Raw genomic sequence first — 279415 nt, forward strand, 5'->3', positions numbered from 1 at the left:
ACTAGAACTAGGGGGCACAGCCTCAAAATACGGGGGAGCCAATTTAAAACCGAGTTGAGAAGGAATTTCTTCTCCCAGAGGGTTGTGAATCTGTGGAATTCTCTGCCCAAGGAAGCATATGAGGCTAGCTCATTGAATATATTCAAATCACAGATAGATAGATTTTTAACCAATAAGGGAATTAAGGGTTACAGGGAGAGAGCGGGTAGGTGGAGCTGAGTCCACGGCCAGATCAGCCATGATCTTATTAAATGGCGGAGCAGGCTCGAGGGGCTAGATGGCCTACTCCTGTTCCTAATTCTTATGTTCTTATGAAAGTTTAACTTTAAGTATGGGGGCAATGCTGACAATGCCAAACCTTGTGTGAGCCTTCTGCATCATGGTGCTATGTAGGAGACAATTGATTAGAGCTCATCGCATCAGGAACATCAGAGCCCGTAGGGTGCTGGGAAGGAGGAGGCCTTACCCACCTCGGGTTTATCGAGACAGGCGTTCGTACCTGCACTTGAGTGATGCAGACTGTGTCAGAAGGCTGCGTTTCCGCAAAGAAGTTGTCCGTGAGATCTGTGAGTTGGTGAAACCAGACCTGTAGCCGAGAAGCATCAGAAGGACTGCTTTGTCAGTTGAAGTGAAGGTTCATTCCCTGCCTCCGGATCGTCTAAGCATGCAACACATGTCTCCATTCACCAGGTTACGGCTGCACTGTACGCGCGGAGGAATGACTTCATCAAGTTCCCCATGACCACCCAAGCAATCCATGACAGGGCTGTGAATTCTCCAGGATTGCTGCTTCCCAAAGGTATAGGGCTGCATTGATTGTACCCACATCATCTTGCGAGCAACTTTGCAGAATTACGAGGTGTACAGGAACAGAAAAGGCTTCCACTCCATTAATGTGCAGCTCGTGTGTGACAACATGCATCGCATCATGTCAGTCGATGCAAGATACCCTGGCAGCACCCATGATGCATTCATCCTATGCAACAGCGTTATATCTGCCATGTTTGAGCAGCAGCCAGAAGGGCAGAGCTGGTTACTAGGAGACAAAGGGTATGGCCTTGCCACCTGGCTCATGACGCCCCTACGTGTAACCCAGACGGAAGCTGACTGCCAATACAATTATAGACCAGTTAACCTAACATCTGTGGTTGGGAAAATGTTGGAGTCCATTATTAAAGAAGCAGTAACAGGACATTTGGAAAGGCAAAATTTGGTCAGGCAAAGTCAGCATGGATTTATGAAGGGGAAGTCATGTTTGACAAATTTGCTGGAATTCTTTGAGGATGTAATGAACAGGGTGGATAAAGGGGAACCAGTGGATGTAGTGTATTTGGACTTCAGAATGCAGAAGGCATTTGACAAGGTGCCACATAAAAGATTACTGTTCAAGATAAAAGTTCATGGGGTTGGGGATAATATATTAGCATCGATAGAAGATTGGCTGACAAACAGAAAACAGAGTCGTGAAAAATGGTTCATTCTCTGGTTGGCAATCAGTAATTAGTGGAGTGCCGCAGGGATCAGTGCTGGGATCCCAACTATTTACAATCTATATTAATGACTTGGAAGAGGGGACTGAGTGTAACGTGGCCAAGTTTGCTGACGATACAAAGATGGGAGGAAGGGCAATGTGTGAGGAGGACATAAAGAGGCTGCAGGAGGACATAGACAGGCTAAGTGAGTGGGCAAGAATTTAGCAGATGGAGTATAATGTTGGATAGTGTGAGGTCTTGCACTTTGGCAGAAAAAAAATCAAAGAGCAAGTTATTAGTTAAATGGAGAAAGATTGCAAAGTGCAGGAGTACAGCGGGACCTGGGGGTACTTGTGCATGAAACACAAAAGGTTAGTATGCAGGTACAGAAAGCAATCAGGAAGGCCAATGAAATCTTGGCCTTTATTGCTAAGGGGTTAGAGTATAAAAGCAGGAAGTCTTGTTACAGCTGTACAGGGTATTGGTGAGGCCACACCTGGAATACTGCGTGCAGTTTTGGTTTCCATATTTACAAAAGAATATACTTGCTGTGGAGGCAGTTCAGAGAAGGTTCACTAGGTTGATTCCGGAGATGAGGGGATTGACTTATGAGGAAAGGTTGAGTAGGTTGGGCCTCTACTCTTTGGAATTCAGAAGAATGAGAGGTCATCTTATAGAAAGATTAGAAGGGGGCTTGATAAGGTGGATACAGAGAGGATGTTTCCACTGATGGGGGAGACTTGAACTAGAGGGCATGATCTTAGAATAAGGGGCCTCCCATTTAGAACTGACAGGAGGAGAAATTACTTCTCTCAGGGGGTTGTGAATCTGTGGAATTCGTTTCCTCAGAGAGCTGTGGAAGCTGGGACATTGAATAAATTTAAGACAGAAATAGACAGTTTCTTAAACGATAAGGGGATAAGAGGTTATGGGGAGCGGGCAGGGATGTGGAGCTGAGTCCATGATCAGATCAGCCATGATTTTATTGGATGGCGGAGCAGGCTCGAGGGGCCTTATGGCCTATTCCTGCTCCTATTTCTTATGTTCTTATGTCGCACATTGCGATGCGCAGCATCATTGAGCGGACCATTGGCATACTGAAACAGCGTTTCTGATACCTGGGTAATTCCAGAGGCTGCTTGCTGTACTCCCCTGAGACTGTTGGTCAGTTCATTGTTGTGTGCTGCATAACTTAGCCATCGTGAGGCAGCAGCACCTGGTAGTGCAAGACCCACCTGCGGTGAGAGTGGCTGATGATAATGTCGTGGAAGTTGCAGATGACGAGCAGGAGGAGGAGGAGGAGGATGATGACGACGAGGATGAGGAAGCCATGCAAGTGCCTGAGGCCGGAGCACGATGGCGGAGGAGGGCGGGCCATCGTGCTCCTTTAGCAATTGCTTGAGTCTTACGCCAGCAGCTCATCCATGAACGCTTTACTGATGCCTGAGGGCTCAGTGACAACTGCTCCACATGAACATGTTTACTGTTTGGAGCTGTTCCGTAATGTTGTGTTGTGTTAAAGGAACATGATTCAGTTTTAGTGTAAAATATATTTTATTCAAAAGTTTACAATGTACTTAACACTTCAATAAAATTATTCTTGTATCAAACTTTACTTTAATATCACTCTTTAAGATCACTTAAAAACTTTAAGATCACTTATAAACTTGTAAATTTACATAACTTACAAAAAATGTTTAATTTGAGAACAGTAACAATAATAACAACAACAACAGCAGCAGAGAAAGGCTGCACCCATCTCTCATCCCCCTTAGTCTAAGACCGCCCACTGCGCTTGGACTCTCCACCATCCCTCCCGCAGGCAGTGGCGCAATGTTTTTGGGCTTGGTACCAAGCTTATTCCTTCTAACATCTCGGGTACTGCGCACCTCTTGAGGGTGGGGGGGCGTCAGCGTCAGGTGGCAAGTTGGAGGGCCCGGCTTGGGGCTCTTCAGAGGCTGGTGTGGGGATTGCAGTGGGAGTAGCAGTTGATTCTGTCAATGGGCGCGGGGTCTGGGCGTGTTCCCTTATTGCAGCAGCTAACTCACACATGCCGTCCCTCATGCACCCTGACAGTGTCTCAGTGGACTGCAACAATCCCTCCCTAATGCCCAGTACATAGAAACATAGAAAATAGGTGCAGGAGTAGGCCATTCGGCCCTTCGAGCCTGCACCGCCATTCAATGAGTTCATGGCTGAACATGCAACTTCAGTACCCCATTCTTGCTTTCTCGCCATACCCCTTGATCCCCCTATTGCTAAGGACTACATCTAACTCCTTTTTGAATATATTTAGTGAATTGGCCTCAACAACTTTCTGTGGTAGAGAATTCCACAGGTTCACCACTCTCTGGGTGAAGAAGTTTCTCCTCATCTCGGTCCTAAATGGCTTACCCCTTATCCTTAGACTGTGACCCCTGGTTCTGGACTTCCCCAACATTGGGAACATTCTTCCTGCATCTAACCTGTCTAAACCCATCAGAATGATAAACGTTTCTATGAGATCCCCTCTCATTCTTCTGAACTCCAGTGAATACAAGCCCAGTTGATCCAGTCTTTCTTGATAGGTCAGTCCCGCCATCCCGGGAATTTGTCTGGTGAACCTTCACTACACTCCCTCAATAGCAAGAATGTCCTTCCTCAAGTTAGGAGACCAAAACTGTACACAATACTCCAGGTGTGGCCTCACCAAAGCCCTGTTCAACTGTAGTAACATCTCTCTGCCCCTGTACTCAAATCCCCTTGCTATGAAGGCCAACATGCCATTTGCTTTTTTAACCGCCTGCTGTACCTGCATGCCAACCTTCAATGACTGATGTACCATGACACCCAGGTCTCGTTGCACCTCCCCATTTCCTAATCTGTCATCATTCAGATAATAGTCTGTCTCTCTGTTTTTACCATCAAAGTGGATAACCTCACATTTATCCACATTATACTTCATCTGCCATGCATTTGCCCACTCACCTAACCTATCCAAGTCACTCGCAGCTCACACTGCCACCCAACTTAGTGTCATCCGCAAATTTGGAGATACTACATTTAATCCCCTCGTCTAAATCATTAATGTACAATGTACTACCTCTGACATTCCCTCACTCAATGCCAGTGTCGTGGTTTGCACTACCTCTGACATTCCCTCCCTCATGGCCACTATTCCCTCACTGAGGATCCCGGCAAGTGTTGTTACTTCTCCCGACAGTCCCGCTACCTCATCACTCACCCCACTGATGGTGTCCAGGAGTGATCGGGTAAGGTCAATGCTCTCCGCACTCAATGACATCATCTGAAACACATCTGGTACATCCTGCATCTGAGGATAGCGTGGTCGAGCTCTCCTTCCCCTCCTCACCCTGGGTGTGGCTTGCTGCATCCCACTGGGACCCGCAGCCTGGGACAGTGGGACCCTGGGTGTGCCTCGCTGCACCCCACTACTAGGACCCGCAACCTCGGAAGGTGTGAAACCATGGAATGTCCCACCAACACTCAAACCACTAGTCATGGAAGGGGCTGGCACCTCCATGAGCGCCACGTCCTCTATATTCAGTACAACAGTGTGAGCTCCCCCTCCCCCTCATGTTCTTCGTCTGGAGGGCTGGATTGGAAGATGTTCTCCTCTTCAGGCTCATCCTCGTCTGAATCTTCTTCTGCATCGTCAGGGTTGGCCTCCAGTTCTTCAAAATATAACAGAACAGACAAATGGTTAGCAGCAGAGGGGGTAGGGTGGGTGGCATGAGTAGGCTCACACAGCACAGGCCAGGCAGTGGGTTGATTTGAAGGACCATGATGAATTTTCAGGACTTACCCTCTCCCTCGAGTGTGGGCCCAGCTTGTGTAGTACTGATTGTTTTTCTCCAGTCAGGACCCATCAAAGCAGCAACCCTCTCTTCCAAGGGCGTCAGTGGGTGCAGACTTGCCGGGCCTCCTCCTGTTCGGGTTCTTTCCTTTTGTTGTGTGCCACTTTCCTCTGCAAAGATGAAAATGCAACTTTTTGGAGAGGGTGTCTTTCTGCTGGGTGGGACATATACAGCTGGTCACATTTACAATTGCATTGAATAAATGAAAATATTACTTAAACTAACTACTTGACCAAAGTCCTGCCACTTCTTTTTACAATGGCTTCCAGATCTCGTGGTGGTCACCATTGTGCAGTAATCTTCTGCAACTTGCTTCTAGCGTTTCTTCATTTCTTTTGGTGGAACTTTTATGTGACCAGCTGGTATCCAGCTCCTGCCATCTGTTCTCAATCACAGTAACTAATACCTCCACTTCTTCCAGCAAGAAATTCTTGGTCCTTGGTCCGCGTTTCATCTTGTATTGCTCCAGCTGCGATTTTTCCAATGCTCTCACATAGCACTCCTTCTCACACACAACTGGCTCTTTAAAAATGGGCAATTGCCAAATCCGAGTTGTACTGAACATGCGCGTCCATTGGAACGACGTCAAAAACGTAACTTATTTTTCTGCACATGCGCAGAAGGCGAAGCTTCGTTTTTTGGCGCAGACAGCAGGCTCCACCCCCCCGAGCAGACTGGACGCACTGTGTGGCGCCAAATTCGAATTATACATCGGGGCCTAGAAAAGCTGGTGTAACTCTGGCAATATGCCAGAAAACGGGCTTGGAGAAAATTGAGCCCTTGAATAAAGAGACTGATAGCCAGCGATACACAATTTGTTCTTAATTATGAGGACTATTCAAATCTTCCTGAGCCTTGTACACCGCTGAGGCGGCTATTGATTGCGTCTTCTTCTCTGTATCATGGAAAAGGCAGAGGTGTTCCTGCTCTGGGCTTACTATAACACCTGGCAAAGGACATCCACCCAGCCTATGTCATTGGTACCGATATGGACCACAACCTCTGGTTGTTCACCCTCTCTCCCCAGAATGCCCTGCAGCCGCTCGGTGACATCCTTGACCTTGGCACCAGGGAGGCAACATACCATCCTGGAGTCACGTCTGCGATGCAGAAACAGCTGTCTGCTCCCCTAACTATCGAATCCCCTGCCACTCTTGCTCTTCCACTCTTCTTGCTCCCCCCTGTGCAGCTGAGCCACCCGTGGTACCGTGGACTTGGCTCTGGCTGCACTCCCGAGAGGAACCATCGCCCCCACCAGTACTCAGAACAGAGTACTGGTTGGAGAGCGAGATGCACCCAGGGACTCCTGCACTACTTGCCTGATCCTCCTCTTCTGTCTGGCGGTCACCCACTTCCTCTCTGCCTGCTGTGGGGGGGTTGGGGGGGTGGCGGGGGGTGGGTGGCCACCTCTAGAAAAGTGCTATCCATGAAGTTCTCAGCCTCGCGGATGCACCGCAGTGACTCCAGCTGCTGCTCAAGCTCCGAAAGCTGGTGCTCGAGTTGCTGTAGCTGGTAACACTTCCTGCACATGTGGTCGTCCAGGCTACGCGAAGCGTCCAGGACTTCCCACAAGCTCCCAGAATATCTGTATTTGTAAGTAAAATTGAAATTATGTTGACATATTGCAAGGTACTTGAGGGTTGGCCATTAAGGTGTTTTATCAGCATGCTGGCATGTGCATGATTGAGGGCAAATCTGAGATTTTATTGCAATTGTACATTAAAATACCCATGAATGTGCAAATTATATCAACATAGCAGATTGACTTACATATTAGTGCAGTGTAGTTTCAATCCTAAATATGTACACGGGTATACTAATAGTCCAGACTTTACTGTGACGGAACTGAGCTGCCCTACCTTGCCCTGTATCTTTAGTTATTTGACTATGAACGATTTGACTATGAAATAAACTTAAGACAAAAACACTCACCAATCAGCTGTATCCCTTGAGCAGACCTCAATTTGACGTCATACTCTCTATTTTTGCTTCTGTTGAGTTGCTCCTGCTTCTTTATCCTGCTCCTCTGCTGCTCTGCTTCACCTTGTATTTTAGTTAACTAATTTGGTTTTTAATTCTTGAAATATCACTCAATTATCTGACTCCAGTTTTAGAGAAAAAGAGAGAAATATTCACCAAGCACTGACCTGCTTTCCTGTGACATCACATTTTGATTTTATGCCCCCCGCTCACTGGTCCGTTCACTCATGCTCTCAGCAAGCTCCTTTCATTTCCGCCGCCACTGCTCCTCTGGTACCGCTCTCTCCCCACTCAACACCATTGTATTCTGCAATTCAACTGCCTGGTGATTAAATCAGGTGTGCTCTGCTTTAAAATGAGCACTGCCTTTTATTCAATGATTTATATCCAGGATCAAGTGTGGTCAGTGCTTCAATGTTGGGGATGTTGGCCTAATCGAGGAGGCTAATGTTGGTGCGTCTATCCTCCGCTGGGCAGACCGATGTCATGTATTCAACCAGCATTGTAACCCATGTATAATCTGACCTAAGTTGTACACCGTGAGAACAATGACCACTAGGTGGGAGACACTCCTAACCTGGACCTTCAGGTACAAAAGGGGAAGCTCCACCCACCTTCATCACTTGAGTGCTAAGAAATAAAGGACAGGTCACAGACTGACCTTCTCTCAAGCATGGGCCTCGTGTGCATTTTTACTGTATAGTAAGGAAGTATCAATGGCGACGAGAAACTGGGATTTAAACCACGCGAGCATGGCCACTAGCAGAACAGAAGAGAGGTACTGTGTTAAGGAATGGTTGGGACAGAGATTCAACATTGTTAAAGCAGCACTCAGTTCTCCAGGCAGACAAGGGCAGTCGGGCATGCCCCAACATGTAGTCGAACCCAGAGGGGGAGTTCGACAGAGACAATGGCAAGTTGAACGGCGATTCACGCCATTGCAAGGGACAATGCGACCAGTAATGGGGCCATCAACACCTGTTAATAGCGCACTCAAGGATAGTCACGGGGCAGTCAGGGACGATCGACTGGCAAGGGACCTTTTGTTTCCAACAGCAGCTCATGTTGGAGGCATGGAGGCACACACTCAGCCAGAGTTTGCAGAGATGAGCAAAATACCTGCAGAAATTGCAGAAATGAACACTGGGGGAAATCGCTGGAAGCTGAAGTTCAGCGAGTTCATGTGGAGCACGTATACAGTTCATACACCAGGACGCCACCGATAATGATGAAAGTGGTCCTCAATGGCATTCCAGTATCAATGGAGCTAGACACGGGGGCTAGCCAGTCACTGATAGGTATCAAACAGTTCGAAATGTTGTGGCCGTCCAAGGCCAGGAGGCCAAAATTATCGCCGATTGACGCACAGCTACGGACTTACACAAAGCAGATCATTCCGGTGCTAGGCAGCGCCACGGTAGTCGTGACCCACAAAGATTCGGAGAACAGGTTGCCACTCTGGATTGTCCCAGGGGACGGTCCCGCACTACTGGGGAGGAGTTGGCTTGCTGTCATGAACAGGAAATGGGGCGATGTCAACGCAATTTCCTCTGTGGAGCGAGTATCATGCTCACAGATCCTGGACAAATTTGGCTCATTATTTAAACCCGGCATCGGCACTTTCATGGGGGCCAAGGTAGTGATTCACATAAACCAGGCCAGTACACCACAAGGCCAGAGCGGTGCCGTACATGATGCGGGAAAAGATAGAAGGCGAATTGGACCGCCTGCTGAGGGAAGGCATCATCTCACCAGTCGAATTCAGTGACTGGGCGAGCCCGATCGTACCGGTGCTCAAGGCGGATGGGTTGGTCAGGATATGTGGTGATTACAAGGCCACCATCAATCGGGTGTCACTCCAAGACCAGTACCCGCTACCGAGAGCGGAGGACCTCTTTGCGACGCTATCCGGTGGCAAACTTTTTTCAAAATTGGACCTGACCTCAGCCTACTTGACCCAGGAGCTGGCGAGTGAGTCGAAGAAGCTGACCACCATCATGACACGCAAGGGGTTGTTTGAGTACAACAGATGTCCGTTCGGGATTCGCTCGGCCGCCGCGATCTTTCAACTAAATATGGAAAGCCTCCTCAAGCCGATTCCAGGGATGGTGGTTTTTCTGGACGACATCCTCATCACGGGTTACGATACTGAAGAACACCTCCATAATCTGGAGGAGATGCTACGCAGACTGGACCTGGTAGGGCTGCGACTGAAAAAGGCGAAGTGCGTCTTCCTAGCTCCAGAGGTAGAATTCCTGGGGATGAGGATAGCAGCCGACAGGATTAGCCCTACAGCGTCCAAGAGAGCACCCAGACCCCGTAACACGACGGAGCTGCGTTCGTTCCTAGGGCTCCTAAACTATTTTGGTAACTTTCGTCCCAAATTGAGCACGCTGCTAGAGCCGGTACACGTGCTCCTACGCAAAGGTCGCGAATGGGTCTGGGGGGACAGCCAGGAAAGGGCTTGTAATAGAGCACGCAATTTTTTATGTTCCAACACTCTGTTAACACTATACCCATGTAAGAAACTTGTGTTAACGTGCGATGCGTCGTCCTATGATGTCGGGTGTGTGTTGCAGCATGTCAATGTCAAGGGTCAGTTACAGCCGGTAGCTTATGCCTCCAGGAGTCTGTCCCAGGCAGAAAGGGGTTACGGGATGGTAGAAAAGGAGGCGCTCGCATGTGTATATGCGGTAAAGAAAATGCACCAGTACCTGTTTGGCAGGAAATTTGAGCTGGAGACAGATCACAAACCCCTAACGTCCCTTTTGGCCGACAACAAGGCCATAAATGCAAACGCATCGGCCCGCATACAGAGGTGGGCACTCACGTTAGCCGCCTATGACTATACAATTCGGCACAGACTGGGCACTGAAAACTGCGCCGATGCACTCAGCAGGCTCCCACTAGCCACCACTGAGGGGGCTACCGAGCATGCTGCTGAGATGGTCATGGCTGTTGAAGCTTGCAGAAGCGAAGGCTCACCCGTGACAGCCTGTCAGATTAAAATCTGGACAAATAGAGACCGCTATTGTCTCTCGTCAAGAAATATGTCCTGAATGGGGACTGGGCAGCCACGTACAGGGCATGCCCTGAGAAATTTAAACCATTTCACAGGCGCAGAGATGAACTCTCGATTCAGGCCGATTGCCTACTGTGGGGAAACCGAGTAGTCATGCCCCAGATGGGCAGAGAGGTGTTCATCAGAGAACCCCACAATGAGCACCCGGGCATTGTCATGATGAAGGCAATTGCCAGGTCACACGTTTGGTGGCCAGAGATAGACGCAGATCTTGAACTTTGTGTTCGCAGGTGCAACATGTGTGCCTAGCTGGGCAATGCACCCAGGGAAGCCCCCCCTTAGCCCCTGGCCGTGGCCCGCCAAGCCTTGGTCATGCATCCATGTGGACTACGCAGGTCCTTTCATGGGAAAAATGTTTTTGGTTGTAGTAGACGCCTACTCCAAATGGATCGAGTGTGACATTTTAAATTCAAGCACATCCTCTGCCACGGTAGAAAGTCTATGGGCAATGTTCGCTGCCCATGGTCTACCGGACATCTTGGTCAGCGACACTGGCCCGTGCTTCACAAGCACTGAATTCCAGGACTTCATGGCAGGCAATGGAATTAACCATGTCAGAACGGCACCGTTCAAGCCGGCCTCAAATGGCCAGGCAGAACGATCAGTGCAGATAATCAAACAGGGGATGCTCAGAATCCAAGGGGGTTCCCTACAAAGGCGCTTATCACGCCTCCTGTTGGCCTATAGATCCCGACCACACTCGCTCACTGGGGTTCCACCCGCAGAGCTGCTAATGAAAAGGACACTCAAAACCCGGCTATCCCTTATACACCCCACCGTGAAAGAAATTGTCGAGAGCAGGCACCAGCCACAATATGACTACCATGACAGGAATGCGAGGGCGCAATATATTGATGTAAATGATCCTGTTTTTGTCCTCAACTACGCTGCAGGGCCCAAATGGCTCGCAGGCACTGTGATTGCCAAAGAGGGAAATAGGATTCTGGTAGTTAAACTTACCAATGGACAAATCTGCCGCAAACATGTGGATCAAACAAAAAGGAGGTTCAGCAACCCCATAGAAGAAGCAGAGGAAGAACACGATGTAGAGTTCACTCCACCACAGGTGACCGCACACAGGAACCAAAGGGAGGAGAGCCCAATCACTGTGGGCAGTCTGGATAGGCCTGAGGCACCGCAAACAGCAGACACTCAGGCCAGAGCCCAACAACTGGAGCCCCAACTCAGGTGCTCTACAAGAGAGCGTAAACCACCAGAGAGACTCAACCTGTGATCCCAATAAGACTTTGGGGGGGAGGTGATGTCATGTATTCAACCAGCATTGCAACCCATGTATAATCTGACCTAAGTTGTACACTGTGAGAACAATGACCACTAGGTGGGAGACACTCATAACCTGGACCTTCAGGTATAAAAGGAGAAGTTCCACCCACCTTCATCACTTGAGTGCTAAGAAATAAAGGACAGGTCACAGACTGACCTTCTCTCAAGCATGGGCCTCGTGTGCATTTTTACTGTATAGTAAGGACGTATCAACCACATTGTCCGCATGCCAGACACGAGCCTCCCAAAGCAAGTGCACTACCCGGAACTCCTTCACTGCAAACGAGCAAAAGGTGGGTAGAGGAAACGTTACAAGGACACCCTCAAAGCCTCCCTGATAAAGTGCAACATCCCCACTGACACCTGGGAGTCCCTGGCCAAAGACCGCCCCAAGTGGAGGAAGTACATCTGGGAGGGCGCTGAGCACCTCGAGTCTCGTCACCGAGAGCATGCAGAAACCAAGCGCAGGCAGTGGAAGGAGCGTGCGGCAAACCTGTCCCACCCACCCTTTCCCTCTGTCACACCTGTGACAGGGACTGTGGTTTTCGTATTGGACTGTTCAGCCACCTAAGGACTCATTTTTAGAGTGGAAGCAAGTCTTCCTCGATTCCGAGGGACTGCCTATGATGATGATAATGATATACCCAGGAATGTGAGAGAGTTAAGGACAAGACTGTTGAATAAAGTAAACTCATACTGGTTGAAATAAATACAATCCTTGTGTGTTCCCTTGAGGTACAGAGTGTCTCGTGGTAGACCTTTATGTTAAATAAACCAAGCACTCGGGTTTAATTCTAGTGGGATAGAATTAAAAAGTAGACAGGTTATGTATCGAACCTAGGTTAGACCACACTTTGGAGTACTGTGTACAATTTTGGTCGCCATATTATAAAAAGGATACAGAGGAACTGGAGAGGATGCTAAAAAGATTTACAAGGATGATACCAGTTATACCGATCAGGAAAGGATAGACTGGCTGGGTCTCTTTTTCTCTTGAAAAGGGAAGGGTGAGTAGTGACCTAAGAGGCCTGTAAAATTATGAAAGGCTTTGATTGAGCAGACAGGGAGTGAAATGCTTCCAGGGGACTCTTAACGGGGCACAAGGATGTTTTGGCCTGGAGAAGAGGGCGCTGCTGCCTCCAAGGCAATTACTCCGGAGTTTTGGGATACGCTATCTTGGCACCCCTGCAGTTAATGCCCCGTAACGCTGACGTCATCGCCGTGCGTGCCGACCCCTCACTGCCCCACGGGGGAAATTGCCCCGCAGGCAGCGAGGCAGGCACGGGCGGATATCAATGCCAGACTAGCGTTGACCAGGCCGCCATCATGCAGCCCGGCACTCCGTTTTGGGTGCCATGCCGTTAGCCCAGTCTCGTGCATCCCTGGTGGCCCAGTGGCGGCCACTAAAGGGCCATGCAGAGTGCACAGCGGCCCGCCCCTTTAATGGAAGGGGAGGGGTGTTGCAGCGCGTCAGCGCTACGTGGGGACAGCGCTCAGCGGAGACAGCGGCTTTCGGGGGCTTAAGGCTCAATTCCGCATCGGGGGGGGCGGGACTTCCAGGCCGGGCTCGGACAATTACTATCTCTCATCTAGGACGTTCCACCTGGTACAGCTCTGATCTTCACTCCCTTAGGTCCAAGGGATGCAGACTTGAACAGATGTGGCGGACAAATGGTTTAGCCATTCACCGCCAGATCTGGCTGGACCACAGAAAGCACTAGCGGGTCCAGCTCTCGTCTGCCAAAATCACTCACTATTCCAGGATCATTCTGAAATGTAAAGATAAACCCCAGCTTCTATTCTCCACTGCAAACCGCCTTTTTAACCCCCTCTCCCCAGTCTCCGCCCTCACCTCCGACAGTAAGTGTGAGGAGCTCATGGACTAAGATTGAGACCATCTGTTCGGCCGCCTCTGCCTCTTCCCTTCCTTCCCCTAGACCACCGGGCCAAACTTCCTCTTAAGAAGCCCCTCGCCCTGACCTCACATCTTTCTCCAGTTTCTCTCCGATCTCCCCTCGTGATCTTTCAGAGCTCATCCTGTCCATGAGACCCACTTCCTGCTCCCTTGACCCTATTCCCACCAAACTGCTGACCGCCCAACTTCCTTTCCTGGCTCCCATGTTAGCTGACATTGTTAACGGTTCTCTCTCCTCAGGTACTGTCTCCCTCTCCCTCAAATCTGCTGTCATCCCTCTCCCCAAAAAACCAACCCTCGTCCCCTCCGTTCTTGCAAACTACCGCCCCATCTCCAACCTCCCTTTCCTCTCCATGGTCCAGGAACATGTTGTCGCCTCTTAAATCCGTGCCCATCTTTCCCGCAATTTCATGTTTGAATGCCTCCAATCCGGATACCGCACCTGCCACAGTACCGAAACGCTTCTCATCAAAGTCACAAATGACATTCTTTGTGACTGTAACAAAGGCAAACTATCCCTCCTTGTCCTTTTTGACCTGGCTGCAGCCTTTGACACGGTTGACCCTTCTCCAACGCCTCTCCACCGTCGTCCATCTGGGTGAGACTGCACTTACCTGGTTCCATTCTTACCTATCTAACCGAAGCCAGAGAATCTTCACGCCACCGCATCGTTACCTCTGGTGTCCCCCAAGGATCTATCCTTGGCCCCCTATTTCTCATCTATATGTTGCCCCTTGGCAACATCATCCAAAAACACAGCATCAGTTTCCACATGTACGCTGATAACATAAGAACATAAGAATTAGGAACAGAAGTAGGCCATCTAGCCCCTCGAGCCTGCTCCACCATTCAACAAGATCATGGCTGATCTGGCCGTGAACTCAGCTCCACTTACCCGCCCGCTCCCCGTAACCCTTAATTCCCTTATTGGTTAAAAATCTATCTATCTGTGATTTGAATACATTCAATGAGCTAGCCTCAACTGCTTCCTTGGATAGAGAATTCCACAGATTCACAACCCTCTGGGAGAAGAAATTCCTTCTCACCTCGGTTTTAAATTGGCTCCCCCGTATTTTGAGGCTGTGCCCCCTAGTTCTAGTCTTCCTGACCAGTGGAAACAACCTCTCTGCCTCTATCTTGTCTATCCCTTTCATTATTTTAAATGTTTCTATAAGATCACCCCCTATTGTTTTCGGTCCCCGCCAAAAACTCCATTCCCTAGCCACTGATTCCATCTCTCTCCCCAACTTCTGTCCGAGGCTGAACCAGACTGTTCGCAACCTTGGTATCATCTCTGACCTTAAAATGAGCTTCCAACCACATATCCACAGCATACTAAGACCGTCTATTCCCACCTCTGTAACATATCGCCCATCTCCACCCTTTGCCTCAGCTCATCCGCTGCTGAAGCCCTCATCCATGCCTGGCTGACATCCCACATTCTACTCTACGTAAACTAGAGGTGATTCAAAACTCGACTGCCCGTGTCATAACTCGCACCAAGTCTCATTCATCCATCACTCCTCTGCCCAAGCTCTGGAATTCCCTTCTTAAACCTCTCCACCTCTCTTTCCTCTTTCAAGACATTCCTTAAAACCCACCTCTTTGACCAAGCCTTTGATCACTTATGTAATTTCTACTTAGACGTCTTGGTATCAAAGTTTTTGTCATATAATGCTCCTGTGAAGCACCTTGGGACATTTTCACTACTTTAAAGGTGCTATATAAATTGTTGTTGTCATCTGCAAATTTAGAAATTGTGCTTTTGATTCCAAAGTCTAAATCGCTAATGTAAATTGGGAACAGTGGTTCCAGCACAGAGCCTTGTGGAACACCATTCCCCACCCCTTCTGTCACTCTGAATAGCTACTCTTTACCCCAACTCTGCATTCTATCTTGAAGCCGGCTAGTTATCTATTCTGCTACTTGTCCCCTGACTTCGCATGCTCTGACATTCATTAGTCTATTATATGGTACCTGAATGAAGGCCCTTTGAAAATCTAGATAAAGCTGGAATCATCAATCTCCACTGGGCTGTTGTGGGAGGGAAGGGATCTGGCAGGAGATAGATCCATCCACAAAGGGAGTAAAATGGGAGGGTAAGACAGCACTGTAGAATGGCACTGCCTGAGACCAGGGAGCAGGTTGGGAAATGGGATGGGTTGTGTGCACGGCTCTAAAGGGAAAAACACAAAGCAAGGAAGGAAACTTAAAAGGGTTTCCTTAATAAATAAATCATATTTGTAAAATAAAGGCAGACAGTTCTTCCAATAAAATCTTTTCTTTATTCAAAAATTAACTTTCAGAAGTAAGGTTGGAACTTGATGCTCATGATAATTACAGTGGAAATTTTTCAAACAGACAATTAGTGTACAAAATAGGGTAAAAATCCGACAACTGTATTTGGGACATTCGTGTTGTCTGTAGAACAGTTGAGGTTGTTTCCATCGTGATGTTTTCCGCCTTTTGGCCATTTTTGATCTACGAATTCTTCGACTTCAGACACTTTTCCAAACACAATACAAACAATTCCCTTACAAAGTTTTAGTTCTGATGGTCCCTAATGCATGTGGCGGGAGCACATCGCCTTGGCTGCTTTGGTTCCTGCACATGATCTGACAGCAAGGCAATAATCGCGTCACAAATCTGACCTGCAGACTTTGATCTGTAATAATCCGGTGGTGCATTGTACACGAGAAAATCGAGGAATGACACTGCGTTTCCTCTGACCTCGGGTAGCACATTCCTGAAGAGGTTGACACAGCTCCTTATGGACAAGTTAATCTGGTTGGGGAAGTCTTTGTCAATGTTGCTTAAATAGTTCTCAAAATCCAGGGTGGTCTCCTCCAAGGAAAGCTCTTGAAACATCTTGGACATGATTTCTGACTCCATTACTGGACCGTAGGAATTCAGCACGGATTTGCAGTTTTTGATGACTTCATTGCTCTCATCGTTGAGATGCAGCAGCAAGCTGATCAAGGTGGACGTGATGTGCTCAATATGTGCAGGGTTCATTTCCACAGTCCCAAATCTGATCAGTTTCCCAAATTCATTAAAAGCTGCAGCTCTCACTTTCTCAGTAAGTGCATCATTGCCAAGAATCGGATTCCTGGCCAAGCAGCCGACAACTTGATTTGAAAAAGGCCGTGTCATTATTTCCTGCGTTGGGTCATCATCAGCAGAAGAATTGTATGCCGACACAATCTGTAACTCCCATGGCCCAGCATATCCCTCACTCTACCATTACCATCATGTCATGAGACCAACACTGGTTCAATGAGGAATTTGAAGAGCATGCCAGGAGCAGCACCAGGCGTACCTAAAAATGAGGTGCCAACCTGGGGAAGCTACAACACACATTTATGCTAAGCAGCAGAAGCAGCATGACATAGACAGAGCTAAGTGATTCCACAACGGATCAGATCAAAGCTCTGCAGTCCTGCCACATCCAGTCGGGAATGGTGATGGACAATTAAACAACTAACGGGAAGAGCAGGCTCCATGAACATCCCCATCCTCAATGAAAGCGGAGCCCAGCATGCGAGTGCAAAAGGCTGAATGAAGCGTTTGCAACCATCTTCAGCCAGAAGTGCCGAGTGGATGATCCATCTCGGCCTCCTCCTGAGGTCTCCACCATCACCGAAGCCAGTCTTCAGCCAATTTGATTCACGTCACGTGATATCAAGAAACGGCTAAGCGCACTAGATACAACGAAGGCTAAGGGCCTCAACAAAATCCCGGCTGCCATGCTGAAGACTTGTGCTCCAGAACTAGCTGCGCCTCTACCCAAACTGTTCCAGTACAGCTATACCACTGGCATCTACCCAACAAAGTGGAAAATTGCCCAGGTATGTCCTGTCCATAAAAAGGACAAATCCAACCCTGCAATAATCGCCCCATCAGCCTACTCTCAATCATCAGCAAAGGAAACTGTCACCGACAGTGTTATTAAGCGGCAAGTACTCATCAATAGCCTGGTCACCATTGCACAATTTGAGTTCCGCCAGGACCACTTTGGTCCAAACATGGACAAAAGAGCTGAATTCTAAAGGTGAGGTGAGAGTGACTCAAGGCAGCATTTGACCGAGTGTGGCATCAAGGAGCCCTAATAAAATTAAAGTCAATGGGAATCATGCCTTGCACAAAGGAACATGGTTGTGGTTGTTGGAGGCCAGTTATCTCAGCCCCAGGACATTGCAGCAGGAGCTCGTCAGGGTAAGGTCCTAGACCCCACCATCTTCAGTTGCTTCATCAATGACCTTCCCTCCATTATAAGGTCAGAAGTGAGGACTGTACAGTGTGTAGTTCCATTCGGAACCCCTCAGATAATGAAACAGTCCATGCCCGCATATAGCAAGCCCTGGACAACATTCAGGCTTGGGCTGCTAAGTGGCAGGTAACAGTCACGTCACTCAAGTGCCAGACAATGACCAACTTATTCGGATACATACACTCACACACACTCACACACGCACGCACACAGGACAACACTTCAAATTTAAATCCCTCTAAGGCCTCAGCAACCTCTTCCAGCCCTACATCCCTCTGAGAACTCTGCAATCTGTTGGAGTACAGATTGCTGGCCTGCTGCGACACCCTGCAAGCCCCTTTCGACACTTGTAAACCCAGCGATGATGGCAGCAGTCTGAGCTTCCACTGCAGCAGTGAGATGTTGGGTTGCTTCTGCCTGTGCTGCAATGGAAGCAGCAAGATTTCCCATCACATCCACCATCATGTTTGGGTCCACAAGATCTCTCATGGAACTGCCCATCATTTCCATCCCAGAAATCATGGGCTCCAAGCTCTGCGCAAAACAGCGTGCAATGTTGGATCCGGACTCCTCCATGCTCCTTGACACTGACAAGAGGCTCTTTGGCAGGCTTGCCACTGCACCAAGCATTTCTGTGTGCATGCCCATCACCTTTCTTCTGAAGGCCGCCCCATCGAGTTCATCATTTGAGTCCTGCGGTGCAGACCTCGTGTGCAAACTCGCCCTCCGGGGATCTGGCACATGGGCGACCCTTTCCCCTTGTCCTGGCTGCAGCCCACTCATGCCCGGTGACTCACCATGTGCAGATCCCGCCTCTGTACTACCCTCTAAAGACTGCGCAGTGCCACTTTCTGAGCTTGCGTCAACGAGTGTCAGACGCAGTTCTGTTTTGTCGTCTTCTTCTTCTTCTTGTGCTTCTCTTCCGCCATAAGTGTCTTCCTTGTGTTCAGGTCCAGTTGCTACCGGTTCTTGGGTATCTGAAAGCAGAAAGGCAGGGGTGGGGGGGGGGGTAGCAAAATATCCATGCACACACCATCAGCAGCTTGTAAGTGAGAAGTGATTACGGGATGAGGGTGAAGTGGGATGTGAGAAGAAGGATTAGGTATAAGCATACCATCGTCATCATCAGCGCTGCTTTCCAGTTCTCCGTTCTCCATGGACTCTGTCCCTGCCCCTTCGATAATTTGGAACATTGATTCCTCCAGGTCTGTTAGGTCAACCCTGGCATGGTCGCCTCCCGCCTGCTGCTGCTCGCCGCGGTTATCAGCCACCTTTCCCTGCAAGAGAAAAGGAAGTGTGTCAGTGAGTGTAGGGCAATGCGTTTGGGTGATGCGCCTGCCATAGTTGAATAGCTGACAGTGTGTGCAAAGTATGAGATGTGGCTGTGAGTGTTGCAGAAGCGGTGAAGTGAAGCCATGACTGTGAGATGTGGGTGGTGACAGCTAGAGATTGTGGGTCGGTGAGTGAGGCATTGAGCAGTGCGTGAGGCTAGGGGTGCAGATGGTGGGATTGGCAGAAGAACCAAAGGTGACTTGAGGGAAAAACTTTTTTAAAGCAGATGGTAGTTAGGATTTGTAATGCACTGCCTGAGAGGGTAATGGAGGCAGACTCAATCGTGGCTTTCAAAGGGAATTGGGCAAGTACCTGAATGAAAAAAAGTTGCAGGGATACGGGGAAAGGGCGGGGAGAGTGGGACTAGCTAGAGTGCTCTTGCAGAGAGCCGGCACGGGCTCGACGAGCCGAGTGGCCTCCTTCTGTGCTGTAATCATTATATGACATTTGCTGAAGCCTTCACTCACCTTGACGAGCCGGGTGAGGTCATTAAGCTTCTTCCGGCACTGGATGGGCGTCCTGGGAACCAGACTCGCCGCGGTAACGGCTTTCGCTATCTCCTTCCAGACCCGCCTGTATTTGAGTCTTGAAGGCTTCTTGCCCCCTTGCGGGAATAGGACATCTCGTCGTTGTCGGACCCCGTGGACCAAGGCCTTCAGGGCCGTATCCGAAAACCGCTTCGCCCTTGACCGCCGGTGTCTCTCCATGCCTGGCAACAAAAGCGCCTCCTCGCCTTTAAGGAGAGCCAAGGCCTAACTTTATTGGGGCTGCTTGATTGCACCCGATTTTGGACACCTCCCCACCCTTTCCTCTCTTCCCTTTAGAGATCAGTGCTGCAGTTGTGTGAACAAGCGCCAAAAATTCATGCTGGGTGCAGCACTGAAACAGGCGCAACGGAATAGCGGCGGACGCTGCCTGCGCCGGTTTGAGGCCTTATCCAAGGTACCTCGCGCCGTAAAAGAGGGCACTGCGCAGGCGCCGGGATGGGCGGGGTATTCGAACCGTCTGATTGACATCTTGCGTCATGACATCACAGGGCGCATTGAGTCCAGACAGAGTTTGCGCAGTGACATCAGTTTGTGCGTGATGACGCCACAACCCCGATCCCGCCCCTTACGAACTGACGTCGAACATCGGCGGGAAGGCGGTGTCCGCTCGGCGCCCAGCCAGTCTGCGGCGTCACGGAGCCCTGCAAATGGAGGCTGAGTGTCGCCGGGGTAAGTCCGCCGGTCGCCGTAACTATAGCGACCGGGGCCTGGCTGCAGCAGCGGGGACCCTGGGCCGCGCTGACCCGGCTCTCGCCGCCCTCTGACAGCCGCGGCCCGGTTGATGCTGTCCGTTCACAGCGAGTGAGAATGGGGAGGTGAGCGGCTGGGATTACAGAGGGTATGCGGCACACAAACAGGCCATTCAGCCAGTGGCTCATCGGGCGGCACTCATCTGAGTCACAAGGTTGTGGGTTCCACTCCAGAGACTTGGAAAAAGACTTGTATTTATATAGCGCCTTTCACGACCACTGGATGTTCCAAAGCGCTTTACAGCCAATGGAGTACTTGAGCACAAAAATCTAGGCTGACACAGTGCTGAGGGAGCGCTACACTGTCGGAGGTGCTGCCTTTCGGATGAGACGTTAAACCGAGGCCCCATCTGCTCTGCAAACCGTGGATGTAAAAGATCCATGGCACTTTTTATAAAACTGCAGAGACTATTTGTCCTAACTTGCGCTTCTGCACATAAGCGAGTTATACAAATAGTCTCTGAGCTTCCCCCCCCCCCAGCGCAAGTTACACTGACCCTTTTCTGCGCATGCGTCAAAACCGGCCCCCAACACCACATTGCCTGCTGAGCCTCCGGTAGCCGAGCCCCAAGCTCCCTGCTGAGCTGCCGAGTCTCGAACCGGGAGGAGAGCGGCAGGCAGAGAGAGCCAGCGGGTGACCAGGGTGGAGAGAGAGCGAGCCTGGTTTGGGTTGGTGGGGGTGGGAAAGAGACTGTTTGGCTGGGGGTGGGGAGGAAGAAAGAGAGCATGATTGGGGGGAGGGGGAAAGGGAGGAGCCTGTTGCGGATGGAGGAGAGATAGAGGGAACTCGGGGAAGGCAAATTACTTTCTTCCAACTCCCTTTACACCTACACCCAAAATCATTGGAGTGGATGAAATCCAGACATCGACACTGATATTTCATACCCAATAAACCTGTTAATAATCCACACACACTGTCCCATCTATGGCGGGAGGGTAAGATATTGCGCTTGTGTAAGGGAATTCGGCTGGGGGAGGGATGTGTCCTTTCTGACTGCTGAAGTTTAAATGGAATGGATCATGTCTCAATGTGCAGTGTTAGGCTGGGCAGTTCCATTTACACATTCCAGAGAAACTTCAGGGTGTGGCTTATCCTCCAAGGGGACAAATCAGCAATAGGTCATGTGATAATGGAGAACCAGTCAGAGAAACGGCTGCAATTCAGTTAGTACAAATAAACACATCCTTGAAGAACAGAGGAGTTATTCCTGGTGTTCTGGCAAATATTTATCCTTCAATCAACATAACAAAAACAGATTATCTGGTCATTAACACATTGTTGTTTGTGGGAACTTGCCGTGTGCAAATCTGCTGCCGCATTTCCTATATTATATCAGTGACTACACTCCAAAATCTCTCAAAAGCCAGGTATCACAGAGAAGGCAACTACAGCCTTTTCTCAGAAAGGAACCATCTCTTCAACCCCCTTTCCCCCCACAGACCTGTCTTGTCTGTCAGTTGCTTTCTCCGCCTTGATTCATTTCTATGGAGTAACAAACCCTACCATTCAGCAAAACTAAAACCATCAGATGGCTGCGGTCAGTACCTCAAATAATTTGGTACTAACTCCCATCAGCCTCTTTGGCTGCTTGTTTGGGTTAAATCCAGTTTTGTGCAACTTCTGGGGAATAAGATAAGTACGTGGAAGGAGAAAAAATTGCAGGGCTATGGGGAAAGAGCAGGAGAGTGGAACTAACTAGATTGCTCTTCGAAAGAGCTGGCACAGACTCGATGGACTGAATGGCCTCCTTCTGTGCTGTACTATTCTATGATTTCCCTTTCCCCAATCTGCAGCACTCATTGCCTGTCCCATGCACTCTCATGAGCTCATGACAGTGGAATGGCTTCATACACAAGTTTGAAATGTTGGTGTGTACTGCGAAAGTAAGAAAGAGCTTGCCTTCATAGCTTATTATCACATCCTTTGGATGTCTTGAAAAGCTGTGATCCAATCAGTTACTTTTTGATATGTATTATGTAGGTGAATGTGGCAGACAATCTGCGGACAGGAAAGTACAGGTGGAGCGTCAGAAATCCGGAAACCTTGGGACCGAGGCCATTACAGAATTTGGATATTTCTGGATTTTGGAACGTCTTTCTGACGTCCCGAAACTGGAAACGCCCGGGCTGAGATAAGGAGCAGCGGGCCAAGGTAAGGAGCAGTGGGCGGGAGGAGGGGGGTGAGGAAAGGAATGGGGGGTCCAGCAGGGCCAGAAGAGTTTGCGGGCAGGGGGCCTGGAGAGTGTGGAGGGCAGTGGGGGTTGACAGTTCCAGGTTCAGCCGTGTGTCAGGGTCTGGGGTTCCGGGTCAGGAGTTGGCGGTCAGGAAAAACCTGCGTTGAAGACCTGCAAAAAAGGTAATTTAAAGTTTTTATTTTTTACTTTTTCAGCGGCTAATTCGGTTTTTAAAAAAATGTCTGGATTCCGGACCATTTTTCGGATTCCAGACGACCCCGCCACGGATCAGTCCGGATTTCGTAACTCTGGATTTCGGATGCTCAACCTGTACCAAAGTCACTAATTCGCCTGATCTGTTTCGTGTTCAATGAGGGACACCCGGAGGAGCTCCCCTGCCTCTCTTCAAATTGTGACATAGGGTCTTACATGTCCAACTAAAGCAGAAAATGGGTTTTAATCTCCTGAAAGACGGCATCTCTGACTGCAGCACTCCCTAAGCATCTACAGCCTCTAATTCAGAGATGAGTGTTACCAACTGAGCCAAACTGAGGAACATAGGAACAGGAGTGGCCATTCAGCCCCTTGGGTGTGTTCTGTCATTCAATTAGGTCATGGCTAGGTATTACAGGAAATATGTATTGGGGACCAGTTACATCACAATTTCAGGCCAATATCTGTCGAATGCAATGTGGAGAAATCTGAACTACATGATGTATTCACGATCAGAGCTCTGTTCAGCAGTGGGTTAAAGTCTAAAGAGCTGACGGGACCACTCATAACATTAATTGCATTTAACTTTCAAAATATCCTAAATAGATCGCAACACTCTAACGTGCAGCTGGGATGCAAACTCCATTATACTTACTGCTGCCTAGGTGGCTCACAAGGGAAACATAGAAAATAGGTGCAGGAGTAGGCCATTCGAGCCTGCACCGCCATTCAATGAGTTCATGGCTGAACATGCAACTTCAGTACCCCATTCCTGCTTTCTCGCCATACCCCTTGATCCCCCTAGTAGTAAGGACTACATCTAACTCCTTTTTGAATATATTTAGTGAATTGGCCTCAACAACTTTCTGTGGTAGAGAATTCCACAGGTTCACCACTCTCTGGGTGAAGAAGTTTCTCCTCATCTCGGTCCTAAATGTCTTACCCCTTATCCTTAGATTGTGACCCCTGGTTCTGGACTTCCCCAACATTAATAAGAACATAAGAATTAGGAACAGGAGTAGGTCATCTAGCCCCTCGAGCCTGCTCAGCCACCCAACAAGATCATGGCTGATCTGGCCGTGGACTCAGCTCCCCATAACCCTTAATTACCTTATTGGTTAAAAATTTATTTATCTGTGATTTGAATATATTCAATGAGCTAGCCTCAACTGCTTCCTTGGGCAGAGAATTCCACAGATTCACAACCCTCTGGTTAAAAAAGAAATTCCTTCTCAACTCGGTTTTAAATTGGCTCCCCCGTATTTTGAGGCTGTGCCCCCTAGTTCTAGTGTCCCCGACCAGTGAAAACAACCTCTCTGCCTCTATCCTGTCTATCCCCTTCATTATTTTCAATGTTTCTATAAGATCACCTCTCATCCTTCTGAACTCCAACGAGTAAAGACCCAGTCTACTCAATCTATCATCATAAGGTAACCCCCTCATCTCTGGAATCAGCCTAGTGAATCGTCTCTGTACCCCTTCCAAAGCTAGTATATCCTTCCTTAAGCAAGGTGACCAAAACTGCACGCAGTACTCCAGGTGCGGCCTCACCAATACCCTGTACAGTTGCAGCAGGACCTCCCTGCTTTTGTACTCCATCCCTCTTGCAATGAAGGCCAACATTCCATTTGCCTTCCTGATTACCTGCTGCACCTGCAAACTAACTTTTTTGGGGATTCATGCACAACGAGCCGGCGCCTCACAACTTGAGCCGCCTCGGGGAAATCCCCTCCGTGCCTTTCAGTTCCGCGCGGAGGGGTTTCCTGTACGGGCTGCTCCTGCACACCCTCAACTTTGCCATCCTCGCCGGCCGTCCGGACGCGCCATGGCGTACCATCTTGCCGTCCGGAGGAGGCGGGGGTCCCCGATGGAGGGCACTCTACGCAGGGGTCCTCCCACTATTCATCGGGGACTTGGCCTGGAGGGTGGTGCACGGAGCAGTGCCGTGCAACAAATTTTTAAGCCGGTTCACGGACTCCCAGGCCGCCTGCAATTTCTGCGGTCTGGAGGAGTCCGTGTTCCATGTTTTTATTGAGTGCACAAGGTTGCAGCCCCTGTTCCATTATTTGAAGGGGCTGCTCCTGAAATTCTGGCTGCACTTCAGTCCCACTCTCCTGATCTTTGGGCACCCTGTGCGGAGGGGAGCGGGTAGGTCCGAGGGCCTCCTCGTAGGACTGCTCCTGGGCATGGCCAAGGGTGCCATCAGCCGGTCCAGGCAGCGGGCGGTCGAGGGGGGTCGTTCAACCTGACTGCCTGCCTCTCTTCCGCTCTTACATCCGGTCCAGGGTGTCCTTGGAGATGGAGCACGCGGTGTCCACCGGTACGCTCGCGGCCTTCCGCGAGAGGTGGGCACCGGAGGGACTGGAGTGCATCATCACGCCCGGCAACCAAATTTTAATTTGATTTTACGTTTTAAAGTTTAATTTGTTTTCATTGCCGGTGCTTTTAGTGTCCCCCTCCCCTTTTATAAGGGGCACTGGAAAAATTTGATTTTAGCGCCCCAAAAAAAACACAAAAAAAAATAGAAAAAAAAAAAGGGGCCTTGAAAATGTCTGCTGTGTCACCCAGGTCGGGTGGCATGGTTTTAATGTTTATGTTTTTGCAGGTAAACTCAAAAGAGTTTCATGCACAACGACCCCCAGGTCCCTCTGCACTGCAGCATGTTGTAATTTCTCCCCATTCAAATAATATTACCTTTTACTGTTTTTTTTCCCCAAGGTGGATGACCTCACATTTTCCGACATTGTATTCCATTTGCCAAACCTTAGCCCATTCGCTTAACCTATCTAAATCTCTTTGCAGCCTCTCTGTGTCCTCTACACAACCTGCTTTCCCACTAATCTTTGTGTCATCTGCAAATTTTGTTACACTACACTCTTCCAGGTCATCTATGTATATTGTAAACAGTTGTGGTCCCAGCACCGATCCCTGTGGCACACCACTAACCACCGATTTGCAACCCGAAAAGGACCCATTTATCCCGACTCTCTGCTTTTTGTTAGCCAGCCAATTCTCGATCCATGCTAATACATTTCCTCTGACTCTGCGTACTTTTATCTTCTGCAGTAACCTTTTGTGTGGCACCTTATCGAATGCCTTTTGGAAATCTAAATACACCACATCCATCGGTACACCTCTATCCACCATGCTCGTTATATCTTCAAAGAATTACAGTAAATTAGTTAAACATGATTTCCCCTTCATGAATCCATGTTGCGTCTGCTTGATTGCACTATTCCTATCTAGATGTCCCGCTATTTCTTCTTTAATGATAGCTTCAAGCATTTTCCCCACTACAGATGTTAAACTAACCGGCCTATAGTTACCTGCCTTTTGTCTGCCCCTTTTTTAAACAGAGTCGTTACATTAGCTGCTTTCCAATCCGCTGGTACCTCCCCAGAGTCCAGAGAATTTTGGTAGATTATAACGAATGCATCTGCTATAACTTCCGCCATCTCTTTTAATACCCCAGGATGCATTTCATCAGGACCAGGGGACTTGTCTACCTTGAGTCCCATTAGCCTGTCCAGCACTACCCCCCCTAGTGATAGTGATTGTCTCAGGGTCCTCCCTTCCCACATTCTCGTGACCAGTAATTTTTGGCATGGTTTTTGTGTCTTCCACTGTGAAGACCGAAGCAAAATAATTGTTTAAGGTCTCAGCCATTTCCACATTTCCCATTATTAAATCACCTTTCTCATCTTCTAAGGGACCAACATTTACTTTAGTCACTCATTTCCGTTTTATATATCTGTAAAAGCTTTTACTATCTGTTTTTATGTTTTGCGCAAGCTTACATTCGTAATCTATCTTCCATTTCTTTATTGCTTTCTTAGTCATTCTTTGCTGTCGTTTAAAATTTTCCCAATCTTCTAGTTTCCCACTAACCTTGGCCACCTTATACGCATTGGTTTTTAATTTGATATTCTCCTTTATTTCCTTGGTTATCCACGGCTGGTTATCCCTTCTCTTACCGCCCTTCTTTTTCACTGGAATATCTTTTTGTTGAGCACTATGAAAGAGCTCCTTAAAAGTCCTCCACTGTTCCTCAATTGTGCCACCGTTTAGTCTGTGTTCCCAGTCTACTTTAGCCAACTCTGCCCTCATCCCACTGTAGCTACCTTTGTTTAAGCAGAGTACACTCGTTTGAGACACTACTTCCTCACCCTCAATCTGTATTACAAATTCAACCATTCCGTGATCACTCATTCCGAGAGGATCTTTTACGAGGAAATCGTTTATTATTCCTGTCTCATTACACAGGACCAGATCTAAGATAGCTTGCTCCCTTGTAGGTTCTGTAACATACTGTTCTAAGAAACAATCCCGTATGCATTCTATGAATTCCTCCTCAAGGCTACCCTGCGCGATTTGATTTGACCAATCGATATGCAGATTAAAATCCCCCATGATTACTGCCGTTCCTTTTTCATATGCCTCCATTATTCCCTTGATTATTGTCCACCCCACCGTGAAGTTATTATTTGGGGGCCTATAAACTACGCCCACCAGTGACTTTTTCCCCTTACTATCTCTAATCTCCACCCACAGTGATTCAACATTTTGTTCATTAGAGCCAATATCATCTCTCACAACTGCCCTGATATCATCCTTTATTAACAGAGCTACCCCACCTCCTTTCCCTTCTTGTTTATCTTTCCGAATTGTTAGATACCCCTGTATGTTTAATTCCCACCCTGCAACCATGTTTCTGTAATGGCCACCAAATCATACTCATTTGTAATGATTTGTGCCGTCAACTCATTTACTTTATTTCGAATGTTGCATGCGTTTAGGTAGAGTGTTTTAATACTAGTTTTTAAACCATGATTTTTAGTTTTGACCCCTCCTGCAGCCCCTTTATAGTCATACATATTGTCCCTTCCTATCACCTTGTGGTTTACACTTACCCCAGTGTTACTCTACTCTGTCGCCTCCTGCCTTTTGCATTCTTTCTTGGGGTTCTGTTCATCTGAGCTCTCACCCACTCTAACTAGCTCAGAGCCCTCTCCTGGGTTCCCATCCCCCTGCCAAGCTAGTTTAAAGCCCTCCCAACCGTACTATCAAAACCACCCGCGATAACATTGGTCCCGTCTCTGTTGAGGTGTAACCTGTCCGACTTGTAAAGGTCCCACCTTCCCCAGAAGCGGTCCCAATTGTTCAGGAAACTAAAGCCCTCCCTCCTACACCAAAGGGAGAGTGGAGAGCACCAGTTCCAACTGTCACAGGACGGGAGAGTGGAGAGCACCAGTTCCAACTGTCGCAGGAGAGAGAGTGGAGAGCACCAGCTCCAACTGTCGCAGGAAACATTACGAATGTCTGGAGGTGGTACATGGGATGCCCCTCCCCCAATTAATATTTAAATGAAGTGTGTATTTCAAGGAAACCCATTCCCTGTTTTCCCCATGCCTCAGGAATGTGCGATTCAGTAGGGGGCCGTGTAACGGATGTTAGCCCACTTTTCCGATCGGCTCGATTTCCAGCTGTAAATTGGGAAAACCAAATAAAGTGTTAGAAATGAAACATTGGTGAGGGGTCTCGCCAGAGCTCGCCTTAGAAAAATTAATAATGTACATCGCGCACACACCCACTCGTGGAATTGCTCCTACCCTGCTGCCACTGTCCTTTGTGAAGTGTCTCATGACATTGTATTATGTTCAAGGCATTGTCTAAGGCTACATATAGTGACACCGCTATTCCCAGCCAGAATGGAGATGATTGGGCAATGCCCGTCAATCACACCTGGACTGGGACTGATTTTACGCACATAATTTGTATTTAACTATCCTCCACTGTTGTTTATCGGGAGACTTTGTTGTAGTTTGGTGCGTTTTGGGGATCCTACAAATCCCCTGGGAGGACAGACGTCCTCGATCAGGCCAACAGCCCCAGCATTGAAGCACTGACCACATTCGATCAGCTCTGCTGGACAGGCCACATAGTTTGCATGCCAGACACAAAACTCCCAAAGCAAGCGCGCCACTCGGAACTCGTCCACGGCAAACGAGCCAAAGGTGGGCAGCGGAAACGTTACAAGGACACCCTCAAAGCCTCCTTGATAAAGTGCGACATCCCCACTGACATCTGGGAGTCCCTGGCCAAAGACCGCCCTAAGTGGAGGAAGAGCATCCGGGGGGGGCGCTGAGCATCTCGAGTCTCGTCGCCGAGAGCATGCAGAAATCAAGCGCAGGCAGCGGAAGGAGTGTGCGGCAAGCCAGACTCTCCGCCCACCCTTTCCCTCATACACTGTCTGTCCCACCTGTGACAGACTGTGGTTCTCGTATTGGACTGTTCAATCACCTAAGAACTCATGCTAACAGTGGAAGCAAAGATTCCGAGGGACTGCCTATGATGATGATGTAGTAGTTTGGTCATGAGGTCTATTAGCTGTACTTGTAGAGACTGTATTGCAATAGACTGCTGTGAATCCTGCCATCAGTCCTGCTCCACCTCCAACTCATTGGCTGACACAGTGGTGTCAATAGACTCTGATTCTAATGCCGGTTGTTTTGGGAAGGGTAGCTAAATCATAGACTTTTACAGCACAGAAGGCAGCCATTCGGCCCATCATGCCTGTGCTGGTTCAGCTATCCAAGCAGTCCCACTCCCCTGCTCTCTGCACAGCCCTGTGAATCTCTGCTTTGTCTCCCTTTACCAGCTGCTAACATGACTTAACACTATTTTATTCTGCGGTTCGACTGCCTGGTGATCAAATTGTGTTATCTGATTTAGAATGAGCACTACCTTTTATTTAATGATTTATACCCGAGAAAGTGGGGCTGTTAAGGACAAGGCTGTTGAATAAAATAAACTCGTACTGGTTGAAAGAAATGCAAGTCTTGTGTGTTCTGAGGCACAGAATGTCTCACAGAAGACCTTTATGGTAAATAAACCCAGCACTCGGTTAATTCTAGTGGGATAGATTTGAAAAGTAGACAAGTTATTCTAAACTTGTATTGCATCTTGGTTAGACCTCACATGGAGTCCTGCGTACAATTCTGGACATCATATTATAAAAATATCAGAAATGCGAGGTTAATACATATCAGGAAAGGATAAACAGGCTGGGTCTCTTTTTCTCTTGAAAAGAGAAGGCTGAGGGGTGACCTAATAGAGGTCTTTAAAATGATGAAGGCTTTGAGCAGACGCAGAGAGGGTGTTTTCACTTGTGGGGAAGAGCAAAACGAGAGGCTACCAATATAAAATATAAACAGAAAGTACTCAACAGGTCAGGCAGCATCTGTGGAGTGAGAGAAACAGTTAACATTTCAGGTCGATGACCTTCAGAACTATAAAACGTTAGAGATGTAACAAATTTTAAGCAAGTGCAGGGTTAGGGAAAGGGGGGAGGGGAGGAAAGAACAAAAGGGAAGGTCTGTGATGGGGTGGACGGCAGGAGTAATTAAATGACAAAAGGGATAATTGTTCAAAGTAATGGGAGATGGTAACGGGACAAGTAAAGACACAAAAGATGGGTCTAGAAGTAGTGTAATTGGGAAGAGTGACTATTTGTCCTAACTCACTTTTGCGCATGCGTCAAGAGTTAGGACAAATAGTCATGACTCCGCCCCTACCACCCCCCCCCCCCCCAAGGCAATTTACACTAACCCTTTTCTGTGCATGCGTCCCCCTCTCCGATGCCCAATCCGAAACCGGCCTCAAACATCACGTTGCAGCCCCGAGCCTCAGAGCAGTTTGAGTGAAGAATGTGGGCAGCGGGCCAAGAGATAAGTGGGCCGGCCAGGAGCAGTTCATTTGAGTGAAGATTCAAGCGGCACCATAAAGTGTTTCATGTGGAGAGAGAGAGAGAGCGAGGGCGCGGAGAGAGAGAGAGAGAGAGAGCCTGGGTAGAGAGAGCTTGGGGTAGGGGGGAAGGGGAGAGCCTATGGGGAGAGAGAGAGCTTGTGGGGGAAAGATCGGAGGGAACTTGGAAGATGGATCACGTTTTTGCCAAACCCCTGGTGCGTGCAAGCTCGGTGCGTGTGTGATAAGGGACATCGTTGGTGTGGATGAAATCCAGAAGTCACTATTCACTTCATACTGTCACTGTTCACTTCATACCCAATAAACCTGTTAATCTGCACATCTATTTGGGCGGTGGGGGTGGAGGGATGAGGTCATGCACTTGTGCTCTGGTAAAGGACTTCAGCTGTGGGAGGGAGTACATGTGCTGGGGTAAGGGTCTTCACCTGGCGGATGCAGCACTTGCGCTGGTGTAAGGGATTTCGACTGGAACTTGGTGGCTTTTGGGGAGATCTATCCTCTGGCTTCTGAAGTCAAAATGGATTGAATTACAAATTGGAAAGTCAGTCAGAACATGGGCTGGGCAGTTCCAGTTACACATTCCAGAGGAACTTCAGGGTGTGGCTTATCCTCCGAGGGGACCAATCTGCAGGAGGTCATGTGAAAATGGAGAGCCAATCAGAGAAACAGCTGCCTTTCAATTAGTACAAATAGACGCATCCAATTGGGAATGGCAGGATCATCATCAGCTGCTAACTGAAAAAATAGGGGTAGAGGTTATGATCTGAAATTGTTGAACACAATGTTGATTCCAGAAGGCTGTAAGTGCCTAATTGAAATATGAGGTACTGTTCCTCAAGCTTACGTTGAGCTTTGTTGGAACAGTGTAAGGGGCCGTGGTCAGAGTGGGAGTGGAGCGGATAATTATGTCAGGCGACCAGAAGCTCGGGGTAATGCTTACAGACTGAATGGTGGTGTTCCGCTCAGCGGTCACTCAATCTGGTCTCCCCAGTGTAAAGGGGACTGCATTGTGAGCAGCAAATAGTGTACTAAGTGGAGGAAGTGCATCCAGGAGGGCGCTGAGCTCCTCGAGTCTCGTCACCTTTTCGCCAGGGGGCACTTGTATAATTTCTGTTTTTAGTGCCCTAAAAACTGCACCCCCTCCCCCCCCCAAAAAAAGGGGCACTGGAAAAAAAATTATTTTGGAGTGTGACCCCCCTTGCAGGGGGCATTTGGTTAAAGTGCACAACTAAAATAGTTGAACAAATTGCACCAAGGAGTAGTAGGCGTTGGGTTTGTCCCCACATCACGTCACAGGATTATATCAGATATACAGCACAGAAACAGGCCATTCAGCCCAACCAGGCCATTTTGCTGTTTATGCTCCACTCGAACCTCCTCCCATCCCTCCTCATCTATCAGCATAACCCGCTATTCCCTTCTCCCTGATTTGCTTATCTAGCCTCTCCTTAAATGCATCTATACTTTTCGCTTCAACCAATCCCAGTGGTAACGAGATCCACATTCTCACCACTCTCTGGGTAAAGAAGTTCCTTCTGAATTCCCTATTTGATTTATTAGTGACTATCTTATATTGATGGCCTCTAGTTTTCCTCTTCCCCACAAGTGGAAACATTCACTGTATTTACTCTATCAAAACCTTTCACAATTTTAAGACCTCTATTAGGTCACCCCTTGAACTTCTCTTTTCAAGAGAAACCCAGCCTGTTCATCCTTTCCCGTTAGGAATATCCTCGTATTTCTGGTATCATCCATGTAAATCTTTTTTGCACCCCATCCAGTGCCTCTATATCCTTTTTATAATATGCCGACCAGAATTGTATGCAGTACTCCAAGTGTGGTCTAACCTATGTTCGATTCAAGTTTAGCATAATTTCTCTACTGTTAAATTTTGTGCAGATCTGACATCAGTAAATTCTGCTCTGGTCAACAGTCTATTCAGTGTTGACCATTAACCTATACTATATTTCAAAAATCTGTAGTAAAGTTTACTTGCGTACAAATATAAGAACATAAGAAATAGGAGCAGCCATTCAATAAGATCATGGCTGATCCGATCATGGACTCAGCTCCACTTTCCCACCCGCTCCACATAACCCCATATCGTTTAAGAAACTGTCTATTTCTGTCTTAAATTTATTCAATGTCCCAGCTTCCACAGATTAACAACCCTGAAAGAAGAAATTTCTCCTCATCTCTGTTTTAAATGGGCGGCCCCTTATTCGAAGATCATGCCATCTAATTCTAGTCTCCCCCATCAGTGGAAACATCCTCTCTGCATCCACCTTGTCAAGCCCCCTCATAATTTTATGCATTTCGATAAGATCACCTCTCATTCTTCTGAATTCCAATGAGTAGAGGCCCAACCTACTCAACCTTTCCTCATAAGTCAACCCCCTCATCCCCGGAATCAACCTAGTGAACCTTCTCTGAACTGCCTCCAAAGCAAGTATATCTTGTAATTTGATGCAGTCCTCCTCAGTATTGACTATTCCCCCAATTTGGTGTCATCTGCAAATTTAGAAATTGTGTTTTTGATTCCAAAGTCTAAATCGCTAATCTTGAAGCCAGCTAGTTATCTATTCTGCTACTTGTCCCCTGACTCCACATGCTATGACCTTATTAGTCTATTATGTGGTACCTTATTGTAGGCCTTTTGAAAATCTGGAGTCATCAACCTCCACTGGGCTGTCAAGGAGGGATGGGATCAGGCAGGAGATAGACAGCGCAGCTGACTGTAGAATAGCACTGCCTGAGACCAGGGAGCAGGTTGTCCACATTTTATCTCGGTTGGGGAATGGGATAGGTTGTGTGCACCGATCTAAAGGCAAAAACACAAAGCATGGAAGGAAAGGAAACTTAAACGGTTTCCTTAATAAATCCTATTTGTAAAATAAAGGCAGACAGTTCTTCCACTAAAATCTTTTTATTCAAAAATTAATTTTCTAATGAGTGAGGTTGTAGCTTGATGCTGATGATAATTATAGCAGAAATTTTCCAAACAGAATTAGTGTACAAAATAGGGTAAAAATCCAACAACTGTATTTGGGACTTAAGGGTTGTCTGTAGAACAGTTCAGGTTGTTTCCATCGTGATGTTGTCCGCCTTTTGGCCATTTTTGATCTACGAATTCTTCGACTTCAGACACGTTTCCAAACACAATACAAACAATTCCCTTCCAATGTTTTAGTTCTCATGGTCCCTACTACATGTGGCGGTACCGCATCATCTTGACTGCTTTGGTTCCTGCACATGATCTGACAGCAAGGCAATAATCTTGTCACAAATCTGACCTGCAGACTGTCATCTGTAATAATCCAGTGTTGCATTGTACATGAGGAAACCAAGGAATGTCACTGCGTTTCCTCTGACCTCGGGTAGCTTATTCCTAAAGAAGGTGACACAGCTCCTTATGTACAAGTTAATCTGGTTGGGGAATTGTCTTTGGCAATGTGTCTGGAGATGTTTCTTAAATATTTCTCAAAATCCAGGGTGGTCTCCTCCAAGGAAAGCTCTTGAAACATCTTGGACATGATTTCTGACTCCATTACTGGACCGTAGGAATTCAGCACGGATTTGCAGACTTTGATGACTTCATTGCTCTCATCGTTGAGGTGCAGCAGCAAGCTGATCAAGGTGGACTTGATGTGCTCGAGAGGTGGAGGGTTCATTTTCACAGTCCCAAATCTGATCAGCTTCCCAAGTACATTAAAAGCCGTAGCTCTCACTTTCTCATGTTGATTTTTAAAGGAAAGCTGAACTGCTAGTGCAAACTCCAAGAATCAGTTTCCTGGCCAAGCAGCCGACAACTTTATTTGAAAAAGGCCGTGTCATTATTTCCTGCTTGAGGTCATCATCAGCAGAAGAATTGTATGCCACCACAATCTGTAACCTCATGGCCCAGCATATCCCTCAGGGTAGTATCTTAGACCCAACCATCTTCAGTTGCTTCATCAATGATCTTCACTCCATTATAAGGTCAAAAGTGAGGATTGAACAGTGTTTAGTTCCATTTGCAGCCCCTCAGATAATGCATACATCAAGCACTGGACAACATTCAGGCTTGGGCTGATAAGTAGCAAGTGACAGTTGCACCACACAAGTGTCAGACAATAACCATCTTTTTCGGACACGCGTGCGTGCACACATAGGACAACACCTTGAATTTCAAATCCCTCCATGGCGTCACCATACCCTATCTTAGCAACCTCTTCTAGCCCTACAACCCTCCGAGAGCTCCGCAATCTGTTGGAGTACAGATTGCTGACCCCTTTCAACACTTGTAAACCCAGCGATGATGGCAGCAGTCTGAGCTTCCACTGCAGCAGTGAGCCGTTGGGTTGCTTCTGCCTGTGCTGCAATGGAAGCCACAAGGTCTCCCATCACATCCACCATCATATTTGGGTCCACAAGATCTCTCATGGAGCTGCCCATCATTTCCATCCCGGAAATCATGGGCTCCAAGCTCTGCGCAAAACCCCGGGCAATGTTGGAGCTGGACACCTCTATGCTTCTTGACACTGACAAGAGGCTCCTTGGCAAGCTTGCCATTGCATCAAGCATTTCTGTGTGCATGGCCATCACCTTTCTTGTGAAGGCCGGCCCATCGAGGTCATCATCTAAGTCCTGTGCTGCAGAACTCGTGCGCAAACTCGCCCTCCGGGGACCTGGAACTCGAACGGCCCTTTTCCTCTGTCCTGGCTGCAGCCCACTCGTGATTGGTGATTCACCACGTGCGGATCCTGCCTCTGTACTACCCTCTAAAGTCTGCGCAATGCCACTTTTTGAGCTTGCATCTACGGGTGTCTGACGTTGTTGCATTCTGTCGATGTCTTCTTGTGCTTCTCCTCCTCCATAAGTGTCTTCCTTATGTTCAGGTACAGTTGCTGGCGGTTCTTGGATATCTGAAAGCAGAAAGGGAGGGGGGGTAGCAAGTGATCCATGCATACACCATCAGCAGCTTATAACTGAGAAGTGAGTATGGGATTAGGAGGAAGTGGGATATGAGAAGGAGGATTGGGTATAAGCATACCGTCATCATCAGTGCTGCTTTCCGCTTCTCCATCCTCCACAGACTCTGTCCCAGCCTCTTCGTTAATTTGGAACATTGATTCCTCCTGGTCAGTTAGGTCAGCCGTCGCTTGGTCGCCTCCCGCCTGCTGCTGCTCTCCGCGGTTATCAGCCACCTTTATCTGCAAGAGAAAGAGAAGTGTGTCAGTGAGTGTAGGGCTATATGTTTGGGTGATGCGCCTGCCAGCATTGAATAGCTGGCAGTGTGTGCAAAGCGTGAGATGTGGCTGCGAGTGTTGCAGCAGTGGTAAAGTTGTGCGGGTGAAGTGAAGCCATGATTGTGAGGTGTGGGTAGGTGAATGAGGCATTGAGCAATGTGTGAGGCTAGCAGTGCAGAGGGTAGCATATGGCATTGGTAGAAGAACCAAAGGTGACTTGAGGGAAAATCTTTTTTAAATGCAATGAGTGGTCAAGATTTCATATGCACTGCCCGAGAGGGTGGTGGAGGCAGACTCAAATGTGGCTTTCAAAAGAGAATTGGATAAGTACCTGCAGGGAAAGGGCAGGAGTGGGACTAGCTAAAGCGCTCTTGCAGTGAGCCGGTATGGTCCCAACGGGCCGAGTGGCCTCCTTCAGTGCTGTAATCATTCTACGACATTTGCTGAAGTCTTCACTCACCTTCACCAGCCGGATGAGGTCATGAAGCCTCTTCCGACACTGGAGGGGCGTCCTGGGAACCACACTCGCCGCCGTGACAGCTTTGGCTATCTCCTTCCAGACCCGCCCGCACTGGAGTTTTGAAGGTCTCTTGCCGTCTTGCGGAAATAGGATATCGCGTCGTCGTTGGGCCCCGTCGACCAGTGCCTCGAGGGCCGTGTCCGAAAACCGCACCGCTCTTGATGGTCGGTGTCTCTCCATGCCTGGCAACAATTCACAACACCACAGATAATGAAACAGTCCGTGCCTGCGTACAACAAGACCCGGACACATTCAGGCTTGGGTTGCTAAGTGGCGCCACACAAGTGCCAGATAATTAACATCTTTTTTTCAGACACGAACACAGAACAACACTTCGAATTTCAAATCGCTCCACAGCCTCACCCTACCCTATCTCCGCCACCTTTTCCAGCTGTACATACCTCTGACAACTCTAATCTATTGGAGTACAGATTGCGGGCCTGCTGCGATACCCTGCAAGCCCGTTTCCAGCGATGATGGCAGCAGTCTGAGCTTCCACTGCAGCAGTGAGCCGTTGGGTTGCTTCTGCCTGTGCTGCAATGGAAGCCACAAGGTCTCCCATCACATCCACCATTATGTTTGGGTCCACAAGATCTCTCAAGGAGCTGCCCGTCATTTCCATTCTGGAAATCATGGGCTCCAAGCTTTGTGCAAGACCCCGGGCAATGTTGGAGCTGGACACCTCCATGCTCCTTGACACTGACAAAAGACTCTGGCAAACTTCCCACTGCATCAAGAATTTCTGTGTGCATGTCCATCACTTTCATCTGAAGGCCGCCCAATCGAGGTTATCATCTGGGTTCTATGGTGCAGAACCTGTGCGCAAACTTGGCCTCCGGGGATCTGGCACCTGAGCTACTCTTTCTCCCTGTCCTGGCTGCAGCCCACTCATGCCCGGTGACTCACCATGTGAAGATCCCGCCTCTGTACTACCATCTAAAGTCTGCGCTGTGCCACTTTCTGAGCTTGCGTCTACGGGTGTCAGACGCTGCTCCATTTTGTCTTTTTGTGCTTCTCCTCCTCCATAAGTGTCTTCTTTGTGTTCAGGTACAGTTGGCAGTTCTTGGGTATCTGAAAGCAGAAAGGCGGGGGAGGGAGGGAGGGGTAGATAAATATTCATGCATGCACCATCATCAGCTAGTAAGTGAGAAGTGATTATGGGAGGAGGGGCGAGTGGGATGTGAGAAGAAGGATTGGGTATAAGCATACCTTCGTCGTCATCAGTGCTGCTTTCCACTTCTCCGTTCTCCATGGACTCTGTCCCAGCCCCTTCAATAATTTGGAACATTGATTGCTCCAGGTCAGTTAGGCCCACCCGCGCTTGGTCGCCTTCCGCCTGCTGCTGGTCTCCACAGTTATCAGCCACCTTTCCCTGCAAGAGAAAGTGAAGTGTGTCAGTGAGTTTATGGCTATGTGTTTGGGTGATGCGCCAGCCATGGTTGAATAGCTGGCAGTGTGTGCAAAGTGTGAGATGTGTGTGTGAGTGTTGCAGCAGCGGTGAGGTTGTGAGGATGATGTGAAACCGTGAGGTGTGGGTGGTGACAGCGAGAGATTGTGGGTAGGTGAGTGAGGCATTGAGCAGTGTGTGAGGTTCGGGGGGCTGATGGTGGGATATGGCATTGGCAGAAGAACCAAAGGTGACTTGAGGGAAAAACATGTTTAAATGCAGCGAGTGGTTAGGATTTGGAATGCACTGTCTGAGGTTGGTGGAGGCAGACTCAATCGTGGCTTTCAAAAGGGATTTAGATAAGTACCTGAAGGAAAAATGAAAATTGCAGGGCTACAGGAAAGGGCCGGGGGCACAGATTGGGACTAGCTAAAGCGCTCTTTCAGAGAGCCGGCGTTGGTGTGACGGGCCGAGTGGCCTCCTGTAATCATTCTACCACATTTGCTGAAGCCTTCACTCACCTTGACTAGCCGGATGAGATCATGAAATCTCTTCCGACACTGGAGGGGTGTCCTGGGAACTACACTCGCCGCCGTGACGGCTTTCGCTATCTCCTTCCAGACCAGCCTGGACTCGCGTCTTGAAGGCCTCTTGCCGCCTTGCGGGAATAGTATATTGCGTCGTCGTTGGACCCCGTGGACCAGGGCCTCCAGGGCCGTACACGAAAACCGCGTTGCCCTTGACAGCCGCTGTCTCTCCATGCCTGGCAAGATTCACAACACCACAGATAATGAAACAGTCCGTGCCCTCACACAAGACCTGGACATATTCAGGCTTGGGCTGCTAAGTGGCAAGTAACAGTCATGCCACACAAGTGCTGGATAATGACACACACACAAACACACAGACAGCACGCGCACAGGACAACACCTCGAATTTCAAATCATTCCACGGCCTCACCATACCCTATCTCGGCAACCTCTTGCAGCCGTACATCCCTCCGAGAACTCTGCAATCTGTTGGAGCACAGATTGCTGGCCTGCTGCGACACCCTGCAAGCCCCTTTCGACACTTGTAAACCCAGTGATGATGGCAGCAGTCTGAGCTTCCACTGCAGCAGTGAGCCGTTGGGTTGCTTCTGCCTGTGCTGCAATGGAAGCCGCAAGGTCTCCCATCACATCCATCATATTTGGGTCCACAAGGTCTCTCATGGAGCTGCCCGTCATTTCCATCCTGGAAATCATGGGCTCCAAGCTCTGCGCAAAACCCCATACAATGTTAGAGCCTGAATCCTCCATGCTGCTTGACACCGACAAGAGGCTCTTTGGCAGCCTTGCCACTGCACCCAGCATTACTGTGTGCATGTCCATCACCTTCCTTCTGAAAGCCGCCCCATTGAGGTCATCATCTGAGTCCTGAGGTGCAGAACCCGTGCACAAATTCGCTTTCTAGGGATCTGACACCCTTTCCCCCTGTCCTGGCTGCAGCCCACTCATATCAGTGACTCACCATGTGCAGATCCCGCCTCTGTAGTACCCTCTAAAGTCTGCGCTGTGCCACTTTCTGAGCTTGTGGCTGTGACTGTCAGACGCTGTTCCATTTTGTCGTCTTCTTCTTGTGCTTCTTCTCCACCGTAAGTGTCTTCCTTAGGTTCAGGTCCAGTTGCTGGTGGTTCTTGGGTATCTGAAAGCAGAAAGGCAGGGGAGGGGGGGTAGCAAAATATCCATGCACACACTATCAGCAGCTTGTAAGTGAGAAGTGTTTATGGGAGAAGAGGGAAGTGGGATGTGAGAAGAGGATTAAGTATACCGTCGTCATCATCAGTGCTGCTTTCCAATTCTCCGTTCTCCATGGACTCTGTCCCTGCCCCTTCAATAATTTGGAACACTGATTCCTCCAGGTCAGTTAAGTCAACCCTCTCTTGGTCGCCTCCCGCCTGCTGCTGGTTATGAGCCACTTTTGCCTGGAAGAGAAAGGGAGTGTAGCGTTATGCGTTTGGATGATGCGCCTGCCATTTTTTGATTAGCTGGCAAAGTGTGAGATGTGGGTGTGAGTGTTGCAGCAGCGGTAAGGTTGTGAGGGTGAAGTGAAGCTGTGAGGTGTGGGGGGTGACAGCTGGAAGTTGTGGATAGGTGAGTGCGGCATTGAGCAGTGTGTGAGGCTAGGGGTGCAGATGGTGGGATATGGCATTGGCAGAAGAACCAAAGGTGACAAGGGGAAAAAAATGTAAATGCAGTGAGTGGTTAGGATTTGGAATGCACTGATGAGAAGGTGGTGGACGAAGACTCAATCATGGATTTTAAAAGGGAATTGGATAAGTATCTGGGAAATGTTTTTTGTAGTGTTACGGGAAAAGGCGGGGCAAGTGGGGGAGTGGGACGAGCTAAAGCCCTCTTACAGAGATCTGGCATGGCCTCCTTCAGTGCTGTAATCATTTTATGACATTTGCTGAAGTCTGCACTCACCTTGACCAGCCGGAGGATGTCATGAAATCTTTTCCGGCACTGGATGGGCGTCCTGGCAACCACACTCGCCGCCGTGACAGAATTCGCTATCTCCTTCCAGACCCGCCTGCGCTGGCGTATTGTAAGCCGCTTGCCCCCTTGCGGATATAGGACATTACGTCGTCGTTGGACCCCGTGGACCAGGGCCTCTAGGGCCGTATCCGAAAACCGCTTCGCCCTTGACCACCGGTGTTTCTCCATGTCTGGCAACAAAGCACCTTTAGGGAGAGCCTGGGCCTAACTTTCCTGGGCTGGTTGATTGCACCCGATATTGGGCACCTCCCCACCCTTCCTCTCTTCCCCCGAGAGATCAGCGCTGCAATTGTGTGAACAAGCGCCAAAAATTCGTGCTGGCTGCACCACTCAAACGGGCGTAAGGCGAATACCGGCGGTCGCTGCCTCCGCCGGTTTGCGGCCTTAACTAATGACGTTCGCCGTCGCAAAAACTCGGCACGGCGCAGGCGCCGGAGGGCCGCGGGGTGGGCGGGGCTGACTAACCGTCTGATTGACACCTTGCGTCGTGACATCACGGGGAGCGTCAGGTCGGGACTGGGAGTTTGCGCAGACTGGCAATCGGAGGGTTTGTGCGTGATGACGCCACAACTCCCGCCCCGCCCCTTACATGCAAAATGAAAAAGCGGCGGGAAGACGGTGTCTGCTCGGCGCCCATTTGCTGCTGCTGTTGTTGGTCGCCGGGGTATTGGGGCCCCAGCCGGCCCGCGGCATCTCGGAGCCCGGCAAATGGAGGCTGAGTACCGCCGGGGTAAGTCCGCCGGTCGCCGTGTGAGCCGGAGCAGCGGGGACCCTGGGCCGCGCTGACCCGGCTCTCGCCGCCCCCTGACAGCCGCGGCCCGGTTGGTGCTGTCCGCTCACAGCGAGTGAGAATGGGGAGGTGAGCGGCTGGGATTACAGAGGGTATGCGGCACACAAACAGGCCATTCAGCCAGTGGCTCATCGGGCGGCACTCATCTGAGTCACAAGGTTGTGGGGTGAGACTTGGGGGGGGGAAGAAAGACTTGTATTTATATAGCGCCTTTCACGACCACTGGATGTTCCAAAGCGCTTTACAGCCAATGAACTACTTGAGCACACTAATCTCCCAGTGCAGGGCTAAGGGAGTCATCATCATAGGCAGTCCCACGGAATCGAGGAAGACTTGCTTCCACTCTTAGCATGAGTCCTTAGGTGGCTGAACAGTCCAATACGAGAACCACAGTCCCTGTCACAGGTGGGTCAGACAGTGGTTGAGGATAAGGGAGGGTGGGACTGGTTTGCCGCACGCTACTTCCGCTGCCGGCGCTTGATTTCTGCATGCTCTCGGTGACGAGACTCGAGGAGCGCGGCGCCCTCTCCGATGCACTTCCTCCACTTAGGGCGGTCTTTGGCCAGGGACTCCCAGGTGTCAGTGGGGATGTTGCACTTTATCAGGGAGGCTTTGAGGGTGTCCCTGTAACGTTTCCTCTGTCCACCTTTGGCTCATTTGCCGTGAAGGAGTTTTGAATAACGTGCTTGCTTTGGGAGTCTCATGTCTGGCATGCGAACGATGTGGCCTGCTCACGGAGCTGATCAAGTGTGGTCAGTGCTTCAATGCTGGGGATGTTGGCCTGGTCGAGGACGCTAATGTTGGTGCGTCTGTCCTCCGAGGGGATTTGTAGAATCTTGCAAAGGCTGAGGGAATGCTGGACTGTTGGAGGTGCTGCCTTTAGGATGAGCTGTTAAACCGAGTCCCCGTCTGCTCTCTCAGGTGGACGTAAAAGATCCCATGGCACTATTTTGAAGAACTGGGGAGTTATCCCTGGTGTTCTGGCAAATGTGTAAATTCCTGGATTCTTTTACCTCAATCTGGTTCAGTAAAATTACTGAGTCGAATACCTCTTGTGCTTTGAACAAAGCAGTCTTTATTTTACCGGCCGGTAAGACCTATCAGACAGAAGATATACTATCTCGATAGAGCGTACACACTCCCTACGGATAAGTGAAGTTACATCGTAAAGCGACAACAGTTATACATTCTCGGCAAAAGATAACAAGATAGGGCTAGAGTGACATCCTAGTTCAACCTATCTCTTTTGGTCCCTCTTTCCCTTTGTCCACTCATAAGCCGACCTAAGTATGGTCTGATTTTAAACAAAGACCTTCTGTTAATGTTTCAGGTTAATAACATGATTTAATAAGACTTTGAGGTTTTTCTGCAAGCTGTGGGTTTTGTTTCAATATGTGTTAGTGTTGTAACATTTCGCAGTCTCGAGTCCGAGATGTCATGGCTATTCCTCCATGAATTCTTTGTTAGCTTATACTGTCCCTATACAATTCCCACGTTCTCAACTTCAATGTCTCTATACATTTTAAACATTCACATTCCCCCCGTTTATCATTCCATGATAACACTTAGGATCATTCTAGGAGTAAAATGTATAGGAAATGTGAACACACCTAATATCCAGAAAAGTTCCCATTTTGCGCATAAACATAAGACATGTAGCTCTCGTCTCTGTCTCCCCTCCCATGCGCCGAAACTGTCATATATCAACACTATTATACAGACTGTGGCATACAGACAGCTTCATCTTATGGCTCAGGATTCAGATAAATAGTCCAATTATTTTGCTGATTAAAAGAGTTCAGTTTTCCCGTCTCTCTTCTCAGGTCACTGTCGGTGTAGGTGGCTGTCTATCACTACGGGTAAAAGTTCAAACTGGTCCACGTTCCAATTAGGATGCCAAGGGCCTTGTTCAGCTATGGAGAAGAGGAAGTCTGGAACAGAAACAGGAGTTAGAATAACCAGTAAAATAGGTTCGTTAGGGGGTGGTGAGCTTGCAGTGGTGCAGGTGAACCCAGGCACTTTTCCCCTCAACCTTGGCTGCAGTGGGGGTAGTGAGTAACACCTGAAAAGGCCCCTCCCATTGTGGCTCTAATCCCTTCCGAATCCATACTTCCCTGGTGCCACGAGGGACAATTCGGGTAAAACTGGGAGGTCGAGGTGAGCATCTTGAACCTGGTTGTGAACTAGTCGCAGAGCCTGAGTCAGAGAAAGAACATAGGTGGTCATCAGTCGAGCTGAGATCTCATATCTAGGAACAATTTCCCTCATTAACACCTTAACAACAGTTTGAGCCTTATTGTCCAGGGTAGGGTAGGCTTCAATCCATCTGCTAAACACATCTACTATTACTAACACATATTTGTAACACTGAACTTTTTGCAACTCAATGTAGTCCAACTGAAATGTCTCAAAGGGACCTTTGGGTAGGGGCGTTTTACCCCAATCACAGGGGACTCCCTTCCCTGGATTATGTTGCTGGCCAACCAGGCAACGACTACTGATGTTCTGGGTGAGCGCCTGGAGTCTAGGGTGCCACGAAGTAGCCAAAAGTGTGTCACTCGTGGTCCTTGCACCACAATGAGTAGCAAAATGCATACATTCAATAACCCATAGAGCCAACTTGTCAGACATGCAAGTCTGTTCCGCGGGAGTGGTCCAGAGTTTAGAAACATTGTCATAAGTACATGCATAATATTTCCACAACAGTTTATCTTTTTCAGGAGCGTCCTCCTGTGCTTTTATAACATCTTGGATGGTTGGCATTGGTTTTTCCGAGGCTAACTTATCCTTCGCAGGATTTTTAGTCTGACTCATAATTTTGAGCACTACCATCTGTTGGTCACGAGAGGCCTGTTTGGCCTCTTGGTCAGGACAACGATTCCCTATATCGACCAGAGAATTTCCGGTAGTGTGGGCGGTACATTTGACAATGGCAATGCGTTTGGGGAACATGAGGGCTTGCAACAAATCAGATGCTAGCTGTTTATGAGATATCTCATTCCCCTGTGAGGTTAGGAATCCCCTATTTTTCCATAACTGTCCGAAATCATGGGCTACTCCAAAGGCATACCCAGAGTCGGTATAGATATTGAGGTCTTTAGCCAAGATACAGGCTCTGGTAAGGGCAAATAATTCAGCTTGTTGGGCGGAATAGGCGGTCTCAAAGGCTGCAGATTCCACGATCTGATTCTCCTGGTTTACTATAGCGTATCCAGAATTTCGTCTGCCTTCTGGGTCAATGGAAGAACTTCCGTCTACATACATAATACAGGCTGGATCCTCCATTGGTACATCAACTAAATCCTCCCTGACCGATGTGGCCTCCTGAATTAAGGATAAACAATCATGACTGGGTTCTTCCTCATCTTGGGGTGGCTCGGTAAGAAAACAGGCCAGATTGATGGCAGTACAGTACCGAAAGGTCAGCCCTGGATTATTTAGTAGGTAGATCTCATATCTACTTTGCCTAGCCATGGTAAGATGTTGAGTTTGCAGTTGGCCCAAAAGGGCAGCTACGGAATGAGAAGTATATACAACAATATCCTGCTGAAGGGTAAGGTTGGCGGCAGATTGTAGGCTATTGTAGATAGCAGTTAATATTTGAGTACATACGGGGTGTCCCAAGGCAACGGGATCTATTTTAGAAGAGTAGTAAGCAACAGGCCTACGTTTATCCCCGTGTTTCTGAGTTAAAACAGCAGTAGCACAATCTTTCATGATTGTGTAATATAATTGAAAGGGACGGTCGTAGAGGGGCCGTCCCAAAGCCGGAGCTTGCAGCAGGGCTGTTTTTAGTTCCTTAAAGGCTTGGACGTCTACGGTTTCTATTTCAAAGCTGCCTTACTTATTTGTATACGGGGTGAGGTGCTTCGTCATCAGGGCAACATTAGGGATCCAGGATCTGCAGTAATTGATCATCCCCAAACACTGTCGCATTTGTTTAGCCGTGCTAGGGACTGGAAACTGGCAAATTGGTTCGACTCGGCTAGCCTCCAAAACTCGGTGGATACTCGGTATTGCCTGTGATAACCCACTTGGGAGGGGTCCTCTGCCCACATAGTCAGTTATGTCCGAACCAGTATGATGCTGTAGAGTCGTTAAGACCTTCTCGGGGTCCTCATGAAATTGGACTGTTCGGCCATGTTTTACGATTTGCACATCCCGGCTGGTAGGGTCAGCCTCATCTATGGCCTTGCGTACCATAACTCCCAAATCTTTAGCATGGCGAGGGGCTAATACTTCGCGAGCAATATACGGTGCCACCGTTGGGGGGGCTGTCCATTTCCACAGATTCTTATCCACTTCCACAAAATCTGCCTCTCTTTCCAGTCCAGTCACTCTAGCCCTTAATAGAATTCTTTCCACTGGGATCGTATGCTAGGGTCATGTGATAGGGTGCCTGCGGCAGGTCCAGAGACCACCACTGAGGGGTTCTAGTGGTATAATACTGCCGCTTAAGGGTTTCCTGTTTTACAATAATCCCATCATCTCCACACTCCAAATGCAACTGGAATTTGCAAAGGAGGTCTCTAGCCATCAAGTTACAGTCCAGATTGGTTGTGATAACAACTCGATGTTCCACCGATTCTTCCTGGTAACCCATTTTAACCGGTTCTGACACCGGGAATGTCGAGATTTGTCCCAGGAATCCTGAAAGTTCCTGTGTTTCAGTAGAGGCAGGGAGTTTAAGCTTTGATTGTACAGAAGACATGAAGGCTCCCGTATCTATCAAAAAGGGTTGCCACTCATTCAGAATATCATTGGTTCGTCGTTCGGGGAGGATCCCTGCACAATCAAGCTGCGTAGTCAATCGGGGGACAATTGACCAAAGGGGTTGTTCTGGGAGAAGTTAGTGTAAGATCCTCCTCTCCCCCCTTGCCCCCCTCCTCTTCCTCCTCTTCCTTTTCCATGCTGACGGTAGGGGCAATTTTTATTCCAATATCCTTCCTGCCCACAATTAAAACAGTCAATTCCTCTTACCCAGTCCCGGCCTCTTCCCATACCATGCCGGGGACAATAGGGAGGTTTATTAGCAGGGCTCGGGCCGTTTGGTTGTTTAGTATAACCGTATCCTTGCTTATCCATCCAATCCTGTATGCAACACTGCAGTTCTATTGATCCTTCCTCCCGAGATGGCTCTTCCTTTCTAGTCACGTATTCAGTCTTGACCCGGGTTGGGGGCGCACCTCCCCCCTCCCCTTTCTTTTCCTGCCAATAATATCTAACTGCCCTTTCCATTTGTCCGGATAGCGTGAGCAATCAAATAGTTGTTCGAAGATCACATAGACATCTATATTGGGGTGGTCTGCAGCTTGTTGTGCATCAGGGTTTGGCATTGGTCTGACAGGGAATTGGTGTCGGGTCTTTGGGATCTTGGAAATAATTTCTAGGTCGGAGGATGTTTCGGAGCTGTCTGACTGCTTGACAGTTCTGCGTCTCGATCGGCGGGGTGTTTGCTATATCTTTCACAACTTGGACTGGTAGATTGACTATAAGATTTACGGGACTGTCTGTGATGTCGAGAAATAGTTCTGCCCTTTCGAGTATGAGATCTGGTTCTTTCGGCTATATTGCTTGTGAACTGGGGATCCGAATCGCTATCAGAGGATGAGGAGTCAGTTTGGGTTTGTTGCTTTGGTGGTATGGGGTTATTTTTAACTCCTCTCGCCGGAGTGTAAGGTGGAGGGTGTTGGGAAGAGGACTGGAGCAAGGGGCCAGGGGTTGCGGGAGGCGCCGTTGGGCCCTGAGTCAGTGACCACTCATCAATTTCATCATCAGCCTCGGTTAACACAAAGCCAGCCATTTTACTATGTAGTCGGTCAATACCTTTCTCAGAGGTCCCAGAGGATCTCTTAGTAAGTTTCTCGTGCGCACATTCTTTTTTTTAAGACGTCTACAGTTTCAACATGTGTTCCCTCTGTCAATGAAAGTTCTAATTTAATAGCATTTATTTGCCAACTTGACAGAAGTGATGCATCTTTTAATTTTTTTTTTGACAATCCCTGTGCTTTTTTTTTTACTACCTCTACGCTTCTAGTGCCACCTAGAAGTCATTGATCAGCTCCTAATAATTTGTTCAGGGCTCCTGATAATTTTCTAAAGTCTTCAGCTCTTTCAGGGAATTCCTCACATAACTTTTGTAGCGGACTATCCGCATCCGTTGTTTTATCCAACTGATTACCCATTTTCACGCTGCCCCTCGTATTACCGTGTCATTACGCGTTCGTGTCGTCGTGCAATTTAAACAAACTTAAAATAAATACAGACTTTACGGAAACTAACACTGACTTTTAACCAACTCCAAATAAACAGACTTTACTAATGCTAACACTGATCCGCGTTGCCGCGCGATTTAGAACACTTAAGATTCCCGCGTCGCCCCGCGGTTTGCGTCGCTGCGCGATTAGAATACTTAAGATAAACAAAGACTCTAACACTGATCCGCGTTGCCCCGCGGTTCGCGTCGCCGCGCGATTCTTAAGACTCCCGCGTCGCCCCGCGGTTCGCGTCGCTGCACGATTCTTTTTTTTTCAACAAACCTATCCTTTGTGCATTTCCTGGCTCCGTAACTTATCATCCGAATATATGTAATTCAATTAGGTTCACACTCTTAAACTTCCCACATACAGGACAACACTACGAAGGGTTAAAACAAACTTTAATTCTGTTTGAGATAAAACAAACCACAACTCCCCGGCTTTTTTTTTTACAGTAAAAATCACAGAAGCATTTCTCATTTAAACAGACATTCACAAGAGTCTCTTTTCTTTCCTATTAATTTTTGGATCCATGATTGATCATCCATCCCTATCTAGCTCTAACTATCTTTCCAAGTCGCCGCTTGGTTTGCGTCATCGCGCAATTTCCCTATCTCTATCCCTAAGTTTGAAAGATATTCACCAGATTGTCCTGGATCTCGTTCAGACACTACCTGAGAACCAGCGAGTGGCTAAACTTTCCTCAGACTTTTGAAACCGGGGGAAACTGGAGCAGTATTGAAATCATACTCACTCCAGTGGCCACTTTCCCCTCGTCTCGTCCAAGGCTAGTCTGGCTCTTAATTCGCAAGTTTTCGGCAGTCGTCCATTGAGATCCCACTTCTGACACCAAATGTAAATTCCTGGATTCTTTTACCTCAATCTGGTTCAGTAAAATTACTGAGTCGAATACCTCTTGTGCTTTGAACAAAGCAGTCTTTATTTTACCGGCCGGTAAGACCTATCAGACAGAAGATATACTCTCTCAATAGAGCGTACACACTCCCTACGGATAAGTGAAGTTACATCGTAAAGCGACAACAGTTATACATTCTCGGCAAAAGATAACAAGATAGGGCTAGAGTGACATCCTAGTTCAACCTATCTCTTTTGGTCCCTCTTTCCCTTTGTCCACTCATAAGCCGACCTAAGTATGGTCTGATTTTAAACAAAGACCTTCTGTTAATGTTTCAGGTTAATAACATGATTTAATAAGACCTTGAGGTTTTTCTGCAAGCTGTGGGTTTTGTTTCAATATGTGTTAGTGTTGTAACATTTCGCAGTCTCGAGTCCGAGATGTCATGGCTATTCCTCCATGAATTCTTTGTTAGCTTATACTGTCCCTATACAATTCCCACGTTCTCAACTTCAATGTCTCTATACATTTTAAACATTCACAAATGTTTATCCCTCAATCAATATAACAAGAAAACAGATAATCTAGTCATTATCAAAATGCTTTTTGTAGGAGCTTGCTGTGTGCAAATGTGATGCCACATTTCCCCTATTACATCTGTGACAACACTCAAAGGCAATTGCAGCCTTTTCACAGACAAGAACCACCTCTTCAACCCTCCCATTTCCTCCCACAGACTTGTCTTGTTTGTCAGTTGCTTTCTCCGCCTTGATTCATTTCTATGGAGTAGCAAACTCTACCATTCAGCAAAACTAAAGCCATCTTGGTTGATAGCCGTCGCTAGCTCGATTATTTTGGTACGTTGAGCTTTGTTGGAACAGTGTAAGAGGCCGAGGTCGGAGTGGGTGGATAATTATAATGTCTGGCGACTGGAAGCTCGGGGTCATGCTTATGGACTGAACGGTGGTGTTCCGCTCAGCGGTCACCCAATCTGTTTTTGGTCTCCCCAATGTAGAGGGCACTGCATTATGAGCAGCATTTGGGGCCCTGGACAGTGGGAAGGGAGATGGTAAAAGGACAGGTCAAGAGGCCCAATGGTGGGGGCTGGGATCACCCTCGGGAACTCTGAGCAATGATAGCATTTAGTTTTGTCTCGTTTCTTTAGCCGGTATCCTGGTAGATGCCAATAGACACAATGCAGTGCCACTGATGCAGGCACACTGATACCCAGACTGAAGGATGAACAATTCTAATGAAAATTGATTGAGTGATAATCAATAGTTAGAAAAACATAGCTTATCTATGAAGTGTATTGCTGGAAAGTTAGATTACACTATAAAAACTGAGAATAAACAGAGGACAATTCTCCCCACAAACTCACCAGCTCCTTGCAGATGCACATTAGGTTTTGAAATACAAGTAGTTCTTTGTGATCCCTGCCACCCCGCCCTGCGAGAGGACACCACCGCAGGTCGGGGGGGATAAAAGAGCTGGAGCGCGGGCCCCTGCAACGTCCTGGGCCACCCCGACCTGAGCGAGGACACCTCTGCAGGTCGGGAGGATAAAAAAACTGGAGCATGCCACGACAACTCCCAGCGTGAGTTGCTCCAAGTGGGCAATGTCTTCGAGGTGGGCGACTGGGTGATGTCAACAAGGCTCAGGTCGCTGATTGGAGCGTGGGCAGGATCATCGGCGGGGCCCAGGTACAGCAGAGGAGCGGGATGGTCGTGGTGGATGAGCGGCGAGAGATCGTGGCAGAGCTGTGATGAATGATTTGAGGCGGAGAAGTGGCGAGAGCTCGAGGCAGAAATGCGGCGGATTATCAGGGCAGAGAAGCGGTGAGGGAGTGTGGCTGAGATTTGGCGAGTGATCGCGGCAGAGATGCGGGAAATGTTTGCTGCAGATGTGCGGTGAATGTTTGTGGCCGAGGAACGGCAAATGGGGTACGGGGCCCAGAAGAGCCGAGGGCCATGGGGCAGCACGGGCTAGCCCACACTGCGATTGTGTGTGCACACTTGGTCCTTGCAGCAGAGCAGGTCTCCAATCGTCCTGGTTAACCCTTGCCACTGGATAAAGGCCTAGCTCTGTCAAGCCCACGTTAAAAAAAAATCCACGCACAGGCATCTTCCATCGAGTTCAGGAGTGGAATATTGGGTCCTTCATTGAAACATCTGCAAACTCATTCCTTTTGGTGTGGAAACAAGTCATTCTCGTTCAAGGGACCGCCTATGATGATGATGAGTTCTTTGTGGACTCTACTTTCTGCTTCACCACACCGAGGGGAAGAATTCACTGAGATTGATGGGTGAAAATGTTGGCGGTTGAACAAACTGCACCAAGGAATAGTGGGTTTGTGCCCACAGCTTGTCACAGGATTACATAGGATATACAGCACAGAAAGAGGCCTTTCAGCCCAACCAGGCCATTTTACGCTGTTTATGCTTCACTCGAGCCTCCTCCCATCCTTCCTCATCTAACTATCAGCAGAACCCTCTATTTCCTTCTCCCCAATATGCTTATCTAGCTTCCCCTTAAATGCATCTATACTTTTCGCTTCAACCAATCCCTGTGGTAACGAGATCCACATTCTCACCACTCTGGGTAATGATTTTCCTTCTGAATTCCCTATTTGATTTATTCGTGACTGTCTTATATTGATGGCCTCTAGTTTTCCTCTTCCCCACAAGTGGAAACACACTCTGTATCTACTCTTATCAAAACCTTTCATAATTTTGAAAACCTCTATTAAGTCACCCCTTGGACTTTTTTTCAAGAGAAACCCATCCTGTTCATCCTTTTCCTAATAGTTGTATTTCTGGTATCATCCATGTAAATCTTTTTTGTACTCCTTCCAGTGACTATATACTTTTTAATAACATGGTAAATGTTGTGGAATATTTTACAATACTCAATACAAGTCTGATATCGAGAGTTCAAATAGTCTTTATTCACATGCATGGGGAGACAGCTGGCTCTCTGTAGCCAAGCTTCTCCAAATTGATGCAGCTTACACAGGATTATTGTACATTCAAATGACATGTTGTCCAAAGTCTCTGCCTACCTTCTAGAACATTCCATCTTGCAACATTAGTTTTTTTACAATCAGTTGTCCACCTTATTTTAGATAACACACAATAGGCAGTTGCGGTTAGCATCAGATAGCAGTTAATCAGTCACTTTTCAGACAGTTGTGGTCAGCACAGTTGGCCTAACCGTTGGCCCCCTTAAGCCTTAAGCTATTCTATGAAATTGGCAGTTGAGATCAGCATAGCTAACAGTAACACATTTTGCTTTACTTGTAGCCTTGTTCACTGTTTCGCCACAGAATATGTTGCCAAGCTATTACTGCACACAAGCTATTGCCCAAAGTAAAGCAGGCATATAGTTTCTTGTAGCTTAATTTCTCTGTCTCTCTTGTGCTCCCCTTACAGCAACTAGAATTGTATGCAGTAATCAAGGTTCGATTCACGTTTAGCATAATTTCTCTGATTTTCAATTCAAACCCTCTAGAAATAAACCCTGGTGCTTAGTTTGCTTTTTTATGGGATTGTTAACCTGTGTCGTTCCTTTCAGCGATTTGTGTATTTGTACTCCGACATCCCTTTGCTCTTCTATCCCACTTAGATTTGTATTTTCCAAGTAATATGTGACCTCCCTACTTTTATTACCAAAATGTAATACCTCATTTATCTGTGTTGAATTTAATTTGCCAATTATATGCCCATTCTGCAATTTATTAATGTATTCTTGTAATTTGTTGCAGTCCTCCTCAGTATTGACTATTCCCCCAATTTGGTGTCATCTGCAAATTTAGAAAGTATTTTGTTTCCAAAGTCTAAATGGCTAATCTTGAAGCCAGCTAGTTATCTGGTCCATGACTCCACATGCTCTGACCTTATTCATTAGTCTATTATGCGGTACCTTATTTGTAGGCCTTTTGGAAAAACAAGATAAATCTGGAATCATTAACCTCCACTTGGCTGTCGGGGAGGGATGGGATAGAAACATAGAAAATAAGTGCAGGAGTAGGTCATTCGGCCCTTCGAGCCTGCACCGCCATTCAATAAGATCAACGCTGATCATTCCCTCAGTACCCCTTTCCTGCTTTCTCCCCTTATCTCTTTAGCCATAAGGGCCATAACTAACTCCCTCTTGAATATATCCAATGAACTGGCATCAACAACCGTCTGCGGCAGTGAATTCCACAGGTTAACAACTCTGAGTTGAAGAAGTTTCTCCTCATCTCAGTCCTAAATGGCCTACCCCTTATCCTAAGACTATGTCACCTGTTCTGGACTTCCCCAACATCGGGAACATTCTTCCCGCATCTAACCTGTCCTGTCCCGTCAGAATCTTATACGTTTCTAGGAGATCCCCTCTCATCCTTCTAAACTCCAGTGAATACAGGCCCAGTTGATTAAGTCTCTCCTCATATGTCAGTCCAACCATCTCTGGAACCCCCTCAATTTCAAGAATGTCTTTCCTCAGATTCGGAGACCAAAACTGAACACAATATTCCAGGTGAGGCCTCGCCAAGGCCCTGTACAACTGCAGTAAGACCTCCCTGCTCCTATACTCAAATATCCTAGCTATGAAGGCCAACATACCATTTGCCTTCTTCACCGCCTGCTGTACCTACATGCCAATTTTCAATGACTTTGATGAACCATGACACCCAGGTCTCGTTGCACCTCCCCTTTTCCTAATCTGCCGCCATTCAGATAATAATCTGCCTTCGTGTTTTTGCCCCCAAAATGGATAACCTTACATTTATCTACATTATACTGCATCTGCCATGCATTTGCCCACTCACCTAACCTGTCCAAGTCACCCTGCAGCCTCTTAGCGTCCTCCTCACAGCTCACACCGCCAACCAGTTTAGTGCCATCTGCAAACTTGGAGATATTACACTCAATTCCTTCATCTAAATCATTAATACATATTGTAAAGAGCTGGGGTCCCAGCACTGAGCCCTGCGGCACTCCACTAGTCACTGCCTGCCATTCTGAAAAGGACCCGTTTATCCCGACACTCTGCTTCCTATTTGCCAACCAGTTCTTTATCCACGTCAGTACATTACCCCCAATACCATGTGCTTTGATTTTGCACACCAATCCCTTGTGCGGGATTAGGCAGGAGATAGACAGCACAGGTGACTGTAGAATAGCACTGCCTGAGACCAGGGAGCAGCTTGATCACATTTTATCTCGGTTGGGGAATGGGATAGGTTGTGCAAAATGCAAAAACACAAAGCATGGAAGGAAAGGAAACTTCAATGGGTTCCTTTAATAAATCCTATTTGTAAAATAAAGGCAGACAGTTCTTCCAATAAAATCTTTTTATTCAAAAAATTTATTTTCCAATAAGAGGTTGGAGCTTGATGCTGATGATAATTATAGCAGAATTTTTTCCAAACAGAATTAGTGTACAAAATAGGGTAAAAATCCAACAACTGTATTTGGGACATTCGTGTTGTCTGTAGAACAGTTCAGGTTGTTTCCATCGTGATGTTTTTCGCTTTTGGGCCATTTTTGATCTACGAATTCTTCGACTTCAGACACGTTTACAAACACAATACAAACAAATTCCTTCCAATGTTTTAGTTCTCATGGTCCCTAATACATGTGGCGGTACTGCATCGTCTTGGCTGCACATGATCTGACAGCAAGGCAATAATCTCGGTCACAAATCTGACCTGCAGACTGTCATCTGTAATAATCCGGTGTTGCATTGTACATGAGGAAACCAAGGAATGTCACTGCGTTTCCTCTCCCCTCAAGTAGCACATTCCTAAAGAATACAAGGTGATCTGGTTGGGGAATTCTTTGTCAATGTGCCTGGAGATGTTGCTTAAATATTTCTCAAAATCCAGGGTGGTCTCCAAAGAAACATAAGAACATTAATAGGAGCAGGAGTAGGCCACTTGGCCCCTCGAGCCTGCTCCACCATTTAATAAGATCATGGCTGATCTGATCATGGATTCAGCTCCACTTTCCTGCCCGTCCCCATAACCCTTTATTCCCTTATCGCTCAAAAATCTGCCTATTTCCGCCTTAAATATATTCAATGACCCGGCCTCCACAGCTCTCTAGGGCAGAGAATTCCACAGATTTACAACCCTCTGAGAAGAAATTCCTCCTCATCTCAGTTTTAAATGAGTGGCCTCTTATTGTAAGACTATGTCCCCTAGTTTTACTTTCCATTATGGGTGGAAATATCCTCTCTGCATCCATCTTGTCGAGCCCCCTCATTATCTTATATGTTTCGATAAGATCACCTCTCATTCTTCTGAACTCCAATGAATATAGGCCCAACCTACTCAACCTACCCTCAGAAGTCAACCCCCTCATTTCCGGAATCAACCTAGTGAACCTTCTCCGAATAGTCTCCAATACCTTCCTTAAATACGGAGACCAAAACTGTATGCAATACTCCAGCTGTGGCCTCACCAATACCCTGCACAGTTAGCTAACGTGGACTGGGAAAATAGATTAAAGTATGGGACGGTTGATGAGCAGTAGCAGACATTTAAGGAGACATTTCATAACTCACAACAAAAATATATCCCAATGAGAAAGAAAGACTAAGAGAAGGGATAACCATCCGTGGCTAACTAAGGAAATAAGGGAAAATCAAATTGAAAACAAGGGCATGCAATGTGGTTGACTAGTGGGAGGCCAGAGAATTGGAAAACTTTTAAAAGCCAGCATAAAACGACTCAAAAAATGTTAGAGAGGGAAGATAGATTATGAAAGTAAACTAGCACGGAATATAAAAACAGCTAATAAGAGTTTCTACAGGTACATAAAAAGGAAAAGAGTGGCTATAGTAAATGTTGGTCCTCCAGAGGATGAGACTGGGGAATTAATAATGGAGAACAGGGAAATGGCAGAGACGTTGGACAAATATTTTGTATCGGTCTTCATAGTGGAAGAAACTAATAACATCCCAATAGTGGATCATTCAAGGGGCTATAGGGAGGGAGGACGTTAATACAATCACTATCACTAAAGAAGTAGTTCACGGTAAAATAATGGGACAAAAGGCGGACAAGTCCCCTGGACCTGATGGCTTACATCATAGGGTCTTAAAAGAAGTGGCTGCAGAGATAGTGAATGCATTGGTTGTGATCTACCAAAATGCCCTGGATTCTGGGCCGGTCCCAGCGGATTGCAAAACCGCAAATGTAACGCCCCTATTTAAAAAATGAGGCAAACAAATAGCAGGAAACTATAGACCGGATAGCCTAACATCTGTCGTTGGGAAAATGTTGGGAACCTGTTATTAAGGAAGCAGTAGCAGGACATTTGGAAAAGCATAATTCAATTAAACAGCATGGTTTTATGAAAGTGAAATCACATTTGACAAATTTGCTGGAATTCTTTGAGGATTTAACGAGCAGGGTGGATAAGGGGGAACCAGTAGATGTGGTGTATTTAGGTTTCCAGAAGGCAATCGATAAGGTGCCACATAAAAGGTTACTGCACAAAAGTTCATGGGGTTGGGGGTAATATAAATGTCTTTGAGCTGCAGTAGGCCTGCGTCTGCGCACATTCAGAGGCTGAACTCCAGGATATAGTCAGTGTATTCACTGAGGCATATGAAAGCATGGGCCTTATGCTTAACATCTGTAAGATAAAGGTCCTTCCAGCCTGTCACCGCCGCACAGTACTGCCCTCCAATCATCAAGATCCATGGCGCGGCCCTGGACAACATGGACCATTTCCCATATCTCGGAAGCCTCATCAACAAAGGCAGACATTGATGCGGAGATTCAGCATCGCCTCCAGTGTGCCAGCGCTGGAGGCGTTGGCTGTCTGAAGAAAAGAGTGTTTGAAGACCAGGCCCTCAAATCTACCACCAAACTCATGGTCTACAAGGCTGTAGTAATACCCGCCCTCCTGTATGGATCTTGAAGGCACCTCAAATCGCTGGAGATATATCACCAACGATGTCTCCGCAAGATCCTGCAAATCCCCTGGGAGAACAGGCGCACCAACATTAGTGTCCTCGACCAGGCTAACATCCCCAGTTTTGAAACACTGACCACACTCGATCAGCTTCGCTGGACAGGCCACTTAGTACGCATGCCAGATACGCATCCCTAAGCAAATGCTTTATGCGGAGCTCTTTCGTGGTAAACGAGCCAAAGGTGGAAAGCGGAAACGTTATAAGACACCCTCAAAGCCTCGCTGGTAAAGTGTGACATCACCACTGACACCTGAGAGACCCTGGCCACAGACCGCCCGAGGTGGAGAAAGTCCATCCGGGAGGACGTTGAGCTCTTCCGAGTCTCAACGCAAAGAGCATGAAGAGGCCAAGCGCAGGCAGCGGAAGGAGCGCGCGGCAAACCAGCCCCACCGACCCCTTCCCTCGACGAATGTCTGTCCCACCTGTAACAGGGTCTGTGGCTCTCGTATCGGACTGTTCAGCCATCAAAGAACTCACTTTGGGAGTGGAAGCAAGTCCTCGATTCTGAGGGACTGCCTATGATATGAATATATTAGCATAGATAGAGGATTGGCTAACAGAAAGAGTCGGGATAAATGGAACATTTTCCGGTTGGCAAACAGTAAATAGTGGGGAACCGCAGGGATTGGTGCTGGAGTCTCAACTATTTACAATCTTTATTAATGACTTGGATGAAGGTACCGAGTGTAATGTTGCCAAGTTTGCTGATGATACAGAAATTGGTGGGAAAGCAAATGGTGAGGAGGACAGAACAAATCTGCAAAAGGATGTAGACAGGCTAAGTGAGTGGGCAAAACTTTGGCAGATGGAGTATAATGTGGCCAAATGTGAGGTTATCCACTTTGGCAGAAAAAATAGAAAAGAAAATTATAATTAAAATGGAGAAAACTTGCAAAGTGCTGCAGTACAGAGGAAACACAAAAAGTGTGCAGGTACAGCAAGTAATCAGGAAGGCAAATGGAATGTTGGCCTTTATTGCAAGGGGGATGGAGTATAAAAGCAGAGAAGTCCTGCTACAACTGTACTGGGTATTGGTGAGGCCACACCTGGAGTATTGCATACAGTTTTGGCCTCCATATTTAAGGAAGGATATACTTGCATTGGAGGCTGTCAGAGAAGATTCGTTAGGTTGATTCCGGGGATGAGGGGGTTGACTTATGAAGATAGGTTGAGTAGGTTGGGCCTATACTCATTGGAGTTCAGAAGAATGAAAGGTGATCTTATTGAAACATATAAGATAATGAGGGGGCTAGACAAGATGGGTGCAGGGAGGATATTTCCACTCATAGGGGAAACTAAAACTCGGGGACATAGTCTCAGAATAAGGGGCTACCCATTTAAAAGTGAAATGAGCATGAATTTCTTCTCTGAGTATTGTAAATCTATGGAATTCTCTGCCCCAGTGAGCTGTGGAGGCCTGGGTCATTGAATATATTTAAGGCAGAGATAGATTTTTCAGTGATAAGGGAATAAAGGGTTATCGGGAGCGGGCAGGGAAGTGGAGCTGAGTCCATGATCAGATCAGCTATGATCTTAAATCACGGAGCAGGCTCGAGGGGCCAGGTGGCCTACACCTGCTCCTATTTCTTATGTTCTTATCTACCCAACAAAGTGGAAAATTGCCCAGGTATGTCCTATACAAAAAGGACAAATCCAATCCTTCAATTATCGTCCCATCAACCTACTCTGACTCATCAGCAAAGGAAGGTGTCATCGACAGTGCTATTAAATGGCACATGCTCATTGATAGCCTGCTCACCATTGCACAGTTTGAGTTCCACCAGGACCACTCGGCTCCAGACTTCATTACAGCCTTGGTCCAAACATGGACAAAAGAGACGAATTCTAGAGGTGAGGTGAGAGTGACATCCCGATATCAAGGTAACATTTGTCCTAGTGTGGCATCAAGGAACCCTAGTAAAATTGAAGACTTGGGAATCAGTGATAAAGCTGGAGTCATAACTAGCACAAAGGAACATGGTTGCGGTTGTTGGGAGGCCAGTTATCTCAGCCCTAGGACATTGCTGCAGGAGTTCCTCAGGGTAGTGTCCTAGACCCAAACATCTTCTGTTGCTTCATCAATGATCTTCAGTCCATTATAAGGTCAAAAGTGGGGACTGCACAGTGTAAACTTCCATTCACAGCCTCTCAGATAATGAAACAGTCCTTGCCCACATGTAGCAACCCTGGACAATATTCAGGCTGGGCTGATAAGTGGCAAGTAACACGCGAGTGCTAGACAATGACCATCTTTTTCAGATGCACACGCACCCCTCACACATATAGGACAACACCTCGAATTTCAGATCCCTTCACAGTCTCACCCTACCCTATCTCAACAACCTCTTCTAGCCATACATCCCTCCGAGAGCTCTATAATCTGCTGGAGCACAGATTGCTGGCCCCTTTCGACACTTGTAAACCCAGCGATGATGGCAGCAGTCTGAGCTTCCACTGCAGCAGTGAGACGTTGGGTTGCTTCTGCCTGTGCTGCAGTGGAAGCCGCAAGGTCTCCCATCACATCCACCATTATATTTGGGTCCACAAGGTCTCTCATGGAGCTGCTCATCATTTCCATCCCGGAAATCATGGGCTCCAAACTCTGTGCAAAACCCCGAGCAATGTTGGAGCTGGACTCCTCCATACTCCTTGACACTGACAAGAGGCTCTTTGGCAGGCTTGCCATTGCACCAAGCATTTCTGTGTGCATGCCCATCACTTTTCTTCTGAAGGCTGCCCCATCGAGGTCATCATCCGAGTCCTGTGGTGCAGCACCCGTGTGCAGACTCACTCTCCGGGGATCTGGAACTCGAACGACCCTTTCCCCCTGTCCTGGCTGCAGCCCACTCATGCCCGGTGACTCACCACGTGCAGATCCCGCCTCTGTAATACCCTCTAAAGTCTCTGCAGTGCCACTTACTGAGCTTGTGTCTACGGGTGTCAGACGTTGTTGCATTTTGTCGTCGTCGTCGTCGTCTTGTGCTTCTCCTCTTACATAAGTGTTTTCCTTATGTTCAGGATCAGTTGCTGGCGGTTCTTGGGTACCTGAAAACAGAAAGGCAAGGGAGGGGGAAGAGGAGGGATCAAGATATCCATGCCTACACCATCAGCAGCTTATAACTGAGAAGTGATTATGGGATTAGGAGGAAGTGGGATGTGAGAAGGAGGATTGGGTATAAGCATACCGTCATCATCAGTGCTGCTTTCTGCTTCTCCGTCCTCCACGAACTCTGTCCCTGCCCCTTCGTTAATTTGGAACATTGATTCCTCCTGGTCAGTTAGGTCAGCCCTTGCTTGGTCGTCTCCCGCCTGCTGCTGCTCTCCGCGGTTATCAGCCACCTTTACCTGCAAGAGAAAGGGAAGTGTGTCAGTGAGTGCAGGGCAATGCATTTGGGCGATGCGCGTGCCTTGGTTGAATAGCTGGCAGTGTGTGCAAGCGTGAGATGTGGCTGCGAGTGTTGCAGCAGCGGTAAGGTTGTGAGGGTGAAGTGAAGCCGTGATTATGAGGTGTGGGTGGTAGGTGAATGAGGAATTGAGCAGTGTGTGAGGCTAGGAGGGGCAGATGATGGGGCATGGCATTGGTAGAAGAACCAAAGGTGACTTAAGGGAAAAACTTTTTAAAATTCAGCGAGTGGTCAGGATTTAAGAACATAAGAAATAGGAGCGGGAATGGGCCATCTGGCCCCTCGAGCCTGCTCCGCCATTTAATAAGGATCTGATCATATACTCAGCTCCACTTTCCTGCCCGCTCCCCATAACCCTTTATTCTCGTCGCTCAAAAATCTGTATCTCCGCCTTAAATATATTCAATGACCCAGCCTCCACAGCTCTCTGGGGCAGAGAATTCCACAGATTTACAACCCTCAGAGAAGAAATTCCTCCTCATCTCAGTTTTAAATGGGCGGCCCCTTATTCTGAGACTATGTCCCCTAGTTTTAGTTTCCCCTATGAGTGGAAATATCCTCTCTGCATCCACCTTGTCGAGCCCCCTCATTATTTTATGTTTCAATAAGATCACCTTTCATTCTTCTGAACTCTAATGAGTATAGGCCCCACCTATCTTTATAAGTCAACCCCCTCATCCCCGGACCTTCTCTGAACAGCCTCCAATGCAAGTATATCCTTCGTTAAATACGGAGACCAGAACTGTACACAGTACTCCAGGTGTGGCCTCACCAATACCCTGTACAGTTGTAGCCGGACTTCTCTGCTTTTATACTCCATCCCCCCTTGCAATAAAGGCCAATATTCCATTTGCCTTACTTGCTGTACCTGCATACTAACTTTTTGTGTTTCATGCACAAGGACCCCCTGGTCCCTCTGTACTGCAGCACTTATGCAATTTTTCTCCATTTCAATTATAATTTTCTTTTCTATTTTTTCTGCCAAAGTGGATAACCTTACATTTGGCCACATTATACTCCATCTGCCAAATTATTGCTCACTCACTTAGCCTGTTTATATCACTTTGCAGATTTTGTGTGTCCTCCTCACAATTTGTTTTCCCACCCATCTTTGTATCATCAGCAAATTTGGCTACATTACAAAAGCAAATTTCTGCGGATGCTGGAATCTGGAATAAAAACAGAGAATGCTGGAAATCTCAGCCGGTCAGGCAGCATCTGTGGAGAGGAAGCAGAGTTAATGTTTCGGGTGGGTGACCTTTCGTCAGAACTGGTTCATGTTCGTCAGAACATCGACCCGAATCTGCTTCTTCTCCACAGATGCTGCCTGACCTCAGATTTCCAGCATTTTCTGTTTTTATTGGCTACATTACACTCGGTTCCTTCATCCAAGTCATTAATATAGATGGTAAATAGTTGAGGCCCCAGCACCGATCCCTGCGGCAACCCAACTAGTCACTGTTTGCCAAATGGAAAATGACCCATTTATCCCGACTCTCTGTTTTCTGTTAGTTAGCCAATCCTCTATCCATGCTAATATATTACCCCCAACCCCGTGAACTTTTATCTTGTTCAGTAACCTTTTATGTGGCACCTTATCGAATGCCTTCTGGAAATCCAAATGCACCACATCCACTGGTTCCCCTTATCCACCCTGCTCGTTACCTCCTCAAAGAACTCCAGCAAATTTGTCAAACATGATTTTTCTTTCATAAAACCATGCTGGCCTTGCTTGATTGAATTATGGTTTTCTAAATATCCTGCTACTGCTTCCTTCAGTATTTTCCCAACGATAGATGTTAGGCCAACTGGTCTACAGTTTCTTGCTTTTTGTCTGCCTCCTTTATTAAATAGGGGTGTTACATTTGCGATTTTCCAATCTGCTGGGACCGCTCCAGAATCCAGGGAATTTTGGTAGATTACAACCAATGTTGTATAGATAGTCCCACACTATCTATACAGCCATCTCTCTCAAGACCCTAGGATGCAAGCCAGCAGGTCCAGGGGACTTGTCCGCCTTTAGTCCCATTATTTTACCAAGTACTACTTCATTAGTGATAGTGATTGTATTACGTTTCTCCCTCATTATAGCCCCTTGGTCATCCACTATTGGGATGTTTTTTGTGTTTTCTACCGTGAAGACTGATACAAAATATTTGTTCAACGTCTCTGCCATTTCCCTGTTCCCCATTATTAATTCCTCAGTCTCATCCTCTAGGGGACCAACATTTACTTTAGCCATGCTTTTTTTCTTTTTATGTACCTGTAGAAACTCTTACTATCTATTTTTATATTCCGTGCTAGTTTACTTTCATGATCTATCTTCCCTCTCTATCATTTTTTAGTTAACATAAGAACATAACATAACATAAGAATTAGGAACAGGAGTAGGCCATCTAGCCCCTCGAGCCTGCTCCGCCACTCAACAAGATCATGACTGATCTGGCCGTGGACTCAGCTCCACTTACCCGCCCTCTCCCCGTAACACTTAATTCCCTTATTGGTTAAAAATCTATCTATCTGTGACTTGAATACATTCAATGAGCTAGCCTCAACTGCTTCCTTGGGCAGAGAATTCCACAGATTCACAACCCTCTGGGAGAAGAAATTCCTTCTCAACTCGGTTTTTAATTGGCTCCCCGTATTTTGAGGCTGTGCCCCCTAGTTCTAGTCTCCCCTACCAGTGGAAACAATCTCTCTGCCTCTATCCTGTCTATCCCTTTCATGATTTTAAATGTTTCTATACGATCACCCCTCATCCTTCTGAACTCCAACGAGTAAAGACCCAGTCTACTCAATCTATCATCATAAGGTAACCCCCTCATCTCCGGAATCAGCCTAGTGAATCGTCTCTGTACACCCTCCAAAGCCAGTATATCCTTCCTTAAGTAAGGTGACCAAAACTGCATGCAGTACTCCAGGTGTGGACTTACCAATACCCTATACAGTTGCAACAGGACCTCACTGCTTTTGTACTCCATCCCTCTCGCAATGAAGGCCAACATTCCATTCGCCTTCCTGATTACCTGCTGCATCTGCAAACTAACTTTTTGGGATTCATGCACAACGACCCCCAGGTCCCTCTGCACCGCAGCATGTTGTAATTTCTCCCCATTCAAATAATATTCCATTTTACTGTTTTTTTTCTAAGGTGGATGACCTCACACTTTCCGACATTGTATTCCATCTGCCAAACCTTAGCCCATTCGCTTAACCTATCCAAATCTCTTTTCAGCCTCTCTGTGTCCTCTACACAACCCGCTTTCCCGCTAATCTTTGTGTCATCTGCAAATTTTGTTACACTACACTCTGTCCCCGCTTCCAGGTCATCTCTGTATATTGTAAACAGTTGTGGTCCCAGCACCGATCCCTGTGGCACACCACTAACCACCGATTTCCAAACCGAAAAGGACCCATTTATCCCGACTCTCTGCTTTCTGTTCGCCAGCCAATTCTCTATTTATGCTAATACATTTCCTCTGACTCCGCGTACCTCTATCTTCTGTGTGGCACCTTATCGAATGCCTTTTGGAAATCTAAATACACCACATCCATCGGTACAACTCCATCCACCATGCTTGTGATATCCTCAAAGAATTACAGTAAATTAGTTAAACATGATTTCCCCTTCATGAATCCATGCTGCGTCTACTTGATTGCACTATTCCTGTCTAGATGTCCCGCTATTTCTTCCTTAATGATAGTTTCAAGCATTTTCCCCACTACTAACTCAGCATTCAAAGGCCCTCGATGGGTTTCAGCAAATGGTAGCACATACTTGGTGTTCTCAAGACCGCCCCCGATTGCTATGTAGGTGTGATTATGCCAAAACCATGCCAAAAATTGCTGGTCACGGGAATGTGGGAAGGGAGGACCTTGAGACAATCACTATCACTAGGGGGGTAGTGCTGAACAGGCTAATGGGACTCAAGGTAGACAAGTCCCCTGGTCCTGATGAAATGCATCCCAGGGTATTAAAAGAGATGGCGGAAGTTATAGCAGATGCATTCGTTATAATCTACCAAAATTCTCTGGACTCTGGGGAGGTACCAGCGGATTGGAAAGCAGCTAATGTAACGCCTCTGTTTAAAAAAGGGGGCAGACAAAAGGCAGGTAACTATAGGCCGGTTAGTTTAACATCTGTCTTCCACTGTGAAGACCGAAGCAAAACAATTGTTTAAGGTCTCAGCCATTTCCACATTTCCCATTATTAAATCCTCCTTCTCATCTTCTAAGGGACCAACATTTACTTTAGTCACTCTTTTCCGTTTTATATATCGGTAAAAGCTTTTAGTATCTGTTTTTACGTTTTGCGCAAGTTTTCCTTCGTAATCTATCTTTCCTTTCTTTATTGCTTTTTTAGTCATTCTTTGCTGTTGTTTAAAATTTTCCCAATTCTCTAGTTTCCCACTAACCTTGGCCACCTTATACGTCTTTGATTTGATACTCTCCTTTATTTCCTTGGTTATCCACGGCTGGTTATCCCTTCTCTTACCGCCCTTCTTTTTCACTGGAATATATTTTTGTTGCGCTCTATGAAAGAGCTCCTTAAAAGTCCTCCACTGTTCCTCAATTGTGCCACCGTTTAGTCTGTGTTTCCAGTCTACTTTAGCCAACTCTGCCCTCATCCCACTGTAGTCCCCTTTGTTTAAGCATAGTACGCTCGTTTCTGACACAACTTCCTCATCCTCAATCTGTATTACAAATTCAACCATACTGTGATCACTCATTCCGAGAGGATCTTTTACTAGGAGATGGTTTATTTTTCCTGTCTCATTACAACTCAGCAAAGTTGTTCTTTGCTGGCTTTTAAAAGTTTCCCAATCCTCTGGCCTCCCACTGTTCTTGGCCACATTGTATGCCCCTGTTTTCAATTTTATACCATCCCTTATTTCCTTAGTTAGTCACGGATGGTTATCCCTTCTCTTAGTCTTTCCTTCTCATTGGGATATATTTTTGTTGCGAGTTATGAAATATCTTCTTAAATGTCTGCCACTGCTCATCAACCGTCCCATACTTTAATCTACTTTCGCAGACCACTTTAGCCAACTCTGCCCTCATTCCTTTGTTGTCTCCTTTATTTAAGCTTAGGACATTGGTTTGAGAACCAACTTCCCCAGCCTTCCAACTGAATTTTATATCCAACCATGTTATGATCACTCATTCCTAGAGAATCCTTTACTAGATCATTTATCAATCCTGTCTCATTACAAAGTACCAGATCTAAAGTAGCCTGCTCCCTGGTTGGTTCTGCAACATACAGTTTGGAATGCTCTGCCTGAGAGGGTGGTACAGGCAGACTCTATCATGGCTTTCAAAAGGGAATTGGCTAAGTACCTGAAGGTAAAAAAAATTGCAAGGAAACGGGGAAAGGACAGGCGGAGAGGAAGGGAGTGGGACTAGCTAAAGTGCACTTGCAGTGAGCCAGCACGGGCCCCGACGGGCCGAGTGGCCTCCTTCAGTGCTGTAATCATTCTGCGACGTTTGCTGAAGTCCTCACTCACCTTGACCAGCTGGATGAGGTCATCAAGCCTCTTCCGACACTGGATGCGCGTCCTGGGAACCACACTCGCCGCCGTGACAGCTTTGGCTATCTCCTTCCAGACTCGCCCGCACTGGAGTTTTGAAGGCTTCTCGCCATCTTGCGGAAATAGGATATCGCATCGGCGTTGGGCCCCGTCGACCAGGGCCTCGAGGGTCGTATCCGAAAACCGCATCGCCCTTGACGGCTGGTGTCTCTCCATGCCTGGCAACAATTCACAACACCACAGATAATGAAACAGTCCGTGCCCACATACAACAAGACTTGGATAACATTCACTTGGGCTTCTTGTGCATCTCCTCCACCATAAGTATCTTCCTTATGTTGAGGTACAATTGCTGGCGGTTTTTAGGTATCTGAAAGCAAAAAGGCAGAAAGCAAGATATCCATGCATCCACCATCAGCAGCTTGTAAGTGAGGTGATTGTGGGATGAGGGGGAAGTGGGATGTGAGAAGAAGGATTAGGTATAAGCATACCGTTGTCATCATCGGTGCTGCTTTCCAATTCTCCGTTCTCCACGGACTCTGTGCCTGTCTCTGCCCCTTCAATAATTTGGAACACTGATTGCTCCAGGTCAGTTAGGCCCACCCTTGCTTGGTCGCCTCCTGCCTGCTGCTGCTCTCCGCGGTTATCAGCCACCTTTACCTGCAAGAGAAAGGGAAGTGTGTCAGTGAGTGTAAGGCTATGCGTTTGGGTGATGTGACTGCATGGTATAATAGCTGGCAGTGTGTGTGCAAAGTGTGAGATGCGGGTGTGAGTGTTGCAGCAAGCGGTAAGGTTGTGAGGGTGAAGTGACGCCGTGGCTGTGAGGTGTGGATGGTGACAGCTAGAGATTGTGGGTAGGTGAGTGAAGCAGTGACCAGTGTCTGATGGTGGGATGTGGCATTGGCAGAAGAACCAAAGGTGACTTGAGGGGGAAAAAAATTAAATGCGGTGAGTGGTTAGGATCTGGAATGCACTGGAAAGGGTGGTGGAGGCAGACTCAATCGTGGATTTTAAAAGGGAATTGGATAAGTACCTAGCGGAATTTTTTTTTGCAGGGTTACAAGAAAAGAGTGGGGCAGGCAGGGGAGTGGGACTAGCTAAAGCGCTCTTGCAGAGATCCGGCATGGGCCCAGCGGGCTGAGTGGCTTCCTTCAGTGCTGTAATCATTATATGATATTTGCTGTAGCTTTCGCTCACCTTGACTAGCCGGATGAGATCATGAAATCTCTTCCGGCACTGGATGGGCGTCCTGAGAAATGTACTCGCCTCCGTGACGGCTTTCGCTATCTCCTTCCAGACCCGCTTGCGCTGACTAATTGAAAGCCTCTTGCCCCCTTGCGAAAATAGGACATTGCTTCGTCGTTGGACCCCGTGGACCAGGGCCGCCAGGGCAGTATCCGAAAACTGCTTTGCCTTTGACCGCCGGTGTCTCTCCATGCCTGGCAAAAAAGTGCTTCGCCTTTACGGAGAGCCTAGGCCTAACTTTCCTGGGCTGGTAGGCTGCACCCGATATTGGGCACTGCTGCACCCTTCCACTCTTCCCCTGAGAGATCAGCGCTGCAATTGTGTGAACAAAATTCGTGCTGGCTGCACCACTCAAACGGGCGCAAGGCGAATGCCAGCGGTCGCTGCCTCCGCCGGTTTACGGCCTTAACTAATGTCGTTCGCCGTTCCAAAGACGAGCAGTGCGCAGGTGCCGGAGAGCCACGGGGTGGGCGGTGCTGACTAACGGTCTGATTGACACATTGCTACATTACGTCACCGAGTCCAGACTGGGAGTTTGCGCATTGGCGTCTGGCCGGCGGCAGGTTTGCGCGTGATGACGCCACAACCTCCGCCCCCTTACGAGCTGACGACATGCATACAAAATGTGAAATCGGCGGGAAGGTGGTGTCTGCTCGGCGCCGAGCTGCTGCTGCTGCTGTTGGTCGCCGGGATCTCGGAGCCCGGCAAATGGAGGCTGAATATCGCCGGGGTAAGTCCGCCGGTCGCCGTGTGAGCCGGAGCGGCGGGGAATCCGGGGCCGTAACTATAGCGACCGGCGGCTGGGCCGCGCTGAAAAACGGGAAATATCCCGGTGTGCTGGCAAATGTTTATCCCTCAATCAACATAACAAAACAGATTATCTGGTCATTATCACACTGCTGTTTGTGGGAGCTTTTTTTAAATTTCAAAATATACTTTATTCATATAAAAATTTGCACAATACATTCGAAAGCAGTTAGAAACATAGAAAATAGATGCAGGAGTAGGCCATTCGGCCCTTCTAGCCTGCACCGCCATTCAATGAGTTCATGGCTGAACATGCAACTTCAGTACCCAATTCCTGCATTCTCGCCATACCCCTTGATCCCCCTAGTAGTAAGGACTACATCTAACTCCTTTTTGAATATATTTAGTGAATTGGCCTCAACAACTTTCTGTGGTAGAGAATTCCACAGGTTCACCACTCTCTGGGTGAAGAAGTTCCTCCTCATCTTGGTCTTAAATGGCATACCCCCTTATCCTTAGACTGTGACCCCTGGTTCTGGACTTCCCCAACATTGGGAACATTCTTCCTGCATCTAACCTGTCTAAACCCATCAGAATTTTAAACGTTTCTATGAGGTCCCCTCTCATTCTTCTGAACTCCAGTGAATACAAGTCCAGTTGATCCAGTCTTTCTTGATAGGTCAGTCCCGCCATCCTGGGAATCAGTCTGGTGAATCTTCGCTGCACTCCCTCAATAGCAAGAATGTCCTTCCTTAGGTTAGGAGACCAAAACTGTACACAATACTCCAGGTGTGGCCTCACCAATGCCCCGTACAACTGTATCAACACCTCCCTGCCCCTGTACTCAAATCCCCTCGCTATGAAGACCAACATGCCATTTGCTTTCTTAACCGCCTGCTGTACCTGACTGATGTACCATGACATTCAGGTCTCGTTGTACCTCCCCTTTTCCTAATCTGTCACCATTCAGATAATAGTCTGTCTCTCTGTTTTTACCACCAAAGTGGATAACCTCACATTTATCCACATTGTACTTCATCTGCCATGCATTTGCCCACTCACCTAACCTATCCAAGTCACTGCAGCCTCATAGCATCCTTCTCGCAGCTCACACTGCCACCTAACTTAGTGTCATCCGCAAATTTGGAGAAACTACATTTAATCCCCTCGTCTAAATCATTAATGTACAGTGTAAACAGCTGGGGCCCCAGCACAGAACCTTGCTGTACCCCACTAGTCACCGCCTGCCATTCTGAAAAGTACCCATTTACTCCTACTCTTTGCTTCCTGTCTGACAACCAGTTCTCAATCCATGTCAACACACTGCCCCCAATCCCATGTGCTTTAACTTTGCACATTAATCTCTTGTGTGGGACCATGTCGAAAGCCTTCTGAAAGTCCAAATATACCACATCAACTGGTTCTCCCTTGTCCACTCTACTGGAAACATCCTCAAAAAATTATAGAAGATTTGTCAAGCATGATTTCCCTTTCACAAATCCATGCTGACTTGGACCTATCATGTCACCTCTTTCAAATGCGCTTCTATGACATCCTTAATAATTGATTCCATCATCTTAACCACTACCGATGTCAGGCTGACCGGTCTATAATTCCCTGTTTTCTCTCTCCTTTTTTAAAAAGTGGGGTTACATTGGCTACCCTCCACTCGATAGGAACTGATCCAGAGTCAATGGAATGTTGGAAAATGACACTCAATGCATCCGCTATTTCCAAGGCCACCTCCTTAAGTACTCTGGGATGCAGTTCATCAGGCCCTGGGGATTTATCGGCCTTCAATCCCATTAATTTCCCCAACACAATTTCCCGACTAATAAGGATTTCCCTCAGTTCCTCCTCTTTACTAGACCCTCTGACCCCTCTTATATCCGGAACGTTGTTAATGTCCTCCTTCGTGAATACCGAACCAAAGTACTTGTTTAATTGGTCCGCCATTTATTTGTTCCCCGTTATGACTTCCCCTGATTCTGACTGCAGGGGACCTACGTTTGTTTTTACTAACCTTTTTCTCTTTACATATCTATAGAAACTTTTGCAATCGTTCTTAATGTTCCCTGCAAGCTTCTCGTACTCCATTTTCCCTGCCCTAATCAAACCCTTTGTCCTCCTCTGCTGAGTTCTAAATTTCTCCCAGTCTCCGGGTTCACTGCTATTTCTGGCCAATTTGTATGCCACTTCCTTGGCTTTAATACTATCACTGATTTTCCCTGATAGCCACGGTTGAGTCACCTTCCCTTTTTTATTTTTACGACAGACAGGAATGTACAATTGTTGTAGTTCATCCATGCGGTCTCTAAATGTCTGCCATTGCCCATCCACAGTCAACCCCTTAAATATCATTCGCCAATCAATCCTAGCCAATTCACGCCTCATACCTTCAAAGTTACCCTTCTTTAAGTTCTGGACCTTGGTCTCTGAATTAACTGTTTCATTCTCCATCCTAATGCAGAATTCCACCATATTATGGTCACTCTTCCCCAAGGGGCCTCGCACAACGGGATTGCTAATTAATCCTCTCTCATTACACAACACCCAGTCTAAGGTGGCCTCCCCCCTAGTTGGTTACTCGACATATTGGACTAGAAAACCATCCCTTATGCACTCCAGGAAATCCTCCTCCACCGTATTGCTTCCAGTTTGGTTAGCCCAATCTATGTGCATATTAAAGTCACCCATTATAACTGCTGCACCCTTATTGCATGCACCCCTAATTTCCTGTTTGATGCTCTCCCCAACATCACTACTACTGTTTGGAGGTCTGTACACAACTCCCAATAAAGTTTTTTGCCCTTTGGTGTTCTGCAGCTCTACCCATATAGATTCCACATCATCCAAGCTAATGTCCATTCTAACTATTGCATTAATCTCCTCTTTAACCAGCAATGCTACCCCACCTCCTTTTCCTTTTATTCTATCCTTCCTGAATGTTGAATACCCTTGGATGTTGAGTTCCCAGCCTTGATCATCCTGGAGCCATGTCTCCGTAATCCCAATCACATCATATTTGTTAACATCTATTTGCACAGTTAATTCATCCACCTTACGGATACTCCTTGCATTAAGACATAAAGCCTTCAGGCTTGTTTTTTTAACACCCTTTGTCCTTTTAGAATTTTGCTGTACAGTGGCCCTTTTTGTTTTTAGTCTTGGGTTTCTCTGCCCTCCACTTTTCCTCATCTCCTTTCTGTCTTTTGTTTTTGTCTCCTTTTTGTTTCCCTCTGTCTCCCTGCATTGGTTCCCATCCCCCTGCCATATTAGTTTAACTCCTCCCCAACAGCACTAGCAAACACTCCCCCTAGGACATTGATTCCGGTCCTGCCCAGGTGCAGACCGTCCGGTTTGTACTGGTCCCACCTCCCCCAGAACCGGTTCCAATGCCCCAGGAATTTGAATCCCTCCCTGCTGCACCACTGTTCAAGCCACGTATTCATCTGCGCTATCCTGCGATTCTTACTCTGACTAGCACGTGGCACTGGTAACAATCCTGGGATTACTACTTTAGAGGTCCTATTTTTTAATTTAGCTCCTAACTCCTTAAATTCGTTTCGTAGGACCTCATCCCTTTTTTACCTATGTCGTTGGTACCACGACAACTGGCTGTTCTCCTTCCCTTTTTAGAATGTCCTGCACCCGCTCCGAGACATCCTTGACCCTTGCACCAGGGAGGCAACATACCATCCTGGAGTCTCGGTTGCGGCCGCAGAAACGCCTATCTATTCCCCTTACAATTGAATCCCCTATCACTATTGCTCTCCCACTCTTTTTCCCGCCCTCCTGTGCAACAGAGCCAGCCACGGTGCCATGAACCTGGCCGCTGCTGCCCTCCCGCGATGAGTCATCCCCCCCAACAGCACTCAAAGCAGTGTATCTGTTTTGCAGGGGGATGACCACAGGGGACCCCTGCACCACCCCCCTTGCACTACTCTTCCTGCTGGTCTTCCATTCCCTATCTGTCTGTGGACCCTTCACCTGCGGTAAGACCAACTCGCTACACATGCTACTCACGTCATTCTCAGCATCGTGGATGCTCCAGAGTGAATCCACCCTCAGCTCCAACTCCGCAACGCGGTCCGTCAGGAGCTGGAGGCGGACACACTTCCCGCACACGTAGTCGTCAGGGACACTGGAGTCGTCCCTGAGTTCCCACATGGTACAGGAGGAGCATAACACGTGACCGAGCTGTCCTGCCATGACTTAACCCTTAGATAGGCAACAACAATGCTAAAGTTTACTCACTGTTATAGAAGAGAAAAAAGATAAACTACTCACCAATCACCAGCTAATCACCCACCCCTTTGGCTGTGACGTCACCTTTCTGTTTCTTTCTACTTTTTTGCTTTCTCCCTGTAGCTGCACAAGCACGCCTCACCAACCCCGGACTCGCGCTGCTCCAAGTGCCATTTGGAGTTCAGTACATTTGGATGCGGTCAGCAATTCCATACATTACATTTGGATGCTGACCGCAGTTCCGTTCAATACATTACTTTACATTTCAAGGTACAATTCATACAATCCAGGATACATTGTGGTACGTTCATCAAGTTACATTACATGTGTCACTATACAGTACACAGTGAGGGTACAGTTACATTTCTTTCCAACATGCATTATACATGGCACTACATAGGTGTTTGCAGATCATGGTGCTCTAGGTATACAAAAGGTTTACCATTGCAGCCCGAGGGGAGTTTTATACTGATTCCAGCCCCTGGGTTTACCGTGGCGGAAGGGCTTTAAACTGTGGCTCTTCCCCACCGTGCCTTTGCGGCGGCTGCACCAATTTTTAGTGTGTCCCTCAGCACGTGGTCCTGGACCTTGGATTGCGCCAGTCTGCAACACGCAGACGTGGACATCTCCTTGCTCTGGAAGACCAGCAAGCTTCGGCATGACCAAAGTGCGTCTTTCACCGAGTTGATTGCCCTCCAGCAGCTGGTGATGTCTCTCTGTGTGTGTCCCTGGGAACAACCCGTAGAGCACAGAGTCCTGTGTTACGGAGCTGCTCGGAATGAACCTCGACAGCAACCACTGCATCTCTTTCCAGACCTGCCTTGCAAAGGCGCAATCTTGAAGGAGGTGGGTGACAGTCTCGTCCACCCCGCAGCCGACTCGGGGGCACCGTGCCGTGCTGCTGAGACGCCGGCTGTGCATGAAAGCTCTTGACGGGTAGGGCCCTCCTCACCGCCAACCAAGCTACATCTTGGTGCTTGTGTGAAAGCTCTGGCGATGAGACGTTCTGCCAAACGAGTTCGACAGTCTGCTTGGGGAACCACCTGACAGGGTCCACCCTCTCCTTTCGTAGGGCGTCCAGGACCTTACGTGCTGACCACTGTTTTATGGCTTTGTGGTCAAAGGGGTTTTTTGTGAAAAACTTTTCCACGAAGGATAGGTGGACAAGCATGGTCCAGCTGGTGGGGCCGTTTCGCGGCAGCGTGGCCAGGCCCATCCTTCGCAACACCGGGGACAGGTAGAACCTCAGCACGTAGTGACACTTGGTGTTTGCATACCGGGGGTCTGTGCAGCCGCACACAAACCTGAGGGCCACGTTCGGAGCATCCTTTGCTGTTTGTGGGGGCTGGCCGCGTTTGGCATATTACATCAGTGACTGCACTCCAAAATCTCTCAAAGGCCAGGTATCACAGAGAAGGCAACTGCAGCCTTTTCACAGACTAGAACCATCTCTTCAACCCTCCTCCCCCCCCCCCCCCCTCAGACTTATCTGTCAGTTGCTTTCCCCGCCTTCATTCATGAGCTCACGACAGTGGAATGGCTTCACGCACAAGTTTGAAATGTTGGTGCATACTGTGAAAGTAAGAAAGAGCTTGTATTCATAGTGTATTATCACATCCTTGGGATGTCTTGAAGAGCTGTGCATCCAATAAGTTACTTTTTGATATGTATTATGTAGGTGAACGTGGCAGACAATCTGCAGACAGCGAAGTACCAAAGGCACCAAATCGCCTGATCTGTTTCGTGTTCAATGCAGGACACCCAGAGGAGCTCCCCTGCCTCTCCAAGTTGAGACATAGGGTCTTTCATGTCTACCTGAAGCAGCAGGTGGGTTTTAATCTCCTGAAAGATGGCATCTCTGACTGCAGCACTCCCTACAGCCTTCTAATTTAGAGACGAGTGTGGCCGACTGAGGAACATAGGCCCCTTTCAGTCCCTTGAGCCTGTTCTGTCATTCAATTAGATCGTGGCTAATTATTAGAAGAGTATGTATTAGGGACCAGTTACATCACAGTTTCAGGCCAATATCTGTAGAATGCAATGTGGAGAAAGCTGAACTGAATGGCATGATGTATTCACGTTCAGAGCTCTGTTCAGCAGCGGGTTAAAGTCTAACGGGACCACTCATAACATTAATTGCATTTAACTTTCAAAATGTCCCAAATGGATTGCAACACACTAACGTGCAGCTGGGATGCAAACTCCATTATACTTACTGCTGCCTAGCAACCCTGGATAGGTTGCTCAGAATGGAATCATTATGAACGTCTGAGGTTGTTACGCGGGATGCCACTCCCCCAATTATATTTAACTGAAATACTGCCGTGTATTTCAGGAGACCCCATTACCGTTTTCCCCAGGAATGTGTGCGATTCAGTAGGTGGCCGTCTAACAGATGTTGGTCCACTTTTCCGATCGAGCCGGCTCAATTTCCGGCTGTAAATTGGGAAAACCAAATAAAGTGTTAGAAATTATACATTGATGAGGGGCTTTTTGCTGGAGCTCGCCTTAGAAAAATGAATAGTGTACAGTGCGCACACACCCATTCGTGGAATTGTTCCTACCCTGCAGCCACTCATGACATTGTATTATGTTTAAGGCAGTGTATAAGGTTGCATATATTGACACCGCCCGGTCCAGGCAGCAGGCGGTCGAGGGGGTCACTCAGTCCGACTGCCTGCCTCTTCCGCGGTTACATCTGAGCTAGCGTGTCCCTGGAGCTGGAGCACATGGTGTCCGCTGGTACACTCACAGCCTTCCGTGAGAGGTGGGCACTGGAGGGACTGGAGTGCATCATCACCCCAGGCAAACAAATTTTAATTTGATCCACGAATGTTAAAAGTTTAATTTGTCAGTTTTAGTGCCCCTTTATTGTTTTACAAAAATAGTTATAATGACACTGCTGTTCCCAGCCAGAATGGAGATGATTGACAGGGCATTGCGCAATCACACCTGGACAGGGACTAATTTTACACACATAATTTGTCTGTAACTATCTTCCACACACTGCATTTTGCTGGTGAAATCACCTTGCTGTTTATCGGGAGACTTTGTTGTAGTTTGGTCATGAGTTCGCTTTGCTGTACTGGTAGAGACTTTATTGAAATAGATTGTCTGCTGTGAGTCCGACCATGAGTCCCACTCCACCTCCAAATCATTGCTTGACACAGTGGTGTCAATAGACTCAGTGATTCTAATGCTGGTTGTTTTGGGAAGGATAGCTGAATCATAGAATCTCAGTCAGAAGGCGGCCATTTGCCTGTGCTGGTTCAGCTATCCAAGCAGTCCCACTCCCCTGCTCTCTCCGCACAGCCCTGCGAATCTCTGCTTTCTCTCCAGCTGCTAACATGACTTGACACTATTTGTTCTGCGGTTTGACTGCCTGGTGATTAGATCGGGAGTTAACTGATTTAGAATGAGCACTGCCTTTTGTTTAGTGATTTATACCCGATAAAGTGCGGCAGTTAAGGACAAGGCCGTTGAATAAAATAAACTTGTACTGGTTGAAAGAAATGCAAGTCTTGTGTGTTCTCCTGAGGCACAGAATGTCTCACAGTAGACCTTTACAGTAAATAAACCAAGCACTCAGGGTTAATTCTAGTGGGATAGATTTGAAAAGTAAACAAGTTATTCGAAACTTGTATTGCACCTTGGTTAGACTTCACATGGAGTACTGCGTACAATTCTGGATGCCATATTATAATGCGAGGTTAATACCTATCAGGAAAGGATAAACAGGCTGGGTCTCTTTTTCTCTTGAAAAGAGAAGGCTGAGGGGTGACCTAGTAGAGATCTTTAAAATGATGAAAGGCTTTGAGCAGACGCAGAGAGGGTGTTTTCACTTGTGGGGAAGAGCAAAACGAGAGGCTACCAATATAAAATATAAACAGAAAATACTCAGCAGGTCAGGCAGCATCTGTGGAGCGAGAGAAACAGTTAGCATTTCAGGTCGATGACCTTCAGAACTATAAAAAGTTAGAGATGTAACAGATTTTAAGCATGTGCAGGGTTAAGGGCGAGGGGAGGAAAGAGCAAAAGGGAAGGTCTGTGATGGGGTGGACGGCAGGAGTAATTAAATGACAAAAGGGATAATTGTTCAGAGCAATGGGGGATGGTAATAGTACAAGTAAAGAAGCAAAAGATGGGTCTAGAAGACGTGTAATTGGGAATGGCAGACTCATCAGCTGCTATCGGAAAAAATAGGGGTAGAGGTTATGATCTGAAATTGTTGAACTCTATGTTGAGTCCAGAAGGCTGTAAAGTGACTAATTGAAAGATGAGGTGCTGTTCCTCGAGTTTACGTTGAGCTTTGTTGGAATAGTATAAGAGGCCGAGGTCAGAGTGGGAGTGGAGCGGATAATTATGTCAGGCGACCGGAAGCTCGGGGTCACGCTTGTGGACTGAATGGAGGTGTTCCGCTCAGTGGTCACCCAATCTGCTTTTGGTCTCCCCAATGTAGAGGGCACTGGATTGTGAGCAGCCAATAGTGTACTAAATTGCAAGAAGTACAAATAAATCGCTGTTTCACCTGGAAGGAGTGTTGGGGACCCTGGGCAGTGGGAAGGGAGATGGTAAAAGGACAGGTCAAGAGGCCCAATGGTTGGGGCTGGGGGACTATGAGCAATGATGGAATTTAGTTTTGTCTTGTTTCTTTAGCCGGTATCCTGCTAGATGCCAATAGACACAATGCAGTGTCACTGATGCAGGCAGACTGATACCCAGACTGAAGGCTGAACGATTCTAATCTCTAGTTTTCCTCTTCCCCACAAGTGGAAACACTCTCTGTATCTACTCTTATCAAAACCTTTCATAATTTTGAAGACCTCTCTTAGGTCACCCCTGGGACTTCTCTTTTCAAGAGAAACCAAGCCGGTTCATCCTTTTCCGACAGATATACCCTCGTATTTCTGGTATCATCCTTGTAAACCTCCAGTGCTTCTATATCCTTTTTAGAATACAGCAACCAGAATTGTATGCAGTACTCCCAAGTGTGGTCTAACCAAGGTTCGATTCACGTTTAGCATAATTTCTCTGCTTTTCAATTCAAACCCTCTAGAAATAAACCCTGGTGTTTGGTTTGCTTTTTTATGGGCTTGTTAACCTGTGTCGTTCCTTTCAGCGATTTGTGTATTTGTACTCAGACATCCCTTTGCTCTTCTATTTGTATTTTGTATTTTCCAAGTAATATGTAACCTCCCTACTTTTATTACCAAAATGTAATACCTCATTTATCTGTGTTGAATTTAATTTGCCAATTATATGCCCATTCTGCAATTTATTAATGTATTCTTGTAATTTGTTGCAGCCCTCCTCAGTATTGACTATTCCTCAGTATTGGTGTCATCTCCAAATTTAGAAAGTGTTTTGTTTCCAAAGTCTAAATCGCTAATCTTGAAGCCAGCTAGTTATCTATTCTGCTACTTGTCCCCTGACTCCACATGCTGTGACCTTATTCATTAGTCTATTATCTGGTACCTTATTGTAGGCCTTTTGAAAATCTAGATAAATCTGGAGTCATCAATCTCCACTGGGCTGTAAGGGAGATGGGATCAGGCAGGAGATAGACAGCGCAGGTGACTGTAGAATGGCACTGCCTGAGACCAGGGAGCAGGTTGTCCACATTTTATCTCTGTTGGGGAATGGGATAGGTTGTGTGCACCGATCTAAAGGCAAAATCACAAAGCAAGTAAGGAAAGAAAACTTAAATGGGTTCCTTAATAAATCCTATTTGTAAAATAAAGGCAGATAGTTCTTCCAATAAAATCTTTTTTTAATTCAAAAATTAATTTTCCAATAAGTGAGGTTGTAGCTTGATGCTGATGATAATTACAGCAGAATTTTTTCAAACAGAATTAGTGTACAAAATAGGGTAAAAATCCGACAACTGTATTTGGGACATTCGTGTTGTCTGTAGAACAGTTCAGGTTGTTTCCATCGTGATGTTTTCCGCTTTTTGGCCTACGAATTCATCTACTTCAGACACGGTTCCAAACACAATACAAACAATGTTTTACAATGTTTTAGTTCTCATGGTACCCAATGCATGTAGAGATATCACATCTTGTTTCCTTTCGTTCTTGCACATGATCTGACAGCAAGGCAATAATCTCGTCACGAATCTGACCTGCAGACTGTCATCTGTAATAATCTGGTGTTGCATTGTACATGAGGAAACCGAGGAATGACACTGCGTTTGCTCTGACCTCGGGTAGCACATTCCTAAAGAAGGTGACACAGCTCCTTATGTACAAAGTGATCTGGTTGGGGAAGTCTTTGGTAATGTGCCTGGAGTTGTTGCGTAAATATTTCTCAAAATACAGGGTGGTCTCCTCCAAGGAAAGCTCTTGAAACATCTTGGACATGATTTCTGACTCCATTACTGGACTGTAGGAATTCAGCACGGATTTGCAGACTTTGATGACTTCATTGCTCTCATCGTTGAGATGCAGCAGCAAGCTGATCAAGGTGGACTTGATGTGCTCAATATGTGCAGGGTTCATTTCCACAGTCCCAAATCTGATCAGCTTCCCAAGTACATTAAAAGCCGTAGCTCTCACTTTCTCATGTTGATTTTCAAAGTAAGGCTGAACTGCCAGTGCAAACACCAAGAATCGGATGTATTGCCAAGCAGCCGATAACTTTATTTGAAAAAGGCCGTGTCATTATTTCCTGCTTGAGGTCATCATCAGCAGAAGAATTGTATGCCACCACAATCTGTAACCTCATGGCCCAGCAGATCCTCCACTCTACCATTACTATCAAGTCATGGAACCAATCATGGTTCAATGAGGAATGTAGAAGAGCATGCCAAGAGCAGCACCAGGCGTACCTAAAAATGTGGTACCAACCTGGAAGCTACAACACATGACTACATTTATGCTAAACAGCAGAAGCAGCATGCCATAGGCAGAGCTAACCAATCCCACAACTCAACGGATCAGATCAAAGCTCTGCAGTCCTGCCACATCCAGTCGGGAATGGTGGTGGACAATTAGACATCTAATGAGAAGAGCAGACTCCATGAACACCCCCATCCTCAATGATAACGCAGCCCAGTACATGAGTGCAGAAGACAAGGCTGAAGCGTTTTGCAACCATCATCAGCCAGAAGTGCCGAGTGGATGATCTATCTCGGCCTCCTCCTGAGGTCTCCATCACTAAAGCCGGTCTTCAGCCAATTTGATTCACTCCACGTGATATCAAAAAACGGCTGAGCGCACTGGATACAACGAAGGCAAAGGACCTCGACAACATTCCAGCAGTAGAGTTGAAGACTTGTGCTCCAGAACTAGCTGCGCCTCTGGCCAAGCTGTTGCAGTACAGCAACAACACCGGCATCTATCTAACAAAGTGGAAAATTGCCCAGGTATGTCCTGTCCCCAAAAAAGACAAAACCAACCCTGCAATTATCGCCCCATCAGTGTACTCTCAATCATCAGTAAAGGAAGGAGTCATCGACAGTACTATTAAGCGGCACGTACTCAATAGCCTGCTCACCATTACACAGTTTGAGTTCCACCAGGACCACTCAGCTCCAGAACTCATTAGAGCTTTGGTCCAAACATGGACAAAAGAGATTAATTCTAGAGGCGAAGTGAGAGTGACTTCTCTTGATATCAAGGCAACATTTGACCAAGTAGTGAAATTGAAGTCTATAGGAATCAGGGGTAAAACCGCTGACTGGAGTTATATCTAGCACAAAGGACTATGTTTGTGGTTGGTGGCCAGTTATCTCAGCCCCAGGACATTGCTGCAGGAGTTCCTCAGACCCAACCATCTTCATCAATGATCGACAGTCCATTATAAGGTCAAAAATGAGGACTGCACAGTGTTTAGTTCTATTCGCAACCCATCAGATAATGAAACAGTCCGTGCCCACATTTAGCAAGCCCTGGACAACATTCAGGCTTGGGCTGATAAGTGGCAAGTAACAGTCGCAGCACGCAACTCCTTTTTTGGACACGAGTATGCACACACAGGACAACACCTCGAATTTCAAATCTCTCCATGGCCTCACCCTACCATATCTCAGCAACCTTTTCCAGCCCTACATGCCTCCGAGAGCTCTGCAATCTGTTGGAGTACAGATTGCTGGCCCCTTTCGACACTTGTAAACCCAGCGATGATGGCAGCAGTCTGAGCTTCCACTACTGCAGTGAGATGTTGGGACGCTTCTGCCTGTGCTGCAATGGAAGCCACAAGATCGCCCATCACATCCACCATCATATTTGGGTCAAGATCTCTCATGGAGCTGTCCATCATTTCCATCCCGGAAATCATGGGCTCCAAGCTCTGCGCAAAACCCTGTACAATGTTGGAGCTGGACACCTCCATGCTCCTTGACACTGACAAGAGGCTTTTTGGCAGGCTTGCCATTGCACCAAGCATTTCTGTGTGCATGCCCATCACCTTTCTTCTGAAGGACGCCCCATCGAGGTCGTCATCGGAATCCTGTGGTGCAGAACTCGTGCACAAACTCGGCTTCCGGTGACCTGGCACCCGAGCGACCCTTTGCCCCTGTCCTGGCTGCAGCCCACTCATGCCCGGTGACTCACCACTTGTGGATCCGGCCTCTGTACTATCCTTTAAAGTCTGTGCAGTGCCACTTCCTGAGCTTGCGTCTACGGGTGTCAGACGCAGTTGCATTTTGTCGAGGTCTTCTTGTGCTCCTCCTACATAAGTGTCTTCCTTATGTTCAGGTACAGTTGCTGGCGGTTCTTGGGTATCTGAAAGCAGAAAGGCGGTGGGGGGAGGGGGTAGCAAAATATCCATGCACACACCATCAGCAGTTTGTAAGTGAGAAGTGATTATGGGATGAGGGGGAAGTGGGATGTGGGAAGTATTGGGTATAAGCATACCGTCATCATCAGCGCTGCTTTCCACTTCTCCGTTCTCCGTGGACTCTGTCCCTGCCCTTTCGATAATTTGGAATACTGATTGCTCCATGTCTGTTAGGTCAAACCTCGCCTGGCCGCTTCTCGCCTGCTGCTGCTCTCCGCGGTTATCAGCCACCTTTCCCTGCAAGAGAAAGGGAAGTATGTCAGTGAGTGTAGGGCTATGCGTTTGGGTGATGTGCCTGCCATGGTTGAATAACTGGCAGTGTGTGCAAAGTGTGGGATGTGGGTGTGAGTGTTGCACCAGCGGTAAAGTTGTGAGGGTGAAGTGTAGCTGTGAGGTGTGGGTGGTGACAGCGAGAGATTGTGGGTAGGTGAGTGAGGCTAGGAATGCAGATGGTGGGATATGGCATTGGCAGAAGAACCAAGGTGACTTGAGGAAAAACATCTTAATGCTGCAAGTGCCTGAGAGGGTGGTGGAGGCAGACTCAATTGATGCTTTCAAAAGGGAATTGGATAAGTACCTGCAGGAAAAAAAATTGCAGGGATACGGGGAAAAGGTGGGCGGGGGAGCGGGACTAGTTAAAGTGCACTTGCAGTGAGCCGGCACGGGCCCGACGGGCTGATTGGTCTCCTTCAGTGCTGTAATCATTCTACAACATTTGCTGAAGTCTTCACTCACCTTCACCAGCCGGATGAGGTCATCAAGCCTCTTCCGACACTGGAGGGGTGTTCTTGGAACCACACTCGCCGCCGTGACAGCTTTGGCTATCTCCTTCCAGACCCGCCCGCACTGGAGTTTTGAAGGCCACTTGCCGCCTTGCGGAAATAGGATATCGCGTCGTCGTTGGGCCCCGTCGACCAGTGCCTCGAGGGCAGTGTCCGAAAACCGCACCGCCCTTGACGGCCGGTGTCTCTCCATGCCTGGCAACAATTCACAACACCACAGATAATGAAACAGTCTGTGCCCGCATTCAACAAGACCTGGACAACATTCAGGCTTGGGCTGCTAAGTGGCAAGTAACAGTCACGCCACACAAGTGCTGGTGAATGACCATCTTTTTCAGACACACACTCACACATTTAGACAGCACTCGCACAGGACAACACCTCTAATTTCAAATCCCTCCACGGCTTCACCATACCCTATCTCAGCAACCTCTTCCAGCCCTACATCCCTCCGAGAGCTCTGCAATCTGTTGGAGTACAGATTGCTGGCCCCTTTCGACACTTGTAAAACCAGCGATGATGGCAGCAGTCTGAGCTTCCACTGCAGCAATGAGACGTTGGGTTGCTTCTGCCTGTGCTGCAATGGAAGCTGCAAGGTCTCCCATCACATCCACCATCATGTTTGGGTCCACAAGATCTCTCATGGAACTGCCCGTCATTTCCATCCCAGAAATCATGGGCTCCAAGCTCTGCGCAAAACCACGGGCAATGTTGGTGCTGGACACCTCCATGCTCCTTGACACTGACAAGAGACGCCTTGGCAGGCTTGCCATTGCACCAAGCATTTCTGTGTGCATGACCATCACCTGAAGGCCACCCCATTGAGGGCATCATCCAAGTCCTGCATTGCAGAACTCATGCGCAAACTCGCCCTCCGGGGATCTGTCATGTGAGCGACCCTTTCCCACTGTCCCGGCTGCAGCCCACTCGTGCCCGGTGACTCACCATGTGCAGATCCCTCTAAAGTCTGTGCAGTGCCACTTTCTGAGCTTGCGTCTACGGGTATCATATGCTGTTCCGTCTTGTCGTCGTCTTGTGCTTCTCCTCCACCATAAGTGTCTTCCTTATGTTCAGGTACAATTGCTGGTGGTTCTTGGGTATCTGAAAGCAGAAAGGCGGGGGGGAGGGTAGCAAGATATCCATGCTTACTCCATCAGCAGTTTGTAAGTGAGAAGTGATTATGGGATGAGGGGGAAGTGGGATGTGAGAAGAACGATTAGGTGTAAGCATACTGTCATCATCTGCGATGCTTTCCGCTTCTCCGTTCTCCATGGACTCAGTTACAGCCCCGTCGATAATTTGGAACACTGATTCCTCGAGGTCAGTTAGGCCCACCCTCGCTTGATCGCCTCCCTCCTGCTCTCCGCGGTTATCAGCCACCTTTTCCTGCAAGAGAAAGAGATGTGGTTGCCATGATTGAATAGCTGGCAGTGTGTGCAAAGTGTGAGGTGTGGGTGGTGACAGAGAGAGATTGTGGGTAGGTGAGTGAGGCAATGAGCAGTGTGTGAGGCTAGGGTTGCTGATGGTGGGAAAGGGCAGTGGCAGAAGAACCAAAAGGTGACTTGAAGGAAAAACATGTTTAAATGCAGCGAGTGGTTAGGATTTGGTATGCACTGCCCGAGAGGTTGGTGGAGGCAGACTCAATCGTGGCTTTCAAAAGGGAATTCACTAAGTACCTGAAGGAAAAATGAAAATTGCAGGGTTACAGGGAAGGGGCGGGGAGTGGGACTAGCTAAAGCGCTCTGGCATTGGCGTGACGGCTGCAATCCTTCAATGCTGTAATCATTCTACAACATTTGTTGAAGCCTTCACTTACCTTGACCAGCCGGATGAGGTCATGAAATCTCTTCAGACACTGGAGGGCCGTACTGGGAACTTCACTCGCCAATGTGACGGCTTTCGCTACCTCCTTCCAGACCAGCCTGGACTCCAATCTTGAAGGCCTCTTGCCACATTGCGGGAATAGGATATTGCGTCGTCGTTGGACCCCATGGACCAGGGCCTTCAGAGCCATATCCGAAAATCGCGTTGCCCTCGACAGCCGCTGTCTCTCCATGCCTGGTAACAATTCACAACACCACAGATAATGAAACATACAAGACCTGAACAACATTCAGGCTTGGGCTGCTAAGTGGCAAGTAACAGTCGCGCCACACAAGTGCTGCATAATGACCATCTTTTTCAGACACACAAACACACGCGCACAAATTTCACACAACACTTCAAGTCCCTCCAGGGCCTCGCCCTACCCTATGTCAGCAACCCTACATCCCTCCGAGATTGTCCATCACATCCACCATCATGTTTGGGTCAAGATCTCTCATGGAACTGCCCATCATTTCCATCCCGGAAATCATGGGCTCCAAGCTCTGCGCAAAACCCCGGGCAATGTTGGAGCCGGACTCCTCCATGCTTCTTGACACTGACAAAAGGCTCTTTGGCAGGCTTGCCACTGCACCAAGCATTTCTGTGTGCATGCCCATCACCTTTCTTCTGAAGGCCACCCATTGAGGTCATTATCCGAGTCCTGTGGTGCAGAACTCGTGCGCAAACTCTATGCAAGAAGAACGATTAGGTACAAGCATACCGTCGTCATCATCAGTGCTGTTTTCCAATTCTCCGTTCTCCACGGACTCTGTCCCTGCCCCTTCCATAATTTGGAACACTAATTCCTCCAGGTCAGTTAGGTCAACCCTCGCTCGGTTGCCTCCCGCCTGCTGTCCGCGGTTATCAGCCACCTTTACCTGTAAGAGAAAGGGAAGTGTGTCAGTGAGTGTAGGGCTATGCGTTTGGGTGATGCGCCTGCCATGGTTGAATAGCTGGCAGTCCGTGTGAAGTGTGAGATGTGGGGGTGAGTGTTGCAGCAGCGGTAATGTGAGGGTGATGTGAAGCCGTGAGGAGTGGGTGGTGACAGCGAGAGATTGTGGGTAGGTGAGTGAGGCTAGAGGTGCAGATGGTGGGATATGGCATTGGCAGAAGAACCAAAGGTGACTGGAGGGATTTTTTTTTTAATGCAGCGAGTGGTTAGGATTGGGACTGCACTGCTTGAGAGGGTGGTAAAAGCAGACTCGATTGTGGCTTTCAAAAGGGAATTGGTTGGTACATAAGAAATAGGAGCAGGAGTAGGCCATTTGGTCCCTCGAGCCTGCTCCGCCATTCATTAAGATCATGGCTGATCTGATCATGGGCTCAGCTCCACTTCCCTGCCCGCTCCCCATAACCCTTCACTCCCTTATCGTTCAAAATTCTGTCCATCTCCGCCTTAAATATATTCAATGACCCAGCCTCCACAGCTCTGGTGTAGAGAATTCCACAGATTTACATATCTCTGAGAAGAAATTCCTCCTCATCTCAGTTTTAAGTGGGGTAATCCCACTTCTTCAAAATATTACCATGGGATCTTTTACATCCACTTTAGGGCAGACGGGGCCTCGGTTTAACGTCTCATCCGAAAGACGGCACAGCCTGCAGTCCAGCACTCCCTCAGGACTGGCACTGGGTGTGTCAGCATGGATTATTGTGCCCAAGTCTCTGGAGTGTGACTTGAACCCACAACCTACTGACTCAAGAGAGGAGAGTGCCACTCACTGAGCCACTGGCTGAATCCTGATGGAAATGTTTTTTGCAGGTTTACGGGAAAAGGGCGGTGCGGGCGGGGGAGTGGAACTAGCTGAAGCGCTCTTGCAGAGAGCCGGCATGGGCCCAGCAGGTCGTGGCCTCCTTCAGTGCTGTAATATTCTAAAAGTGGAGGAAGTGCATCCGGGAGAGCGCTGAGCACCTCGAGTCTCATCGCCGAGAGCATGCAGAAACCAAGCGCAGGCAGCGGAAGGAGCGTGCAGCAAACCATTCCCACCCACCGTCTGTCCCACCTGTGACAGAGACTGTAATTCCCGTATTGGACTGTTCAGTCACCTGAGAACTCACTTTTAGAGTGGAAGCAAGTCTTCCTCGATTCCAAGGGACTGCCTATGATGATGATGAATCATTCTATGACATTTTGCTGAAGCCTTCACTCACCTTGACCAGTCGGCTGAGGTCATGAAATCTCTTCCGGCACTGGAGGGGCGTCCTGGGGATCACACTCGCCTCCGTGACAACTTTGGCTATCTCCTTCCAGACCCGCTTGCGCTGGCGGATTGAAGGCCTCTTGCCCCCTGGCGGGAATAGGATATTTCGTCGTCGTTGGACCCCGTGGACCAGGGTCTCCAGGGTCCGATCCGAAAAGCGCTTCGCCTTTGACCGTTGGTGTCTCTCCATGCCTGTCAACAAAGCGCCTCGTCTTTTTTATGGAGAGCCTGGGCCTAACTTTCCAGGAATGGTAGACTGCACCCGATATTGGGCACCTCCCCACCCTTCCTCTCTTCCCCTGAGAGATCAGCGCTGCAATCGTGTGAACAAGCGCCAGAAATCCGTGCAGGTTGCACCACTCCAACAGGCGAATACCGGCGGTCGCTGCCCTCGCCGGTTTGCGGCCTTAGTCAACGTCCGTCGCAAAGGCGGACACTGCGCAGGCGCCGGGGTGGGCGGGGCTTCCCATCCATCTGATTAACAGTTTGCGTCATGGCGCCACAACGTCGGGTCCAGACTGGGAGTTTGCGCAGAGGCATCTGGCCACCGGAGGGGTTTGTGCGCGATGACGTGTCAAACTCCCCGCTCCCTTGCGCACTGACGTTCAGACGGAAAACAAGATGGTGGTGAGGTGGTGGCGACCGTGGTGGCGGAGCCCGGCAAATGGAGGCTGAGTGTCGCCGGGGTAGGTCCGTCGGTCGCCGTGTGAGCCGGAGCGGCGGGGAATCCGGGGCCGCAACTATAGCGACCGCGGCCTAGGCCGCAGCAGCGTGGACCCTGGGCCGCGCTGACCCGGCTCTCGCCGTCCCCTGATAGCCGCGGCCCGGTTGGTGCTGTCAGCTCATAGCGAGTGCGAATTACAGAGGTATGCGGTACAGAAACAGGCCATTCAGCCAGTGGCTCAGCGGGCGGCACTCATCTGAGTCACAAGGTTGTGGGGAGAGACTTGAAAAAAGACTTGCATTTATATAGCGCCTTTCAAGACCACTTGATGTTCCAAAGAGCTTTACAGCCAATGAAGTACTTGAGCACAAAAATCTAGGCTGACACAGTGCTGAGGGAACGCTACACTGTCTGAGGTGCTGCCTTCCGGATGAGACGTTAAACTGAGGCTCCGTCTGCACTCTCAGGTGGATGTTAAAAATCCCATAGCACTATTTTGAAGAAGTGGGATTAGGATGAATAGTTCTTTGTTGGCCAGCGTGGACACGATGGGCTGATATGGGCTCCTTCCATACTGTAAATTGCTATGATTCTATGAAGAACAGGGGAGTTATCCCTGGTGTGCTGGCCAATATTTATCCCGCAACCAACATCGCTAAACAACATTATCTGGCCATTATCACATTGCTGTTTGTGTAATTTCCTACATTACAACAGTGATTACACTTTGAAAAGTATTTCATTGGTTATAAAGCACGTTGGGGCATCCAGTGGTCACAAAAGACGCTCTATAAATGCAAGACTTTTTTTTCTTTTATTCGGCCCAACCCGGCACTTATGCTCCCCTCGAGCCTCCTCCCATTCTTTCTTATCTAACCCCATCAGCATAACCCTCTCTTCCCCTTTTCATTCGTGCTTATCTGGCCTCCCCCCAACCCCCATGCATTTTTACTCTTTGCCTCAACCACTCCCTGAGCCCAGAGGGGGAACCAGCTCTGTCACAGGCCAGGTAGCACAGAGAGGGCAATTGCAGCCTTTTCACAGACAAGAACCATATCTTCAACCCTCCTTTTCCCCCCAACAGACTTGCTTTGCCTGTCAGTTGCTTTCACCACCTTCATTCATTTCTATGGAGTAGCAAACCATACCATTCAGCAAAACTAAAACCACCTTGGTTGGCTGCCATCAGCACCTCGATTATTTTGGTGCTAACTCCCATCAGTCTCTATGGCTGCTTGTTCGGGTTAAATCCAGTGGTGTGCAACCTCTAGGGAATAAGATTAATACTTGGAAGGAGAAAAAATTCCAGGGCAATTGGGAAAGAGTGGGGGAGTGAGACTAACTAGATTGTTCTTCGAAAGAGCCGGCACAGACTCGATGGGCTGAATGTCCTACTTCTGTGTTGTAATATTGTATGATTTACCTTTCTCCAATCCGCACCACTCATTGCCTGTCCCATGCACTCTCATGAGCTCATGATAGTGGAATGATTTCAAACACAAGTTTCAAATGTTAGGACGTACTGCAAGTAAGAAAGGGATTGCATTCATCGTGTATTATCACATTCTTGGGTTGTCTGAATGCACAGCACTTCGAATCAGTTACTTTTTGATATGTATTATGTAGCTGAACGTGGCAATCTGCAGACAGCAAAGTACCAAAGGCACCAAATCGTCTGATCTGTTTTGGGGGAGCTCCCCTGCCTCTCTTCAAATTGTGACATAGGCTCTTTCATGTCCACCTGAAGCAGCAGATGAGGTTTAATCTCCTGAAAGCTGGCATCTCTGACTCTGCAGCACTCACTAAGCATCTGCAGCCTCTAATTCAGAAACAGGTATTACCAACTGAGCCAAACTGAGCAATATAGGAACAGGAGTGGGCCATTCAGCCCCTTGATCCTGTTTTGCCATACAATTAGATGATGGCTAAGTATGGCTAAATATGTATTGGGGTCCAGTTACATCCAGTTTCAGGCCAGTATCTGTAGACTGCAATGTAGAGCCATCTGATCTGAATGACATGATGTATTTATGCTCAGAGCACTCTGTTCAGCAGCAGGTTAAAGTTGAAAGAGCTGATGCAACCACAGTTAACATTAATTACATTTAACTTTGAAAATGTCCTGAATAGTACCACTCTTTCTCTCGGACCCCCCCCCTTTCTCTCGGACTCCCCCCCCCCCCCCCTTTCTCTCGGACTCCCCCCCCCCCCCCCTTTCTCTCGGACCCCCCCCTTTCTCTAGAGCTGGAAAGTGGGATTAGGCTGGATAGCCTCTTGTTGGCCGGCGCGGACACGATGGGCCGAAATGGGCTGTAAACGTCTAAGATTCTAAGATAGTGTATATTACCTGGGCAAGTAGTTCCCTCAGTTACTCGCAATTAAAAATGGTAGTCGTACACAAGTCAGAATCTGATTCTTCTGACTCTCCATGTAGGAAGGGACAGTATCGAGAAGGTGCTTCAGCATGGCCAGTGGCCCAAGTTGAACTTGGTCATTGTCAACTGCCAGTTGCATCTGAAGGAACTCTAGTATCTGGCTTGTAAAGGCCGCAGCTAGAATTCTGAAGCAGCAAAGGATTTCATTTAGCTGCTTCTCAGAAAAGAGGGTTACTTGATTGTTCCATCACAATACGAGATCTGCTTATGTAAATTGATCAACAAACTCTGCAGTTGTGTCACCAGTACTTCACTGTCCCTCTCTATGGCAGTGCGGATTGCACTGTGCAGACACTGAGTGACACAAAGATCGTGAGAGGTTTCCTGGTACATGGAGAGAATGGTTGGAATTAAGTTGGGAAGCTCTTTGTCCAGTTTGTCATCGAGGAGTACATAGAAAATAGGAGCAGTAGTAGGCCATTCAGCCCTTTGAGTCTGCACCGCCATTCAATATGATCATGGCTGATCCTCTATCTACACCATATTCCCGCTTTTTCCCCATACCCCTTGATGTCTTTTGTTTCTAGAAATCTATCTTATCTCCCTCTTAAATACTTGGACTTATCCGCGCTACTGCTTCTATTACTGCTGGGTTCACCTTGGGCTCTTTCATGGACAGCCTTGAATTCAAAAGCAGATTGTAAGCCACAGAAATCTCAAGTAGGTCCTTTGCAGTCAGAATCAGGTGAATTTATAATGGGGAACAAAGAAATGGCAGACCAATTGAACAAATACTTTGGATCTGTCTTCACTAAGGAAGACACAAATAACTTTCCGGAAATACTAGGGGTTAGATGGTCTAGCGAAAAGGAGGAACTGAAGGAAATCCTTATTAGTCAGGAAATTGTGTTAGGGAAATTGATGGGATTAAAGGCCGATAAATCCCCAGGGCCTGATAGTCTGCATCCCAGAGTACTTAAGGACATGGCTCTAGAAATAGTGGATGCATTGGTGATCATTTTCCTACATTCTACTGTAAGCACCAAAAACTAATTGCTGTAAGCACAAGTGAGTTAAGTGGAACATTGTGAAAGGGAAATCATGCTTGACAAATCTTCTAGAATTTTTTGAGGATGTAACTAGTGGATGTGGTGTATTTGGACTTTCAAAAGGCTTTTGACAAGGTCCCACACAAGTGATTAGTGTGCAAAATTAAAGCACATGGTATTGGGGGTAATGTATTGACGTGGATAGAAAACTCGTTGGCAGACAGGAAGCAGAGAGTCGGAATAAACGGGTCCTTTTCAGAATGACAGGCAGTGACCAGTGGAATGCCGCAGGGTTCAGTGCTGGGACTCCAGCTATTTACAATATACATCAATGATTTAGATGAAGGAATTGAATGTAATATCTCCAAGTTTGTAGATGACATTAAGCTGGCAGTGTGAGCTGTGAGGAGGATGCTAAGAGGCTGCAGGGTGGCTTGGACAGGTTAGATGAGTGGGCAAATGCATGGCAGATGCAGTATAATATGGATAAATGTGAGGTTATCCACTTTGGTGGCAAAAACAGGAAGGCAGAATATTATCTGAATGGTGACAGATTAGGAAAAGGGGAGGTGCAATGAGACCTGGGTGTCATGGTACATCAGTCATTGAAGGTTGGCATGCAGGTACAGCAGGCGGTGAAGAAGGCAAATAGCATGTTAGCCTTCATAGCGAGAGGATTTGAGTATAGGAGCAGGGAGGTCTTACTGCAGTTGTACAGAGCCTTGCTGAGGCCACACCTGGAATATTGTGTTCAGTTTTGGTCTCCTAATCTGAGGAAGGACATTCTTGCTATTGAGGGAGTACAACGAAGGTTCACCAGACTAATTCTCGGGATGGCAGGACTGACATATGAGGAGAGACTGGATCAAATGGGCTTGTATCCACTGGAATTTAGAAGAATGAGAGGGGATCTCATAGAAACATATAAAATTCTGACGGGATTGGACAGTTTAGAAGCAGGAAGAATGTTCCCGTTGCTGGGGAGTACCAGAACCAGGGGTCACAGTCTAAGAATAAGGGGTAGGCCATTTAGGACCGGGATGAGGAGAAACTTCTTCACTCAGAGAGTGGTGAACCTGTGGAATTCTCTACCACAGAAAGTTGATGTCAGTTCGTTAGATATATTCAAAAGGGAGTTAGATATGGCCCTTATGGCCCAAGGGATCAAGGGGTATGGAGAGAAAGCAGGAAAGGGGTACTGAGGTTGAATGATCAGCCATGATCTTATTGAATGGCGGTGCAGGCTCCAGGGGCCGAATGGCCTGCTCCTGCACCTAATTTCTATGTTTTTATGTTTCAAAGAACATCATCTTTAGTTTAGGTTTTCTGGTCCCCTCTGTGTTTGACAAGTATTTTAGAATCCTCTCACTAAAATGTCCCAATACAAGAGTCCACTTCATTTCCCCATCGGTTACTCTATATCCAGCATGGGGAGCATGTTTTTTAAGACAGGCTTGCCAGTGTCAGCATGCAGAAATGTGCTTGGGTCATGGTTGGCACACTGACTCTATGTGCTTGAAAATTTCAGTGGGAAACCTGGCACCCAGACTAAGCAGGAGGCAACTTGCCGCTTCTTGATGTTCAACATGCTCTGATCTGGTCATGTCCATCAAGCCAAGTTGGTCAGTTTTTTAGCCAGCTGTTTGCGTAAATGTTCAAGGTTATCCTTTATCACCAGCGTCATCGCCGTTAGTAAGTACCACCAGCAACTTGGTTTTGGTCAGATCCTACATAGAAACATAGAAAATAGGTGCAGGAGTAGGCCATTCGGCCCTTCTAGTCTGCACCGCCATTCAATGAGTTCATGGCTGAACATGCAACTTCAGTACCCCATTCCTGCTTTCTCGCCATACCCCTTGATCCCCCTAGTAGTAAGGACTTCATCTAACTCCTTTTTGAATATATTTAGTGAATTGGCCTCAACAACTTTCTGTGGCAGAGAATTCCACAGGTTCACCACTCTCTGGGTGAAGAAGTTTCTCCTCATCTCGGTCCTAAATGGCTTACCCTTTATCCTTAGACTGTGTCCCCTGGTTCTGGACTTCCTCAACATTGGGAACAACAAAACACAAGTACATATTTATGATTGATCCTTCCCAGTTCTTGCAGTGACTCAGTTATTCTAATTTGAACAAATTTATCATCAGAAAGCAAATTGATATTCATGTTCATTGAACGTTTTATTCTGTTCGTCACCATTTTGCTGGAATTCAATCACTTCTCTTGTATCAGACAATGTGCCCTAGTGATAAACACACTGTGTCATCATCATTACAGGCGGTCCCTCGAACGAGGATGACTTGTTTCACAATGAAGGACCCGATGTTCCAATTCTGAACTCCAGTTGAGGGGGTGGAAGATGCCTGTGAGTGAATTTTTTTAACGTGTGGTGACCGTTGTACATCAGCCACCACACAGGCTTGACAGAGCTAGGCCTTTATCCAGTGGCAAGGATTAATCAGGATGACTGGAGACCTGCTCTGCTGCACGGACATATCGCACTGTGGGCAGGTCCGTGCTGCCCCTGGGCCGTTGGCTCTTCTGGGGCCCGTACCCTCATTCGCCGCACCTCCGCCACGATGTTTCAGGGCCCGGCACTCCAGCTCTATTTATAGCCCTGACCTGCGGTGGTGTTCTCACGGGCTAAATGTGCAACAACACAGAGCTCTCTGCTTTTACTCACGGATGATCACAAGTATTGCTGATATGTTGTCGATTTGATATTTCGACGTTTATTTGTCTCCACCCTAACACGGGCTCTTTCCTGTGAATGGATGTTTTCACACATCGGGATGTCTGTCCTATGCAGACGTTTCCTTATAGATTCGTAATTCGATGGTCTTTAATTAGTTAAATGTTTTAAAGCATTTGGTTGGTTGCTTTAAAAAACTTCTTTTGAAAACTTGCTCACTCTTCCTCGTGGTCAGACACAAAGTTTAACTGCTGGATGACCAAGCAGCTGACAGCTTTATTTGAAAAAGGCGCTGTCATTATTTCCTGCTTTTGTGAAGTCACGAATTTCATTGTGACATCTTGTGGCTTGAGCTGTCACATGACCTGCCAGGTGATGACCTCTCTGGTGAGGGTGACCTCAAAATTAATTGATAAACTGCTTTTAAAATTATTTTTCGGAAAGCTAATAATACAGATTTAAGTGTAGATTGTATGAATTGGTTTTCCTGACGGGGTGCACTGACCCTCCAAGCCTCAGATTCTCATTGTGTGCTCCCAATGGGTGAAGCTCAGCTATGGGAGTCTGAGCTCGTAATGTCTCCCTTATACAGCATCATGGGATTCAGGTCCAATAATTAATTGTGAGTACATGGATTGCAGTCAGGTGTATCAGTAATACCAGGGCATCATTTCGCCCCTGCCACAATACCAAAACTGCTCTCGTCAAAGTCACAAATTACGTCCTCTGTGACTGTATGCAGCCTTTGATACAGTTGACCACTCCATCCTCCAACAACGCCTCTCCACCATCGTCCAGCTGGGTGGGACTGCACTCGCCTGGTTCCATTCTTATCCATCTAATCGTAGCCAGAAAATTTCCAGTAATGGCTTCTCTTTCCACTCCCGCATCGTTACCTCTTGTGTCCCCCAAGGATCTGTCCTTGGTCTCCTTTTATTTCTCATCTATATGCTGCCCCTTGGCGACATCATCCGAAAATACGGAGTCAGTTTCCACATGTACGCTGATGACACCTGACTCTACTTCTCCATGACTTCTCTCGACCCCTGCTTGGTATCTAAATTGTCAGATTGCTTGTCCGACATCCAGTACTGGATGAGCAGAAATTTTCTCCAATTATATATTGGGAAGACCGAAGCCATCATCTTTGGTCCCTGCCGCAAACTGCGTTCCCTAACCACTGACTCCATCCCTCTCTCTAGCATCAATCTGAGGGAGAACAAGACTGTTCGCAACCTAGGTGTCATATTTGACCATGTAATGAGTTTCCAGCCACATCCGTGGCATAACTAAAACCGCCTTTTTCCACCTCCGTAACATTGCCTGCCTCTGCCTCAGCTCTTCTGCTGAAACCCTCATTCATGCCTTTGTTACCTCTAGACTTGACTACTCCAACTCATTCCTGGCCAGCCTTCCACATTCCACACTACGTAAACTTGAGGTCATCCAAAACTCAGCAGCCCGTGTACTAACCCGCACCAAGTCAAGGTCACCCATCACCCCTGTGCTTTCTGACCTACATTGGCTCCCAGTTAAACAACGTCTCGATTTCAAAATTCTCATCCTTGTTTACAAATCACTCCATGGCCTTGCCCCTCCCTATCTCTCTAATCTTTTTCAGCCTCACAACCCCACAAGATGTCTGCGCTCCTCAAATTCTGGCCTCTTGAACATCCCTCATTATAACTGCTCAACCATCGGTGGCCATGCCTTCAGCTGCCTGGGCCCCAAGCTCTGGAACTCCTTCCCTAAACCTCTCCGCCTCTCTACCTCTTTCCTCCTTTAAGATGCTCATTAAAACCTACCTCTTTGAACAAGCTTTTGATCATCTGCCTTAATGTGGCTCAGTATCAAATTTATCTGTCTGTAACACTGTAGTGAAGCGACTTGGGACGTTTTACTACATTGAAGGCGCTATTAAATTAAGTTATTATTTCCTTTGCAGAATGACTACTGACAACGCGGCCGACCTGCATCATCGGTAACAACTGATGGCTTCACAACGAGCACCGATGACATCACAATAAGCTCCGGTTATGTCACAATGAGCTCCGATGATGTCATAATGACTATTGATATAGCAGCCGGCTCTGCATTGTGCTATTGACATCGCATGATTTGGGGTTTAGGGTTTAAAAACTCTCTCCCAATTCACTTACAACGGCACTTTCAAAATCCCAACTGTCTAGCCTTTGGCCATCCATTCACCACGACATTTCTGCAGCTACCGATCTGCTCATCCACACTCTCACCTTTGATGCTCTAGTCCCCATTAAAAGCATTACTCTTTCCTACCCTGGCCGTTCCCCTCCCCCCCCCCCCCCACCCGGTATGGCCCTCATCTCTGTTCCCTTAAGTCCAAGGGACGCAGACTTGAACAGATATGGCGAGCAACTGATTTAGCCTTTCACTGCCAGATCTGACTAGACCAATAAAACACTATCGGGTCCTGCTTCCATCTGCCAAAACTTCTCACTTCACTCAAAATCATTCTGGAATGCAAAGTGTTATGTAATGATCTGTGTATCGTCCCAGTACCTTAAATGTAATGTAAGCACTATGCCACACCACAGAGGGCGCTGTGGTGGGAAACCTGGTAGTACCTGCAACAGGTGCTATATAAGGCTGACCACCACACCTGAGAGGCACTCTGGAGCTGAACAATAAAGGACGAAGGTCACAGCAGTTAGATTTACATCAGACCGTGTGGAGTCAGTGATTTGTGTGCTACATACACCACACAAAGATAATCCCAGACTTATTTTCGCCACTGCAAATTGTTGTCTCCCCCACCCTCACCTCCAGTAACAACCGCGAGGGGCTCTTGGACGTCTGTTTCTAACATTAAGACCATTCAATCAGCTGCCTCAGCCACTTACCCCTCCTTGAACTCGCATCTTTCTCCAATTTCTCTCTCATTTCCCCTCATGCCCTCTCCGAGCTCATCTTGTCCGTGAGCCCCACTTCCTGTTCCCTCGATCCTTTTCCCACTAAACTGCTGACCACCTAATGTCCATTCCTGGCTCCCATGTTAGCTGATATTGTAAACGGGTCTTTCTCCTCAACGACTGTCCCCCTCTCCTTCAAATCTGTCTTCCCCTCTTTTTTAAAAACCCACCCTTGATCCCCTACATCCTTGCAAACTACCACCTCATCTCCAATCTTCCTTTCCTCTCCAAAGTTCTTGAACGCGTTGTTGCCTCCAAAATCCATGCCCATCTTTCCCGGAACTCCATGTTTGAATCTCTCCAATCAGGCTTCCGCCACTGCCACAGCTATCCAAGCAGTCCCACACCCTGCTCTCTCTGCACAGCACTGCCATTACAAGCTGCTAACGTGACTCGACACTATTTTATTCTGTGTGTGGTGCGACTGCCTGGTGATTAAATCAATTTGTTACCTGATTTAGAATGAGCACTGCCTTTTATTTAATGATTTATACCCGAGAAAGTGGGGCAGTTAAGGACAAGTCTGTTGAATAAAATAAACTTGTACTGGTTGAAAGAAATGCAAGTCTTGTGTGTTCTCCTGAGGCACAGAATGTCTCACGGTAGACCTTTATGGTAAATAAACCAAGCACTCAGGGTTAATTCTAGTGGGATAGATTTGAAAAGTAGCCAAGTTATTCTAAACTTGTATTGCACCTTGGTTAGACCTCACATGGATTACTGCGTACAATTCTGGACACCATATTATAAAAATACCAGAAATGTGAGGTTATACCTTTCAGGAAAGGATAAACAGGCTGGGTCTCTCTTTCTCTTGAAAAGAGAAGGCTGAGGGGTGACCTAATAGAGGTCTTTAAAATGATGAAAGGCTTTGCTTTCACTTGTGGGGAAGAGCAAAACTAGAGGCTATTAATATAAAATATAAACAGAAAATGCTGGAAATACTCAGCACGTCAGGCAGCATCTGTAGAGAGAGAAACCAGAATTAATGTTTCAGGTCGATGACCTTCAGAACTATAAAATGTTAGAGATGTTTCAGATTTTAAGCAAGTGCAGGGTTAGGGAAAGGAGCGAGGGGAGGAAAGAACAAAAGGGAAGGTCTGTGATGGGGTGGACGGCAGGAGTAATTAAATGACAAAAGGGATAATTGTTCAAAGTAATGGGAGATGGTAATGGGACAAGTAAAGACACAAAAGATGGGTCGAGAAGCGGTGTAATTGGGAATGGCAGAATCATTATCAGCTGCCATCTGGAAAAAATAGTGGTAGCGGTTATGATCTGAAATTGTTGCACTTGATGTTGAGTCCAGAAGTCTGTAAAGTGTCTAATTGAAAGATGAGGTACTGTTGTGAGCAGCAAATAGTGTACTAAATTGCAAGAAGTACAAATAAATTGCTTTTTCACCTGGAAGGAGTTTTTGGGGCCCTGGACAGTGGGAAGGGAGATGGTAAAAGGACAGGTCAAGAGTCCCAATGGTGGGGGCTGGGATCACCCTCGGGAACTCTGAGCAATGATTGAATTTAGTTTTGTCTCGTTTCTTTAGCCAGTATCCTGCTAGATGCCAATAGGCACAATGCAGTGCCACTGATGCAGGCAGACCGGCAGGCAGACTGAAGGCTGAACGATTCTAATGAAAATTGATTGAGTGATAATCAATAGTTGATCAGGAAAACATAGTCAGCTGATCTATGAAGGGTATTGGTGTAAAGTTAGATTACACAATAAAAACTGAAAAAAAACAGACATCTGGCAAGTGATGGCTTGCAGCATTTTTGGATACCGACTGAGAATAAACAGGGCAGTTCTCCCCATACAACCCACCAGCTCCTTGCAGATGTATATTAGGTTTTGAAATACAAGTAGTTCTTTGGGGAATCTGCTTTTTGCTTCACCACACTGAGGAGAACAAAGAATTCACTGCGACAGGTGGGTGTAAATGTTGGCGGTTGAACAAACTGCACTAAGGAGTAGTGGCTACAGGATTAGGTAGGATATACAGCACAGAACAAGGCCATTCAGCTCAAACAGGCCATTTTGCTGTTTATGCTCCACTCTAGCCTCCTCCCATCCCTCCTCATCTAGCTATCAGCATAACCCTCTATTCCTTTCTCCCTGGTAAGCTTTTCTAGCCTTCCCTTAAATACACCTATACTTTTCGCTTCAACCAGCTTGTTCATCCTTTCCTGATAGATATTAGGATGGAGAATGAAACAGTTAATTCAGAGACCATGGTCCAGAACTTGAAGGGTAACTTTGAAGGTATGAGGCGTGAATTGGCTAGGATTGATTGGCGAATGATACTTAAGGGGTTGACTGTGGATGGGCAATGGCAGATATTTAGAGACCGCATAGATGAACTACAACAATTGTACATTCCTGTCTGGCGTAAAAATAAAAAAGGGAAGGTGGCTCAACTGTTGCTATCAAGGGAAATCAGGGATAGTATTAAAGCCAAGGAAGTGGCATACAAATTGGCCAGAAATAGCAGCGAACCCGGAGACTGGGAGAAATTTAGAACTCAGCAGAGGAGGACAAAGGGTTTGATTAGGGTAGGGAAAATGGAGTACGAGAAGAAGCTTGCAGGGAACATTAAGACGGATTGCAAAAGTTTCTATAGATATGTAAAGAGAAAAAGGTTAGTAAAGACAAACGTAGGTCCCCCGCAGTCAGAATCAGGGGAAGTCATAACGGGGAACAAAGAAATGGCGGACCAATTGAACAAGTACTTTGGTTCGGTAGTCACTAAGGAGGACACTAACAACCTTCCGGATATAAGAGGGGTCAGAGGGTCTAGTAAGGAGGAGGAACTGAGGGAAAGCCATATTCATCGGGAAATTGTGTTGGGGAAATTGATGGGATTGAAGGCCGATAAATCCCCAGGGCCTGATGGACTGCATTCCAGAGTACTTGGAAATAGCGGATGCATTGACAGTCATTTTCCAACATTCCATTGACTCTGGATCATTTCCTATCGAGTGGAGGGTAGCCAATGTAACCCCACTTTTTAAAAAAGGAGGGAGAGAGAAAATGGAATTATAGACCGGTCAGCCTGACATCGGTAGTGGGTAAGATGATGGAATCAATTATTAAGGATGTCTTGGCAGCGCATTTGGAAAGAGGTGACATGATAGGTCCAAGTCAGCATGGATTTGTGAAAGGGAAATCATGCTTGACAAATCTTCTGGAATTTTTTGAGGATGTTTCCAGCAGAGTGGATAAGGGAGAACCAGTTGATGTGGTATATTTGGACTTTCAGAAGGCTTTCGACAAGGTCCCACACAAGAGATTAATGTGCAAAGTTAAAGCACATGGGATTGGGGGCAGTGTGTTGACATGGATTGAGAACTGGTTGTCAGACAGGAAGCAAAGAGTAGGAGTAAATGGGTACTTTTCAGAATGGCAGGCGGTGACTAGTGGGGCCCCAGCTGTTTACACTGTACATTAATGATTTAGACGAGGGGATTAAATGTAGTATCTCCAAATTTGCAGATGACAGTGTGAGCTGCGAGGAGGATGCTATGAGGCTGCAGAGCGACTTGGATAGGTTAGGTGAGTGGGCAAATGCATGGCAGATGAAGTATAATGTGGATAAATGTGAGGTTATCCACTTTGGAGGTAAAAACAGAGAGACAGACTATTATCTGAATGGTGACAGATTAGGAAAAGGGGAGGTGCAACGAGACCTGGGTGTCATGGTACATCAGTCATTGAAGGTTGGCATGCAGGTACAGCAGGCGGTTAAGAAAGCAAATGGCATGTTGGCCTTCATAGCGAGGGGATTTGAGTACAGGGGCAGGGAGGTGTTGCTACAGTTGTACAGGGCCTTGGTGAGGCCACACCTGGAGTATTGTGTACAGTTTTGGTCTCCTAACCTGAGGAAGGACATTCTTGCTATTGAGGGAGTGCAGCGAAGGTTCACCAGACTGATTCCCGGGATGGCGGGACTGACCTATCAAGAAAGACTGGATCAACTGGGCTTGTATTCACTGGAGTTCAGAACAATGAGAGGGGATCTCATAGAAACGTTTAAAATTCTGATGGGTTTAGACAGGTTAGATGCAGGAAGAATGTTCCCAATGTTGGGGAAGTCCAGAACCAGGGGACATAGTCTAAGGATAAGGGGTAAGCCATTTAGGACCGAGATGAGGAGAAACCTCTTCACCCAGAGAGTGGTGAACCTGTGGAATTCTCTACCACAGAAAGTTGTTGAGGCCAATTCACTAAATATATTCAAAAAGGAGTTAGATGTAGTCCTTACTACTAGGGGGATCAAGGGGTATGGCGAGAAAGCAGGAATGGGGTACTGAAGTTGCATGTTCAGCCATTAACTCATTGAATGGTGGTGCAGGCTAGAAGGGCCGAATGGCCTACTCCTGCACCTATTTTCTATGTTTCTATGTACCCTCATATTTCTGGTATCATGCTTGTAAATCGTTTTTTGCATCCCCTCCCGTGCCTCTATATTCTTTTTATATGGCAACCAGAATTGTACACAGCGCTCCAAGTGTGGTCTAACCAAGGTTTGATTCAAGTTTAGCATAACTTCTCTACTTTCCCATTCAAACCGTCTAGAAATAAACCCTGGTGCTTGGTTTGCTTTTTTATGGGCTTGTTAACCTGTGTCGCTACTTTCAGCGATTTGTGTATTTGTACTCCAACCTTCTATCAGATTTGTAGTTCCTCCCTATTTTTCTAACCAAAATTTGACAATTATATGCCCATTCTGCAATTTATTAACGTATTGTTATAATTTGTTGCAGGCCTCCTCAGTATTGACTATTTCCCCACCCTCCCACAATTTGGTGCTATCTACAAATTTAGAAATTGCATTTTTGATTCCAAAGTCTAAATTGCTAACATAAATTGGGAACAGTGATCCCAGCACTGAGCCTTGTGGAATACCACTCTCCCCACCCCCCGCCCCTCCGGTCACTGAATAGCTACCCTTTACCCCAACTCTGCTTTCTATCTTAAAGCCAGCTTCAAGTTTCCAGCCACATATCTATTCTGCTATCTGTCCTCTGACTCCGCGTTCTCTGACCTTATGCATTGGTCTATTATGTGGTACCTTATAGTAGGCCCTTTGAAATTCCAGATAAATCTGGAGTCATCAATCTCCACTGGACTGTCGGGGGAGGGAAGCAGTCGGGGAGTAAAATGGGAGGGTAAGACAGCGCAGGTCACTGTCGAATGGCACCACCCAAGACCAGGGAATAAATTGTCCACATTTCATCCGGGTTAGGGAATGGGATAATAACAAATAACAACTTTTATTAAAAACATCCCAAGGTGTTTCACACCAGTGTTAGAGACAAACAGATAAATTTGACACCGAGTCACAGAAAAAATTAAGGCAGATGATCAAAAGCTTGTTTAAAGAGGTAGGCTTTAACAAGCGACTTAAAGGAGGAAAGAGAAGTAGAGAAGCGTGGAGGGAGTTCCAGAGCTTAGGGCCCAGGCAGATGAAGGCATATCCACCGATGGTTGTGTAGTTAAAATGAGGGATGTTCAAGAGGCCAGAATTTGAGGAGCGCAGACATTTCTTGTGGGATTGTGAGGCTGAAAAAGATTACAGATAGGGAGGGGTAAGTCCATGGATGATAAACAAGGATGAGAATTTTGAAATCTAGGCGTAGTTTAACTGGGAGCTAATGTAGGTCAGAAAGCAGAGGTGTCATGGGTGACCTTGACTTGGTGCGGGTTAGTACACGGGCTGCTGAGTTTTGGATGACTTCAAGTTTACGCAATGTGGAAGGCCGGCCAGGAGTGAGTTGGAGTAGTCAAGTCTAGAGGTAACAAAGGCATTGATGAGAGTTGCAGCAGAAGAGCTGAGGCGGAGGCAGGCAATGTTATGGAGGTGGAAAAGCCGGTTTTAGTTATGCCACGGATATGTGGCTGGAAACTCATTTCATGGTCAAATATGACACCTAGGTTGTGAACAGTCTTGTTCTCCCTCAGATTGATGCTAGAGAGAGGGACGGAGTCAGTGGTTAGGGAACGCAGTTTGCGGCGGGGACCAAAGATGATGGCTTCGGTCTTCCCAATATTTAATTGAAGAAAATTTCTGCTCATCCAGTACTGGATGTCGGACAAGCAATCTGACAATTTAGATACCAAGCAGGGGTTGAGAGAAGTCGTGGAGAGGTAGAGCTGGGTGTCATCAGCGTACATGTGGAAACTGACTCTGTGTTTTCGGATGATGTCGTAAAGGGGCAGCGTATAGATGAGAAATAAGAGGGGACCAAGGATGCAACGATGCAGGAGTGGGAAGAGAAGCCATTGCTGGAGATTTTCTGGATGGGGTGGTCAGCCGTGTGAAAAGGCTGCAGACAGGTCCAGAAGGACGAGGAGGGATAGTTTACCTTTGTCACAGTCATTTGTGACTTTGATGAGAGCCATTTCGGTACTGTGGCAGGGGCGAAAGCCAGATTGAAGGGATTCAAACACTGAATTCATGGAAAGATGATCACGGATTTGGGAGGCAACAACACGTTCAAGTACTTTGGACAGGAAGGGAAGGTTGGAGATGGGGCGATAGCAAGCAAAGTGGGGCCAAGTGTTATTTTTTTGAGGAGTGGGGTGAGGACAGCAGATTTGAAGGAGAGGGGAACAGTACCTGAGGACAGAGAACCGTTAACATGGGTTGTGTGCACGGATCTAAAGAGAAAAACACAAAGCAAGGGAGGAAAGGAAATTAAAAGGGTTTCCTTAATAAATCTTATTTGTAAAATAAATACAGACAGTTCTTCCAATAAAATCTTTTCTTTATTCAAAAATTAATTTTCCAATAAGTGAGGTTGGAGTTGATGCTGATGATAATTACAGCAGAAATTTTTCGAACACAATTTATGTACAAAATAGGGTAAAAATCCAACAACTGTATTTGGGACATAAGTGTTGTCTGTAGAACAGTTCAGGTTGTTTCCATTGTGATGTTTTCTGCCTTTTGGCCATTTTTGATCTACGAATTCTTCTACTTCAGACATGTTTCCAAACACAATACAAACAAATCCCTTACAATGTTTTAGTTCTCATGGTCCCTAATACATGTGGATGTATCACATCTCCTTGTTTCCTATCTTTCTTGCACATGATCTGACAGCAAGACAATAATCTCGTCACAAATCTGACCTGCAGATTTTGATCTGTAATAATCCGGTGGTGCATTGCACATGAGGAAACCGAGGAATGTCACTGCGTTTCCTCAGACCTGAGGTAGCACATTACTGAAGAAGGCGGCACAGCTGTATCTAAAAATGAGATGCCTACCTGGGAAGCTATAACACATGACTACAATTACGCGAAGCAGCATGCCATAGACAGGGCTAAGCGATCCCACATCTCAATGGATAAGATCAAAGCTCTGCAGTCCAGCCCCATCCAGTCGTGAACGGTGATGGACAATTAAACACTAACGGGAAGAGCAGGCTCCATGAACATCCCATACTCAGTGATAGTTAATCAAATGCCCAGCACGCAAGTGCAAAAGACAAGGCTGAAGCATTTGCAACCATCTTCAGCCAGAAGTGCCAAGTTGATGATCTATCACCATCACTGAAGCCAGTCTTCAGCTAATTTGATTCACTCTATGTGATATCAAAAAAAGTCTAAGTGCACTGGATACAACAAAGGCAAAGGGTCTCAACAACATCCTGGCAGTAGTGCTGAAGACTTGTGCTCCAGAACTAGCTGTGCCTGTAGCCAAGCTGTTCCAGCACAGCTACAACACTGGCATCGACCCAAAAAAGTGGAAAATAGCCCAGGTATGTCCTGTCCACAAAAAAGGTCAAATCCAACCCTGCAATAATCGCCCCAGCTGCTACTCTCAATCATCAGCAAAGGAAGGTGTCATCGATAGTGCTATTAAGCAGCACAGACTCATTAATAGCCTGTTCGCCATTGCACAATTTGAGTTCCGCCAGCATCACCCAGCTCCAGACCTCATTACAGCCTTGGTCCAAACATGGACAAAAGAGTTGAATTCCAGAGGTGAGGTGAGAGTGACTCAAGGCAGTATTTGACCGAGTGTGGCATCAAGTAGCCCCAGTAAAATTGAAGTCAATGGGAATCAGGGGTAAAACTCTACTGGCTGGAGTCATACGTAGTGCAAAGGAATATGGGACGGTTCTGGTTGTTTGTGGACAGTTTTGTCAGCCCCAGGACATTGCTGCGGGAGCTCCTCAGGGTAGTGTCCCAGGCCCAACCATCTTCAGTTGCTTCATCAATGACCTTCCCTCCATTATAAGATCAAAAGTGAGGACTGCACAGTGTTTAGTTCCATTTGCAACCTCTCAGATAATGCATACAACAAGCCCTGAACAACATTCAGGCTTGGGCTGCTAAGTGGCAAGTAACAGTCGTGCCGGAAAATGACCAACTTTTTCGGACACACGCAGGCACACAGGACAACTTCTCGAATTTCAAATCCCTCCATGGCCTCACCATACCCTATCTCAGCAACCTCTTGCAGCCCTACATCCCTCCGAGAACTCTGCAATCTTTTGGAGTACAGATTGCTGGCCTGCTGTGACACCCTGCAAGCCCCTTTCGACACTTGTAAACCCAGCGATGATGGCAGCAGTCTGAGCTTCCACTGCAGCAGTGAGCCGTTGGGTTGCTTCTGCCTGTGCTGCAATGGAAGCCGCAAGTTCGCCCATCACATCCACCATCATGTTTGGGTCCACAAGGTCTCTCATGGAGCTGCCCATTATTTCCATCCCGGAAATCATGGGCTCCAAGCTCTGCGCAAAACCCCGGGCAATGTTGGAGCCGGACTCCTCCATGCTCCTTGACAGGGACAAGAGGCTCTTTGGCAGGCTTGCCACTGCACCAAGCATTTCTGTGTGCATGCCCATCACCTTTCTTCTGAAAGCCGCCCCATCAAGGTCATCATCTGAGTCCTGCGGTGCAGAATTTGTGTGCAAACTCGCCCTCCGGGGATCTGGCTCCCGAGCTATCCTTTCCCCCAGTCCTGGCTGCAAGCCACTCATGCCCGGTGACTCACCATGTGCATATCCCGCCTCTGTACTACCCTCTAAAGTCTGCACGGTGCCACTTTCTGAGTTTGCGTCTACGAGTTTTAGATGCAGTGCTGTTTTGTCGTCTTCTTCTTCTTCTTGTGCTTCTCCTCCGCCATAAGTGTCTTCCTTGTGCTCAGGTACAGTTGCTGTCGGTTTTTGGGTATCTGAAAGCAGAAAGGCAGGGGAGGGGGGGTAGCAAGATATCCATGCACATACCATCAGCAGTTTGTAAGTGAGAAGTGATTATGGGATGAGGTGGAAGTGGGATGTGAGAAGTATTGGGTATAAGCATACCTTCATCATCAGCGCTGCTTTCCACTTCTCCGTTCTCCATGAACTCTGTCCCTGCCCCTTCGATAATTTGGAATACTGATTGCTCCAGGTCAGTTAGTTCAAGCCTGGCATGGTCGCCTCCCGCCAGCTGTTGCTCTCCGCGGTTATCAGCCACTTTTACCTGCAAGAGAAAGGGAAGTGTGTCAGTGAGTGTAGGGCTATGTGTTTGAGTGATGCGCCTGCCTTGGTTGAATAGCTGGCTGTGTGTGCAAAGTGTGAGATATAGGGGTGAGTGTTGCAGCAGCGGTAATGTGAGGGTGATGTGAAGCCGTGAGGTGTGGGTGGTGACAGCGAGAGATTGTGGATAGGTGAGTGGTGCATTGAGCAGTGTGTGAGGCTCGGGGTGCTGATGGTGGGATATGGCATTGGCAGAAGAACCAAAGGTGACTTGAGGGAAAAACTTTTTTAAAATGCTGCAAGTGGTTAGGATCTGGAATGTGCTGCTTGAGAGGGTGATGGAGGCAGACTCAATCGTGGCCTTCAAAAGGGAATTGGATAAGTGCCTGAAGGAAAAAAAATTTGCAGGGTAACTGGGAGAGGGTGGGAGGGAGAGAGGGACGAGCTGACGCGCTCTTGCAGAGAGCCGGCAAGGGCCCGAGTGGCCTCCTTCAGTGATGTAATCATTCTATGACAGTGGTGGGCAAAATATGGCCCTGGGGCCATATGCAGCCCTCCAAGTTAATCTATCCGGCCTGCTGGATATGACAGAAATAGAACGCGAGCCAGGGCTCAAGATGCACATTTGTCTATCCACTTTTACTTCTCATGAGTCAGAGACAGACCCGAACTGCAGCGAAGGAGAAACTACAGCAAATACTTAATTCAAATCAGTAATTTGCAAAACGATTCTCCCAGGCCTGATCTTAAAAGGACTTTTTCCCGTGATTCTGGGCACCAGTGGTGGACGTCTGTACCCAGAATGCACTGCGTACTCGAATAGGCCCTATCCATTTTAGAGTGGAGTCGTGGCTGCTTTTCGGGATGCAGAGGATAAATTAAAAGGATAAATTCCCCGCCCTGGTGGGACCTTGGTATAAGTGTGGAGGTTCCTTCATGCATCCAGATATGCTCACATGCTCTCGTGTGACCCGTATTCTCCACCCTGTATACTGGCGCTGGTTGTGATGTCCCACATGTGGAAGGAGCAACCTGGCAGCCTAGCCCAGCAGGCTCAGCGGCCCCCGGCCTGCGAGCACCATCGAAGCAGGCCGGGGAGCGGAAAGAGCAGCGTGGCAGCATACCACTCCAGGGAGCAGCACGTGCTGGGGCAGGAGAGCAACGGCAGCGAAGAGGGACGTCACCAAGATCAATGTCGCTGATTGGAGTGCGGGCAGATACAGCAGGAGCAGCGAGGTCGGGCGAAGAAGCGGCGAGAGGTTGTAGAGGGACGTGAACGGGGCCCAGGAGAGGCGTGAGTTTGGGGCCCAGAAGAGGCGAGGGCCCAGGGACAGCACGCGCCAGCCCACACATGCGCACTAGGTCCATGCAGCAGAGCTGGTCTCCAGTCGTCTTGGTTAATCCTTGCTACTGGACCAAGACCTAGCTCTGTCAAGCCCGTGTGGTGGCTGGTGTGAACAGTCACCACACATTAAAAAAATCCACGCACAGGCATCTTCCACCCTTCAATATGTAGTTCGGGACCTGGAATTTTAGGTCCTTCATTGAAATACCTGTGAACTTTTTGACGTGGAAGCAAAATCATCCTCGATTCGAGGGATTGCCTATGATGATGATCTCCACAACTACTTTTCTGAAGAAAGTGACTGGTGCTGCATCTTTCCTCTCCTGAGTACGACAGGAGGGGAGTTTTCATCTGACACCAATCGGGACAGCATTGGTAATCTTTGCAGAGGAGCATAAGGATGACTGAGGTGGGGAATTGATGCTGACACCAGGCTCTGAATAGTGTACAGTTCTTTTTCATAGCACTGATTTACAGAGACCAGAAGCTACCTCAACATTTTCAACATTTATCTTTGATTCATTTCTAAGCAGTATCGAATACATGTTGTGTATGTAAGATAGCATCTGACTACTATCTGAATTTGTGTTTATGCAGTGTTTATATTCCTATTCCCGCAAGGGGCAATTATTTGGGCTGGAGGGCCACTTAACAGGTTTTGGTGAGCTGTTGAGGGCCACTCACCAATGTTCCCTCTAATTTTTTTTGCACACGATCCCTTTAAATTTGCTGCACCACCGGCCGCTATGGAGTCGCACATGCGCAGTGTCTCTTCCAGCGGCAGGAGCTGGGGAGCGGCCTGCGCAGGACCGTGCGATTGTTGCGCGACCATGCAGCCACGCGCCTTAGGGAGGAACCTTGGTGGATGGCCCTCAACAGCTCACCAAAACTTGTTAAGTGGCCCTCCAGCCCAAATAGTTGCCTGTTCTACAACATTTGCTGAAGCCTTCACTTACCTTGACCAGCCGGGTGAGGTCATTAAACTTCTTCCGGCACTGGATGGGCGTCCTGGGGACCACACTCGCCACCGTGACAGCATTCGCTATCTCCTTCCAGACTCGCCTGGTCTTCAGTATTGAAGGCTTCTTGCCCCCTTGCGGGAATAGGACATCGTGTTGTCGCCGGACCCCGTGGACCAGGGCCTTCAGGGCCGTATCCGAAAACCGCTTCGCCCTTGACCACCGGTGTCTCTCCATGCCTGGCAACAAAGCACCTTTAAGGAGAGCCTCGGCCTAACTTTATTGGGGCTGCTAGACTGCACCCGATATTGGGCACCTTCCCCACCCTTCCTCTCTTCCCCTGAGTGATCAGCGCTGCAATTGTGTGAACAAGCGCCAAAAAATGAGTGCTGGCTGCGCCACTCAAACAGGCGCAAGGCGAATATGGCGGACGCTGACTTCGCCGGTTTGCGGCCTTATCCAATGTCCCTCACCGTCGCAAAAACGGGCAGTGCGCAGGCGCCGGAGGGCTGCGGGGTGGGCGGGGCTTACGGACCGCCTGAATGACACCTTGCGTCGTGACATCACACAGAAGGCGTCTGGTCCAGCCTGGGAGTTTGCGCAGTGGCCGGCGTCTGGCCGGCGGAGGGTGTATGCGCGGTGACGTCACAATCCGCCAGCTTCTCCCTATTCCACCCGTTATGCGTTGACGTCGCAGACGCAAAATAAGATGGCAGCAGGAAGGCGGTGTCCGCTTGGTGCCCAGTTGCTGCTGTTGTTGGTCGGCGGGGTCTTGGGCCCCCAGCCGGCCCGCGGCATCTCGGAGCCCGGCAAATGGAGGCTGAGTATCGCCGGGGTAAGTCCGCCAGTCGCCGTGTGAGTCGGAGTGACGAGGAATCCGGGGCCGTAACTATAGCGACCGGCGCCTGGGCCGCAGCAGCGAGGACCCAGGGCCGCGCTGACCCAGCTCTCTCCGCCCCCTTTGAACATAAGCATTAGGAGCAGGAGTGGGCCTTTGGACTCCTCGGGCCTGCTCCGCCATTCAGCAAAATTATGGCTGATGATCTAAAAAGAAAGACTTGTATTTATATAGCGCCTTTCACGACCACCGGACATCTCCAAGCGCTTAACAGCCAATGAGGTCCCTCGATCTACCTCAACTCCACTTTCCTACACAATCCCCATATCCCTTGGTTTCCCCAAAGTCAAAAAATCTAGTGGTCTCTGTCTTGAATATACTTAATGACTGAGTCTCCAAAGCCCTCTGGGGTAGAGAATTTGGTTACAGTCCTCTAGTTTTGCTCTTCCCTACAAGTGGAAACACACTCTCTGTGTCTACTCTCTCAAAACCTACCGTAAAGACCTCTATTCGGTCACCCCTCAGCCTTCTCTATTCTAGAGAAAAGAGATCCAGCCTGTTCATCCTTTCCTGATAGGTATAACCTCAGTTCTGGTATCATCCTTTTAAATCTTCTTTGCATCCTCTCCAGTGTCTTTAGATCCTTTTCATAATGTGGTGACCTGAATTGTACACAGTACTCCACAAGTGTGGTATAACCATGATTCGATACTTGTTTAGCTTAACTTCACTACTTTTCTATCCCTCTCGAAATAAATCCCAGTGAAGATGTGGGAGGGGGAGGAAGAGGCTGTCGGGCAGTGTCTTAGTAGTGCAGAGAATAAAAGAGAAAAGACCAGAGAAACAATGAATGTCGTCATAGCAATAACACAGAATGATAAGAAAGGGAATGAAGAACAGAATATTTCCTGAATCTTCCCCCTCCCCCCACCCCATCAGTTTGAAGCCTTCTCTATTGCTCTAGTTATTCTATTTGCTAGGACACTGGTTCAAGTCGAGTCCATCCTAACAGCACAACTCTCTTTTTCCCCAGTACTAGTGCCAGTGCCCCACGAAACAAAACCCCCTGCCTCCCACACCACTCTTTCGGCCGCACGTTTAGCCATCTAATCGGCTTATCCCTATGTCAAATGGTGCATGGCTCAGGTAACAATCCAGAGATCATTACCTTTGAGGTTCTGCTTTTTAATTTGGACCCCAGCTCCTCAAACACTCTCAATAGAACCTCATTCCTAGTTCTACCAATGGCGTTGGTTCCTACATGGACCACAACAACTGGATCCTCCTTTCCCATTCCAAGTTCTTCTCCAGCCACGAGGAAACCGGACAAGCAATACAACCGTCGGAACTCCCAGTCATGAATCACCGCTCGGTCAGTGTGGATGGGCCGCCATTTTGTATATTGCCCTCCTTTAGTTTGGGAGCGGTGTCCGGGACTGACCCACCTGTTTTTACGCCACGTTGTGCACGCGCCAACCCCTTACCGACCGGCGGCGACCCCCTTTCGGGACTTGCCCCGAGGGAGCGGTACAGCTGCTGGTCAGTATCACTGACAGCTTTTTCTGTCTGTACCCTTTTTGTGGCTGGGTGGTGTGGCCACCCTAAAAGGGGAGGTTGCACTGCCGGCGACTCCCTCTATCCCCCTGCCTGCACTGTCCCCTTCACGGGCAGCAAAAACCTCATACCTGTTGGATAAGGGCAAAGGCTGAGGCTCCTCCGGCACTGCACCTGAGGTCCCCTTTTCACTCGTGCTTATCTGGCCTCCCTTTAAATGCATTTATACCATTCACATGAACCACTCCCGATCACCCTGTAGTTTGGGCTGAGAGAGGAAACCAGCTCTGACACAGGCCAGATAGCACAGAGAAGGCAACTACAGCCTTTCCAAAGACAAGAACCATCTCTTCAACCCTCCTTTTCTCTCTTCGCCCCCCCCCCCCCCCCCCAGACTTGTCTGTCAGTTGCTTTTTCCACCTTAATTCATTTCTATGGAGTAGCAAACCCTACCATTCAGCAAAACTAAAACCATCTCCGTTGGCTGCCATCAGCACTTAGATTATTTTGGTGCTAACTCCCATCAACCTCTGTGGCTGCTTGCCTGTGTTAAATCCAGTTGTGCAACCTCTGGGGAATTAGATAAATACTTGGAAGGAGAAAAAATTGCAGGGCTATTGGGAAAGAGCAGCAGAGTGGAACTAACTAGATTGCTCTTCGAAAGAGCCGGCGCAGACTCGATGGACTGAATGGCATCCTTCTGTGCTGTAATATTGTATGATTTACCTTTCTCCAATCCGCACCACTCGTTGCCTGTGCCATGCACTCTCATGACAGTGGAATAGCTTCACACACAAGTTTGAAATGTTGGGTTGCACTGCAAAAGTAAGAAAGAGCTAAATAATAGTGTATTATTTTCGCCTGTGTCTATCTGTGTGCACATTTTGGCTGCCGCTTCGGACCCGAGTCTTTAACCTCGTTTTACGCTTTCTTCTCACGCTTTCTCTCTCTTTCCCTCATGTTGTAAAATTATTGTGAAGCGCCTTGGGATGTTTTACTACGTTAAAGGCGCTATAAATAAAATTTATTATTACCACGTCCTTGGGATGTCTCGAAGAGCTGTGCATCCAATCAGTATGTATTATGTAGGTGAACGTGGCAGACAGTCTGCCGAAAGCAAAGTACCAAAGGCACCAAATCGCCTGATCTGTTTTGTGTTCATTGAGGGGAAACCCGGGGGTGCTCCTTTGCCTCTCTCCAAATTGTGACATTGGGGTCTGAAATTGCCCCTTTCTATAAGGGCTGTGACTGTTTCAGAGGTAATGACTCACCGCTCGGTCGGTGTGTTAGGGGCCACCATTTTGTATATTGCCCTCCTTTAGTTTGGGAGCAGTGTACGGGACCGACCCACCTGTTTTCACACCAAGTTGTGCATGCACCGACCCCTTACCGATCGGCGCTGACCCCCTTTCGGGAATTGCCCCGAGGGAGAGGTATCGCTGCTGGTCAGTGTCAGCTTTTTCTGTCTGTCCCCATTTTGTGGCTGGGCGGTGCAGCCACCTTTAAACGGGAGGTTGCGATTCCATTTTATTTGTTATTGTCGGCCGACTGCCAGTTGGGCTGACAATTATGCCTGCAGGTTCGGCCGGGCTGCCGACAGGCAGCTTGGCACCCCCGTTTGGACCAGGCCACTGGCCTGGCCGAAACTTTCCCTGGTGGCCCAGTGTTTTCCACCAAAGTGGCTGCAGAGTTCGCAGTGAGCCAAAGATTGGCAGCGGTTAAGCTCTGAAATTTTTTAACTCTATGTTGAGTCCAGAAGGCTGTAAAGTGCCTAAACGAAAGATGAGGTGCTGTTCCTCGAGCTTGTGTTTCATTGGAACAATGTAGGAGACTGAGGTCAGAGTGGGAATGGAGAATTAAAGTGACAGGCGACCGGAAGCTCAGGGTCACACTTGCGGACTGAACGGAGGTGTTCCACAAAGCAGTCACCCAATCTACGCTTGGTCTCCTAAATTGAAAGAAGTACAAGTAAATCGCTGTTTCACCTGGAAGGAGTATTTGGGGCCCTGGACAGTGGGAAGGGAGGTGGTAAAAGGGCAGGTGTTGCATCTCCGCTTGCACGGGAAGGGGAGGGGGTGCCGGGGGTGACTGCAGATTGGACCAGGGTGTCGCGGAGGGAGTGGTCCCTTCGGAATGCTGAGAGGGGAGGGGAAGATGTGATTGGTGGTGGGATCACGCTGGAGGTGGTGGAAATGGTGGAGGATGATCCGTTGAACGTGGAGGCTGGTGGGGTGAAAGGTGAGGACAAGGGGAACCCTGTTGTGGTTCTGAGAGGGAGGGGAAGGGGTGAGAGCAGAGGTGCGTAAAATAGAACAGACGCAGTCGAAGGCCATGTTAACCACGGCGGAGGGGAATCCTCTGTTGAAAAAGGTAGACGTCAGAGGCACTAGTGTGAAAGGTGGCATCGTCAGAGCAGATGCGACGGAGATGGAGAAACTGGGAGAATGGAATGGAGTCCTTACAGGATGCAGGATGGGAGGAAGTGTAGTCCAGGTAGCTGTGGGAGTCAGTGGGCTTATAGCGGATACTGGTTGAAAGCCTATCCCCAGAGATGGAGACGGAGAAGTCAAGGAAGGGAAGGGAAGGGAAGAGTCGGAGATGGACCATGTGAAGGTGAGGGAAGGGTGGAAATTGGATGCAAAGTGAATGAAATTTTCTAGTTCAGGGCGAGAGCAGGAAACGGCACCGATACAGGCATCAATGTACCGGAAAAAGAGGTGAGGGAGGAGACCCAAGTAGGACTGGAACAAAGAATGTTCCACATATCCCACGAAAAGGCAAGCATAGCTCGACCCATGCGGGTTCCCATAGCAACACCTTTAATTTGGAGGAAGTGAGTGGAGTTAAAGGAGAAGTTGTTCAATGTGAGAACAAGTTCAGCCAGGCAGAGGAGTGTGGTGGGGGGTGGGGACTGGTTGGGCCTCTGCTCGAGGAAGAAGCGGAGCGCCCTCAGGCCATCCTGGTGGGGGATGGAAGTGTAGAGGGTTTGGACGTTCATGGTGGAAACTGTTCAAGAGACGGAGGGCGTTGGAGTCGTGGTGTAGGTGGGAAGAGAGTGGACAAGGGGAGAAAAAATAGAGTCGAGATAGGAAATAAGTTCTGTGGGGCAAGAACAGGCTGAAACGATGGATCTACCGGGCAGTCCTATTTTTGGATCTTGGGAACGAGGTAGAAGCGGGCTGTGTGGTGTTGGGGAACTATGAGGTTGGTGGCTGTGGAGGGAAGATCTCCAGAGGAGGTCAGGTCAGTGACGGTCTGGGAAATGATGGCTTGATGTTCAGTGGTGGGGTCGTGGTCCAGGGGGAGGTGTCAGAGAGTTGGCGATCAGCCTCTGCAAGGCAGAGGTTGGTTCGTCAAACAACAACAGCGCCACCCTTGTCGGCAGGCTTGATGACAAGTTTGGGGTTGGATCTGAGAGAGCGGAGTGCTGCAAGTTCAGAGCGAGGGAGGTTGGAGTGAATGAGGGGAGCAGAGAAATTGAGACGGCCGATGTGCCGTCAGCAGTTTGCAATGAAGAGATCCAGAGAGGGTTAGAGGCCAGAGGGAGCGGTCCAGGTAGAGCGAGAATTCTGAAAACGGGAGAACGGGTCAGCTGTGCAGGGGGAAGACTCCTGGCCGAAGAAGTGGGCATGGAGGCAAAGGCGGTGGAAAAATAGGTCAGCCTTGTGCCGAGCTCGAAATTCATTGGGGGGGGGGGGGGGGAAAGGTAAGGGGATGGAGCTCAGGCCTTTGCTGAGGACTGATCATTCGGGATCCGAGAGAGGGGAAGGTCAGAGGGCAGAGTGAGAACACAGCATGGGGTGAGATTGGAAGAAGGGATGGGATCAGTGGAAGTGTGGGGGAAGAAGGTTCCGGGGTGGGGGCATTGTGGACAAAGTTGGGTTGCGGTGATATCTGTCCGCCGTTTTATGCATGGGTGCAATAGTATTGTGGTTATGTTACTGGACTAATAATTCAGAGAATGAGAGTTCAAATCCCACTGTGGCAATTTGAGAATTTGAATTCGTTTTTTTTAAGCTGGAAATAAAAATCTGGTTCCGATAAAAGTGAACAAGTTGCTGTATTGTCGTAAAACCCAACTGATTTACCAATGTCCCTTTTAGGGCAGTGTTAGATTTCTTAATTCCCCATGAAATACGAACTCCGATTGTAGTTTTAATTTCTTTATTTCTGGCAGAGAGCAACAACAAGCTTCTTGGCTTTAAGCCAGGTCTTTGTCCTTCTGAGACCACATGGTCAAAATGGCTGTACTTATACCTGGATCAATTTACAGAAAAGAACTCGCCTTCTTTGACCTTATTGGCTCAATTAATAGTCTTTTAACCTTTTAATTGGCTCGCTACCCAAGGGTCCTAAACTGTCAAGTTGATTGATGACTTAATGCAACATGCTGGACTGCATGTAGCAGCCTTGACTTGGGGTCTGTGAATTTTCACAGTCTGTCTAAATGCAGCCCGTTTGAATTCTCTATCAATCCCCCCTTTGATTCTTTCACAAACTGAATCATAAAACATCAGGTATCACTGGTTAAACATTCTACAAAATAATTTAATACATGTTAATAGAGTTTCCTTCTAAAATTTTTTGCTGTGTTTCGCCACATGTCCGGACTAGTAGCTTCCACACAAATTTACACCAACCCGAGTTCCATCGTGGCCACAATGGAAGTCTGGTTTTAGTAGGTTAATTAACCTTATTCCAATTTAATCCAAATCAATATCTTAATTCAACTGGTAAACAACCTTCCCTTAAGCATAACATACCCCTGTGCCACGTACAGATGGTCTACTGGGACCTGCAAGGTGTCTCACATGCGGGACAGCAGCTACAGCCGCCTGGTCGCAACAACATTTAATCAACATAAACAAACAATATAAAAGTAAAATAATTACAACAAATAGAATTAAACCTTCCACCAATGAAGTTCCTATTGAACCTAGCCATTCAGTGGCTCCACTCCACAAAGTGAATGATGGGGGTTGCTTAAGTTTTTCTACCTCCTTTTGGATATGCTCCGCTAAGTGGGTAGTTTCTTCGGAGCTATCTGGGATATATGTGCAACACTCAGTTCCGAGTAGGGCGTAAGTACCTCCCTTTTCAGCCAGGATGTAATCAAGGGACAGTCTATTCTGTAGGGCTACTGTGCGGATTGCTACCATTTCTGCATTGATTTTAACTAGGGCCTCTGAGGTATCATTGGCTACCCAATCCACAACGGATGCCATGTTAATGGATTCCCTTGCCAGTCTGGCGGTCCCATACCTGGGTATCAGAATGGCAAAGAACCTTTCTGTTTCTGTGATAGCTCTCTTAGGACGGTGTAAATGTTCCGACAGTGACTTTATATGATACATATAAGGCACAATGTAGGCTAAATAGCAGGATCCCATCCAATTCTGGGGCAGCCAAGGGTAGTGCCATTATGTGCAATGAATGTTAGCTGTTACTTTGTCAGCAACACTCCGGGACCTGTCCAGGCTTTTCCATCTGTTTTATTCAGAATCCCCGTTTCGTTAAAAATTCCCACATCGGCCCAGTTTGGATGGTTCCGTGGCTTGATTATATTATAATTCCGGGAGCAGTTACTATACCGCATATTTTGGCCTCTGATGTTTCTAATCAGACAGACCGATTCCCCCGGTCTTCCTATTCCCGTTGTATTAGTGATAACAAAAAATGGGGGCCGTTCGGAATTATTGTAGCACGGTTGGTATCCCCCTTCAAAGGTAGTCAGATTATAACCTGCTGACTTCCATTTACGTGCCCAGTTTTCTGTATCCTGAAACACATTGCCTGTTTTGTTTTGATTAATTATCCACTCAGCCATTTCCGAGATATTCAAGGGAACTGGCCTCAAGGGAATTCCTCCCTTTGAGTGAATAGGAATATGCGCACACACCCAACAACTAGAAATGTTACCTTGTTTGGCATAGATGTATGACATAAATAAAAAGGTATTTACATGTAATTCCTTTGCTACCCTACTATTTCCCTTTGGTGCAGAGGGTCGGCTAGTAAGAAGTAGGCCTATGCGTAGAATAGCTACAATCAATAATACAGTAAATTTATACATTTTCGCAAAAAGTAATTGTCCTTATTAGATTTCAGCTTCAGTTACGGGTGCTCGTTTAACGTGTGAAGCGTGGATCCAGGCTTTCTTTCCTTGGACTTTTAACAGCTGCCTGGGTGGTCAATAACACTTGATAAGGTCCCTCCCACTTGGCACCCAAAGGTTCTTTATGCAACTTTTTCACATACACCCAGACTCCCGGGATGATGTCGTGTCCTCCTTCGGGTGGATTATCCCAAGCTGCCGATACCTGTCGGGAAACAGAACTAATAGCATTGGTTAAGTTCTGACAGTATGATAGCAAAGTGTCACTCATTAAGTGAACATCAGCTTTCCGTAAATCGATAGTTTCTGGCAGCGACATGGGTCTTCCTGTTATAATTTCAAATGGGCTTAGACCTGTAGTTCTGTTCGGGGTTGCCCTAATGCTACATAGCACTATTGGTAGTGCCTGGGGCCATGGTGTTCCTTCTTGGTGATATTTGGCAAGCAGTTGTTTCAAAGTTCGATTCATTCGTTCTACTTGTCCTGATGATTGTGGATGATAAGGACAGTGTAAATCCCACGTAATGTTCAGTAACCTACAGATTTCTTGGCAGACAGCACCTGTGAAGTGTGTTCCCTGATCTGAGTCAATGCTACTCGGAACTCCCCATCGGGGAATGTAATCCTTACACAAGACCTTTGCAGTGTGATTGGCTGTGGCTCTTTTAGTTGGGACAGCTTCTACCCATCTAGAGAATCTGTCGACCATGACAAGAATGTTAGTATATCCTTGGCATGAAGGAAGAGATATATAATCAACCTGCAGATACTGGAATGGTCCGACAGGGGCAGGGGGCCTCAGTTGGGGCATTACCGTGATGGGTCCAGAATTATTTTTCTGGCAGACCACACAGCGGTCTGTTACCAGCTGGGCATGTTTTTTAAATCCCCGACCCCACCAGCTTTTCTGGAACCGTGCCGTCATCTGTTGTGAGGCCAAGTGTCCCCACGAGTGGATCTGTTGGGCTAAAAAAGGCATAAGCGCTTGTGGCGCGACTGGCTTGTCGGTAACTCTTTGTCTCCAGACACCATCTTCACATAGCTTAATTCCTGCCTCAATCCATGTCCATTTTTCCTCTTGGGAGCACTCGCCTTGCATTGTTTGAAGGTCTCGTGTCAGAGTCCTGAGTGCTTTCAATCTGCACCTCTGTGTTGCTTCTTCAGGAGGAACGTCCTGTGAGGCGGCATCTTTAGCTGCCTGGTCGGCTAGGGCATTTCCCTGTGCTTCTGTGGTATTTTCCTTGGTATGGGCCTTGCACTTCAGGATGGACACTTCCTGAGGTAATTATATGGCCTCCAGTAAGTCTCGGACTTTTTTTCCATTTCGGATAGGTGTACCAGCATCAGTGAGGAATCCTCTTTTCCGCCATAACAGACCAAAGTCGTGAGCGACTCCAAAAGCATAACGCGAATCTGTGTAGATCTGTCTGTCCTTCTGCTATTCGACATGCTTCTGACAGGGCCCGTAACTCGGCCTGTTGTGCTGACGTTCCTGAGGGTAAACATCCTTTTGCCACTACCTCATATAAGATTGTAACTGCCCATCCTGCTTTTCTGGTACCATTGTCAACAAAGGAGGAACCATCTGTAAACAGGATGAGGTCTGGGTTGTGCAGAGGCTCCTCTGCTGCTAAGGCTGCTTCTGTTTCTTTTAAAATCTCCACACAGTCATGCTCTTCACATTCTCCCCCCTCTTGCTCTCTCGATTCTGACATCGAGAGCATAGTTGCGGGATTAACCGCGCTGGCCCGGACGATATGGAGATTAGGAGCTTCCAAAACTGCTGTCTAGCGGGTCCATCTTGTTGCTGTCACCTGAGACATTCTATTCATAGACAGCAAAGCGTGTACGGTGTGGGGACACTTGACAATCAGCTTTTGGTCGAGAACTAGACCCGCAGTGGTCATTACCGCTCGACATGTAGCTTCCATGGCCCTTGGGCAACTTCACCATCCGAGGGCTACCGCATCCAGTTTTGCCGAATAATAGCCAATAGGTCTTTGCCGATCCCCATGTTCTTGTGTCAGTATAGCTGTCATATATTCTTCTTTCTCATGGACAAACAGGGTAAATGGCTTACCACTGTCGGGGATTCCCAGAGCCGGTGCCGAACACAAAGCCTTTTTCAAACTCAGGAAGGCCTCTTGCTGTTCTTTAGTGAGGATGATGGCTTCTTTAGAGGCACGTTTCCCCTTTAAAATATCATTCAGTGGCTGAGCAAGCTGTGTGAAGGAGTCAATCCAATTTCTGTTAAAGTTACACAATCCCAAAAAAGACCTTAGTTCCTGAATAGTGGTGGGTTTTTTAGCAGCCTGAATGGCTGCAGTTCTATCCTGGGTAAGTTCTCTCTTTCCTTGTGAAATCTTTTGTCCCAGGTATACAACCTCTTCTTGGGATATTTGTGCTTTGTCGATGCTGGCTTTATGTCCTTTCAGCCGAAGGTGGTCCAGCAAAGCTCGTAAATCTTGTTCATGCTGTTCCTCCGTGTTTGAAACTAGCAAGATATCGTCTACATATTGGATGACTGTGGATGACAGGGGAGGTAATTCTCGCAAATGGCTTTGTAAAGCCATGTGGAATACTGTAGGGCTGTTGTGGAAACCCTGTAGTAACCAGGTCCAAGTATACTGTTGTCCTTGGACAGTGAAAGCAAACCACTGTCGAACCTCCGGTGCCAGAGACACCGACCAAAATCCATTGGCCATAATCTATAACCGAGAAATATTTATGTTCCAGTTTGAGGGCATTAAAAATGGTGGAGGGATCTGCGACCAAAGGAGCTTTTTGATCAATACACTGGTTAGCTTTCCTATAATCGACAATCAAACGGCAAGTCTCATTAGATTTCTGTACCGGCCACACGGGGCTATTGGAGGAGCTATGCATTTTAATAAGCACCCCTTGTTTCTCCAATTGCTGAATAACCGGTAAGATTCCCGCGATGGTAGTTGGACTGATGGGATACTGTTTAGTGCATGGAGGCTTGGTCCCGGTAAATGACGCAGGCTCCATCTGGAGTAGGCCACAATCGTTCATATCTTTAGCCCATATCAGGTGTTCCTTCAATTCTTCTTTCTTCAAAGTTCTAATTGACCATGTCACCCGACCATCCTCGAAATGCAACGATGAATCTACTTGGATTAGAACGTCCATTCCCAAAAGGGGTTGATCTACTGGGCCTATCCAGACCGGCGTGGTTAGTTCATGTGGACCCAGCCCTATAAGTACCGGTGGTGTCCTTTTAATTTCCATTTTATGGCCCCCCAACTACCATCCAACGGCAAAAATTCTCCATATTGTAGGGATAAGCATGTTAATTCTTCCCCTGTGTCTAAAAGACAGTCCACATCCTTATCGCCCACCCTCAGTTATATATAGCCCATCTCCCCTTTGTTGTATTAGTGCGAGGAGGGGGGGCCAGGGTGGGCTCTAACCGTTTTTTGCTATCCCAAGTAACTCCTTCTGTTGTTGTATTGTCAGTCGCTTAAATGCTTCTATGAGGTTGTTATCTTGTGACAAGCCTGGTTTGTTGGCTGAATTGTATCCCTGGCTGCGTCCTCTTCCCCAGCCACGACCTTGCTGTTTTGCCCTGCACGTCTTGGCCCAGTGACCTTCTTTCCCACAATAATTACATTTTCCGAGTAATTTTCCTAATGACTGTTTATCGGAATCCTGGGATTTCCATCCCATAGCCTGTACAGCTCGGACTTTAGCTCCCATATCCCTGTCTAATTGGTTACATTGATCCACCAATGCTGCAAAGGTAGTTCCTCTACCTTCCCAGTCCGGTAACACTACCTTAAGCATTTTGGACAGTTCTGGCTTTAGACCTTCCACGAAAGCTGCTTTCAGGGGTCCAAACACTTGTTCATCCATTTCCTCATCCGTATTATTCATACCCAAATGTTCTAGCCACGTGCATCTAAACCGCTCGTCATACTCCAGGACCTCCTCTGTTCCTTTCTGTTGGCAGGCTGCAATTTTTCCCCAGTCTGTCTTAGCTGGACTGAAGGCTTGCAGCCAGTGTTTAATCGCCTCCCATCCTGCGTTTAATTCTTGCTCATCCTGCCCCAAAGCAGCTTCTACCTTGTCGTGCAATTTTCTTCCCTGTGTTTTTGGCCAAAATTTATGGTCAAAATTTGCACTCCGTCCCAGTGATGAAGTTGATATATATTTCTTAATTGGTCCCACGTTTTTACTCCCCCTTTCTTTGGATTGGGCAATTCCTTGGACCATTTATCAATTTTCTCTGGGTCTGCCGGATCATGAAATAAGTATTCTGCATACACCCTTTTCTTCGTTTTTTTGGTTCCGCCCTCTTCCGCAGTCTCTTCTGATTTGACGAACAACTCGTCTTTTTTTAAATGGAGCAAAGCGCAGCCCTAATTCTTCATCCTCCGACACTGTATTGTCGGAGGATTCAGAATACGTGGCCCCAAATTTCGTGCCGCGGCGAAAACAGCGCACCTCCGAGCTGGGCACCTGTTTTTTGCGCCGAAAACTGTGCCTAAAAAAAAATCCGATATCAAGGAGCTCGATGTCTGCTTGGTGCGGCGCGCTCTTCGCAGCAGGGGGCGGAGCCTAACACTCGCGACGATTTTCTAAGCAGTAGGGGGCGGATACAATTTAAATTAGCCTTCGTGGTGCCGGCAACCCTGCGCATGCGCTTTGGAGCGTGCGCGCATGCGCAGTCTCTCTCAAACATTGGCACTCAGCCATTTTTTAAAATACTGCAGAAAAAGTGAACATTTGTTTCTTGGACCCCTGCAAAGGCTTGTAATTTAATTTTTTTTGATATTTCTGTGTGTGAGGGAGTGCTTTTAGCAGCACTGCTGAATAAATCACCTGCTGAAATCAGTGAGTTCAGCTTTTCACTGCTAAACTTGCAGAACCGGTGCTGCATTGGTGCATGCAAATTAAGGACTGTGTGTTTGGAGAAATAAGAGTGCCAATTCAACTTTGCAATAATATGTGGTTTTGACAATGCAGCACCCATTCTGCAAATTTAAATATAAAACTGTCGATGTGGCTGCCTCTTCCTGTCCAAATGGCCTCAGTCCCCCTCACAGCTCGAAGGCTGCTGCTGTATCTTTGACTGCCGGCCAGCCACTGACGCCGCTGATATCCTATGGCCGAATGGCCTCACGTCTGTCCGCTGCTGATTCTTTGGCTGCCGGCCAGCCACTGACGCCGCCCCTAAAGCATGGCAGAATGGCCTCAAGAACCTTAATGAGCTGCGTGTATCCTGTGTTGATTCTTCGGCTGCCAGTCAGCCACTGACGCCGCAGCTATCTCATGGCCGAATGGCCTCGGGTCCGTCCGGTGCTGTTTCTTCGCGGCCAGCCAAGAAGAGAATGAAGGCCTGCCTCAAGCACTGCAGCTCAGCTCGAAGCTTGCTGCTGCTGCCGTCGAGACACTGACGCCACACCGCTGCCTGTCTCCAACATGAAAGGCCTGCCTGATGCACTTTCACACAGGTAGGAACATGGTTTATTTAATCTTTTCTTTGCTTATAAATTTTTATTCAGGTTGGATTTATTTGTATAAGTATAACTAAGGATTGATTGTAGAATTTAATGACTTCCCTCCCCCCCCCCCCCCCCCCCACCTTGTTCCCTACGCCTGATTTTCTAAAGTGTAGACAAGGTTTTTTCGAGCGTACAAAAATCTTCACTTACTCCATTCTAAGTTAGTTTGGAGTAAGTTTTCACTCACGAAACTTTGAAATCAGGCGTAAGTGGCCGAACACGCCCCCTTTTGAAAAAAAAGTTCTGTTCCAAAGTGAAACTGTTCTACCTGACTAGAACTGGAGCAAACTAAATGTGGAGAATTCCGATTTCTAAGATACTCCGTTCTATATCAGTTGCTCCTAAAAATCAGGAGCAAATCATGTGGAAACTTGGGGCCCGTATCTATTCCTCGGTCGTGTCTTCGGGTTTGCGCTTTTAATTTATCCAAACCTGGGTACCCTTGGAATTGACTAATACATTTTCCTTTTCTGATTACTGTCTCTTGACCTAATGATTTTTTCCATTCTTTAATTTCACCTTTAAGATCTTTAACTTCCACTTCCAGCTTTTCAAGTTCAAGCTTTTTCTGTCGCAGCTGCGCACAAACTGCTTGCAATTGATCCTTTGTACTGGTCAGTTCTCGATCATGTTGGGAACGCATTATAATTTCATTCCGCTTTCGAATCTGGTCCATAGCTGCTAGGGACCATCTAGTTTGCTCTTTATTTTTCATACGGGTCGTTTTTCCCCAGACCCTTTTAATCTCGTCCAAGGACCATTGTCCTTTGGAGGTTCCGTACTTTTGTTCGATCTTAATACAGGTTTTAGATAAGTTGAATTGTTGCTCTATGTATTCTTTCAACTGTTCGAGAATTAAATCTAGCGAAACTTCAGGTGGTGCTTGCCCACCTTTAACAGTTGTAGGCAATTCTTTGCTCTTATCTCCTGCTGCCATAATACTGATTTCTTTACTGGGGTCTCGAGTCGTAGACTTTCTAGCCGATCAGTGGGTCGGTGATTAATTAACTAACACACCGCCGAAGTTTAGACGTCTATGGGACCTCGAGCCGACTACCAACCGGAGGGTTCGCAAACCGGAGGCTTTCGGAATCGCGTAGAAGGAGAGGCGAATTTAGACTTTTGACCGAGGACTTTTAAAAAGAGGTGTCCTTACCTCAGTATGTAGGTCCGATGTCCAAAATTCAGTTTCTTTCCTCAGCGATCGTGTTCGTGACGCCAAAATTGTTAGATCTCTTAATTCCCAATGAAATACGAACTCCGATTGTAGTTTTAATTTCTTTATTTCTGGCAGAGAGCAACAACAAGCTTCTTGGCTTTAAGCCAGGCATTTGTCCTTCTGAGACCACATGGTCAAAATGGCTGTACTTATACCTGGATCAGTTTACAGAAAAGAACTTGCCTTCTTTGACCTTATTGGCTCAATTAATAGTCTTTTAACCTTTTAATTGGCTCGCTACCCAAGGGTCCTAAAATGTCAAGTTGATTGATGACTTAATGCAACATGCTGAACTGCATGTAGCAGCCTTGACTTGGGGGTCTGTGAATTTTCACAGTCTGTCTAAATGCAGCCTGTTTGAATTCTCTATCAGGCAGGAAACTTGCCATCCTTGCAATTATCCAGTCCCACACCGATGTGATTGACTTTAACTGCCCTTTGAAGTAGCCTATCCAGTCAGTTGTATCAGAGTTGCCCCATCACCTTCTCGGGGCAACTAGGAATAAGCAGTAAAAGCCACCCTTATCAGTAACGTCCACATTCCAAGGATGAATAATTGTATAGAATTTACAGCACAGAAACAGGCCATTCCAACCAACGATTCTGTGCCAGTATTTATGCTCCACTCGAGCTTCCTCCCACACTCATCTAATCCTATCAGCATAACCACCAATTCCTTCCCCTCATGCATTTATCTAGCTTTCCCTTAAAGGCATCTATACAATTCACCTCAACCACTCCCTGTGGTAGTGAGTTCCACATTTTCACTGCTCTCTGGGTAAAGAATTCCCTATTGGGTTTATTGTATTTATGGGATTACCTTATATTTGTAGCCCCTAGTTTTGGTCTCCCCCACAAGTGGAATCATCAAACCTCTTCTAGAAAAAAGACCCCTAGCCTGTTCCGTCTTTTGAGATTAAAATAAAACTCGTGCCAACGGCTTAATTGGCCAACTTCCTCTAATTATCAACCTTTACACTGATCAACTGGCCACAGAAATGAGGAAGATAAAATTACGAAACGAGTTATGAACTGGAATGCACTGCCCGAAAGGGTGGTGGAAGATAATTTGATACATTTCAAAAGGAAATTGGATAAATACTTGAAAAGGAGAAATTTGCAGAGCTATGGGGGAGGTTCTACCAAAGAGCCGGTGCAGGCACGATGGACCGAATGGCCTCCCTCTGTGCCGTATCTTTCTATGATTCAATGTACACACACATTATAAATAAAACATGGAGAGCTCCCAGGATGGTTCGGTTGCTAAAACCAGTGCGTAACTGAGCCTCAAAGGCCACAAGATCCTAGGTTCTATCTACGGCCAACGTTCCCGTTAAGCTTCCCGCCGCGCGGCAGTCCGGAGGTCTCGCGCAGGCCGCTCATTGGTGTTTATGTGGGAGAAACCGAGCATGCGCGAAAATTTGAATGGGCCACGCACAAAAAAACCCACAAAGTATTGCCGACGACCTCTACTGCTACCTGGTAGGGGTGCTGCAGCCAGCTTAACTGCACTGGGCAAAAATCAGCCATGATTTTCTGCTCATGGCTGTTATCCAGTACGTCCTGCTGGGACGTGAACTTGTGCAGATGGGACCGGGCTGTAGTGCCCCCTCTGCTCCCCCAATGCTTGAATATCCTGCCGACATGGTGTCTGGGCTCATCTGAAGGATGGCCACAGGTAAAGCACTGATGGGCTTCAGGCTCCCGTGGAAGAAGGGTCCGGTTAGCCTGACATCAGTGGTGGGGAAAATGTTGGAATCAATTATTAAAGATGAAATAGCAGCGCACTTGGAAAGCAGTGACAGGATCGGTCCAAGTCAGCATGGAGTTATGAAAGGGAAATCATGCTCGACAAATCTTGAGGATGTAACTAGTGGAGTGGACAAGGGAGAACCAGTGGATGTGGTGTATTTGGACTTTCAAAAGGCTTTTGACAAGGTCCCACACAAGAGATTAGTGTGCAAAATCAAAGCACGTGGTATTGGGGATAATGACGTGGATAGAGAACTGATTGGCAGACAGGAAGCAGAGAGTCTGAATAAACAGGTCCTTTTCAGAATGGCAGGCAGTGAGCAGTGGGCTCAGTGCTGGGACCCCAGCTATTTACAATATACATCAATGATTTAGATGAAGGAATTGAATGTAATATCTCCAAGTTTGCAGAAGACAATAAGCTGGATGGCGGCTGTGAGGAGGCTGCTAAGAGACTGCAGGGTGACTTGAACAGGTTAGGTGAGTGGGCAAATGCATGGCAGATGCAGTATAATGTGGATAAATGTGAGGTTATCCACTTTGGTGGCAAAAACAGGAAGACAGAATATTATCTGAATGGTGACAGATTAGGAAAAGGGAAGGTGCAATGAGACCTGGGTGTCACAGTACATCAGTCATTGGCATACAGGTACAGCAGGCGGTGAAGAAGGCAACTGGCATGTTGGTCTTCATAGCTAGAGGATTTGAGTATAGGAGCAGGGAGGTCTAACTGCAGTTGTTCAAAGCCTTGGTGAGGCCACACCTGGAAAATTGTGTTCAATTTTGGTCCCCTAATCTGCTATTGAGGGAGTACAGCGAAGGTTCGCCAGATTAATTCCCGGGATGGCAGGACTGACATATGAGGAGAGACTGGATCAAATGGGCTTGTATCCACTGGAGTTCAGAAGAATGAGAGGGGATCTCACAGAAACATAAAATTCTGACAGGATTGGACAGGTTAGAGGCAGGAAGAATGTTCCCGATGTTGGGGAAGTTTCAGAACCAGGGGTCACAGTCTAAGAATAAGGGGTAAGCCATTTAGGACTGAGATGAGGAGAAACTTTTTCACTCAGTGGTTAACCTGTGGAATTCTCTCCCGCAGAAAGTTGTTGAGACCTGTTCGTTAGATATATTCAAAAGGGCGTTAGATATGGCCCTTGCGGCCAAAGGGGTCAAGGGGTACGGAGAGAAAGCAGGAAAGGGGTACTGATGTTGAATGATTAGCCATGATCATATTGAATGGCGGGGCAGGCTCGAAGGGCCTGCTCCTGCACCTATTTTCTATGTTTCTATGCAACTTAATGGAATATTGGACCAGTGACAAATCCAGGCCGCTGACCTCCGAGGCTTGCACCAAAAGGTTCTTGGGTATGTTAAGTTCCAAAAAAAAAATATCTCGTTTGGAGTTGTGTTTTAGAGTCTCCAAAACTCGGTGAAGTTAGAGACCCATCTGATAATTTGTAGAAAATCATACAGCGCAGACAGGCTAGGCTATTCAGCCCATCATGTCTGTGCTGATTCTTTGAAAGAGCTATCCTAATAGTCCCACTGCCCCCTACTATTTCTGCATAGCCATGGCATCTTTTCCCATTCAAGTATGCATTCAATTCCTTTTTTGAAAGTTACCATTGAATCTGCCTCCATCACCCTTTCAGGCAGTGCATCCCAATGTTTTGCATAGAGTTTTGGAGAATTTCAAGGGGCAAAAAAAAAAATAACTCCCTCTTGTTTCATCTCTTTCCAGAACCAGTCACAGACTCGATTTCCACTGCGGAAGACTTTGTTTAACAATTCATACATTATCCTGAAATGTGAGTAGCTGGACTCCAACCCTGGGTCGGGGTGAATCGCCGTGTTGTTGGGGGTTGGACTGCTTTGGGTATAACTCGGAAACTGTGGTGCTGCAGAGTCTGATGCAGACCTTTCTCCCTTGATCGTCTTTCGTATGGGAGTAGCAAGGCAAATCAAATGTCAATGTCCAAGTCGGATACCCAGGCCAATGCTCCCGGTGTAACAGTGTGGATATCCTGTAGGCTGCCTGTGAATTCCCTCTGAGGGCAGAGCTCGATGCTGTGCTCCAGGGTCTGATTAGGAGCTCCACAGTCACATGATGGGGAGGCTTTAATCTTCCACCTATGGAGAAGGTGGCAGCATCGACAGTGACCGGTTCTGAGGCAGTTGATGATTGTCCACTGTTTGTGAGGAAGGTTTGATCCTTCAGGTTGTACTGTGGGCTCCTCTGTAAGGAATCCATTCCGTGTGTCACAGTTCTTCCAAGCATTTCGCCATCGGTCATCGAGGCTGAGGGGAGATCGCTGAAGGGCTTCGGCGACGGTCCAAAACGGCCTTCTAGATTTCAGACGGGTTGGTGGTAGGTTGTTCAAGTCGGCCTGGATCGGCATGTCTGTGCTGGTGGTGTAGCGGTTGTATTCTCTGGATACTGCATATTCGCGGCGTAGGTGTGGTGGTGCGACGTTTGCACACGGGCAGCCAAGATATTGGTGTCGATCAAAGCGCACCGGTGATAATTCTCAGTAGAATTCAGCTGGCCATCAACGGATATGACACGCGGACTTGGTAGCCATGCCGGTGAACAGAATCCCGCTGTAGAGTACACCAGGGCAAGTGCTGCCGTATGGAAGGTTTGGTCTCCATGCACCTTGCGTTCCTCTTTTCCATTGAGAGCGTTCTGGGGGCGGGGGAGTGCAGAGACGAAGTTGGCCTGTGGTTGGCTACAGTGAGGAATGGGAGAGTGATATGGCCTCTATCGTAACTCCAATGATCCATTTGCAAAATGGAAGTCTGGAAATGGCTCAGCTGCCTGGACTTGTGACCAAAGAATGGTGAAAGTCCTTCAAAAGACAAGGGCAGAATTATTTTCTTGCCCTACTTCCAACCCTACTTCCTTCTGTGTCTGTCCCTGGAAAAAAACTCTCCCAATTCACTTACAACGGCACTTTCAAAATCGCAACTGTCCAGCCTTTGGCCCTCCATGCACCATGACATTTCTACAGCTACCGATCTGCTCATCCACACCCTCCCCACCACCTTTGATGCCCTCGACACCATTAAAACCATTACGCTGTTCCCCCTGGTGAAGTCCTCATCTCCACTCCCTTAAGTCCAAGGGGCACAGGCTTAAACAGATATGGCAGACATCTGGTTTAGCCATTCACCGCCAAATCTGTCCAGACCCCACAAAAGCACTATCGGGAGCTGTATTTGTCTGCCAAAGTTGGTCAATATTCCAGGATCATCTTGTACTGCAAAGATAATCCCTGGCTTCTTTTCTCTACTACAAACAGTCTTAAACGCCTCTCCGCTGTCTCTGTAAATGTAGATTCTTTTCTCTCAATCTGGTTCAGTAAAATTACTGAGTCGAATACCTCTTGTGCTTTGAACAAAGCAGTCTTTATTTTACCGGCCGGCAAGACCTATCAGACAGAAGATATACTCTCTCAATAGAGCGTACACACTCCCTACGGATAAGTGAAGTTTCATCGTAAAGCGACAACAGTTATACATTCTCGGCAAAAGATAACAAGATAGGGCTAGAGTGACATCCTAGTTCAACCTATCTCTTTTGGTCCTTCTTTCCCTTTGTCCACTCATAAGCCGACCTAAGTATGGTCTGATTTTAAACAAAGACCTTCTGTTAATGTTTCAGGTTAATAACATGATTTAATAAGACCTTGAGGTTTTTCTGCAAGCTGTGGGTTTTGTTTCAATATGTGTTAGTGTTGTAACATTTCGCAGTCTCGAGTCCGAGATGTCATGGCTATTCCTCCATGAATTGTTTGTTAGCTTATACTGTCCCTATACAATTCCCACGTTCTCAACTTCAATGTCTCTATACATTTTAAACATTCACATCTCCTCCACCCTCACCATCAACAAATGCGAGGAGCTCATGGACTTCCTTGTCACTAAGATTGAGACCATGCGATCAGCTGCCTCGGCCACTTCCCAGCCTGCCCATTACCAAGGTCACTGTGCTTCTCTGCTCTCGGTGCACCTCATTTTGTTTCGTTTTGAACACATCTTTGAATTTGTCAACCATTGCACTGGCTCCTGCTGCCCGGAGTCCCCACCAGTAGCTGTCGGATCAGGGACCTGGTAGAATACTCCCCTCTCCAAGGACTCGCTAAGGCCATTTGTCGTGTCATCCTGGCTAGGATCAGCACAGACCAGAGACTGAAGCTGAAAGCTTTCCAGTCTTTACGGTCCATGCTTTTACCCATTGAGCGTGACATTATGCACTCCTTCTCTTTCACCCCCCCCCACCCCCACCCCGATCCAAAACCTTTCTTAAAGCAGTACAGGTTGAACCTCCCCTATCTGGAACCCTAGGGTCATGGCCTGTTCTGGATAAGGGATTTTTCCGGTCGAGGGGTGGTCACGTTAAATTGGATGGTACAGGTCATCTCATCATAGGCGGTCCCTCGAAACGAGGATGACTTGCTCCCACGCCAAAAAAAGGATGAGTTCAAAGGTGTTTCGAATGAAGAACTCGAACTACATCCTGAAGGGTGGAAGATGCCTGTGTGTGGATTTTTTTAACGTGTGGTGACCGTTGCACACCACACGGGTTTGACAGAGCTAGGTCTTGGTCCAGTGGCAAGGATTACCCAAGACGATTGGAGACCAGCTCTGCTGATACTGAGTATCAGTATCTCTACAGGTACTGAGCAAGGGGATATCAGGGCTGGCTGGCTTGAGGCTGGGAGATCATACGGGTTGGAGTGGGGGGGGCGGTGGATCGCGGGGTCGGGCCAGCGATTGCGGGAGTCGGCAGCGAGGAAGGACTTCAATTTGTTCATGTCTGAGTTCTGCGCGAGCGCCACCCGGTGGCCGGGAATGGTTCTGGACGAGGGGTGGGTCTGGATAAGGGAGTTCTGGATAAGGGAGGTTCAACCCGTATCAGAAATAATTTTGAGAGCTTACTTTCTCTCCAGGTATTGTTCACATGTCCTAAGCAGCTTCTCTGGATGTAGCGCAGCTTTGCGACATCCTGAAACGTTCCGTTGCCAAGTCCCAATACAGCCCAAGTCTTTGGGGGCGGAGGAAGAGGGCAGGCAGGCAGACGGGTTGTGGGGGGGGCGCGGGAGATTGATTGAAGGTGATAATTTAGACCCATGTTAGTCACCCAGAGGCAGGTAACAATTACCATTCTCTTGCTTTCCAGGGAAACCAGAGAACTGTGACCCCTCAGTAAAGCTGAGCATCGGGTGGTATTTGAGGAGTTCGCACTGTTACGATGAATTCTTTTCGGTGAACGTAAGTGAACACGAAAAAGAACAAAGATCACGAGCTGGGTTTTCTGCTTAGCAATGATTAAAGAGAAAAACTGAATGCGAAATAAAAACAGAAAATGCTGAAAATACCCAGCATCTGAAAGGGACGGTTAGCATTTCGAATGTGACCTCCCACCATCAGAATTGATGAGGCTTGCAGCCAACACGTTAATCTATTCCCTTTCATACACTGCTTGACTTGCTGTGCCATTCTAGCATTTGTGGTTTTGAAGTGGGGAGCGAGCTTGCATTGTTATTTACTTACAATTTATCCAAGGTCTTTATGGATGATGAGGCCCATTCTTCTCTTCCTAATTTATCCACCCACAAAGACCCTTGAGTCTCCCCATTGCAGCAGCTAATTGTTTCTTGAATGGTTCCAGGACTTTCAGCTGCACCACACTACCTGTAACTCTATTGCCTGAAGAAGTCTGATGTCGGTCCGAAATTTGCCTTTGACTAGTTTGGACCGGTGTCTAATTGTCGGAGGCGTCATCTTTCGGATGGCGTTAAACCGAAGCCCCGTCTGCCCTCTCAGTTGGACGCAATGGGTCCCATAGCACTATTTAGAAGGGGGAAAAAAATAGACTTGATTTTATATAGTGCCTTTCACGACCTCGGGATGTCCCAAAGTGCTTTGCAGCGAATGAAAAAGAGTGGGGGAGGCTCTTACTGCCGGGCAGTTCTCTGGACCTCACGTGCAGCCGGCTTTTCCACGCAGAAAAAACGCGCATGCGTGGTATTTTGAATGGGCCACTTATCCCCAAAAGTTAACGGAAACATTGGTCCTAGCCAATATTTATCCCTCAACCCAACTCACTTTCCTTGAGAAAAGATTTTCTGGGACATCCTGAGGTTGTTAACGGCGCTATATAAATGCAAGTTACTTCCCCACTCGCAGTCTTTCTAAAAAAAAATTATATTCTTTTAAGAAAGTAACTTTTTATTTTCATCCCATTGAAATTACGGCTCATGCAATTTAAACTAATGATGGGCAAAAGCCCCTGACGAAGATTTTCACAAGGAATAAAAAAGGTGAAATTACAGAAAACTAAAATTCTAATTCTGCCCAGCAGCCACTCGAGGGCAGCTGATGAATTAAAATGATTTTGAAAAATGTATTCGCACTGCCGCACTATATCAGGCACATGACACCCGCACGAATGCGCCTGGTATAAATGGTGGGCACTGTATTTATCCGAGCACCAGCTTGCAGCCCATATTCACGAGTCTAATTCTAATTTTACAGCTTAATGTGTGAAGAATTAAGGCTGCCCTTTGCCGCGAGCGGACAATGATAGCCTTCAAGTGCTGCGCAGCGCCACTTTGTGGTAGAAAATCTGTATTGCAGGATTTCATAAGCTGTGGAGTTCAGGAAACAGGGCAATATTTTTTTCTAGCTTTGTTCTTTTTAAAAAAAATAAGCAGCTGGCCAGGCCGCGCACGGAATGGCTACATGGGCAAGGGACCGGATGGCTACCAGCGGTACCATTCTCCAGCAAGAGTCAGCAATGTCGGGAGAGCTGAAAGGGGGAGGAAATTGTTAGGTCACTCTCCCCTTCTCTAGCTCCCCTCTCCTTTACCGATGCTCCTTTGGGGAGATTACCTCCCTGGGAACCTAAGTTAGGGAGTGGGGCGGAATTGTGGAGTGGGAAATGAACACCAGTAATGAAATGGCTGAAGATCTTGCATGCAGCAGAGCATGCGTGGTGTGCAAGGTGTAATTACTGCCCCCATGTTCTGAGCTACAGATTGCCATTGTAATTTAGGCAGTGTGTGCGTTTGTGTGCATCTTCCCAAAGTACCAGAGAAAAGTCCTAATGTATTTCTTTGCTGGTCTCCTGTAATAACACGTGTTTTCCTCCTGGAGGATGAGATGGCGGCAAAATATTTTGGCTCTTCCACAGAAGAAGAAAAAGGTGGAAGTGGGCGTTACATACTGCATCAGTACAGTTCTGTCGAGTGTCGAAAGAATGACTTTGGTGGACAGGTAGGCAGCTTCTCATTCAAAATCTGGACTAGGTTTTACAATATGAGCCTAGGAATTATTGTTGGCAATGTTAGTGTAAGATGAACACATTTAATTCCCCCCACCACCCCCCTCATCTACTTTTACTGAGCCTTTAACCCATTTAAAATATGCGTGGTGATCCCCATGGTAAAGTAATGGACAGAGGAATGTCATGTGAATGTGTTCAGCATTTGTCTTCTGCTGTAATTTCTGGACTGTGGTGTCACTTTGGCTCAGTTTGTCGCAGCCCCAGTCTCTGGGTCAGAGTTGGTAGGTTCGAGTCCCGAACTATGCTGACACACTGAGAGACGCCGCACTTCGTTAAACTGAGATTCTTGATGTCAAGAGTTGGTAGTCAGTATGGCTGAGATAAAATGGATACAAGCAATGTTCCCTGTCAGCTGCACTTTGTTCTGTGTGGCCTGTTTCCATTAGTGCGCGGTCCCTTTAAATTTCTGTGCATTTCGCGGTGTTTACAGTGGAAAAGCCGGTGAGCAGCCTGTACGGGACCTTTCCCATTACTGCATGACCTCGCAGTCGCTCAACTGAGAAGGAATATTGGATACAAGGCATTTGGCATTCACAGCGTTCTTGCACCCCGCCGGAGTTGTCGTCCACTCGTTCTATTGCATTGTGTGGAGTTCTAGCTTCTTGCGTCATTTGTTTTCACCCTTTTTTTCCCTTGTGCCACGTACCATCTCCCAGCTGAGAGGAAAGGCTGGCTACCTGCGCACAGTTCTATTTAATGTTGATGATCGTTGGCGGGTAGAAGGTGCTCAAGACCAGCCCAGGGCGGCATTCTGACTTTCATTCCTCCCAATGATTCAGCAACTGGCCTCTTGTCTTCTGGCCTTCTCACAGCAGAGCGCAATTTGGTAGCTCTGTGGTGTAATCGCATCTCCAGCGCCTGTGTGGCACCTCCACTGGTGACGATTGGTGTGTTCATTCAGTGCGTAAATGGTTTCTGCTGTGCGGAATTTTGCAGATTAAATGCAAAACTTTAGCGTGGGATAACCGGCCTGTTTGGGAAAACTGAGATGCCAACCTGCTGCATTTAAGTATTTCAACTCTGGCTGTGCAAATCTTCTCCCAAGTTTCGGATACGATTCCAACAGCCAAAGTTAACGGAAAAACCCAGAGTCTCCATATTAAGTACGACAAGTTGGCATCTCTGGAAAAGAGTTGTGAGCTGACAGCAAGTTTGGTTTCCATATTTACGAAAGGATATACTTGCTTTGGGGGCAGTTCAGAGAAGGTTCACTAGGTTGATTCCGGAGATGAGGGGGTTGACTTACGAGGAAAGGTTGAGTTGGTTGGGTCTCTACTCATTGGAATTCAGAAGAATGAGAGGTGATCTTATCGAGTCGTATAAGATTATGAGGGGGCTCGACAAGGTGGATGCAGAGAAGATGTTTCCATTGGTGGGGGAGACTCGAACGAGAGGGCATGATCTTAGAATAAGGGGCTGCCCATTTAAAACAGATGAGGAGAAATTTCTTCTCTGAGGGTTGTGGATCTGTGGAATTCGCTGCCTCAGAGAGCTGTGGAAGCTGGGACATTGAATAAATTTAAGACAGAGGTGGACAGTTTTTTACCCAATACGGGGTTATGGGGGGCAGGCAGGGAAGTGGACCTGAGTCCATGATCAGATTAGCTATGATCGCATTAAATAGCGGAGCAGGCTCGAGGGCCATATGGCCTGCTTCTGTTCCTATTTCTTATGTTCTTATTTGAAAATTGTAGGAGGCAGTTCGACAGTGGAGAGAACCCGAGAAGGGATGAGTTGACACATAGACAAGTCTTGCTTTCCACATAGCGAGGATGCTGAGGGAAGGAAGAGCATTCTCGGATGGTTTTGAAGAAGCAAAAGACTAGGGTTCAGAGTACAGATAAAATAGGGATGGATGTTTCCTATACAAATGTTTTTAAAAAAAAAACTAAATGTACAGTGCATGTGTCTCTTTTCTTAGGCAGTCCCTTGGAGTCGAGCATCATTTGCTTCCATACTGATGAGTCCAATGTGGGACCTACAGTCTCTGTCACAGGTGGCTGAAGGGACGGGTGGGTGGGGGGCTTGGGTTGTCGTGTGCTCCTTCCGCTGTTTGCGCTTGGCTTCCGTGTGCTCCCGGCGAAGAGACTCGAGGCGTTCGGTGCCTTCCCGAATGCCCCTCCTCCACTTTGAGCGGTCTTGGGCCAGGGATTCTTATGTGTACCCTTGTGTTGTGAAACCTCTGTTTGATAAATCTCCTGGGAAGCGCCTTGGGATGTTTTACGACGTTAAAGGTGCTATATAAATGCAAGTTGTTCTATGCAATTCTGCGTACCTACTTCTATCTGATTTTCTTTTCAGCTGCAAATAAAATTCTTTGACCAACCAAAGCCATTGGGAAAAGTGACCCCGGTAAGAAATAGTTTGTCAGCAATTAATCCCCTCTCAATTCCATGATTGACATCATGTTACTGTAGTTACAGTGCTTAACCTCTAATAACGTCTAACAATATTATAACCGTTTTTTGTGAAGTCTGTGGTATAACATGTATTTTCTGTGAAGTCTGTAAATCATCATCATCATCTTAGACAGTCCCTCGAAATAAAGGAAGACTTGCTTCTACTCCAAAAATGAGTTCTTAATCCATGAGGATCGACGTTCCAGGTCCCGCACTTCATATTGAAGGATGGAAGATGCCTGTGCGTGAGTTCTTTTAACGTGGGGCGACCATTGCACACCGGCTACCACACGGGCTTAACTAAGCAAGGTCCATTGGCAAGGGGGGTCAAGGACAACTGGGGACCAGGCACTGCTGTATGGGCCTAGTTGCTGACATCAAGATGTGGGTCGTAAGCTCGGCGCTGAGCAGCGCCCTTCGGTGAGATGGTCGGTGATCTGGGGCTTGGCTGGGGGCAGGCATTGGGTCCATTCTGTGTGGGGTGGAGGTCAAGGTGTTCAGAGTGGAAGGAGGAGAGATCAGAATGGCCACAGCCGTTGTGTTCACCGCGTGCTGGAGGAGCAAGCCCAGGACATCGTCGGTGTATGAAGGAAGGCCAGGGACGTCACTGGAGGAAGGGCGGCCCCGAGGGAAGGCTCGCACTTGAGTAGGCCCAAACCTGTTCTTGAAGTTGGTTGAAGGCTCAGCGTTACCGGAGGACGGGAGGCCTAGACGTCAGCTTACTGCCTGAGTGACTGCCTTTCCCGACCGCTCTTATCCTATATATCTGTAGTGCGCTGTCTATAAATAACGTGTATTTCACTGCAGTTGGTAGCATAGTGTTATGTTACTGGACTAGTAATCCAGAGGCCTGGACCAATGATCCAGCAGATCCCACCACGACAGCTGGGGAATTTAGATTCAATTAAATAAATCTGGAATAAAAAGCTAGTGTCAATAATGGTGATCATGAAACTACCGGATTGTCGAAAAAACCCAACTGGTTCACTAATGTCCCTTTAGGGAAGGCAATTTTACCCAGTCTGGCCTATATGTGCCTCTAGACCCACAGCAATGCGGTTGACTCTCAACTGCCCTCTGCCACTCAGTTGTGTTCAAGAAGGTGGCTCACCATTACCTTCTCAAGGGCAATTAGGGATAGACGATAGGCAAGGCTGGCCGTGAATGAATTAAAAAAACAATATATATAGAATGGAAGCACCCAAAAATGGCTCAGCCGCTGAAGCCAATGAGTTGCCCCGCTACACAGACCAGGCAAGGTTCCAGACCCAGTCTACACTGGGTTACTTGGATACCAGCATTGAAGCACTGACCACACTCGATCAGCTCCGCTGGGCAGGACACATAGTTCGCATGCCAGACACGAGACTCCCAAAGCGAGCACTCTACTCAGAACTCCTTCACAGCAAACGAGCCAAAGGTGGGCAGCGGAAACTTTATAAGGACACACTCAAAGCCTCCCTGATAAAGTGCAACATCCCCACTGACACCTGGGAGTCCCTGTCCAAAGACCGCCCTAAGCGGAGGAAGTGCATCTGGGAGGGCGCTGAGCACCTCGAATCTCATCGCTGAGAGCATGCAGAAATCAAGCACAGGCAGCGGAAAGAGCGTGCGGCAAACCTGTGACGGAGACTGTAATTTCCGTATTGGACTGTTCAGCCATCTAAGAACTCATTCTAAGAGTGGAAGCAAGTCTTCCTCGATTCCGAGGGACTGCCTATGATGATGATGACGACTTGGATACAACTGATGTCCCAGTCTAGGCTCTGCATTTTCAATGGCTGTACATTACTTTAGCCTTCCTAACGCAGATGTGGTGAGGCTAATTGTCGACCCCCGGTTGCTGTCCCGGCTGACATCAGGGACAGCAACCCCCGAGGGGTTTCCAGTTTATGTAGCTCAGCTTCTCGTTACTAGTTGTGTTGATTTTGTACTGCGTGGCTTGTGCCTGGTGACCTCCTGCTAAATGTTGCTTTAAACAAATCTTTACAGGACGTTAATCCTAAACCTGAGCCCAAACCCAAACCAATATCAAAACGAAATGCAGGCAGCAAGAAGGTAAGACTTGGGTGCACGATACGCAAGACAGGGTGACTGTTCATATCCAGGCGTATTCCTGTAAAAGCAGTGTAAAATGCAAAGCCTGACCAAATGTTTAGTGAAGAGTGCTTCTTAGTCTCAGAAAATGTATCCCATCTGCCATTGAATTCGATGACTGGTGCGTCACTGCAAAGCAAAAACTGTTTCGTTCTGGCACTACAGTTGTGGTGTAAATGCACCCTTGGTGTCTTCTGGCACTTCATTGGCTGTAAAGCACTTTGAGACGTCTGGTGGTTGTGAAAGGCGCTATAAAAATGCAAGTCTTTCTTTCATTCTGTGGTAATGTTATATAAAGAAATGAATGTTTAGCTGTCGCCTAAGAAAGGGAATCTTGCGCTGTAGTTTGGGCATGTGCTTGGTGCAATGCCATAGCCTTTTCTAAACTCTTATGGATGAGTCATGAAAATGTAGCTATGGTTATCTTGTTTTTTGGGGATGGAGTGTCCAAACACCAATGGCAAACATTTAAATAGGTTCAAATTTGGCCAATTTTGAACTGATTTTGTGGAGCGGTATTTTTTTGTGCCGTATAAGCGCCTTGCGATATTTTACACCATTAAAAGGTACTTTATAAATGCAAACGTTTGTTTGAATGTCGGGGTTTGGGTCTCTGATGCACTAGAAAATGTTATTTCCATTAAGTAGGGAAAAACACTTAAATGGGAAGAGTAAAGACTGGAACCGCGAACATTGTGCCATGCTTGGTTTCAGTGTTGGAGACTAACCACCAGAGAGGAGTTGCTCTCCGATTGGGCTCAGAGGAATTGATTAAATGGAATGGTATTCTGGTACGAAAGGCTCAGACTTCTTGCCCGTTCCTCTCTGTCCTTCATTCCCTTTCTTTTCATTCTCTGTGCTATTGATATGACTATATTCATTGTTCTGATCTTTGCTCTCTTGTATCCTCTGCACTACTAAGACACTGCCTGACATCCTCTTCCTCCCCCACCCACATCTTCACTGGGGTTTATTTTGAGAGGGATAGAATTGAAAAGTAGTGAAGTTATGATAAACTTGTATTAAATCTTGGTTATTCCACACTTGGAGTACTGAGTACAATTCTGGTCGCCAAATTATGAAAAGGATCTAGAGACACTGGAGAGAATGCAAAGAAGATTTAAAAGGGTGATACCAGAACTGCAAGGTTTATACCTATCAGGAGAGGAAGAACAGGCTGGAAAGAGAATGCTGAGGGGTAACCTAATAGAGGTCTTTATGGAAGGTTTTGATAGAGTAGACACAGAGAGTGTGTGTTTCCACTTGTGGGGAAGAGCAAAACTAGAGGCCATCAATATAAAATAGTCACCAAGAAATCAAATAAGGAATTCAGAAGAAACTTCCTTACCCAGAGAGTGGTGAGAATGTGGAACTTGCTACCACAGGGAGTGGTTGTGGCGAACACTATCGATGCATTTAAGGGGAGACTGGGTAAGCATATGAGGGGAAAAGGCAGAGAGGATTATGCTGATAATTAGATGACTAAGCACTAGCTAGAGTGGAGCAAAAACGCTGGCATGGACTGGTTGGCCCAAAATACTTGTTTCTGTGCCCAATGTTCTATTTTATCCGAATTAAAAACATAAATAGGAGCAGGATGAGGCCATTCAGCCTCTCGAGCCTTCACTGCCATTCAATGAGATCATGGCTGATCTACCTCAACTCCACTTTCCTGCACTGTTCCCATATCCCTTGATTTCCCTTAATATCCAAAAATCTATCGATCTCTGTCTTGAATATAGTCAATGACTGAGCCTCTGGGGTAGAGAGTTCCAAAGATTCACCACCCTCTGAGTGACGACATTTCTCCTCATCTCAGTCCTAAATAACCCCTTATTCTGAGACTGTGAACCCTGGTTCTAGACTCCCCAGCCCGGGGGAACATCCTCCCTGCATCTACCCTGTCAAGTCCTGTAAGAATTTTGTATGTTTCAATGACATCACCTCTCATTCTTCTAAACTCTGGAGAATATAGGCCTAGTCTACTCAATCTCTCCTCATAGGGCAATCCCCCCATCCCAGGAATCGGTCTGGTGAACCTTTGTTGCACTTCCCTCTATGGCAAGTATATCCTTCCGTAGGTAAGGAGACCAAAACTGTACCCAATACTCCAGGTGCCAACTCACCAGGGCCCGATATAATTGCAATACGACGCCTTTACTCTTGTACACAAATCCTCTTGTAATAAAGGCCAACATACCATTTGCTTTCTTAATTGCTTGCTGTACCTGCATGTTGACTTTCAGTGATTCATGTACAAGGACACCCAGGTCCCTCTGAACACCAACATTTCCCAACCTCTCTCCATTTAAAAAAAAATGCACTGATTTTCTATTTTCCTACCAAAATAGATAACTTCCCATTTTCTCACATTATATTCCATTTGCCAGGTTTTTGTCCACTCACTCAGCCTGTCTATATTCACTTGAAGCCTCTTTGTATCCTCCTCACAACTTACATTCCCACCCAGCACTTCGGATATATTACATTTGGTCCCCTCATCCAAATCATTGATATAGATTGTGTATGGTTGGGGCCTAAGCACCGATCCTTACAGGACCCCACTAGTTACAGACTGCCAGCCTGAAAATGACCCGTTTATTCCTACTCTGTTTTCTGTCCATTAACCAATCCTCAATCCATGCTAGGATATTACCCCCAATCCCATGAGCCCTAATTTTGTTTAATAACCTCTTGTGTGGTGGCACCTTATCAAATGCCTTTTGAAAATCCAAATACACCACATTCACTGGTTCCCTCTTATCTATTCTGTTAAACAGCCTCAGTCCTATTACCTTTGTTACTCTCTCATGAAGACTCCTTACTGTCTCCTACTCGGGACCTGAGAACTAATGGGACCTCCCTCAGGCTTTCCTCCATCCTACAATCTTCAGGCTTTTAAAATTCACGCTTCCATCACCTAGTTGCTGCTCAGTGTAGTTCATGTTCTCTCCTATGCTCTTCCCCTTTGGTGCCCTGTACTATAGGCCTTCACTTGAGTTTCTCAACACTTTTTAAAAAAAAAAACATTGATGCATCCATTTTTTTTCCAGGAAGAAGCGGAAAAGCCAAAGTATAATCTTGTGGCACCTAAACCACAAGAAGGCAAACCAGTAAATGCAGTACGTGTAATTTTTATATGAATTTGTTGTGCGACATTGGCAAGGCCTCATTTATTGCCCTGAACAACTGAATGGCTTGTTGGTCCACTTTAGATGGTGTTAAACCACGTAGTGTGGGACCAGACCGGACAAGAGTCAACCAGTGGATTTTTGTGGAGGCTTTTTGCCTCCGCGACCCTGTGTTTCCCAGTCGAAAAGGAACCTAATTTATCTATTTTCAAGCAAAACCTGCAATTTACCAAATTAATAAATACATTTTTAACTTGCCACTTTGAGTTGCTGGACCACTGCCATAACTACGACACCACCTAGTGCATCCTGTGAAAATGCAAGACTATGGGAGGAAATTTCCCGCTTTTTTAAGGCCCATTAGCACCTCTAAAAGGCAGTTACGGGGGCGGTACGGTCTTACTGACCAGGGGCAGGCTGAGGATGAGACCCGTCTGCAATTGCCCCGGGGGGGCGGCGGAAAAGGGCTTCTGCCACGCCCCGACATTCAGCCCCGCCCAGCACGCCGACCCCTTATAGCCCGGCGGCGACCCTTTATCCGCCCCGCGTGGAAAATTGCCCTGCCGGAGCGCGGCCACCACCAGTCGGTGCCCCCGACGGGAAGCTGCCGGTTTTGGGCAGTGCGGCCGCCCTTAAAGGGATGGCGCACTGCCGCGGCCACCATTTTGTTTTAATTGTCGGCCCACTCCTGAGTGGGCCCAACAACCGCGCCCACTGTTTCGGCCGGGCAGCCCTCCCAAGGAGGCTTCACTAGGCCTCGCCTTTAAGTGAAGGGGAGAGACGTTGCTACGTAGCGGTGATGGACACCACCCTGCTCCCATTGCATACTCACCCCGACACCGCCTCAAACAGTGCCCCAAAGAGCTGGAAGGTGGTGACAAAGTTAAAGTGCCGAATTTTCCGCCCCTTCCCTCCGACCTCCGCCAGGCGATGATAATTCAAATAATTCGAATTATCTGCCCGATGGGAGTCAGGGGGAAGAGCTGGACAAATTGGGCTCTTTAATTCTAACACAGCCTGCTAGTGCTTTGGAGCACTATTTGCGGTGGTGTCGGAGTGGGTTTGCGAGGGATCGGGGAGGTCAGCGCAGGCAGACATGCCGCGTCTCGCTGACGTGTCGCAACGTCCCTCCCCTTCACTTAAAGGGGAAGGATGCCACGAGGCTGATGTGGAGCCCACTGGGCCACCAGGGAGGGGATCGGCCGGGCCAGAGAAGTTGGCTGACAATTTAAAAAAAAAAAAAAATTCTGGCCACGGAAGTGTGCCCTCCCCTTTAATGCTGGCCTCACTGCCCAGCCACTGGCAGCTTCCCGCCGCGCGAAGCTGACGGGGGTACCGACCGGTGGCAGCTGCCATCCCGCGGGGTAATTTTCCCCGCGAGGCAGTAAGGGGGGGTCAGTGCGTTGGGCGGGACGGAAACACGGGGCGCGGGGGCAATTGCGGATGTGTCAGCCCCGCCCCCGGGCGGAAATGCCTTGCCATCCATTAGAGGCGGTAACAGGCCTTTTTAAAAAAAAAAAAGGGGGAAATTCCACCACCCCCAGATATGTCTACCACTGCCATTTTTCCATTAGAGTCCAAAAGGATGTTTGGGAGGTCTGTGAGTTGCAGTGAAAATCCTTCTTCAAAATGGAAGGAACGCAGCTTCCAAAGAGCAACGAGCCTTGTATTTTCTTCCAGAAAGATGACAAGCAACCAAAGAATGAACAGAAAAAAAAGAATACTACCACAGAAGTAGCCAAGCACCCGGTAAGTTTGTTTTCCTCTTCTTCCCTTTCCTTTAGCTGTTTCAGGTTGTCTGCCTTCGTGTCTCCAGTCAGTGAGTGAGTCAATACTTGAGGTGAAATGCCTATTCTTCCCATCCAGGCTTTTTCACTCTGTCTTCTCCCCTTCCTTCACTCGGGTCAGTGCGATACATGTACATCGATTTATATAGAATGTACAACACAGAAATAGGCCATTCGACTCAACTGCTCCACGTCTCTGCTCCACACGAGCCTCATCCAACTCCTCCTTCAGCTAACCCTGCCTTTAATTTATTTCTTGTGTTTATCTAGCTTCCCCATAAATAAGAACATGGGGACAGAAGTAGACCATTTAGCACCTTGAGCCTGTTCCGCCATTCAATGAGATCATGGCTGATCTGCGGCCTAACTCTATCTAGCCGCCTTTGCCCCAATATCCCTTAATACCTTTGGTTAACAAAAATCTATCTCAGATTTTAAACTAACCATTAATCGAGCATCAATTGCTGTTTGCGGAAGAGTGTGCCAAACTTCTACCATCCTTTGTGTGTAGAAGTGTTTCCTAATCTCACTCCTTAAAGGTCTGGCTCTAATGTTTAGACAATGCCTCCTACCTAGACTCCCCCACCAGCAGGAATAGTTTCTCTCTATCTACCCTATCTGTTCCCCTTAATGCCTTGAGAACTTTGACCAAAGCTCCCCTTAACCTTCCAAAATCCAGGGAATGTAATCCTCGTTTGTGTAATCTCTCCTTGTAATTTAACCCCTGGAATTCCGGGTAGCATTATGGTAAATCTGTGCTGCACTCCCTCCAAGACCCATATATCCTTCCTACCGTGTGGTGCCCAGAACTGCTCATAAATGCATCATGCCTGCTAGGTCCTGTGCCTGACAGCCTAGATAAGGTAACTGACTTGTTAGCTGTGATCCAACAGTAAACGTTTGCAACAAGGAAGGAGGCCGATTGTGCCTGTGCTGGTTCTTTGATGGAGCAATCTAAAACTAATCCTAGTGCTCCACGCTCCCACCATATCCTGTACCTTCGGTCTCAAATATTTATCTAATTTTCTTTTACTATCCCCTCACCTTGTATGCCTCTGGTGTTAAGGTAGGGTAAACAATTGGGAATTCAGTTACATTTTGACACTTGGGGGCCGAAATTGCCCTCCGCCCTGTTTGGGGCGGATAATTCGAACTAAATGATTGAAATACCGCCAGTACAGATGGGGTGGAGATTGGAATGCACTTCGGCCATTTTGTGTGAACGGGGCGGAAGAGAGTCGGAAGCAGGGCGATGGTGGGCGGTGTCATTTAGCGTAGCAACGTCCCTCCCCTTCAATTAAAGGGAAGGGACGCTGCGAGGCCTCCTTGGCGCCCAAGAGGGGATGCCGGACTGCCTGTTGGTGGCCCGGCTGAACCAGTGGCCGCCATTGTCGGGCCGACTGCCGAGTCGGCTGACAGTTTAAACAAAATGGGGGCCGCGGCGGTGCACCCTCCCCTTTAAGGACGGACGCGCCGCCCAGCCACTGGCAGCTTCCCGCCGCGTGAAGATGTCGGGCGCACTCTCCGACCGGCGGAAAAGGGGTCGCCGTGGGTTGGTAAGGGATCGGCGCATGGCTAACAACAGGTCAGAGTGCCAGGCGGAACGGAAACACTGGGCATGGTGGAAACCTGTTTCTGCTGCCCCCCCCCGGCCCGGGGGCAATTCCGGATGGATCACACCATCTGCCTGCCCCCGGTCGGAAAGGCCTTCTCGACCTATTACCGCCTCTTTGAGGACGGGCCTTAAAAAGGGCAATTTCGGCCCCTTACTCTTTAGATGTTTGCTACTTTTTTTTGCCTGTTTTTCTTCCTTTCTGTTCTTTGAAGGCATTGAGTTGTTGGAAATGGATATTCTTCCAAATTTATATAATTCCTCAAGATAACAGGGTTCAACGGCATTTATTGGATTTCATAGGAATTAAGCATTCAATGATAACTTACTCACAATTACACAATTACAATGACTATTACTAATAATAGTTGCACATACACTAGGGTCACTATTACACCACAAGGGAGCGGAGAATTCATCGCATCACAGATTTCGAGCTGGAGGGGAATCTGCTGTGCAAGCCCTGTCAAATTCTGAAGAATCTATTCTAACAACCCTCTTCGCAGATCGCTCTTTCACTTTGGCTACGTGAGAATCCATATACAGTTTCATAGTACTACCTCAATTAGCTGGACTTCAGTTTTAACAAGAATTGCTCCCCTTAACTTGATTCACACCCCCTAAATTTTCCAGATCTATGGTAGGTGCCTTTCAAGGCTCGAGCTAACAGTTTGTTGCCTCCGCTTAATCTCTTCTCAGCGAAGACTATCCCTGCCTATTCTATGTCCATGCAGCAACTTGTTACCAGCTAAAGCTCTCTGACTGGAATTCCTTTCAATTGAACCTGTCCTTCTAACAGAAATTTGCTTAACAGGCGGATGCTAAACATTAAGAATTAACTGCTTCCTTACAGGCTGCTTGCTGGGGTATGCCTCCGTGGTTGTGGGTCACCAGCCAGTACTTCACCCCAATTTTTCACTCCTGATTAGTTAGCAGGAAATTTGCCTACAGGGGCATCGCAGCTAAGTCCAGGTTATATATTACGCAGATCCCTTCTGCAGCTCACAGTCACAGCTATATCATGAGCTATTTCCTAGTACATAGCATCAACATGCTGTGTCACTTTTAGCAATCTAGCCCAGTCTGGTGGACTGGACACCTCCTCAAGCTATTGTTACATGGTTTCAGTCCACTTTTCAGTGGATATGATTCCAAGGTACAAGGTTGTACTAAATATGGCAATCTCATTCTGAGAGGCTGGCATGGGAAATAAAACATACCATTCTAGTAGAATAGGGTATATTCTTCTGACGTTGGAGCTGAGGCATGTGATTGAGTTAGGAGAGGGAGCTTTAATGTGTATATAAACTGCTATACCTGGCCAGGGAGTAATCAGTGGTGTTACCTGAAATCAGTAATATACCTCTCCTCGATGAGCATCAAATTCACCCCCAGAAATCATCTTGTATAAAGTAACGTACGCAAAGTGCAGTGCAGCTTGTTCCATGCTGTGCCATGACGCTGAGCAGGTTTGTGTCCACAGATCATGAGGTGGACAGTTCCCAGTCCTGCTGTGGTATCTCGGGAGTGAATGGAGGAAAGGCATTCTTCTGTCTTGAGGGGATATTGAATGGGTCACCTAGGCTGCTCTTGCACATCATCATCTGCTGTCTGACTTGATTCTTGGGCATGCACTCATTCCCACCCAATATGGGACCCTAAAAAGGAGTTCAAATTTTAATATGGAGGGAATAAATTGCATTGTTACCACGTACTCGGATCTACAGATTTGATGGAAGTAGCCCTGCCCTCTGGGTCCAATTAATTGTCTAGTGTTGCTACAGTTGTACAGGGCCTTGGTGAGGCCACACCTGGAGTATTGTGTACAGTTTTGGTCTCCTAACTTGAGAAGGACATTCTTGCTATTGAGGGAGTGCAGCGAAGATTCACCAGACTGATTCCCGGGATGGTGGGACTGACCTATCAAAGACTGGATCAACTGGGCTTGTATTCACTGGAGTTCAGAAAAATAAGAGGGGATCTCATAGAAACGTTTAAAATTCTGACGGGTTGGATGCAGGAAGAATGTTCCCAATGTTGGGGAAGTCCAGAACCAGGGGTCACAGTCTAAGGATAAGGGGTAAGCCATTTAGGACCGAGATAAGGAGAAACTTCTTCACCCAGAGAGTGGTGAACCTGTGGAATTCTCTACCACAGAAAGTAGTTGAGGCCAATTCACTAAATATATTCAAAAGGGAGTTAGATGAAGTCCTTACTACTAGGGGGATCAAGGGGTATGGCGAGAAAGCAGGAATGGGGTACTGAAGTTGCATGTTCAGCCATGAACTCATTGAATGGCGGTGCAGACTAGAAGGGCCGAATGGCCGCCTACTGCACATATTTTTCTATGTTTCTATGTATTACTATTTTGTAATCTGCTGGTCTGGCTCATGGCAACAGTAACTCATTTTGACTTTTGCCTTACTGAAGAGAATTCCGTGATGTTCATAAAATCATAGAATAGTACAACACAGAAGGAGGTCATTTGGCCCATCGAGTCTGCGCCGACTCTTTCGAAGAGAATTCCAGTCAGTCCCACTCCCCAGCTCTTTCGCCCTATTGCTGCATTTATCCAATTCCCTCTTGAAGGCCAGTATTGAATCTGTATCCACCACGCTTTCAGGCTGTGCCGTCCAAATCCTAACAACTCATTGCGTAAACAAGTTTTTCCTCATGTCGCCTCTGGTTCTTTTGCCAATCACCAGTCTAGCCACATAACTGTAATCCCTCATCCCTTGAACAATTCTAGCAAATCTCTTCTGTACCCTCTCCAAAGCTTTCCTTGAGTATGGTGCCCAGAATTGGACACAATACTCCAGCTGGAGCCGAACTAGTGTTTTATATATGTTTAGCATAACTTCCCGGCTTTTATACTCTCTATTTATAAAGCCCAGGATCCCTTTGCTGTAAATGTTGGTTGACTTACTGAACATACTAACTAGGTAAATTATAATTTGATAAAAAACCTTCTGCCCCACTAACGGCCAGTTGATCTCTGTGTTAAATTGTTTCCCGTTGACGTGTTTTGCAGGGCTCGGTGGCACAGACCTGGGAGGATGCACCTTACCTTTTCATCATTGAGGTCCAAGAGTCGCCAAAGACTGCTTCCCTTGAAAACAGAAATTGGAATCTAATTTGTAGGTTCTCGGTACAGCAGTAAAATAATGCACTGCACCCATATTTTAGCCAAGGCCAAGGGGGCTGCAATTGACTGGGCTTGGGCGGAGGAAATCATTTTAATATAATTTCCATACTGGTCCCCGACCTCTGCAGCTGGTAACCCGAAGCCTTTTGCAGCTGAGAGGCAGAATCTGCGTATAAATCCTGGAATTTGTGGCTTTGTAGGGCTAAGAACTGGGGAAAGCGGATTGGAGCACGAGCACTGGTCTTTGATACGCGATCTGTATGGGACCTGTGCCAGCCATGGTAGATTGATCTGCAAACCCTGGGCGATGGGTCGAGGTCGACAGTGCAGGGCCCCATAGGAGCTCAAAAAAGGTGGGAGGGTAGACAAGGCAAGGTGGGAAGCGGTAGTAAGGTGAACCAAGCTTTTTTTTAAATTATATTAGTGCTTTGGCGACCTCACATTGTTATTTACATTTTTGGTATACAGACCATGAGATTCATGGCATGTGAAAGTCATAAAGTACTGTAGTGGCTTGTAAATGACCCTAGGGACTATGCCATAGGGACACCTGGGGCATGTAAGTGGAGTTGGGAGTGTGGGCCGATACTCTCTGAAGTTTAGAAGAATGAGAGGTGATCTAATTGAAACATACAAGACCCTGAAGGGGATTGACTGAGAGGCTGTTTCCCCTGGCTAGAGAGTTTATAACTAGGGGGCACAGTCTCAGGATAAGGGATTGGCCATTTAAGACTGAGCTAAGAAGTAATTTCTTCACTCAGAGGGTTGTGAATCTTTGGAATTATCTGCCCCAAAGTATATTCAAGACTGAGAAAGATTTTTGGACTCATGGGGAATCAAGGCATGTGGAGATCGGGCGGGAGAGTGGAGTTGAGATCGAAGATCAGCCATGATCTCATTGAATGGCGGAGCAGGCTCGAGGGACCGAAAGGCCTAATTCTGCTCCTAATTCTTATGTTCCCCTTTTTGAGTCAGTGTGTCTGTGCCTGTGTGGTTGTATTGATGGGGTTGAGCAAAGCAGACAATACCTGTCGCGATTAACCTTTTCAGATGCACTCGCCTACTTGAAGTGTCAAGCATTTGTCTGCCCCATCCAGCACTGACATGGGATAGCAGTGCAAACCCATCGATGGCCTTCATTTCAAGTTGACCTTTTGGTCATGTGGAGGCCTGTCTTTGTGAATGACTGTGTGACAAGGCAGCACACCATTTTCTAACTGCCGCTGGTCCGCAGAGTACATCGTGCTGCTGTAATCAGTGTCACGGCTGTAGTCAATGCCACGGCTGCCAGCTGTCTGGAGGTCCCTCGCAGCCAGCTCACCGATTTTTGAATGGAAAAACCGCGCGTACGCAGAAATTTCAAGGGGCCGCACAGCCCCCCCCCCCCCCCCCCCCAAAAAAATTTTTTTTTTTTAAGGGAATATTAGCTGTTATGTCAACTTTTATTCTGCTTAACTGTTGCAAGAAAGAAGCATAATTAGGGCAAGTGACCTAATGTGACATCTGGTTACAGATCCCATGCGTTCATATAGTTATTCTAACGTAGTGGGTTGGATAGAATGGATGCAGAGAGGATGTTTCCCCTGGCTGGGACGTCTAGAACAAGGGGTCACAGTCTCAGGATACGGGGTAGGAAATTTAGGACCGAGATGAGGAGACATTTTTTCCACTGAACCTGTGGAATTCTCTACCACAGAAGGCTGTGGAGGCCAAGTCACTGAATATATTTAAGAGGGAGATAGACAGATTTCTAGAAACAAAAGGCATCAAGGGGTATGGGGAAAAAGCGGAAATATGGTCTTGAGTTAGAGGATTAGCCGTGATCATATTGAATGGCGGTGCAGGCTCGAAGGGCTGAATAGCTGACTACTACTCCTATTTTCTAAGTTTCCAATACAACAATTTTTGCATAAAAATCCCCAGAACCAGTGACCATGCCAGTGTCCAACTGATTGAAGGTCACTTGCGCTCATTGTAACTTTGTGCATGTTAAATAGGGCCTATTCGACACTTAGACTTCTGTATTGATTGCCATCCTGTTCTGTGTCTCTCTCTGTAGTAGAAGTGGAAATGTTGGGACCCTATGGATACATTTCTGCCACAGAATGGCCATTAATGATCGTAAGTATTGTACTGATCTTGTGGGTAGCAATTTACTAATAAATCTGATTCTTTTAAAGCGTGTCTCCATCTAGTTAACTTCTGTGGACTAGCTGAAATGAGTGGGGAATCCTCAAAGAACAGAAAATGCTGGAAATACTCAGCAAGTGGAGAGAGAAGCAGAGTTAACGTTTCAGGTCGCTGACCTTTTATCAGAAGTTTAATCAGAACTGGAAAAAGTTAGGGATACAACAGGTTTTAAGCGACTGCAGAGGCAGAGAAAGGAGGGTGGAGAATAGCGGAAATAACAAAAGAGAAGGTCTGTGATCGGGTGGAAGGCAGGAGAGATTAAATAACAAAAGGGATGATGGTGCGAGGCAAAAGGAGATGGTAATGGTACAAGTACAGAAACACAAGATGGGTCTAGAAGAGGTTATGATCTGAAATTGTTGAACTCCGTGTTGATCTGAAAGCATCCACCAGAGCTTTGTCTGGCAAGAGCATTTTGAATTGAGAGACTGACACGTTTATATATAATATCTTAGTGTGTTGCCAAAAGTGACTCGCGTCAAACAAAGGTAACTATATGTGAAGTTACATCATCAATAGGCAGTCCCTCGAAACGAGGATGACTTACTTCCATGCCAAAAAAGAATGAGTTCACAGGTATTTCAATGAAGGACTTAATATTCCAAGTCCTGTACTACATCCTGAAGGGTGGAAGATGCCTGTGCGTGGATTTTTTTAACGTGGTGGCTGTTGCACACCAGCCACCACACGGGCTTGACAGAGCTAGGTCTTGGTCCAATGGCAAGGGTTACCCAAGATGACGAGACCAGCTCTGCTGCACGGACCTAGTGCGCGCACATATCACAGTGTGAGCTGGCCCGTGCTGCCCCTGGCTCCGAACTCTGGCCCTGATTATGTCCCTCTATAGTCTCTCGCCGCTCCTGCTGTATCTGCCCACGCTCCAATCACCGACCTGGACCTTGATGACGTCGCTCTTCCCTGCCGTCGCCCTCCTGCACCAGCTCGCTCTGCTCCCTGAAGTAGTATGCCTCAAGGTTGCTCCTGAGGTCTCCACACCACTCCTTTTATGGCCCCGACCTGCTGCTGGCGTTCTCACACAGGTCGGAGCCTCCATGCTGCTCCCGCATGGCCATAGGTACAGGGCCATAGAGGCAGCCTTTTTTCACCCCGTAAGATCCCACGAACAGCAATGAAATGACCAATTAATTCTTTTTACGGATGCAACCATTCTACCAACTGAGGAAGCTGACGCACGAAAAACTAGCGGCCATAACTATAAGATAGTCACTAATAGATCCAATAAGGAATTTAGGAAAAACTTCTTTACACAGAGTGGTGGGAATGTGACACTTACTACCTCCGTGGAGTAGTTGACACGAATAGCATAAATGCATTTAAGAGGAAGTTAGATAACCACATGAAAGAGAAAGGAATAGAAGGCTATATTGATGGGGTGAGATGAGATAAGGTAGGCGAGGCGTGTGTGGAGCATAAACACTGGCATAGACAACTTGAGCCGACCGGCTTGTTTCCGTGCTATTAATTCTATATATAACAGTGGAGGGGTGAAGTACTGTTGTTAACTGCCCGTAGCCTTTAATAAGTTCATGTTGCAATGGCGTATGGAATCATGCAACCTCACTCGCTGTCTTTCTTTCTGCAGTTTTACATGGTGATGTGTATCGTCTATGTACTCTACAGTGTTTTCTGGCTTCTCCTGTTAGCCTGTTACTGGAAGGATTTGCTCCGGATTCAGTACTGGATTGGCGGGGTCATCCTGCTGGGAATGTTGGAGAAAGCGGTCTTCTATGCGGAATTCCAAAGTATCTCGCAGCAGGGTGTATCAGGTATACGGTGAAACAAGCGAATCGTGTTCATTTGTTAAAAATGTAAATTAAAGTGGGTGGAGGCTGGACCAGGGAGGTGGAGGAAATAAATCAGCCGGGGCTCCCACTCCTGAATGGTTAATGACTGCAAGGTGTTGGGTGAGGTCAAGATTGAGCTTGGCACAGTCATAACTTTCTGGCTCTCGATGTCAAGCCTCGCACATGATTAATTTGGGTCAGGTACTGGAGGGATTCTAACCCCCGTGGGCCTATACCCCAACTACTTCAAGAGCAAGGGGCAAAGAAATAACTTAAAATGTCACTTTGTTTTTAGTCATCCTCATTCCCATATTTTCAGAAAATACTGACTTTTTAAAGTTCCAAAGTATTCATCAATGTATTTGGGATGATACAGCAGTCTCTTTAATATTGAGCTACCCAGCTACAAATTATATTTAATTCTCATTTAAAACTCTCTTGCAGTTCACGGGGCAGTGATTTTTGCAGAGCTTCTGTCAGCTGTGAAACGCACCCTCGCTCGGATCCTGGTCATTATCGCTGGGCTTGGCTACGGTATTGTCAAGTAAGATGTATTGTGTGCCCGTTGCCTCTTGTGTTGCCGTGAGGTGGCCTTGCATATTACAGGCTGCAACTAGTGTGGAACTGAGCTTATACGGCCTAAGAAGGCCTTTTACAACCCTCCCAGCCCGCACCGAATTGCCTGATCTTGGGCGGGTGCAGTAGGTGCTAAACTTGGCTTCAGTACCCCATGGCCAAGGAAAGAATGGGGGTGGGAAATCAGCTAGGGTTCTCATTCCTGAATGCTGCGAATGACTCATGGAAACTACATGGGGTACGGGCAGGATCACGCCATGGCTCAGTGGGTAGCAGAAGGTTGTGGGTTCAAGCCCCGCTCCAGATGACACTCCACTGCAGTACTATGGGAGTTCTGCACTGTCTGAGGTTAAACTCTGCCCTCTCAGATGGACGTAAAAGATCTTGTGCGCTATTCGAAGAGGAGCAAGGCAGTCTCTTCAGTCCTAACTCAACATCATCATTGGCAGTCCCTCGAAATTGAGGAAGACCTGCTTCCACTCCAAAAGTGAGTTCTCAGGTGACTGTACAGTCCAATACGGGAATTGCAGTCTCTGTCACAGGTGGGACAGACAGTGGTTGAAGGAAAGGGTGGGCGGGGAGTCTGGTTTGCCGCACACTCCTTCCGCTGCCTGCGCTTGTTTTCTGCATGCTCTCGGCGACAAGACTCGAGGTGCTCAGCGCCCTCCCGGATGCTCTTCCTCCACTTTGGGCCAAGGACTCCCAGGTGCCGGTGGGGATGTTGCACTTTATCAAGGAGGCTTGCCCTAGCTTATCCCTCAATTAGCTATCCCTCAATCAACATCATTCAAACAGATTATCTGGTCATTATCACATTGCTGTATGTGGGACCTTGCTGTGTTCAAATTGCTGCATTTCCTACATTATAGCAGTGACTATGAAGGTTCACGAGATTGATTCCTGGGATGAGAGGGATGTCCTATGAGGAGAGATTGAGTAGAATGGGCCTGTATTTTCTGGTGTTTAGAAGAATGAGGGGTGATCTCATTGAAAAGTATAAAGTTCTTCGAGGGCTTAACAGGGTAAATGCTGAGGGGTTGTTTACTCTGGCTGGAGAGTCTAGAACTAGGGTTCATAATCTCAGGATAAGGGGTCATAGAAACATAGAAAATAGGTGCAAGAGTAGGCCATTCGGCTCTTCGAGCCTGCACCACCATTCAATAAGATCATGGCTGATCATTCACCTCAGTACCCCTTTCCTGCTTTCTCTCCATACCCCTTGATCCCTTTAGCCGTAAGGGCCACATCTAACTCCCTCTTGAATATATCCAATGAATTGGCATCAACAACTCTCTGCGGTAGGGAATTCCACAGGTTAACAACTCTGAGTGAAGAAGTTTCTCTTCATCTCAGTCCTAAATGGCTTACCCCTTATCCTTAGACTGTGTCCCCTGGTTTTGGACTTCCCCAACATCGGGAACATTCTTCCTGCATCTAACCTGTCCAGTCCCGTCAGAATTTTATGTTTCTATGAGATCCCCTCTCATCCTTCTCAACTCCAGTGAATAAAGACCCAGTCGATCCAGACTCTCCTCATATGTCAATCCAGCCATCCCAGGAATCAGTTTGGTGAACCTTTGCTGCACTCCCTCAATAGTAAGAACGTCCTTCCTCAGATTAGGAGACCAAAACTGAACACACTTCCAGGTGAGGCCTCACCACGGCCCTGTACAACTGCAGTAAGACCTCCCTGCTCCTATACTCAAATCCCCTAGCTATGAAGGCCAACATACCATTTGCCGCATTCACCACCTGCTGTACCTGCATGCTAACTTTCAATGACTGATGAACCATGACACCCAGGTCTCGTTGCACCTCCCCTTTTCCTAATCTGCCGCCATTCAGATAATATTCTGCCTTCCTGTTTTTGCCCCCAAAGTGGATAACCTCACATTTATCTACATTATACTGCATCTGCCATGCATTTGCCCACTCACCTAACCTGTCCAAGTCACCCCGCAGCCTTTTAGCATCCTCCTCACAGCTCACACCGCCACCCAGTTTAGTGTCATCTGCAAACTTGGAGATATTACACTCAATTCCTTCATCCAAATCATTAATGTATATTGTAAAGAGCTGGGGTCCCAGCACTGAGCCTTGCGGCACCCCACTAGTCACTGCCTGCCATTCTGAAAAGGACCCATTTATCCCGACTCTCTGCTTCCAGTCTGCCAACCAGTTCTCTATCCACGTCAGTACATTACCCCCAATACCATGTACTTTAACTTTGCACATCAATCTCTTGTGTGGGACCTTGTCAAAAGCCTCGATGGTCGACCATTTAGGACCGAGATGAGGAGAAATTTCTTCACTCGGCTGTGAATATTTGGAATTCTTTACCCCAGAGGGCTATGGATGCTCAGTCATTGAGTGTATTCAAGACTAAGATAGATAGGTTTTTGGATACGAAGGGGATCAAGGGATATGGGGATCGGGCGGGAAAGTGTTGAGGTCGAAGATCAGCCATGATCTTATTGAATGGCAGAGCAGGCACGAGGGGCTGTATGGCCTACATCTGCTCCTATTTCTTAAGTTCTTATGACTACACTTCAAATGTGCTTCATTGGCTGTAAAGCGCTTTAGGAAGTCCTGAGGTGAAAGGTGCTGTAGCAGTGATCCTGCTGATCTCCACGTCTCGGCTCATGCAGGAAAAGTAGACTTCAAGGGAACAGCCCTGGCCTCATAAAAACAGAAAATGCTGGAAATACTCAGCAGGTCAGGCAGAATCTGTGGAGAGAGAAACAGAGCTAACGTTTCAAGGTGGTGACCTATCGTTGGAACTGCCCATTCCTGACCGAGAGGTGTCCTGCATTAGGTGTCTGCTCGGCACTGAAAGGTGTCTAAAAGCAAGTGAAAATGAAAGCTAGCCGTTCCTGCTGATGAAATGTTCTTTTCCGTTTAAACAGGCCTCGGTTGGGAAACACTTCGAATCAAGTAATTGGCATCGGTCTGCTATACCTGCTGTTTTCATCAGTGGAGGGAGTCCTGCGAGTGACTGTGGTAAGAAAATCTATAAAAATGCCAAACTGGAACTTTTGGTGGGAGGGGGTCGAAAAGAGAATGGTATGGGTGGACAGGGTTTGTGGACTGGTATTTTTTACTTGGAACGAGAATTTGTCAAGAGCAAAGGCAGCCTGTTTAGTAGCCCAATCCTTTCACCAGTACTAACGAGAGCGTTTTTAAATGTATTCATTCACAGGATGTGGCCGTCGCTGGCAAGGCCAGCATTTAGTGCCCATCCCTTGAGTCACCCTGAACCGCTGCAGTCCGTGTGGTGAAGCAGTGTTGTTCGGGAGGGAGTTTGACCAGCGACGATGAAGTAACGACGATATGTTTCCACTTCAGGATGGTGTGTGACTGGGAGGGGAAATTGGAGGTGATTGTGTTCCCATGCGCCTGCTGCCCTTGTCCTTCTAGGACGCGGGTTTGGGAGCTGTTGCTGAAGAAGCCTTGGCTAGTTGCTGCAGTGCATCTTATCTGTGTAACCCATAATAGTGACCTGGCAGTGAGCGGGTCCATGTGGTTCTGGATTCTGGCTAATTTTACACTTGGCAAAACCGGAGACGACTTTTTGCACAAGAGTGTGCAGTGAACTATTGAGCTCTTGTAAATGTATAAGTGACATTCTAAAATAAGTGGAAGGTGGCAGGTTTGATTCCCAGTCATTGCTGAGCTGAGTCAGCACTGTTGAATTTTTATCTTCTCTCTTCCACCTCCGCCCCCCCCATCTTTGTTTTTCTTTGTCGCTCATCTGTCCCAGTTCCCCTCGTGCTGCCCACTATTCCCTATCTGTGCAAGATGGTCTGTCACAGCTCTGCCAGTGCTGCCCCTAAACTGGACACAAGGGATTGCTCGAGAATGCCAAGTGGTTCTTCTCCTCGGGCGAGCTTTGGCACTCAGTGTCAGGAACTGTACGCACGTAGCCCTGTAATGATGGTCAATGTTCCCTCTAATCTAATGGGACGCGACCCCTTTTAACGGCGAGCGCGTCCCATTCAAATTTCCGCGCATGCGCAGTTTTTCATTCAAAACCTGGTGCTCGGCCAGCGTGCGGGACCTCCAGATCGCTGCACAGCTTAACGGGAACATTGGTGGTGATACTGTGGCATTTTACTTTTCAAAAAAGAATTAATTAATTGTCTTCTTTGATGGCTTAGAGGTTAACTGCAGCACTCTGTGTTGTACTGAGGTATGTAGGCTGGGTAAGTGCCACATTTGCCACAGGCTGGCAAAGGTGGAGTGGAGAGGGGAGCGGAAATCAGTCTTAGTACCTGCTCCTGAATCACTGCTCCCTGACTGCTAGAAAAGTATGGTCATAGGGACAGGATCAGATTGGCTGTGATGCTTTGTCCGGTCGAATAGCCTGCCATTGCTCGTAGTTGCGGCTCACAGGCGAAGAATGGGGAATTTGGGTGAAGTACTGGAGGGCTGCTGGGTGCCAGTATACATGGGACCCTTCACCAGCAGTGCACCAGTGGCTGCAGTGTATGCTATCTGTAGGAGACGCTGCGGCAACTCACCAAGGCTTCTTCGGCAGCATTTCCCAAACCCGGGACCTCTGCCACCTACAGGACAAGGGCAGCAGGCGTATGGCACCACCATCCGTTCCAAGTTCCCCTCCAAGTCTCTCACCATTCTGACTTGAACATATATCGCGGTTCCCTCATCGTCGCTTGGTCGAAATTCTGAAACTACCTCCCTAGCAGCACTGTGAGAGCACCTTCACCTCACGGACTGTAGCGGTTCAAGACGAAGGCCCACCACCTGCTAATGGGTAACTAGGGATAGGCAATAAATGCCGGCTTTGCCAGCGACATCCACATGCCATGAATGAATTTTTCTTTAAATGCCACAACCCGGGCTGTCATCTTTGGGAGGGAGAAAACTTGTTGGGGTGGGTGATTGTACGAGCCCAGATGAATGTATGTCTGGTGCAGCTCATCCAAGCTCTGCAGACGAGACGATTATCAGGATTAATGATGATAATTGGGCAGGTGGTTGGATCCAGTCAATACTTTTTTAAACTGCACTGCAAGAGGAAAGTGCAGAGGATTTTGTGCACTGCCGATTAACTTGCCCTGGGTATAGTTAGAAATGTGCCTCCAGTAAAAATGGACACACTGTACCTCAGAAGCTGATGTATCTGAGATGATTGGGTCATTTGTGCTAGCTTTCCTCTCCCAGTGCAGCAGACAAGTGCCCCAACTCCACTGTTCCACTTTACTGATGCAGTGGGAGGTCTGGAGGTTTGTCTGCAGTATCTGGAGTCAAGATCCAACGGCAGAGTAATCGCAAGTCCCTCCCAGGCGATTTAACAGGTATATAACGGGAGACTGTATCTGTGTGCGGTGGAGCAGTGTTGCCCCCTTCAGAGGAAGAAAACAAACTCCATGTTTAGGATATACGATATAGAATCCCTCCAGGTTACTATGCTAGTTATGTTAACTAACATTGATGTCCCTCTTTAGGAGCATCCTGTGGCAGCCATGACCATCTGTGAGATTTCTCTTGCGTTAATAGACTCCTGTATTGTATGGTGGATATCCTTTTTCCGCCCCTCCCCCCACCCCCCTCCCCGGGTCTCTTACTAACTTCCAGTGGGTTTTGGGAGATTTTATGTTGTCGTTTGTTCAGTTATTTAATCATATTCGCGACGTGGCTTGTACGCTACGCGATGATTTGACGCAAACCTGCCCATTCAACCGAGTGTCACTCCAGCGTCTCAATATGCAAAGTCTGATCTGTCTCCTGCTTAATGCTGGCTGCTAAACCCGAGCTTTTACTAATCATTCCGTTCTAAAATGGCGAGTAAATTTGGACGAAATGGAGAGATGTGTACACAGGCTGAGTCGCAAGGGGAGCTGGCACCGTTATCTGCCCTCCTTTTGCCTTCTGAGTATGGCAGAAATTATAAACTTAAATGCTGGGTTTCAGGCTTTTCTGTATTGGGGGTCCCTTGCAAATATTGACGTGCTCCCCGGGACTGCCCCCAGAGATAGTCGGTGTTGGCTACCAAAGGAAAATTGTGCCACCTTTGCAGAAAATGTTTTTATTGTTGGTAAATACAAGTGAATAAATGCAGAGAAATCCAGAACTCTCGAGGCATGGTGTGCCTTGGCTCAGATGGATAGGGATCCTTACAGTCGCCCCTGTGAACTGCAAATTGAAAGCCTATTAAATAAAAATGCGGGTGGGTTTTCTTCCCTGGTGTGTTGCTGTGGTGTTTCCTCTTGAGAATTGGGAAACCGCATAGTAAGTCTGCTTCCGGACCTCTGAGTGACACTTTGAAATCCGGTGTTACGAGGGGGCGCATGTCAAAGGTTTGCGCTGTGCTTCCCCACATTGACGTTGCTGAGAGTGGGAACCGGGGAGGGTGCGGAGGGCACAGGAGATTGAATGCTCGAGTCCATAACGCAGCAACTCCGTGCGTACGTGCTGTGTCAAATACTGAGCAGGGTACGGCAGCATTTACAGTACAGCCCTGGCGACTGCAGTTATGTTGTAACGCACTCTGAACCCAGTGCCAAGCTGACACCAGAACAAAGTGGAATGAGAATCCCCGGAGGGAGGAATCTCGCTCTGCTTTGCTTCGGAGAATGCATGGACCGAATTTAAACACTCTATTGTTGGCGGGAGGTGGTTTCAGCTTCGTAATGCCTCTAATTTCAATTTTCGTGCTCATTGAGCACCAGGGCTGAAAATGGAATATTTTCCACTCCGACTAAGTGTCTGCATCAGGTACTTCCAGGTCTGGTGTAAGCTGGCTCGCCAGGTGCAGGGTGAAGCTCCCTCTTCTGTGCCCCAACAGCCTCCACCTCAGTAGAGCATCTGCTAATGCACCAGTGTGATCTGTCCTTTTACCATCCCAGCCATTCTTGTGGCTTCTGAGTTTGTGGCGTTTTACCGTATCCTGGGCATTAGATTATCTTGTTTTTATGTTGTTTTTATTCACTCTCTCTCCTATCCATTCCGCAGTAAAACTGTCCTGGTTTGCGGGGTACAGCGCAAGTTCAAAACAAGATCGTGGGCCCAAGTTTCCACATGATTTGCACCTGATTTTTAGGAGCATCTGGTGGAGAACGGACTATCTTAGAAATCGCAATTCTCCACATTTTTTTTTCTGCAGTTCTAGTCAGGTAGAACAGTTCTACTTTGGAACAGAATTTTTTCTTCAAAAGGGGGCGTGTCCGGCCACTGACGCCTGATTTCAAAGTTTCCACAGTGAAAACGTACTCCAAACTAAAGTAGAATGGAGCCAGTGAAGATTTTTGTAGAACTGAAAAAACCTGTTCTACACATTAAAAAAATCAGGCGCAGGTTACAAATTAGGCGTCCAGAACGAGGTGGGGGGGGGAGGGGGGGGAAGGGAAGTCATTAAATTCTACAATAAATCCTTATTTATACTTCTACAAATATTATACAAATAAATCCAACCTGAATAAACATTTATAAGCCAAGAAAAGATTAAATAAACCATCTTCCTACCTGTGTGAAAGTGCTTCAGCCAGGGAGAATTCTGCAGCCGTTCGTGCCGCTGAGCGGGAGGGGGGGGAGAGGGTCGGGGCGGGGGAGCGGGTGTCGGGTCTGGTCCGGAGGCAGGGGGGCGGGGAGCGGGTGTCGGGGGCGGGGGGGGGGGTGGTGGGGGGGGAAGCAGGAGCTGGCCGTAGGAGGAGCCTTATTCACGCAGCCCCAGTGAGGCCATTCGGCCAGGGCTAGGGGCTGCGTGCTTCGGGCCCTTCCCACACAGTTCGGCGCCTGGAGCTACTGCACTTGCGTGCCCACTGTAGCGTGAATGTGCAGAGGTCCCGGCACTGTTTTCAGCGCAGGGACCTGGCTCCGCCCCCCCCCCCCACAGCTCGTGCTGGCTGCGCCGAGGGCCAGAGGACCTGCAAGTAGGTGGAGAATACCGAGGATTTTTTTAGGCGCCAAAAACGGGTGCCCAGCTCGGAGGGGCGCCCGTTTTTTTTCTTGTGGAAACTTGGGCCCCGTGTGATGCTCACTATTCAATTATTTTAACTACCTCAAGATTTGCCGTCGATTTGTAATGTAAAGCATGTTGATTTTGACTATTGGAGGCTACTTAACTGTTCTGGCAGGTTTTGATTTGCTGGAGGAGCTCACTGTCTGTCACTGTAGGCCACTTAGTCAAGAAATGCTCAGGAATAGCTATTGAGTATTTATAACCTCCTCAAGGTAGAACTGCAAAGTCTCCCCGATAGGCCTTGAGAGCGAATCGAATCGGAAAGATCTAGAATTCTGGTAGCTCTTGGGGAAGCAATGGTTTTTAAGCTTTCCTTGTGTACAAAGTGTTTAATTTGGAATGCAATGTTGTCACTGGGCTTATTTAGCATCTTGGTACCTGAACGCCGCAGTGTTAATCCAAGAAACCTTCATGCTGGGTCAGTATGCTGCTTGTGTGCTGCTCAACATCTCAGGTTTTTGACAGCGGCGTCCCACTTGGTCTGTCGAAAAGCCCCACAATGTCATGTGCTTAGGCTCAACCTCAAAGCTGTGCAGCTTCAGAGTAAACCCCGAGAAGGAATGAGAGATTGGCTGAAGGACAGAAAACAGTGGCTATTTGTTACAGGAGTTGTCAGTGTGGGAGGGGGGCGGGGGGAGTAAGCTAGTGTTGCACAGGGTGAGCAGGGTTGTTTCTAATTTGCATCAGTGACTGCCATTCAGAAACTCTATGCAAATTGGTGTATTTTCAGACGTTGCAGCTCAGTTGATTCTGAGCCAGCTTCGTAGGGAATACAAAACAAATTGGGCAGAATGGTAGCCAAAATTTAATATCGGCAAGTATAAAGTGCCGCACACGAGAAGGTGAAATGGGTGACACATACTCCATGAATAGTGTTAGTATAGTTAAGAGTGAAGCTAAACTAGATCGAGTGATCTCGGCAGAGTCAACTCGACCTGTCCAATCATTGCAGAGCAGCAATCGACAGAATGCTGAACTATATTACATAGCACTTACAGCACGGACCAGGCCATTCAACCCAACTGGTCTGTGCTGCTGTTTATGCTCCGCACAAGCCTGCTCCCACCCTACTTCATCCAACTCGATCAGCATAACGCTATTCACTTCCACCATGGTAGTAAGGACCATAGTTTAACCACTCTCTGGGTAAAGAAGTCGAAACAGTTGAAAGCAGCCCAAACAGTCGAGTTCAAGTCCAAGGAAGTCCTACTGAAACTGTATCTTATTATTTGAATATTGTCTATAGTTCTGGACAACAAGAGAGACATTCAAGCAATATAAGCAGTTGACCTTGGAGGTTTGCAAGATAATAAAGGGTATGATAAAGGTAAATCCAGAAGAGGATAGGACAAGGGAACATTGGTTCAAACTAATAAAGGCAGGAAACTCTTATACCAAGTGTTCAATACATTGAATGAACTTAAACAGATTATCTGGTCATTATCACATTGCTGTTTGTGGGAGCTTGCTGTGCGCAAATTGGCTGCCGCGTTTCCCACATTACAACAGTGACTACATTCCAAAAGTACTTCATTGGCTGTAAAGCGCTTTGAGACATCCTGAGGTCATAAAAGGCACTATATAAAAGTAAGACTTTCTTTAAAAGAAAAAAAAGACTTGCATTTATATAGCGCCCTTCACGATCACCGGACGTCTTAAAGCACTTTACAGCCAATGAAGTACTTTTGGAGTGTAGTCGCTGTTGTAATGTGGGAAACGCGGCAGCCAATTTGTGCACAGCAAGCTCTCACAAACAGCAATGTGATAATGACCAGATAGTCTATTTTTGTTACGTTGATTGAGGGATAAATATTGGTCAGGACACTGTGGATAACTCCCCTGCTCTTCTTCAAAATAATGCCATGGGATCTTTTACATCCACCTGAGGAGACAGACGGGGCCTCGGTTTAACGTCTCATCTGAAAGACGGCACCTCCGACAATGCAGCACTGGGAATGTCAGTCTGGATTTATGTGCTCAAGTCCCTGGAGTGGGACTCGAACCCACGACCTTCTGACTCAGAGGCGAGTGTGCTGCCCACTGAGCCACAGCTGACACTACTTTAACTTCCAGGTAGAGTAGTGAGGGCAAACCATGGAATCATTTAACGAGACATTAGGTGCCACACTTAAAAGTGTGTAGAATCTTCTCAGATGGGTGAACTAAGACGGGCTGACTTTTTTTCTCAGCCATATTTAGGGATCCTGTGAATTGGTGCCACGACTACAGCCACCAGTGATGGGCCCCTCAAAAAAAAAAAGGCAACCCATAAAAAGACACCACACAAGTTTAGAAAGGCAAAATCTGTGACTGTGCTGCTGCAGGGTGTTCTCATTTCATGTTGGCACAACACAGAAACCTCCGAGCACCCACCATTATGCTTTAACGAGTTCCTAGTGACAACGCTAAGTACTTGGCAAACTTGAGGCTACAATCAAATACTGAGATCTTGTTGTGATCTAACTGGCTGTTCCCAAAGAGCGACCAGATTCCTCCCTACTGTGTGCTAGCTTACTGTGTGTGATGCTTTCTTTTTCCCCCCCACTCTTGTGTACTCTCTCTGTCTTTCTGTTTCTTAGAATCAGGATGATGTAGTGCTGCTGGCTGCCATCCCCCTTGCTCTACTTGACTCTTCACTCTGCTGGTGGATATCCTGTCGCTGCCTGATGCTTGGCTAGTTCGCGTTGAGTGCTATAAAAGAAATATTTTTCCATTTTTGTTGGTTGCATTCCAGGAATTAAGCCCTCTCTGTCTAAGGCCATCGGAAGTTCCACGATCCCAAAAATGGTTTTGTTAAAAGATTTATCTTCTCTTTACCTGTCAGTACGAAGCCGAGTCCAAACGTCTAGTTAGATTAAGTCTCCAGGCAGGTATATGGGTTTTATTTTGAACCCAGACTTCAAGAAGATTACAAAGGGCGCTACGCAAAGGGCCGTGTATTAACGCACAATTCAAGTTAGTAGCTGTTCCATCTAACCAAGCTTGAATTCCCATTGTTTTGTTGGGTTTCCAAATGATCATGCTGTAACCGTTACAGTATCTGAAGCAGTTCTCCACTGTAAATTATAATGGGTCATCACAAATGAATGTGGTGCATCAATCACGTTACTCATCGGGCTGGCCTGAAACGGCGGCCATAAGGCACTGCTGCTGGCTGCCAGGCTGAGAGAGTGAGGTGGTTGTTCTGGTAAAGCTGCCGAGATGGAAGAAGTTAATCCTGCACTGCCCGTTTCCATTCTGCTCTATGTCTCCATTTCTGTGTACTTCACAGTGCTGTGGTTACAGGTTCTGTCCCTGATTCCAATCTGGTGCATCCAAATACTACTCAAAGGGGGATTGGATGCAGACACTGAAATGGCGGTGTGCTATGCATCCGCGATGCAGGAATTATAGAAACTGTCCCAATGCAGAGTTCGAAACTCGAAACAGTCCGAGCTTACCAGAGTAACTGGCTCACTGCATCCCAAATAATACAAGCTGTTCAGGAATGTGCTGTTAACTATTCAGGCACTTTTTAAAAAATGTACTTTATCGACATTGGACAAAGTCTCAATCCCGACTGTCTCGGGGTCAGAGCTGATAACTAGGAGAGACTAGGCAGTTCCTCAGAGACACAAAAGGGAGGACGAGACATCCTAGGAAGTGTCACGCACCTTGTGGTCGTCTGGAGGCAATTTTGTTCAAGCCCTTGGCCATGGTAATGTGCTGGTGCGGAATGAGGTGGACCAGGTTTTTTTAAGCGTGTTATGTTTTTATAAACTCTACTATTTCAATTTAAAGCTGCTTAGTCATTAAACTTCATTGATCACAGATTGCTGACTCCACCCAATATATCTAGATTTCCATACTGAATTCAAGGAATTCTCCATAGATAAGACTAAGATTACCAAATGTTCATGTCCTTTCTCGGCCCCCCCCCCCCCAAAAAAAATTAGAAAAAAAGACATCTCCCAGTTGGTGTTCAAGACTCAATGCTGACTCGTGGCCTTCCTGCACTTTGTTTCACTTTCTTCATCACCCTCTTTTACCGTTACACCATAAGCATTGAGTGAGGCTGGCGTACCAGGAGCCAAGGTTGTGAGAACTGTCACAGTTCAGGATCCAGCACAGAAAAGGTGCCTGCCCCTGTTGGATCAGTCAGCACCATAAGTGCCAAACGTGAACGTTTTGGGGGCCCAGCCCATGTTTGCTGACGGAAATCAGTATAACCAGGGCTTCTCTCCTCTCAACACCACTCCTCCGAGGAATGCAAGAGCATCAGAACGCACCTGCAGCAGCCAGAATCAAGTCAAATAACAAGCAGCGCTCGGGTAGCAGCATAATGAGGAAAGGGGGTGAAGGGAAGCGGGCAGGATGGATGCTTGGAGGGGGTGGGGGGTGAGGTGGAAAGTGCCACATTATCTTGAGGGGTGGGGGAGATAGATGAGAGTGCCAGTATTAACTTTGGAGGTGGAGAAGAGAGTGCCAGGAATAATTTTGGAGGGGAGGGGGGAGAGTAGAGTGCCAGTATTGGGTGCTGAGTGTATTTTATTTCCTCGCAAATACTCAATTAAGCCACTGAATGTTTAAATATTCCTTTCAGTTGCATTTAGGTATAAGTGGTCCTTGCACATTAAACTATCTGATTTATGCAATAATTTGAGAGAAGTTGCAGTGTATCCACCCAGTGATACATTTGCTACTGTTTGAACTAGATTGTGAAATGTTTCTAGCAAAGATAGAGAACCTATCAAAGTGTCTAATGTGTAGTAATAGTGCTTATACTGGGTGCTTTGCTAAATCGTGACTCTCCATAGAATCCTGGTATAAGCTTGCATGATTTGAGTTTCAATGGTACTGATCTCATTTCCTCCTACTGTACTGAAACCATCAAGTATGATTTAAAAAAATGTTGCTGCAGAAGGAGGCCATTTGGCCCATCATGTCTACCCAGTGCTGGTTTCCCCCACCCGATCTATCTACTGTTATACCACTTCCTTTACTCTCTCCCTGTGCCTTTTACAATGTTCTTGTATTTATCTAATTCCCTGTTAATTGTTGTGATTTGCTTGGCCACAATATCTACTTGTGGTAATGCACTGTTGTCCAAAGAACCATTCGATAGCCAACAGAATGTCCCATTGTTTGGTGGAATCCTAACACATTGCCCCCTCTTTTTTTTTCTCAAAACAAAACCTCTCCGATCACCACTTACACTGATGGAGTTTTTCCTTCATCTCTTTTCTTTCCCTCCCTACTTCGAATTTTGGTGGTGAAAGTAGCAGTAACCAATTGAGCAAAAATATCTCCCAGTCCCCTATCCCCCAGAAACCAAAGACTTGTATTAATCTTGTACTTAATTGATTTTCCAACCGCTGCCCAATCCCCATGAATTTTTACAAATGAATGTTCATTATTACCAGTAATAGGTGTACCAAGTTTGATGACGAGTTGGCTATATTGTGGTGACTAACCTCTTTTCTGCAGCTCAGGTGAGGGGATGAGCAAAAAAATAAAATATCTTAATTGCTTTTTCAAACAAGTTGTAGTTTCCTTGACCCGTTACACATCTTCATCAGCCTGTCCCAGACAATGAAGCAGCTGAAACTTCGAAGAGCTCTGGTGAAACTCTCGCTGTACCGACACTTCACAAACACTTTAATATTTGCTGTTTTTGGTAAGTTTCCCAATTGTTGCACCACATTAAATTGCAGGGGTTCGGAGAGGGAAGAACACAACATAAGAAATAGGAGCAGGATTAGGCCATTTGGCCCCTTGAGCCTGCTCCGCCATTCAATAAGATCATGGCTGATCTGATCTTGGGGCTCAGCTCCGCTTCCCTGCCCGCTTAAGTTCTCTGGGGCAGAGAATTCCACAGATTTATAACCCTCAGAAGAAATTCCTCCTCCTCCTCCTCAGTTTTAAATGGGCGACACCTTACTCTGAGGAATAACGTTTATAGAAGTGCTTTTAGTTTAAGTTTCACCCTCCTTGCATTTGTAACCCAGGAACCCTTGCTCGTGCCCAGTATTGGGAGATATCAGTCCCAGGGTCAGAGTTCATGAAAATTCTTGGAGATTGGAAATTACGGGGCAAATTCTAATTATGAAAGCAAGATTTGGAAAGGTGTAATACAGAACTATTTCTCCATCCGTGCTGATCTAATGACTTGGTTGGTAACTGCACTGCCTGGTATAGAACTGAGACATATTCCCCCAGCTGCCTGCCCATTTGGTTGGGAAATAGTGTGTGACCCTGGTGGATCCTCAAGTTGAGGGTCACAACATATAAAATGGAGGGGGGGGGGGGAGGGAGGAGGAGGGGGAGAAGATCTGTAAGATGTGTGTGTGCTTTTTTAAAATCATTCCTGTCTTCAGAGAAGTTATGCATTGTTTTTTTTTAAATTGGAAGCTTTGGTCGATCTATTTCTTCACGGGTTTCATTGGTACTTTTTTTGCTCGCTGTAGAATGGAAAGTTTCTTGACGATAACTGCATCAAAGGTGTTTGTGTTCTTTCCTCAGCTTCAGTGGTTTTTATCATCTGGGTGACGATGACATTCAGGCTTCCAGCCTGTCAGTCGGTGAGTAAACATAACATAACATAAGAATTAGGAGCAGGAGAAGGCTATTCAATAAGATCATGGCTGATCTTCTACCTCAACTCCACTTTCCCGCACTGTCCCCAGATCCCTTGATTCCCTTAATATTCAAAAATCTATCGATCTCTGTCTTGAATATACTCAAAGACTGAGCATTCACTCTGGGGCAGAGAATTCCACCCTCTGAGTGAAGAAGTTTCTCCTCAGCTCAGTCCCAAATAGCCGACCCCTTACCCTGAGACTGTGACCCCTGGTTCTAGACTCCCCAGCCAGGGGAAACATCCTCCCAGTATCTACCCTGTCAAGCCCTGTAAGAATTTTGTATGTTTCAATGAGATCACCTCTCATTCTTCTAAACTCTAGAGGATATAGGCCTTGTCTACTCAATCTCTCCTCATAGGACTATCCCCCCCATCCCAGGAATCAGTTTGGTGAACCTTTGAAGCACTCCCTCTATGGGAAATATACCCTTCCTTAGGTAAGGAGACCAAAACTGCACACAGTACTCCAGGTGTGGTCTCACCAGGGCCCTATATAATTGCAGTAAGGCATCTTTACTCTTGTACTCCAATTCTCTTGTAACATTGCAAACAGCAATTGCGTGCCAAGTTGAAAGTTTGATGCTGTTAGCTTCCCTCGTGTTTAGTTCTGGGGGATGGGAGGCAAATGTATTTATACGGTTCTTGCAAAGATTAACGGTGCCATAGTGAAACGTCCACATGAAACTACAGGGTGCATCAGCCAACCTAATAAAAGAGTTTGTTTCAACACCATTCCATTAACCAGGCATAGACCCTGTTACGGAATATCTTTTATCTGTCTTTCCCCACCCCCTTGTGTACAGGTGTCATCAGTCCTTGGCAGAGTTTCTAGCTGGAATAGCTTTACTGATGTGCCAGCCTTGCTTCAGTTGGTGGCACACTCTTCTGAGTCTGAAGGTCGTGGGTTCAAGTCCCATTTCAGGATTTGAGCACATAGTCTAGGCTGCCACTCCCAGTGCAGTGCTGAATGAGAGCTGCGTTTATTGAGGTGGTTTCTGTCAGATTAAATCGGGGCCCCATCTGGAACATAGAATCAGGAGTAGGCCATTCAACCCCTCGATCCTGTTCAGCCATTCAGTTAGGTCGTGGCTGACCTGTGTCTTGACTCCTTCTACCCACCTTGGTTCCATATCTCTTAATACCCTTGCCTAACAGAAATCTGTTGATTTTGGTGTTGAAATTTTAAATTGAACCCCGCCCCCCCCCCCCCCCCCCCCCCAGCCTCAACAGCTATTTTGGGGAGAGAGTTCCATATTTTCACCACCCTTTGTGTGAAGAAGTGCTTCCTGACATCACCACTACCTGCTCAGCCAAAGGACTAGCGGCTCTATTGGAAGAGTAGAGAATTCTCCCAATGTCGTGTACAGCATTCCTCCTAACCCAACACCATCAAAAATCAACGAACTAATCGGTCATCTCTGTGATGTTTGTGGCACTTGATGCGTGCAGAATGACTGTCGCATCTGCCAAGTGCTTTGTAATGTTTCTGAGGCTTGAAGTGCACCATAAAAATAAGTCTTTTGTTCTGCACCAGGACTGGAGGGAGCTGTGGATCGAAGATGCATTCTGGCGGTTTCTCTTCTCCGTTTTGCTGCTTGTAATAATGTTCTTGTGGAGGCCGTCTGCAAATAACCAGAGGTGGGTTTAGTGTCGTTCATTATTCAGCGTTGTCACTGGCATATTTAGTACCAATACCCTGTGGGGGAGGGGGGGAAACGAACACACCACTCCAGTACCATTTAGTCTGAACTAATGATCCAGAGACATGAGTTCAAATCCCACCATGGCAGCTGGGGAATTTAAATTAATTTAAATAACTCTGGAATGGAAAGCTATTCCAGGTTGCACCTCTCCAGTCCAGCAACATCCTTGGTCCGGCATCATTCCCAGCAGGGGAGTCGAAGGGGGTAATGTACTGACATGGATAGAGAACTGGTTGGCAGACAGGAAGCAGAGAGTCGGGATAAATGGGTCCTTTTCAGAATGGCAGGCAGTGGCTAGTGGGGTGCCGCAGGGCTCAGTGGTGGGGCCCCAGCTCTTTACAATATACATTAATGATTTAGATGAAGGAATTGAGTGCAATATCTCCAAGTTTGCAGATGACACTAAGCTGGGTGGTGGTGTGAGCTGTGAGGAGGATGCTAAGAGGCTGCAGGGTGACTTGGACAGGTTAGGTGAGTGGGCAAATGCATGGCAGATGCAGTATAATGTGGATAAATGTGAGGTGGTCCACTTTGGGGCAAAAACACAAAGGCAGAATATAAACTGAATGGCGGCAGATTAGGAAAAGGGGAGGTGCAACGAGACCTGGGTGTCATGGTTCATCAGTCATTGAAAGTTAGCATGCAGATACAGCAGGCGGTGAAGGAGGCAAATGGTATGTTGGCCTTCATAGCTAGGGGATTTGAGTATAAGAGCAGGGAGGTCTTACTGCAGTTGTACAGGGCTTTGGTGAGGCCTCACCTGGAATATTGTGTTCAGTTTTGGTCTCCTAATCTGAGGAAGGACGTTCTTGCTATTGAGGGAGTGCAGCGGAGGTTCACCAGATTGATTCCAGGGATGGCAGGACTGACATATGAGGAGAGACTGGATCAACTGGGCCTGTATTCACTGGAGTTTAGAAGGATGAGCGGGGATCTCATGGAAACATACAAAATTCTGACGGGACTGGACAGATTAGATGCAGGAAGAATGTTCCCGGTGTTGGGGAAGTCCAGAACCAGGAGACACAATCTAAGGATAAGGACTGAGGGCGCCATTTAGGACTGAGATGAGGAGAAACTTCTTCACTCAGAGTTGTTAACCTGTGGAATTCCCCACCGCAGAGAGTTATTGATGCCAGTTCGTTGGATATATTCAAGAGGGAGTTAGATATGGCCCTGACGGCTAAAGGGATCAAGGGGTATGGAGAGAAAGCAGGCAAGGGGTACTGAGGTGAATGATCAGCCATGATCTTATTGAATGGCGGTGCAGGCTCGAAGGGCCGAATGGCCTACTCCTGCACCTATTTTCTGTGTCGCGGCCCGCGCTGTGTCCTGGGGCTGGCTGCTCCTCTTCCCCGCTGCCTCCGGTGTTCCCTCCTTGGTCGGATCGGCACGGAGAGGGAGCAAGGAGCATGGCGGCTGACTGAGGTGCTGAAGCTGGGCCTGAGAAATGTTGTGCAGTAGGCTTCTGCAGCGCATGCCCAGCACGCGGCTGGGTCATTGTCAGCAGCGTTGTCAGCAGTATCCAGTAAGTCGAGGGTACTGCTGACAATGCTAGGGTCGGCATGACCACCTGTGGTCCGACACTGGTCAGGCCCCAAGGGTGACGGACTGGAGAGGTACAGCCTGTAGCAGTAATGATGACTATGAAACCACCAGATTGTCGTAAAAATCCATTTGGTTCACTAATGTACATTAGGGAAGGAAATCTGCTGTCCTTACCTGGTCTGGCCTATATGTGATTTCAGATCCACAGCAATGTGGGTGACTCTTAACTGCCCTCTGCAGCTCAAGAAGGCGACTCGTACCACCTTCTCAAGGGCAATTAGGGATGGGCAATAAATGCCGCTCTTGCCAGCGACGTCTGCATCCCATGAACGAACAAAAAAAAAATTCTTGTGTGGTTTCTGAATTTACCTCCTTGATTTGCTTCCGTCCGTAACCACTAGTCCTTCGTCCGAGTGTCACATAGCTCTCCAGAATTCAAGATTGGAATCTATAACTGCATAGCTGAGAGTTTTTCACAGTTCAAGTCCATACTATATAAAAACTTCCAACATTTTCTGAACAGGTGGCTTGATGAAGAGGGACCCAGGCAAAATGTTAAACTGTCTTTTTCAGTTGTTGACCAACCTGCTGAGCATTTCCAGAGGGTGAAGAGATATACCAGATTGGTGCCAGGGATAAGGGAAGTCAGTTATGTGGTGAAGCTGGGGTTGTTCTCCGTAGAGCAGAGGAGGCTATGGTGAGATTTAAGAGTGTTCAAAATCATGAAGCGTTTCGATAGTAAATAAGATGAAACTGTTTCCATTGGCTGGTAACCAGAGGCTACAGATTTAAGATAATTCCAGGGGGCAATACAGAAAGAAAGACTTGCATTAATTTCGCAACCACCAGACATCTCAAAGCACTTTACAGCCAATGAAGTACTTTTTGGAGTGTAGTCACTGTTGTAATGTGGGAAATGCAGCAGCCAATTTGCGCACAGCAAGCTCCCACACACAGCAATGTGATAATGACCCAGATAATCTGTTTTTGTTATGTTGATTGAGGGATAAATATTGGCCAGGACACCTCGAACAGTGCAGCACTCCCTCAGCACTGCACTGGATTGGATGTGCTCAAATCTCTGGAGTGGGACTTGTACTTTGAACCCTTCTGACTCAGGCGAGTGTGCTATGCACTGAGACACTGAGATTTTTTTATGCGAGTTATGATCTGAAATGCACTTTCTGAAGGGGCAGTGGAAACTTTCAAAAGGCACAGATAAATACTTAAAAAGGCAAAATTTGCAGGACTACGAGGAAAGAGCAGGGGCGTGGGACTAATTGTATAGCTCTTTCAATGAGCCGGCACAGGTACGATGGGCTGAATAGTGCCAGGGATGAGGGGTTATGTGGTGAGACTGGAGAATCTGGGGTTGTTCTTACAGCAGAGAAGGCTACAGTGCGATTTAAGAGGTGCTGTATGATTCTATGTTCTGTTTTTATATGAAGTGGTTTTTCAGTACGTGTTGCCAAGGAGTTGCTGCGTTATCTCTGGCTGTGCTGTGCAATGAGAGTAACTGCCCACTATCCTCTTGTTTGCAGATATGCTTATTCTCCATTGGTAGATGAAATGGATGATGAAGAGGAAGAGGAACAGTTGATCAATGAAGCTTTTGGTGAGTGTGGCTAATTAAAATGTCACCGTATATAAAGGTGAGCTGGCTTTTAAATAGACAAACCTTGCATGTGCAGAATTGTGAATGGCCAGTGCAACCCGTTATAGGGGCCGCACAGGCCCAAAAAAGAATTAGAAGGAACATTGCTTACTGGTCATGTTACAATGAACTAATGATACTGCTAGGAAATTGAAAGTTTCCAATGGTTGGGTGATGCTACTGGATAGTTACTTAAATGAGGCAACATTTGTTTTAAATTTAAGATGTTCTGTACTGCTTTTGTATCCTGTACGTCACTTCATTCTGTGAGTGATGTATCTTAAATTCTCTGGCATTGATAATTTCTTTTTTTTTCTTCTGCAGAGGGAATGAAGATAAGAACAATAAAATCAGAGTCTAATGGCACAGTCAAACCCAGCAGAATGGTGAGTGAGCACAATCCATCTTTGGCGCTCAGTGCAGACTGGTATCAAATGTTTTGTCTTCGAGTCTTGGCTGCCACCTTGGTGCCTTCATCACAACCGCTGAGTGTACGAATTAATGACACCCTCAACCTTTAGGGATCTTTGATTCTAGCTGGGAGGAGGAAGGCAAGATTTGCCCACTGAGTAAAAGCTATCCTCTGTTTATTTGAAATGTTGACCGTTGGGTTCTGAATGGGTCAGCTCAGCAGTGTATTGGATAAATGCACATGTCCAGATTGACATTCCACTTAGACTACACATAGAAATCAAGTTGGACAACCTCTGTGTATAATGAAATGAGTGCACCCTGATATTCCGCCACTGGGGCAAGATTCCCTCTGGTCGCCAGGCGTTAGTGATGTAAACATAGTGGGAAAGATGTTGTTTATTTTTTATTTCTAAAGAATTCGAAAAAGCTATTTAAAAATGAATTTAATTAAATATGGAATTCAAAATATATCTTACCGAGATGTTTGCAATGCCCCTAACACGCAGGAACCAGACAAAATCATCCACCAGCTTTTAAACCTTTACTCCCTTCACCACCGTGGCTGCAGTGTGTACCATCGACACGATGTACTGCAGTAACTCACCACGACTTCTTCGGCAGCACCTCCCAAACCCGCGACCTCTACCACCTAGAAGGGCAGCAAGCGCATGGGAGCACCATCACCTCCAATTTAAGCACTATCCTGACTTGGAAATATATCGGCCGTTCCTTCATCGTCGCTGGGTCAAAATCCTGGAACTCCCTCCATAACAGCACTGTGGGAGCACCTTCACCACACGGACTGCAGCGGTTCAAGGCGGCGGCTCACCACCACCTTCTCGAGGGGCAATTAGGGATGGGCAATAAATGCCGGCCTTGCCAGCGACACCCACATCCTGTGAATAAATTTTTTTTAAATGCCCCTAACAAGCAGGTTTAGAGAAAATCTTATCTGCCCCTTCTCCATTTTCAAAACAGTAAAGCCCATTTTAGGGCAGTATGTCATTACTACTCCAGCTTCCACAGTACAGTACTGGGTAGATGGGTGACATGTAGTGGTACGCCTCCACGCTGCCCATGGCCGCTGCTCGCCGCTCCTTTTATAGCCCCGACCTGCCGCTGATGTTCCCTCGCAGATCGGGGCCTCTACGCTACAAGGTACAGCGCGAGTTGCTGCAGGAGGGTGACAGCTGTGAAGAGTGATGTCATCAAGATCCAGGTCGGTGATTGGAACGTAGGCAGGAGCAGCGAGGTCGGGGCGAAGGAGCTGCGAGAGACTGGAGGGACGTGATCGGGGCCCAGGGGCAGCACGGGCCAGCCCACACTGTGCGCACTGGATCTGTGCAACAGAGCTGGTCTCCAGTTAGTCTTGGGTAATCCTTGCCACCGGACCAAGACTAAGCTCTGTCAAGCCCGTGTGGTGGCTGGTGTGCAACGGCCACTCCACGGTAAAGAAATTCACGCACAGGCTTCTTCGACCCTTCAGGATGTAGTTCGGGTCCTTCATTGAAACACCTGTGAACTCGTCCTTTTTTTGGCATGGAAGCAAGTCATCCTCGTTTCGAGGGGCTGCCTATAATGATGAGATGGGTGGGAATGGGCTCTGTGGCTGCAGATACACCATTACGCCTGAACTTCAAGGAGACGCTGTTACTTTTACAGGATTGCAGATGCACCAGTTCTCCTTTTGTTAGCTGTGTTCTTGCTGTAGAAACAGCTCCACCTTCATGAAACCAGTGAGGGTAGACCATGGGGTGGGCTAATAAACCTGCTGTTGGGTTAGGGCCACCCGTCCCACTAAAGTAATCCCAGGGAGCCAGCTCAGTGTATTTGAACTCTACGTCTTTGTATTACACAGTGAAGCCTCCCACGCTGTCTGAGGATAAACGTACAAAAGGTGGATAATAGCCAGGTCACACTCTCAAGGAACAAGGAAAGCATAGGATTATCAGGCCCAGAGTGATCTCCTGCACTAGTTTTGATCACCTAAGCAGGTCGGAGAGGAATTGCCCAGATTTCTTTTCTCAAATTAACCTTGTTTTTTTTTTCCTGTTCTGACGAAAAGTCATTGACCTGAAACATTAACTCTGTTTCTCTCCCCACAGATGCTGCCCGCTGAATATTTCCAGCATTTTCTGTTTTTATTGGACTTCCAGCATTGGCAGTATTTTGTTTTTGTATCGGTTTTTATCTTTTTTTGCCCGTCCTAGAAGATCACCTGGTTTTGGGCAGGGTGGGGAGTGAATATACAGGGCATCAGAATTGTGTGGAACAGGCTGGGTGGGTCAGAGGGTCTTTACCTGATGGAATGAAAGCCAATAATACAAGATGCCTAAGATGTCCCTGCGAGGGTACAGAGCTGTGGATAGGGGCTTCTAAAGGAAATGTATTCCAAGGCGTATATTATGACTGATAAACACTTTTGGGTCTCATAATTAAACTGGCCTGTCTCTCACCATTGTGTTGTAATTGTTTCAGATAACTTGTGTTCAGCAAAGGAATGACTTGAAACTGACCCTGTTATTGGCATAAATGTTTTGGCCAGTTCCTAGTGAGCATGGCCCCTACATGAGTATTAAACTGGAAATCTCAGATCGTTGGTTGGTGTGGGGAAATGCAGAGTTACACCGGTGCTCTTCTGCGATTTGGGGGTCTTGAGAGAGAAGGGGGAGCTTTACCCTTCTAACCATGCTATACCTGACCTCTTGTCTGCTTGATGATGGGTTTCCCCAATCATTTCCACCACTAACGCCCTTGCCTTAGCAAACATAAAATTGCCAAAAAAATGATCTTTATCTTGGCACCTCCTCTACATTTTTAAATGTTTGCTATTAAATATTTTATTTCCAACTGCTAAACACCGGGAAATAAATTAAAGATCACTGAGGCATGTGCTGTAACGCGAGTGTTTGCTGTTCTACAGGATGAAGATCTACAGTGGGTTGAAGAGAACATCCCATCCTCGCTAACCGACGTGTAAGTCACTCTCGGCTAAAATGACTGCGTCCCCTCTTTCTCCCCCTCCCAATTAAGACTGCTTTTCGAAATCCAACCATTTCGGAGGAATATCTTATTTTGTGCTTTCCTATTTACCGAGATTTTTGTGGGGGAATAATCTTGTTAAATAGCGAGAGATTATTACATGCAAGTGTCAGCTATGGCTCAGTGGGTAGCACTGTCGCCTCTTGAGTCCGAAGGTTGTAGGTCCCACTCCGGAAACTCGAGCATAAAATCTAGACTGACACTCGCAATGCAGTGCTGAGGGAGCACTGCACTGTCGGAGGTGTCGTCTTTCGGATGAGACGTCAAACCGAGGCCCCGTCTGCCGCCTCGGGTGGGCGTAAAAGATCCCATGGCACTAAGAGTAAGGGTGATCTCCCAGTGTCCCGGCCATTATTTATCCCGCAATGAATATCACTAAAACCAATGACCTGATCATCATCGCATGGCTGTTTGTGGGATCTTGCTGTGTGTAGATTTGCTGCTGCGTTTCCTACATTGCAACAGGGACTACACTTCAAAAAAGGACTTAATTTGCTGTAAAGCGCTTTGGGACATCCTGACGTCATGAAAAGCACTATATGAATGCACGTTTTCATTTAAACCAGCCAACACTACAGCTGAGAGAGTGGAATAAACACATTTACCATGGCATAGCTGTGGGAAGGCCTCAGATCTAAGAATGCGTCCCCTGATGTTGATTCCCCTCAATTAGTGCTATGTTTACAAATTCCTCTGTCGGGTTCACTAGCAATGTCATAATAACATATTTAAAATCACCAGACAGAATGATGGTCTGTGTGTGCGCCAGTGGCAGTGGGTACTGGTGCCAACCGGTGTGGCACTGAGTTATATAGACTGGAAGGTCCTTGGCTTTATTGCTTGTTTATGCAGAGTTGCCTGATCTCGGTCAGCAAAGCAGTGGGGGTGCTAAAATTGGCCTCGGTGCCCCAGAAGGCGAAAATCGACCAGAGTTTCTGGTCCTGATCCGCTGTCTGGTGATTGGCTGGGAAGTGCCATGTGTGAGAATGAATCATAGAAATTTGTGGCACAGAAGGGGACCATTCGGCCCATCGTGTCTGTGCCAGCCAAAAAAGAGCTACCCAGCCTAATCCCACTTTCAAGCTCTTGGTCCGTAACCATGCAGGTTACGGCACTTCAAGTGCATATCCAAGCACTACTTAAAGCACTGACGATTTCTGCCTCTACCACCCTTTCAGGCAGTGAGTTCCAGACCCCCACCACCCACTGGGTGAAAAATGTTCTCCTCAACGCCCCACTTGCCAATTACTTCAAATCTATGCCCCCTGGTTATTGACCTCTCTGTTAAGGGACATAGGTGCCCCCTATCCACTCTGTCTAGGACCCTCAAAATGTTATACACCGCAATTAAATCTCCCCTTAGCCTCCTCTTCCAAAGAAATCAACCCCAGCCTTTCCAACCCAATGGGATTGGGCTTGACTGTGATGCCCTCCACAGTCAAATAGCCTCCCAACACTCACTGCCTGGACTCACATATGAAAGGTAGCCATTTTGTGGAGCGATACTCTTCCTTTTGGGTGTGTCTATCTTTTAGGAGCGGGTCTGAAATCTTGGAGTTTTCTTGTGGTGAAACTCCCTTAGGTGTAAATGAACAATATATAATTTATTTTCCATTTAGATGAATAAAGTCATTCTCCTCTTTAACCAAGATGCTGTTCAATCTAGTATTTCTCTGCGCATGGTGCAATGACATCAAAATTTATCATTCTGAATTTGATCAAATTAAACTGGTATGTGCTGAGCAAATACCCATTCCCTGGACGTGCACACAGGTTACGCCCTCGTTCTGTGCCACTCTGCCATCTATTAATGTTTATTCAGCAAAGATTTCTATAAGGAGTCGAGGGTTATGGGGAGCGGGCAGGGAAGTGGATTTGAGGCCAAGATCAAATCAGCCATTATCTTATTGAATGGCGGAGCTGGCTCGAGGGGCCAAAAGGCTGACTCCTACATCCTATTATGTTGTATCGATTGACTTAATCTTGCATTTTCAATTTTTAAACTCTATTATTTTTCAGTGCACTGCCTACCCTACTGGATTCAGATGAGGTAAACTATATCTTAATTTGCGACTTTTCTGCTTGACTGTTAACCATTCCATCCCAATGGCTTGGTGCCAGATAGAGCTCCCCCCCAATGACCAGGGGGTAATGGCAGTTTGTGACTGAGCCCTACAGACCAGATGGCCCCAGGCCTACCTGTGCTGAGTTATTTGATCTTAGTCGAGGTGCGGGTAGGAGTGATGTCACTAGAATTCCACACATTTAGACTCTTTGGGGAGGGAAGTGGATAACCAGCCAGGAATTCCTGTAACTCCTGGAAGAAAGCATAACATTCGCGCCTTTGGTGAGAGCAGGATTAGGCTCTGGTGATGCCCTTCATGGCTGACTAGCCCATTGACTCTGTCCAGTCTTGCCCATGGAAGAATGGCTGTTTGTGAACCGGCAAAATGTGGCCAGTGCTTTAGTCAATGTTTTGGTGGGCGGGGGAGGGTGAAGAGGAAAGAAACATTTTAATATGTAGAAAATGCACGGTAGAGTTTCTGCTTTGGCAACAATCGGCGATCCGGGGCAAATTGTGCCCGCCCATTTACAGAAGTATATCTTTTTCTCTCATTTGCTTATCGCCGATCGCAAAAAGTGCCAGGAACCATCGCAATCGCAGTGTTTTAAAATGTCATTTCCTTTTTTTCATTTTGTGTAAAAGTATTCCTTGATATGTTTGAGTGGTAACTTGGTGTAGTTTAATTAATACAGCTGAAAATAAGCATTTTTAATGGTGGTGTCAATCCAGCACCTGTGAGTAACTAATTTGAAATGCCCAAAACTGACTTTTAACAAGCATGCAAAACCATTTGCAGAACCATTTGCTGGTTATATTGGAGTACAGTAGTCAGTTTCTTAGTAAATTAAGAAAAAAATACATTTAAAAGCTTTTAAAACATTCCTATTGGTATCATTACTCCAGCTTAATTTTGCGAGCCTCCTCGAAGCCCTGCAAACGAGCACAATTAGCGGAAACTTCCAGCGGTGATTAATTCAGCCTGTGGTGGGGGGGGGGGCAGTTACTAGCGCGATGTTTTTAAACTAGTGCAAAAGATCGTAGAAACTCTATTTGCACTGAGTGAGCTCAGAATTCCACGATATTTTGCCGGGTTTATGCCGATTTCGGGAGAATTGCACCAACAAAACAAGTGGAACCGAGCAGAAACTACGCAAGGCCTACTGAATATTGTCGATGTTAATTCTAGTATTTCATTTTTCTGTCATGTTTTAGGAAATAATGACAACCAAGTTCGAAATCTCCAAAATGGAATAATTGCTCGAAAACACGTTAAAGGCCAAGCTTTATTTTGGTGAAAACCGAATTCTCTACTGCAGTCGATTTAACATTTGGACCATTTTTTTAATGCAGAAAAAAATGAAGGAATGTGTAAAATATTCTCTTGTGGTGGTGACTTTTTGCAATAGCATAAAAAGTTTTTTTTCCCCATTCTGGATACTCGTTCACCCGATCACTTTATTGAATGAACTTTTTAAAACTTATTTTTCTCTCCCCTTGAGGTTGTGAAATTCGGTTTGAATTCTAATGAAGTGTCACCAGCAGAGCCCAGTGTTAGGCGTGCAAGGATTGGAAGTAGAGCGGAGCGAAGTAGTCGCCTCGCCAAATAAGGCAAACCGTGGCAAAGTAAAATATGCCACACTGTAATGGTGGTCGGGCTGAATCATTGTATAATATATGGTACGTCCATAACTGTCTATATGCAAATAAATTTTATGTCATAATTTAAGACAAGTAGTAGTGAAAAGGAAAGAAAGCCAGCCATTTTCAGCAATGTACAGACTACCAAAAATAATAGATACAGAATGCCTGTATCCTCTTGACCTTAGCAATCACGTATCTTTAACTAGTCATTTACCTTCGGGTGCTCCTGACCTGTAGCCTGAAACTTATGACCACGTTGTAATCTGCATTTTTGCCCAAAAGCAACAGTTGAGCTCTAATTGACCTGAGTGTGTTTACTTAACAGCGACTAGACTTTGTAGCGTTAACTGCTGCACCTTAACAGCGCAACGGTGCATGCTGCAACACCTAACTGTTCTTATAAAGCAGCCCATCCTCTGGCTTACCGTGAGCAATGTCTGAGGCGATATGTGTTTATATATTTCACTGTGTCAGAGAGTTCGCTGCCATTATAAATTTTATGATGGTTTGTTAAGTCGCTTATTATAGCCTCATTGCAAGGACGCATTGAGGACCTGTAACAATACAAAGCTGTACATTATTCAATATATTTAATGAGTGCTTTCCATTTTGAACTTTTCCTGGTGGCAGAGTTCATTGTAGACAGCAGTGACTGTGTGACTCCTGCAAAAAAAATGCTGCAGTTCAACGGCCCTAAAATTCCAGTCAGACGTTTCCTTCGGACGAACACCTCTGACCTGAAATTTCTCTGCGAATGTACCTGGTGGTCTCGGAGGTGCCTTGGATTCCGGCCGGAGGCTTTCTCTTCCCGCGCTTCGTAGCGAGTCCACATCATCTAGATACGGACGGAGAAGCTGGAGTCACGTGGGCCTGGACAACCAATCACGGTGCAGTATTCTCATTGATAGTAATAGGAACTCCGATTTTACGACTTCCTATTACTATCAATCAATGAGAGTAACCCCCGAAAACCACAAATAAAAAATCACCACACATATTTAAAATTAATTTAAATTAAAAGTTAATTAAATGTTTTAGAAAAAAGATATTTTTTTGTTTAAAATAAACTTACCTTAGTGGACAGGGTTTTTACTATAAAAATGTGAATTTAAATTTTATTCTTAAGTTTTAAAACTCTTATGCTGATAAAAGTAAGCTATGCGCCTGCTTTTACCAGGCGTAAGAGTTTGAAGGACATTCGCTGGGCAAGTAGCCCAATCAGGGCCAATGTTGCTTTCAGGTGATTTTGAGATTGCGCTCTCGGGACTTGTATCCAGTACAGGAACAGATCACATAGCTCTTTATTCTCCCTTGCCCCCTTCCCCTCTATAGCAAGCCCTCCCATGGCTCTGGTGAAAAACTCAGAGGGGTAGGTAAAGATTTTTCTCCCTACCCTCCCTGGAAATCTGAGGGTGCGACTGATTAGTGCATTGATTTTCCAACTCTCTTCCCTGCTCTTATCTCAGAACTTTGACTTAGGGAGGGTAAGAATCATCTAGGGTTCTTACTGCTGATCACTAGCCAGCGACCTCTGCTGGCAAGTACGTGGATGTGCGCACTGGGCCTAATGCCCAGCATACTCAAATAGCTGACCAGCACATTCCCATGAAGGACCTGGCACCTCATCCAAACCCAAAACATTTTAAAGTTTTTTTTTTTAATATTCCAGTGGAGATCTCATCCTATATCCATTTTAATTTCCATTTGTTTTAAAATTGAGCATTAAACTTCTCAACAAAAAAAATCATTCTATAACCTTGTCGTGTAAAAGATTATTATCCATCACGCAGTTTAAAACCAGCTTTAAATTATTATAAAATCATTTTTTTAATCTCACGTGAGTTTAAACAGACTGCACTGTTTGTCCAGCACTAGTTATGACGAGGAAAGGTTCAGGGTCCTGATGCTCAAGTTGTGCATCAGCATGCTTGGGTTCTAAAGAGTGTCCCTTATAGGGGCACGTACCATGTCTCGCATTGACTTAGTTTAGCTCAGAGTCATTCTAACCTAGTTCGATTTGTAGTTCATCCCTAATCAGAGGTGTACAGACCAGTGATTGATGCTTCCTGTTGCTGGGCTAGCAGCAGTATAAGCACGCACTCGGACTGCCTATAGACAAGTCGCAAGTACAAACCCCCGCCCCCAACCTGAAGATTGGTTCTGCCTGACTTAAAATATTCGTTCCAAAGCACCAAAATCCAGTCCATTTTGGTCTGGCCACTATTGAAACTGACGTGGCCCTGCCAAAGTTGCCTTTAAGCTGCGCGACTGCGCAGCGCTCCAGGGAACCTGCGCAGCCGGCTTTGCAATGCAAAAACCCCGCATGCACGGTATTTTGAACGGCCCGCACAGCCCCTTAAAGGGGCAGCACAGTGCCAAAAACAAATTACAGGGGGCATTGGGCCCCTCACTTTCACCATTACCCCTGCTCTAAAACATGTACCTGTGAGCTGGTTACAGAGTGTTTCCACATCACGTGTGCCCTGAGTCTTTATCCGATTCTGCACTGTAAAGGTACTCTCAGCAGATTTGTACTGTCTTGAGTATGTCCAGATAAATCAATAAATCATATTTAGTAACATTCTGTTTAAAGAAGCTACAATTGTAGCTATATTTGGTACTGCTACTAGAAGCAAATTGAGCACGGATTTGTTTTGGTATGTTGAGTTTTTCTTGTTCCATGCAGCTGTCTCTAAAATGCATCTCATTTTTTGTCTCTCTCCACCTACTATGTACAGCAGAATTCTGCTGTTCAGGACAAAGATATGTGATTGGCTACAATCTCATTTTAACAGATGATTTTATACTTCTCTCCCTGTTTCCCATCCACCCGATATCACAACCATCCACCCGATATCATAACCAGAGACTAAGCATAGGCAACTGGCTTGCCCTCTGACCCCTGGCGATGCCAATCAGCGCTGAGTTTGGAAAGTGGTTTCATTCTCAACCGGTGGGCGAAATGTCTGAGATCCTTTTGATACTCCCTCCTCTTGACAACACCATGTGCTGAAGTACATATGTGAATCCCATTACCCTGTGTCGCAGCACTCTGCACGTCTAACACCCTCTTGTTCGATGTACTTAATTGGAGATGGAAGTCATGAATGGGACAGCGTTGCAGATTCTGCATCGCCAGTCGGTTTCAGTCTTTGATTGCAGTTTGGTCTTAATGCCTGCTGTAAGATGTGGAAACTTAATTTCATTGCTGCCCGTATTCATGTACATTTAGACCTATATTCCACTCCTTGGATTTGGTTTAACTCTAGTGAAACTGACTTGATGCGTACTTACTAGGGTTTAAAATGTGGCTGCAGGTTTCACTTTGTTAAAGCAACTCCCTTAAATATAACTTGCTGATTTGTTAATAGCAGTAGATCATGAGTAATCTGGAGCAGGGTTGTAAGGCTTAGTTGCTAAGCTGGAGCTGTGCTTAACCCGCCCTGTGTCTAAGGCCACTGCTGAAGTACACTGCAGGGGAATGGTTAAATCCAGGCGGTTATGACTGTAAACTCTTGCTGCTGAATCAGAGAGCTGCTTAGTTACATCTTTCTAAACTTCTGGCTCCAGGTCAGGCAGCCAGTAAATGGCTGACTTCAGATCGTTTTGCATCTCTTAACAAAGTTTGAGGTCTGGAATGTGTGGAAGAGCACCAAAACACAAGTCTTTATTTGTTGGCCCTTCCCCTCCCACCCATGCATGCATCCAGTATTTTGACCACCTCTGGGTCTTTTTATGCAAAGTTGAGGTGCTGGGGTAGCTAATTGCACTACGCACCATAAGTGTTGAAATTGTGTGTGCTATCACGCTGTCTACTCACTTGCTCAACCATTGTCAATAGAATTCACGTTGCAATAAGATGGTTGTTTTAAGCACTCAGTCGAAAAGCAGTTCAATGTTATTGTACTAATAGTTATTGTACTAACAGTTATCTTTTTGTAAAATGAGCTGCTTATAAGGTGCCTTTCCAGCCAGGTTTTCATAGATTCAGGGCAGGGGTGTGCAATAGTCAGATTTCAAAGTTCACAGTAATCCCAATGTGAGTGGTTGCCAAGATACAACATTTCTGATTTCTGTACACACTTGCTGTTGCACGTCTTTGTGTTGGAACAATGTTCCCCAGCTTCAGACCCTATGGGACATCCATCCCGGGACTATCAATATAGCCAAGAGAGCAGAATGATTCCTATGGGCTGTCATTGTGTGATAGCGTGAGGGTTGGCAATAGCAAGCTGCCAAATTTGGAAGATAGAGTCAGGGCGGATCTGGAAGTTAATGATAAATACACTCACTGACCCATCAAGCGATTTAAGGTCCTAGCCTCTATAACTTGGTTGATTTAGACCAATGTGAATGAGCTAAATGTTCATGTAGAGTAACTTCAAATTGATTGCAGAATGTATTCAGGTCAAGGCCGATCACTAGCTCAGAATTAGTTAAGGAGCTGTTCACTTGCCGGTATATTGGAGAGGCCATCGAGGGGCAACTCTGATTTGTTTCCTGGTCAGCACGTTTTTCATTAGTGACATTAACTAGTACTAGTGGCTCATGCTTGTTGGCCCTTAAACAGCTAGAACTGTTTCAAACTGTGTCCAATCACAAGGCAAAACACGTTGGTTTACTGTTGTGTTGCAACATTGAGCAATCCCTTCAGATCCCCTCTCTCCCTCTTTCTTTCCCCCTCTCGCTTTCCCTCTTGCTCTTTTCCCCCCTTATCCCATTTTTATCTTGTATATATCTCTCCCTTTATTCCTCTTTCCGTCTCTCTCTTTCTCTCCTTTACTCTTCCATTCTCTCCCAGAAGCATAGAATCTTACAGCACAGAAGGAGTCCATTCGACCCATTGTGCCTTTGAAAGAGCTCTCCAATTAATCCCAATTTCCAAGGATAAATTCAATTGTCTTTTGAAAGTTACTGTTGACTCTGCTTTCAGGCAGTGCTTTCCAGATAAGGTGGAATAGCTGGGTCAGAGCAAAATCATCATTTCAGTCAAATCTGTCGATGCAAGTTTTCTGGGAACACATCTAAATTCAAACAGGCTTTATTTTTTTTATCCACATGGAATGTGTGTGCTATTTATTTTCTGTACTATTTATGGGATGGCAATATTTTAAGAGTTTTCCTGGGAAAGGGGCCAAACTTCCACAAATAAACACCAACAGAAAAGGGGATGTCAACTGTCTGGCATTGGAGACATTATTTGTAGTTGGAGTGAGGTTGGGGGGGGAGGGGGGAGGGGGTGAGAGAGGATTGGTCCAAGTGTCTATTTGTAGAACTGGAAACCTCGGGGTCTGCCTTGCACTTGCAATCGTGTTTGCATTCAGCCACAAAGCCCGTTCCTGTACTGAGGGGAGATTCTTTCAGGCCCCAGTGCTTCCTGAAACCAACTAACCGTAACCTGACAGCATCCTGTTGTACAAGAGGAAAGGCAGACCCTGAAGTCTCAGTTATAGAAACTTTGATTTCCTCCACTAATACAAGAAAACAAGCTGCAGATGCTGGGCTGGCAAAACAGACACAGTGCCTCTGTATGTAGTTAGTGTTGGACGGGCGAAATTGTAAATGCTTACCCTTGGAATGGATTCTAAACGTTTTCCGACGATGCTATTTCAGGGTGTTGAGGGTGAAATTTTAAGCAAAATGTTTGTGTTCAAGGTGAGGGGGCTGTTGGTGCTGGGAGTGGAACTACTTAGTTCAGGTTCCCAGTGTCGGGTATATCACAGCCAGATGCAAAATACGAATCCCTCTATTCTGCCGCTGCATGTTATTCAGCCCCATCCTCAAAAGAACAAACCCCTACTCCACCAGTCCAATGTTTGTATTTCCCCCCCATTACCCACTGAGGCCAGGATCAAGAATTCTTCTGTCTGAGTAATGATGGCTACATTCCATCAGTGCATGGAGGAACACATTATTACGTTGAGCGACTTGTGCCCCCAGTTCACCCATTTTCTTCAATCTTGAGTCTTCAAGCTCTGTGAAACAGTTCAGTGCATTACAGCTTGCATTGATCGAGTGCTTTTTACTGTATTAAATGTACCGAGTTGTTTAGCAGAGGAAACATAGATACCAAGCAGTGGAAACAGAGGAGAGGAGACTGAAGGTTGGGGGGGGTCAAAGAGTTGGGTTTTGAGGAGGCTTTTGTAGGTAAAGTTAGAAGTAGCAAGCTGGAGGGGCTGGGTTAGGGAGAAAGGACTAGGTGTGGGAGATTTATGGAGTTGGGGAGAGGCAAGGTGCTTAACCTTTTTTTAAAATTCATAACTTATCTGGCACATCTCCCTCACTTAACATACACTCTCCACTTGAGCAGCACAGCTAAAGTTCCCCCATCTTACTGGGGAAATGTTATGTCCCACCTGCAAGAATCCTGTGTTTACAGAATTGGTGAGTTTTTTTTTTCAGTTTAAAAACATGCACATTTTTTAGCAACATTCAGAGTGCTACTTTTTATAAACTTCAGTTGCCAAGTATTATAAAGTAGAAGTAGAGACTTGTACAGAACCTGCGAATATTCCTTAAGATGTTATTTTTTGAATAATGGCACCAATTGTAGTCTTATCCATATTTTATACCCAGGTACATCCTTAGTTATCTCTCATTGAGTGTGATTCTGTCTTGAGCTGTTTAACTGATCCTGTAAAGTAATATATTCACAGCAGTTATTTTTATATTTCTTTTGTTTTATTTTTGTCGTCTTGAAAAGGAGTGGGTTTTTTTCCTCATGTTTGTAAGAGATTCGGTTGGATAGTCAAACGGTGAAATGTCTGTTGCAATAAATTTAAAGATTACTACAGTTGTTCGTGGGTTTATTTTTTGCAACTTTGGCCCCAAACTGAATTAACTGGTCTTTCCACCTCTCTCTCTCTCTCTCTCTCTCTCTCTCTCTCTCTCTCTCTCTCTCTCCCTCCTTTACTCTTTCATTCTCTCCCAGAAGCATACTGGGTAGTGGTCCAGGGCTTGAGGAATTGGGCAGAGAAAGGAAAATTAAACCAATGTTTCCTGTCTTAATGCCTATCCAGCTGCTCCTGGTGAAGTGTAAGTGTGTGGTGTGTACGCAAGAGTGCATGTGTACGCAAGAGTGTGTGTGTGCGTGTACGGTGATGACACTCGCTCTAAATTGGTTGTGATATCTCTATATCCCCTACAGCCAAATACACTATTTACTATCAACAATCTAGCCTTCCTGAAGAATGACCACTTGGGTATGATGCTGTGGAAATATACAGGCTATGGCAACATAAAATGGAAAGACCCTCGAGAGTAAGGTTAAGCTGCTTTGAATAGAAACATAGAAAATAGGGCAGGAGCAGGCCATTCGGCCCTTCGAGCCTACACCGCCATTCAATATGATCATGGCTGATCATGCAACCTCAGTACCCCACCCCTGCCTTCTCTACTTAGCCCCTGATCCCTTTAGCGGTAAGGACCACATCTAACTCCCTTTTGAATATGTCCAATGAACTGGACTCAACAACTTTCTGTGGCAGAGAATTCCACAGGTTCACAAACTCTCTGGGTGAAAAAGTTTCTCCTCATCTCGATCTTATATGGCTTACCCGTTATCTTTTTAGACTGTGACCCCTGGTTCTGGACTTCCCCCAACATCGGGAACATTTTACCTGCATCTAACCTGCCCAGTCCTGTCAGAATTTTATAAGTTTCTATGAGATCCCCTCATTCTTCTAAATTCCAGTGAGTATAAGCCTAACCGATCCAGTCTTACCTCATATGTCAGTCCTGCCATCCCGGGAATCAGTCTGGTGAACCTTCGCTGCACTCCCTCAATAACAAGCACGTCCTTCCTCAGATTAGGAGACCAAAACTGTACACAATACTCCTGGTGAGGCCTCACCAAGGCCCTGTACAACTGTAGTAAGACCTCCTTGCTCCTGTACTCTAATCCCCTTGCTGTGAAGGCCAACATGCCATTTGCTTTCTTTACCGCCTGCTGTACCTGCATGCCTACCTTCAATGACTGATGTACCATGACACCCAGGTCTCTTTGCACCTCCCCTTTTACTAATCTGTCACCATTCAGATAATCTGCCTTCCAGTTTTTGCCACCAAAGTGGATAACCTCACATTTATCCACATTATACTGCATCTGCCATGCATTTGCCCATTCACCTAACCTGTCCAAGTCCCCCTGCAGCCTCTTAGCATCCTCCTTGCAGCTCGCATTGCCACCCAGCTTAGTGTCACCTGCAAACTTGGAAGATATTACCTTCAATTCCTTCGTCTAAATCATTAATGTATATTGTAAATAGCTGGGGTCCCAGCACGGAGCCCTGCGGCACCCCACTAGTCACTACCTGCCATTCTAAAAAGGACCCGTTTATTCCCACTCTTTGCTTCCTGTCTGCCAATACATTACCCCCAATACCATGTGCCTTAATTTTGCACACTAATCTCGTGTGGGACCTTGTCAAAAGCCTTTTGAAAGTCCAAATACACCACATCCACTGGTTCTCCCTTATCCACTCCACTAGTAACATCCTCAAAAAACTCAAGATTTGTCGAGCATGATTTCCCTTTCATAAATCCATGCTGACTTGGACCAATCCTGTCACCGCTTTCCAGATGCGCTGCTATTACATCTTTAATAATTGATTCCAGCATTTTCCCCACTACCGATGTCAGGCTAACCAGTCTATAATTCCCTGTTTTCCTCCTTTTTTAAAAAGTGGGGTTACATTAGCTACCCTCCAATCCATAGGAACTGATCCAGAGTCCATGAAATGGTGAAGAATGACTACCAATGCATTTACTATTTCTAGGGCCACTTCCTTAAGTGCTCTGGGATGCAGACTATCAGGCCTTCAGTCGCTTTAATTTCCCTAACACCATTTCTTGACTGATAAGGATTTCCCTCCGTTCCCCCTTCTCGCTAGACCCTCGGTCCCCTAGTATTTTCGGGAGGTTATTCGTGTCTTCCTTAGTGAAGACAGAACCAAAGTATTTGTTCAATTTGTTTGCCATTTCCTTGTTCCCCATTATGAATTCACATGATTCTGACTGCAAGGGACCTACATTAGTTTTCACTAATCTTTTTCTCTTCACATATCTATAGAAGCTTTTGCAGTCAGTTTTTATGTTCCCTGCAAGCTTACTCATACACTCTTTTCCCCCTCCTAATTAAACCCTTAGTCCTCCTCTGCTGAATTCTAAATTTCTCCCAGTCCTCAGGTTTGCTGCTTTTTCTGACCAATTGACATGCCTCTTCCTTGGATTTAACATTTTCCCTAATTTCCCTTGTTAGCCATGGTTGAGCCCCCTTCCCTTTTCTACTCTTGCGCCACACAGGGATGTACAGTTTTGTAGTTCATCCATGTAATCTTTAAATGTCTGCCATTGCCTATCCACCTTCAACCCTTTAAGTATTATTCTCCAGTCTATCATAGCCAATTCACTTCTCATACTGTCGAAGTTTCCTTTCTTTTAAGTTCAGGACCCTAGTCTCTGAATTAATTGTGTCACTCTCCATCTTAATGAAGAATTCTACCATAGTATGGTCACACTTCCCCAAGGGGCCCCGCACAACCAGATTGCTAATTAATCCTCTCATTACACAAGACCCAGTCTAGGATGGCCTGCTTTCTAGCTGGTTCCTCGACACATTGGCCTAGAAAACCATCCCTTTTACACTCCAGGAAATCCTCCTCCACAGTATTGCTACCAGTTTGGTTAGCCCAATCAATATGTAGATTAAAGTCACCCATGATAACTGCTGTACCCTTATTGCACGTGTCTCTAATTTCCTGTTTGATGCCATCCCCAACCTCCCTACTACTGTTTGGTGGTCTGTACACAACTCCCACTAACGTTTTCTGCCCTTTGGTGTTTCGCAGCTCTACCCATATAGTTTCCACATCATCCACACAAATGTCCTTCCTTGCTATTTCATTAATCTCCTTTTTAACCAGTAACGCTACCCCACCTCCTTTTCCTTCCTGTCTGTCCTTCCTGAATATTGAATACTCCTGAATGTTGAGTTCCCAGCCTTGGTTACTCTGGAGCCATGTCTCCGTAATCCCAATTACATCATACCTGTTAACAGCTATCTGCGCAGTCAATTCATCCACCTTATTACGAATGCCTTCAGGCTTATTTTTTTAACACTTTGTCCTTTTTAAATTAAGTTGTAATGTGGCCCTTTTTGATTTTTGCCCTTGATTTCTCTGCCCTCCACTCTTGCTTTTCTCCTTCCTACCTTTTTGCTTCTGCCCCCTTTTTACTTCCCTCTGTCTCCCTGCATAGCTTCCCATCCCCCTGCCATATTAGTTTAACCCTCCCCAACAGCACTAGCAAACACTCCCCCCTAGGACATTGGTTCCGGTTCTGCCCAGGTGCAGACCGCCCAGTTTGTACTGGTCCCACCTCCCTCAGAACTGGTTCCAATGTCCCAGGAATTTGAATCCCTCCCCCTTGCACCATTCCTCAAGCCACATATTCATCTGAGCTGTCCTGAAATTCCTACTCTGACTAGCACGTGGCACTGGTAGCAATCCTGAGATTACTACCTTTGAGGCCCTACTTTTTAATTTAACTCCTAGCTCCCTAAATTCAGCTTGTAGGACCTCATCCCATTTTTTACCTATATGTACCACGACAGCTGGCTGTTCACCCTCCCCCTCCAGAATGCGCTGCAGCCGCTCCAAGACATCCTTGACCCTTGCACCAAGGAGGCAACATACCATCCTGGAGTCTCATTTGCGGCCGCAAAAATGCCTATCCCCCTTACAATCGAATCCCCTATCACTATAGCTCTCCCACTCTTTTTCCTGCCCTCCTGTGCAGCAGAGCCACCCCTGGTGCCATGGACTTGGCTGCTGCTGCCTTCCCTGATGAGTCATCTCCCCTCAACTGTACCCAAGGTGGTGTATCTGTTTTGGAGAGAGATGACCGCAGAGGACCCCTGCACTACCTTCCTTCCACTGCTCTGTCTGATGGTCACCTATTCTCTATCTGCTTGTGGAACCTTTAACTGCGGTTGACCAACTCGCTCAACTTGCCATTCACAACATGCTCAGCATCACAGATGCTCCAGAGTGTGTCCATGCGCAGCTCCAGTGCCACAATGCGGTCTGTCAGGAGCTGCAGCTGGATACACTTCCTGCATATGTAGATGTCAGGGACACTGGTAGTGTTCCTGATTCCCACATAGCACAGGAGGAGCATGACATGGGTCTGGGCTCTCCTGCCATGACTTAACCCTTAGATTAACTTAATTGGTAACAACGCCAAAGGTTTCTTACTGATAAGAAAAAGAGAAAGAAAAACTACTCGCCAATCATTTACTCTCTTGGCTGTAACATCACACTTCGATTACTTTTTACTTCTTTCTTACTTTTGACCCTGCAGCTCCTCCCCAAGCTGCCGCCAATCTGGGACCGCCGCTGGGCCTTTATAGGCCGCTGCTTGCTCCTCGCTGCCCCTCCCCGAAAATGAATTGTCAATTGAAATTTGATTAATCATGCTTCCTTAGCATTGCCAGTAACTAGAATATACTAGTCAACAGGGTACAGACAAAATGTAATCAAGGAAATAGGACAGATCGTAACTTGAATAACCCAATCAACAGGGCACAGACAAATGTGTAGTCAAAGGAGATGGAACAGATGATGGAATAGTATGAACCAGGAGGGGAACCTCACCTCGACAGCAAAAACCTAGGAACAACACTCGACACAAGCAGGGAGCGACCCTTGAAGGAACAGGGTCAGGACCGGATTGATCACCCAGGACTTATTGGGTAACCATGAGAGTATATTGAGTTGAACAGAGTTAGTATTTTGAGTGGAAGGGAACACCTTTTCTGCAGTTGAGTTAAGCAGAGTTAAATAGAGTATAAGTAGTGAGTCTTGTACTTTTTCTGTATTAAACGCACATTAACGATACTGTCATTTGTGTAGTGTGTAATTCGATATTTAACTCTGGAACCATCGCAGGCAACTACTTATCACATGACCAGCGAAATTGCCGCTTGAGCAACATTGGCGACCCAGATGGGACTATTAGTTTAAAATAAATTAAAATAAGAAAGACATAGGAGAAAAGGTGGAAGAACAGTTTAACCAGACCCTGATCAAAAATGTCAGGCGATGGTTTGACACAATGAGCTCACCTGCATTTCCCGGAAGAGACTCATTCTTCGACAAAACTAAAAAAGAAAAGAAGAGGGAGTCTAAATGTGTCTTACTGGCAGCATGTTATGCAGAATTACTTAAGCAGAGAGAACTTAATAAAACTTCACCAAACCAATGGGAGCACGAAAAATCAGGACTTCAGACAGCCATGTGAAAATTGACAGACAAAGTTAATAAGGGTAACCCGGAGATGGGGATGTGAACTTGAAGCAGATCCTCCATAGCTGCAAAAGCAGTTTTAAAAATCTGAAAGCTGACAAGAGTTTTCAGGAAACAATGAAACAAGGTGAGCAGAAGGACCCTGCGGAATCCAAAAGGAAGTACAAAGCATAGCAATGTATATTTGTGGTTCAGGGAAGCATTGTGTTTACGGTAATAAACCGTTTGTTTAAGAGACGAAAAAAATAGAAAAGCATTTCTATGAATCTAAGAAAATAGAACATAAAATTTGCTACTATGGATGTTTGAAAAGTAATGAAATGTATTGTGTGCGATGCTTCAGTGTGAATGGTAAAGTTAAAAACCACATAGATGTTTATTTGTCTGTGTGTCTGTAGTTTTTCAACTGGCGGTAGTTTGAAATTGGTTTGAATTAATTTGGAGTTATTGAGGTTAATTAACCTGTGAAAACCAAACTTTCATTTATGGCCATGGTGGAATTTTGGTTGGTTTCAATTGTGTGAAAAACTTCTAGTTCCGAACATGAGGCAATCACATATATTTGCTATTTTAAAATTAAAATGTTCTGACCAATTCCAGAATCTGTGACCAGTGGAGAAAAGGGAGGAATGCTATTATGCATGGAGGACAGAAGGATTACAATGAATGCTAGTGGTATGAGTGGTGTTGCTTTACAGATTGCTGGTACCATTGTGTTTGTCAAACTTTTAAAATGTGAAAAAAGGAAGATGACTCTCTGCACCAGACTTCAGAAAGCAACATCTTTTTGCAGAGTTAAATGTAAATATTTTGAGCATTTTAAAATGTTAAGTTTCGAATTAGTGGATGTTTCCCTCAGTATCAGAAAGGGGATCAGGATTGATGAATTAACCCATTGGGCTGGCACGAAAAAGCCACAATGAAGTTTCTGTTTTTTTTTCCTTCTAAGCAGGACTACTGATGGTGCAAGATTGAACTTAATCCTTTGCTTTTAAATAAAAAAGCTTGGAATTAAGCTGATAACACAGGCCTCTCGGGGGTACTGTTACAGCACCATCATGACAAACTCCAATCCGTAGCTTATGCCTCACGCGTCATAACACCAGTGAAAGTGACTTTCCAGCCCTGTGAGAAGAATCTTCTTTTGACGTTACATAAATTCTCCCCCATAATTGGACTTAGCCCCCTTATTGTCTTAACGCCACACGCCCCCATCAAAATGCTGATGGACGGAAATCTCAAGGAAGGCTCCGTCAGTTCCCAGCGAATTGCACGATGGACCCTCCTTCTCCAAGGACGGGACATTGCAGTCCAGTACTAGCCCAAGGCCTAATCTAGCTCACAACATGTTGTACCCCGGCGACCCACATCAGTGCGAGATTCTGACTTCAGGTACCTTAGATGGTCCCTTTCAGTCAGAAAGGGAGGGAGGAAGAGACAACGAAGTCGAATTTAAAACCCACATTTACACGGACGGCTCTTCCGCAATTATAAATGGGCAGCAGTGCACAGGGTTCTCAGTAATAAAAATTACTCCGGATGACAAACAGGCTTTAGAACAGATGCCAATTAAATTAGAAGGTAGTAAAGAACCCAGCAGAACTAAGCGCGATCGCCTACATAGTCATGCACCCAGAAGACTACCCGACGCCCAAATTTATTCCGACAGCAGTTACACATGTAACAGTCTGACTGACTTCCTGCCCATCTGGCAAGCTAGAGGTTTCACCTCTACAGACGGAAGGCTGCTAGCTACAGCCCCACTTTTAAAATTGATTTTTGATACAGCCACCTCAAACCAAGGTCCGTACGTCATAACCAAAGTCAAAGCACATACTAAGCATACCCCCTTAGGGAACCGAATGGCAGACGAACTAGCAAAAGAAACAGCCCATACAGGTTTTCTATGGGACCCTTTGGAAAACATAAAAACTGCACCAATGGCACCACTTACCCGCCCTATACTGGACTTGGCTACAGACCCTGATCTTAAAAAAATACAATTAGGAAACCCAGGTCCCAAACTAGGACAAAATTTACAGCTCCACGATGGAGTAGTACTTAAAGATGGCAAATATGTAGTCCCTGTGTCAAAAAGGGGAGAATTGATTTACCAATGCCACGATATCAATGGGCATCAAGGAATAAGACCACAGCCAAATTGAAGGAGCTATGCTGCTGGTCTGGAATACAGCAAGACGTGGAAGGGTATGGCAAAAACTGACTGATACGTGCTCACAATCCAACACAGAACAAAAACCAGGCAAAATTAGGACATACTAGACAGGGCAAGGACTCTTGGACTCAACTTCAGATAGACGATGTAGGACCTTTACCCACCTGTCCCGGTGGTAAGTAATACATCTTCGTACTGGTGGACGTATTCTAAGCATTTCCAACTAAAAATAATTCAGCCGCCACAACTGAAAAAATACTTATGGAAGAAGTGTTCTCCAGATGCGAATTGCCAGAGGGCATCAATTCTGACCAGGGAACACATTTCACGGGACAAGTTATGCAACAGGTCATGCAATTAGCAGGGGTAAAACAGAAATTCCATATCGCCTACCACCCGGAATCAAGCGGAGTGGTAGAGCACATGAATCGAACATTAAAAACAATGTTATGAAAATTAGTACAGCAGAACCACACATCCTGGAACAAGGTTCTCCCTTCTGTATTAATGGCCATCCAAAACACAGGCTATTCACCCCACGAGCTAATGGAATTAGATTTGAATGAGATCCAGAAAACTTCCCTGTCCTCAGAGAAATACATGTCAGACTTGCTCAAGTATTTGGAAGCGGCTAGAATGGCTGCCGCAATGAAATTGGGAACCAAACATAAACAATGTAATGCCTACTTTGATGGAAAGGTACACCCATGGGAACTAAAAATCGGGGACCAAATAATGGTAAAAGTACAGAAGGAAGGAATTTTTCTTGCCCCTAAATATGCCGGACCATTTAGTATAATGGAAAAGACTAGTGCCTCAGTGTTCAAGGTCATGGATGGCCAAGGGAAGTATAAGTGGCACCACCTTAACCAGCTTTGGGAAAATAAACAGTCACATGTACCACGTCATGTTAGATTCAAGGGAGACCGAATTCGTCCCAGCAGCTAACCCGAACCCAGCCCAAGGTATAATACCCATCTTGCCGCCTACCCAAAATGTAGAGGCCGCAAGTAGTTCAGAGGAAGCCACCACAGAAGGAGGTAATAATTCAGAAGATGACCAGGTACCCGCCCCAGGACACCTGACGAAGCCCGCGCCTCCCACAATGAAACGGCACCAAGTCCAACGGGCGGCTTGTCACAGAATTTCGAAGCTATGAGTCGCACACCTCGAGCCACCCCCGCCCCCCCCCCCCCCCCCCCGGCCAGGAAAAAGAAACGAGGATGAGAAAGGAACGCAGTCGCATGGACTAGAAACCATCCTATACCGTTGCCTGGCTCTGCCCTGGGTTTGAGAAGATTGAGAAGACCTACTCCGTAAGGAGAGCAATTGATACTATGTTTTATTATCCTACAGGATGGACCTATATGTACCAAAAGTAATCCCATACCACGAATCAGAACATTTTCGGAACCTACCCAATGAATGGAGTAATCAGCTGAAATATGGACTAATGATTTTGTGTTTTGTGTATTTGTTTAACACTGTAATTTACATTGTAATATATCATTGTGTAAATAGGTGTCAGGAGTCAGAGGGAGGAAATGGAGAACCCCTTACGAGGTAGCAGAAATAGTAACACGGGGTAATCATGGGGAGACTAATTCTGGTAATTATCCTCACCGTGGCAGCAAAGACCCAAGGTAACACTTTTAGTCCTCCGGTACAGGTATTTTATTCTGCCAATGGTACCAGGGAGACACCGTCCACAAACTGGACTAATGCGGCAAGCAGTTGGGAAGCCTCGGCTAACGGGAATAATGTGTGTGCCGGTATTGGTACAACAAAAATGTGCCATGGGACCAGCCTGGATGGTAACCTAACCAAGGTATGCATTAGGTGCGACCATGTGGCCAGCCAACGACATTACCCCATTTGGCAGGCCACGGTTAGTAGCCATTTTGCAGGCCAAGAATGGTACCACACGATCTCCTCGACCGACAACCCCTCGACAGGGCTTAAGTGTACTCTGACCGGAAGGGAAATATGTTGTTATATTAACCAAGGTAATGGTCAATTGCAGTGTTTATGGGATGTAGTAGTAACGCCTCTGTACTCACCATAGTCAGCAATCCCCGGACCAACACAAAGCCCAACTGTTCATGTGAAAATCAGGGTAAGATAATAGTGCATCAGCAACAATCTCCCACCACCACCATGATAGCCCTGACCACCATTGGGATCTCATCAACGCCCCCCCCGCTATCGAGACTCCCTATAAGTGGGAATTTCCATACAATGAACCAGGACCAAAGGGAGGTGTGGTGTTACGAGAAACTAATCAGGTTGTGTACAGTATGAATTGATATCTGTTGTACTTAACATAAGTAATATTCAGTTACCCAACTGGTGCCTGTACAATTTAAGGAAATTGTATCAGGACTTGACCACTACTATTGAGACAAGAAATAGGGCTGAGGGAAACGGAAAGTAAGAGTAGGGGGAAAAGAGAAACATAGAAAATAGGTGCAGGAGTAGGCCATTCAGCCCTTCGAGCCTGCACCACCATTCAATATGATCGTGGCTGATCATTCACCTCAGTACCCCTTTCCCGCTTTCTCTCCATACCCCTTGATCCCTTTAGCCGTAAGGGCCACATCTAACTCCCTCTTGAATACATCCAATGAACTGGCATCAACGACTCTCTGCGGCAGGGAATTCCACAGGTTAACAACTCTCTGAGTGAAGAAGTTTCTCCTCATCTCAGTCCTAAATGACCTACCCCTTATGCTAAGACTGTGTCCCCTGGTTCTGGACTTCCCAACATCGGGAATATTCTTCCCGCATCTAACCTGTCCCGTCCCATCAGAATCTTATACGTTCCTATGAGATCCCTTCTCATTCTTCTAAACTCCAATGTAAAAAGGCCCAGTCGATCCAGTCTCTCCTCATATGTCAGTCCAGCCATCCTTGGAATCAGTCTGGTGAACCTTCGAGACATTATAAATGACATGTGTGCAGCGTACGGGGCAGGAATGGTCACAGTCAATACCTTAGATATTACTAATTTGAACGCTAAGATAAAAGGATTGACCAGACAAATAAAGCAGGTTTTAAATAGTTTAAATGATAATCAGTGACAGGTAGCGGAGGCAGGAAAAGATGGCAGTAAGTTGGAGAAAAAAATGGTCATTGTATTGAAAGCCACACTCAGACTATCAACCAATTAATCGGCCAAGAAAGCAGAGAACCAAAGTCAGACGCAAGTTTTGTGTAGTATTTATGGAAACTGGATGATAGAACAGTTACGGGAAAACCTGCAGGAAGCCAATGAAGGTAAAGTCCCCACCTGGATTAATAATACCCAAATTCAGACTCTGACCTTGAACAAGGAACACCATTCTCTCGATGGATGCCAACTGCGAGAACACTGTAAGGTGAGGTTCAACGAGTAATGCGCCGGGCAAACAGGAACGCCAGCGATTGGAATAATATTGGGGATACCAGTATTCAATAACCAGACCGGCATGATTCTGACGTAAGGAATGTCGGAACCATACAAGACGGAGTCTGGATAGGCCTGACCAATATGAAACTATATGCGGTAAAACTACCTACGGGAATGACTGGGACCAGCCTGCACCAATGCAGCTGAACTACCCGGACTGTGCTCTGCCTATACAAGATCTATCCTACCAACCAGGCCCAGTGTGGTTTCAAGAACAGCACTGCTAAGAACTGTAGTCTGACCATACTGAATGTGAAGGCTCAAATATTTGTCAGGAGTGCTTATTTGGGAAATGGGATTTATTGCTTCACCGCTACTGAAAAGACATTCCATTATGGAACACAAATTTGCCCGATACCCAAACCAAGCTTCTGCACTCACCCGTTGATACCTATGAGAGTCGGGAACGAAGAAGTTATTAATATCGAAAGAAGAGGACAAGTTACTATCACGGTACAGGAAACCTTGAAAACCCAGCTGGAAACTTATTTCGCCACAAGTGACATCAACATCCAGTTACAAAAGGAACACTTAACAGAAATCAGACATAAATTAGATTTGGTCTACGGGATTTACGAAAAAGTGGAAATAAATACCAGAGACATTGAAACCAAAATGACCCGAATTAAGATCGATACTTGGTGGGACGAGGTTTGGAATTGGGGAGAGAATGTGAATATCCACCCCTGGATCAGACTCTTCTCTCATCTTACGGTCATCCTGATAGCAATAATTTTTCTAGCATTGATAATAATGGTAGCATATGTGAGAAAGTTGGTACGTAGACTGGAGCTAGTTACAAAATAGACAAAGAGAATCCCGTATCGAAGCTGAACCTCTACTGTGATCAAATCTTTAATATATATATAATGATTGATCAAAGGGAGGAATGTGCAGGCTATGGCAACATAAAATGGAAAGACCCCCGAGAGTAAGGTTAAGCTGCCTTGAACATAAAATGGATTACCAATTGAAATTTGATTAGTCATGCTTCCTTAGCATCGCCAGTAACTAGAATATACTAATCAACAGGATACAGACAAAATGTAATCAAGGAAATGGGACAGATTGTAACTAGAATATCCCAATCACCAGGGCACAGACAAATGTGTAGTCAAAGGAGATGGGACAGATTATAGAATCGTATAAACCAGGAGGGAAACCTCACCTAGGCTGCAAGAACCTAGGAAAACACTCGACAGAAGCAGGGACCGGGGAGCGACCCTTGAAGGAACAGTGTCAGGACCAGATTGATCACCCGGGACGTATTGGGTAACTATGAGAGTATGTTGAGTTGAACAGAGTTAGTATTTTGAGCGGAAAGGAACACCTTTTAGAACACCTTTTCTGCAGAGTTAAACAGTGTTGAGTTAAACAGAGTTAAGCAGAATTAAATAGAGTATAAGTAGTGAGTCTTGTACTTTCCCTGTATTAAACAAACATTAACGGTACTGTCATTTGTCTAGTGTGTAATTTGATATTTAACTCAGGAACCATCACAGGTAACTACTAGTCACACGACTAGCGAAATTGCCGCTTGTGCAACAATGCGACAGGTTGCTGGTGGAACCATATTTCAGTGCCTTTTCGTTAGGGTGGAGGGGGGTGTAGAAATTATAGCTCCGATGTGGTTGAGGGAGAAATGTTAATCAGGACAACTGGAAAGCTCCCTGCTCTTCTTCAAATAGTGCCATGGGAGAGAGGAAAAATCAGCCATTCACAGTCATCTGGTGATTCCTGACTGACAGTGCCTACAAGTGGTTGCTGGCCAATGATAGGACCATGCTTGTGTGTGATTCTCCCCATATCCTGCCAACACTCACTGCCAAAGCTTGAATGTGGCCACTGGGATAAGACACCAGAAGGAGCCTGCAGAAATGCCCTAGCAACAGTCTGCACCTGTGGGGGGGAAGGAGGGAATAGATTTGTATTCAGAAGGCCGGAGTTTGGTTGCGATAGGGTGTCAGCCATGGCTCAGTTGGCACAATTCTTGCCTCGGAGTCAGAAGGTTGTGGGTTTGAGTCCTGCTCCAAAGACATGATCACAAAATCTAGGCTGGCACTTCAGTGCATTACGGAGGGAGTGCTGCACTGTCGGAGATGCTGCATCTCAGATGAGAACATTTATCTCCCAACCACATTACAACAGTGACCACACTCGAAAAGAACTTCATTGGCTGTAAAGCGCTTTAACCAACATTATCTGGTCATTATCACATTGCTGTTTCGATCTTGCTGTGTGCAAATTGGCTGCTGCGTTTACAGCAGTGACTACATTTAAATTACTTCCCTGGCTGTAAAACACTTTGGGGCGGCCTGAAGTTGTATAAGTGCAAGTTCTTGTGTTCCTGGTGTGATATCCAGACAATAGACCAATGCTAAATGTTTTATAAACTACAGAGTGCATGCTCTCACACTGTTGCCAGAAAGCCTAAGGCCTTCCGTGACCTGTGATGCACTGCAAGAAATAATGTTTAATAGACATCATAGTTAACATAACGATTTAGTTTTCTAAGCATCTTTCAGGTTCTGTTCAAATCATTTCTTGTTTTAATTCTTTTATTGACTGCCTCCTTAAAACAAAGGGGCATGATTAAATTAGTTTCCCTGTTGATGGCACTCGGGCAACCCAGTGTGGAACACTATAGCTGATTTTGATCATTGATTTGGTTTCATACTAATCTTCTTTCAGTTTGATTGAGCCATGTGTTGGACTTAGTGTGTTAGGGGGTGTCCTACAAAAGGGGCAGATGTAGTGTTGATGTGGGTTCAAGTCCTACTCCAGGAACCTGAACACAAAAATCTAGGCTGAGTGCTTGCACTGTTGGAGGTGCCGTCTTTTGGATGAGACATTAAAGGATTGGAAGTGGGACATTTTGTGCTCTCGGGTGGACGTAAAAGATCCCATGACACTATTCAAAGATGAGCAAGGGAGTTCTCCCCAGTGACCTGGCCAATATTTGTCCTTCAATCAACATCTTAAACTGAGTCCTTAGGTGGCTGAACAGTCCAATACGGGAGCCACAGTCCCTGTCACAGGTGGGACAGACAGTCGTTGAGGGAAAGGGAGGGTGGGACTGGTTTGCCACACGCTCCTTCCGCTGCCTGCGCTTGGTTTCTGCATGCTCTCGGCGACGAGACTCGAGGTGATCATTACCCCATTGCTGTGTGTGGGAGCTTGCTGTGCGCAAATTGGCTGCCGCATTTCCCACATTACAACAGTGACTGCACTTCAGAAGTACTTCATTGGCTGTAAAGCGCTTTGGGACCGCATGGATGAACTACAACAATTGTACATTCCTGTCTGTCGTAAAAATAAAAAAGGGAAGGTGGCTCAACCGTGGCTATCAAGGGAAATCAGGGATAGCATTAAAGCCAAGGAAGTGGCATACAAATTGGCCAGAAATAGCAGAGAACCCGGGGACTGGGAGAAATTTAGAACTCAGCAGAGGAGGACAAAGGGTTTGATTAGGGCAGGGAAAATGGAGTACGAGAAGAAGCTTGCAGGGAACATTAAGACGGATTGCAAAAGTTTCTATAGATATGTAAAGAGAAAAAGGTTAGTAAAGACAAACGTAGGTCCCCTGCAGTCAGAATCAGGGGAAGTCATAACGGGGAACAAAGAAATGGCGGACCAATTGAACAAGTACTTTGGTTCGGTATTCACTGAGGAGGACACAAACAACCTTCCGGATATAAAAGGGGTCGGAGGGTCTAGTAAGGAGGAGGAACTGAGGGAAATCCTTATTAGTCGGGAAATTGTGTTGGGGAAATTGATGGGATTGAAGGCCGATAAATCCCCAGGGCCTGATGAACTGCATCCCAGAGTACTTAAGGAGGTGGCCTTGGAAATAGTGGATGCATTGACAGTCATTTTCCAACATTCCATTGACTCTGGATCAGTTCCTATGGAGTGGAGGGTAGCCAATTTAACCCCACTTTTAAAAAAAGGAGGGAGAGAGAAAACAGGGAATTACAGACCGGTCAGCCTGACATCGGTAGTGGGTAAAATGATGGAATCAATTATTAAGGATGTCATCGCAGTGCATTTGGAAAGAGGTAATATGATAGGTCCAAGTCAGCATGGATTTGTGAAAGGGAAATCATGCTTGACAAATCTTCTGGAATTTTTTGAGGATGTTTCCAGTAGAGTGGACAAGGGAGAACCAGTTGATGTGGTATATTTGGACTTTCAGAAGGCTTTCGACAAGGTCCCACACAAGAGATTAATGTGCAAAGTTAAAGCACATGGGATTGGGGGTAGTGTGCTGACATGGATTGAGAACTGGTTGTCAGACAAGAAGCAAAGAGTAGGAGTAAATGGGGACTTTTCAGAATGGCAGGCAGTGACTAGTGGGGTACCGCAAGGTTCTGTGCTGGGGCCCCAGCTGTTTACACTGTACATTAATGATTTAGACGAGGGGATTAAATGTAGTATCTCCAAATTTGCGGATGACACTAAGTTGGGTGGCAGTGTGAGCTGCAAGGAGGATTCTATGAGGCTGCAGAGCGACTTGGATAGGTTAGGTGAGTGGGCAAATGCATGGCAGATGAAGTATAATGTGGATAAATGTGAGGTTATCCACTTTGGTGGTAAAAACAGAGAGACAGACTATTATCTGAATGGTGACAGATTAGGAAAAGGGCAGGTGCAAAGAGACCTGGGTGTCATGGTACATCAGTCATTGAAGGTTGGCATGCAGGTACAGCAGGCGGTTAAGAAAGCAAATGGCATGTTGGCCTTCATAGCGAGGGGATTTGAGTACAAGGGCAGGGAGGTGTTGCTACAATTGTACAGGGCCTTGGTGAGGCCACACCTGGAGTATTGTGTACAGTTTTGGTCTCCTAACCTGAGGAAGGACATTCTTGCTATTGAGGGAGTGCAGCGAAGGTTCACCAGACTGATTCCCGGGATGGCGGGACTGACCTATCAAGAAAGACTGGATCAACTGGGCTTGTATTCACTGGAGTTCAGAAGAATGAGAGGGGACCTCATAGAAACGTTTAAAATTCTGACGGGGTTAGACAGGTTAGATGCAGGAAGAATGTTCCCAATGTTGGGGAAGTCCAGAACCAGGGGACATAGTCTAAGGATAAGGGGGAAGCCATTTAGGACCGAGATGAGGAGGAATTTCTTCACCCAGAGAGTGGTGAACCTGTGGAATTCTCTACCACAGAAAGTTGTTGAGGCCAATTCACTAAATATATTCAAAAAGGAGTTAGATGAAGTCCTTACTACTAGGGGAATCAAGGGGTATGGCGAGAAAGCAGGAATGGGGTACTGAAGTTGCATGTTCAGCCATGAACTCATTGAATGGCGGTGCAGGCTAGAAGGGCCGAATGGCCTACTCCTGCACCTATTTTCTATGTTTCTATGTTTCTATCCAGAGGTCAGGCAAGGGGCTATAGAAATACAAGTCTTTCTTTCGGCGTGACCCCGGGGAGCATCTCAATGCCACGCCTATGGGTCCAACTAAAATAGGCATACACAGCGAAGACCCACCAGTCAATGGGTCTGAGGGGGGGAATGGATTTCTCTCTCTCTCTCCATTAATGCTGACTAACCTGTGTTTCTCCAGCATTTTCTATTTTTTTGAAAGGTAGGAAAATATGCACTGGGGCGGGGAGAGACCTTGAGCAGCCCAGCGGTGAACTAAAATAATATCCCCAAATTGTAACGGGTTGAAACAATTGGCCAACTTCCTTTCAATTTAGAATTGATTTAACTGCAGGCAGCCCCTAAACTGTTCTGCCCAGCCGCGGATAAAGCGGGATTGGAAGTGGGACATTTTCTGGGACTGTAAACACTCCCACCCTCCCAGAGCAGGTATAAAGAACCCTTGTAGCTAGCGCCCGCGGCCCCGGCTTCATTTCACACCATGGCTTTAGGTAAGAGAAAAGGAAAGTGCTTCACATGCTGCCTCGGATTGTGTTGAGAAATACTTTAATGCATAGTTGCAGTATTTGAATGCAGACTGAGTTAAGTTGCAATGTTTGAATGCAGACTGAGTTAAGTTGCGCTCGCAATTCCCTTTAGTGATGTTGGAGTTGTAACTGTGCCCAATAAGGGCAGTAATGTAAGGGAAGATTGTGAAAGACCTTTCCATTGGGACACGAACTCACTGGCTGCTGAACCCCAGGACTGGGTGTTGAGCGAATACACGGGTCCTGTGCTGGAGATGAGAGCATTAATAATCATCCGGAATTGTTAGAGAGGCAGGATAAAGTGAAGGAGCGCTGTGTTCCTGTGTCGGTTGCAATTGACAGACCTGATGGGAATCGGTGTTCCCCTGTGCAGTTTTACCGGACTGGTAATTCTGCACCCTCTCAAGACCGGAGTTATACCATGGGCTGGCAATTGCACACTCGCCACCATCAGAAAGCATTGCTGGCGTGTTTCTGCATGGAGCTGGGTTCATGGATAAATGTTTGAGTGAGAGCGTGTTTGCTTTCTCAAAACACTTAAAACTACTCAACGTTGTGTGCTTTTGAAAACCATTGCCTGCTTGATAGCTGTGTGCCATGGGATCTTTTACCTCCACCTGAGAGGGCAGACAGAACCTTGGTTTAACATCTCAACTGAAAGACCACACCTCTGACAGAGCAGCACTCCCTCAGTACTGCATCGAAGAGTCAGACAGGATTATGTGCTGAAGTGTCTGAATTGGAGCTTGATCCTACCACCTTCTGAATCCAAGGAAAGAGTGCCCCGATTTCATTCACCTTACCATTGGCGGTCTTGCATTCAGCAATCTAAGCTCTAAGGTTTAAAATTTCCTCCCTAAACCTCTCCGTCTCTCTCTCTCCTCCTTTAAAATCCTCTTAAAACCAGCCCAGTGTCAGCCGTGGCTCAGTGGGAAGCACACTCGCCTCTTCGTCAGAAGGTTGTGGGTTTGAGTCCCACTCCAGGCTGACACAGTGCAGTGCTGAGGGAGTGCTGCACTGTCAGGGGTGCTGTCTTTCAGAAGAGATGTTAAACCGAAGCCTCGTCTGCGCTCTCAGGTGGACGTAAAAGATCCCACGGCACTACTTTGAAGAAGACTAGGAGAGTTATCCCTGGTGTCCTGACCAACATTTATCCCACAATCAACATCACCAAAGCAGATTATCCGGTCATTATCACATTGCTGTTGTGGGAGCTTGCTGTGCGCAAATTGGCTGCCCGCGTTTCCCACATTACAACAGTCACTACACTTCAACAAGTACTTCATTGGCTGTAAAGCGCTTTGTGACGTCTGGTGGTCGTGAAAGGTGCTATATAAATGCAAGTCTTTCTATCTGGTTGCGCTGCCTGAAAGGGTGGTGGAAGCAGATTTAATAATAACTTTCAAAGGGGAATTTGATAAATATTTGAAAGGAAAAAAAGATACAGGGCTATGGAGCAGGAGCAGGGGAGTGGGATTAACTGATAGCTCTACCAAAGAGTCGGCACAGGCATGATGGGCCGAATTCTGTGCTCTATCATTTCATGATTCAACATGGCCAGGTGCTAAAATTGGCATCATCACCTTTGGATTCGGGAAGGAGAATCAGCCCAGTCTCCCACTCTTCAATGACCCTCCCCCATTCTGAAAAGCGCCAGTTGTGGAAATCAGCATCGGACTTGGATGTGACGGCTGCTGCAGTCGAGTAGCCTGCTTATGCTCTCGGAGATACTGGAGAATGGCTCTGAGTGGAAGGGCTCTTCGCTCCAGCTATATTTTCCAAGCTCTTTATTCAAGTATAGTTCTGCTTTGATTGCTGTCTGGCAAGTAATGCATTTGCAAAATCAAGGGCGAATTCATTGGCGGCTTCTGTCCCTCCAGTGCAGTGTTTTTTTGGGTGTGAGCTGAGTTGGCAAAGACCTACAAAGCACAATGGGATAAATGATGGCAGAAAGACAGCATCGTTGAGCCTGAATATTAACGGAGGAGGTTCGATACAGCTCGAGGGCCCAGAATCCTACTCAGCAGAACAAGTTCCCAAACCGGCTTGAAACCTGACACCATGTTTTTCTGCTCGCGTATTAACGCCCACTACCTGGATAAATCATTTTGTTTAAAGGTCAAATCAGCTTACCCGCCCGAAGAGAACTGGGTTCAGGAAGTGAGCAAAGGGTGTAAGGATTTGGCTGGTTAGAAATCAGCCAAGCCAGTCTCAAATTGAAAGTAAAAAAATATTTAGATCAAATGTAATGAATATCAATGTACAGAAGACATTAATTAGAAATTTATTTTGAAATCAGTTGATGAATGATTTAAGTTAGGACTTTCTACAGTCTACTTGAAATGTATTAGAAAGGTATAAAAAACGCTTTTGCCATGTTTCAAATCAGACCATCGCCTTCCATATCTGTGTGTTGTTCAGTCAGTAACACTTGAACTATGGAAGCATTCTCTCTCGGAGAATGTTCGATATGTGGACAGACTTCCAGGGAGGAATCGTGGAGGCAAGAGCCCTGGAATTAGTTACCAAACTATCCTGGTGGGCGGGGCACGTGTGGATGAGGGATGAATCTAGGCCTGGTGTTGATGCAGAAACAAGGAGGTATTCGCAATATCCTGGCCACTGGTGGAGAACATACAGTAATGCACCTCCCAGCACCAGCGCAGCCCTGTTGTGCAAAGGGGGGGCGGGGGCTCATGGAAATGCCAAGCAGGTTGGAACGGGCGTCTTCATTACCGCCAACTGCAGGGGGGCTCCGCAGCAGTGAGGGAAAAAAACACAGAACAATATTCTCTCCTCTCTCTCTCAAATGCTCTAATTAAGGTGTCGGCCGTAGCTCAGTGGGTAGCACTCTCGACTTGGAGTTAGGAAGTTGTGGGTTCGAGTCCCACTCCATGGAACTTGAGCACAAAATCTAGGCCGATGCTCCAGTACTGAGGGAATGCTGCACTGTCAGAGGTGAGGCACAAAATCACATGGCAGTATATCGAAGGAAAGCAGGGGAGTTATCCCCGTGTCCTAGCTAACATTACTAAAGCAAATCATCTGGTCATTATCACATTGCTGTTTGTGGGAGCTTGCTGTGCACAAGTTGGTTGCCGAGTTTCCTATATTAACACAGTGACTACACTTCAAAAATACTTTATTGGCTGTAAAGCACTTTGGGACATCCTGACTATATGAAAGGCATTAAATATATACAATCTGGCAGTGAATTCCACATCATAACAACTCACTTTTTTTAAACAGAGAGTACGAGTCCAAAATTTGATCTTGGCAATCGCAATTCCTTTTTAAACAAAAAGCCAGACCCCAAGCCAGGACGTGACCTGTAGCACAACTTTTAAAAAAAACAGAATGATCTCAGCTAGTGCTTACTTAACAGCACTTAGACCTTGTAGGCTTAAAGGGAAATGGGTTCACCTGAGCAGCAGAATAATACAGTGCATTACCATGTATAATGTCAGCTCACGAAGGGGTCAGCACCTTTTGGGGTAAGGAAAGGAGGGCGCAGGGAGCTTCACTCATCTCTTTGTAATGTTTTCTGGAACCCCGCTACTGGTTGTCTTCGTTCTCGAGCATTTGTTGTAAGTAGTTTCTTTACAAAGTGCACAGTCTCCCCCTGCACTTCTTCAGAGTCAAATATTGAGTAATGTAGTTCAATGCTAAAATGTTCTCCTTGATTGGAATCAGATTTTGGCAAGGCCTGTGCTAAAGGCTACGACATGACAGAGCATAATGCTGCCAAACACACGTACGATGCCGAAGGGAGTGCCGGTGATGTCAAAGGGAAGCCGGGTGATGCCAAAATGATCGCCGGTGATGCCAAAGGGAGCTCCGGTGATGCCAAAGTGATCAATGGTGCCAAAGGCGGCTCCAGTGATGCCAAAGGGGGCTCCGGTGATGCCAAAGTGATCAATGGTGCCAAAGGGAGTGCTGGTGATGCCAAAGGGAAGCAGGGTGATGCCAAAGGCGGCTCCAGTGATGCCAAAGAGAGCGCCGGTGATGCCAAAGGCAGTTCCAGTGACGCCAAAGTGAATGCCGGTGATGCCAAAGGGAGCTCCGGTGATGCCAAAGGGAGCTCCGGTGATGCCAAAGACAAGTGCAGCAAAAGGCATAAAAAGGTACGGAATGTTATGCTCTCTTTTTGTTTCCTGCCCCCTTTCCCCATCAGTCACGGTATCAAAGGGCAAGCAAGGGTTTCTGCTGCCGTCTCTCTCTAGCAGGTGTGTGAAGTCGCGCTCTTGTCCCTTGCCCAAATGCCCATTCTTCACCTGCGTGTTTAGCAGTGAGCGCCGACCGGCTATTCATCCATGGGGTGCACTGGCTTCTAAACCAAGCCTGATCCCTTGTCTGGAGCATTCCACACACCCAGTGAGGTCCAGGGGGTTAGAGGACAGGAGTAGCAACCCTGGGCTTATTCTCCCCACTCTCTCTATCTCCCCTCCTCCCCCCTCCCCCCCCACCACGCACTCCTGGGCCCAAGGTGTTGGCACCAACTCCAAAGCACCCAAAGCCATCTTGTATCTTTGTAACTGCTCATTTCTACTCCATTCCTGTTGTTATTTAAAATTGGCCCTAGTTCGTTGTTAGTTTCTTTTCCCCCCGCATTCGCACAGATTTGCTTCAAGCCCAATCTTTGGATTATCAGACCAAAGCAATGGTATGTCCCAACAGTGAGCTATATCACACTCTAACTCTAACACACAGGGGCTGTTGAATTACGTTTGCATAGTTAACTTAATTCCAGTGTCAGCACTCACCAAACCATGAGATTTGATCCCTGACATTATTCCCCTTAGCTAGGGGAGAGGGTGGAGAAAAGACAAGTGGTTAAACACAGGAAAATAAATTCTTGTGCTGAAATCTGCCTGAAGGAAGTAATTAACAAAACCTCATGGTGAATGGGTGAATGGTGCTGATAAACCGCTTTTCATCATTCATTAGCCATATTATGATGTGCTCTCCATCCACTTGCCGTGAGACTGTAAAGTGTGTGTCCCCTTGTATATAACTGAGCTCCCTATGTCTGTTATGCTGAATCAGAGGCATGATATAATGAAGCTTTTATTAGTTTCAGGTCGTCCATTCCACATTGCAAGGGTCATTCATTTAACAACTTGCACTCAGTGACTGATCTCCATGAATGCGAGACTTTTCCCACATACTAATACTGATCTTTCTCAATAATCCACTTTGGTCCCAAGTTAGCTGACAGAGTAAACGTTCAGGTGTGCTGATGCGTGGTTTCACCAGCAGGCGGTGCTATCCAGCAGTGTAACCTGTTCCAGATCCTTACATCGGATATACGGCACAGAAACAGGCCATTCGGCCCAACCAGTCCATGCTGGCTTTTATGCTCCACTCGAGCCGCCTCCCGTCTTTCCCCATCTAAATCTATCCGCATAACTCTCTATTCCCTTCTCCCCCATCTGAGGAAAAGAATGTTTGAAGACCAGGCCCTCGAATCTACCACCAAGCTCATGGTCTACAGGGTTGTAGTAATACCCACCCTCCTGTAGGAATCTGAGGCTTGGACGATGTATAGAAGCCACCTCAAGTCGCTGGAGATATATCACCAACGATGTCTCCGCAAGATCCTGCAAATCCCCTGGGAGGACACACGCACCAACATCAGTGTCCTCGTCCAGGCCAATATCCCCAGTATTGAAGCACTGACCGCACTTGATCAGTTTCGCTGGGCAGGCCATATAGTTCGCATGCCAGATACGAGACTCCCTTAGCAAATGCTTTATGCGGAGCTCCTTCATGGTAAACGAGCCAAAGGTGGGCAGTGGAAGCACTAGAGAGTTGTTGATGCCAGTTCATTAGATATATTCAAGAGAGAGTTAGATATGGCCCTTATGGCTAAAGGGATCAAGGGGTATGGAGAAAAAGTAGGAAAGGGGTACTGAGGTGAATGATCAGCCCTGATCTTATTGAATGGTGGTGCAGGCTAGAAGGGCCGAATGGCCTATTCCTGCGCTTATTTTCTATGTTTCTATGTTACAAGGACACCCTCAAAGCCTCCCTGGTAAAGTGCGACATCACCACTGACACCTGGGAGACCCTGACCGCAGACCACCCGAAGTGGAGAAAGTGCATCCGGGAGGGCGCTGAGCACCTCGAGCCTCAACGCAAAGAGCGTGAAGAGGTCAGGCGCAAACAGCGGAAGGAGCGGGCGGCAAACCAGCCCTCCCCACCCCTTCCCTCGACGAATGTCTGTCCCACCTGTAACAGGGTCTGTGGCTCTCGTATTGGACTGTTCAGCCATCAAAGAACTCACTTTGGGAGTGGAAGCAAGTCTTCCTCGATTCTGAGGGACTGCCTATGATGATATGCTTGTCTAGCCTCCCCTTAAATGTATTCATTTCAACCACTCCCTGTGGCAGCGAGTTCCACATTCTCACCACTCTCTGGGTGAAGACGTTTCTTCTGAATTCCCAATTGAATTTGTTGGTGACTATCTTATATTGATGGCCTCTAATTATGCTCTTCCCCACAAGTGGAAACATTCTTTCTCTATCCAAAACCTTTCTTAATTTTAAAGACCTCTATAAGGTCACCCCTGAACCATTAAATACTGTGACTCACAGCGTACAATGATGGTCCTTGCGGAGCTCATTGACTTATGATATGGCCTATCTCTGAAATGTTCTATAACACTCCTGTGAAGCACCTTGGGACATTTTACTAATTTAAAAGTGTTATATGTTGTTGTTGCCCCATGTTGATGCATGTTAACAAAACCGACTCCTTTGTTTTAATGAGTGTAGAATTGTATAAATGGCTATTGTGCGTATTAGAGGGAATATTCTCTTTGTTGGGTCTCTTGGTGACCATTTCCTCGCTCCAGGTCAATCTCCTCCTCCTGAAGGTGCAGCCTATAAGTTGGGGTTTGGTTCCACGGAGTCCAACCACTTTCTGGTGCAACCACTCTCCTTGTGTGAGCCGAGAAAGTGCGCTGGTTGTTTGACTGGGGGAGGCAGCACTGCTGACCCCAAGATATATATACGCACACATGTCTGTCCTACCAAAATGGTCAGAAGCAGAGATCCTGGCTGAATACCTCCCCCCCCAACCCTTGTAATCGGAGGTCCTGAGGCAGTTGTAATGTCCCCAGGGTCACTCTGGCTGAGATGAGGTAACTCATAATCATCATAGGTAGTCCCTCGAGGATGACTTGCTTCCATGCCAACTAAGTTCACAGGTGTTCCAATGAAGCACCTAAAATTCCAGGCCCTGAACTCCATGTTGAAGGGTGGAAGGTGGATGTGCGTGGATTTTTTTAACGTGTGGTGACCGTTGCACACCAGCCATCACACGGGCTTGATAGAGCTAGGTCTTGGTCCAGTGGCAAGGATTAACCAAGACGACTGGAGATCAGCTCTGCTGCACGGGCCTAATGCGCACACATATTGCAGTGTGGGCTGGCCCGTGCTGCCCCTGGGCCCCTGGCCCCGAACTCACGCCTCCCCTGGGCCTCGAAGGCCGGCATGAAGCCTGGGCTTTGCTTATCAGCTATGCCAATGAAGCTATGCCCCAGCAAGTGGACCCAAGATGGGGGACCCAATACACCCATAATAATGCCCCTGCCCTCCCAATAATATTCCAAAGCCATAAAAATGAAGGGGTAAAGGATTGGCAATCCTAATGAAAAGAGGAGCAGTAACTACGGGCTCACAGTCGGGAATATCCTGTAAGGGTAACAGTATCAGTAACCTTAGTACGTACAAGTACAGGGAGGAGTGGCTCATCAGGCACCTATTGTGTGGAGGAAAACTTTTCTAAGATAATATTTCAGGGATGTTCATTGTAAATGGGCCTTCACGCTAACCCTGTCCCATTCCCTTTAATGGCAGGGAGAGGATGGTCACTCCAGCTCCAGCTCCAGCTCCAGCTCCAGTAGCAACTCCTCGGATAGTGAAGGAGAAGAAAAAGTAAGTGTTGGATAATCCTTGTCCTTTTAATAACCAGTCCGTCGGCGCTCGAGACTGTAATCTATCTGGCAATTAACTACAGTGTCAGCTCAGTGGGTAGCACCCTCACCTCTGAGTCAGAAGGTCATGGGTTCAAGTCCCACTCCCGGGACTTGAGCACATCAATCTAGGCTGACACTCCCAGTGCAGTGCTGAGGGAGTGCTGCACTGTCAGAGGTGCCGTCTTTTGGATGAGACGTAAAACCGAGGCCCCGTCTGCTCTCTCAGGTGGACCTAAAAGATCCCACAGTACTATTGGCTGAAGAGCAGGGGAGTTCTTCTCTGGTCAATGTTTATCCCTCAGTCAACATTGCTAAACTAGATTATCTGGTCATTATCACATTGCTGTGTGTGGGAGCTTGCTGTGCGGAATGTTGGCTGCCGCGTTTCCCAGATTACAACAGTGACTACACTCCGAAAACTGAAATGTGCGATACATAAGCAACTCTTTCTTTTAATTCCAACATGAAATTTCTTTCTTTGAAGAAGAGCAGGGGAGTTCTCCCCGGTGTCCTGGGGCCAATATTTATCCCTCAATCAACATCACTGAAACAGATTATCTGGTCATTTTCACACTATTGTTTGTGGGAGCTTGCTGTGCACAAATTGACTGCTGCGTTTCCTACATTATGACAGTGACTACACTTCAAAAAGTACTTCATTGGCTGTAAAGCGCTTTGAGACATCCTATGGTTGTGAAAAGTGCTATAGAAATGCAATGCCTCTGCCTCTTCCTCCTCCTCTACTTCTTCTCTCCCTTCCCCCTCCCCCCCGTGGCCCCCCCCCCACTGGGTGAGAACGTTCTCTTCATCTCCCCTTCGAATTCTTCTACCAATTATTTTAAATCCATCCTCCTGGCGATTGACCTCTCTGCCAATGGAAATGGGTCCTGCCTATCCACATTAAATGGTAGGACACTGAGAAGTGTAGAGGAACAGTGGGACCTTGGAGTGCAGGTCCACAGATCCCTGCGGGTAGCAGGGCAGGTAGATAAGGTGGTTAAGAAGGCATACGGAATACTTGCCTTTATTAGCCGAGGCATAGAATACACGAGCAGGGAGGTTATGTTTGAACTGTATAAAACACTGGTTAGGCCACAGCTGGAGTACCGCATGCAGTTCTGGTCACCGCATTACAGGAAAGATGTGATTGCACTGGAAAGGGTGCAGAGGAGATTTACAAGCATGTTGTCTGGAATGGAGAATTTTGGCTATGAGGAAAGATTGACAATGCTGGGTCTGTTTTCTCTGGAACAGAGGAGGCTGAGGGGAGACCTGATTGAGGTGTATAAAATTATGAGGGGCCTGGATAGAGTGGATAGGAAGGACCTGCTTCCCTTGGCAGAGGGGTCAACAACCAGGGGGCATAGATTTAAAGTAACTGGGGGGAGGGTTAGAGGGGATTTGAGGGGAAATTTCTTCACCCAGAGGGCGGTGGGGGTCTGGAACTCACGGCCTGAAAGGGTGGTAGAGGCAGAAACCCTCACCACATGTAAAAAAGTGCTTGGATGTGCCCTTGAAGTGCCGTAACCTACAGGGCTACGGACCGAGAGCTGGAAAGTGGGATTAGGCTGGGTAGCTCTTTGTCGGCCGGCGCGAACACGATGGGCCGAAATGGTCTCCTTCATGCTGTAAACCTCCACGATTTCTATGATTCTATCTAGGCCCCTTGTAATTTTATACTCCTCAATCTTTGAGACAAGTACTAGATGGGATCGTGGCTGTGGATATGCGACTGATGTGGGCGCACTGGGCTGTCCGGCACCCTTCTGCTACCTTCATTTATTTTGTGATTCTGTTTTTCTCGTCCTTCGAGCAACAGCCTGGATGCGGAGATAAGAAGAAGAAAGTGAAGAAAGTAAAAGCGAACCAGGCAAAAGAGAGCGAGAGAGAGAGCAGCAAAGGCAAGGCTGAAACATGCAAACACTAACAGCGAATTGAAGAAAAGTCTGACAGGATTATTATTTTTGTTTTTGAAGAGCTTGTTCGTGTATTTAATCTTTTAGCTTTTTAGCATGTTTAAAGGACCCTGTCATTGTTTTACAGATTAAACTTCCTCCTTTAAACACTTAGTTTGCCATCTTTCTCCCACTATTCACAGGAAGCCTTAATCCATGTGTGAGCTGTGTGGGAGTGTCAGCTGTGGCTCAGTGGGCAGCACTCTCGCCTCTGAGTCAGAAGGTTGTGGGTTCAAGTCTCACTCCACAAAAATCCAGGCTGACACTCCCAGTGCAGTGCTGAGGGAGCGCCGCACTGTCGGAGGTGTCGTCTTTTGGGTGAGACGTTAAACTGAGGCCCCGTCTGCTCTCTCAGGTGGACATAAAAGATGATCAGGGGAATTTCCTGGGGCCAATATTTATCCCTCAATCAACATGACAAAAACAGATTGTCTGGTCATTATCACATTACTGTTTGTGGGAGCTTGCTATGCGCAACTTGGCTGCTGCGTTTCCCACATCATGGTGTGCAATGGCCACCCCACGTTAAAAGAATTCACCCTTTAAAATGAAGTTGGTGACCTGGCCAGCATTGGGCTCATCAGTCACCGGCGAACTCATGTTCGTGTGGAAGCACATCATTCCCGACTCCGCGGGACTGCCTCAGAAGTAGAACAACAGCGACTGCACTCCAATAGTACTTCGTTGGCTGTAAAGCGCTTTGAGGCGTCCTGAGATCATGAAAGGTGCTATATAAATGCAAGTCTTTTTTTATGGAACTTTCTGGAAAGTGCTTCATGGTGTACTAGTTAGATAGCTTCTCTGTACGTGCTCGTCCATTTAGTTCCAGTTGTGTTCTAGACTATTCTGGTGGCTTCCTGTTCCCTCCCACTGTAGACATTTTACATAGACTAACGTTAGAGTGAATAATTTTTCAAGCGCTTTTGAACTGGGATGTTTCCTGATGTGGGGAGGAGAGAAAGGTGACAAATATCTAATGATTATCCTAGTGTTGCAATGATCACATTACTAAACACACGCGCGAGGGAGGCGAGGTATGTAAATGTACTCCACTTTCTGCCCTCTTGAGCATCCCCGATTTTAATCACTCCACCATCAGCATCCGTGCCTTCTGTAGCCTGGGCCCCAAGCTCTGGAACTCCCTGCCTAAACCTCTTCGTCTCTCTACCTCTCTATCCTCCATTAAGACGCTCCTTGAAACCTACCTCTTGGACCAATCTTTTGGTCACCTGCCCAAATATCTCCTTATGCGGCTCGGTGTCAAATTTTTGATAACGTTCCTGTGAAGCGGCTTGGGACGTTTTACTACATTAGAAGCGCTATATAAATGCACATCGTTGTTGTAGACATTGGCAGGGCAACGGTGCTAAAATCAGCTGGAGGATGAAAGCTTGATGTAAACATGAGGGAGAAGGGAATACAGGAATATAAGGGGGCCGGGGGTGGAGGGGGGACTTGTGTGATTATGAACACTGGCATAGACCAGTGGGGCCAATGGCCTGTTCCTGTCTGTAGGTTCTATGTAAAATCCGGGCTGTGACAAACACAATTTAACATCTGCTATGTAAGATATTGTCTATATTAGAAGTTAGAATTATAAAGCTTATTTTACACGTCTTTAATTAATGACTAACCTTTATGTTTGTAACTTCCTTTATATGCATTGATTGTATGTAAAACTCATTTATAAATGATAGAAAATGGCCGTATAAAATAAAATGGGTTTTAAAATGGCCAAAGGCTGAGAAGCAAAGCATCATGGTAAATTGAGCCATTATTATGTTAACCATTTTTGTAACTGCTGATACAGCTTCATTTAGAACCAGAATGATCAAGGCCAGAATTATTAATCTATAAGATAAAGGTATGCAGCATGTACCATTTTTTATCATAATTTTGTAAAGCCAAGCTCATTATTCTGTGTGACATGGTCTGTATAATTGTTCTTAGAGAAGTGATCCTGCCACAGAGAGGGAGGGGAGATAGAGATAACATCGAAGGTCAAAAACAGGAGATCTATTGTGAGGTTATTGTGCAGCTGCAGATTTTCACAGCATTTGAATGAGAAGAAAAGGGTATAAAGTAACAGCTCTTCTACCAGGAAGGCAGCGCGAATCAAGACAGCAGGAGATTAGGGTTTGGCACCACGGGGTCTCGAGAGGACGCTGTCGGGAACAGGCTGTGGCTATCATTTGTTAAGTATTACTTTTTGTAACAGAACATAATTTACTTGATAAATCTCTGTTGTTTTTATTCAATATACCTGCATTAAAAGCATTTGTTATAATCTGAACAAGGGTCTCCTAGTCTGAATTAAATATAAACCCTGAGAATAGTTGAATTGCTATAATTAGCAAAGTAGCAAAAAGCTGCTAAAAACTACATCTGGCGACCATGAAGGGACTACACAAAGAGATAGTGTACAAAATACTCATTAAACAAGTTCATTGGGGACTCTTGTAATATTTTCTCTCCATTTGAAAACAGGTTGTGTACAACTGCAGCCGCAAGGCAGATCGTTTGATCAAACCTTGTGGTGGGTTTATTTACGTCAACCGATAGTGACTATTATCTCCTTAATGAGGCCTCACCTGGAGTATTGTGCACAGTTTTGGTCTCCTAATCTGAGGAAGGGCATTCTTGCTATTGAGGGAGTGCAGCGAAGGTTCACCAGACTGATTCCCGGGATGGCAGGACTGACATATGAGGAGAGACTGGATCGACTGGGCCTGTGTTCACTGGAGTTTAGAAGGATGAGAGGGGATCTCATAGAAACATATAAAATTCTGATGGGATTGGACAGGTTAGATGCAGGAAGAATGTTCCCGATGTTGGGGAAGTCCAGAACCAGGGGACATAGGACCAGGGGTCTTAGGATAAGGGGTAGGCCATTTAGGACCGAGATGAGAAGAAACTTCTTTACTCAGAGAGTTTTTAACCTGTGGAATTCCCTGCCACAGAGAGTTGTTGATGCCAGTTCATTGGATATATTCAAAAGGGAGTTAGATATGGCCTTTATGGCTAAAGGGATCAAGGAGTATGGAGAGAAAGCAGGAAAGGGGTACTGAGGTGAATGATCAGCCATGATCTTATTGAATGGTGGTGCAGGCTCGAAGGGCGGAATGGCCTACTCTTGCACCTATTTTCTATGTTTCTATGGTAAGGAAGCTTAAAAAAAAATTAAAATGCCATCGGAGTGTCTCTGGGGAGAGTATCAGAAAAAGTTAGGAAAAAGATGTGATGAAACGTAAGTGCAGGCACTGTTGGTAGATTGCCGAGGGAAAGTCCCGAATGTGTCATTTAAGGATGTGGTCACTTTTATTGATGAACAAATTAAAGCTAAGAAATGGGAGCTGGATAAGGCGATGGATGAGTCTAGTCACCAATGCAGCTTTATACTTCGCAGAACTAGAGGATAAAATATCAGAATTGGAAAAACAAAATTCGGCTAAGGATGAAGATTGGCAGAAAATAGATTCAGACAAACAACAGAAAGTTGAGAATTTGCAGGGTCAAATTGCCTCAACCACTGCAGTAATGCAACAGCAGAGTATCAACGCCATTCACGCAGGGACTGCAATGCAAGAATTAGAAAATCTTAAGATTCAAAACGAAGATCTAAGCAGAGAGAATAGCCGTGTCACCAAACAATTAGAGGACTCACGGAGAGCCAGAAGGGAGGCTGTGCATCGACCCCCAAAGAGAGGCAGACAACCTTGTCAGGCCATGTTAGAAAACCAGTTGGGAGTAAAAAGTGCAGTTGTAGCCACAGTAACGATGGAAGATACCTCACAGACCTTAATGAGAGTCTGGCTTGTTCCGGAGGAAATTTATATCCATTCCTCCCCGCTGCCTTTATGCTAAATACCCCACCACCCTATGATAACAATGACACAACGATTTTAAAGGATGACAGAAAGGTTTCGCTCGTATCCCCGGCTTTCCAAAAACCAGTCAGTATTGTCACTAGAACTGAAGTCACCCCAACCCACCACCAGATGGTGCTGCGGCAGGTTCTGATGGCGCTGCACTATCGGCATTCCCGTGGGCGGGAGTGTATGAGCGTTCTCAGCCTTTAAATTTCAATGAATTGCAAGCCTGTGTCAAGCAGTTAGGGCCAATAAATCCACAATCCTACCCCTTAGAATTAAGACAGCGCCTCGTCGCGTTCTGTAATTATCATCCCATCTTTGAAAATAGCGACGTGAAGAATGTCATTATGTCTGTCATGACGGAGGAATTACCAGTCAACCTCCCTTTTGTTAATTTCAATATTGGTACTCCACTTCAATGATCTGATTACGGCTATCCAAGTGCTTTTTACAAATAAACCGCATAGACGCGGCAGGGAAGTTTCATCGGACACAACAAGGTTTGAATGAGGGTCCGCATGCATTTGCAGGTAGACTGTACACTATCTATGAGCTGGTTCAGGGAAATCCGGCAAACAATACAGCAGATGGGAAAAATCAAGTATCCTTTAAGAAAGTCTATCTGGTCAGAATCCAGCCTTCGTTGCGTTCCGCTCTGGGTCATACAGATACATTCGATTCACCCTGGCTTGATATCCTACGAAATGCTAATGCCGCCTGTATATTTGCGCAAAATCAGGTGAAAACTCCGGTGTAACCTGTGGACATTGTGGAGGGACCACGTGCTGTCCCCTCCGCCCCGCCTGGTAGACCAATAGTAAATGTTATTGTGGGAAAGTCGGACACTATTCAAAAGATTGCTGGGATAGAAACAAGCGTTGGGGACAAGGAAGACAGGGTCCACGCCCGCCCCCTACAGATCCCCATCACCCAGTAAGATTGACACCATTCATCATCATACGCAGTCCCTCGAGTCGAGGATGACTTGCTTCCACGCCAAAAAGTTCACAGGTGTTTCAATGAAGGACCTAATATTCCAGATCCCGGACTACATTTTGAAGGGTGGAAGATGCCTGTGCGTGGATTTTTTTATCGTGTGGTGGCTGTTGCACACCAGCCACCAAACGGGCTTGACAGAGCAAGGTCTTTATCCAGTGGCAAGGGTTAACCAGGACGACTGGAGACCAGCTCTGCTGCACGGACCTAGTGCGCGCACATATCGCACAGTGTGGGCTGGGCCCGTGCTGCCCCTGGGCCCTTGTCTCATCTGGGCCCCGATCACATCCCTCTACAATCTCTCGCCGCTCCTGCTGTACCTGCCCACGTTCCAATCAGCGACCTGGATCTTGACACCACTAGAGATGAAATGAAAGCATTTGTCAATACAGTAACTTAACAAGATGGATCACTTGGCCTCTGTGGTACAGACTCTAGTGACGACCCAAGGGGTAGGTTGTCCCATAGCACAAATCACGAGGGGCTCCCCGGTACCTCAGCTTTTCCCTCTTCCTCCGGACACCAACTCACAATGACACCGTCCGGTCCCGTCCGCTTGGTCTGAGGTTTAATTCAGACGAGACGGTCACGGTCAACCAGCTTTGCTTCCTGAGGACCAATCCCAAATTATGTTGATAGATACCAGATCATCCATCACACTTTTTCATGCCACGTATCCAGGGCACCAGCTTAACATGGGAAAAACTTGTTTCACTATCGCTGGTGTCACAGGGACCCAGGCTGTTGCCTATCCAGGCAAAAACATTAATATTATTTTGGACTCTAGTTCAAATTCAAGAACCTGTATACATTAGACCTGTCTGTCTAATGGAAAGGGGATCATCATCATCATAGGCAGGCCCTCGGAATCGAGGAAGACTTGCTTCCACTCTTAGAATGAGTCCTTAGGTGACTGAACAGTCCAATACGAGAGCCACAGTCCCTGTCACAGGTGGGACAGACAGTGGTTGAGGGAAGAACATAAGAACATAAGAACATAAGAATTAGGAACAGGAGTAGGCTATATAGCCCCTCGAGCCTGCTCCGCCATTCAATAAGATCATGGCTGATCTGGTCGTGGACTCAGCTCCACTTACCCGCCCGCTCCCCGTAACCCTTAATTTCCTTATTGGTTAAAAATCTATCTATCTTTGACTTGAAAACATTCAATGAGCCAGCCTCAACTGCTTCCTTGGGCAGAGAATTCCACAGATTAACAACCCTCTGGGAGAAGAAATTCTTTCTCAACTCGGTTTTAAATTGACTCCTCCGTATTTTGAGGCTGTGCTCCCTAGTTCTAGTCTCCCCTACCAATGGAAACAACCTCTCTGCCTCTATCTTGTCTATCCCTTTCATGATTTTAAATGTTTCTATAAGATCACCCCTCATCCTTCTGAACTCCAAGGAGTAAAGACCCAGTCTACTCAATCTATCATTATAAGGTAACCCCCTCATTTCTGGAATCAGCCTAGTGAATCGTCTCTGTACCCCTTCCAAAGCTAGTATATCCTTCCTTAAGTAAGGTGACCAAAACTGCACGCAGTACTCCAGGTGCGGCCTCACCAATACCTTATACAGTTGCAGCAAGACCTCCCTGCTTTTGTACTCCATCCCTCTCGCAATGAAGGCCAACATTCCATTCGCCTTCCTGATTACCTGCTGCACCTGCAAATTAACCTTTTGGGATTCATGCACAAGGACCCCCAGGTCCCTCTGCACCACAGCATGTTGTAATTTCTCCCCATTCAAATAATATTCTCTTTTACTGTTTTTTTTCCCGAGGTGGATGACCTCACACTTTCTGACATTGTATTCCATCTGCCAAACCTGAGCCCATTCGCTTAACCTATCCAAATCTCCTTGCAGCCTCTCTGTGTCCTCTACACAACCCGCTTTCCCACTAATTTTAGTGTCATCTGCAAATTTTGTTGCACTACACTCTGTCCCCTCTTCTAGGTCATCTATGTATATTGTAAACAGTTGTGGTCCCAGCACTGATCCCTGTGACACACCACTAACCACTGATTTCCAACTGGAAAAGGACCCATTTATCCCGACTCTCTGCTTTCTGTTCGTCAGCCAATTCTCTATCCATGCTAATACATTTCCTCTGACTCTGCGTACCTTTATCTTCTGCAGTAACCTTTTGTGTGGCACCTTATCGAATGCCTTTTGGAAATCTAAATACTCCACATCCATCGGTACACCTCTATCCACCATGCTTGTTATATCCTCAAAGAATTCCAGTAAGTTAGTTAAACATGATTTCCCTTTCATGAATCCATGCTGCGTCTGCTTGATTGCACTATTCCTATCTAGATGTCCCGCTATTTCTTCCTTAATGATAGTTTCAAGCATTTTCCCCACTACAGATGTTAAACTAACTGGCCTATAGTTACCTGCCTTTTGCCTGCCCCCTTTTTTAAACAGAGGCATTACATTAGCTGCTTTCCAATCCGCTGGTACCTCCCCAGAGTCCAGAGAATTTTGGTAGATTATAACGAATGCATCTGCTATAACTTCCGCCATCTCTTTTAATACCCTGGGATGCAATTCATCAGGACCAGGGGACTTGTCTACCTTGAGTCCCATTAGCCTGTCCAGCACTACCCCACTAGTGATAGTGATTGTCTCCAGGTCCTCCCTTCCCACATTCCTGTGGCCTGCAAATTTTGGCATGGTTTTTGTGTCTTCCACTGTGAAGACGGAAGCAAAATAATTGTTTAAAGTTTCAGCCATTTCCACATTTCCCATTATTAAATCCCCCTTCTCATCTTCTAAGGGACCAACATTTACTTTAGTCACTCTTTTCCGTTTTATATATCTGTAAAAGCTTTTACTATCTGTTTTTATGTTTTGCGCAAGTTTACCTTCGTAATCTATCTTCCCTTTCTTTATTGCTTTTTTAGTCATTCTTTGCTGTTGCTTAAAATTTTTCCAATCCTCTAGTTTCCCACTAACCTTGGCCACCTTATACGCATTGGTCTTTGATTTGATACTTTCCTTTATTTCCTTGGTTATCCACGGCTGGTTATCCCTTCTCTTGCCGCCCTTCTTTTTCACTGGAATATATTTTTGTTGCGCACTATGAAAGAGCTCCTTAAAAGTCCTCCACTGTTCCTCAATTGTGCCACCATTTAGTCCTTGTTTCCAGTCTACTTTAGCCAACTCTGCCCTCATCCCACTGTAGTCCCCTTTGTTTAAGCATAGTACGCTCGTTTCTGACACAACTTCCTCATCCTCAATCTGTATTATAAATTCAACCATATTGTGATCACTCATTCCGAGAGGATCTTTTACGAGGAGATCGTTTATTTTTCCTGTCTCATTACACAGGACCAGATCTAAGATGGCTTGCTCCCTTGTAGGAAGGGTAGGTGGGACAGGTTTGCCGCACGCTCCTTCCGCTGCCTGCGCTTGTTTTCTGCATGCTCTCGGTGACGAGACTCGAGGGGCTCAGCGCCCTTCCGGATACACTTCCTCCACTTAGGGCAGTCTTTGGACAGGGACTCCCAGGTGTCAGTGGGGCTATTGCACTTTATCAGGGAGGCTTTGAGGGTGTCCCTGTAACGTTTCCTCTGTCCATCGTGAAGGAGTTCCGAGTAGAGCGCTTGCTTTGGGAGTCTCATGTCTGGCATGCGGACAATGTGGCCTGCCCAGCGGAGCTGATCAAGTGTGGTCAGCGCTTCAACGCTGGATATGCTGGTCTGGTTGAGGACACTAATGTTGGTGCATCTGTCCTCCATGGGGATTTGTAGGATCTTGCGGAGACATCGTTGGTGGTATTTCTCCAGCGACTTGAGGTGTCTGCTGTACATGGTCCACGTCTCTGAGCCATACAGGAGGGCAGGTATTACTACAGCCCTGTAGAGCATATGACACACTTCGTTCAGTAACAGCTACAGTAGATTACAATCATGATTGCCTATGGATCGGCTCTGGATCGAAAGATGTCGCACAGATATCAGACGCCCACTCAGTATGTGCTATTAAAAAGCCTGCGCTGTTGCAACTGCCAGCTCGCTCGCTGCCCGCTGTTAATTCTGTAATTACTGATCATGCAGCAGCTTTCGGGAAATCTAAACATGACTATGGGAGGATGGTGGGAGAAGTGCAGATTAATGGCCCGCCTTATCGTGCTTGTAAACAATACCCTATTCCAAGGGAGAGAATCCCATATTTGCGAACAGTCATTGCCTCATTGGAAGAACAGGGTGTTTTGAGAAAAGGGTCTTTTGCTACTAACTCCCCTGTATGGCCTGTTAGGAAACAAGACGAATCTCGGAGACTTACGGTTGATTACCGAGCACTAAATAAATCAACCCCCCTGGCAAAACCCGACTGTCAGTCAGGCACCATCTTTACTGACATCTGTTCCCCCCCTCCCAAAGCCACTGTGTTTTCTACCCTTGACGTTGCAAATGGTTTCTGGAGTATCCCAGTTGCTAAAGAGGACCAGTATAAATTTGCTTTCACATTTGAGGGACAGGGATACACGTTTATGTGTCTGCCACAAGGGTTCCATAACTCACCGTCAATCTTTCACCAATACATGTCACGCGCAACCAGCAAATTCTCCGAACCATCAGCCCTCCTCCAATACATTGATGACCTTCTCCTAGCCACAGAGACACTGGGTGAACATTTGTTACTCTCAAATGAACTGATAGATCTTTTACAGGAAGCAGGATTGAAGATAAATTCAAAAAAGCGTCAGTTGTTGCAGGACGAAGTTACCTTTTTTGGGGGTAAAAATTTCAGCGAAAGGACTCAGCCCCGATCAGCAAAAAGTTGACACCATTCGGAGGCTTCCGTTGCCTGTGTCACAGACAGCGCCGCAATCCTTCTTGGGACTGGTGCTATCAAAGGAATTTCATCCTGAATTTTGCAGACATGGCCAAACCTCTGTATGAACTGTTGAAAAATGAGTACGAGAAAGACTAGGGGATATTTATGTTCCGGTTTGAGGGCATTAAAAATGGTGGAGGGATCTGCGACCAAAGGAGCTTTTTGATCAATACACTGGTTAGCTTTCCTATAATCGACAGTCAAACGCCAAGTCTCATTAGATTTCTGTACCGGCCACACGGGGCTATTGGAGGAGCTATGCGTTTTAATAAGCACCCCTTGTTTCTCCAATTGCTGAATAACCGGTAAGATTCCTGTGATGGCAGTTGGACTGATGGGATACTGTGTAGTGCATGGAGGCTTGGTCCCGGTAAATGACGCAGGCTCCATCTGGAGTAGGCCACAATCGTTCTTATCTTTAGCCCATATCAGGTGTTCCTTCAATTCTTCTTTTTTCAAAGTTCTAATTGACCATGTCACCCGACCATCCTCGAAATGCAACGATGAATCTACTTGGATTAGAACGTCCATTCCCAAAAGGGGTTGATCTACTGGGCCTATCCAGACCGGCGTGGTTAGTTCATGTGGACCCAGCCCTATAAGTACCGGTGGTGTCCTTTTAATTTCCATTTTATGGCCCCCAACTCCATAGGTTGTACATGCCCTACCATCCAACGACAAAAAGTCTCCATATTGTAGGGGTAAGCATATTAATTCTGCCCCTGTGTCTAAAAGACAGTCCACATCCTTATCGCCCACCCTCACAGTTATATATAGCCCATCTCCCCTTTGTTGTATTAGTGCGAGGAGGGGGGCCAGGGTGGGCTCTAATCGTTTTTTGCTATCCCAAGTAACTCCTTCTGTTGTTGTATTGTCAGTCGCTTAAATGCTTCTATGAGGTCGTTATCTTGTGACAAGCCTGGTTTGTTGGCTGAATTGTATCCCTGGCTGCGTCCTCTTCCCCAGCCACGACCTTGCTGTTTTGCCCTGCACGTCTTGGCCCAGTGACCTTCTTTCCCACAATAATGACATTTTCCCGGTAATTTTCCTAATGACTGTTTATTGGAATCCTGGGATTTCCATCCCATAGCCTGTACAGCTCGGACTTTAGCTACCATATCCCGATCTAATTGGTTACATCGATCCACCAATGCTGCAAAGGTAGTTCCTCTACCTTCCCAGTCCGGTAACACTACCTTAAGCATTTTGGACAGTTCTGGCTTTAGACCTGCCACGAAAGCTGCTTTCAGGGGTCCAAACACTTGTTCATCCATTTCCTCATCCGTATTATTCATACCTGAATGTTCTAGCCACGTGCATCTAAACCGCTCGTCATACTCCAGGACCTCCTCTGTTCCTTTCTGTTGGCAGGCTGCAATTTTTCCCCAGTCTGTCTTAGCTGGACTGAAGGCTTGCAGCCAGTGTTTAATCGCCTCCCATCCTGCGTTTAATTCTTGCTCATCCTGCTCCAAAGCTTCTTCTACCTTGTCGTGCAATTTTCTTCCTTGTGTTTTTGGCACCATTATGGTCAAAATTTGCACTCCGTCCCAGGGATGAAGTTGATATATATTTCTTAAGCGGTCCAATTGGTCCCACGTTTTTACTCCCCCTTTCTTTGGATTGGGCAATTCCTTGGACCATTTATCAATTTTCTCTGGGTCTGTCGGATCATGAACTAAGTATTTTGCATACACCCTTTTCCTCGTTTTTTTGGTTCCGCCCTCATCCGCAGTCTCTTCTGATTTGACTACAACTCGTCTTTTTTTAAACGGGGCAATGCCCACCCCTAATTCTTCATCCTCCGACCCTGTATCGTCGGAGGATTCAGAATCCGTATCTATTCCTCGGTCGTATCTTCGGGTTTGCGCTTTTAATTTATCCAAACATGGGTACCCTGGGAATTGACCAATACATTTTCCTTTTCCTATTACTGTCTAATGATTTTTTCCATTCTTTAATTTCACCTTTAAGATCTTTAACTTCCGCTTCTGATTTTTCAAGTTCAAATCTTTTCTGTCGCAGCTGTGCACAAACAGCTTGCAATTGGTCCTTTGTACTGGTCAGTTCTCGATCATGTTGGGAACACATTATAATTTCATTCCGCTTTCGGATCTGTCCCATAACAGCTAGGGACCATCTAGTTCGCTCTTTATTTTTCATACGGGTCGTTTTTCCCCAGACTCTTTTAATCTCGTCCAAGGACCATCGTCCTTTGGAGGTTCTGTACTTTTGTTCGATCTTAATACAGGTTTTAGATAAGTTGAATTGTTGCTCTATGTATTCTTTCAACTGTTGGAGGATTTCATCTATCAAAACCTCAGGTGGTGCCCGCCCGCCTTTAACAGTTGTAGGCAATTCTTTGCTCTTATCTCCTGCTGCCATAATACTGATTTCTTTACTGGGGTCTCGAGTCGTAGGCTTTCCAGCTGATCAGTGGGTCGGTGATTAATTAACTAACACACCGCCGAAGTTTATGGGACCTCGAGCCGACTACCAACCGGAGGGTTCGCAAACCGGAGGCTTTCGGAATCGCGTAGAAGGAGAGGCGAATTTAGACTTTTAACCGAGGACTTTTATAAAGAGGAGTCCTTACCTCAGTATGTAGGTCCGATGTCCAAAATTCAATTTCTTTCCTCATTGATCCTGTTCGTGACGCCAAAATTGTTAGATCTCTTAATTTCCAATGAAATGCGAACTCCGATTGAAGTTTTAATGTAACTTTATTCTGGCAGCAGCAACAAGCTTCTGGCTTTAAGCCAGGCCTTTGTCCTTCTGAGACCACATGGCCAAAATGGCTGTACTTATACCTGGTTCAATTTACAGAAAAGAACTCGCCTTCTTTGGCCTTATTGGCTCAATTGATAGTCTGTTAACCTTTTAATTGGCTCGTTACCCAAGGGTCCTAAAATGTCAAGTTGATTGATGACTTAATGCAACATGCTGAATTGTATGTAGCAGCCTTGACTTGGGGTCTGTGAATTTTCAAAACTGCAGCCAGGCTGCAGAGCTTGAATTCTCTATCAGAAAGTAGTTAAAACTACAGCTAACTTTCCCGACCAAAGGCAGAGACCAGTGGAAATAATGTGCTACTCAACTTGTTTGGGAATAAACACAGCCTGGAAATCAGAGCTCTGCAAAGGAACGTAGTTATTATTGAATTTCATGTCTGGTAGTGGGTAAAAGGCACCATGTCAAAAATAACACAGCAGATAAACAAGGGTTCCTATAAGTATTGTTGTTTCATATCCTAACTCATATTAAGTCCTCTTTACCCATCACCCCTGTGCTCACTGACCTACTTTGACTCCCAGTTCCCGAATGCTCGATTCTTAAAATTTTCATCCTCGCTTTCAAATCTCTCCATCGCCCCCCCTCCCCCTCCCTCCCTATCTCTGTAACCTACTTCAGCCCTACAACCCTCGGAGATCCCTGCGCTCCTCCGATTCTGGCCCCTTGCGCAGCACTGACTTCCTTCACCAAGGCCCTAAGCGTTGGGGTTTATTCCCGAAACCTCTCCGCCTCTCTCCTCCATTAAAACCTACCTCTTTGGCCAAGCTTTTGGTCACCTGCCCTAATATTCCCCTACTTGGCTCGGTGTCAAATTTATTTGTCTGATAACGCTCCTATGAAGGGCCTTAGGATGTTTTATTATTGGCGAGGGTATAGGTGAGATTTACAAGGATGGTACCAGAAATGCGAGGCTATAACTACCAATCAAGGATGAACAGGCTGTGTATCTTTTCTCTTGAAAATAGAAGGCTGAGGGGTGACCTAATAGAGGCCTTTAAAATTATGTAAAGTTTTAACATATCGGATAGAGAGAGAATGTTTCCACTTGTGGGGAAGAGCATAACTAGAGGCCATCAATATAAGATAGACACCAAGAAATCCAACAGGGAATTTAGAAGAAACTTCTTTACCCAGAGAGTGGTGAGAATGTGGAACTCGCTGCCACAGGGAGGGGTTGAAGCGAATAGTATCGATGTATTTAAGGGGAGGCTGGACAAGCATATGGGGGAGAAGGGAATAGAGGGTTATGCTGATAGATTTAGATGAGGAAAGACGGGAGGAGGCTCGAGTGGAGCATAAACGCCGGCATGGACTGGTTGGGCTGAATGGCCTGTTTCTGTGCCATATATCCTGTGAAATCCTATGTAAACACGAGTTGTTAATCTTGAGACACAGTAAAGATGTCTCAATCTGAAATAGCATTGGTGAGCATTTCAGTCAGTCACTGGGTTTCATTCATAAAATGAATGATTAAACTATGACCTTCCGTAATCAAACTCTGATCTGTATCCTCACAAACTTTACCAATAAAAATTCCATCTGATTTAAAACAATTAGCATTTTGTGTGATGTCAGATTTCTTGTAACTGTAAAGATCTACAATGTATGTAAACTTCTGCCTGTCACAAAGGTTGATGGGATGTCCGGTTTTGGAATCTTCTACTGTGGAGGCTCAGTCGTCGAGTACCTTCAAGACCGAGATCGATCATTTTTCGATACAGGTTGAGCATCTGAAATCCGGAGTTTGAAACTCGGAATGTTCCGGAATCCCGACACTGGGCCAATCTGTGGCGGGGTCGTCCGGAATCCACCGCTGCCCCCCGGACCTGTTCCCCGCTCGGCAATTTCCTCACAATGGATACAAAATGAATCTGGGTGGACTCAGTGTCAGTTACCTGTGCAGGTCCTTCCATCCCCAGTATGTCCAGCCCGACACACACATTGGAAAGAGCGGGGGCTGTTGAAACAGGCGTTGTCGCATTCGGGATGTCGGAAAGACGCTCCGAAGTACCTGAAATCCGGAACGGCCTCGGTCCTGAGGTTTCTGGATTTCGGATGCTCTACCTGTATTGAGGGATATGGGGACCTGGTGGGAAAGTGGAGTTGAGATCGAAGTTCAGCCATGATCTTATTGAATGGCGGAGCAGGCTCGAGGGGCCGAATGGCCTACTCCTGCTCCTAATTCTTGAGGTAGAAACCATGCAGTTATTAAGAAGACCTTTAAACTTTGTGCTCACTTTTGACCGTCCCATCTCTAGAAGGATGTGCTGACTTCGGAGAAGGTTTGACAAATCACCAGCACAGCCTGGGATGAAGGGACTGATCTATGAAGAGAGATGGGGAAGTCTTGTGTTACTGACCCAGGTCATGAGAATGTTAAGCGGGTGATCGAATCATAGAATAATGCAGCACAGAAAGAGGCCAGTCGGTCCATCGTACCTGTGCTAGCTCTCAGACAGGGCTCACCAATTAGTCCCCCTCTCCCGCTCTTTCCCCACAGCCCTTCAAATTTTTCCCTTCAGGTATTTACCCAATTCCCTTTTGAAAGTTCCAAACGAAACTACTCCCACCGCCCTTTCAGGCAGCGCGCTCCTGATCACAACAACTTGCTGCGTAAATAAATTTGCCTTGTATTGCCTCAAGCTTTTTTGCCTAAGTTGTTTCAAAACAATGAATGAATCTAAAACAAGGGACAAGATCTTAGATTTTGAGCTGTTGGCTAAATGCCAATTAGGGAAAATCAGTACACAGAGGAGGCTTAACAGAGGAAGCTGAGGGGAGACCTGATTGAGGTGTGTAAAACTATGAGGGGCCTGGATAGATTTCCCTTAGCAGGCGGCATAGATTTAAAGTAATTGGTGGTTTAGAGGGGATTTGAGGGGAAATTTGAAACCCTCACCACATTTAAAGGGTACTTGGATGTGCACTTGAAGTGCCGTAACCTACAGGGCTACAGACCGAGAGCTGGAAAGTGGGATTAGGCTGGGTAGCTCTTTGTCAGCCGGCGCGGACACGATGGGCCGAAATGGCCTCCTTCCGTGCTGTAAATTTCTATGATTCTATGAAAAGATAGTGGGAATGTGCAACACATTGCCCCAGGCAACCAAGGATGCCAAGTCAGGTGGGTTGTTTAAAAGGGAGCTAGATGCTTACTTAGGGAGTAAGGGTATTGAGACACACCAAGAAAAGGACAGGGAATTGGGATTAAAAGATATAGCTGCCCTGGGTAGCAAAAATGGAGCACACTACAAGGGCCCAAGTGGCCTACTTCTGTCCCTGTCGTTTGTAAGAAAGCTTGTGGATCAACAGTAAAACAAAGGGCGCAAGGCGTGGCGATGTATGGAGAGAATTGCAGAGGGTGAGGACGGAAAGCCTCAGTGATTTGTCTTGGGGCGTGAGGTACCAGCATTTATCCGGTGCGAAGGGGTGGGGGGGGAGCTGTGTGGAGCCTGAGGCTGGAGGAGGTTGGTTAGTTAAGGTGGGGTCAAACCCCTGCAGGTCCTTCCTGTGTGTTTGCTGATCTCCAGGAGAAGCACAGCCTCTGGCCTGAGCCCTGTAGGACCTCGTTGATGTTTCTCATTGATAGAACTTTGCAATTAGTCTTGGCAATTTCAAATGTGTATTGATACAAATATATTTCCAAATTAATACAGTTTTCTGCTTTTATATTTTTAATCGTTTTTTTAAATGGGATGAGGTAGGTGTGTGACACCATATAACTCTCAGTAAAGGCATTAACAGCAATGATTCCGGGATGTTTCTGTGAGGCCAGTGATGATGGAGAATATTAGATGGGTGTTCCTTCAGCTCTGATGATAAGTTATTGTCAGGACGATGAGTTATACAGCAGGAACATCTGAGCAATATTGGCTGCTTTAAGAAACTACGTTCATCCATAAATCTCTTGGCCTCAGCACTCTCTACTGATGACTGTCTTCACCTATTGGATGGAATCTGTTCCATATACATGTTAAGTCATTTCTCCAACATTATATCACATTAGATTTTCAGCTTGTTTGCCCCTATTTAATTTTTATCAGCATATCGGGGAGTTTTCAGTGATTTTGGTATGTGCAAGTTCTGAGATAACCTGATAACCCAGCGGGCGATCCGGCCACAGATCAAGCTCCTTGCTTTTCCAAAATGTGTCCAGCGGAGAATGGGAGCTGTGACAGAGTAAGAGGGAGCTCACTCCTTCAGCTTGTGCAATCTCCAGGGGCCAGCATTCCTCCGAAGAAAAAAATATATGATAGTTAAGAAGTGTTGCAAAGGAAGCAGAAAGCACAAGTAGATTATTTATCCATGTTAGCCATGGCTCAGTGGCTAGCAATCTCAGCTCTGAGGCAGCAACTTATAGGTTCAAGTCCCACTCCAGAGACTTGAGCACAAAATCTAGGCTGACACTCCAGTGCACTACTGAAGGAGTGCTGCACTGTCAGAGGAGCCGTCTTTCAAATTAGACATTAAACCGAGGTACCGTCTGCTCTCTCAGGTGGATGTAAAAGATCCCATGAGCAGGGGCGTTCTACCCTGTGTCATGGTCAATATTTATCCCTCAACCAACATCACAAAAAAAATGATCTAGTTATTATTTCGTTGCTGTTTATGGAAGCTTGCTGTCTGCATCTTACATGGAAGTCCCTGGCCAAAGACCGCCCTAAGTGGAGGAACTGCATCCAGGAGGGCGCTGAGCCTCGAGTCTCGTCGCAGGCAGCGGAAGGAGCGTGCGGCAAACCTGTCCCACCCACCCACCCCTTCCCTCAACCACTGTCTGTCCCACCTGTAACAGGGACTGTGGCTCTCGTATTGGACTGTTCAGCCACCTAAGGACTCATGTTTAGAGTGGAAGCAAGTCTTCCTTGATTCCGAGGGACTGCCTCTGATGATGATGATGATGACATCCTACTTGGGATGAAACATTAGAGAGGGGAAACAAAGTGCTCAGAGGACTGGGAGAGACAAACAGCACTAGAGTAAAGAATAGGTCAGAAATAGGAGGGATCAGACAGGGGGCAATTGTGATGCAGCCTTAGATGAGTTTTTAGTGCATGTTCTAAATGCATATAGCGTGGTAAATAAGGTCAGTGTGCTGCACGCACAACTCAACACATGGGACTATGATGTGGTGGCAATAACAGAGACTTGGCTCAAACAAGGGGAGGATTAGGAACTTAATATTCCTGCCTACAGGGTATTCAGGAAAGATAGGGAAGGAAAGAAAGGAGGGTGTGGCAGTATTGATCAAAGAAACTATTATCATACTGGAAAGGAATGAGGTAGTTGAGGGATCAAAGACATAATCTATTTTGGAACAATAAAGAAGCTATTACAACACTCGGTATATACTATAGGCCACCAAATAGTAGGAAAGAGATAGAGGAGCAGATTTGCAGGCAAATTGCAGAAAGATGCAAGACCTATAGAGTAATGATAATAGGGGACTTCAATTATCCCGATATAGAGTGAGACAGCAACAGTGTAAAGGGCAGAGGAGCGGCAAGAGATCGTGGTGGAGGTGCGGTGAATGAGGGTATGGGGCCCAGAAGAGCCGAGGGCCCAGGGGCAGCACGGGGCCAGCCCACACTGCGATATGTGTGCACACTAGGTCTGTGCAGCAGAGCAGGTCTCCAGTCGTCCTGGTTAACCCTTGCCACTGGATAAAGACCTAGCTCTGTCAAGCCCGTGTGGTGGCTAGTGTGCAACGGCCACCACACGTTAAAAAAATCCACGCACAGGCATCTTCCACCCCCTCAATTGGAGTTCAGGACTGGAACATCGGGTCCTTCATTGAAACACCTGTGAACTCTTGGAAGCAAGTCATCCTCATTCGAGGGACCGCCTATAATGATGATGGTGAAGCCTTGAGGCTGAGGATCTTCAAGTTGATTCTCTGGGGTACAGGGAGCTCGTGGAATTGTCAAGGACAGAGTGGGCGAGTTACAAACACTTGTCCACTTGCAGATGTCCTGTTTTGGGAGCATCGGGTAAGTAAGAGGGCGGTGTGAAGTTGTGATCTACATCAGTAAGACAGGTAGGTCAGGGATTTGCCCCTTTCAGCAGTACCAAAGATGTCTTCCATGGCTCCGTGGGTAGCGTTCTCCCGCCTCTGACTTGGGTCGTGGGTTCAAGTCTCCCTCCAGAAACTTGAGCACATAATCCAGGCTGATGCTCCCAGTGCATTACTGCTGGAGTGCTGCACCGTCTTTTGGACGTTAAACCGAGGCCCCGTCTGCTCTCTAAAGGAACAGACAAAAAGTTCCTGTGCCGCAATTGGAAGACGAGCAGGGGAGTTATCCCCGGTGTCCCGGCCAATACTTATCTCTCAATCAACATCACTAAAACAGATAATCTGGTCAATGTAACATTGCTGTTCGTGGGAGCTTGCTGTGCGTAAATCAGCGTTTCCTACATTACAACAGTGCTTCAAAAGTACACCACTGACTTCAGGATGTCCTGAGATTGTGCAAGACATTTCTTATATATGATTACATTCTTTGATGAGCTCAGAGTGTTGATAGTGCAGTAGATATACATGGACTTTATAATGGCATTTGAAAAATTTCACATAAACCTTCACACATCTCTGGTTAGGCCTCAGCTGGAGTATTGTGTCCTATTCTGGGCACCGCATTTTAGGAAGGATATCAAGGCCTTAGAGAGGGCACAGAGGAGGTTTACCAGGATGATACCAGGGATGAGGGATGTGGAGAGAACGGAGAAGCTGGGATTGTTGTCCTTACAGCAGAGAGGGTTAAGGGGAGATTTAATAGAGGTATTTAAAAGAATGAAGGGTTTTGCCAGAGCAAGTAAGGAGAAACTATTTCCACTGGCAAGTGGGTCAGTAACCAGAGGTCACAGATTTAAAAGAACTAGAGGGGAATTGAGAAGAATTTTTTCAGCTAGTGAGTTATTAAGATGAGGAACGCACTACCTGAGAGGGAGGGGGAATTAGATTCCATAAGAACTTCCAAAAGGCAATTGGACATGTACTTGAAGAGGACTTATTTTCAGAGTTATGGGGAAAAACTGGGGTGCGGGGCTAAATTAAATAGCTCTATCAAAGAGCCAGCACAGGAGTGATGGGCGGATTGGCCTCCTTCAGTGCTGTCAGATTCTATGGGGTCAATTTTCCCCGGATACTTTAAGTGCTAAAGAGCCAAGATGGCGTCTTAAGCGGAAACACCGGTTTAGCCCACGTTTAGTGCAAGAACCCCAGCTTGGAAAGGAGTTGAAGCCAGCGCTAGGAACGGCCCTCCAGAATATCGTCAAGCAGCTGGTTACTGTTTAACTTGCCCGCTAGCGCTCATTACAGTAGCTGCACGGCATTTCAGTGTCTGGCGCTTGAACTAACACCCTCTCCGAACAGCGACCAACTGATTGTAAGTAAATAAGTCGTTGCTGAGGATTTTGAACATTACGTAAAGGTACATCACCTTTTACTGTTCACTTGCTGCTGGGGGTTTGAAGAGGACCTTTGAAACACATCGGGAGACTTTCTGAAACACTCAACCTCTAATTCTCTGAGGACTTCACCTAATATGAGTAAGTGCTGAGCTACTCCACCTTATTGGAGGCCTTCTAGGAGTCACCAGGAGAAAGGGTGTGCTTGGTCATCGGCATCTTGGTCTGTAGGAGGAATGGGAGGAGGGGATGAGGCCAGGCAGAGCAGCACCAGCTGTCGCAGGAGAGAGGGTAAGGAGGGTGATGGTGAGGTGGACTCTGCCATGCCCCCCCCCCGTTCCCCGCGGGTACAGGACATCCCTCCTCCCAGGACCTCGAATGTTAGACATCCCGTGCGCCCCCTCACTTGGTCCTTGAAGCAGCCTGAAACTGGATCAGCCGGCGCTATCCATACCGTCAGTCAAGGTAGCGGGTAGTGGAGCCAACATTCACTGCTCCCCGAGAATTGGGTCCAATCAGCACTTGAGTGATAAACCTGCAGGTGTTTCTGATTCACCACCTCCAGGCAAGTTCAAATGATGCTAATCAGCAATTAGGAGCAGAATTGCATGCTAAAACCAGGCTTTCAAACAGGCGTGTCTTAATAGCACCGCACCCATTTAGCACCTGCTTTCACCCTATCACATTCCAAGTCAGGCGCACCAACTAATTCTTTGCTATGAATTTTTAAGCAAAGAACCCATGAAGCAAATACATCAATTTGCGAGCATGCAGATTGTTAAGCGGAGAAAGCTCTAAGTCAGGTGTGTGATGGAATACTCTCCATTTGCCTGGATGAGTGCAGCTCCAACAACACTCAAGAAGCTTGACACCATCCAGGACAAGTTCCATTATTTGAAGGCGTTGCTCCTCAAATTCTTCTGGTTGCACTTCAGTCCCACACTCCTGATCTTTGGGCACCCTGTGCGGAGGGGAGTGGGTAGGTCCGAGGGCCTCCTCGTAGGACTGCTCCTGGGCACGGCCAAGTGTACCATCAGCCGGTCCAGGCAACGGGCGATCGAGGGGGTTGTTCAGCCCGACTGCCTGCCTCTCTTCCGCGCTTACATCTGAGCCAGGGTGTCCCTGGAGATGGAGCACGCGGTGTCCACCGGTACGCTCGTGGCCTTCTGCGAGAGGTGGGCGCCGAAGGGACTGGAGTGCATCTTCACCCCCGGCAACCAAATTTTAATTTGATTTTATATGCTTTAAAGTTTAATTTGTTTTAATTGCCGGTTTTAGTGTCCCCCTCCCCTTTTATAGGGGGCACTTGTAAAATTTATGATTTTAATGCCCCCCCCAAAAAAACCACAAAAAACACCACAAAAAAACCCAAAAAAACAGGGGCAGTTGAAAAGTGTCTGGAGTGTCCCCCAGATCGGGGGGACACTCCCCAAAAGAGTTGTAGAGCTGTTGGAGGCGTGGCTTAATCATTTGAAGCTTGCAGCAGTGAGGGAAGGAGCTCACTGCTTTTGCTCCTGCCTGGAGGCCTTGAACCCTGAGAAACCACCCCAGGAAGAGGAGGAAGGGGCCTACTACTAATACAAACTATCCAGAGGGAGAGGAGGAGAGCAGAAAATATATCTAAGTCAGGCGTGTGATGGAACACTCTCCATTTGCCTGGATGAGTGCAGCTCCAACAACACTCAGGAAGCTTGACACCATCCAGGACAAGTTCCATTATTTAAAGGGGCTGCTCCTCAAATTCTTCTGGTTGCACTTCAGTCCCACGCTCCTGATCTATGGGCACCCTGTGCGGAGGGGAGCGGGCAGGTCGGAAGACCTCCTCGTAGGACTGCTCCTGGGCACGGCCAAGGTGGCCATCAACCGGTCCAGACAGCGGGCGGTCGATGGGGTCGTTCAGCTCGACTGCCTGCCTCTCTTCCGCGGTTACATCCGAGCCAGGGTGTCCCTGGAGATGGAGCACGCAGTGTCCACCGGTACGCTCATGGCCTTCCGCGAGAGGTGGGCGCCAGAGGGACTGGAGTGCATCATCACCCCCGGCAACCAAATTTAAATTTGATCATTTAAGTTTAAAGTTTAATTTGTTTAATTTGCCTGGGTTAGGCCCCCCCCCCCCAGTTTTAGCCAGGAGGCACTTGTATAATTTCTGTTTTTAGTGCCCTAAAAACCGCCCCCCCAAAAAAATTATTTTGGAGTGTGATCCCCCTTGCACAACTAAAATAGTTGAACTGGTAATGTGTAGTGTGATTGTTAAACCTTTTGCTAATAAACCAATTAGTTCTTAATAGCAATGTGTTGCTATGAATTCTTAAGCAAAAACCACTCAGGACAAAGCAGCCCACTTGATTGACACCCCCTCCACCACCTTCAACATTCACTCCCTCCACCACCGGCACACCGTGGCTGCAGTGTGTACCATCTACAAGATGCACTGCAGCAACTCGCCAAGGCTTCTTCAGCAGCACCTCCCAAACCCGCGACCTCCAGCACCTAGAAGGACAAGGGCAGCAGGTGCATGGGAACACCACCACCTCCACGTTCCCCTCCCAGTCACACACCATCCTGACTTGGAAATATATCGGCCGTTCCTTCATCGTCGCTGGGTCACAATCCTGGAACTCCCTCCCTAACAGCACTGTGGGAGCACCTTCACCACACGGACTTCAGCGGTTCAAGAAGGCGACTCACCACCACCTTCTCAAGGGGCGATTAGGGTTGGGCAATAAATAGCGGCCTTGCCAGCAATACCCACATCCCGTGAATGAATACACAGTAATTTGTTTTTCTCTCTCCCTTTTTGAATTGCCACTTTCTTTGAAGCTATTGCCTTTTTTTAAAGTTTGGTATTAATGGTTAAATACAAAGCTAAATAATAAGAATTGCCCCAACATTGTAAAACAGATACAGCCAGCCAATGATCTTAAATGGACTTTCACTCCCAATGTGACTGATGGCCACACCGGTCAAAGTTTCAAGCGATCTTCGGATCATCTCGAGTCTCCGCCCAACACACCTCCTGCTGATAAAGTGAGACTGGACGTGGCAGAGATAGGAACTGTGACCCTCCTACCTCCCCAGAGTCTGTATAAAGATCCCCAGCAGCACCCGCTCCTTACTCTGCAATCCGTTTCACACCATGGACTTCTTAGGTAAGAGGTCAGCTTGGAACTGACTGGAGTTATACTGTCCTTTTTTGTACCTGTGTGAATCAGAAACCGCTTTGAGTGATGTATGTATTGATATACAGTTCCTTTGTGAATGGAACTAGTTGTAGCATGTTGCTGGCTTGCTAAAGTCATTTGGACTTTACCATCCCCAGTCCCCACGGCCACACAATGTTATGCTTCAACACTTTAGTCTACTTAGGAACACCGGAACAGACCATTCAGCCTCTCGAGCCTGTTGCGCCATTCAATGAGATCATGGCTGATCTACGCCCTAACTGCATATACCCGCCTTTATCCCTTAATAACTTTTGGTTAACAAAAATATATCGATCACCGATTTAAAATTAACAATTGATCTCACATCAATTGCCGTTTGCGGAAGAGAGTTCCAAACTTCTACCCTTTGTTTGTAGAAGTGTTTCCTAACCACTCCTGAAAGGTCTGGCTCTAATTTCTCGACTCTGCCCCCTAGTCCTACAATCCCCAACCAGCGGACATAGTTTCTCTCTATCTACCCTATCTGTTCCCCTTAATATCCTGAAAACTTCGATCAGGTCACCGTCTAAATTCCAGGAAATGCAGCCCTGTAATTTTTCTTAGGCAGTCCCTCAGAGTCGAGATGACTTATGTAATTTATAATCTGTAATTAATTCAGCTCCTTAATTGATCCTTTCAATTTAATAAAACACCAAATTTGTATCAAATAATTAAGCAGCAGTCACTGTCGTATTGTTCAACCAGACAATTTTCTTAAATGGACTTTCACGTCCAATGTGAATGGCCACACCTATCGAGATTTCAAGCGTACCTGATCATCTCAAGCTTCCGCCCAACTCATCAAACACCTCAGCCGCCGATAAAAGGTGAGACTGGAAGGGGCCGAGATTGGAACTGTGAACATCTTCTCTCCCCAGAGTCTGTATAAAGGACCTTGTCAGCGCTCGCTCCTCACTCTGCGACCACCATGAACTTCGAGGCCTTGGGTAAATATACTGGGTGGGGATGTTTTAACACAAGCCCCGAGTCTTGCCGCAGAGTTTGCAATGTTTTAATCCGAAGCCAGTTCAAGTTGCGCGCGCATCTCCCTTTCGTTATGTTGTAACTTCGCACTAAGTGCAGTAATGTTAGTGAGGATTGGTTGGGACACTAGCTCGCTGGCTGCTGTCGGTTGAACATTAATAATAATTCGGAATTGTTAGAGAGGCAGGATAGTGAAGGAGCGCTGTGTCCCTGTGTTTGCAATTGCATTTTGTGATATTGACGTGGGACAGGCGAATGGCGATTAAAATCTATAGAGGAAACTGCAGGAATGATAATGCGACAGGGGCCCGGGCAAATAGCGATGAGCTGAATGTCCCCAGCACTTTCTGCCTTTTATTGTGCCTGATATAATTCGTGACGGACGCCCCCCCTTATTTACAAACCCCTTTCTGTAAATTCTACATTTCCTATCATTTATTGAAATATGAAGACCAGATTTAGGAACTGGTTTCCTTCCCCCTTGTGTTGCTTCTGCCTAAGGTCGGTTGCTGTGAAGTGTGGTTTGCAGATGCCCAAATTATATTGTGGGCTGTGAATTCCCCCGTAGGCAGCTTTCATAGATTCCTACAGCCCTGGAGGAGGCCATTCGGCCCATCCTGCCTCCGCAGGCTCTTTGAAAGAGCACTCCAATTCGTTCCATTCCCTGACTCGTTATAGAAACAGGAGGAGGCCATTCAGCCCTTCGAGCCTGTTCTGCCATTCGATAACATGGCTGGTCTGTCCCCATGTCCTGGGCCAATATTTATCCCTCAACCAACATCTCAAACAGATTACCTGGTCATTATCACATTGCTGTTTGTGGGAGCTTGCTGTGTGCAAATTGGTTGCTGCGTTTCTGACCTTGTGACTTAATTGGCTTTAAAGTGCCTTGGGATTGTCTGAGGTCGTGAAAGGCACTATATAAATGCAAGTTTTATTTAACTGGCTTGGTTCCATGTCCCTTAACACTATTATCCAACAAAAATCTGTCATTTTCAACAGTTTCACCAGGGAGAGAGTTTCCCCACAGCCCTGCAAATGTTTCCTTTGCAAGTATTTATCCAACTTCCTTTTTGAAAGTTATTATTGAATCTGCTTCACCACCCTTTCAGGCAGTGCGATCCAGATCATCAACCAATAGAAATAAATCCTGTCTGACTGGACTGGAGTTATACTGCCCCTTTCTGTATCTGTGTGAACCAAAAACCACTTTGAGTGATGTGCTAATTGGTGTAAAAATACCCTTTTTTTTTCTAAACTTAACTAGTTTTAGCATGTTGGTGGCTCCCTAAAGTCACTTGGACTTTACCCAATCCCCAGTCTACACAATGTTATGCTGCAACACTTTAGTCTGCTTAGGAACAGACCATTTGGCCCCTCGATCAATGAGATCATGGCTGATCTGTGCCCTAACTCCATATACCTGCTTTTGCCCCATATCCCTTAATACCTTTGGTTAACAAAAATCTATCAATCTCAGATTTAAAATTAACAATTGATCTGGCATCAATTGCTGTTTGTGTAAGAGAGTTCCAAACTTCTACCCTTTGTGTGTAGAAGTGTTTCCTAATCTCACTCCTGAGATCTGGCTCTAATCTTTAGACTGTGCCCCCTAGTCCTAGAATCCCCAACCAGCAGAAATAATTTCTGTCTACCCTACCTGTTCCCCTTTGATCAAATCACCCCTTAATTATCTAAATTCTAGGGAATACAACCCTGTAATTAATGGTCAGTAATTAATTCAGCTCCTAATTGATCCTTTCATTGTAATAACTGTTTTTAAATTAAAACACACCTATGTTACAAATAGTTAAGCTGCAGTTACTGCCGTTTTAATCTTGGAACAATATCCTTAGGCAGGAATGAAAGCATTCAGTTTTGTGGTGCGGGCGGGCTCAACACACATCTGAGATTGCCAGCTTTTGCCAAATGCAATGTTGGGAGGGAGGCTGGTGGGATGGATCATAGCTTCAGTTCTGATACTTGCATCCTTTTAATAATTAATCAAAAGCAGTTAAACAACAGATCAAGTGCATGTCTCCACTTCGTAAGACACTGAAGGAAATGGCCTTTGGCTTTAGAATCTAGATTCTCCCTCTACAAACTCTGGGTCAAAGACTCAATTTGGGCTTCTAAAATAATGCTCTCTAAATATTTATATGAATTATGGAAAGGTGCATTTATATAGCACCTTTCATGGCCACCGACCATGTCAAAGCATTTTACAATCAATGAAGTACTTTGAGTGTAGTCATTTGTAATGTAGGAAATGTGGCAGCCAACTTGCACACAGCAAGCTCTCAAACAGCAATATGATCACCAGATAATCTGTTTTTTGTTATGTTGATTTGAGGGATAAACATTGGCCAGGACACTGGGGATAACTCCCCTGCTCTTTGAAATAGTGCCATGGGATCTTTTATGCCCACCTGAGAACAGATAGGGCCTCGATTTAATGTCTCATCCAAAAGACAGCAGTTCCGACAGTGCAGCGCTCCCTCAGCACTGCACTGGGAGTGTCAGCCTGGATTTATGGAGTCCAACATTGAGCAAACAAATGAATTGTTCTTCATTTTAATAGCTCTGCCCTTTATTTAAATAAATAAACTATCATTTCAAAATATAACCATTACATGGAACACTTTTAGATGTGGTAGGGTCAGGTGATGTATTTTTTTTCCAAAATATACTGTATTCTTATAAAAATTTGCACAATACATTCAAAAGCAGTTCAGTACATTTGGATGCGGTCAGCAATTCCATACATTACATTTGGATGCTGACCGCAGTTCTGTTCAATACATTTCTTTACTTTACATTTCAAGGTACAATTCATACAATCCAGGATACACTGGTACGTTCATCAAGTTACATTACATGTGTCCCCATACGGTACACTGAGGGTACAGTTACATTTCTTTCCAACATGCATTATGCAACAGAACTTGCATTATACATGGCACTACATAGAGCACCATGATCTGCAAACACCTATGTATACAAAAGGTTTACCATTGCAGCCCGAGGGGAGTTTTAGGGTCAGGTGATGTCAACACAAGGATTTAGTCATTTTTTAAAAAAAAATTAATGGGTAATGGGCATCGCTGGTAAGCCCAGCATTTATTGCCCCTCGAAGGTGGTGGTGAGCTGCTGCCTTGAACCACCCCTGCAGTCTGTGTGGTGAAGGTGCTCCCACAGTACTGTTGGGGAGGGAGTTCCAGGATTTTGACCCAGTGACGATGAAGCAATGGCCGATTATATTTCCAAGTCGGGATGGTGTGTGACTGGGAGAGGAACGTGGTGTTGTTCCCATGCGCCTGCTGCCCTTGTCCTTCTTCTAGCTTCTGGGTTTGGGTGGTGCTGTCGAAGAAGCCTTCGCGAGTTGCTGCAGTGCATCTTGTAGATGGTACACACTGCAGCCACGGTGCGCCGGTGGTGGAGGGAGTGAATGTTGAAGGTGGTGGATGGGGTGCTAATCAAGCGGGCTGCGTTGTCCTGGATAGTGTTGAACTGGAATGTTGTTTGAGCTGCACTCATCCAGTGATGGTGTGGAACTTGGAGGTGATAGTGTTACCATGTGCCTGCTGCCCTTGTGCTGCTTGGTGGTGGGCTATTGAGAGAATCCCCATGATTTTCTGACCAATGGTTCTTTAATTTTGGCAATTCAGAAGTCGTATCTCATTTTCACCCAAACATGAACCAATTAGGAAAAAGTTAACCTGTTGCTCACTTGGTAACATTGCACTATAAGTGCTATTAAATATTATTATAAATAATTCATTGCAAAAAGTTCATTAATTTTTAAAGCCTCTTTTATGTTTCCTACATCATTAGAGGCTAACCTATTGCAGAGTCCCCTTGTTGCTCAGCACGTTTCTCCAATGCCCTATACAGATCAGGGCATTCTTAAATTCGATTCCTGGTTTGTGCAGAGCAAACTCATATCAGCCCCAAGGGTTAAGGTGGTGAGCAAGCTATGTCACTTTGTTGAGGACTAGACTAGGATCAGCTGTGATGCTTATTGTTCAGTCTAACACACAATAGTGGCCAGTTACAGGGGTGGGGAAAAGTGAGTCCCACAATAAGGCCATGGAATTCATGGTCAATGAACCGTCTGGAGGGAAGTTCCAACCAAGAGGGGGCAGTGTTTGTTGATCCACTGGCAGATTCCCAGGCGGCAGTGGTGGCTGGACTGAGTGGGATGGGGAGGAGGTTGGCGAGATTAGCCCCCAGCGACGGGTGAACTGGGCAGGAAGAGGAAGGTGGCTACTTATAAGGAGGCAGGATACCTCGAAGAGCCCTACAGAGAATGCCAACAGGCTCCTAAGGAAGCTGTGGGCTTATCCAAGTGAGTAGCATAGTGCTTTGGATTACTAATCAAGTAATATGAGGCCTGGACTAATGATCTGAGGACATGAGTTTAAATCCCACTGTGGCAGCTGGGAGAATTTACATTCAATTAAATAAATCTGGAATTAAAAGGCTAGTATCAGTAATGAGGACCATGAATCTACAGGATTGTTGAAAAAAACCCATATGGTTGACTAATGTCTTTTTTTTTTAGGGAAGGAAATCTGTTACCCTTACCTGGTCTGGCCAATATGTAACTCGAGCAATGTGGTTCACTCTCAACTGCTCTCGGATAGCAGATCACTGCATTGGTGACTCTCCATCACTTTCTCGCGGGCAATTAGGGATGGGCAATAAATGCCGGCCTTGCCAGCGATGCCCACATCCTGTGAATGAATATACACCTGCATAACATCTGCACTTACCCATAATTAGTTATTTTGCTTTAATATGCCCTTACTATACAATATAAATGCACACGAGGCCCATACTTGAGAGAAGGTCACTCTGACCAGTCCTTTATTAGCCAGCACTGAAGTGATGAAAGTGGGTGGAGCTTCCCCTTTTACACCTGAGTCCAGGTTAGGAGTGTCTCCCACAGGTTCACCACCTAGTGGTCAATGTTCTCATGATATACAACTTGGGTCAGTTTATACATGGGTTACAATAACAGTTGAATACATGACATCATCTCCTCCATCTCTTCCCCCCCCCCCCCCCCCCCCCCCACCCCACACAAAGTCTTATTGGGATCACAGGTTGAGTCTCTCTGGTGGTTTACGCTCCCTTGTAGAGCGCCTGAGTTGGGGCTCCGGTTGTTGGGCGCTGGCCTGAGTGTCTGCTGTTTGCGGTGCCTCAGGCCTGAGGCACCCTCGCATTCCCGTCATGGTAGTCACATTGTGACCGGCGCCTGCTCTCAACAATTTCTTTCATGGTGGTGTATAAGGATAACCTGGTTTTGACCGTCCTTTTCATTAGCAGCTCTGCGGGTGCAACCTCTGAGCAAGTGTGGTCGGCATCTGTTGGCCAACAGGAGGCGTGATAAGCGGCTTTGTAGGGAATCCCCTTTGATTCTGAGCATCCCCTGTTTGATTATCTGCACTGCTCGCTCCACCTGGCCGTTTGAGGCCGGCTTGAACTGTGCTGTTCTGACATGGTTGACACCATTTCCTGCCATGAAGTCCTGGAATTCAATGCTTGTAAAGCACGGGCCATTGTTGCTGACCAAGACATCCGGTAGACCATGGGCGGCGAACATTGCCCGTAGACTTTCTACTGTGGCAGAAGATGTGCTTGAATTAAGAATGTCACACTCGATCCATTTGGAGTAGGCATCTACTACAACCAAAAACATTTTTCCCATGAAAGGACATGCGTAGTCCACATGGATGCATGACCATGGCTTGGCAGGACAGGACCAGGGGCTAAGGGGGGCTTCCCTGGGCACATTGCTCAGCTTGGCACACGTGTTGCACCTGCGAACACACAGTTCCAGGTCTGCATCTATCCCTGGCCACCAAACGTGACCTGGCAATTGCCTTCATCATGACAATGCCCAGGTGCTCACTGTGAAGTTCTCTGAACACCTCTCTGCTCATCTGGGGCATGACTACTCGGTTTCCCCACAGTAGGCAATTGGCCTGAATTGAGAGTTCATCCTTGCGCCTGTGAAATGGTTTAAATTCCTCAGGGCATGCTCCGTACATGGCTGCCCAGTCCCCATTTAACAACACATTTCTTGATTAAAGACAGTAACTGGTCTCTTAGTCCAGACTTTGATCTGACTGGCTGTCACGGGTGAGCCTTCGCTTTTGAAAGCTTCAACAGCCATGACCATCTCAGCAGCATACTCGGTTGCCCCCTCGGTGGTGGCTAGTGGGAGCCTGCTGAGTGCATCGGTGCAGTTTTCGGTGCCAGGTCTGTGCTGAATTGTATAGTCATAGGCGGTTAACGTGAGTGCCCACCTCTGTATGCAGGCCGATGCATTTGCATTTATGGCCTTGTTGTCGGCCAAAAGGGACGTTAGGGGTTTGTGATCTGTCTCCAGCTCAAACTTCCTGCCAAACAAGTACTGGTGCATTTTTTTTTTTACTGCATATACACATGCAAGCGCTTCCTTTTCTACCATCCCGTAGCCCCTTTCTGCCTGGGACAGATTTCTGGAGGCATAAGCTATTGGCTGTAACTGACCCTTGGCATTAACGTGCTGCAACACACATCCGACCCCATAGGACGTCACATCGCACGTTAAAACAAGTTTCTTACATGGGTCATATAGCGTTAACAGATTGTTAGAGCACGCAATTTGTTATGCTCCATCAAAAGCCCTTTCCTGGCTGTCCCCCCCCAGACCCAATCACGACCTTTGCATAGGAGCGGCTCTAACAGCGTGCTCAATTTGGGAAGAAAGTTACCAAAATAGTTCAGGAGCCCCAGGAACGAACGCAGCTCCGTTGTGTTGTGGGGTCTGGGTACTCTCTGGATCGCTTCTGTTTTGGACGCAGTAGGTCTGTTCCTGTCTGCTGCTACTCATCCCCAGGAATTCTATCTCCTGGAGCTAGGAAGGCACACTTTGCCTTTTTCAGTCGCAGACCTACCCGGTCCAGTCTGCGTAGCATCTCCTCCAGGTTGTGGAGGTGTTCTTCAGTATCGCAACCAGTGATGAGGATGTTGTCTTGAAAAACCACTGTCCTTGGAATCGACTTGAGGAGGCTTTCCATATTTCGTTGAAAGATCGCGGCGGCCGAGCGAATCCCGAACGGACATCTATTGTACTCCAACAACCCCTTGTGTGTCGTGATGGTGGTCAGCTTCTTCGACTCACTCGCCAGCTCCTGGATCATGTAAGCTGAGGTCAGGTCCAATTTTGAAAAAAAGTTTGCCACCGGATAGCGTCGCTCTCAGTATCGGGTACTGGTCTTGGAGTGATGATTGATGGTGGCCTTGTAATCACCACATATCCTGACCGATCCATCCGCCTTGAGCACCGGCACAATCGGGCTCACCCAGTCACTGAATTCGACTGGCGAGATGATGCCTTCCCTTAGCAGGCGGTCCAATTCGCCTTCTATCTTTTCCCGCGTCACATATGGCACTGCCCTGGCCTTGTGGTGTACTGGTCTGGCATCTGGGTTTATGTGAATCATTCCCTTGGTCCACAATGCCGGGTTGAAATAGTGAGTCAAATTTGTCCAGGACCTGTGAGCATGATACTCGCTCCACAGAAGAAATGACATTGACATCGCCCCATTTCCAGTTCATGACAGCAAGCCAACTCCTCCCCAGCAATGCGGGACCGTTCCCCCGGGTAATCCAGAGTGGCAACCTGTTCTCCGAACCTTTTGTGGGTTACAATCTCCTTTTTGTATATGTCCGGAGCTGTGCATCAATCGGCAATAATTTTGGCCTCCTGGCCTTGGACGCCCACAACTTGTCAAACTGTTTGATACTTATCAGGGACTGGCTGGCCCCCATGTTTAGCTCCATTGATACTGGGATGCCATTGAGGAGCACTTTCATCATTATCGGTGGCGTCCTGGCGTATGAACTGTATATGTGCTCCACATGAACTCCGCTTCCAATGTTTATTTGGCCTCGTAGCGCTTACATCGGGCCCGTCCTCCTCGTACATCAACCTGGCTGCAGGCTTCCTGCACATATGTCCCAAGTGACCCTGATCTTGCAGTTTCTGCAGGTATATTGCTGATACCTGCAAGCTCTGGCTGTGTTTGCCTCCACACCACCTACATGAGCCATTGTTGGAAACAAAAGGTCCATTACCAGTCGATCGTCTCTGACTGTCTCTGTAACTGTCCTTGAGCGCACCATTGACAGGTGTTGATGGCCCCATTACTGGCTGCATTGTCCCTTGCGATGGCATGAATCGCCATTCAGCTAGCCATTGTCTCTGTTGAATTCCCCCTAAGGGTTCAGCTACATGCTCGGGCATGTCCGATTGCCCCTGCCTGCTTGGAGAACTGTCCTGTATTAACAATGTTGACTCCATGTCCATTTGCTGCATTTAAGCCAAGATTTTTGTCAAACATCATTCTGGTCTCTTCCTCCCCTGAGATAAATGTCTGGGCTATCAAAGCTGTCGTTTCCAGGGTCAAGTCTTTGGTCTCGATCAGTTTCCTGAAAACCCCAGCGTGTCCGATGCCCTCAATTTATAAAAAAAAAAGTCTCGCAGCATCTCCGCTCTGCATGCATCTGGGAACTTACATAGGCTTGCCAGTCACCAGAGGTCTGCCACGAAGTCTGGAACGCTTTGCCCTTCTCGCTGCCGGTACGTGTAAAACTGGTGTTTCGCCATATGCATGCTGCTTGCCGGTTTAGTGTTCCCCGATCAACTTACTGAGCTCTTCAAAAGTTTTGTCTGCTGGCTTCTCTGGCGCTAGAAGGTCCTTCATCAGGGAGTATGTCCTGGATCCACAAACCGTCAGGAGATGAGCCCTGTGTTTGTCGGCCGAATCCTGTCCCAGCCATTCCTTCGTGATGAAACTTTGCTGTAGTCTCAATAAAATCGTCCCAATCATCACCAACACAGTACCTCTCGTCTGTGCTGCTAGTGGCTGTGCTCGCGTGGTTTAAATCTACGTTTCTCATCGCCAATAATATGTCCTTGCTATACAGTATAAATGCACATACAGCCCATACTTGAGAGAAGGTCACTCTGTGACCAGTCCTTCATTAGCCAGCACTGAAGTGATGGTGGGTGGAGCTTCCCCTGTTATACCTGAAAGTCCAGGTTAGGAGTGTCTCCCACAGGTTCACCACCTAGTGGTCAATGTTCCCATGTGCAGGGAAGTGGAGCTGAGTCCATAATCAGATCAGCCATGATTGTGTTAAATGGCGGAGCAGACTCGAGGGCCTGCTCCTGTTGCTATTATATTCTTGGGTGGTGTACAACTTAGGTCAGTTTATACCTGGGAATACAATGACAGTTGAATACATGACCCCCTTAACCACCAGTCAGAGATCCTGATAGATATATATCTCTATCACCAAGACTTGTCAACTGAGAAATGCAGTGAAATAGACATGGAGTTTGGATAATGAAGGGATGTGACTAAGGGTGTGGTCAACCTGTGGTGATTAGTGACGTTCCTAACACCTGTCCAAAGTACAAACCAGTGTGAGAAAATCTGTGCCTCATATGGCAAAATGTTACTATAGAGACATTGCTGATTGCATTAAGTATATCTACATAAGAACATAAGAAATAGGAACAGGAGTAGGCCATACGGCCCCTTGAGCCTGCTCCACCATTTAATACGATCATGGACTCTGCTCCACTTCCCTGCCCGCTCCCTATAACCTCTTATTTCCTTATCGATTTAAAAAAAAAAAACTATTTCTGTCTTAAATTTATTCAATGACTCAGCTTCCACAGCTCTCTGGGGCAGCGAATTCCACAGATTTACAACCCTCTGAGAAGAAATTGCTCCTCATCCCTGTTTTAAATGGGTGGCCCCTTATTCTAAGATCATGCCCTCTAGTTCTAGGCTCCCCCATCAGTGGAAACATCCTCTCTGCATCCACCTTGTCGAGTCCCCTCATAATCTTATGTTTCGATAAGATCACCTCTCATTCTTCTGAATTCCAATGAGTAGAGGCCCAACCTCCTCAACCTTTCCTCATAAGTCAACCCCCTCATCCCCGGAATCAACCTAGTGAACCTTCTCTGAACTGCCTCAAGTCAGTATATCCTTTTTGTAAATATGGAAACCAAAACTGTATGCATATTTAGGTATAATAATTATATTGCAGCAATACACAGTACTAAAATATCAATTTCTTTAATGTTTGTTAAAGTCTGAGTTTATAAAATCAATCATGTTCATCTGGTTGGGCTTCAATGCTCGACTGATTTCAGACCAGTCTTGCAAACTGCTGCTTCCTCTTTTTTAATAAAACATTTTTCAGAAGGGTGGGTGTGCCAAAGATTTTTGGTTTTGATTGATTTTTTTGAAAGAAATCAAATCAGGAGATGGGAGTTCCCACCAAAAAACAGGTTCGCACATCTTGGCTGGTCTCAACCAGTTTGGGAAGGTATTACATAAGAACATAAGAATTAGGAACAGGCGTAGGCCATCTAGCCCCTCGAGCCTGCTCCGCCATTCAATAAGATCATGGCTGATCTGGCCGTGGACTCAGCTCCACTTACCCGCAATGGGATCAAACATGTCACCTCGGCCCTGTTTAAACCAGCCTCCAATGGGCAAACAGAGCGGGCAGTACAAACCATCAAACAGAGCCTTAAACGAGTCACAGAAGGCTCACTCCAAACCAGCCTGTCCCGAGTACTGCTTAGCTACCGCACAAGACCCCACTCGCTCACAGGGGTGCTCCAACACATTGTGTTCCTAACATAGATGAGGCTGCACACAGGGAGGTTAAAGTAACAGTGACCTCAGTCTTTAATAAGACACTCCAGAGTGAGGAACAGACCTTGGAGGCCAGCTTGTATACAAGCTCCTGGAAGCATAGGCGACAGGTTGCAACTTCCCCACAACGTTAGCTTGTTGTAATACACACCTGACTCCGTACGACGATGCGTCACATGCTAGCACAAGTCTTTTACACAGGTTATACAATACAAGCAGCTTGTTGGAGCATAAAATGTTTCTGGCTTTCTCGAAAGCAATTACTTGTTTTTTTTTTTCCATACCCAGTTCTCACCTTTGCGCAATAACACATGTAGGGGCTCTAAAAGGGTGCTTAACCCCGGTAAGAAGTTACCAAAATAGTTGAGTCCCAGGAACGACTGCAGCTCCAGGACGTTCTGTGGCCTGGGTGCATTCCTGATAGCCTCTGTCTTGGCTTCTGTGGGCCGAATGCCGTCCGCCGTGATCTTTCTCCCCCAAAACTCCCCTTCTGTTGCCATGAAGACACATTTCGACCTCTTCAGCCACAGCCCTACGTGATCCAGTCACTGGAGGACCTCCTCCAGGTTTTGTAGGTGCTCGGCGGTGTCCCGACCCGTGACCAATATGTCGTCCTGAAAGACCACCGTGCGTGGTACTGACTTGAGTAGGCTCTCCATGTTTCTCTGGAAGATCGCTGCAGCCGACCGAATTCCAAACGGGCATCAGTTGTAGATGAACAGTCCCTTGTGCGTGTTGATGCAGGTGAGGCCCTTCGAAGACTCATCCAGCTCCTGCATCGTGTAGGGCGAAGTCAGGTCGAGCTTGGTGAACATCTTGCCTCCTGCCAGCGTCGCAAATAAGTAATCTGCCTTAGGTAGCGGGTATTGGTCCTGTAGCGAGAAACGATTAATAGTTACTTTATAATCGCTGCAAATCCTGACCGTGCCATCACCTTGAGTACTGGAACAATCGGGCTGGCCCAGTCGCTGAATTCCACTGGGGAGATGATGCCCTCGTGTTGCAGCCTGTCCAGCTCGATTTCCACTCTCCCTCGTGAGGTACCGCTCGCGTCTTGTGGTGAATGGGTCATGCCTCTGGATCCAAGTGAATCCACACCTTCACCCTGGTAAAGTTTCCAATGCCTGGCTCAAAGGGAAGGAAATTTGTTAGAACCTGGGTACATGAGGTCTCATCGACATGTGATAGCGCTCGGATGTCATCCCAGTTCCAGCAGATTTTGCCCAGCCAGCTCCTTCCAAGCAGTGTGAGGCCATCGCCCGGGACAATCCAGAGTGGCAGTTCGTGCACCGTGCCCTCATAGGTGACCTTGACCATGGCGCTGCCCAGGACAGTGATAAGCTCTTTGGTGTACGTTCTCAGTTTCATGTGGATGGGGCTCGGCTGGTCTGAATGCCTTGTTGCACCACAATCTCTCAAACATCTTTTTACTCATGATGGATTGGCTAGCGCCAGTGTCCAGTTCCATGGCTACAGGTAAGCCATTCAATTTTATGTTTAGCATTATAGGTGGACATTTTGTCAAATGTGTGCACCCCGTGTACTTCAGCATCTGCCTCCTCTCTGAGGCTCGCAATTGCTTTGATCCACCATGGATCGATTTTCCTCTGCCACGTGGTGGTTAGCAGGTTTTGCAGAGCTTGCAGCTTGTTTGCAAGCTCGTTGGTGTCCCCTTGTTCCACAGCTCTTGCAAACATATCCTTTTTGAAGCGGCATGAATAGGCTGAATAGAAGCCTCCACAACGCCAACAAGGTGTCAATTGCCTTGCATTCATCCTTTGTTGGGGATTCTGCGTCATCTGGGTCACCTGAAGCCTGCTGGCAGTTGCAGACTCGTGGGTTCTGCCCTGTAAATTCCTGCTCGCAAACACAGTGCATTAATTTATGAACATTGCTAGCACTTGTGTGCTGAGATTTGTTTGGTGTTATCACTGGTGGACATAAACGCCTGTGCTATCGCAATGACCTTGCTGAGGGTCGGTGTCTCTACAGTCAAGTTTTCATAGGATGGTCTTGTGGCCAATGCCCAGTCCAAAAGTCTGAGCATTTGCTCCAGGTAGCCATCAAACTCATTGTCCTGCAAGTCGCCTTAGCTCAGCGACGTAGCTCGCCACTTCCTGACCTTCAGATCGCTGGCACGTGTAGAACCGATACCTTGCCATCAGCACGCTCTCCCTCGGGTTAAGATGCTCCCGAACCAGTGTACACAGCTCCTCATACAACTTATCTGTGAGTTTCACTGGAGCCAGAAGATTCTTCAAGGCTGTAGGTCGGCGCCCCGCAGACCGTGAGGAGGACTGCTCTCCTTTTTGCAGCGCTTCCTTCTCTGTAGCCAACGAGCTGGATGAAGTACTGGTCTAGCCGTTCGACATAGGCTTCCCAGTCCTCGCCCTCCGAGAACTTCTCCAGGATGCCCACAGTTTGCTGCATCTTTGCGTTGGATTCGTATTCTCGTCGCCAGTTATTGTGTTCCTAACACAGATGAGGCTGCACACGGAGGTTAAAGTAACCGTGACCTCAGTCTTTAATTAGACACTCCAGAGTGAGGAACAGGTTTATATACAGTGCTCCCAAGGGATGCTGGGATCCCTTGGCACTTCAGGGGATGAGCTCCCTGGTGGCAGAACATGGGAGTGCATGCTTTACAGATACACAACAAGTAGTGATGGGTTGGCGTTAGAGTGGCAACGTCTCTGAACTATCAAAGGTGGCAGGACTTGTGACAGGTCGGAAGACTTTGTCAGAAGTGGAAAAGGTTCGAGATGTAACCGGGTTTAAGCAAGTGCAGAGGCCGGGAAAGGGGGGAGGGGAGGCACAAACAAAAGGGAGGTCTTCCCTTGCAAATCACACCTTGGTCTGACCCCTACTCCCGGCACTTTCTCCTCCTTTGAGCATCTCTCCTTCTTTCACCCCTTTCTCATTTAAAGTTCTCGTTCTCTACCGCCCATCGAAGTACCACAAACATTTTATTATTGATATTTCTTCACTGCTTTCTCCCTCAGCCTCCACCCAATGACTTCTCATCCTTGGTGATTTCAACCTCCATCTCAAGTCATCATGCTTTCTCTCCTGAGTTCACTAGCCTCCTATCCATCCTTAATCTCTCCCTCCATGTAAACTCACCACACCCTCGACCTTGCCATCTCTCGTGGCCTTGCTCCTCCCATCATGTCAATCACAGATAAGGCGATCTCTGACCACTTCGTATCGCTCTCCTACAAACATTCCATTCCCCCCCCCGCTCCGCCCCAAACCCTATGTCCACCCCGGGGGAAAAAAACTCTCTCCCGATTCTCTCTCAACTGAACTCTCAAATGTCCAGCCTTTGTGCCAAGAATTTTGTGATTTGCAAGGGAAGACCTCCCTTTTGGTCTTATCTGTTTCTACCCTGCCCCCTTCCCTGCCTCTACTTGCTTAAACCCAGTTACATCTCCATCCTTTTTTCCACTTCTGACAAAAGGTCTTCGACCTGAAATATTAATTCTGCTTTTACTTCACATCTTTCCTCATTTCTGCCACGACCTGCGTTCCCTCGGTGTCCATCCCAGTGTAGATTTTAGCTCCAGCCTGTTACGTCGACCTCCATTATTTTTCTCTTGGGTCCTTTATTTGCCTTCTCTCTTCCTTCCCCCCCCTTCCCCCTTCCTGTCAAATTGGTGCTGCTACCTTTTTCTAGTTCACATACTGTGCCACACGCCCAACCCATCACTACGCCTCTGCCTTTCTGCTGCCCCAAACTGGTTAAGACCAGCCAAGACTTTTGAACCTGTTTTTTTTTTTGGGGGGGGGGAGGGGGGGGTCACTCCTAATCTAATCTCGACTGGATTTCTTTCAAAACCAAAAACATTTGACACACCCACCTTTCTGAAAAATGCATCCATTCAAAGCACGAAGAGGGAGCGGCAGTTTGCGAGATTGCTCTGAAATCAGCCAAGCAAATCCTTCACATATTTAAGCAAAGAAACGCCCCCACCAATCAAATGAACATGATTGAGTTTATAAATGTTGACTTTTTAAATATACATGAACAAAATTGATATTTTAGTACTGTGTATTGCGGCAATATAATTAACATTATACCTAGATTTGCTTAATGCAATGTCTCTATAGTAACATTTTGTCATGTCACCATATGAGGCACCGATTTTCTCATCTTGGTTTGTACTTTGGACAGGTGTTAGGAACATGTCACTAATCACCACAGTTTGACCACACCCTCAGTCCCCTCCCTTCATTATCTAAACTCCATGTCTGTTTCACTGCATTTCTCAGTTGAGGAGCCTTGAGGTGTTCCATACTGAGCCGGCACAATTATTTTTTTTCAAAGAACAGTATCTTCCCAAGTAGTTTTTTTAAAAACCTAGGTGACTCTTGTCTCTACATCAGCGGGATCTCTGACTGATTGAGTGGGTGAAAGAAGTGTTTCATCATTATGGGTAAGTGCTGATAATGGGTCAATACTCCGTATCTCGGTCCCAGCTATTTCATTCTTCGACAGGAACTCTGCATGTGAATTTCATCTTCGGGTAACTTTGTATGTAGCTTTGTGGAGTTTGTGTTAAAACTAGCGAACTGCTATAAGTGAAAGCAGCCCTGGGCTGTCTTAAAACTAATATTGCATTTTCCTTTTAGTAATATAGAATCATCAGAAGGAGGCCATTTGGCCCATCGAGCCTCAGAAGGGTGGGTGTGCCAAAGGTTTTTGGTTTTGAAAGAAATCCAGTCGGGAGCGATCCAATTAGTCCCACTCCCCATGCTCGTTCCAGATAGTCCTTGCAATTTTTTTTCCCTCTACACATTTATCCAATTCCCTTTTGAAAGCTACTATTGAATCTGCTCCCACCGCTCTTTCAGGCAGCGCGTTCCCGATCACCACAACTCGCTGTGTTTTTAAAACCAAATTCTCATCTGGTTTCTTTTGCCGATTATCTCACATCCGTGTCCTCTGGTTACTGGCCCTCCTGGCACTGGAAACTCTTTTTCTCATTTACTCTATCAAAACTCCATGAGTTTGAAGACCTCGATTTTTAAATCTCTGCTCTAAGGAGAACAGCCCCAGCTTCTCCATCTCTTCTCATAAAATATGTATGACATTTATCTGCTTTCTTTTTAAAGCAGCATAAAATTAGAGATTTTGATAGGAAGAGCATAACTAGAGGCCATCAATATAAGATAGTCAGCAAGAAAACCAATAGGGAATTCAGAAAACCTTCTTTACCCAGAGAGTGGTGAGAATGTGGCACTCACTGCCACAGGGAGTGGTTGAGGTGAATAGTATCAATGCATTTAAGGGGAGGCTGGACAAGTATATGGGGGAGAAGGGAATAGAGGGTTATGCTGATGGATTTAGATGAGGAAAGACAGGAGGAGGCTCGAGTGGAGCATAAACGCCGGCATGGACTGGTTGGGCCGAATGGCCTGTTTCTGTGCTGTATATCCTGTGATCCTATGTAGTAGTCTGGCAGATTCCTTTTTTTGTTTTATGCTGAATTCTGAAGGTTGTTCAGTTAAAGGAGTTCTGAGCTCCCTGCCTGCGAGATAGCTCAAGATTACTTTCCGTTACTGAGGAGCAAGACTGTACAGTCCATTCTCGCAACACTTCAGTAACTGTACTGATCCAACAGTCTCTGTGTCCACACGGGGATGGAAAGTGAACGTGAGGAATTTGTTCAATTACTGAACCGATCAGGCTGTTGAGGGAGAGAATAGTGCAGAAGAGTCTGAATAGTTAGGGATGTACAGAACTGGAAAAGAAAGACTTGCATTTATATAGTGTGTTTCACGATCACCGGGCGTCTCAGCGCTTTACAGTCAATGAAGTACTTTGAGTGTAGTCACTGTTGTAATGGTCCATTTTTAGCCCACCTGGCTAGGTTTAGCATTCAATATCCGCTGCATGACTATTACCCACACCCCTAAATTATTTCCTTTGCTAATGTGCCATCCAACTCCCTCTTTAAAATGACTCCGTTTATTGGCCTTTGATCCCAATACCGCCTCGCCCTCCGCTTCAACTCGTTACATTTGCTTTGTCTATTTGAGCTTCCCTTCCCTCCCCCAGACATTCCCGATACCAAGTTAAGCAGCATCTCCAGGTAAATGTGCCAATGCTGGATCAGAATAAGTTCCACTCCCGCAGTGTCTCCTTTCAACCGATGGTGTTTTGTTGGGCAACGGGGGTTCACGGCCCCTCTCCCAATGTCACCATCATCCTTCCCATGACATGGGAACGAGGCATACAACGCAGGATTAAACCGGGCCTCTGGCTGTTTCAGATTTCTGCCCTGCCTGATGTGCTTAACGTGGGCACCGGGAGTGGCCCGTTCTCCAACAGCTTCCTCCTCCCACTATTACTGGGCAGCTTTTGAGGTTTCTTGTTCAGCCTCCGGGAGTGGGAGGGGCTTTTGTGACCTTTTTTAATCTTGGCTTTATTTGGGTTTTGTTCTGCTTGACTTGGATTGCTGCCTATGGTGCACATTGTGTGAACCCGGCCCTGTTTTTGTTTTTGTCAGGGTGTGGCTACAGAATTCACCTACAATGCCATCATCTCTACCCACTCCCCATGTCCTATTGGTGGTCTCTCGCGCTCTCTTTCCTCCTTCCTCTATCTTTCTCTCTCTCTCTCTCCTCCCATATCTCATTCAGCTATGAGGAAAGATTGGATAGGCTGGGGGGAGATTTAATTGAGGTGTATAAAATGATGAGGGGCCTAGATAGGAAGGACCTAATTTCCCTTAGCAGAGGGGGTCAATAACTAGGGGGCATAAATTTAAAGTAATTTGTGGCAGGATTAGTGGGGTGTTGAGGAAACTTTCTTTACCCAGAGGGTGGTGGGGGTCTGGAACTCGCTGCCTGAAAGGGTGGTAGTGGCAGAAACCCTCACCACATTTAAAAGTACTTGGATGGGCACCTACAGGGCTACAGAATGAGCTGGAAAGTGGGATTAGGCTGGGTAGCTCTTTGTCAGCCGGCACGGACACAATGGGCCGAATGGCCTCCTTCTGTCACTTTTTTTTTCTCATCTCCCTTCCTTTCACTCACTCACTCAACAGAGTGGTTCCTGCACTCGCTGGTGAACATCAATCCCCCTCTATGTCCTTGCAGGAGGCTCTCTGGTGCTGGAAGTGACCAAATACTATCCATTTGCCATAACTCGTTTCATGCACCCGCCCGTCCATCATCACTGCCTCATTTTACTCCTTTTTAAAAAAAAATTTTTGTGTTGTCCAATAACACACTGCAATTTTTTGGTGTGTTTAATGTTAAATATGTCGGGTCAGTTTTGTTTTTGGCGCCCAGCTTGGGACAGCTGGTGACTGGGGAGGCATTGGGCAGTGCAGGCATGTGTGTGGATTTGTTTGGGGCCTGGGACTGCCTTCTGCAATTCAATAGTCCACCCACACTGAGGTTCATCCCATGGGTCATCTTCACTTGGTACTGACACCACATCCTCTGAGTCAGGAAAGGCGAGAAAATAACGACCCTTCAAGCTTCACTCCTGTTGCCCTATTTCATGTTGTCCTCTGAACCCCTCGCTTTTAAAGGAATAAATAATTCTTGAGCCTCTGTTTCAACACTTATCTTGTCCGTTGTGCTGCTTCACGATAGTTCAGGTCCCTGCCCCAGGGGCAGCACGGGCCAGCCCACACTGCAATGTGTGTGTGTGCGCTAGGTCTCTGCAGCAGAGCAGGTCTCCAGTTGTCCTGGTTAACCCTTGCCACTGGACCAAGGCCTAGCTCTGTCAAGCCCGTGTGGTGGCTGGTGTGCAACGGCCACCCCACGTTAAAATCCACGCACAGGCATCTCCCCCTTCAACATGTAGTTCGGATCCTTCATTGAAACATCTGTGACCTTTTTTGGGGTGGAAGCAAGTCATTCTCGCTTTGAGGGACTGCTGATGGCTTTTTTTAAGTTCAAGCCACTTTTGAAATGTTCTCCTTGTTTGGAATCAGATTTTGACTGCGGTAAGGACAGTGACAAGAGCGATGTGAAGAAGTGCGAGGCGAAGAAAGAGAAGTGTGTCAAAGACCATAAGGTAACAGACTGTTTAATATTAATCTCCACTGGTTTCTTCCCATGTTCCTGCCCTCGCCCATCCGTCTAAAAGGGCAAGCGGGGGGGTTTCTGCTCCCTGTCTCTAGGTGTAAAGGTGCGCTCTCATCCCTTGCCCAAATGCCTATTCTTCACTTGGTGGTTTTAGGCAGTGAGTGGTGATGGGCTATTCAACCATGGGGTGCACCGGCTTCTGAACCAATCCGTAACCTTCCACACACCCAGTGAGGTCCAGGGGTTAGAGGACAGTGGCCAGGGGCAGGAACCCTGGACCGATTCTACCCAACTCCCCCCTTCCCCTGCACTCCGATGGTGTTGGGACCAATTCTAACTCTCCCATTGCCAGCGTTCAGCTTAGCTAATTTCTGTTTCTGTTACGTTGTCTTTGAAACTGGTCTCAGTTTGTCAATAGTTCTCCTCCCCCCCCCCCCACCCCCCCCCCCCCCAAACATTTTGTTAGTGTCAGAGACTTATTTCAAGCCCAATCTCTGGGGGCTGTATCAGCCATGGGGACATCCACTCCCTTTAGCTCTGACCTGCTCAGGCTGCTGATTCATTTCCCTGCACTGTTTGGTTTGAGCACATCCACCAAGACTATGTTTTCTGAAAACAAAAAACATTCGTGTGTGGAGAACCTGCTTCAAGGGCAGTCCCACACCTCTGGGAACTATGTTGACGAACCGGTTTGACATCTCTCTAGCTTCTTGCTTGAGGTATTCCAGGATGTGTCGGATAATGCAACAGACCATTTCAGCCAATTAATGACTTGGCACTGACCCACTCCCTCAAATGAGCCTCCTAGTCTACTCCCCCCTCCTTACCTTTCCTGGCTTTGCAGCAGTTATCTAATTCCGTTTTTAAAAACTAGTTTATGACTCTGCTTCCACAACCCATTTGTGCCCAAGAATTCAAAACTGTGGGGAAAATACTTTCCAACTTTTTTTTCTGATGTTTTTTAGTTTTTAATTTGTGCCCTTTAGTTGACCCCTTCCTCAGCAGCGCCTTAAAACAATGCTGTACGAATCTGGCGATGTGGGATGGCCCCCTGTTGCCGGATGTTTGGTTCCATTGTTGGCTGATCTTAAGTTTTTTTTTTATATATACCATGTGGCGGCAAGTTGAAAATGGAACCCAGTGCATCGCCAGTTACCGTCTAATTCTTCATCTTCAAGATCACGCTTTGGGGAACTCCCATTACCATCTCCATTCTAATGGGGGAGGGGGGGGAAAGCCCCAAATTTCTTGACTCTTCATAACTTGTCTCCCCCTCCTCTAATTCTGCCCTCTTGAGCATCCCTGATTATAATCGGTGGCCGTGCCTTCTGTTGCCTGGGCCCCAAGCTCTGGAACTCCCTCCCTAAACCTCTCCGCCTCTCTACCTCTCTTTCCTCCTTCAAGGCGCTCCTTAAAACCTCCCTCTTTGACCAAGCTTTTGGTCATCTGCCCTCATTTCTCCTTATGCGGCTCAATGTCAAATTTTTTATCTCCTAATATCCTGTGAAGCGCCTTGGGATGTTAAAGATGCTATATAAATACAAGTTGTTGTAGTGAATCCACGCTACCTTTTCCATTGTGTTTATATCCGTCCTATAATGGGCTTCCAAAAAATGAACACCATACTCTGATTGCAACCGTTAAGCTCATGCATAGGTTCAACATTCCCTCGTTTTTTGTATTCCACACCTCCAGGTATATTAATAATAGACATAATGCACCTTTCTCCATTTGTTGTGCTGGAATAAAGTAGACTGAAAGAGGGCTAGAATAATGAAGCTTTATTAGCTTCAGGCCCTGCATTCCATGCCATTATCAGGGTCACTTGGACAAAAGTGAAAAGTTTCATTTATATTATAGAGCACCTTTCATGACTTCTGACCCAAGGCACATTACAGCCAATGATAAAGTGGGTTTAAAAGTCTCACTGGCAGTCAATTTACACACACAAAGATCCAACAAACAGCAATTAAATAAATAAATTACCAGATTTTTTTTAAAGCAGGGATTAAATGTCCAAGAACATGTCTTGTGCAGTGACCGATGAGGTAAGTTCTCCTCGAACCTTTCATTTCTTTCTCACTAATGCAAATCTTTCACAATCTTAATCCCAAATTAACCGCCAGGACAAATGTTCAGATTTGTTGGTGGCAATGCCCAACAATGTAACTTTCTCCCAACCCTCATTGATTAAATATTGTGACTCACCCTGTAAAATGATAGCCATTGATGTCAATCTTGTTGACCCAGAACATTGCCTCATAGTGCATGTTATCAAAATGGACTCTTGTATTCTGAAGAGTGTAGGGTTATTTAAATGGATATTGTGGCTTTCTTGGTGACTATTTTCTCCCTCCTTCTGGGTTATGGTTCCATGGGCTCCTGCTGCTTTTGCCCAAGCAACCATTCTGTGAGCGAGTCTAGATTGTTAATGTCTGCACGCTAACCCCAAAATTGAGTCTGAGGCACATTCTACCACAGTGCTCTAGAGCAGATTCTCTGCCTGCCTCCCTGGCTCAGTAGTTGCAGTCACTGGACAAATTGGCTGCCGTGTTCACACTACAACACGCACTTGCGTTACAACAGTGACTGTATGTCAAAAGTACTTCATTGGCTGTGATGTAGGACACAATTTGCAGCGGACATTGGGGACAACTCCCCTGTTCTTAAAGTTCTCTGGGATCTTTTGCATCCACCTGAGCGGTCGGACAGCAGCTCGGAGTGTGTAGCATGTTGTACGGCTGTGTCTCTCTCTCTCTCTCTCTCTCTCTCTCTCTCTCTCTCTCTCTCTTTGCTTTAAACGTCGAATTACACACACTTTTATTCTAGTAAAAGCAGGATCAGGTCTTTTATTTAAACATTCATACTAAACAAACCAAGTTTGAAAGTTACTGAACACTTCACAAAGGCAGCTTGCTTCGATTTCCATGGCTGCTTGAGACACACATCTTAATGTCCAGTGTCTCAGATGTCTGAGTCTCATCTTTATACTGAAAAAGTCTTTGTCTAAATGCAAAGAAATAAGAGTTCAAGCAAGGCTAACTGCTTTTGTGACTTGTTTAACATACAGACTTAACATTGCTTGCTTAACCTACAGATGTCATTAAATAGTAACAAAGTTACAGTCAAATATTTAACAGACAGACAATGACCAGTTGCTCATTTCAATAGCTGAAGGCACCACATTATCTAATGGTCTCTTTTGATCCAAAACTTCCAATCTTCCTGTTTTCTTAATCCAAATGTCAGACCGTGTGCTGAAGCAGAGTTCAGAAATGCGGGACTGTGCTCCCACATAGCACTCCCTCAGTACTGGGGGTGTCGGTCTAGGTTTTTTTATGCTCGAGTCACTAGAGTGGGACTTGAACCTACAACCTTCTGACTCGGGAGCCGAGTGCTGTCCACTGAGCTACGGCTGACGACTGTTTACAAAATGAAATATCTGTCTGCTAATGGAACAATTCCACATGACTGGGGAGGGCTTTGATTCTGACTGCTCTACTTTCCTTACAGAAGGAGAAGGGAGATGGTTCATCAAGTTCCAGCTCCAGCAGCTCCAGCTCTTCAGACAGTGAGGGGAAAGGCAAGGTAAGGATGGTCATTTTAACTCTGAATTGGGGTGGCCTTTGTTCACTGGCATTGTCCTCCATCCTCCTCATACTGGTCATCATAGGCGGTCCCTCGAAACCAAAATGACTTGCTTCCACACCAAAAAAGGACGAGTGCACAGATGTTTCAATGAAGGACCCAAACTACATCCTGAAGGGTGGAAGATGCCTGTGCGTGGATTTTTTTAACGTGGGGTGGCCGTTGCACACCAGCCACCACACGGGCTTGACCGAGCGAGGTCTTGGTCCAGTGGCAAGGATTAACCAAGACGACTGGAGACCAGCTCTGCTGCACGGACCTAGTGCGTGCACATATCGCACAGTGTGGGCTGGCCCGTGCTGCCCCAGCCCCAAACTCGCGCCTCCCCTGGGCCCCGATCACATCCCTCTACAGTCTCTTGCCGCTCCTGCTGTATCTGCCCACGCTCCAATCACTGACCTGCACCTTGATGACATCACTTCACCCCTCATAACCACCTGTTTGCTGGATTGTCTGCTGCCGGGTCTCCTGTCAGTGTCACGATGTTGATTTTGAGTTCCATGGGGACCTCTTGCTGTTTCCCCTCGTGTGGGGAGACCACCCAGCGTTCCCTTTGCACCATTGCAATGCTGGTGTAGTTGGATTGAGGTGATCTCGCTCCATGCCACGTGTGACAATGGGTTGGAGTTCTCTCCTGAAGCAGGATCAGACACTCTTGGGCATGCAAACTGACCAGTCCTGATCCGATGTACCTCCACAACTGTCCCATCCATGAAGCAGTACTCCAATGTGTACAATGCATGACCAACAGCCTGTATTTTAATGAATGTTGGGCTTTAAGCTGGGAGGTATTGACTGGATTGAATACAAGTAATGGACATCGTGATCTAGCCTTGGTTAGACTAATTTGTCGATGGGAATGTAGAGATTGATGCAAGGTACTCAGTTATACTCTAGATTTATATTTAAAACACTACAAAGAGCAAATGATCTTGACCTACCTGCAAAGCCTATCTTTCTTATGGGTGGGTTAGTCATATGGTCACCAGGTAACTACAGGTGAGGAAGGCCATTTGGCCCAACCTTTTCCTCATCCATTCAGTAAAAACCCTAATTGCATTGTATTAGTTCTCACCTTCCCATCTCTATCCATTGAACTGTTGATTACTGAAGAACTTGTCTTTTACCAGTTTGAGCCTCTGTCCTTGTCCTGCTCTTGGTTTAAAATAATATGCCAGATATACCTTTCCCTTTCCCTGATGAACATAAGAAATAGGAGTCGGCTGTTTGGCCCCTCGAGCCTGCTCTGCCATTCAATAAGATCATGGCTGATCTTCTACCTCCACTCCACTGTAACAATTTATAAACCTTAAAATCCCTTCTGATGCCTCTCTTCCAGCCCAAATTTTTCCCATCATAACTTGATGCCTTGACACCCAGGCTGAGCCTGGTTGTTCTTGCAGCTTCTGAACCACCTCCCTTGTTTCTCATTGGTCCGACCTGGATTCAGGACTCAATGTGGTCTGACCAGAACAGTTTGGTTACTACGTCCTCTGACTTGCATTCTACTGTCCATGTAGTCCAACATCCTATTGACTCTGTCGATTTTGCTTTGCATTGGTTGGACATGTTGCCTGAGTCCAAAATTCTTTGGTCTCCTTTATTTAACTTCATCCATAACTATTTCAAAACCGTTCAATGCCCATTTCTTTCATCCTATATACATTTGACTTGGCTCCATTTGAATTTCATCTGTCACCGATGGCCCATGTATATATTTTGTCCAAATTTGTCTTTTTTTGAGCTGCATCTGCTGCAAATTTTGACAACTTTGCTTTTGTGTTTCTGAATTGGAAAGCATAGCAGTCCCAACACCAAACCAAACAAACCATGTGGCATTCCCACTTACTACTTCACTCTTCTTTCTTTCTTTTCCACCCCCCCCCTCTCCCACCCCCAAAACCACCATCTCAACATAACAACCCCTCTTGCCTGATGTTTTGTATTCATCAGCCAAGTTCATATCTATTCCCAAGATTTACCTTGAATGCCAAAAGCTTTGAGTTCATTTTAACTCTCTGGGTTTTGCAATTGATTGATTGCTTGACTCACCCATGCTATTTAAGTGCCATTGAGTAGATCATTGACAACCCAGTTGGGATTGGAAATGCACATCATCCACTCTTTCCCACTTGCGCCAGTTCAGACTGATGAACAAAGTGGGACAAGTGTCTTTGCCCATGTGGCTATCTGGGGGAATCTGTCACATGATTTTGGTGGAGCACAAATTAAAATGTTTTTTTATCATAAAATAAACAGCATCACATATCAAGCTATATATAATAGACTTGACTTTGAATATTCAAATGTTTTGGTCCAAACAAAGTGTGCGGCCTTCATACTTTTAAAAAAAAAAACGAGGTAGCAAAGATATATTCAAGTTATGAAGGTTGTGCCATGATACTAGTTTTTTCAGTTTTCTTGGCACTGAACCCATTTTCCTGCCTGTGACCTGATGGTGCCCATCATAGGCAGTCCCTCGGAATCGAGGAAGACTTGCTTCCACTCTTAACATGAGTCCTTAGGTGGCTGAACAGTTCAATATGAGAACCACAGTCCCTGTCACAGGTGGGACAGACAGTAGGAAAGTGACCCAATGGTGACCAGCGAATGATGATCGGTGTGTTTTTGAAGTTCCGAAAACGTTGGGCGGTGGCGAGGGCTCCATCTTTCAGCAGGGACACGTCTGTCATCTTTGCCTCCCCTTAAACCCATCCAGCCTGATTGAATGGGAAGATCCTAGCACTTTACTGCATTTCTCTGCTTTATTTCATACTCTTTCCCCTTATGACAGAACTCCAGTTTGGGATCCAGTGCCTAATACACCTGCTCCCCTGTGCTCGACCCTAGTCCTGCCATTGATTAACACCACCCAACATCCAAGCTATGTTGATGTATCTGCAACATACCATGCACCCTGTATTGTGGTGGGCAGGTAACATTTCCATAACTCAACATAACAAGTTGCTTGTCCCTCTGTTTAATTTGTTGTGTTCAACATCTGGAGCTTGACTTTTGTGTAGGGAAATTAAAATCGCCTCTGTTACCCGATACCACAAAATGCTCCAGGCATGGTTGGGTGTGCTCAACAAATTGCAGAATGTCATTCTGTTTTTGCTTTGTAATAGGATGTAATCTAATCCTACAGCAGTCTCTGATGCACCTGGCTGCATTATCTGGTTTTATTTATGGCATGGGTAATTAGTTGCTAGGGTTTAGGCCGTTAAACCAGTAAAACTGGTTTGGACAGCGTTCAAACTAATAATTAGCAGGGCTGCTTTGTGATGTTTGCTTGCGAGCCGAAAGTCTGTTTGTTGAAGCCAGAAGGTGCTGGGACTTGGGTGTGTGACCCATTGCACAATCTTGAAAGAGAGGGGTATAGACACTGTTGTAATGTAGGAAACGCAGCAGCCAGTTTGCGCACAGCAAGCTCCCACAAACAGCAATATAATGACCAGATAATCTGTTTGATGTTGATTTGAGGGATAAATATTGACCAGAATACCAGGGATAACTCCACTGCTATTCTTCAAAATAGTGCAGTGGGATCTTTTTACGTGGCCTTGGTTTAATGTCGCATCTGAAAGTCGGTACCTCCAACAGTACAGCGCTCCCTCCATACTGCACTGGGAGTGTTGGCCACAATCTCATCCCATCTTTTGCTTCAAGCACAGCTCTAGGATGCTGGAACATGTTGCACAGCATGAGGGGAGATACAGCTCTGCTTTCCGATTCTCCAGAATGAGCTCCTAAAATGCCATTCTGCATAGTTAGCTGCCACAGGAAGGCTAAACAGTTGCTCCCAAGAGGCAGTTCCATTAATTAATTAGTTCCATTTGGCCAAGTTTTTTTTTTGCTGAATGCGAGTTGGCCAACATTTGCTCAGCAAGTGAGAAAGGGGTACAACACTTAACTCTGACATGGTCAACATTCTGGAGGAAATGAATGGGAACCCAGAGGCAAGAGAAAAGAAGTTGGCTGCAAATGGCTTCTAAACTGTACTGGGTTGTCCTAGGCGGTCCCTCAAACAAGGATGACTTGCTTCCATGAGTTCACGGGTGTTTCAATGAAGGACCTGATGTTCCAGTTGTGAACTCCAATTGTGGGGGTGGAAGATGCCTGTGCGTGGATTTAAAAAAAAAAAAGTGTGGTGGCTGTTGCACACCAGCCACCACACGAGCTTGACAGCTAGATCTTGGGCCAGTGGCAAGGGTTAACCAGGACTGGAGACCTGCTCTGTTGCACATAGAAAATAGGAGCAGGAGTAGGCCATTCGGCCCTTCGGACCTAGTGCGCGCACATCGCAGTGTGGGTGGGCCCTTGGCTCTTCTGGGCCCCGTACCCTCACTTGTGCCACGATATCTCGCCACTCCTCTGCCACAAACATTCACTGCACCTCCGCACCAAACATTCACCAAATCTCCGTCATGATCACCCACAATCCCTCATCATTCATCCGCCCCGATCGCTTGTTGCAAGTCTGCCACGTCCTTCCTGCTCCTGCTGTACCCGCCGATGGAGCGTGGGCAGGAGCGTATGACGACCTGGGTCTTGATGACATCGCCCACCTCGAAGCCGTCGCACATTTTGTCAGCTCGTGCTGGAAAGCTTGGGAGTCCTGAGCTGTCTTCCTTGTGCCTTGCCTACTTTGGATCTTAAAGCCAAAATGGTTAAAAGAAGTATTTTCTACATTCTAGCCTTGGAAGAAATAGTTTCTACGTTCTAACCTTGAGCAAACATCCCTCCATGTCTCGCGATGTAGAGCAGGATGTGCTGGCTAGCCGAAATCCATTATTACTTGACTGTTACCCATGTTTATTCCATGGGTGTTAGAGCCAACTATACAGGAAAGATATATTTATAGTTTCAAATGGAACAAATTGAGGAGGTGTTTCAGATGAACTTTTGGAAAAGTAATTTTGTTGGTACAATTTTTGATCATTCACTTTTTTCCCCTGTTTTTTCAGTTGCTGGGAACTTCTTCAGGACTCTCCATTAACAGCTGTCTAGGCCTGAAGCTCTGGAATTCCTTCCCTAAACCCCTCTGCCTCTTTTTTTTTTCTCTTTTTAAGACACTCCTTGAAGCATAACTGACCTGCCAAATATATATCTCCTAGTTTTGTCAAGTTGCCCCTGGAGTGCCTTGGGGTGTTTTACTATGTTAAAGGGGCTTTATAAATACAAGTTATGACAAGTGATCTGCTGTTATGGCAGCGGAGCAGTAGAAACCTCCAGGAAACTGCTGGTGTTTCTCTGTACAGCAGCAGTGATGAGCACTGAAGTGTAATGGAAATCTGGGCTGAGCATCATCTGAAGAATAAAGGAGTGGGTTCTATTATGTGTAGTATGACTACATCCCAGGCTCAATGGCTCTAAATCCTTGTGCAAAGTCTGATGATGGGCGTCCCAATCACTCCCATGTATCGGTGAGTCATACTTGGCAGAAATGTCCAACACATTGTCTCTACTGCATCTGTTAATTACAGCTGGGTCAGGATGGAGGACACCACCATGAATCTATTTACATGATGATGACACCTGTCCATGGTGGGCAAAGTCCTCACTCAGACTTCTGCTCACACTTGCCACCCCTTGCCTTTAACCCCCTCCCACACCTAGTGCTCCTCCATGTTCCCTCAGTGTCTACAGCAAGGCTGCTTGAGGGCTGCACACTGGGTCTGTGCAGCAGAGCAAGTCTCCAGTTGTCCTGGTTAATCCTCGCCACTGGACCAAGACCTAGCTCTGTCAAGCCCGTGTGGTGGCTGGTGTGCAACGGTCACCACACACCGGTATCTTCCACCCCTGGAGTTCAGGACTGGAATATTGGGTCCTGCGTTGAAACATCTGCGAACTCATCCCTTTTGGTGTGGAAGTAAGTCATCCTCGTTCGAGGGACCGCCTATGATGGATGGGGAATTTAAAAAAAATCAGCCTGTCCCTTTACAAAGTTGCTGAGTGTTTGAACATTGGGCTGGGCCTTGCTATTTCTACATGGGCCAAAGGGAGTAATTACCTTGCTGTTCAGGGCCTTGCTCATTCAGGCATTGTTGGGGCTCACAACCATCCCAGTGTTCCCAAGGCTGGGATCTGGGCACAAGTGATTTTTATTTTGAGAACGTGCGGTTTTAATTAACGTGCCGCCTTTTTTCACCCAACAGTGTGGCGGGGAAAAGAAAAAAAAGGTGAAGAAAAACAAGAGTGCAGACAAAAAGAGCAAGCACGGGGAGAAGAAAGACAAGCACAAACATTGCAAAAAATAGCAGCAAGAAAACTGAAGTGACTGACTTGTGTCCAATGTCTTAGTGAGCAAGAGATAGCATTTATAGAAAAATGATGGTTGTTGGATGTCTGTTGCAAAAATAAGCTCTCTTAATCACTTCAGTCACTGCTTTCATAAAGTGCATGATTTTAAAATATGTACTTTTTATAATCCAACTCTATGATTACAGTAAGTTTTAACAATTAAAAAATCAATCTGAATAAACAGCATTTGTGTGTTGTCATTTCTTTTTAATACAACCTTAAAACTTCCAGTCTAGCTCTGGAATCTGAAGACACGGTTTGTAACATCCTTAGGATTTACAGCCAATGTGCTTCAAAAATCCTTCGCTTGTATCTGCAAACACGGCAGCAACTGTGGGCAAAGCAAGGTCCCATAGACACCAGCAGTTTCTACTGGTATAATAATGCCATGGAATTTTGTGCTCACTGGAGCTGATTTTACTACCTCATTCAAAAGATAGCACCTCTAATGCAGCACTCCCTCAGTAATGACCGCCTAAGTTAGAATCATAGAAATTTACAGCACAGGAGGCCATTCAGCCCATTGTGGCCATGCTGGCCAAAAAGAGCTATCCAGCCCAATCCCACTTTCCAGCTCTTTGTCTGTAGCCCTGTACAGTACTTCAAGTGCATATCTAAGTACTTTTTATTTTTAAAATAAGTGAAGATTTTTACCTCTACTGCCCTTTTTCAGGCAGTGAGTTCCAGACCCCTACTGCCCTCAGTGGGAAAAAAAAGTTCTCACCTCCCCTCTAATTCTGTCAATCTATGTATCCTAATTATTCACCTCTCTGCTAGGGGAAATAGGTCCTTCCATTCTATCTAGGCCTGATTCCAGCACAGTGGATTGATGCAAGTATAGCATATGTTCAGGATTGTGACTATTACCCAATGTGTAAACATATAGTAGAGTAATGCAGTGTGTACCATCTACACTAAGCTCTGCAGCAACTCGCCAAACCCGCAACCTCCTCCACCTAGAAGGACAAGGGCAGCAGGTGCTTGGGAACACCATCACTACCAAGTCGCACAGCATCCTGACTTGGAAATATATTGGCTGTTCCTTCATCATTGCTGGGTCAATATCCTGGAACTCCCTCCCTAACAACAGTGTGGGAGTACTTTCACCACACGGACTGCAGTGGTTCAAGAAAGCGGCTCACTTAAGGGCAATTAAGGATGGCCAGTGATGCCCACATCCCATGAACAAAAAAAGTATCTGTTCAGTGTTCACCTACACAGTTTGGTTTTCCACTGAGATGTTGTGGATTCAAGTTCCACACCAAAGACATGACAATCTGGGTTGATACTTCAGTGCAGTACGGAGGGAGTGCTATACTGTTGGAGGTGCTGACTTTCAGAAATGAAGTTAAACTGATGCCCTAAGGTAGACATAAAGGATCCCATGTCAATATTTAAAGATCTGGGAAGTTATCCCCAGTGTCCTGGCCAATGTTTATCCCTCAATCAACATCACAGTAACAAATGATTTGGTTATCACCACACTACTGTTTGTGGAAGCTTGCTGTATGCAAATTGGCAGCTGCGTTTCCTGCATTACAACTGACTACATGTCAAGTGTACAGGAAAGAGCTTTGGTACATCCTGCGATCACGAATGGTGCTCAATCAAGACAAGTTCTTTCAACAACTTGCATTTATATAGTGCCTTTAACAGCTTACCAAACAACATTTTACACCGAGACACACAAGAAGATACTAGGACACGTGACAAAAAGCTTTTCAAAGAGGCAGGTTTTAAGGAGTGTCAAAGGAGGAGAGAGGTAGAAAAGCAGAGAGGTTTAGAGTGTAAATTCCAGAGCTTAGGGTCTAGGCCCCATTGGTGGAACAATGAAAATCAGAGATGTGCAAGAGGCCAGAATTGGAGCATAGAGATCTTGTAGGGCTGGAGGAGGATAGAGAGAGGGAGGGAAAGCCATGGAGGGATTTGAAAACATGCATAAGAAATTTAAAATCAAGGCATTGGCAGACCAGGAGGTAATATAGGGGTGCGAGCACGAGCGATGAGTGAACGGGACTTATGAGTTTGGATACATAGCAAACACCATGCTGCTTTACTGACTGTGAATGACCACTGATAGTTATAATTCAAACTGACTTGCTTTGCTGAACTTCAAACTCCTCCTTGAAGAAATATAATCAACCATGACCGACAGTTCTCTGGCTCTAAGATTAAGATGAGCGAGTGCACCCTTGGTAGGCTGGGAGTTCTGGAGGTACGGTTATCATTGGCTCCCACCCCCACGAACCATCCTCTTATGATATTTGCATCACAATCTGAAAACCTGATACATAAAACAATTACAGTAATACCTGCAGCACTCATTTCATCACACGATTTCTTTGCTGTCAGTATTGCTAGAAAGAAACGAGATCAAGTTTAACTGAGAGGCTCGGTGGGGAGAAACGACCTGTTTAACTGAAATGAACTATTCAAGTGAACCTGGTCTATTTTCCATGCACATGACTAGCAACGCAGATCTGTTCAAGTGCCTCGAGACTGATGATTTAATGCCAAATAACGTCTGATGGGCATCAACTTATTGTTGACAGCAAATTAAGATGCGGTGTTCACTCCCCAGCTCTCCTGAGCATCCTAGCTCCTGCTAATATATGGTTCCTCAGGCACTTGCTGACAAAATGGCCAATTGTCAGGTATGAGCAGACATCAAGTGTCAATTGCACTACCAAGCCTGCTTCTATCCTCACCACAAGTGCATATGCGTACACACAGTAACAAGAGTCGCGAGTGAGAGGTGGGAAGTAACGTAGTCTGGTGCTCGTAGTTGTTCCTGACCAATGTCACCATCATGCCTGCAGTCTTACTCTCCGTTTCCCCAATCTGTCTGCATCCTGTTGCCCGCTCAATTTTCGATGGTACATTGCTGCAACACCTTCAATATTGTCACTCCATCAAATGGTGGTTCCTCCTGTGTCCACAAGGTCATCTCCAGTATGAGCCAGGCCTCCATCCTCCGACTCATCATTTACCTGCTAACCATTAGCAAGATACCGTCAAGGCTGCCCTGATTTTATCTAGTTGTCAATCTCACATCAAGTCCTGGATGATTCAGACGTTGTCACCTCCAGGTCAGCAAAATTGAAGCACCATGAGGGCAACTTGGGCATCTCGGTTCCATCCCAAACTTGGCCTTTTACTCCAAGATTGCATTCTTCCTCCTTACCTATTGGCTGATTGTATTGAGTGTTTGGATTTATAAAGGACAAGATACTGAGCTCAGAATTGTAACCGATTTGATTCTCCAAGCAACCATCATTAGGTTTGGCCACTTATTCCCTCCCTCCCTCCATGCTCCTAAAATTGAATTAAAGGGTGACTTTTGTCTTCATGGGCCAATAGGTGCTTACCACAGAGTTTGAGAGGGCCATATCTCAAGTTTAAATCTATCTTCTCATTGGTTTGCTTATATCGCAAGTTCCTGGTACCAACAAATCGTGCTCTGATTTAAGATTTATTCACTAATGAGGCAACAATGCTAAAAATAAAACTAGCCGTGAAACTTTCAGTTTCAAGATTCAAAGTAAAAAAGCAATAAATAAGAAATCCAAGCCAAAACAGGTGCCTGGGGAGGGAGAACCACATTGCCAGGATTAAGGGACAATATAATCCATTCATCATCACCCAAAGAATGAATTCTTTCCCAATGCTTTTCTGGCTGGCCTCAACCCTCTACATACTTCAGCTGATGCAGAACACCATGGGCTACACGCTCTCCCACAAATCCACTGACCTACGACTGAATCAAAGACAGACTGGTAATGAAAAGTTCCACTGGGTGGAATGGCAATTGTATGCAATGAGTGAAACTATCGGGAAGATAAATTACATGGAGAAAATCCCTAAAGCTAAAGTTAGTGATGAAGGATAAGTTAAATAAATTCTGATATAAAGTTGTACTTTATCGTCTATATAATAATGTTGTACAGTATTGTATGGATTGTCATGTGGAAGGAGTGAGAGAAATGTATAAAAATTGGCTGATTGTATTGAGAGTGTTTGGATTTGTAAAGGACAAAATACTGAGCTCAGAATTGTAACCAATTTGATTCTCCAACCAACCATCATTAGGTTTGGTTTTATTACAGTTTGTGTATATTTAAGTACTAATACACATGCTGTCATCATCATCATAGGTAGTCCCTCGAAATCGAGGAAGACTTGCTTCCACTCTAAAAATGAGTTCTCAGGTGACTGAATAGTCCAATACGGGAATTACAGTCTCTGTCACAGGTGGGACAGACAGTGGTTGAAGGAAAGGGTGGGGAGTCTGGTTTTCCGCACGCTCCTTCCGTTGCCTGCGCTTGATTTCTGCACGCTCTCGGCCACGAGATTCGAGGTGCTCAGTGCCCTCCCCAATGCTCTTCCTCACTTTGGCCAGGGACTCCCAGGTGTCGGTGGAGATGTTGCACTTTATCAAGGAGGCTTTGAGGGTGCCCTTGAAACGTTTCCTCTGCCCACGTGGGGCTCGCATGCCGTGTACTCAATATTCAATGTACAAGAACCATTGATTGAGGAGTAAATTATAAACAAGAACCCCATCTCAAATAGATAAATAGCCCTCTTTCAAACTTAGTCTCAATTATTTTATTGCTCTGCATCTTTCTGGAAAGTTTATTATTCCCCAATTAGATTTCGTGTTGCTATTTGCTTGCCATCATCTTAAATTGATCAATAAAATTAATTATATCCAGACGCCCGGTTCCTTGATAATGGCACAAAAAACCCTGCAAGATTTTATCTCTTCTAAAGCAAGCCAACGATTCATTATTACCTGCCTGATAGAGAATTCAAGCTCTGCAGCCTGGCTGCAGTTTTTGAGAAAACAGAGACCACATTGCATTAAGTCATCAATCAACTTGACATTTTAGGACCTTGGGTCGCGAGCCAATTAAAGGTTAACAGACTATCAAATGAGCCAATAAGGTCAAAGAAGGCGAGTTCTTTTCTGTAAATTGAACCAGGTATAAGTACAGCCATTTTGGCCATGTAGTCTCAGAAGGACAAAGGCCTGGCTTAAAGCCAAGAGCTTGTTGCTGCTGCCAGAATAAAATTACATTAAAACTACAACCGGAGTTCGTATTTCATTGGAAATTAAGAGATTTAACAATTTTGGCGTCACGAACAGGATCGCTGAGAGAAGAAACTGAATTTTGGACATCGGACCTACATACTGAGGTAAGGACTCCTCTTTATAAAAGTCCTCGGTCAGATGTCTAAATTCGCCTCTCCTTCTATGCAATTCCGAAAGCCTCGGTTTGCGAACCCTCCGGTTGGTAGTCGGCTCGAGGTCTCATAGACGTCTAACTTCGGCGGTGTGTTAGTTAATTAATCACCGACCCACTGATCGGCTGGAAAACCTACGACTCGAGACCCCAGTAAAGAAATCAGTATTATGGCAGCAGGAGATAAGAGCAAAGAATGGCCTACAACTGTTAAAGGTGGGCAGGCACCACCTGAGGTTTTGATAGATGAAATTCTCGAACAGTTGAAAGAATACATAGAGCAACAATTCAACTTATCTAAAACCTGTATTAAGATTGAACAAAAAATACGGTACCTCCAAAGGACGATGGTCCTTGGACGAGATTAAAAGGGTCTGGGGAAAAACGACCCGTATAAAAAATAAAGAGCGAACTAGATGGTCCCTAGCCGTTATGGGACAGATCCGAAAGCAAAATGAAATTATAATGTGTTCCCAACATGATGGAGAACTGACCAGTACAAAGGACCAATTGCAAGCTGTTTGTGCGCAGCTGCGACAGAAAAGTCTTGAACTTGAAAAGTCGGAAGCGGAAGTTAAAGATCTTAAAGGTGAAATTAAAGAATGGAAAAAATCATTAGGTCAAGAGACAGTAATCGGAAAAGGAAAATGTATCGGTCAATTCCCAGGGTACCCATGTTTGGATAAATTAAAAGCGCAAACCCGAAGACACGACCGAGGAATAGATACGGATTCTGAGTCCTCCGACAATACAGGGTCGGAGGATGAAGAATTAGGGGTGGGCTTTGCCCCATTTAAAAAAAGACGAGTTGTAGTCAAATCAGAAGAGACTGCGGATGAGGGTGGAACCAAAAAAAACAGGAAAAGGGTGCATGCAGAATACTTAGTTCATGATCTGACAGACCCAGAGAAAATTGATAAATGGTCCAAGGAATTGCCCAATCCAAAGAAAGGGGGAGTAAAAACGTGGGACCAATTGGACCGCTTAAGAAATATATATCAACTTCATCACTGGGACGGAGTACAAATTTTGACCATAATGGTGCCAAAAACACAAGGAAGAAAATTGCACGACAAGGTAGAAGAAGCTTTGGGGCAGGATGAACAAGAATTAAACGCAGGATGGGAGGTGATTAAACACTGGCTGCAAGCCTTCAGTCCAGCTGAGACAGACTGGGGAAAAATTGCAGCCTGCCAACAGAAAGGAACAAAGGAGGTCCTGGAGTATAACGAGCGGTTTAGATGCACGTGGCTAGAACATTCGGGTATGAATAATACGGTGAGGAAAAGGATGAACAAGTGTTTAGACCCCTGAAAGCAGCTTTCGTGGCAGGTTTAAAGCCAGCATCGACACAGCACAAATATCCCAAGAAGAGGTTGTATACCTGGGACAAAAGATTTCACAAGGAAAGAGAGAACTTACCCAGGATAGAACTGCAGCCATTCGGGCTGCTGAAAAACCCACCACTATTCAGGAACTAAGGACTTTTTTGGGATTGTGTAACTTTAACAGAAATTGGATTGACTCCTTCACACAGCTTGCTCAGCCACTGAATGATATTTTAAAGGGGAAACGTGCCTCTAAAGAAGCCATCACCCTCACTAAAGAACAGCAAGAGGCCTTCCTGAGTTTGAAAAAGGCTTTGTGTTCGGCACCGGCTCTGGAAATCCCCGACAGTGGTAAGCCATTTACCCTGTTTGTCCATGAGAAAGAAGGATATATGACAGCTATACTGACACAAGAACATGGGGATCGGCAAAGACCTATTGGCTATTATTCGGCAAAACTGGATGCGGTAGCCCTCGGATGGGGAAGTTGCCTAAGGGCCATGGAAGCTACATGTCGAGTGGTAATGACCACTGCGGGTCTAGTCCTCGACCAAAAGCTGATTGTCAAGTGTCCCCACACCGTACACGCTTTGCTGTCTATGAATAGAATGTCTCAGATGACGGCAGCCAGATGGACCCGCTAGACAGCAGTTTTGGAAGCTCCTAATCTCCATATCGTCCGGGCCAGCCCGGTTAATCCCGCAACTATGCTCCCGATGTCAGAATCGAGGGAGCAAGAGGGGGGAGAATGTGAAGAGCATGACTGCGTGGAGATTTTAAAAGAAACAGAAGAAGCAGCCTTAGCAGCAGAGGAGCCTCTGCAAAACCCAGACCTCATCCTGTTTACAGATGGTTCCTTCTTTGTTGACAATGGTACCAGAAAAGCAGGATGGGCAGTTACAACCTTATATGAGGTAGTGACAAAAGGATGTTTACCCTCAGGAACGTCAGCACAACAGGCCGAGTTACGGGCCCTGTCAGAAGCATGTTGAATAGCAGAAGGACAGACAGCTAATGTCTACACAGATTCGCGTTATGCTTTTGGAGTCGCTCATGACTTTGGTCTGTTATGGCAGAAAAGAGGATTCCTCACTGCTGCTGGTACATCTATCCGAAATGGAAAGAAGTCCGAGACTTACTAGAGGCCATACAATTACCTCAGGAAGTGTCCATCCTGAAGTGTAAGGCCCATACCAAGGAAAATACCACAGAAACACAGGGAAATGCCCGAGCTGGACCAGGCAGCTAAAGATGCCGCCTCACAGGGCGTTACCCCAGAAGAACCAACACAGATGTGCAGATTGAAAGCACTCAGGACTCTGACACGAGACCTTCAAACAATGCAAGGCGAGTGCTCCCGAGAGGAAAAATGGACATGGATTGAGGCAGGAATTAAGCTATGTGAAGATGGTGTCTGGAGACAAAGAGTTACCGACAAGCCAGTCGCGCCACAAGCGCTTATGCCTTTTTTAGCCCAAAGGGAGTCCCGAGTAGCATTGACTCAGATCAGGGAACACACTTCACAGGTGCTGTCTGCCAAGAAGTCTGTAGGTTACTGAACATTACATGGGATTTACACTGTCCTTATCATCCACAATCATCAGGACAAGTAGAGCGAATGAATCGAACTCTGTATCACCAAGAAGGAACACCCTGGCCCCAGGCACTACCAATAGTGCTATGTAGTATTAGGGCAACCCCGAACAGAACTACAGGTCTAAGCCCATTTGAAATTATAACAGGAAGACCCATGTCGCTGCCAGGAACTATTGATTTAAGGAAAACTGATGTTCACTTAATGAGTGACACTTTGTTATCATACTGTCAGAACCTAACCAATGCTATTAGGTCTGTTTCCCGACAGGTATCGGCAGCTTGGGGTAATCCACCCGAAGGAGGACACGACATCATCCCGGGAGTCTGGGTGTATGTGAAAAAGTTGCATAAAGAACCTTTGGGTGCCAAGTGGGAGGGACCTTATCAAGTGTTATTGACCACCCAGGCAGCTGTTAAAATCCAAGGAAAGAAAGCCTGGATCCACGCTTCACACGTTAAACGAGCACCCGTAACTGAAGCTGAAATCTAATAAGGACAATTACTTTTTGCCAAAATGTATAAATTTATTGTATTACTGATTGTAGGTCTGCACCAAAGGGAAATAGTAGGGTAACAAGGGAATTACATGTAAATACCTTTTTATATATGTCATACATTTATGCCTAACAAGGTAACATTTCGAGTTGTTGGGTGTGTGCGCATATTCCTATTCACTCAAAGGGAGGGATTCCCTTGAGGCCAGTTCCCTTGAATATCTCGGAAATGGCTGAGTGGATAATTAATCAAGACAAAATAGGCAATGTGTTTCAGGATACAGAAAACTGGGCACGTAAATAGAAGTCAGCAGGTTATAATCTGACTACCTTTGAAGGGGGATACCAACCGTGCTACAATAATTCCAAACGGCCCCCATTTTTTGTTATCACTAATACAACGGGAATAGGAAGACCGGGGGAATCGGTCTGTCTGATTAGAAACATCAAAGGAGGCCAAAATATGGGGTATAGTAACTGCTCCCGGAATTATAATATAATCAAGCCACGGAACCATCCAAACTGGGCCGATGTGGGAATTTTTAACGTAACGGGGATTCTGAATAAAACATATGGAAAAGCCTGGACAGGTCCCGGAGTGTTGCTGACAAAGAAACAGCTAACTTTCATTGCCTATAATGGCACCTATTGGGTGTGTGGCTACAAGGCCTACCCTTGGCTGCCCCAGAATTGGACGGGATCCTGCTATTTAGCCTACGTTGTGCCTTATATGTATCATATAAAGTCACTGTCGGAACATTTTACACTGTCCTAAGAGAGCTATCACAGAAACAGAGAGGTTCTTTGCCATTCTGATCCCTGGGTATGGGACCGTCAGACTGGCAAGGGAATCCATTAACATGGCATCCGTTGTGGAACGGGTAGCCAATGATACCTCAGAGGCCCTAGTTAAAATCAATGCAGAAATGGTAGCAATCCGCACAGTAGCCCTACAGAATAGACTGGCCCTTGATTACATCCTGGCTGAAAAGGGAGGTACTTGCGCCCTACTCGGAACTGAGTGTTGCACATATATCCCAGATAGCTCCGAAGAAATTACCCACTTAGCGGAGCATATCCAAAAGGAGGTAGGAAAACTTAAGCAACCCCCATCATTCACTTTGTGGAGTGGAGCCACTGAATGGCTAGGTTCAATAGGAACTTCATTGGTGGAAGGTTTAATTCTAGTCGTTGTAATTGTTTTACTTTTATATTGTTTGTTTATGTTGATTAAATGTTGTTGTGACCAGGCGGCTGTAGCTGCTGTCCCACAGGTGAGACACCTTGCAGGTCCCAGCAGACCATCTGTACGTGGCACACGGGTATGTTATGCTTAAGGGAAGGTTGTTTACTGGTTGAATTAAGATATTGATTTGGATTAAATTGGAATAAGGTTAATTAACCTACTAAACCCGACTTCCATTGTGGCCACGATGGAACTCGGATTGATGTAAATTTATGTGGAAGCTACTAGTCCGGACATGTGGCGAAACACATCAACAAATTTTAGAAGGAAACTCTATTAACATGTATGAAATTATTTTGTAGAATGTTTAACCAGTGATAGTTGATGTTTTATGATTCAGTTTGTGAAAGAATCAAAGGTGGGATTGATAGAGAATTCAAGCTCTGCAGCCTGGCTGCAGTTTTTGAGAAAACACAGACCACATTGCATTAAGTCATCAATCAACTTGACATTTTAGGACCTTGGGTAGCGAGCCAATTAAAGGTTAACAGACTATCAAATGAGCCAATAAGGTCAAAGAAGGCGAGTTCTTTTCTGTAAATTGAACCAGGTATAAGTACAGCCATTTTGGCCATATGGTCTCAGAAGGACAAAGGCCTGGCTTAAAGCCAAGAGCTTGTTGCTGCTGCCAGAATAAAATTATATTAAAACTACAACCGGAGTTCGTATTTCATTGGAAATTAAGAGATCTAACACTGCCCCACTCCCCAAACAATCTGACCACAGTCCTGCTCTAGTTCACTCTGCTGACAACTCGCATGCACAAACCAAGAGAGGGGAGCTTTCCTTCGGAGGGCAACGGCAGCGAAGAGTGACGTCATCAAGGTCCAGGTCAATGATTGGAGCGTGGACAGATACAGCAGTAACGGCGAGATCGGGGCGAAGGAGTGGCGTGAGATTGCAGAGGGACGTGATCGGGGCCCAGGAGAGGTGTGAGTTTGAGGCCCAGAAGAGGCCAGGGGCCCAGGGGCAGCACGGGCCAGCCCACACTGCGATATGTGTGCGCACTAGGCCCGTACAGCAGAGCTGGTCTCCAGTCGACCTGGGTAACCCTTTCCACTGGACCAAGATCTAGCTCTGTGAAGCCCGTGTGGTGGCTGGTGTGCAATGGCCACCCCACATTAAAAAAATCCACGCACAGGCATCTTCCACCCTTGAGGATGTAGTTCGGGTCCTTCATTGAAACACCTGTGAACTCATCCTTTTTTGGCGTGGGAGCAAGTCATCCTCGATTCGAGGGACTGACTATGATGGTTTACATCAAACTTTGGGCGCAGTTCCACTTCCAGTCCACATGGATGCGCTGCTCTTGGAGATGGGCTCAAATTTGTTGTGTCTGGACTGTGCTACAGCAAAGTGGCCAGGAAATTCCTCAGATCTGCTCCCGTTACACTGGGGTTACTGCACCGGAGGTGCAGTGGAGACGCCATCTTCGCACTTGAGGCTCAAGTAACGGCAGCGAAGCGGGAACAGATCCGAGGAATTTTCCGGCCAGCGATATCATAAGAACATAAAAAATAGGAGCAGAAATAGGCCATTCGACCCGAGCCTGCTCTGCCATTTAATACGATCATGGCTGATCCGATCATGGACCCAGGTCCACTTCCCTGCCCGCTCCTTATAAACCCCTTATTTCCTTATCATTTAAGAAACTGTCTATTTCTGTCTTAATTTATTCAATGATCCAGCTTCCACAGTTCTCTGAGGCAGCGAATTCCACAGATTTACAACCCTCAGAGAAGAAATTTCTCCTCATCTCAGTTTTAAATGGGTGGCCTCTTATTCTAAGATTATGTCCCCTAGTCCTAGTCTCCTCCATCAGTGGAAACATCCTCACTGCATCCACCTCGTCAAGCCCCCTCATAATCTTATACGTTTCGATAAGATAACCTCTCATTCTTCTGAATTCCAATGAGTAGAGGCCCAACCTACTCAACCTTTCCTCATAAGTCAAACCCTCATCTCCGGAATCAACCTAGTGAACCTTCTCTGAACTGCCTCCAAAGCAAGTATATCCTTTTGTAGATATGGAAACCAAAACTACACGCAGTATTCCAGGTGTTGCCTCACCAATACCCTGTATAACTGTAGCAAGACTTCCCTGCTTTTATACTCCATCCCCCCTTGGAATAAAGGCCAAGATTCCATTGGTCTTCCTGATCACTTGCTGTAGCTGCATACTATCCTTTTGTGTTTCATGCACAAGTACCTCCAGGTCCCGCTGTACTGCAGCACTTTACAATCTTTGGATTTCCTTGTAAACACCAAAATGAGTGTAAGGGAGCAGAATTAAAACAAAAGTTACAAAACTGCTGCAATATTCTGGGTTACCAGCACTGACATGAACTATGCAAAACAAATAGTTTCTTAGAATCTCCAAGGCTCAGCAAAAAGAAAACCTTTTGGAACCTCTGGCACGTACAACGCAAATAGTGCAGGATAACAACCTCGTATTTATGTGGCCACCAGTGCAAGGGGCTGCAGTTGGTAAGTCTTTGAGAAGCCACCCGCATGGCTGGGCTCAGAGAGCTCATGTACAGACGACGAGCTGCCACTCCAACTTTGGGCGCAGTTCCACTTCCAGTCCACATGGAGGCGCTGCTCTTGGAGATGGGCTCAAATTTGTTGTGTCTGGACTGTGCCACAGCAAAGCAGCAGAGCTAAGTGGTAGCACTAACAGCAAATATACTCCGCTAAGAAATTCCTGCAATCATGAAATAGGCATTTTTCAGGGTTTTATTGAGCGAAACGTGTAAGATTTTGCCTTTGGGGTATCAGTGGGAGAGCATTTAGGTGCTAGTGACCATAATTCAGTTGGACTTAAGGTAATTATGGAAAAGGACAAGGTTAGACTAGGAATAAAAGTTCTAAATTGGGGAAAAGCCGACTTTACTAAGCTGAGAGGTGATTTAGCCAGTGGACTGGAATCAGTTACCTGAAGGTAAATCAGTGTCAGCAGTGGGAGACATTCAAAGAGGAGATCCTGAGGGTTCAGAGCAAGTATGTACCTTTAAAGAAAAAAAAGAGTGCGACTAACAAATCTAGAGTCCCCTGGATATCTAGGGACATACAGAGTAGGATAAAAAAAAAGGGAAGCTTATGACAGGTACCGAGGGCTAAATCCTGCAGAATCTCTCGAGTATAGAAAGTCCAGGGGTGAGATCAAAAGGGATATTAGGAAAACAAAGAGGGAGCATGAAAATTTCTTGGCAAGTAAAATAAAAGGAAACCCCAAGATGTCTTATAAATATATTAAGAGTAAGAAGATAACTAAAGAAAGGGTTGGGCCTATTAGAGACCATGAGGGTAATCTGTGTGTGGAGGTGGAAGATGTGGGTATGGTTCTTAATGAATACTTTGCATGTGATTTCACAAAAGAGAGGGGCGATATAGAGACTGCTATTGAGGAAGAGTGCGAAATATTAGATGAAATAAACGGTGAGAGGAGGTATTAAGGGGTTTAGCAACTTTGAAAGTGGATAAGTCCCCAGGCCCGGATGAAATGTATCCCAGGCTGTTAAGTGAAGCAAAAGAGGAAATAGCAGAAATTTTGATGATCATTTTCCAATTCTCTCTGGGTAACGTGGTACCTTTGTTTAAGAAGGGAGAAAGGGATAGACCGAGTAATTACAGGCCAGTCAGCCTACCCACAGTTGTGGGAAAATTATTGGAAAAATTCCTGAAGGACAGGATAAATCTACATTTAGAAAAACACGGATTAATCGAGGACAGTCAGCACAGATTCGTTAAGCGATTGTCGTGTCTGACTAACTTGATTGAATTTTGAGAGGAGATAACCAGGAGAGTCGATGAGAGCAGTGCATATGATGTATTGTACATGGATTTTAGCAAAGCTTTCGCTAAGGTCCCACATGACAGACTGGTCACAAAAGTAAATGCCCATGGGATCCAGGGCAAAGTGGTAAGTTGGATCCAAAATTGGCTCAGAGGTAGGAAGCAAAGGGTAATGGTTGATGGATGTTTTTGTGACTGGAAGGATGTTTCCAGTGGGGTTCCGCAGGGCTCTTTGCTGGGTCCTTTGCTTTTTGTGGCATACATCAATGTTGTGGGCTTGAATATAGTGGGTATGATCAAGAAGTTTGCAAATGATACAAAAATAGTGTGTGGTTGATAATGAAGAAGAAAGCTGTAGACTGCAGGAAGATATCAATCAACTGGTCAGGTGGGCAGAACTGTGGCAAATGGAATTTAATCCAGAGAAGCGTGAGGTAATGCATTTTAGCAAAGCTTTCGCTAAGGTCCCACACGACAGACTGGTCACAAAAGTAAATGCCCATGGGATCCAGGGCAAAGTGGTAAGTTGGATCCAAAATTGGCTCAGAGGTAGGAAGCAAAGGGCCTATTAGAGACCATGAGGGTAATCTGTGTGTGGAGGTGGAAGATGTGGGTATGGGAGCAGCGTGAGGAGGTGCGTCACTGAGTCGGGAGCAGCGTCGAGGAGGTGCGTGGAGAGGCGTGAGTTCCGGGGTTGGCGAGAGGCCTATAAAGGCCCAACGCGGCGGCAATTGGGAGCAGCGTGAGGAGGTGTGTCGCTGAGTCGGGAGCAGTGGAGAGGCGTACTTATGCAGCTACAGGGAGAAGGCAAAAAAGAAGTAGAAAGAAACAGAAAGGTGACGTCACAGCCAAGGGGGTAAGTGATTGGCTGGTGATTGGTGAGTAGTTTTTCTTTTTTCTCTTCTATATCAGTGAGTAAACTTTAGCATTGTGGTTGCCAATTTAAGTGTATCTAAGGGTTAAGTCATGGCAGGAGAGCTCGGTCACGTGTTATGCTCCTCCTATACCATGTGGGAACTCAGGGACACTTCCGGTGTCCCTGACGACTACGTGTGTGGGAAGTGTATCTGCCTCCAGGTCCTGACAGACCGCGTTGCAGAGTTGGAGCTGAGGGTGGATTCACTCTGGAGCATCCACGATGCTGAGAATGACGTGAATAGCACGTTTAGTGAGTTGGTCTTACCGCAGGTGAAGGGTCCACAGCCAGCTAGGGAATGGAAGACCAGCAGGAAGAGCAGTGCAAGGAAGGTAGTGCAGGGGTCCCCTGCGGTCATCCCCCTGCAAAACTGATACACTGTTTTGAGTATTGTTGAGGGGGATGACTCATCAGGGGAGGGCAGCAGCAGCCAAGTTCATGGCACCATGGCTGGCTCTGCTGCACAGGAGGGCAGGAAAAAGAGTGGGAGAGCGATAGTAATAGGGGATTCGATTGTAAGGGGAATAGATAGGCGTTTCTGCGGCCGCAACCGAGACTCCAGGATGGTATGTTGCCTCCCTGGTGCAAGGATCAAGGATGTCTCTGAGCGGGTGCAGGACATTCTGAAAAGGGAGGGTGAACAGCCAGTTGTCGTGGTGCACATTGGTACCAACGATATAGGTAAAAAAAAGGGATGAGGTCCGACGAGACGAATTTAAGGAGCAAGGTGCTAAATTAAAACGTAGGACCTCAAAAGTAGTAATCTCAGGATTGCTACCAGTGCCACGTGCTAGTCAGAGTAGGAATCGCAGGATAGCTCAGATGAATACGTGGCTTGAGCAGTGGTGCAGCAGGGAGGGATTCAAATTCCTGGGGCATTGGAACCGGTTCTGGGGGAGGTGGGACCAGTACAAACCGGACGGTCTGCACCTAGGCAGGACCGGAACCAATGTCCTAGGGGGAGTGTTTGCTAGTGCTGTTGGGGAGGAGTTAAACTAATATGGCAGGGGGATGGGAACCAATGCAGGGAGACAGAGGGAAACAAAAAGGAGACAAAAGCAAAAGACAGAAAGGAGATGAGTAAAAGTGGAGGGCAGAGAAACCCAAGGCAAAAAACAAAAAGGGCCACTAAATGTAAAGGAGCTGCAGGAGGGGTCAAAACTAAAAATCATGGTTTAAAAACTAGTATTAAAACACTCTACCTCAACGCACGCAGCATTCGAAATAAAGTAAATGAGTTGACGGCACAAATCATTACAAATGGGTATGATTTGGTGGCCATTACAGAAACGTGGTTGCAGGGTGGCCAAGACTGGGAATTAAACATACAGGGGTATTTGACGATTTGGAAAGATAGACAAGAAGGGAAAGGAGGTGGGGGAGCTCTGTTTATAAAGGATGATATGAGGGCAGTTGTGAGAGACGATATTGGCTCTAATGAACAAAATGTTGAATCATTGTGGGTGGAGATTAGAGATAATAAGGGAAAAAAGTCACTGGTGGGCGTAGTTTATAGGCCCCCAAATAATAACTTCATGGTGGGGCGGGCAATAATCAAGGAAATAATGGAGGCATGTGAAAAAGGAACGGCAGTAATCATGGGGGATTTTAACCTACATATCTATTGATCAAATCAAATCGCACGGGCTAGCCTGGAGGAGGAATTCATAGAATGCATACAGGATTGTTTCTTAGGTCAGTATGTTACAGAACCTACAAAGGAGCAAGCTATCTTAGATCTGGTCTTGTGTAATGAGACAGAAATAATAAACGATCTCCTAGTAAAAGATCCTCTCGGAATGAGTGATCACAGTATGGTTGAATTTGTAATACAGATTGAGGGTGAGGAAAGTAGTGTCTCAAATGAGTGTACTATGCTTAAACAAAGGGAACTACAGTGGGATGAGGGCAGAGTTGGCTAA

At 46.6% G+C, this 279415-nt stretch overlaps 7 protein-coding genes and 1 long non-coding RNA gene across 19 annotated transcripts; 3 read left to right on the forward strand and 5 right to left on the reverse strand.

Annotated features, from left to right (window-relative positions):
* Nucleotides 1-15852: 15852 nt before the first annotated feature.
* On the reverse strand, nt 15853-20179 carry LOC139239086 (myb-related transcription factor, partner of profilin-like). The gene is made up of 3 exons (XM_070867604.1): nt 19660-20179; nt 18975-19137; nt 15853-18837 (listed from the first exon to the last, which is right to left on the reverse strand). Exons 1-3 carry the CDS (start codon nt 19897-19899, stop codon nt 18107-18109), a joined length of 1134 nt encoding a protein of 377 aa, XP_070723705.1. The 5' UTR covers nt 19900-20179; the 3' UTR covers nt 15853-18106.
* Nucleotides 20180-33576: 13397 nt separating this feature from the next.
* LOC139239087 (uncharacterized abhydrolase domain-containing protein DDB_G0269086-like) lies at nt 33577-40752 on the reverse strand. The gene is made up of 9 exons (XM_070867605.1): nt 40241-40752; nt 39585-39738; nt 39285-39458; nt 38297-38538; nt 37598-37760; nt 37295-37459; nt 36329-36570; nt 35673-35832; nt 33577-35544 (listed from the first exon to the last, which is right to left on the reverse strand). The coding sequence occupies exons 1-9, from the start codon at nt 40478-40480 to the stop codon at nt 34841-34843; spliced, it is 2244 nt and encodes a 747-aa protein (XP_070723706.1). The 5' UTR covers nt 40481-40752; the 3' UTR covers nt 33577-34840.
* Nucleotides 40753-42154: 1402 nt separating this feature from the next.
* On the reverse strand, nt 42155-66780 carry LOC139239210 (uncharacterized). Of its 4 annotated transcripts, none has more exons than XM_070867870.1 (6): nt 66316-66780; nt 65610-65778; nt 65095-65336; nt 59372-59531; nt 59107-59231; nt 42155-43298 (listed from the first exon to the last, which is right to left on the reverse strand). In XM_070867870.1, the coding sequence occupies exons 1-6, from the start codon at nt 66553-66555 to the stop codon at nt 43191-43193; spliced, it is 1044 nt and encodes a 347-aa protein (XP_070723971.1). In that variant the 5' UTR covers nt 66556-66780; the 3' UTR covers nt 42155-43190. The 4 variants fall into 4 exon arrangements, with proteins under 4 accessions (XP_070723971.1, XP_070723972.1, XP_070723969.1 ...); XM_070867871.1 differs by lacking the exon at nt 42155-43298 and adding an exon at nt 53582-54005; XM_070867868.1 differs by lacking the exon at nt 42155-43298 and having other exon boundaries at nt 57783-59231.
* A 10346-nt stretch (nt 66781-77126) lies between these two features.
* LOC139239209 (uncharacterized) lies at nt 77127-85422 on the reverse strand. 4 transcript variants are annotated; one of them, XM_070867864.1, is made up of 8 exons: nt 84939-85422; nt 83509-83665; nt 82738-82979; nt 82154-82307; nt 81867-82022; nt 80875-81116; nt 80217-80376; nt 77127-80084 (listed from the first exon to the last, which is right to left on the reverse strand). In XM_070867864.1, the coding sequence occupies exons 1-8, from the start codon at nt 85176-85178 to the stop codon at nt 79387-79389; spliced, it is 2049 nt and encodes a 682-aa protein (XP_070723965.1). In that variant the 5' UTR covers nt 85179-85422; the 3' UTR covers nt 77127-79386. The 4 variants fall into 4 exon arrangements, with proteins under 4 accessions (XP_070723965.1, XP_070723964.1, XP_070723967.1 ...); XM_070867863.1 differs by having other exon boundaries at nt 77127-80376; XM_070867866.1 differs by lacking the exon at nt 84939-85422 and adding an exon at nt 84846-84906 and having other exon boundaries at nt 77127-80376.
* Nucleotides 85423-85533: 111 nt separating this feature from the next.
* Nucleotides 85534-95276, forward strand: LOC139239211 (uncharacterized). 2 transcript variants are annotated; one of them, XR_011588614.1, is made up of 3 exons: nt 85534-85854; nt 91354-91441; nt 93714-95276. It is a non-coding gene; the product is annotated as an uncharacterized lncRNA (long non-coding RNA). The 2 variants fall into 2 exon arrangements; XR_011588613.1 differs by lacking the exon at nt 91354-91441.
* A 6205-nt stretch (nt 95277-101481) lies between these two features.
* On the reverse strand, nt 101482-106953 carry LOC139239088 (myb-related transcription factor, partner of profilin-like). The gene is made up of 3 exons (XM_070867606.1): nt 106488-106953; nt 104031-104190; nt 101482-103900 (listed from the first exon to the last, which is right to left on the reverse strand). The coding sequence occupies exons 1-3, from the start codon at nt 106725-106727 to the stop codon at nt 103170-103172; spliced, it is 1131 nt and encodes a 376-aa protein (XP_070723707.1). The 5' UTR covers nt 106728-106953; the 3' UTR covers nt 101482-103169.
* Nucleotides 106954-107178: 225 nt separating this feature from the next.
* On the forward strand, nt 107179-183052 carry LOC139239212 (transmembrane protein 87A-like). 4 transcript variants are annotated; one of them, XM_070867872.1, is made up of 22 exons: nt 107179-107325; nt 125241-125307; nt 128682-128773; nt 130661-130780; nt 133152-133202; nt 135242-135307; nt 138400-138468; nt 140158-140226; nt 144908-145013; nt 147081-147142; nt 148815-148998; nt 149461-149560; nt 152499-152592; nt 155061-155132; nt 163121-163229; nt 164075-164133; nt 165727-165830; nt 168985-169058; nt 169422-169483; nt 172435-172487; nt 174573-174603; nt 175831-183052. In XM_070867872.1, exons 1-22 carry the CDS (start codon nt 107200-107202, stop codon nt 175870-175872), a joined length of 1812 nt encoding a protein of 603 aa, XP_070723973.1. In that variant the 5' UTR covers nt 107179-107199; the 3' UTR covers nt 175873-183052. The 4 variants fall into 4 exon arrangements, with proteins under 4 accessions (XP_070723973.1, XP_070723975.1, XP_070723976.1 ...); XM_070867874.1 differs by lacking the exon at nt 155061-155132 and adding an exon at nt 160153-160221; XM_070867875.1 differs by lacking the exon at nt 174573-174603.
* Nucleotides 183053-233957: 50905 nt separating this feature from the next.
* Nucleotides 233958-262849, forward strand: LOC139239089 (uncharacterized protein DDB_G0280579-like). Of its 2 annotated transcripts, none has more exons than XM_070867607.1 (4): nt 233958-234105; nt 252831-252913; nt 256438-256512; nt 262731-262849. In XM_070867607.1, the coding sequence occupies exons 1-4, from the start codon at nt 234087-234089 to the stop codon at nt 262830-262832; spliced, it is 279 nt and encodes a 92-aa protein (XP_070723708.1). In that variant the 5' UTR covers nt 233958-234086; the 3' UTR covers nt 262833-262849. The 2 variants fall into 2 exon arrangements, with proteins under 2 accessions (XP_070723708.1, XP_070723709.1); XM_070867608.1 differs by lacking the exon at nt 233958-234105 and adding an exon at nt 249129-249314.
* The last annotated feature ends 16566 nt before the right edge of the window (nt 262850-279415 follow it).

The sequence above is a fragment of the Pristiophorus japonicus genome, chromosome 26 (assembly GCF_044704955.1).
Source record: "Pristiophorus japonicus isolate sPriJap1 chromosome 26, sPriJap1.hap1, whole genome shotgun sequence".
NCBI classification, from domain to species: Eukaryota; Metazoa; Chordata; class Chondrichthyes; family Pristiophoridae; genus Pristiophorus; species Pristiophorus japonicus.

What these genes read in the sequence shown, in the direction of transcription:
- LOC139239086 (XM_070867604.1), bottom strand. Translation starts at nt 19,899, where the DNA reads ATGGAGAGACACCGGCGGTCAAGGGCGAAGCGGTTTTCGGATACGGCC. An exon ending in ACCTCACCCGGCTCGTCAAG is followed by an intron (nt 19,138 to 19,659) that starts GTGAGTGAAGGC and finishes TTTCTCTTGCAG; the next exon opens with GGAAAGGTGGCTGATAACCG. An exon ending in CAGCGCTGATGATGACGATG is followed by an intron (nt 18,838 to 18,974) that starts GTATGCTTATAC and finishes TTCTGCTTTCAG; the next exon opens with ATACCCAAGAACCGGTAGCA.
- LOC139239087 (XM_070867605.1), bottom strand. Translation starts at nt 40,480, where the DNA reads ATGGAGAAACACCGGTGGTCAAGGGCGAAGCGGTTTTCGGATACGGCC. An exon ending in AGAGGCGGGATCTGCACATG is followed by an intron (nt 38,539 to 39,284) that starts GTGAGTCACTGA and finishes GAATCTTGCCAG; the next exon opens with GCATGGAGAGACAGCGGCTG. An exon ending in CAGCACTGATGACGACGAAG is followed by an intron (nt 37,460 to 37,597) that starts GTATGCTTATAC and finishes TTCTGCTTTCAG; the next exon opens with ATACCCAAGAACTGCCAACT.
- LOC139239210 (XM_070867868.1), bottom strand. Translation starts at nt 66,555, where the DNA reads ATGGAGAGACACCGGCGGTCAAAGGCAAAGCAGTTTTCGGATACTGCC. An exon ending in CAGCACCGATGATGACAACG is followed by an intron (nt 65,337 to 65,609) that starts GTATGCTTATAC and finishes AATTGTTGCCAG; the next exon opens with GCATGGAGAGACACCAGCCG. An exon ending in AAGCAGCACTGATGATGACG is followed by an intron (nt 59,232 to 59,371) that starts GTATGCTTATAC and finishes TTCTGTTTTCAG; the next exon opens with GTACCCAAGAACCGCCAGCA.
- LOC139239209 (XM_070867863.1), bottom strand. Translation starts at nt 85,178, where the DNA reads ATGGAGAGACACCAACGGTCAAAGGCGAAGCGCTTTTCGGATCGGACC. An exon ending in ACCTCAGCCGACTGGTCAAG is followed by an intron (nt 83,666 to 84,938) that starts GTGAGTGAAGGC and finishes TTTCTCTTACAG; the next exon opens with GTAAAGGTGGCTGATAACCG. An exon ending in ACCTCATCCGGCTGGTGAAG is followed by an intron (nt 80,377 to 80,874) that starts GTGAGTGAAGAC and finishes TTTCTCTTGCAG; the next exon opens with GGAAAGGTGGCTGATAACCG.
- LOC139239088 (XM_070867606.1), bottom strand. Translation starts at nt 106,727, where the DNA reads ATGGAGAGACACCGGTGGTCAAGGGCGAAGCGGTTTTCGGATACGGCC. An exon ending in ACCTCACCCGGCTGGTCAAG is followed by an intron (nt 104,191 to 106,487) that starts GTAAGTGAAGGC and finishes TTTCTCTTGCAG; the next exon opens with GTAAAAGTGGCTGATAACCG. An exon ending in AAGCAGCGCTGATGATGAAG is followed by an intron (nt 103,901 to 104,030) that starts GTATGCTTATAC and finishes TTCTGCTTTCAG; the next exon opens with ATACCCAAAAACCGACAGCA.
- LOC139239212 (XM_070867872.1), top strand. Translation starts at nt 107,200, where the DNA reads ATGGCAGCAGGAAGGCGGTGTCCGCTTGGTGCCCAGTTGCTGCTGTTG. An exon ending in GAGTCCTGCGAGTGACTGTG is followed by an intron (nt 152,593 to 155,060) that starts GTAAGAAAATCT and finishes GTCCCTCTTTAG; the next exon opens with GAGCATCCTGTGGCAGCCAT. An exon ending in CAGTCAAACCCAGCAGAATG is followed by an intron (nt 169,484 to 172,434) that starts GTGAGTGAGCAC and finishes GCTGTTCTACAG; the next exon opens with GATGAAGATCTACAGTGGGT.
- LOC139239089 (XM_070867607.1), top strand. An exon ending in AGTGTGTCAAAGACCATAAG is followed by an intron (nt 252,914 to 256,437) that starts GTAACAGACTGT and finishes CTTTCCTTACAG; the next exon opens with AAGGAGAAGGGAGATGGTTC. An exon ending in ACAGTGAGGGGAAAGGCAAG is followed by an intron (nt 256,513 to 262,730) that starts GTAAGGATGGTC and finishes TTCACCCAACAG; the next exon opens with TGTGGCGGGGAAAAGAAAAA.